Source organism: Stenella coeruleoalba (assembly GCF_951394435.1).
Source record: "Stenella coeruleoalba genome assembly, chromosome: 3".
Classification (NCBI taxonomy): Eukaryota; Metazoa; Chordata; class Mammalia; order Artiodactyla; family Delphinidae; genus Stenella; species Stenella coeruleoalba.
Window position 1 is genome coordinate 93,251,736 of NC_137148.1, and position 288,358 is coordinate 93,540,093.

The following is a 288,358-nucleotide window of genomic DNA, read 5'->3' on the forward strand; positions in this document are numbered from 1 at the left end:
TAAAACATCAACAACACAGAATAAAAGTCATTTTTAAGAAAAATCTGGCTTATTGGATGAGGATGAATATGTGGAACTTCAAGATTTATCAACATTTAGAGTGTTTTGCTGCTGATGACATTATGTTTAATTCTACTTAGAAAAGCATGCTTTTCACCTTTATATGAGTGGGCACCAGCCCTCTCCTTGCCCTAAAGCAATTATTTGGGAGTAGGAATTTACAAATAGTTCCAGAAAGGGAAATAGTAATATAAAGATAGACAAAGGATGATTAATTGATTTCCTGAGCCTGTTTGGCAAGAGGTAGAAAAGAAAAAGGAAAACATAGAGGGTTGATGAATAACCTATGGGAATGGAATTAACAGGAAAAGAGAAAAAAGAGCTAATTCATCATGGATCCTAATCCTGTAAGAGAAGAGAAAATAATGATGGGATAATACATTGGATTTCAGAGGGAAAACAAACTTCAAGAACTTTTGTAGCATCATTATGTTTGAGCACTGAGCCACCATGAAACTTCGGGGATCACCAAGTGGAAGCTTTGACTTCCATACTTAGGAATGGTTTTGCATATCCTTGATCCCACTTTTGGTAACTCTCTACTCCTCCTGTAAGACACACTGGTTTATCTCTGCCTGTGGCATAGAGCCCCACCTCCTTTCTCTGGTTCCCTGCTCACTCTTTGGCACAAAGGGAGATGCAACGAGAAGACAACTCTGCCAGAGCACAAGAGCCGAGAGCCAGGCTGGATCCCTGCAGGACTGCAGGAGAGTTCCTCTAAGCCACAGGGCAAAGAGCTTGTGCCTCTTTCTTCTCACTTATTACATAAAAAGACAAAATGGACTCTGTTAGTGCTAATAAGTAGTCTTCAGGGCCTTCAGCGGCCTTCAGCTTTTACTATGGACATTGGCAAAAATGAGAAATGCCCAGGCTGCCAGCAAAGTCAGCAGAAGACTGTGTCTGAATAGAGTAGAATCTTTATTTTTTTAATACTTTTTAATTGGGTACCTTGGACCTGCATGCATACAGCACTGCCATTTCATGAATTATTCTGTTGATCAAATGAAGTTAACGAAAGGGGAGTAGTTAAGAATCTCAGAATCCCAACCAAGCCAGTGAGGATATGTTCATGAGGTCGTTCAAAGGCAGTGAATGGTAATGATAAGCCACTGCTGTCCATTCCTTGACTATTAGTGGAGTATCAGCCTGTATGAGTTGATAGAGTCAATAGGTAATTTTTCTGCTATGGAGGAAAGGCTAGAGGAGTGTTAAACAGACTCATCAGACAGACTCAGAAGAATGTACTTGAAGTCTGGCTTTTTCTTGCTACTCACCAGCTGTGTGACCTGGGGTAGCCCACATCTCAGGGTTATCCTTACCTGTAAAGTAGAGATGATCATAAAAACTTCCCTACCTTGCATAGGGTTCTTGAGAGATGCAAATAAAGTAACACATGAGAAACTGCTTTATAAACTAGAATGTGCTATCCACTGTCTTTTTTATGACTTTCTATTTAGATTCAGATGTGTGTTTCTAGTTGCCAAGGGATATTTGTTTATGTAATCTGTAGACTATTTTAAAAAGACTTATAGTCAATAATTTCAACCTGTTCACCTATTTAATTGTGTAACATAGTTCAATTCTGCTAACAAAACTAGTATAAGTTCTATCTTTTTTTTTTTTTGCTGGCACTACTGAGACTTTTATAGATATGCTAATTAGCTGAGAAATGGTAGGAGGCAAGGATAAGGGTAAAACAAATTTGGAAAAGTTAATGAATAGGCCCTAACAGGATAATTAATCCCTGAATAATGGTGGTATTACTTAACAAGACTATCATCAATAAGCTCATTCAGGTCTTGATACTTTCTAGTAAAAATGTGGAAGCAAAAGAATACGTGTAACAATGATATCCTAAAATGTACATTTCTTATGAAGTTAGGATGACAATACGTGGCTTAAGAAGAAGTGTTTTTCATGAGACATGTCGGGAAGCAAGGAGCGACTCTGACATTATCCCGAGTCCCCATTTGCACTGACTGCTAAGCAAACTGAGTTCAGAGAGGCTGTGTCTTGTCACAACCCCTGTGCTTGGCACCACCAAATAATTTACTCAACCAGGCAAAGAAAAAAGAAAATCCCAGAAAAACATTTACTGTATAGGTCAAAGTATCCCTCAGAGCACTCAGTGTGGGAAACAGATGCCCTGGACCCCTGCATCAGCTGTTCTGACTGCCTTTGCAGATAGATCAGAAACATCCAAATTCAAAAGCAATCTTTCTAATCCATAAGGAAAAAAAAAACCAGGGAATTTTTACAAGAATGTGACACTGGAAATAAAGGTATTTAACTGATAGTATTTGAAATGTATTTTGTGGATGAGTATGACCTCTGGTGTTAAACTAGAGAAATTCCAGCACTTATATATCTTAATGACAGAAAGAGAAGCACATGCAATTTTCCAAGAGCTTATTATTGGAGGTTATAGGCCCTTGTATTGTCACCTTTCAATCTTTCGTAATTCTCTTCCTCTCCTTCCCTCCTCACTCTCACAAATATAAATGAGTGTTTACTATGTGCTAAGTACTATCCACATGGAAGAATATTGTCTTTGTTGTTCTAACTGCTTAACTTTACATGTCGCATCTATAATCCTATATATGGGGAAAAAAGCAAAATTATGGTATGCTATATGAAAAGTTTACATATAAGCTTAAAATCCATTTGTTAATTTTATAAAGAAAAGAGGATTGATGAAAAGGAGAACTTCTTAAATGTGCCCCTGTCATAACTCAATAGTGTAAAATGCCCCAAACAATAAAGTTATGAGGATTCAGGCTAAAAGTAAAACAAAGTTGTCGGGGCATCTTGTCGCTTTTCATCACCATACTAATAGTGGATTATTGTACTCCAAATACAGACATTTATTAGCAAGAAGATTTTTTGAGTGTGTGTGATCAGATGATTCCCTGAAACAGAAAGATGATAAATAGCTGACTGACTTGCTCTCCTCTTTCTCCATCACAGTGGGTTTTACATAACTGTATTATTTCATGAGCTTTTGTAAGGCACTGACTAGGTGGAAGCACTGGTAATCTGAGTTTTGGTATTCTGACAGCTCCTCATTTTGTTTGCCAAATCTCCATTTCTTTCTTACCTTGTGCACCCTTTCCTCCCCTGATCCCCCTCTGTGAGCAGTGGTTAACTCCATCATTGTCGTAAATCTCAGCAAACACTCTGTTTCTACATGACTAAAGGCACTGCACCTAATCCGGTACTAAGGCATAGAGATATACATGGCAAAAGATACAATAATTTTTTCCCTGTTATTTTATCTATGGAACTTCTTTGAAGCTTTGAATTTGCTATTTGAGAAAGTCAGTTTGACAATAGAAGATGCAGCCATTACTTTTTTGTGTTTTTTTGCAGCCATTACTTTTTAGAATGACATTTTAATAACTTTCGAACCTTATATCTAATTTTGTGCTGGTAACAATTATTGTGATATTTGGAGAGGGGATTGATGTAGTCATTCAACAAAATTTACCAAAGGCTAATGAAAGTATTAATTTACCATGATAAATGTATTTGATGTATTTAGGTTTGGAAGGATGAGTCAAACTTTTTCACTTAGTCAGCTATGCGTAGCAATGAGAAGAAGCTCATATAATTTGTTATAAAGTGAAAATGAATGTATTATGGATTTTGTGCTTGAGTTGAATTTTGTTTCACACCAGAAGGTGAAAATATTTTAATTTGGAAGCTTTCATTGTAATTTCAAATTACTCATTAGAATTGTTTTTAATAGTCATGTTCACCACACAATTCATGCAGATCTACTCTGCTACCACAAAGATTCTATGATCAAAATTCTAAACAAATTTTATTAAATTACCAAAAATTATCATGGAATATAAAAATAAAATGCTGTCTCCAGTTTTTAGCCATTCAAATTCTATTTTTGACCAAGACTACAGAGAAATGCAAGTTCTATGGGACTAAAAGCAACCCTCTCCCTTTTTTTCTTCTGGATCTGTTTACTTGCATGCACAAAAAATTAAAATTGCTTAACTCATATCCAAAGGATATCCTAAAATGAATTATTCACTCCAAGGCACTGAAAACGCGAACTCTCTCTTAGGAGCAGGTACGTGGTAAGCAACTTCAGGGTAGCTGCCGAGTAGAATATCAAGAAATTGGATCCAGCTGAGAATTCCAATTACCTAATGAGGGTGATCCGCTTTCACTTTAATTTCTAACTCGTTATAACTTCTATCATACAAATCATGCTCTAAAATCACGATTTAAAAGGGAAACAAATATTCAACTGGCCAGTGTATTTCATTCCCTTTTCTGGAGATGGGAATCTCAACTTACAAAGAAATACAAACGATAATGACTTAAGATGGAGCAGTAACAACGAACCCTTGAAAGGGTCCCCTACCGCTTTGTGTTAGTATATCGCCCAACAGAAGGACACATCACAGGAAATTTGTGAGACACAAAGCGTAATTTTTATTAGTTTATTAGCAAATAAATAAATATTACACCTAACTAGCAAAACTCCAGCACTGTCCCCAGGCAGCTATTATTCAGTCCGAGTTATTATTAATAATTTCCTAGCCAGGCTATGACTGCCGGTGTGAATCAGCCAGCGCCAGGCCCCTCTCCATCCGCCGCCCCCGCCGCAGTCAGGGCTTGGCACATAAGATGCTAGGTGTTTGCGCCACAGTGATCCGCCTTTGCTTTGTGTCTGTGCTGCAGGTGTGGAGGAGGAAGAACAGAAGACAAGCTGGTGGCCGGCGGTCGCTGAGCATTCCCCAGACTCTCGAGCAAACCTCTTCTCCATGGCAGGAAAAGCCCGCGGACCTACCCACTGGGGCGGCCAGAGGGCCTGAGCGCCGTAGCCCAGGACCTGGCGGCCGGGGGCGCCAGCCCCTCATGTTCTGCAGAAGGCGCAAATGTGAGCAGGCAGTGGCGGGGAAAGCCCTCCGCCCCCGCCAGGGGGACCCGGGAAGCCCGCGCGGGCTCCTCCCGCGGACGAAGGGGATCCCCTCCTCCGGCCCCGCCCCCATCCTCCCCAGGCCCAGGCGCCAAGGAGGTTAACCCTACCCGCGCCGCAGCGCATTAGGGCGAGAGCACCGCGCAGCCAATCCCGACTCCCCGGCGCCAGAGACCAGCGGCGTGGGGAAGATCGGTGAGCCGGGCCCGTTCGGGTCTCGCAGCGGCCAAACAAGGGCTCAGGCCCCGGGGTTCTCTCTAAGCCCTGCTGCACTGGCTTAGCTAGTCGTCAAACTTTTTCTCTCCAAAGCGGGTGCCCCCGCAGTTATTTGGCGGGCAGCCGGCAGCCCACTCTCAGCGGGACAATTAGGGAGAAGTGGGCGTGGGGCGAGGAGGCTGCTGTTCTGCAGCTCTAAGAGGCGTGCATGCCGGTGGAGGAGTGGCCCGGGTTCCGCACTGTTCCCTCGCCTGACCCCCTGGCTGGGGTGGCTCAACGTGCTGCAGTGCCCGGTGCAGGGGATCTAGACTGCGCGTCCGGCACTAGTTAGGGGGGTGGTGGCACGGGAAGGAGGGGACGCCTGTTTTTTCCTCCTCCCTCTGCAGACCCGCTGCACTACCTGGTGGTGCTCACGGGTGCTCCCAATCAGCAGGTGGAACCCCCGCCCTCACCCTGTCCTGGCCTGCGCCTCCGAGGGTTTTCATTCTGCAGATTCTACCCCCCCCCCCGCCCCCATCTCTCTCTCTCTCACACGCTCCCCTAAACCGCGCGCACTGCAAACTCAGTCTTGGTCCCCGCAGGTGATGTCATGCCCATTGTTTTGGTGAGCCCAACCAATTGGACGCGCCGCCTGGATTCTACCGGAGCCGGCATGGGCCCTTCCTCGCACCAGCAGCAGGAGTCTCCGCTCCCTACCATAACGCATTGCGCAGGGTGCACCACCGCCTGGTCTCCCTGCAGCTTTAACAGCCCTGACATGGAAACCCCATTGCAGTTCCAGCGCGGCTTCTTCTCGGAGCAGCCGCCACCGCCACCGCTCTCCTCACACCTGCATTGCCAGCAGCAGCAGCAGAGCCAGGACAAGCCGTGCCCGCCCTTCGCGCCCCTCCCGCACCCTCACCACCCCCCGCACCTCGCGCACCAGCAGCAGGGCAGCGGCGGCAGCAGCCCATGCCTCCGGTGCAACAGCTGCGCCTCCTCCGGTGCCCCGGGGGCGGGGGCGGGGGATAACCTGTCCCTGCTGCTCCGCACCTCCTCGCCCGGCGGCGCCTTCCGGACCCGTACCTCCTCGCCGCTGTCAGGCTCGTCGTGCTGCTGCTGCTGCTCGTCGCGCCGGGGCAGCCAGCTCAATGTGAGCGAGCTGACGCCGTCCAGCCATGCCAGTGCGCTCCGGCAGCAGTACGCGCAGCAGCCGGCGTCCGCCTCCCAGTACCACCAGTGCCACAGCCTGCAGCCCGCCGCCAGCCCCACGGGCAGCCTCGGCAGCCTGGGCTCCGGGCCCCCGCTCTCGCACCACCACCACCACCACCACCACCCGCACCCGGCGCACCACCAGCACAGCCAGCCCCAGGCGCGCCGCGAGAGCAACCCCTTCACCGAAATAGCCATGAGCAGCTGTAGGTACAACGGGGGCGTCATGCGGCCGCTCAGCAACTTGAGCGCGTCCCGCCGGAACCTGCACGAGATGGACTCCGAGGCACAGCCCCTACAGCCCCCGGCGTCTGTTGGAGGAGGTGGCGGCGCGTCCTCCCCGTCTGCAGCCGCGGCCGCCGCAGCTTCGTCCTCAGCCCCGGAGATCGTGGTATCTAAGCCGGAGCACAACAACTCCAATAACCTGGCGCTCTACGGAGCCGGCGGCGGAGGCAGCGCTGGAGGCGGCGGCGGTGGCAGCGGGCATGGCAGCAGCGGTGGCACCAAGTCCAGCAAAAAGAAGAACCAGAACATCGGCTACAAGCTGGGCCACCGGCGCGCCCTGTTCGAGAAGCGCAAGCGGCTCAGCGACTACGCGCTCATCTTCGGCATGTTCGGCATCGTGGTCATGGTCATCGAGACCGAGCTGTCGTGGGGCGCCTACGACAAGGTAAGTGCTCCAGCCCTTTGCTCACCGTTCCCGGGCCGCAGAGCCGGACACCGAGTGGTTGGGATGGGCGCTGGTGGGAACTCTCTGCCTGCCAGTTCCGAGCTTTTCCCGGACAATTGGAGGTGCCCGCCGGGACGGCGAGCACCGCTGAGACTCGCTCCCCTAATCCGCAAGGCAACTCTGGAGAGGAAGCTTTTCCGCGCGCAAAGTTCTGGAGGCAGTGAATGCCCAGCGAGTTTGGGCACGTTAAAGAAGTGATTTCAGGAGTCGGTGAGGAAAGCATGCTCTGCTCCTCTCCTGGTGCTCACGATGTCGGAGGCCCCTTTCAAACCCAAGCGCTTAAACTCAAGGATAACTTCCTCTCAGGTTTTGAGAGCCACGAGCTGCGCTTGGGTCTGTGGTGTCGAGGACCCCGCTGCTTGGCCTTCCGGGATCTCCTCTCTCACTTTCCTGTGAGGCCAAGTGATCTGACAGATCACAGAGCCGAGACAGGTGCCCCTACCCCCATCCTCCTACTGGGAATTCAGGTCCCCTTGCTGGGGATTGACCGACCCCCCGGATCTTAAAGGTGGTTAAAAGTGCTGCTTCTTTTTTTTTTTTTTAAAAAGTGCTTCTGTCTGTGTTGCAGGCGTCGCTGTATTCCTTAGCTCTGAAATGCCTTATCAGTCTCTCCACGATCATCCTGCTCGGTCTGATCATCGTGTACCACGCCAGGGAAATACAGGTAACTTCGGGGTTCTGCTGTTTATGAATGACTTCAGCTGGGGGAAGTGCAAGGCAGCAAACGCTTTTTCCAAGCTCTCGTGTCCTTGCTTGAGGTTACAGAAGACACACGCTGTATTCTTACCTTAGCACCTGACCTGTTCTTTCAAGAAGTTAAAAACAAAACAAACAGTGCAGCATGTAAATGTGCAGTAGTTTCCAGGATGTATTTGTTAAAGCTTTCAGATTTTCCCCTCTCTTCTTTAGGTAGATCCACTTCTCCATATCAGTCACTGTATTTGTTTTGCTCAAGGCCAGTTATATACTAGCCTTAGTCCGCCAGGTAAATGTGTATTCTCGTCTAATAAACATTTAACAAGATGGGTGGGCCATTATGGAAGATTGTGCCCATGTGTATCACCTTCCATAACTGTAGCTTAGAGAAGAAAATAGGCCCGTGATATTTCTTGCTACTGTATATCAATAAGACAAGAAGAAAACTCTAACCTTTTCTATATCTTACTGTAAAGTTGAAGAAAAAAATCTGTTGTAAATTAAGAATACAAATTCTGTATATCTGGTAGTTTGGTAGATTTTCAGGTACAATCGTTACATTATTTATTAAAAATGTCACTTAAGAGCAAAGGCCACTGCCCTTGTGAGTGAACTTGTTAGGAAAATGTTTGTTTTGTTTAAATGTAGCCAGGAACTCTATTGTTAGATTTGACTGTTACTGACCATTTCAGAATAGTCCGTCTAAAATTCATGGGTTGTCTTTTAAGTTGTTTATTTTGCTGTAGCTTTCAGTTAAAGGAATATTAAGGTTTGGGAATAAAATAACTAGAGTTTTCAAAAATTAAGAGAGATTGAGATTTTCCAGTTTAGAACTTACACTAATATGCATTTTCTGGTTGTTTTGGATCAGGTGTTAGGCATTTGGCAGAACTATTAAACCCTCGAATTTAGGCTGCTTTCCTTTAGGAGTTGCCGTTGAATTTAAATAACTTAGCATTAATTATAAGTTAAATTAATTTTAAGTTAGTAATTTGCAAAAACATACTAAATATGGAAGAAACCAATTTTAACTATTGCCCAAGCAAAATAAAGATACACATGACCCCACATGAGGGGAGAGAAATTACTTCATCATGCTTTCAAATTTGCAAAGACTTTGAAAAGTGTGATTTTGAAGGAAGGAGGATAGAGAATGAGAATTAGAAAGAGTGAGAATATTTAGAGTTAAGTAATAAAACTGCACTGCCAAAACAAGGCAAACACATTTGGACCCTTTAAAATTTTAATAATTCACACATCTTTAATTACTTCTCAGTTTACTATTAAATAATTACACATCTTTAATTCAGCACTAATGATCGTGGGCTTTTGAGATTCTTTCAAACATTTTAAAGTAATACTAAAATGTAACTTAAGCATCATGAGAGTATCTTTTCATTTTGACTTGAAGGGTAGACACTTAAGGCTAGGGAACAAAACAGGTCTAATGGCCCTTTGACTTGGTTTACAGATGAGGTACCTGCAGTCAGAAGAGGTGACCAGCTTGCCAGATTCCATAGCTAGACAGTGCAGAGCGTGACCAGGCCTGTCCTCCTAGCTTCCACCCAGAATGCTTCCTGCTGCACTCTGCTACTGCTTGTTAGCAACCCTGAACATGGACATGTCTTTGTCTGTGGTTCCTCTCTAAATCCAAACGTTTGGTATTTGAATAGGGTTAGACTTAAACGGTTTTTCTAAAATCTTCTTAGGTATTTATAAAAATCAAGTAATTTAATTTTTATTTTTGGCTTGAAGACCAGAGTAGTTTTATTTAATCCACCCTAGAAAGAGACCTTGCTCTTTTGTTTTGTTTTTTAATTAAACATCAGCTTTCGTATTATTCCTGTTCCTTCTGAAAAACACACAGCAAAACAAGCATTCAAGGCGGAGGACATTTGATGGTATTAACACCAAGAACAAAGTGTCTTCCTGAAAATGCTAACCTTTTAAGAATTATGGGGAGATTTTTTTGAAATAACTTATAGGAGTTTGTGAGGACCAAACATTGGCCACTAACATTGGCCAGATGTTAATTACGTGGTGTAAAAAATTTTTGATACCATATTAGAACTCTTAAAACTTAGAGAAAGTAATACAAATAAAAGAAGTCATATTTTTAAAGATCATTTCACACTTGAAAGAATTCCACCCCTGGCTAATTTTGAGGACCATTTCTGTTACACAAATGCATAGATATATTGATTAGAGTACGAAGAGCACGGGTGATAAAAATGAAGACATGAATTCCCCCTCTAAGGGTTATAAGCACAGTGAACCTCTTTATTGTTGGGGCAACATAAACATCACAAAAAGTTATATTTTTATAATTGGAATTATCTGACCTGATACATGGTTTCTGCTAAACCAGCCACACTTAAGATAGTTTCAAAATGGATGCTCAGGTAATATCATTTAGTTGTTTTGGATGTAGCTTTTACATTCAGTGTTTAATCTAGAGTGATTTTTGTTTTCCTCAAGCTGAAGTTCCAAATTCTTACCTGAGATGCTTTTTTAAAAATATGAAATGGAAAAGGACCAAATAAATGTGGAGACCCTGAGCTGGAAATCAAGAACCAGAAAAAACATGTTCTAATTTATCCAGAGAGTAGTCAGTGATTGCTGCTGAAATAGTTCACTCTGAAACACAGGAAAATCAAGTGCATAGGCTAATGTATCCATGTGTGGAAAATGACGAATTGACCCCTTTTTAACTTACTGATGTCACTGCTATAGATGTACTTCTTTCATAAGTTTTAAGCAAATAGGTACTTCTCAGTTTACTATTAAGAATTCTAAGTATATAGATTAGCTTTGAGTTAAGGAACTCAATGCGGGGGTTATGCTGCTGTTCAGAGCATGTTCTTGGGCATAGCATGCAGTCTAATGTGACACTTCCTCTTTTTCTTTTTAGCATAGCAGTATGATGATTGGATAGTGAGAGCTAGCTAGTATGGGTTTCTGGTACATGGTAGGATTTCTTACTGCATTCAGGAAAAGTAAGTGTTATAGCCAATGTTCTGGCTCTCTGCCCACCGGAATTGCTTTAACGAAGCTTGGGGAGGCCCTGACATTTCCATGGAGAACCTTGGAAAGCAAGTCAGTGTGACCTTTTATAAAATGTTTATACACAGTCTATCAAAATAGATGGTTCAGGTGAGTCATGGACGGAAGTGCTTGAATTAAAATAGTGTGATGGAGAGGCTTTGTAAGAACTTAGCTCAGTACATTTCAGCTTTGGTGTCATTTTTTCAGTACCACAGACAGCTCAATGCACCAGACTATAGTTTGCTCATTTCACTAATTACTTTTACATCCCCTCAAAACAAAAATGAAATTACTTTTTTGGGGGGAGGGATCAGAAAGCTTATATAAAATCAGATTTAGTGGGAGCAGATTTTCAGCTAAGTAGATATTAGATTTTTTCAAATAGACATTTGGCCTTACTTTCTATATTCATCAGTAAAGTCAAAAAATGATGAATAGATACATAAAATAAATTTTAGCAAATGCCTTTGTATCACAACCTTCTGACAAAGCAAAAGTACTATGGGAATTGTTTTATACAGTTTGGAAAGGTCACTTGATACTTTAAGTAGCTTCCCCACCTCAAGTCCAAGGTCAAATAATAGGAAAAACAGAGGCATGATTTCCTGTGACTTTTCTTTTTCTCCCCCCTCTTCTGTAGGGTTGGAAGCATTTGTTTGATGGAATAAGAACAAAACAATGTTCAAGTGCTCTTTAAGGTCTTCAACATCGAATAAGTTGAATGTAGATTGCACTTCATCTTTTCAACTTTAGTGTACTCGACTTTCTCTTGTGGAAGCAATTTTAGTTGAAAGAGTTGTTTAGTATTTTGAGATAGGCAAATACAAGATTCTAAGTTGGGAGGAAAACCCCTTGGACTGTGATCTTTCTGGTTCTCATGGGATTTGGCAGAATGGAGAGTACTATACTTTAAAGTTGAAATGGTTTTATTTCCTTGGTTTTGTTTTGGTAATAATATAATTATAGAATAAATAGCACTAAGGGAAACACTGATTTTCCCCTGGTATCTCTTGCAGTGGAAGAACTCTACACATTCTCCCTTAAGTCAGCTTTTCAGAGATGGATGATATACATCTAAAAGTGGAAGAGCAGAAATGACAATTACCCCTTACCTGTGCATGTAGGCCACACAAAGGGGGAAGGAGTGAGTGTGGGCAGGGACCTCAGCAACCTCTGAATTCTCCTGGACTGGTTGAGGAGGGGTGGCTACGTGCCCACTGAGTAGACTCTGGCTCACCTTGTGGAGAATGGGAAAGAATGCTCGCCTTCCCACTCCTGCAGAGAGCAAGTAGATGCTTCCAGACCGTGCAGAAAATACTGCATATAGTTATTATTCTTATTAATAAAATAATAATGACTACACACAGTGAAAATAACTAGTACAGAAGAGCTTAAAATAAATATGATAGTCACATTCTCAATCCAGTGTTTCAGAGACCACCACTTTTACATTTCTCATACATTTCTCCAGAATTTTCAAAAATGAATATTTAGTTGTGTTTAGAGACACACATACTGTGCTTTTTTTGCTTAATATATCTTGAAGGTTTTTTATTGTCAGCACATGGAAACCCATCTCATTCGTTCTTAGCAACTGTTTATTATCCCATTTTACGGATGCACTGTGGCTTACTGTTAAGCTTTTGCTGTTATAAGCCATAATAAAAATGAACACTCTTGTATACTATTTAAATCTACTAATTAGAGGATACACATATGGCGTATATCCAGCAGACGGATTGCCGAATCAAAGGGAGTTTGTATTTTAAATGGAAAGTACTGCCCACCAGCCCTTTAGAAAGGTCTTCAGAGTTCTCATTCTCGGCTTCCCTACACATTATTTCCCCACAGCATTGTTAACACTGAATGTTATAAAAAGGAATTTTAAACATCTTTGGCTTTGTAAAGTTTACTATCTTCCTGAAAAAACATTTTTTTTTTGGTGAAAAATTCAAGGACAAAGCTCATGGCCTCATAGGCTCATTAGCAACATTTTGGAATATCTAGTGGTGCATTATCTAATCTGCTGACAAAATGACCAATCCTTGTAAAGGTGCCATCAGAAGCAAGCATTGGCCATATTTTTGGGTTTTTTACTTTAAAAAAAGTTAGAGATGAAGGAAGCTAAAAGAGTAGAAGGAATGGTCTTCGACTGGTCTTTAGGTCTCTCGTATATCTATAGTATGAGGGAGAGAAGAGTTAACTCTTTGACTGTAAGACCCCAGAAGATCATGAAGTGGATACCTTGCCTGAATTGCTTTGTTGTGTGGTGGTCAGCTCCACAACCGCTGTCTATATTGCCAGCAACTTCTACAGAGTTGTAATGAGACTCTCAGTCCCTTTGACTTCGTGTATACCCTGTAGTAACGAAATCACTCAGGGCCAATTTTCTCTGCCTGCCTGTATAAAGATCTCTGCATTATTAATGGATGTGACACTAAATAAAGCGATCCTGGTGTGTTTACAGAGCAGCATCACAAATGAATGAAGAGTGGAACTTTAGGTTTACTGCGAGTGGGTTCGCTTGATCTGCCAACTCGTTTCTGGGCCACGTTTTGTACAGCTCGGAAAGGAGACCACTGTGGGCTGTCATTGTCCCAAACCACATCTGGCAGGGTGGACAGAGGGAGCCTGCACTGATTTAACTTCAGGAAGTTACTTTTGGTCAGGGTACAAAGTGGTTTCATGGGGCCATTTTAGTGAGAATTTCCTCTCATTAGGAATTATGATGTTTGCTACTTTGGGAGTATATGTTTAACCTGAAACTCCTTTAGAATTCTCTTTATAGAACTGGAAACTGTGTGGAGAGGACCTGAATTGTTATCTCGCCCAGGATCCCACCCAGCATGGAAACTCCCTTTATGTCATCTCAGATAAAAGTGGCCACCCAATTTCTGCTTGATCCCTCTTCCCATGATGGTCAGTTTGTCTGTACAAGGCTGTCTATTCCATTGCCAGACAACTCTTAATTTTAGGAAGATTTTCCTTATGTTGGGAGTGAAGTCTGGTTTTATTCCTTCCCATATTCAACATTGAAAAAGTTTTTGAGCTCTGCTAATACAATGAGGAATAAGACAGTAAGGTTCCTTCCCTCTTGGAACTGACATTCCAAGCAGGCGGTGTTAAGGAGAGAGACAAAAATTAAGTAAAGGAAGAAAATCCTTGGAAGTTGTGATAAGTGTCATAAAGGGGCCATGAAAGGCTGTGATAGAAAATAATTGGGGGCAGAGCGTTGTACACATCAGACAGGGTGGTCCTGGGAGCAGTCTCTAAGGAAGTGACTTTTAAGCTGAGACATAAAGGAAAAGAAGTTACCAGCTATTGGCAGAGTCTGGAGGAACAAACTTTTCCAAGCCCTCGTGGCTGAAAGGAGTTTCCTGCACTTATACAGTTGAGAGCAAACCAGTGTGGCCCAAGCAGGGCGACGGTGGTACTGGATGGGGTGAGAGTGGATAGGCAGGGGTCTGATACTGAAGTGTCCTGAGACCATTACAAGAATTTTGTGATGTTTTCTTCAAAGTGCATGAGGCCACCATTAAAGCACAGAAGAGTCATGATCCAGCTTATTGTTTACGCAGACCTTTTGTTGAAGCTCTGAGGAGATTGGTCTGGAGACCCTTGGCAAGTCACATTTAGAGATGACACTCACTTGGCTTGGGTAGTAGTGGTGGAAGTGAAGAGAAGTGGTCTGATTCAAGACCCAGGTTGGAGGTAGAATAGACATCTTAGTGATTGGGTATGACAGGTGAGGGCAAGAGGTGATGCTAAGATGATTCTCCGGGTTATGGGTGGAGCATCTGAGTGTGTTATGCTGACAGGGGAGAACTCACATTGAAGGGTAGCATGTGGAATCAGGAATGCTTCTGGTGGAAATGCTTCTGAGTATACAAGAGAACCCTGAGTTCAGAGAAAAGGTGTGGAGTGGAAATTTAAATTGGCCAGTAATCAGCGTAGAGACTATTTAAACCCACAGGAATTGATAAAATCACTGAGAGAAAATAGAGGAATGAGAGAAGAAGGTCGAGAGCAGATCAACCTCTGACATCTAGAGGTTGTGTGAAGCAGGAACTAGAGAAAAGAGATAAGAATGACTTGTCCTAGAGGTGGTAATGGGAGTGTTGGAAGGAGGGCACAGAGCTGTTTACTGAATGCCATGAAGTCAGTTAATATCGGGTAGAGAGGTGCCTTTTGGATTTGGCAAGTTCAAGGTCGTTGCTGACCTTGATGAGCAGTTTCAGTGGAATGGTAGAAACAGAACACAAACTGTAATTTCCAGTATAACAGAGTAATTTGATTCCCCCTCTTCCCAGAATTACAGAGCAAACATTTAAATATTGGTTAGGTCCCTTTAAATGCCCACCTAATTAAATAGTCCCCGTTTCTTTGAATTTTCCCAATCAGGCTTAGAATGTCCCTGATCATATTCTTCTGGACTTACTCTGTTTTGTTGAATTCCCACTTTGAGTAAGGTCAGAAATGTACTCAGTACTTTCAGATGGGATCTGCCAGTGTACTTGTTACCTCCGTTCAACAAAAATCCTCCATTGTGCTGACTGTTATTTAGTCTAAAATGGTCATTGCGTCACCCAAACTGTTGCCAAGTACACTTGTAAAATTGTTACTGAACTGAATGTAGGGCTTTACATTTACTGACTCTGTTAAATAGCATCTTGGTTTCAGGTGAGTGTTTTAGCCTGTCAGAATTATTTGAATCATAATGGTGATGTTTATTTGACAAACACTTACTTAGGTTTGGAAAATGCTGTGTGTGGAGGGGGCTCTGGCATTGGAAAGACCCACATCAGTGCTAAATTCTGTTCCAGAAACATGGTCAATGTTAGTGGCTGTTACCCAGTTTTCACACATCCAACTCTTCCTAGCTTCTCACTAGCCATGACTTTGAAAAGTGTAGCTTGGGTACCATGCCGAAGGCACGGTCAGAGCTGAGAAGTAGGACCTTCTTTGTAGTTAGCCATCTGTTCATCCATGATATTTGGTTCAGCTTTTCACGTACTAACAACTCTCTGAACCCTGACTATCAGCCAGCCTACGTTTCTCTACAAGAATGTCATGAGGACTGTCAGATCCCTTGCTGAAATCCGTGTATTCTGTGCAGTCTCATGATCTGCCAGTCTATTCATGATATCCAAGAAGGAAACAAGACTGATGAGCTTATCATTTTAAGCATTATAATGTATTAGGCTTCATGACCAAATGCCTTTTCTCTTAAAAATTTTGTTTTTTTCTCCAGATTATAAAATTAGTAAACATTTATGTTAGAAATCTGTAAAACATAGATAACATGAAAAAGAATATGTTAGTTTAATCTCACCACCCAGAGATAATTATTATTGTGATATAATGTATTTATATGAAGTAGATGGACCTGATATTTGCTATATATCAGGATAAGGAAATTTAGTGTTCTTTTCATGTAATTTTCTATTCATTTCCCCATGCCATTAAACATTCCAATTTTTTTTGCATCATATAGCTATAAGCAATTTAATCCTTTCCCTTATTTTTAGACCCTTAAGAAAAATTAGAAAGACTCTATTTAAAATATTTGTGTAATAAATACCTTTGCAGATGAACTTGTGTAAGCATCTCTGATGAGTTCCTAAGGAAAAATTGCCAAGGCAGAAATTACTTAGTTAAAGAATATTATTTAAGGCAACTGAGAGTTTGTCAAATGGTCCTTCCAAAGGTTTATATCATGCCTTTCATTTTTAAAGTACTTACAAACCACTTTGTTAAATAACTGACTTGATTATTTTCTGGAGTGTCTAGGATCCATTTACTGATTAGTATTCTGAGTACTGTCCTACTTTGTGAATCTAGAAATGTGCTTCTCTGGAGTCTCCTATAGCTTCCTATTTCTCCATGATTTTGGTTTCTGAATCTTGGCTAACCAGGTTTGTAAAAGGGTATTCCTGCTTAATAATTAAAGTTTATATAGAAATGATGCAAAAGCAGTATTGGAAGATAACTTTGTCCACAGATATTCCCAGTCTTTGTTATTATAGGAAGCTGTAAAAATCATAATTTCTGAAATTTTTCTCTACAAACTTTCCTGCTGAGCAAAGCAAAGCAATCAGACTCTCCTTTGAGTTGTTTACTGTTTTTGCAGCATTGCCTCATGGCTTTGTGTGCTGCTTCTGGAGCCCAATCTGTCTGGGCTTGTACCCAGCTCTGCCACTAGTTAGCTGTGTGACCTTGGACATATTACTTAATCTCTCTGTACTTCACTTTCCTTGTCTGTAAAATGGGGAATATAGAGTACCTCTCTCATTGGGTTGTTGTGAGGATTGAGTGTATATATTTGTGTGTATATATATATATAAAGCACTTAGAATGCTGCCTGGCATGTGGTGAGGGCTATTTAGGTGTCAGCTGCTGGTTATTGTTAGCTATTTCGGGGTTCGTTGGGGTGGAAGGGGAGGAATTGGAGCCCAGCTTCTCTGGGCTCTGGGCAACAGTGATATTTTTTTCTTCTTTTACAAGTCATACAGGAGGGAACAGGAAAAAAAAAAAAAGGTGTGCATTCAAACAGTGTTCATTAGTTTACTCACACTTAATCTAGAATAGGGGTATGTGTGTGTGTGCGTTCTTTTTTTTTTTTTTTTTTTTTAATAAAAGCTTTGATCTCCATTAAGGACAGCCAGTATTTTTTTAAACTTAGTTTAGATTTTCCCTGGGGCAAGTTGGCTGTCTGAGGAGGGAAGTGTTCATTTTGGTTGTCAGGTTGCAGATCAGTAAACTAGTGTTAGAGTACTATAATGTTAGGGGTCACCATGTTTTACCGAAATAGCCATTTCCCCTATAAACACACCATAGGTGTGGCTTCTGGCTGGAAGCTTTGTGAGCTACATTAACTCCTTCAGACATCCAGGTCACAGCCGATGGCATCTCCTACTAATTAGGACCCTGGTGACTTAAAAGAGTTAAGTGCAGCGCCCTGAAAAGTAAGCAAAGGGAATAATTTGATAATGGAAAATTCTGGTATTAAACCCCTGCTGGAAGGATGAGAGGTAATAAACAGCCAAAGGCATATGTATAAAGGATTGTAACTGACAGCACTTTCTGTCTGTATTCATTGTAGGTCTACAGGATATTTAAATAAAAAGCATTTTTTTTCTTTTTCTGGATTAGGTTTATCTCTGGAAAGAGTTTTGTTTAGTATGCCACCACCCTCAACCATGCTTGGAGTACCTTGATTGGAAAGAATTGAGAAGAATTTTCATGTGTCAATATGACAAGTAACATCTCAAAATATACTTGATTCAGTGATTGGGTTTACTTTTTATCAGACAGCTTATATCTTCTCTTCTGTTTCATTTCACATGACCGTTAGTTGAGTCTGTATTATCTCTCTTTTTGAACAATGTGTTATTGTTGGGTGAGTTTTTTTCTTTGCTTTTTGACTTTATAAAACACATTGAGATTCAGACAGTATAAACTTTGAACTGAACTGTGTAGACAAGTGTTAACAGCCAGTGTTTCACATCTATAATTTTGTCATGTGCTTTCTTGAATATCTGAGCATCGTTACCTAGTTATGTGTCTATCCATAATGGTTATCAAGAAGGTATTGAGATGGGGTTGTTTCCAAGCAATCTGACTATTGAAATTTGGATATGCATCCACTGTTGGTCTTATTCACTGAGATAGTCTTCTTTCTATCAGGAAGTTTTGGTCTTCCAAGGAAATTTCATTCGATATTTATATATTAGTTTTGACACAAGCATACTGAATTTTGGGGAGGAGGCGTTAAGCACCATAATGTGGTTGTCGTGGTCTTGGGTAGTGCTTTTTTGAGGATAGCGTCTGCTGTCAAGAGGAGTAAAAAATACACAGGTGCTAATCTTTAAACTGCTTAAATTTTTGTTGAGTGAGTAAGGGAAATTATATCCTAGTATTGGATTTATTTTTAAGGTCAAAGATCATTTAAAATATTGAAAGATAATAATTAGGCTGAATATTTATTCAAGTTGCATACATATAAAGTGATGTAAAAGTGATGGCTGCGGGTTTTATTATAGTCACCTCATGCCTTTTCACAGGTATATCTAGTACTTCCAGCCATACACCCAAGCAGAGTTATTGACTGAACACTTAATTTCTTTTATGTGGATTTAGCTATGAAATTTTAAGACGAAAAGTCTTGGCTTCTAGAAACTTACCTTAGGTCAATTTTCATACTGGTAAATCCTCCCATATTTGGAAAAAAATGTTTTTATATCAAAGAGCATGAATTGCTTTCTGTCCTTCGAAGCAAAAACAACTGAAGATATATTTATTTAGTGAACATGCTGTTAGTTTAAAGCTTCAGCTTCTTGCTTAAACCTGTGGGTAATATTGTAAATTTTAATGCTGTCGTTGAAAATTATTTTGAATAGAATTTTACTTCTTTCCCTTTAGTATTTTAGTCAAGAACCCTCACTATTTGTTCGCATTTGTCAATGTCAGAGAGGGTACTTAATGAAAATGCATTTGGGCAGACTTTCAAAAATTAAGCAGTAGTGATACAAAGAGAAATCTCTAATTTGCTTGTTTTGGGGGTAAAAAGCAACAATACTGTATTAAGGCTGAAAACTATTTTTCAAAATATCTTTGATTTGGAATCCGCTGGCTCTTGTAGATTTTTTAAATATCATTTTTTAAAGGCTTAGTCTTCCGTATTTTTTTTTCTTTCAGCATATCTGCTTTACACAGTCTTTTTTATCCTTTTTGACAACTATTCCTATTTTTTGGTTGTTACATTTGGGCCATGTTTTGCTTCACATCTCAGAATGTGTCCCTTGGGTGCTCCTTACATTGGGGGATGAAGATCCATCCCACTCACTGTCATGTTCACTGTCTCGCTTAGTCTGATGCTGTATACACAAATTACTTCAGTGGCAGCTATTTCGAAATCATGAATCCATTAAGTGTGTCTCTTTGCAGTTTTATACAGCTGGCCACAGAGGGAAAGCGGATGTGTGTTTAGGACTTAGTCCCTCAAGCCCATGTCAGAACGTCTTGAGCAGGGACCACACAGCACAATCAGTGGTGAGCATTTTCTCTGCAGCGTTTTCCCAAAAACAAGAGGTCTCTTCTGCACTGTTGTGCAGGAACACACGTCACCACAGCAAGATGATTGATGTGATGGAGGGTGGGACGAGGGCTCATCTTCAAGACCTGAATTATGATATGTTGCCACATGGGAACCAAATTCAACAAATACAGAGGAATAGGATCAGATCGGGTGGCTGACGGGGTGGAGGTGACGAGCTCAGATACCCCGGTGATACGTGCTCTAGCTAAATTCCCAGGCTGAATACAAATTTTTATTAATTGGCTCTCATTTCCTCTCTCCTCTCTTGGTATAATGATGACCTGTACATTTACAGTGGGATCAAAAAAGTTGATGACTTTCACCCTTTTTTCTTAAACACAGTGGGGAAAATGACAATGGAGTGCTACAGGTCTGGTCCTCTTTACCAAAAAGATAAGAACAGCAGGATTTTCAAATCATCTCATTGACTTGTTTTAAATTTGCCCATTGGTTCATTTCTTCTGAGGAGCAGCCCTTCCTACCCAGCAATCTCTGAGGTCCCTGCTAGGTGTGTTTACATAACCCATCCCTCTCAGCTCCTCCAGCTTTGTTTTTTTTTTTTTTTTTTTAACATCTTTATTGGAGTATAATTGCTTTACAATGGTGTGTTAGTAGTTTCTGCTTTATAACAAAGTGAATCAGTTATACATATACATATGTCCCCATATCTCTTCCCTCTTGCGTCTCCCTCCCTCCCACCCTCCCTATCCCACCCCTCTAGGTGGTCACAAAGCACTGAGCTGATCTCCCTGTGCTATGCAGCTGCTTCCCACTAGCTATCTATTTTACACTTGGTAGTGTATGTATGTCCATGCCACTCTCTCACTTTGTGCCAGCTTACCATTCCCCCTCCCTGTATCCTCAAGTCCATTCTCTAGTAGGTCTGTGTCTTTATTCCCGTCTTGCCCCTAGGTTATTCATGACCATTTTTTTAGATTCCATATATATGTGTGAGCATACAGTATTTTTTCTTCTCTTTCTGACTTACTTCATTCTGTACGACAGTCTCTAGGTCCATCCACCTCACTACAAATAACTCAATTTCGTTTCTTTTTATGGCTGAGTAATATTCCATTGTATATAAGTGCAACATCTTCTTTATCCATTCATCTGTTGTTGGACACTTAGGTTGCGTCCATGTCCTGGCTATTGCAAATAGAGCTGCAATGAACATTGTGATACATGCCTCTTTTTGAATTATGGTTTTCTCAGGGTATATGCCAGTAGTGGGATTGCTGGGTTGTATGGTTGTTCTATTTTTAGTTTTTTAAGGAACCTCCATACAGTTCTCCACAATGTCTGTATCAATTTACATTCCCACCAACAGTGCAAGAGGGTTCCCTTTTCTCCACACCCTCTCCAGAATTTATTGTTTGTGGATTTTTTGATGATGGCCATTCTGACCAGTGTGAGATGATATCTCTTTGTAGTTTTGATTTGCATTTCTCTAATGATGAATGATGTTGAGCATTCTGTCATGTGTTTGTTGGCAATCTGTATACCTTCTTTGGAGAAATGTCTATTTAGGTCTTCTGCCCATTCTTGGATTGGGTTGTTTGCTTTTTTTGATATTGAGCTGCATGAGCTGCTTGTAAATTTTGGAGATTAATTCTTTGTCAGTTCCTTCGTTTGCAAATATTTTCTCCCATTCTGAGGGTTGTCTTTTGATCTTGTTTATGGTTTCCTTTGCTGTGCAAAAGCTTTGAAGTTTCAGTAGGTCCCATTTGTTTATTTTTGTTTTTATTTCCATTTCTCTAGGAGGTGGGTCAAAAAGGATCTTGCTGTGATTTATGTCATAGAGTGTTCTGCCTATGTTTTCCTCTAAGAGTTTGATAGTGTCTGGCGTTATATTTAGGTCTTTAATCCATTTTGAGTTTATTTTTGTATATGGTGTTAGGGAGTGTTCTAATTTCATTCTTTTACATGTAGCTGTCCAGTTTTCCCAGCACCATTCAAATTCAACACCCATTTATGATAAAAACCCTCCAGAAAGTAGGCATAGAGGGAACTTTTCTCAACATAATAAAGGCCATATATGACAAACCCACAGCCAACATCGTCCTCAATGGTGAAAAACTGAAACCATTTTCACTAAGATCACGAACAACACAACGTTGCCCACTCTCACCACTCTTATTCAACAGTGTTTTGGAAGTTGTAGCCACAGCAATCAGAGAAGAAAAAGAAATAAAAGGAATCTGAATTGGAAAAGAAGAAGTAAAGCTGTCACTGTTTGCAGATGACATGATACTATACATAGAGAATCCTAAAGATGCTACCAGAAAACTACTAGAGTTAATCAATGAATTTTGTAAAGTAGCAAGATACAAAATTAATGCCCAGAAATCTCTTGCATTCCTATACACTAATGATGAAATATCTGAAAGTGAAATTAAGAAAACACTCCCATTTACCATTGCAACAAAAAGAATAAAATATCTAGGAATAAACCTACCTAAGGAGACAAAAGACCTATATGCAGAAAATTATAAGACACTGATGAAAGAAATTAAAGATGATACAAATAGAAGGAAAGATATACCATGTTCTTGGATTGGAATATCAACATTGTGAAAATGACTCTACTACCCAAAGCAATCTAGAGATTCAATGCAATCCCTATCAAACTACCACTGGCATTTTTCACAGAACTAGAACAAAAAATTTCACAATTTGTATGGAAACACAAAAGACCCCAAATAGCCAAAGCAATCTTGAGAAAGAAAAACGGAGCAGGGGGAATCAGGCTCCCTGACTTCAGACTCTACTACAAAGCTACTGTAATCAAGACAGTATGGTACTGGCACAAAAACAGGCATATAGATCAATGGAACAGGATAGAAAGCCCAGAGTTAAACCCACGCACATATGGTCACCTTATCTTTGATAAAGGAGGCAAGAATATACAGTGGAGAAAAGACAGCCTCTCCAGCTTTGTTTTCATTGGGGAATCTTCTGTGGGAACACATGCTGTGTTTTGAGATTTCCAGTCGTGTCAAGATTCTCTGTCTGACTGTGAACCTAGGGAACGAGTTGAGGGTACGTGCTGATCTCTAATACCCTTGGGTGCATCACTGTTGTTGGAGGGAGGACAAATAGGCACAGATATAACATTTTCCGGTCATGGTGCATCATATCTGGCACTTGTACTTGGGTTTATGTTGAATGTTAAAACTTTATGTAAAGTAGAAGAGCCACTGCCTCGAGGTAATAGATGTCATCTGTCAGGGCCTGTCACTGTCCACCAGAGTGTGGGTGGCAACACAAAGTATGCCCCACCCCCCAGAGGAAAGTGTAGGAGGAGTGGTCATATAGACACCTTCTAACTGGACAACCACATGTGCTTCTGGGAAGCAGCCCAGGGTGGCGTTTAACTCTGGCTGTGGATCCAGACAGATTGGGGTTAGAACTCAGCTTCACCCTGGGTGACCATGAGAAGAAAATTTGACACCTCTCAGGCTCATTTTCTTTATTTGTAAAATGGAAATGAGAATTATACCTATCTCACTAGATTGCTTTGAGGATTCAGCGAGACAGTCTTTATGAAGAACCTTGTGTGATACCTGGCACATTGTAAATGGCACATTCAATAAATGTTAACCCCTTCTATTACTACTCTTCCATCATTGCTATTATTAAGCAAATATTATAGCCCAAGCAGGGAAGCAGAGCCTAGAGTCTAGGAGGATCTCAAAGTGGGAAGGGGGTTGGATAATAATGTATAATATTTCACGGTAGTTGAACCACGTTCTGGTTAAGAGGGAGGTTGGGCAGAGAAGGCAAATACTTGATTAGTTAGGGCACACTGTAGCCCTTGGGCCAAATCTGGCCTCCTGGGTAAATCCAACTTGTTTTTATAAAGAAATTTTTATTGGCACACACTTGTTTACGTGCTGTATACAGCTACTTCTGCACTACAACTTGCACTACGGGCAGAGTTGAGTGGTTGCAACAGAAACCATTTGGCTGCAAAGCCAAAAATATTTACTTTACAGAAAAAGTTTGCTGACCTTTGAGTTACAGCCGAGGATGGTCAACAAAGACAGAGAGAAATACACATAGAACTGTCTCTTCTGCCTTTGTTTCATAAGTTACGTTATTCCTTGCTCCAATTTTAGGCTTCTTAAGGTATGTGATGAGCAGAGGTTCAGGTAGACCTGCTCGCACCTGGGAAGTGCAGATTTCTGTAGGGTAGAAGTCTTGTGCTGTGATACAAGCCCTCAGTCTACCTGTAGGATCTGCATTCTGGGATTGAGGTGAATGGCCTGTGGGAATTAGAGTTACATCATCACAACTGAGGAAAATGGCTGTGGTAGGAACTATCAGTACTTTCATGGAGAGTCTGAGTGGGAGCCTCAGAACTCAGAATCCTTTCTGGTGGAGGCCAGTGATGAGACATTGGGCCTGTGTGATCCTTGGTGCTTTGTAAGTTAGTCTCTGAAAAGCTAGGCTGGGTGTGGTTTACATTCTTATGACCCTGTCGGTGTTTGCTGACCTCAATCAGGAAAGGAGGCTCATTTGTTTCAAATTTTGAAGAAAGTGTTTTAACTCCACGTTTTATCAAAAAAAAAATCACAAATTAATTGGGGAAGCCATATAGAATATTGGCTTTTTTCTTTAGGTCTGGAATTGTGGCTGTATGTATAATTTATTAATTTGTGGATTTCTGTTCCCCAGTGATTAAAGTTATATATATTTCATGTGGATCACCTCCATTCTCAGCTGCCTGCTGGACAGCTCCCCTTGGAAGCCCTGCACGCCCTTACCCCCTTACCGTTCGCCCAGTCCTCCCTCTTGCCCTCTCATGCTTGCTATCTTCCAGAAGGCGCTACCAACCACCTAGGGCCCCACTGAGGACCCTTGCTCTTTCCTCCACTCCTCTCCCCTCCCCACTCCTCACCCCCAGTAGAGTCACCGGGTCCTACAAGTATTTCCTCCATAGTGTCTTTTGAGTTACCTCTGCTTTCTGGTAACATTCTCAAGGGCCTAGGTTTTGTGTTTCCTGAACTTCAACTTTTCCCAGATCCTCCTACAATCTCTACTTTGTTTACATATCATTAATATTTTATGTTTATATTATTTATAGTATGTATTATATATTATCTGGTATATATTATATACAATTACATGTACATATATAATTACATATATTGTATATTGATATGTGTATAATATATACTTATATTATGACAATAAAATATAGAATATAACGTACATATAATTAATATATTAGAAAATATAATATATAAATATAGTTCAATAATATACATTGTATATATATTATATATTATAATATAAATATATAATATATAGTTATATATAATTTATATAAATATGTTTAAATAACATATAGTATATATAACACATTATTTATTCATATTTTAATATTTGTATTATCTTATTTTTATACTATATTAATATTTTTCTTTCAGCTCCCTTCTTTTAGCCTCATCTTAAGTAATAATATCTATGAAATTATGTTATAGTATAATTACATATGTGTTCTAATACATAATGAATTAAAACTGTAAGTGAACAACACACAGTCTAGAATCATCTCAGAGGAACATGTCAGAAGAAACTCCTTTTGGGAATTTCTGCCTTGGTTGTTACCCTTATTGTTTTTAATGTGTATGAATGTAGCCTCTCCTCCCACCCCCCCGCTTCTTTCTGATGGTCCATTCCCCCACTGCTACATGGATGTCTGTCCCAAACATAAACCTGATCCTGTCACAACAGTTCTAAAATCCTTGCATGGCTTTCTGTTGTTGTCAGCGGGGACATTCTTTAATGCAGATACTTCACAACACGGTTCTCGTGACGTGGCCCTTGTCTGCCTGTCAGCCCCACTCAGCCCTGTTTTTATTGCCCAAATAGACCACTTCTGCTCCAGCAAGACTGGATCACTTGCAGTTCTGAAGGATATCACACTGTTCCATGCCTCTGTGCCTGAAATGCCTTTCCAGTTTATTTTCCTGAATCCTGCTGGTGCATGAAAATTCAATTCAAGAATCATCTCTGCCAGGAAGCCTTCCCTGCCCAGCCCCTCACTCACCTTGACTTGTCCTCCCTCCTTATTTTTCTGGCTGCCCCTACTATTTAACACAGTGATAAAAGCCCTGATGACAAATGGAACTTGATTCAAACCCAGTTTTCCCTAACTTTTACCAGTTCCCTCTGACAACCTATCAACAGCTCTGAGCTTCAGTTTCTCATCTGTAAAATGGAGAGAATAGAGCCTATCTCGTGAGGTTATGCAGAGGATTATGCTGAGATTACGTGCTTTGCCCAGAGCTGGACGCATAGTAATCACACAGACTGTGGCATTATTATTGTCTTTATTGTACTTGCCATCACTAATCGTGACCTCTGTGATCCTCAGTCTCTCATGTGTCACTGGGGATAAGGCATCATGGAGTTTGAAGAGGCAGTCAGGCTGGGAGAGAACTGTGAAGTGCCTGGCACAGCATGACCTTCAGGATCCATTCATGGGGGTCATTATAACAACAGCATTTATCAGGTTCTGGCTCAGACCTTGTTGGCTCCCTGAGGGCAGATGTCGTGTCTGATTCTCCTTCCCAGGGCTGAGCAGCCCAGTGAACAGACCTGCAGTGGGTGCATCTAGGGTTCATACGTCTTGCTGAGATCCCTATGATAGTGAGCTAGGGTAGTCATCTCATCTGTCCCTGTAGGGTCATCCGTGAAATGGGGATGGCCATCACTACTGCTTTTCAGTTCACTGAAGGATAATTGACCTTGTGTGTAAACCAACCAGTCTTAGAAAAGATGGTATGGCGATCTAATACTAATAATAGTTTAATTAATGTGTCTTATCTTAGCATAAGCTCTTTCTAATCTATTGTATTTTCCCACCATAATTTCTATATCACAAAAGAAGTTTAGCTTTCACTATTTGTAATTCATTTTGACTTTAAATTATTAAAACCAGATATCAAAATGAGCACAAGTGTAGTTAGATATCATTGTGTGAAGTTGTAGCAGTGCATTTGTTTCTATTCCTCATAACTCTATCAAAAGAGACAGGTTTTGTACATTTGGCTGAAAGAAATGTGAAAATGAACCTATCCAGACACAACAATGCTGTGCTTAGGAAGCGCTGGTCCTTTTAGGAGGGGGTTGTGAATCACGAGGCTCTAAGAGGTGACAGGTCAGCTTCCAGTACTTCTGTTTGATGGCAGAACCCTCCTCTTTGGGTCTCCCTCCATTCCCTACAAGACGGTGGTGGTGTCTTCCGCTATGCTTGTCCTCTTTTACTTCTTGATCCTTACGAAATATGCTCTGACTTTTTCAGTTTATCTCAAACACCACCACCTCTGTGAAGCCTTGTCTGATTATTTCAGACACTTAATTTTTTTCTTTTTCTGAGCTATGTTTGTATTGATTACCATTCTGTATAGTTGAGGATTTAAGCCTCCTCGAGTTGTTTTCTGTGGATATGCTTTACCTTCTCACGGGCAGTTACACAGCTGTTTGCCCCCAAGCTGCTCCATTGTGTGCTGTCATCCGAAACTCTTGTGGACCTAAACCAGAGGAGGAGCGGGGCAGGGGCTAGCTTGCCTCTGCCATCCATGTTTTCTCCTGACAGTGCCAGGCCAGTGCTGGCCAATGGTAGGAGGTGGTGGTACCTATCCTTTGATTGTGTCAATTTCTCTGTAATCTGATATAATGTGATCATGGTCTTGGATCTGGAGACCTGTACTTGCAAGAGAATGCCAGGTTATCATCCTATTAAAAGGTGGGCCATGAGGTTAACGTCCTTTCATGTATATAGCTTTTCCCATATTTTAATCATGGTTCAGAAATAGGCTTGGAAAATGGTTGCACAGTGGGAAGCAACTTAGAAGCCCAGGGTATACGTTTCCTTTTGGTTTTCCTTTATTAATAATCTGCAACCCTTGCCTTCCATGACTGTTAAAACACGTTTTCCAGCTTTTCAGTTAGTCTTACTAGGTGACCATCTCCAAGTCAACTGTCAGTTCTGATCCTTCTATGATATACAGCCACTTGGGAGCTTTAGTAACTTAAGTAAATTGTTGTCTGTAGTGGATGTTCGCCAGCCTGAACTCAAGTTATAATTGTTCGATGTATAGGTATCTACACACGATGATTGCTACCTCTGGGGAAAATAGTAAATCTCGTCTTATGTTTATTCTCGTGTTGGCATTTATGTGCTCCGTGTCCATAGGATTACATTAGGAGACTGCTTTCTATGCAAGCTTTCAGGTGCTTGCATAGATGCCTCTTTCTCTGGATGTTAGAGACAAAAAGAGAAAGTTAACACAGAGAAGTCACCTAGGGGAGAATTTCTTTCCCTCTCAGGAGTCAGTAGTTCTCTTGTCTAATGAGAGACTTTTGTTCCCCTTGCCCATTGGTTCAGCTTTCTGCCATAAAACTAAAGGACAGCTGGCATCTGCTCTCACATTACTGGTCATATGTCCATCCCTGGAAATCGGCCACTCCCAGGATTAGCAGCTCACTCTGTTAACCCCATGCGATTGGACTTGTTCATGTTCAGAACTTCTCTCTGGGCTGTTTGTGTTTAATATCATGTTCCCTGGCTTTAAAATGGTTGGAATAAACATTTCATGAATGTGTGAACCTCCTTGAGTGTAGCCATTGAGGTCAATAGGAACAAATAAGTATCTCAGAAAAGAGTTTTCCAAATTGCCCAGGTGTTAAGCTGTAATAACCAATCTGTGACCTTTAGTGGAAGAACCATTTAGTTGAGTTTCATGCAGTTATTGGAAGGGTTTGGATAGGGTTTTTATTTTAGTCCAAATCTCCTGTTTCTGAATTTGAGCTTCCAGCCTACAAAAGTCTGTATGTTTTGCCCCTGTATTTTATTATTGTTCTTGCACTCATATGATATTTGATGATTATATCAAAAATTAAATATGATGGCTAAGTTACTGATGAGATGAAAGCAGTATTCTTCAAGGAATATGCAAAAAGATTGACTGCCTGAGGATGAATATGGTCTTAGAAGGAAAGACAAGGCAAAGGGGAGATATTGGAAGTCTTAATACTTAATCCTTTTGAGTGGATATGGGGTAGGAATAGAAGACCATGATTAATGTGGAAATTGTTGAGCTATGTAAAACAGAGGTCAGGGTTTGTTAACTACATGCTTAATAGCTATTCTTTGGAGAGGTCAAATAGCTAGTATGTATCAGAATAACCAATATGCGCTCCATACCTACTATGAACAAAGACTGTGCTGAGTATATTTATATACATTGTCTCATTTTATCTGGATTATAATTCTTATCCAGCTAGTGAGTAGCAAGGCTGAGAATGCAATTCAGATCTAGGACTTCAAAAGTTCTTTTCTTTTCTTTTTGCAGTATGGCCCTTACTTTTAGTTGTGATTTTATCTGAAATATATGAGAAAAATACTATTTTCTGTGTCAGCTATAACCATGAAATAAAGCAACCACTTCTTGAAAACGTATGATGTTCAAACATTTGGTTTACTTTAATGTAGATAAGGGAGATTTTTCCTCTGAATTTTACATTGTGTTACTTTCACTTCACCATAGTTGATACAAGGAGACTGTGGTAGAACAATCTTTATCCATAATTAATCGTTCTAGAAAATATGTCTTATTTAGTATTTTTCATCTGTCTCTAGGGGTTGTTCAGAAAGAGCCACAGTGTTGGGATAGAAGCCAGTGTTCAATTATTCATTAAAGTGAAGTAAAGGATGGGAAAGAACACTGATGAATGTAATAAAATTTTATGATATCTGAGTCTGTGCCTTATCTGTGCTCCACTCTGGGATTCCCATCTTAATGCCCTAATTCAGGTCTCACAACTTTTTCTTTGACATATTTCCCAAGTGTAGCCCCATGTTCAACCAAACCAAGTGGCACAGTAGTTCAGGGAAAGATTTCTTGGGAAGCAGACATGTATTCTAGTTGCATGTGGCCAATAAGTTTCCTCTCACACATCAAGTCCTATCAGTTGATTGTCACTGTAGGACAGCTTTGAGATTGATTCTTGAGGCCACAAAAGGGCTGTACTGGTGAGGATCTGGATTGATTAATCATGTCTGCCATGAGTATGGGATGGGGAAGTGAGTGGTGGCCTGTGTGACACGTACATGCCATCCCGTCTCAACTATTTTAAATGTATAATTTATGTTCACTTCTCTGTACAAATAAATTATGAATCTCTGAGTAAAGAAGCTATTCAGGGGCTTCCCTGGTGGCGCAGTTGTTGAGAGTCCGCCTGCTAATGCAGGGGACACGGGTTCGTGCCCCGGTCCAGGAAGATCCCACATGCCACGGAGCATCTGGGCCCGTGAGCCATGGCCGCTGAGCCTGCGCGTTCAGAGCCTGTGCTCTGCAACGGGAGAGGCCACAACAGTGAGAGGCCCGTGTACCACCAAAAAAAAAAAAAAAAAAAAGCTATTCAGTTTCAAAAATAATCATTAGGGAATCTTAGTTATGCTTTTTTTACATGCACAGATTTTTCACTATCTTAGGAAGTTTATTTTCATAAATGTGGAATGGATTTGGTGTGGTGAAATGCTCTACCTCATAATATTCAAGGTGTGCAGATATGTTGCCCCATTTGCTATTGTGGAAATTGGAGTCTGATTTAATCAACTGTCAGGCAATTGGTGTTCTCTCTCCTACCTGCCTGCCTTTGTTTCCTTCCTTCCTCTTCTTCCTTCATTTCCTTCCTTCCTCTTCTTTTTTCTTTTCTTCTTTCCTTCCCTCCCCCTTTTTTAATCTTCTCTCTCCCTTTCTCCCTTTCTTTGCAACACTGAACAGAAGTTAAACCCTGGTCATTAAAACCTTAAATTTTTTTTCTTGTACTGTTTCTGATTTGAAATGTACAAGTACATATTCATCTTGATTTATATAACTGATACCAACCATGAGAAGCACCTTCAATGCAAATAGCGAATACTGTGGAAGGAAAGTCAAAATCCTCATGGCCTGTAAGTTTCTTCGCGATCTGATCTTTCCCACCCCTTCAGCCCCATTATTCATTAACAGCACCCCCCCACCTCTGTACACACACACACACACACACACACACACACACACACGCACACACACACACAAATACAAACACACACATCAGTGGAACCGTCCCAAACTGTTTGGAGAGCCAAAGCTGTGCTATTCTTTCAGCTTTCTGTGCTTCTGTGTGTCATGTGGTACACCTTTTGCCTGGAACATACTACTTTCATCCATCTGCCTTTGGACCCAGCTCAGTGTTCCCTCTTGTGGCAAGCTTTTCCTGACCTCATAGGCTGACCTAGTTGTCCTTCTGTATTGCATCTTTCCATGGTCCTACTACTACGTAATACTATCATAAACCATGATGACTCACACAGGTAATATGTGTTCAGCCTTTTCTGTGTGCCAGGGACAATGCCAAGGGCCATACTTGCATTGTCTTATAGTCATATGATAACTTAGTGAAATAGCTATTATTATTTTATTGAGGAAAGTGAAGTATAGGGAAATAAAGAGACTTGCCCAAGATCACAATGCTTGAGTGCAGTGGAGTCCTTTGAACAAAATTTTAACTGCTGATTTATACAGATTTTTCTCCCCTGCATTGTTTTGAGTTCCTTGATGTCATGGGCTGTCACTGATTTCTGTGTCTCTGCTAGCAGCTGGCATGTCATATAGGCTCAAAATGTTTGCTCCATTAAATTTGATTGAAGTCTCATTTGTAATAGACTATCCCATCATTCATCTCTGCAAATTTTAGAGTGTAGAAACATACAGTAAACTCGTTTTCTTTCTTTATGTTTCCTCCGATTTTTGTGTATTCTCTGAACATCTAAAAATCATGTATCCTCAATTTCACTTATTGGCAATAACCTTAAGTTTTGAATTTAATATGTTCAGAAGAGTTATGGAACTGTAAAATTCCTGTCATCTGAAAGATTGAGCGAGATTGTTTTTCTCATTCTTAATTTCTTTGTCTCTAAAATAACCGCCTAAGGAATATAAGGAGGGACAGCTGATATTGTGTATAAGGCAAAGAACTAGTTGGCTAAAATAACAGATAATATTTTCTTTCTGCCTCTCAGATTTATTTTGTCAGGAATTGGTTCCACTCTCTATTTACCACCACTGATTTATCTACAAGGTTGGTGGTTCTGCTTTTTGATAGAGAACCTCCCTTAAGAAGTAGGTAGGTTTTTATTTTTAACTTATTTTCTACAGCCTGCCTTTATGATGCAGTATGATGTTAGGCCAGTTGGCAGTCATGTAATAAGTCCTGAGTATGTGTCATTCCCCAGAGCATTAGAGTGAAATGGACCTAACAGGGACTCTGGAGAACACCAACTTCATTGTGACCCCTCTGGTTATTTCATCTTTATAGGAGCACTAAACAAGAATATTTGTCTGATTTGAATCCAAAGAATACAAATGTATAGTCTTTATTAAAAATCACCAGTACCAGCCGTGACTGACTGTTCAGAGCTAGTCCCCATGATTCGGACTTAATTACAGGCATGGCTAGTTGTGACAGACTTGCCACCTAAGGTCTACCTTCTTATGTTTTCAAATCAGGAAAGTAACTTTTTTTTTTTTTTTTAGGTGCTAAGCTCTTTTTTTTTTTTAACATCTTTATTGGAGTATAATTGCTTTACAATGGTGTGTTAGTTTCTGCTTTATAACAAAGTGAATCAGTTATACATATACATATGTTCCCATATCTCTTCCCTCTTGCGTCTCCCTCGGAAAGTAACTATTAATATAACAACAGTCATGAAAGAGTAAAGTAGAATGTTTTAAAAAGGAAGTTTTGAGAATTCAACACTAAGCTACAATTAAGAGCTTTTTTGCTTAACCTTGAGTGTCATCAGACTGGGTTTAGCGTGTTTCATAAAGCTCTGTGCAGCTAACTTTGAGGGCTGAACTTAGAAAAATAAAAATAAACAACAACTAAAAAAGGTTCTTACTTGTGGTTTGTACTCAGACTTGGGGCTCTTGTTTCTTACACTGCTGGGATGTGTTCCCAGTTGCCAGGACTCTGAGCAGCCGAGCGTGTAGAATCTTGCTGGTGACTTTCTTCTTTCACAGCTTCTCCACTGGTTTCAGCTCCAACAGAGCCTTTTGTTGTACATGAGAAAGGAAAGAAGAAAGGACGCACATCCCAGCACTGCGAGGGAGACTCTGAGCCAAGATTCCCCAACATTTCAGAAGGGATTCTTCCCAGAGACTCTCTAGGTTTTGCCCTTCAGCAGTAGAAGTTTTTTGTTTCTTTTCCCCTCAGATTGTATTTATCATAGGTGAAACAGAACATTACAGCCAAACTCAAAATATTCTTTATTTTCTTCCAAGTCTCATTTTTCCCCCTTCCTTCCGTAGAGGCAAATGCCATTCAGAAATGTGTCTACATATTTCCAGTCCATGCTTTGATGTGTGCACTAAATATATGTGTATTTATAAACAATCTATAGTAGTTGGAATTATTTAAATTTCACAGAGATGCTATGCTGTGTCTATCATTTTACCACTTGCTTTTTTTCACTCAGCACTGTATTTTGGATGTCTAGTCTCGTTCAGCTACATTAATTATAGCAACTGTTCTTTTTTGTACCAATTTCTGACATTTACTTTGAGTTCATAACGTTTTTTCATGACTTCTGTCTTTCTCCTTTCTTTCCTTATGTTGGGCGACGTGAGGATTTAAAAAAATTTTTTTTTTCTAATTTTTTCTTAAATTTGTAGCAAATATATATATTTCATGGTGTCTGAAGTCAATCAGAATTTCTCTCCTTTCATGCAATATAATGTCCCTTGGAGGCCTTCATTTAATCTCCCTTCCTCCCTCCATCTATGTCATTGGTGTCCATTTTTTTTTTATATATTGCTGTTCCAACCTCATCAAAATTAGTCATTATGATAATGTTGATGACTCTAATTATTTACAGCCAATTTTTTATTTAGATTTACTAGCATGCTTACCTGTTGCTTCCCTCTTCCAACTCCTTTCTGGGTCCTGTTTCCAGAGCTTGCAGTATATCCTTTAGCAGCCATTCTGCTCTTCATCTTTATGTCTGAAATGTCTTTCACCTTTTTTCCCCCGAAAGAGATTTTACCTATGTATAGAGGTATACAGGCTGACTCTTTTTTCTTTTAGAACTTTGAAGGACATGATAATCCCTTATTCCATACCAACTTTTATTGTAACAGTTTAGATAGAAATTTTTCTAAAATTTAGACAGAGGTATAATGATTCTACATACCCCTGCCTTTCAAGAGAGCATCAATTAAATCTCAGAGAGCCTTTGTTCAAGGAAGCACGGTTATCTGGAATGTGAGATTGTGTGCGTCGTAATGCCATGATGTCCTTTGGGTGATTGAGCTGTACAAGATTGTTTGGTCTTTCATTAAATGAGTTAAGACTGTGGGGTCTTTTAAGACCTTGTGTCTGCTTCGTGTGTGTGTGTGTGTGTGTGTGTGTGTTGTGTGTTGTGTATATCTTTCCTCTCTGCCAGGACTTCTTGCTACAACTGATTTACTAAATATAATAATTCTCTTCCTTCAATCTGCTGTTTCCTTCCTTATTGTATATTCTTTGTTTCACCTTAGTTGAATGTTAGTGCCCTAGATAACCAACCTTGTCAATAATACACGGGTTTGTTTGATATTGTTGCTAGCATTGTCTCTGTTTTCTTCCTAAAAATTGTTTTATAACTGGGTAATTATACGATGCGCAGCAGTAGACTTATTATGGACACAAATTCTGAAGCGGGAGTGCTTGGGTTCATATCTCAGACCCATACCTCAGCACCATATAACCCTGGCTTGCTCCCTAGCCCCTCAGTTCCCTCATTCCTAAGAGAGAGATGAAAATTTTATCTACCCTTTTAGGGTATGTATTTAAGGTGAATTAATACACGTACAGGTTAAAGCAGTGCCAGGAACTAATTAACATGTGGTACGTTAAGTACACTTGAAAACAACTTTTAAGTTTCATCTCAAGTACTGTGTGTAATTTGAGGTTCTATACAACCAAAGTTACAACCAAAGTTTTTAATAAGTATTCTGGATGAAGAATATCTAACTTGGAGAAAAGCTAAACAAGGAAGCAGTCTATTTCTGTTACCACAGGGCATTGAATGTAATGTGCAAATTTATTTAAGTATTTGCTTCTGCCAGTGAAGCAGGGGGTCTGAGGAGCTACTGTCACCTAAGATCATCAGGGAGTAAAGATGTGACACTTTCAAAATCATAATGTAAATTAGTGGGTAAGCGTTTGCTTTATAAATGTTTGATTTGCATCTAACTTTTCAGTTCAGCCTGATGCCCCCATCAAATAATGTGGATTCTGGAGGACCTGAACTTTAACTCCAGGCTTTTCAGTAACTCACCATGTGACTATGACCAAATCCTTTCAATTGCTTGTGCTTTAATTGGACTGTTATAAGGGCTAATGGGCTAATACATGTGAATGGGCTTTTAGCTAGTTTTTTAAGTGCTTGAAATAACTAAGGTGATGATGCTACATTTTAGCCATGTAGCAATTAATTGCTGTAATGCTTCAAGTGAAAATATACAGGTTTTATTTCAGATTAAATTTTTAGAATCAACTGATTCACTCATATTCAATTATTTCCTGGCTTTAGGACATAACACAGTTGTTTTATTTTACTTGTGGTTTGTCCCCTATCAACTCCCAAAATGATTTCAGGATGCTTACAAAAATTTATGGACAGTTAACATAAGCATGCCAATGAAACGTTAGTAAAAAATTGACCGTGGAGGAATTTTATTCCAGTTTCTTGTTTGCTCTAATCTTGATTTTCCTCCTTTCCAATACTATAATCAGTGATGTCAGTGTCTGTGTCCACCTCTTCTTACTCTTCTTTCAGTTAGGTAAGAGTACATTCATTGGAGACCACCTGTTCACCCAGTACTGAAATGAATTATGAAAGAAACTAACATTTGTTGAGCACTGTCTCATCCAGTTGTCCTTCAGCCCCATGAGAGAGAGTCTCTAATTAGATCTTATCAGATGATGAAATTCAGGCTTAGAAAGTTTAAGTGGTTTTTCTGAGGTCAGAGCTAGTCAGTGGTAGAAGGTCAGAGTGAAGCCTAGATCTGCCTGAGTCTAGCCAGGTTCTAGAGCACAGCCTCCCAAGCAATACACCTTTGTGCTTTCTGTCATATCACTTCGGCTGAGAGAACCAAAAGGGGAAAAATAATTATTCTATCTTTATGGAAGTTCAAAAATAATTTTAGACACAATTTGCATGAATTTCAAGACACTGTGACTATAATTACCCAATAATACATGAGCATGTGTAAAATGCCTGAGTGGCCCGTAGAAGATGTGGGCCCATTTGTGAGAAGCCACGTGAAAGGGGGTTAAGATTTTAAACAAGTTTTAAGAGCAGTAGGGCATGGGTTTATGATAACCTTATATCACTGGACCCCGCTGGACAAGTCTAGGATGTTGGTTTGTAGACAAAGCCCTAGTCTAAGACAGAAGAGGATAATTTCAGAAACTTGTAGCTGGATAAGAATTCTTTCAAAATAGGTACAATTGAAGTTTCTAGAGCTCCTCTCAATAATGACTTTACTCTAATCTGTCTTTCCTTATGAACTTCCCTTCCTCCTCTTCCATGACTTTCTCATTTTCATATCACAAGTTAATATTTAATTCATGTTCTTTCCCCAATTGAGGATCTGTGGAATATTATTACTTATTCATGGGGTCATTTTTACTGGGGTCTGCAGAGTGGGTGATTGCCTCATAATAATCATACAAGGTTGATTTTATCTTAATTTTTTTTTTGTAGATGAGCAAGCTGAGGTTTAGAGAGATTAAGTATCTTGCCCCCAAATCACTAGCTAGTAAGTGGTCAAGTCAGAAATTAAATCCAAGCTTTTCTGGCTCCAAAACGTGTGTGTGTATTTCCTATGAGTCACACTATATGATATTCTGAGCAGTTGGTTGATATTTAAAAGGCATGAACAAAAGCCTCCCACCCAGAAATAACGCTACCACTCAATAATTATTGTGCCTTAAATTCCAGTATTTGAGATGCATCCCTTTTGAATTATTGGCTGCTCTCTCTATTAAGTGTTTAACTTAATGATTATTCTTTATTTTTATAGACCTTTACATAGCACTTTAATGTATATTAAATTAAATGTAGCATACTTTTAGCTGCTCAAATAACAGAAAACCCAGCTAACAGTGGCTTAAACAAATAGGGTACATGGTTGCTGGCTCTGTGGCTTAAGATATCAGGGCTGCGATAACCATGATCCTTTTGGCCTTTTTCTTATTGTCACAAGATAGCTGCTGCAGACCCAGGTATCACCTCTATTTAGGGACAGAGGAAGGGAACAAAGAGTGCTTTGCCAGCCAGATGTCATTTTTATCCAAAAAAGCAAAGACATTCTAGTAAGTCCTCCAGCAACCTTTGGCTTATAACCTCTGGTCAGAACTACATCTCATAGCTACACATACCTGAAAAGAGTCTGGGAAAGTGGATATTTCTAGAATGGAGATGGGCAAGAGAGAAGAGGGAGGGGAATGGCACTGGCTTATCCAGGGAACAATGTTGGCCACAATGTATGCTGTGTGTTCATTTCATCATTATAACACTTTCAGAGATGGCTAATAACATTATCTCCATTTTACCGGTCATGGAAATAAGTCCATGAAGTTTGGATGACTTTCCAAAGTCATATAACCAGTTAGACTCTCTGGAATCTGAGCCTTGGTTTCCTGCATTCCGGGCAAGTTCTTTACACTCTTCACCCAGGAAGGAGTTAGCAATTCAGTGATTAATATTTTACTGTATTAGTTTTGAAATCCTCCTCCTTGGATGCGGAAAACTCTCAGGGCATCATGAGCGCACAGGGCTGCTGGAATGAACAAGAGGCTCCACAAGTGAGGAAAGACCACAGGGTGGGTGATGAGGGAATGACAGACATCAGCATTGCTTGTTTCTTCCCAGTTGGCTCAGGAATGAACATTGAATGTGCATTCTGGACATAGCTTTTCTGTTTTTTCCTCCCATAGTCCTGGGCTGAGAGCCTTGTAGGAAAGCTCAGTGAAACCATGGACATCTTCTCTCTTCCCCTGTTTGTCCTTTGACCTACTCTGTGGAAGGCAGTTGTGGTCTGAATTCTGTGTTGACTTAGTCTTGGCAATGCCTTAATGAAGAAATCCTCATTATTTGTCTTGCCTCTCTAGTGGCTTTTCACTCTATTTCATCCAAAAGCTGTTTCCTGAGGAAGGAGCTTCTTTTTTGGATGAATACATTTTGTGTGTTTTCTTTTGGGCCATTATCCGTCAGATATCCTAGAACTCAACTTGGAAGTTCATAGTCCTGAGTTATATGAAGAGTCCAGGCAATGGCAGTGGAAGGGAGGGGTGGGTACTGTGTACTAGTCTATGATGGAGCCTCCTCTGTATTTTCTCAGTATCTTCTTCACACCTTTGTTCTGGCAATTTCCACTAGCACTGTAGTCATTCATTTATATTTCACTTCCTCATCAAACTCCAAGAGGCTTTTTAATCTTGGTATTCATAGAACCTTACAAATAGAAGCATTCAGTAACTGAATGGAAAAGAGAGCTCGGTTTTATTGAATATTTGGTTTAAAGGTTAACCAAGAAATCTTATCTTTGTTCATCCTGTTGAAAACAGTTGTGTGAAGTAATGGTTCAGGGTCTTGCCTTGGTAAGCAGAATATTTTAGATAAAAACTGTATTCGGTGTATTTGGTTCTGTAGATTGCTGTTTTGAATGTCAGTTACTGTTCTTTAGTTTAGTAGGTTTGCACATGTAAACTATTTGTTAGGGTGCATTTGAATGTCTCATGACCTCAGTCATCCTCATTTTCCCTTCCTCTCTTCTTTAACAATCATTTTCCCTTATTTTTGTTATTAATTAACTTACATTTATTTATTCACATTGTTCTAAAATGAGTATTAAAAATAATTAAAAGTAAACAAAAAAGTAAAATAATTAAAAGTCTCCCTTCCATCTCTCATCCCCAGCCACTCAGTTTACCTCCCTTAAGCAACACTTCTCATTAAGTTCTAGAATATTCTGTCAAAGATATTTTATGCACATACAAAGATGACTATATGTTCTTCCCTTAACAAAGCTATACAATTAGTAGCATATAGAATGCCTTTTTTGTTTGTTTGTTAAACTGAGTGACTTTAAGAAAGTAGACCTGCTTTTGCTGCATCCCATAGGTTTTGGGTCATCGTGTCTCCATTGTCATTTGTTTCTAGGTATTTTTTGATTTCCTCTTTGATTTCTTCAGTGATCACTTCGTTATTAAGTAGTATATTGTTTAGCCTCCATGTGCTTGTATTTTTTACAGATCTTTTCCTGTAATTGATATCTAGTCTCATAGTGTTGTGGTGGGAAAAGATACTTGATATGATTTCAATTTTCTTAAATTTACCAAGGCTTGATTTGGAACCAAAGATATGATCTATCCTGGAGAATGTTCCATGAGCACTTGAGAATAATGTGTATTCTGTTGTTTTTGGATGGAAAGGCCTATAAATATCAATTAAGTCCATCTTGTTTAATGTATCATTTAAAGCTTGTGTTTCCTTATTTATTTTCATTTTGGATGATCTATCTATTGGTGAAAGTGGGGTGTTAAAGTCCCCTACTATGATTGTGTTACTGTCGATTTCTCCTTTTATGGCTGTTAGTATTTGCCTTATGTATTGAGGTGCTCCTATGTTGGGTGCATAAATATTTACAATTGTTATATCTTCTTCTTGGATCGATCCCTTGATCATTATGTAATGACAATGGAGACACGATGACCCAAAACCTGTGGGATGCAGCAAACGCAGTTCCAAGAGGGAAGTTTATAGCAATACAATCCTACCTTAAGAAACAAGAAACATTTCAAAAAAACAACCTAACCTTGCACCTAGAGCAATTACAGAAAGAAGAACAAAAAACCCGCCAAATTTAGCAGAAGAAAAGAAATCATAAAGATCACATTAGAGATAAATGAAAAAGAAATGAAGGAAACGATAGCAAAGATCAATAAAACTAAAAACTGGTTCTTTGAGAAGATAAACAAAATTGATAAACCATTAGCCAGACTCATCAAGAAAAAAAGGGAGAAGACTCAAATCAATAGAATTAGAAATGAAAAAGGAGAAGTAACAACTGACACTGCAGACATGAAAAAGATCATGAGAGATTACTACAAGCAACACTATGTCAATAAAATGGACAACCTGGAAGAAATGGAAAACTTCTTAGAAATGCACAATCTGCCAAGACTGAACCAGGAAGAAATAGAAAATATGAACAGACCAATCACAAGCACTGAAATTGAAACTGTGATTCAAAATCTTCCGACAAACAAAAGCCCAGGACCTGATGTCTTCACAGGCGAATTCTATCAAACATTTAGAGAAGAGCTAACACCTATCCTTCTCAAACTCGTCCAAAATATAGCAGAGGGAGGAACACTCCCAAACCCATTCTATGAGGCCACCATCATCCTGAAACCAAAACCAGACAAGGATGTCACAGAGAAAGAAAACTACAGGTCAATATCACTGATGAACATAGATGCAAAAATCCTCAACAAAATACTAGCAAACAGAATCCAACAGCACATTAAAAGGATCATACACCATGATCAAGTGGGGTTTATTCCAGGAATGCAAGGGTTCGTCAATATACACAAATCAATCAACATGATATACCATATTAACAAACTGAAGGAGAAAAACCATATGATCATCTCAATAGATGCAGAGAAAGCTTTCGACAAAATTCAACACCCATTTATGATAAAAACCCTGCAGAAAGTAGGCATAGTGGGAATTTTCCTCAACATAATAAAGGCCATATATGACAAACCCACAGCCAACATCGTCCTCAATGGTGAAAAACTGAAACCATTTCCACTAAGATCAGGAACAAGACAAGGTTGCCCACTCTCACCACTATTACTCAACAGTGTTTTGGAAGTTGTAACCACAGCAGTCAGAGAAGAAAAAGAAATAAAAGGAATCCAAATCGGAAAAGAAGAAGTAAAGCTGTCACTGTTTGCAGATGACATGATACTATATAAAGAGAATCCTAAAGATGCTACCAGAAAACTACTAGAGCTAATCAATAAATTTGGTAAAGTAGCAGGATACAAAATTAATGCACAGAAATCTCTGGCATCCTTAAACACTAATGATGAAAAATCTGAACGTGAAATGAAGAAAATACTCCCATTTACCACTGCAACAAAAAGAATAAAATATCTAGGAATAAACCTACCTAAGGTGACAAAAGACCTGTTTGCAGAAAATTATAAGACACTGATGAAAGAAATTAAAGATGATACAAATAGATGGAGAGATATACCATGTTCCTGGATTGGAATAATCAACATTGTGAAAATGACTCTACTACCCAAAGCAATCTACAGATTCAATGCAATCCCTATCAAACTACCACTGGCACTTTTTACAGAACTAGAACAAAAAATTTCACAATTTGTATGGAAACACAAAAGACCCCGAATAGCCAAAGCAATCTTGAGAACGAAAAATGGAGCTGGAGGAATCAGGCTCCCTGACTTCAGACTACACTACAAAGCTACATTAATCAAGACAGTATGATCCTGGCACAAAAACAGAAATGTAGATCAATGGAACAGGATAGAAAGCCCAGAGTTAAACCCACACACATACGGTCACCTTATCTTTGATAAGGAGGAAGAATATACAGTAGTGAAAAGACAGCCTCTTCAATAAGTAGTGCTGGGAAAACTGGAGAGGTACATATGAAATTAGAACACTCCCTAACACCATACACAAAAATAAACTCAAAATGGATTAAAGACCTAAATGTAAAGCCAGACACTATCAAACTCTTGGAGGAAAACATAGGCAGAACACTCTATGACATAAATCACAGCAAGATCCTTTTTGACCCACCTCCTAGAGCAATGGAAGTAAAAACAGAAATAATCAAATGGGACATAATGAAATTTAAAAGCTTTTGCACAGCAAAGGAAGCCATAAAGAAGACCAAAAGACAACCCTCAGAATGGGAGAAAATATTTTCAAATGAAGCAACTGACAAAGGATTAATCTCCAAAATTTACAAGCAGCTCATGCAGCTCAATAACAAAAATCCAAACAACCCAATCCAAGAATGGGCAGAAGACCTAAATAAACATTTCTCCAAAGAAGATATATAGATTGCCAACAAACACATGAAAGAATGCTCAACATCATTAATCATTATAGAAATGCAAATCAAAACTACAGTGAGATATCATCTCACACTGGTCAGAATGGCCATCATGAAAAAATCTAGAAACAATAAATGCTGGAGAGGGTGTGGAGAAAAGGGAACCCTCTTGCACTGTTGGTGGGAATGTAAATTGATACAGCCACTATGGACAACAGTATGGAGGTTCCTTAAAAATCTACAAATAGAACTACCATATGACCCAGCAATCCCACTACTGGGCATATACCCTGAGAAAACCATATTCAAAAAGAGTCATGTACCAAGTTGTTCATTGCAGCTCTATTTACAATAGCTAGGACGTGGAAGCAACCTAAGTGTCCATCAACAGATGAATGGATAAAGAAGATGTGGATAAAGAAGGTGTGGCACATATATACAATGGAATATTGCTCAACGTTAAAAAGAAATGTAATTGAGTTATTTGTAGTGAGGTGGATGGACCTGGACTCTGTCATACAGAGTGAAGTAAGTCAGAAGTAGGAAAACAAATACCGTATGCTAACACATATATATGGAATCTAAGAAAAAAAAATGTCATGAAGAGCCTAGGGGTAGGACGGGAATAAAGACACAGACCTACTAGAGCATGGGCTTGAGGATATGGGGAGGGGGAAAGGTAAGCTGTGATGAAGTGAGAGAGTGGCATGGACATGTATACACTACCAAATGTAGGGTGGATAGCTAGTGGGAAGCAGCTGCATGGCATAGGGAGATCAGCTAGGTGGTTTGTGACCACCTAGAGGGGTGGGATAGGGAGGGTGGGAGGGAGGTAGTTGCAAGAGGGAAGTGATATGGAACATATGTATATGTATAACTGATTTCCTTTGTTGTAAAGCAGAAACTAACACACCATTGTAAAGCAATTATACTCCAATAAAGATGTTAAAAAAAAAAGTAGACCACTTTCTTAAATAGTATATAACAATTTTATCATCTTTTTTTTTAACAGCATACTCTTCCATTTTGTAGACATCTCTAAGTTGTTTAACCCTCTTCCCTGTTAGTGGATATTGAGATTATTTCTAGTCTTTTGCTAATATACAATCAGTGCTGTAACAAATGATCATACATGTTTGCTCTCACATGGGTAAATATGTCAACAGGACAAATTTCATCTAAGGAAATGAAATTGCATGATCAAAGAGTATGTACATTTATAATGTGATAAATTGCCCTCCCAGGGTTTATACCGATTTACACTTCCACCTACAATGTATGAGATTTCCTGTTTCTCCACACCTTCACTAATATAGTGTGTTATAAAACTTTTAGGTATTGTTTAATATGATGGCTCAAAAACATGGTATCACATTTTCCTCTTATGATTGAAGTTGAGCATCTTTTTTTAATATAGGTTTAAGAACTATTTTTAGTTCCTTTTCCATGGCCTGCTGTTTGTATCCTTCGTTTATTTTTCTGTTAGGCTGCTCATCTCTTTCTTAAGGATTTATAAGAAATTTTATACAGTTGGGGAAATGAGTTTTTTGTGGTAACAGTTGTGAAGAGTTTCTGCATGGTTTGGTGTTTGTCTTTTTTATTCTCTTTGTTACAGTTTTGGCCAGGTGCAGAAAGCAAAAGATTAGTGTAGTCAATCCAAAAATGTATCAGTATTTTCTTTTAAGACTCTGGTGTTTTTGTCAGAGTTAAAAGGCCTTCCTAACCATAATAGAAAAGAATATGAAAAAGAAAATACATATGTATGTATAACTGAATCACTTTGCTGTACTCCTGAAACTAACACAACATTGTAAATCAACTATCCTTAAATAAATAAATAAATGAAAAGGCCTTCCTTTTAGTGAGCTTGCAAAATAATTCTCACATGATTTCTTCTAATATGTTAATAGCTTCATTTTTACATCTAAATCTTTCCTCCGCCAGGAATTTTTCTTGATGTATTTGCTATGAGGCATCCTTTCAACTTTATGTTTCTCTAGATGGCTGTTTAGTTGTCCCCAAATCATTTTTTAATAAACTGCGTTTTCCCCACTGATTTGATTGTCTGCCTTTATAATCCTGTGAAGTCCCCAGTGTGTTGGGTCTAGTTTGAACTTTCTTTCCTGTCCCACTGGCCTCTCTGTTATTTTATGTGCCAGTACCACATGGTTTCAATCATTAATTTGTCTAATAATCTATCAGAGCTGCTTCTCCCTATTACTGTTTCTTTTCAGAGTTTTTTTGGCTATTCTACCTATACTTACTTTCTTAACAAATATATGCCTAAATTTATTTTATTCAGAATGATTTTCAAGCACCACTATTTTGCTGAGCACTGCTGTGAATTCTCTACCAGAAAGGAAACTCAGGATATGAAAGACACTGACCCAGATCAGACCATAGAGCTTTCAGCCTCATTGAAGAGGAAAATCATATGTCAAAGGCAGCTGAGGCTTCTGCAGCTGAGCCCCTCGCTCTCCTGAGCTGACTGAGCAGTTTCCCATGCCAGCATGTGACCTGATCACTATGTCAGACCTCTCCCACCTTCTTCCTGCTGATGACTCTCACTGCCAGTTCACCTTGGACAATGAGCTTGAAGTAGATTATTTTTGGAGTATCTGAGCAACTATAAAGCAGTTGCACTGGAAAGTTCAAGCTTGTGGTGGGATATATTCGTAGGGCATATTCTGTTGTGCCTACAAGTTACTTTACTTTGGCAAAGACCATTAACCACAGCTCTAGAATTAAAGTAGATGAAACTGTCATGCTTTTGCCCTAAAATCTTTCTTCTTTTATCAACATCAAAATGATAAATGAATATAGAGATGGTTTCATGTGTCATTTTGATGACTTTAACTCCCCCACAAGTTAGCCTAAAAGAGATCATATACATATATATATATATATATATAAAATATGGATCATATGGAATGTAATGGGAGTATTTTTACAGTTGGATTTTAACTCGACATGGAATCAGATGATGAAAAACTGTGATGTTTAGAGTGTTTTCATTTTCTGTATAGAATATTAAGTACATTAACATAGCTCTGAATTTGGTAAATATTTTACAGTTAATAATTGACAGCCCTCACCCTTGACTCCAAAAATAACACTTTCTTTTCTTCCTGCTTCACAGAAGGGCTTGACCTTCCAGCTGCTCTCCACATTTGGGATTCCTCAGGACTTGGCCTTGTGTCCTGTCCTCTTCATTTTCTCTAATTTTTCTTTTGATCTCATAAAACTACCTAAATATTGACACCTTCCAAATTTATTTCAATAGTCCAGACTTCTCCTCTGAGTGACTTGCATATCCTGCTGCCTACTTGGCATCTGTACTCAGATGACAGTGGCCAAAATGGAACCTCCCCACTCCTTGCATCCGACCCATTATATTCAGGAAGTGGCACAGACATCCACTGTGTTTGACAGAGTAGAAACTCAGTTGTCTATGATTCTTTTTTTTTTTAATCACTCCCACATTCAGCCCATCGACAAATTCTAGCAAGATCTCCAAACTATATTTCTAGTACACCCACTATATGCATTTCCATGGCAACCCCTACTCACCCTGGTCTAGGTCAGGGGGATGCTAACTACAACTAATCAGATGCAATAGAACTTCCTAACTAGTATCCTCCCTTGTAAACTCTGGTTTTCCCACAGCAGTAGGATCAGCCCTTTTATCTGTAAATCACATCGTGTCATTCCTCTGCTTAATACCTTTCAGTGGATTCCCACTGCACTTGGACTGAAATCCAGTCTTGACACTATGGCCAACAAGGTCCTGCATGTCTGGTCCATCTTTGGCTCTTCAAGCTCATCTCCTTTCACTCTTCCCCTTGATCGTTAACTTTCAGCCACTCTGATGTTCTTTCATTTCTTTAAGCATGCTAAGCTTTTATAGCCCATGGCCTTTACATGTGCTATTTCCTCTGCCTAGAATGTTCTTCTCCTGGCAGTTTATATGACTGGCTTTTCTCTTTGTCCAGGTGTTGCCTTAAATGGTACTTCTCAAAATGTCTTCCCTGGTGACCACATCTGCTGTCACCACCAATTTATTGTTCTTTATTTCATCTCTTATTTGTTTCCTTCATCACAGTGTCCACAGGCATAATTACTTCATTAAATTGCTTTAGGTCTGCTTTTTTGATTTTGTCTTTCTTTCCTGGTGAAAGTTAGTTCCATGGGGCAGACTCTCTGCTCTAAATCCTACTGGGTGGCTAGTACGTAGCACAGTGCCTGGCACATAGTGAGTATTCAGTACACTGGATATTTAGTAAATAAATGAATAAACTAAAGGAGTAAGCAGCCATTAAGGGTGGGGATTATGTGAAGAGTAGAGGAAATATTTCTTTCTTAACTTTGGCATTGAAGTATGTGCTGTGATAAAACCAAGAATTAAAATCGTTTTAGGTGTTGATTAAACCCCTGATAGTAGAAAGCAACTACATGATAGAAATTTTCTCTGGGGATGTTACTGAACTTGTTATGGAATTGCACAATTATGCTGCTGCAATGCCTGAACATTTAATAGGATGTGTTCTGTATCAATTTGGAAAATGTCATAGATTTATTTCACTTATGTTCTGCATTAGTATTCTCATCTCCCATGAGCATGTATCATCAGTGTTAGGACCTGTCCAGTGATTAATCAATATTAACTGAGAAATATCAAGGTAGTTCATTTTCCAGGTGTTTATTATTCTCTACTAGGTAGATGTGGATCATGTCCTCAAGGAGCCTCACAGACAAGTAGGGGTGACAGTCTGACAAAAAAATCCTATTGTCCTCTGTGGCAGCATCAATAAGAGGCACATACAGGGATCATGGTGTAACAAAGGGAGGAGTTTTGCAGATTTGTCTGGGGCCTGGACAGTGTCCCAAAGGAGGAGGCTGTGGAATTGGTCTTAAAGGAATAAGAATTTGCTAGGTGGAAAGACTTTCCAGTCCTTAAGACAATGTACAAGGACATAGAGGCACAATTAAGGTAGTATGTTTTGAAATCTGCAACCAGAGGAAAATGTAAGAAGAGTAATGGGCAATGAGATTGAATAGATAGGCAAAACCAGATTGCCGAATGGGGGGCTTGGAATGGTTTTAATCTTGACGGCAAGATTATATAATTTACATTTTCAGAAGGTCATTGGAGGATGGAGGATGGCTTCCAGTAGGAGGAATCTGGTGGTGGAGATAAAAGGCAGGGAAGGGATCACCTAGGAAAGTACAGAAAGAAGAGTCAGAGATGGACCTCAGTAGAGCAGGGGCACTTGAATGGGGAGGAGGAAGGTGCTTTTTAAGGAAACGGAGATGGATTCTTCAGCATGGCAGCAGATGAACAAAGCAATATGTCACATAAGCCAAGAGCAAAGATCTTTTTTAGGAAGGAAGGAGTGATTTATATCAGATCAAGTGAGATAAAAATTAAGATGGAAGGACCAGATCTCATAATTAAGGTATTTTGAGTGACCCTTAGCAAGAGCTATATTGGTGGGGTGATGAGGATAGAAGCCCCATGGGGGTGTTGAGGCATGAAAGAAAAGTGAGAAAGTGAACACCGCTTAGGGCAGACATAGAGCCAGTGGGAGTCCTTGTTTGTTTGTGTTGCTTTGATTTGAATGAACAGTACAGATTTGAACTTGCTTGTATACTCTGCTGAGAGAGAGAAAGCACAGGAACTAGGCTGTCAGTGCAGGAGAACTGGGTTTTCGTGTAACGTTGCTTTAAATAGGTGGAACAAAAGAGAAGGGAAATAAGGAGAAAAGGTGAGATGTACTTGAGTTTGTGGCTGAAGTATAAAGTAGAGGTATTTCTGATACTGGGGGAAAGTGTACTGACAGGGGAACAAAATTGGCTCTAGAGGAGAAAGATGATTTTTCAGGGCAGAAGCTATAGGGAGCTGGGGCATGATCACAGGGATGCTAAGTGTTCAGTTGAGTTTAAAGGCGCAGGCATGTGGTGACCCCAGCCCACCTGCAGGTCTTAGATGTAAAGTTACCAGGGCAGGTCCACCAGAATATAAAGGAGAAGGCTGCTGAGAATACCGATGACATAATGGTTGAAGTGATGGTAAAGAATAGAGAGAGCCAGCCTAGTTAGGGAAGTGAGCAGAGGGTCAATGCAAAGGGGTCTGGAAAAAGAGAGTAGCCTGAGGTCAGAGGAACAAGTGCTCTTATCTAAGTGATGGGAGGAGGGCCAGGCCTGGAAATGTATGAGACTGGAAGTAATATATGAGAATTATACATTTCTTTACCACTTACCTGGGAAGGTACTCATTCTGCACTTAAGCTGCTGTTGCCCAGAATGGTGTGGGCAAAGCCTGTCTTGGAATTGTGCTCAGCCGGAGTCTTCGTGCTTGGTACTCCTTTTGGGGGTGGATTTGATTTTTTGCCAAGTCGTTAAGAGCCATGTTTGGTGAAGAAAGTAGACAAACTGGGTAATACCATTTTTGGTAGAAATGGAAATGTAGATTTAAATAACAATACTGTTTTTCTTACGTGACTTATACTAGGCCCTGATAGCAATTTACAAAGAGAGCAGTGATAGCATCTGTAGAATATACAGAGCCTCTCAAAGTAACTAGTTGGAGGGATACATTCTTTTGGACATAAACACCTTAAAAGATTTTGGGGTCACATTCCTTTAGAGTTATAAAGTACCCAGTAAATACTTACTGATATAGAGTTTAGAAGATGTCTACCATTTTTTCTATAGAATCTTTTGTATATCTTTATTAATGAAATCCTTTATGCCAACGTGGTATTGAAAGTGGTGAACTGAACAGGAATATTTATATAGCCAGCTTGGCAGCTTTATTTAGGATCTGTTTCTTTATTGGACACTGGAAAATCTAATTTGTACTGTCTGTTAGCATTTATTTATCAAACACTTTGAGGTCCGTAGATGAAAAGATATGATAAAGGCATACCCAAAGCCATTATGTTGCCATAACTTAATTTGTTAAAATTTTGACAAGGGATTCTGCTTATTCTCTAACTTTTTGAAGTACCAGAAAGAAGTGATCATTTTTGTCCTCAAATTCCTGTCCTTGCAAAGTAGCGCTGATGGCAGTGTTTGAATAACAGCATGGGCAGTAGCTAGGACCTGCAGAATAATTACCCTAGAATGGGAATTTGTAACCATTTAAGTGGTGGGAAAATGATTCTTTTTTGACCCCAGAGGAGCAGAGATCACAGAATCTAGTCATCCTGGGGGTCTGCTCAGCCACCTTCCTTTGCAACTCACTTACCTGAGAACACACTGTGCTCACTTGGGTTGCTTTCATCTCATGCTTTCTACATAAGTTGGCTACTTACCAAAAGGCAAAGAATATGTCATCTTTCTCAGTGGGGGAGCACTGTCGGCATTCTGGGCAGACAGGTCTTTTTTGTGCGTGGGACTCTTAGAATCTCAGCCTGCTTGGCACCGCTGGCTTCCTGGCTCTAAATGCCAGTAGCCTTCACAAGTCACTGCGGCAGTCAGAAATGTCACCACACATTTCCAGATGCCTTTGGTTGTTTATGGACTAGAGCCTGGGGGACTTGTTTACTGAACAACCAGCAAAGACAGGAAACATTCTTTTCTGTTCCTTTTATGGTCGGTTGGTCTATCTATCTATCGTCTATCTATCTCCTTTTTTTTTTCTTTTCTTTTCGTTTTCTTTCATTGTGGAGTGAAGAATGACAGAAATAGGAAAAAGGAAACTTTATTAGAGAAAGAAAGATGGAAAACAAATTAATAATCCAAGGGAAAGCTATGGGAGAGCAGAAGAAAAGAGATAAAAAATAGAGCAGGAGCGAGGAAGCTGGAAGAAATGTTTTTGCCACATTTGACTATGGTCCCTTGTGATTTCCTCTCAGAAGCCAAGAATAAGATTTCCTTTAAGAACACTCAGGCATTGTTGCATTATAGGGTATAACTGATTGCAGAGGCACTGTAAATAGATTTCACTGAGAATATGGCTAGAATTGTGCAAGGTTTAGATCCAGACCCTGAAAGAAGAGAGCAACTTGTTATAAGGAAAGTCCTTCTGACTTCATCTAAGGAGGAGGTACGTTACTGACAGACCCAAGCCCCTTATTTTAAAATGATGACACTAACATGATTGTCCAGGGGCATGGACTCCAAAGTATCTTCGGCTCCTGTATAGCAAGTTTGTAATTTTAATTGTTAACAAAATAAAGTTCTCCTTTTGTGCCAATACCAATTTCTTAAAATAGTGTACCTGGCTAGCATTTATTTATTTATTATTTTTAAATTTATTTATTTATTTATTTTTGGCTGCATTGGGTCTTCATTGCTGCACGCGGGCTTTCTCTAGTTGCGGCGAGCGGGGGCTACTCTCCGTTGCGGTGCGTGGGCTAGCATTTAGAAGTTATGACCTAGAGCTCGCCATGGTTGCTAAAAGTCACCTACCTGTTATGTATTTGAAAAATCTGCACTAACACTTGTGGACCATTCATGCCATACTGAAGCTGATTTTCTACTTTATTTTTTCAGTTGTTCATGGTGGACAATGGAGCAGATGACTGGAGAATAGCCATGACTTATGAGCGTATTTTCTTCATCTGCTTGGAAATACTGGTGTGTGCTATTCATCCCATACCTGGGAATTATACGTTCACATGGACGGCCCGGCTTGCCTTCTCCTATGCCCCATCCACCACCACTGCTGATGTGGATATTATTTTATCTATACCAATGTTCTTAAGACTCTATCTGATTGCCAGAGTCATGCTTTTACACAGCAAACTTTTCACTGATGCCTCTTCTAGAAGCATTGGAGCACTTAATAAGATAAACTTCAATACGCGTTTTGTTATGAAGACTTTAATGACTATATGCCCAGGAACTGTACTCTTGGTTTTTAGTATCTCATTATGGATAATTGCTGCATGGACTGTCCGAGCTTGTGAAAGGTAAGTTTGTTTCTTTTCCTGAGAACATAATTTGTCTTATGGTGTCCTTGAAAGTGGGAGAAAGAATGCATTTTAGACTAGAGGTATGTAGAGACTCACTCTTGAAAATCTGGGGTTCTCTAATGTGCTTCTTTTAAATGAGTGTGACAGAACTTTTCTTAAGATACCTTGCATACAGCAATGTCTTGATGATTATGTATTTTCTTTTCTAATTTAATCAGTTTTCAGTAGAGGGCTGCCTTTATAATCCTTGTCAAAACTTGGAGACCTACAAATTGCATAGGAGACTTCCATCAGAAACATTTGTTTAACGGTAATACTGAATCATTTTGGCACCTCTTTGGTTATAGTATTGATTATTGTTGAGACAGAAATCCAGTGGAAAAGTGGGGATGCACGATGTGTGAACTGTAGGGAATGTCTCGAAGTGGTTTGTTGATTGTAGTGCCTTTTTATAACAGTGTTCACGTGATTACCGGTAAGGGGCTTATAGGTGTATATTTGGTTTTATTGACCTCTCAACAGTTAGTGAAAAGAGACTGTGTGTATTTGTTTTATTGTCTGAAGAGCTCTGGTGGTGTAGAGGCTAGACACGGTCTCAGAACTCAGAAACTGTTCAGTGAGTCTAGGTTAATCAGTTAGAGCATCTGTGATGTTAACCTTGCCATTTAACAAACAAGCAAAAATAGATTTGTTATGTAAACAGGAGGAACTCTACCATAATGAGGGGGGAACCTCTTGTGACCTTGGTGAAGAAAATTCCAGTTGAAATTAGCAATAGACATATAGGAATGACTTAGGAGTTTATAGAACTGTTAAATATTAGGATGTTGGTGTTTGTAGTAGCTAGGTATTTTTAAATTTAGTTTTTGAAAATCAAACATTCATATACACACACACAAATAGTTTAACAAAGGAAATATCTGTATGAGAATTGTTGCAAAAATAGCAAACTCAGAACACACCTCACCCATTTCTACTTTCCAGAAGCAATCACTTTAAATTCCTTCAGCCATTTCTTTAGTAATTGCTTTCCATATTTCTAAATGGCATTGCTTATTTGCTACCTTTAGATTTTTCATCTAGATTTTTAGGGAAGTTGCAGTTTTAGTTTTCTTTCACTTTCATGTACACGCTTTCCCGAATCTACCCCCCAAAAAAGTAATTTTTCTTCTCGGTAAGTTATGTAAACACCAGTAATCCATATTGCATATTTACATTATTATGACTATGCGGACTGCACTTGTAGTTGAACTATGTAGTATATTATAAACATTTTGCCTTTTCTGCACATTTTTAAAATTTTCTCTGGAATTAATAATTGCCTCTTTTTATTTGCTCAGTTTTCTATATTGGATTTCTATATTGGGGAAAATCTATCCATTTCACCTTGAACTTGAATTTCTGGAGACTTTGTAAACTGCTTCTCCATCGTATTGGGGATTTCCTTTGCCTTGTTTGTATGTTGAGTACCTTTTTTCTTGAACCTCATTTCTCCCTCTTTCTTCATTTATTCCCTCATTTTGGAAACTCCATCGTCCAGTAGCTTCTGAGGAAAGGTACTGGGTAAGAGAGGGATTTTTTGAGACCTTTCAGGTATGGCAGCATTCATTCTTGTCTCTTGCTTCATTGATCACTGGGCTGGATAGAAAACTCTAGACTGAAAAGCACTTTCTCGAAGAATATTGAAGACTTCATTTTCTTCTGGCATCCAGGGTCCAGTAGTCTGATGCTATTCTCATTATTTAATCCCCCCCTTTTTTTTTCTGGAAGCTTTTAGAATCAATGATCTAAAATTGCACCAGGGTATATCATGGTGTTATTCTATTTTAATCCAGTGGGCCTGTTCAATCTTGGAATTAATTTCCTTCAGTTCTTGGAACTTTTCTTGAATTATTTAATGATTCTTGTTCCTGTTTTTTTGTTTATGGATATCGGCCCTCCTCTATTAGTTTTTTCTTATTTCCTTCTGTATTGTCTTCCATCTCTGTTTTCCCTTCATATATAGAGATTAACTTCAATTTATCTTTCAAACGCTTTCTTTTGGAATTTTATTTCTTCTTTACTGTGTATTAATTTTCAAAGTCTCATATTTGATCCTCAAACGCCCATTTTTTAAACTAGCATCATTCTTTTTTTTCATAGATGTACTGTTTTATTTCTCTAGAGATGTTAATGATAATGTTTGAAATTTTTCCCTTTGTATATTTTTTGTTTCCCCAAAGATGTATTTTTCTGGGGTTTTTTTTGTTTGTTTGTTTTTTGTTTTTGTTTTTGGCTTCTGTCTGTTTTAGAAGCTTTCTTTAAGTATTTAAGTAACCTTAGCTGTCCACTCATACTTAAGATTGAGACACTAAAGACCTGATTAGAAGCTTTCTGCACACATCTAGAACTTGTTGACTGTGGACTTCACTACAGGGTAATTTGGGTGGGTGCATGGAACACCGGTTTCAGTATCTTTACGTATTTTTATTTTTTTCTGAACAATCCGACTGGCTCATGGGAAGTGTTTTTACTGTCCTGCCATGAAAGTGGAAGCTTGGATGGCAGTGTTCTGGGAACTGAAAGGTGGGGCAAAGAAGGGGTTTCAGCAGTTAATATGTGAACGTGTATTTGTCTTCCTAGTTGCAATGGAATAGGCTTACTCTCTCCAGTGCTTAACGCCCTGCAGTCAGCCCATAGACCTTGTGTTTTACCTCTCCAGACAATATATTTGCAGACTTCTTCCAGGTTGGCAAAAGGCATTACCAGTTACACAGAGTGGAAGAGGGAATCTAGATGTCTAACTGCTTTTATGCAGTGTTTGAACCTGTCCTCACGTTGAAAGCTCTGTCATTTATCTCCTCTCATAGAGGTACTGGTGCCGAGAATTCCTGAGTCTTTGGTGTGTGTGTGTGTAGGCAGGGGCAAGGTTGCTGGTTCTCAGTGCAAATATGGTTGCTTCCTGACTTTTCCCCACTGCTGGTCTAGAATTCTCCTTTCTCAAGCTATCACTGGTCAGTTGGCTTTCTAGCTACTTTATTACCGTATTGGCGCTCATAACCCCTGTGGGGTTGTGCTTTTTTTGTTTGTTTTCTAGTCATTTTAAGGGGGTCTAAGGAGGGAGCTGAGGCCAGCATGTTTGGTGAGTCCATCTGCTTTTATGAGAAATTTTGTAGTGACAAGTTTTTAATATTATGTACCTGAATCTCTTTTAGAACTTCTCTACATAAATATGGCATTTGAGGGATTAAAGTTTTTCCTTTTAAAGAAAGGTAGACTGCTTATGGTAATGCTTTGTTTCCTAGCAATCATGGTATTTAGAGGCTTGTCATATTTTCTGGAGCAGCTGTACCTATAAAGTTTCAAGAATAAATATGGAAAACCTTAGTTGATATACCTATTTAGTTTATGAAGATTACTCTTCCTTAAATGTTGTGCGTAACAACATAACAATGGCGATAAAAGCATAATGGAATAACACATACACTTATATGGGTGGTCCCTAGTGCATATGCTTCCCAAGGGCCAATTCAATAACACAGCTTCAAAATCGTGCACATGTCATTCCTTTTCTTTTCAAAATCGTTCATCTTAGCTTTTTAACCCATTGTCCCTAAACACAGAAAGACGGAGGCAAGCTGTGCCAAACCTTCTCACATCCCAAAGTATGTGTGCTTTTTAAACGCGCTGAGATCGTTAGGTGACGGATCATCCTTGTCTTCATATAGAAAGGCATGAGAAAGTGAAAATTGTCTGTTTCATATCAAGAATGAGAGTCTGCAGCCAACAGTCACCTAAAGGGAACAAATCCATGGGTTGGGGAAGGGAAAGAGCCCACAGCCATGATTGGGACAATCATGGGATTTAGTCCCAGTAGGTGCAATTTAGGGGCTCAGTGACCTCGGGTCAACCAGCTTGCTTCTTTTTGCCTTGGATTCTTCATTGCAAAACTACATGGATTGATAAGCTTTTCTCTTCCAAAGACAACATTTTATAATTGTACAAGTGTTGAGAAGAAAATCATTAACCAGCATTGTGATAGTAGGAGATTTTCCACATTCTGTTTTTCATTAAACTTCCCATTTTGCTACACACAATCTCTAGACTGTAATGTGTAAGATACAAAGATATTTTTAAAATTTACCTTGTTTTTCCAAGTTAATTTTGAACATGCTGTAGCCTGCATCTTTCATTTCCTTAGATATTTACTCTCTGGCCTTCCTTCTGGCCATCCATCCTTCTCTCCTTCCTTCCTTTCCTTTGTGAAATCTGCAATACTTAAATATAATACACAACTCACTTAATTATTTGGTTTGGAATTTGGATTTGAATGAGCTCCACCAGGTCCATCTTCGATTCGTCCAAATATTCTTTCCCTATAAAAGGGGATTCACACCTGACAGAAATTTTCTTCTTAGTTTATTAGAATAACTCTAAAAATATTTTTTAAAGGAGAGAGATTTTGAGAGAGAGAGAAAGGCAGATGGCTTTCTGGAGCAGTTTGTTTGGCAAACCTATCTGTCTCCTTCTACTGAGCACAGCACATCTAGAGGTTTCTGGAAAATATTATCCAATAATGAGGAGGGCATCCTATAGGAGGCATCTATTCCTGACAGTATTACTTTCCCTGGCAGATCATGTACCTCTGATTTACCTATAAGTTATAAGAACTCTTTTTTTCTTTTCTTTTTCTTTCTTTTCTTTTTTCCCTCTCTCCCTCCCTCCCTCCCTTCCTTCTCCCTTTCTCCCTTCCTTCCTTTCCCCCTTCCTCCCTTCCTTCCTTCTTCCTTTCTCCCTCCCTCCCTCCCTTCCTTCCCTCCCTCCCTCCCTTCTCCCTCCCTCCCTCCCTTCCTTCCCTCCCTCCCTCCCTTCTCCCTCCCTCCCTCCCTCCCTTCCTTCCTTCCTTCCTCCCTTCTCCCTCCTCCCCCCCTCCCCCCTCCCTCCCTCCCTCCCTTCCTTCCTTCCTCCTTTCCTTCCTCCCTTCCTTCCTTCTTCCTTCCTCCCTTCTTCCTTCCTCCTTCCCTCCCTTCCTTCATCTCTCTCTCTCTCTCTCTCTCTCTCTCTCTCTCTCTCTCTCTCTCTTTCTCTCTTTGATAAGAGGAAGCAGAGCAGGAAGTGTCTGGCATTATTTCTGTGCCCTACACTTGTCAGAAGGAGGCTGCCCCAGACCAGATTACAATATCCCTTCTCTCTCTGATTCTGGTCTGGCCTTGTGTTGAGGTGACATCAGGCCTGCAAAGAACACTCCCTTTTGAAGCAGCCTGGGAAGTGTGTCCTGAGGCTGTTCAGGAGAAACTTCAGGAACATTTATATCTTAGAAGAAGTCTGACTTCCAGAGCTTGTGGTCCTGAAAATTAGGAATTACCCTATCCTGACCTAATCTTTTTGAGGCTTCACTGGCTCTGTAAAGATGGCATAGGTGAGTTGTTCATCCCAAAGTGTGTTTCACTAGACAGTGTTTTGGAGGAAGGTTAGTAGCTGTTTTACAAGGGGTAGAACTGGATACCATGGGCCAGTGCTGTATTACATAAAGAAAAGTGTTTTTTTTTTCTTTTTTACTTCTCAGAGCATTTAATATGCGAATGTGCATTGAGAATATCCAAGAGGGGAAAAGAACATTTATTTGGCCAACATAGTACTATGTCAACACTGAAGTTTCCAAAGGTTATAGAAAGGGGTTGTAACTTTCTATACAGTTTGAGAATTTTTAGAAATGTTTCTTGGTTCAATATATTCTTTTTATTTTTGCTACAAGTTTTATAATGTGGGAGAGGAGCCAACTTTAGGATGGAGAGGAAGAAGGGGAAAGAAAGGCAAACTGGGAACTTTGTTGGCAATGTTACCAAGCAGAAAAGTGACATTGTAGAAATGTGTAATAAACTAGACATGCTGGCACTGTTTCTATGTCTGGAAAAGATTCCTTTAGTTAAGACATTAGTAGCTAAAAACACTCTTTTTAATCATCTCATTGTTTTAAACTAAGAGCATTTGTGTGCATTAACTAATAGGCAGTAGTTAGAGTAAATTTTCTAAAAATGACTTAAGAATGCTTTGCTTTTTTTTCAAAGGGGGAAAATTAGAGAAGCAAACAATGAAATTTATTTTGAATAGCTTCTAATAATCTAAACTGCATTTTAGGCGGATTAAGAATAAATTCTTTCCACCACTAAAAACAGATGGAAACACATTTGGTATTTATTTTTTAATTTTCCAAGGCAACCTGAGGAGTGGAGTTTGATTTGTGTTTAGAATCTACTATTCAGTGTCTTAAAAGCATGCTTCATTTCTTCCATTAATCAATTTAGCCTTTTTTTCTTAACTCTGTCACTAATGGTCACATTGCATTCTTATTAATTGTTTGGAAGGTGATTTCTGAAATGCAGTTGAAACTTATTTTATTATAACATAGAATGTTATATCCTATGTCAAATCATGCCCCATAATGAAACTTTATACAACATATATTTCATATAAAATAGCTGTTTTTAGCACAAGAATTGGTTATGTCTTCAGACATCAGTATTATGAAGGAGGACTTGCTAAGGAAAGTCCTTGTAGGATTAGACTATCTTATTTTGTAACTAAACAGGTTTTTACACTTTTAGCACCAATTCATAGAGGACATCTGATTTAGGTCTCCATTTTCTATTGAATATGGGCCCTGAATATCATCTAAATTTTGTACATACTAAGGTAAAATGAATACCCTTATTCCTCAGAACCAATAAGGCCAAATTATAGAATGGTAGTTATTTACATCTAGGAAATTAATTAACCATTGTGGTGGTTACCATTTTATAAGTAGGTGTGAACCTGTTACTCTCAAACCATATACATTTGTGACTTCCTCTATATAGAGGACAATTTTACATAAAACTGAACTTTAAGTTTCACTATGTGATAAACTATTTAGGATGATTAAATGATGTAAGTTCTAACTTTCAAGTTTCACGTTTCAAAAATGTTTTCATTTGCTTTATTTTTTTAATGTGATATAAGCCAGTTTTTCAAGGAGGAGAGGTAGCTGGGATCTGAAAGTTTCATTTGTTCTATTTATTTATTTTTTTATTATTTATATAGGATCACATGTAGGGGGATGCGAAATGAGAGGCTACACTTCTAGAACACGAGCTTGTTTTCTTGATCTGCCGTCTATGATTTACTTCTTACATTTTTAGGAGACTCACTCAAAGGCCTGCCCTTTTTCAAGCCCTGATCCCCAGAGATGCCTCATTTCCTGTTGATTTACTTAAATTTGAAGCATGTTACTTGTCATCAAGTTTCTTCAGTAGTTGTAAAAGTAGTCATAAACTATGCATCCTGCTGGCACCTTGCTTTATAACAGTATCCTGGATAATTAGATTATTTCTTACCACTTCAAGTTTCAGCTGTTGCTAGGTAAAGTCTACGCGTTTCATCAATGGCTTTGTAATTTGTGGATGATGGTCATGTAATACCTTGTAAACTTATACTTCCAGGGTCTGATTCATACATACAGATGTAGCATTTTCAGGCCCATAAATGAGTCACAACTTTAAAATGGGCCCTTTCAAGTTATAAAAGTCTGCAGGTTGAAAGCATTCATCATGCATCTGTGCCTTGCAAAGCATCAGTGCTCAATGTAATGTTTGCCAAATAAATTGGTTGTTAGAGTCTTACAGAAAGCAAGCCAGTGCTCTCTCAAGCGCGATTTTCTCTTCATTCCTATGTACATAGGGTTTGTTTTTTGGTCTACCTCCTGAGACAACAATAAGGATTAATATTTGTTGCCAAGATGCTTTGAGATTCTGTTCCCATGAGTACAGTTTGAAAATACCAGCAATGGTTATGTTCAAGCAGAAAAAGTGAGAAGCCGAACAGCTTAGAAATCCAACTTCGTTGACCTAGTCGGTTCATCACAGTCCTCCCATCCTGACATCCATGCCAATGTCCAGATTTTATGCAGTATGGGTTCTGAGAGTCTTCCGATTTTGGAAAACCCTTTAGGTCATCCATATAGTACATTACACAGGGTGTGTGTATGCAGTTCTGGGCAGCGTCCTCCTTCTCTCCAGCTTCAGAACCACTGTGCCAGATAAAAAGAAAGAACATAAAGTCTAAATGTAGAGGTCCTGACATTCAAGCTATTTTGTCTTTAAGAAAATTAATATATGTCTTAGACATCAATGGGGCTTGATTGGCAAAAACTCAAGTGTTCCCTACTTGCCTGAAGGATTTTCTACGTTCTGTTTCTTTTTAAAGTTTATATCCTTTATTTATTTATTTTTACATCTTTATTGGAGTATAATTGCTTTACAATGGTATATTAGTTTCTGCTTTATAACAAAGTGAATCAGTTATACATATACATATGTTCCCATATCTCTTCCCTCTTGCATCTCCCTCCCACCCTCCGTATCCCACCCCTCCAGGCGGTCACAAAGCACCGAGCCGATCTCCCTGTGCTATGCGGCTCCTTCCCACTAGCTATCTACCTTACGTTTGGTAGTGTATATATGTCCATGCCTCTCTCTCACTTTGTCACAGCTTACCCTTCCCCCTCCCCATATCCTCAAGTCCATTGTCTAGTAGGTCTGTGTCTTTATTCCTGTCTTACCGCTAGGTTCCTCATGACATTTTTTTTTCTTAAATTCCATATATATGTGTTAGCATACGGTATTTGTCTTTCTCTTTCTGACTTACTTCACTCTGTATGACAGACTCTAGGTCTATCCACCTCATTACAAATAGCTCAATTTCGTTTCTTTGTAATTTTTATTCTATATTGGAGTATAGTGGGTTTACAATATTGTGTTAGTTTCGGGTGTACAGCAAAATGATTGTTATACATATATCTATCCTTTTTCAGATTCTTTCCCCATATAGGTTATTACAGAATATTGAGTAGAGTTCCCTGTGCTTTACAGTATGTCCCTGTTGATTACCTATTTTATATACAGTAGTGTGTACATCCAAACTCCTAGTTTATCCCTCCCTCCCACCTTTCCCCTTTGACAAGCATAAGTCTGTTTTCAAAGTTTGTGAGTCTGTTTCCATTTTGTAAATAAGTTCATTTGTATCTTTTTTTAAGATTCCACCTATGAGTGATAGGTGGAATCTCTGTCTGTCTTACTTCACTTAGTATGATAACCTCTAGGTCTATCCATGTTGGTGCAAATGGCATTATTTCATTCTTTTTTACAGCTGAGTAATATTCCATTGTATATATGTACTACATCTTCTTATCCCTTATATCATTTATTTTTAATGTTACTGTATTGCAAAATAGCACTAGAATCACAAAAGAAATTGAAGAACAAAAAAGTGCCTTTATATGTGATAAAATGTACAAATTTTGAACATTTATAGAGTTTGGACAAATGTGCCCTCTATTATAATGTTAAACTTTTATAGCCTTAGTACAGTTCAGTGGGCTTGCTTAGTGTTATGAGAATTCAGTTAGGGAATGAGGTGGGTGTTAGAATTGTATCCCAGAGCTGGTGTTGTGGTATAGAGCACCTACTGTTCACAGGAGGGCTGCTTGGCTTGACTCCCTTCAGTGGGACTGGATGAACTGTGTCCCTCCTGCTGGCCAACCTGCCCGACCAGAATCTGGTCTATTGATGCTTCCTGAGGCCCCACAGAGGGGATTGTCAATCCTTGAATTCCCCCAGTCTGCCATTTTCAGCCCTGTTTTGTCCCTGATTCAGAATCCCATGGATTAATAAATAGTCTGATCACTGCCAAATTCCTAGGGATGTTGGAAAAGGCCCAGTCATCAAATATTTTAAACGTAGCATGGTGGCGAAGTCAAAGCCATTTTGAGTACATGGCCATTATTCAATAAATGTTTGGTGAATAAATAAAGGAATAAAAAAACTTCACACAGAGTTCCACCATAATTTTTGGCTAAAGTGTAAAAAGAAAAGAGGATTCTTGTCATGCTCGTGGGTTTCTTTTTGAACAACTTTACTGTGGTGTAATTTATATACATATTTTAATTGTACAATTCAATAATTGTTAGTAATTGTTTACACCTATGCAGTCATCACCACTATTGAGTTTTAAAACAGTTTCATCGCCCTCCCCAAAATCTTGTTCCCATTTACATTAAGTCCCTGCTCCCTCCAGTTCCAGGAGACCACTGATATGCTGTCTGTCTCCATAGATGGGCTTTTCTGAGTGTTTCATAGAAGTGGAATCAGATAATATGTAGTTTATTTTTGCATCTGGATTCTTTTACTTAGCTTAAAGATTTTAATGTTCAGCCACGTTATATAGTGTGTATATAGTTGGTTCCTTTTTACTGATGAATAGTATTCTGCTGTAAAGATAAGCCACATTTTGTTCATACATTCACCAACTGATACACATTTAGTCCCTGTTAGGGGCTATTATGAATAGGATTACTGTGAACTTTGGTATAGAAATCTGTGTGTGAGCATATGTTTTTGTTACTCTTAGGTAAACACTTAGGAGTGGCTGCACCATTTTACATTCCCACCAGCAATCAGTAATATATGAGGGTTCAAGTTTCATCACATTTTGACAACATTGTCAGTCATATACGTATATATGGATATATAACACTGTCAGTCATATATATGTGTGTGTGTGTGTGTGTGTGTGTGCATGTGTGTGTGTGTGTGTGTAGTCTTATGTAATTATATAACCATTCTAGTGAGTATAAAGTGGTATCTTATTGTGGTTGTAATTTACAGTTCTCTAAAGACTAATGATGATGAACATCTTTTCCTGCGGTCATTAGCCATTTGTGTGTCTTCTTTGGCAAAATGTATATTTAAATACTTTGCCCATTTTTAAATTGGGTCATTTATCTTATTAAATTTTAAGAGTTCTTTATATGTTCTAGCTACCGGTCTTTATCAGGTATACGTTTTGCAAATATTTTCTGTGACTTGTCTTTTCATTTTCATTCCTGTTTGTTTGAACATGTAGAAGCCATGTATACTTGCCTTTCTCTAAATCAGCCTTGTCTCCCAAAGCCATACAAGAAGAAAGCCACCTACACACACATAGAGGTCTGTGAGCTCTTTGAAGAGACTTGAATCCCTTAAGTTTGCTGCTTCATATGCTTCTCCTTCCTGCCCTTTTCCTACCCTGAAGTCTTGCTTTTCTAGTAACCACTATTTTCTAATAACAGGAAGAGAGGAAGAAGAAAGGGAGATGGTTTTTCAGCTCAACTACCTTTGTAGTTCTTACATTGCTTTATGATTGTAGTACTATGAAAAATTAAGTCCAGACACTATCTGTCATTTTTACACTTAGGGTGAAGATGTTCCTGACTTGCCTCCCACAGGGATACTTAAGATTCTTCCCCCCCTCCTCCAGTTGAGGCAATAATTTGATTTAATTGATCCACAGCTCTCTTCATGACCAAGGGCAAACATCTGTAACATGTCTGACCCCGTTTTAGGGATGAAGGTAGAGACTGTTAAAAACCAAGCTCCCTCTCTTCTTTGTGTAACCTCGCTAGATTTTATGACAGTCCACAGTCATGACTTTGGAAGAGTGATGCTCTAGCCATGGGCTCCCTGACCAGATGACCCTTGTTTGACTATCCTTCATAGGACGCTTTGTATCACAGTGACAGGATATCATAGTAAAAATCACAGGGACATGGCAATTGATATTTGACACTCAGTATTTCACATTGGCTCAGGGGCAAAAGATTTTTGAGTGACTAGTACCTAATATCTTTGTGTTCATGTCTCTTCTTATAGATTCATGTTCTAAAAGCTATCTGTGTTACATAAAATATACTCTTTTAGTTTATCAAATTGTATTTAATATTCTAACAGAAGATGCAATTTAAAAATAAGTTTTAGCAGACTTTGTGATATCTCTTGTTGTAGCTTTAAAACCTCTTAGGAAACGTCATGTAAGAATGATGGCCTGTAAGTACAAAAGCCACAATGTAAGGCTCAAAGTATTCAGCTTGAGTTGGATTGGCAGAAAATATCTTTTGCCAGTGAACATAGTGGAAACTTAAATTTAGTAACCTTCTTAATTTAAAGAAATGGTTCCCTACCATTGCAACAAAAAGAATAAAATACCTAGGAATAAACCAACCTAAGGAGGCAAAAGACCTGTATGCAGAAAACTATAAGATACTGGTGAAAGAAATCAAAGATGACACAAACAGATGGGATGATATACCATGTTCTTGGACTGGAAGAATCAATATTGTGAAAATGACTCTACCACCCAAAGCAATCTACAGATTCAATACAAGCCCTGTCAAATTACCAATGGCATCTTTCACAGAACTAGAACAGAAAATTTTACAATTTGTGTGGGAACACAAAAGACCCCAAATAGCCAAAGCAATCTTGAGAAAGAAAAACAGAGCTGGAAGAATCAGGCTCCTGGACTTCAGACTCTACTACAAAGCTATTGTAATCAAGACAGTATGGTACTGGCATGAAAGCAGAAATATAGACCAATGGAAGAGGATAGAAAGCCCAGAGATAAACCCACACACCTATGGTCACCTAATCTATGACAAAGGAGGCAAGAGTATACAGTGGAGAAAAGACAGCCTTTTCAATAGTGGTGCTAAGAAAACTGCAATACATGTAAAAGAAAGAAATTAGAACATTCCCTAACACCATACACAAAAATAAACTAAAAATGGATTAAAGACCTGAATGTAAGGCCAGACACTATAAAACTCCTAGAGGAAAACATAGGCAGAACACTCTTTGACAAAAATCACAGCAAGATCTTTTTTCACCCCACCTCCTAGAGTAATGAAAATAAAGCCAAAAATAAACAAATGAGACCTAATGAAACTTAGAAGTTTTTGCACAGCAAAGGAAACCATAAACAAGACAAAAAGATAGCACTCAGAATAGGAGAAAATGTCAACAAATGAAGCAACTGACAAAGGATTAATCTCCAAAATATACAAGCAGCTCATGCAGTTCAATATAAAAAAAAAAAATCTAAAAATGGGCAGAGGACTTAAATAGACATTTCTCCAAAGAAGACATACAGATGGCCAGCAAACACATGGAAAGATGCTCAACATCACTAATTATTAGAGAAATGCAAGTCAAAACTACAGTGAGGTATCACCTCACACTGGTCAGAATGGCCATCATTAAAAAAATCTACAAGCAATAAATGCTGGAGAGGGTGTGGAGAAAAGGGAACCCTCTTGCACTGTTGGTGGGAATGTAAATTGATAGAGCCATTATGGAGAACAGTATGGAAGTTCATTAAAAAACTAAAAATAGAACTACCATATGATCCAGCAATCCCACTAGTGATCATATACCCCAAGAAAACCATAATTCAAAAAGACACATGCACCCCAATGTTCATTGCAGCACTGTTTGCAATAGACAGGACGTGGAAGCAACCTAAATGTCCATCAACAGAGGAATGGATAAAGAAGATGTGGTATGTATATACAGTGGAATAATACTCAGGCATAAAAAAGGAATGAAATTGGGTCATTTGTAGAGACTTGGATGGACCTAGAGTCTTTCATACAGAGTAAAGTAAGTCAGAAAGATAAAAACAATTATCATATATTAACGCATATATGTGGAATCTAGAAAAATGGTATAGATTATCTTATTTGCAGAGCAGAAATAGAGGCACAGACGTAGAGAACAAACGTATGTACACCAAGAAGGGAAAGGGTGGGGTGGGATGAATTGGGAGATTGTGATTGACATATATACACTATTGATACTATGTATAAAATAGATAACTAATGAGAACCTTCTGTACAGCTCAGGGAACTCTACTCAATGCTCTGTGGTGACGTAAATGGGAAGGAAATCCAAAATAGAGGGGATATATGTATACATATAGCTGATTCACTTTGCTGTACAGTAGAAGCTAACACAACATTGGAAAGCAACTATATTCCAATAAAAATTAATTAAAAAAAATAAAGAAGTGGTTCCCAATATTTCATGTGATTGGGTATATTAGTGATCATAAGCCCTCTGTTTTTGAACACAACTGGGGACAGGCTAGGTATCTATGGAGAATTATCCTGAATCTCCACTTGCCATTATTTTGAGGTAGTTTTATGTTTGTATCTTAGAAAGCAGCACAGAATGAAGCATCCAATACAGAAAGATCAGCTTTGGTTAGTAATTTTAATCTGGTTTAGTGGTGTCCAGCCCTTAGAATTTCTGACTTGTTCTAAGTCTGGAAAGGGATGAGTTTCTGAGATTTCCTACTGTTATTATGGTAGTCTGCCTACTGTGCTTTCTAGTAGTAAGGTAGTTTTTTTTTTTAATAGTTTCTAAGAAGCTCAGGATTGTCAGTGTGGAGTGAGAGGCCACTCTGTCAGGTTTTGTATTCCTGTTTAAAGCTTCTCCGTTTCTGAAATACTGATAGCTTTTGCTCCTCTTCTCATCCACTATTCACCTCCTGTGTCATCTGGATCCCTGTTCTTTTAGCCCTACTAAGGTCTTTGGCATTTCTCATGAGGGAACAGGTGTTTGGGGTAGGGGTGTGATGGTGCATGGTTGGATGGTAAAGGGAATGAAGGTGCCATGATAGGCAGGTTTGATGTAGTCTTGAGGAAGAACCAGGAAGGCAATTGTAGTCATTTGTCACTGGCATAATATGCTCAAAACTCTTATCTGATCCTGGTGAGGTGAGGGGATGAGTCTTCTCTCTACTTTAGAGGTATTCTTTGAGTGTCTCTGGTATTCTACACTCTGCACAAATGGGGATATGAAAGGCCCACGTGAACTCAACTCCTCAAAGATAAAAACGATATCTAGTACCATCTGGAGCCCTACACCCCAGAGACCTTTAGTATCTGGGTCAGATGAGACCCTACAAGTCATCTAATTCTGTCAGGTCAAGAGCAATACCACTATCATAGCTCCATGAGGACCTATCAGGGAGATAGTTCCACACAAATGTGTACCCATCAGTCAGAAAAATAGAAGGCTGTCTTGTAACAGTTCACGAGTGACTTCATGTACTAAAGTTGAACCCTACAAGAGTCATTATGAAGAATACTACTAATGGGAATAGTGTATGTTAAATGTGGAAAAAAATTCTTACATCTTTATTTTATCATCTTCTGGAAACTGGTTCGTTGGCAAGTAATTAGAGTTTTACTGTTTAGTAAGTTAACAGAGGTTAATGAGGAGCTCTGTGTTAATTTAAAATTTCTTTGAAGCAGGGGTAAAAGTAGCACTCGGTGAACTTTTGGAGTGCAGGCACATTGGTCTTGGAAATCTGAAACCTTCATTATGCGCTGGACCGACAGGCAGAAGGCCTCAGGGAAACGTGACAGGCGTGGTACAGCACTGCTTGCAACGCTTCTCAGTGTTCAGCCTGAAAGTATTTCCATTGACTCTGCGGGAGCACACAGACTTCTGACAGCGCTTCTTGGTCTTTGATCTTGGGCGTTGCTTTATGGGCTCTCAGCGTCTGTGTGGCTCTGATCACTGACTGGGGTTTGCAAGGGGAAGGCAGAGGGAACCCCACCCCGAGGTGACATTAGTGAGGGAGCTCCACAGTGCAGAGAACCATAGGGACAGAAGTTAGTGCCCCTAAAGCAGCATTCCACCTTTCCTTTCGCGAAGCTTCCCATGTTCTAAGATCACTGGTGGTGTCCCCTGTGCCACTCAACTTCAGTCCTGCAGTGTGTTTCATGTCACAGGTACTTCCTGAAAGCCTTCTGAACAGTAATAGATAACCTAGCACTACTCCTGTGAGGAATGTACACAGCAAGTACTGCTCCCCTTGGTCTGCAGAACTTCCCAGAATCCTGACCACAGCCTTCTGGATAAAAAGCCTCATGAGTTTTAAACGACCAGGATTCACTTCCTCATACGATCATGTCACATCCTTCAGTGCTGTGCTTACTTAACAAGTCCAAGTAGGCTCTTTGAAAGATAGCAGGAGATTTTTTTCATGACCCTTTATCCAGTTTTACTTTTTATTAGAGGTCTTATCTGGATTAGTCTTTGTCTTAATTGGTGGTTCTTACTGACCAGTTGTTATAGCGGCAAATATTAGGTTGAATGGAGGAAATGAAAATATTCTTTTCAGGATCCTGAGATATCTAAAACAGGCCTTTGTAAACTGTGGCCCATGAGTCAGATTTCACCCATGCTTGTTTTCAAACAGACCACAATAAGAACAGTTTTTACGTTTTTAAATCACTGGTTGGGGAATATTGTATGAAAGAGACCATATGTGGTCTGTGAAGCCTAAAATATTTACTATCTAGCATTTTACAGAACAAGTTTACTGACCCCCAATCTTAAAGAAACATCATTTTTGTCAAGTTTGTTTCAAGCATAATGTGATAGTATCAATTACAAAGGACTTTTCTAATTTTACTTTGAGGTTCAGACAATGAATTTATATTTGCCACAGCTTAAATCAGGAAGGTTTTTTTTTTCAAATAATCTTTATAAAATATTTAGGACTAACTATAAACTACTTCTGGTGACCAAGGATCAAACATTGACATTGGCTCAAGTATTAGGTACCAGTATCATACAGCTGTTAGTCAGTGACCCAAGCTATATTGACCAGTACTAGGTAGATGCCAGCATAGTTTATTTTTAATGTACGTTAAAAAAAAAAACCTACCTCCAGTGTCCACCTTAAGATAAGGCAGCAAGATGTGAAAGAAGTCCTTTGATTTGTCATGGGGTCTAGTCTCCTGGGTTTTGACTTCACTGACCTTGGGTAACATCAGTAGAAACACTGAGTCATTAAGAAATCTAATCTGGCCATTGTGGAGGGGTGGATCTTGAGACAGACTTAGAATTGAAGCTGTTAAAATGTGGTCCTTGGCATAATGACTTTCCTTTGCCTAAGAAAATCATCTAAAGTCTTCTTGCAGTACTGTTCTCCACAACGTGTAAACTGAGCCGTGGGTCCAGCAGTGGCTCCATGCTGCCTACTGTTGGCACCTTTAAGAGTCAAACAGTCTTTATTCTGTTATATAATGGAGGATCATCATAACAAACCATGATTGCCCTTGTTTTACAGTCTCTGCTTCCAAATGCAGGACTGGTTCTATCAAGTCAGCTGATGGTACTTAACATGGGTCTTCCCATTTGACTTTCTTATACGAATCTCTTCTAAGCCCTCTCATGAGGTTTGCTTGCTATTTCTCTTAAGCTATTTCTCTTTTCCCTAAATATCATATGCATTTCTCAGGAGAATGTAAAGGAAGAAGCTATAATTTGGCTAAGATACCAGCTATCTGGGACAATATCATGGTTGTGATAACATTTTTATATTAAATTAAGAAAGCATTCACAAAACAGGTTTTATAGGATATCCAGAACTTTAATGGCATTTTAGCCTGACAAGAATTTCATATTAGTGTCAAATCACACTTCCCCCCTCCCCACCTCCTCATTCCATGTGATCCTTCACAGTGGCTGTAGATCTATCTTGTTTTGGCTGCACCTGCTCTGGCCCCAGAGGACTATCTTTTCATAGCAGTTTTCAAGCTAGGTAAAAATAATGTTCCTCTTCCTTACCCAGTGTTTTTGATGGGCAGTTTTTTTCACATTCTGAAGACAGATAGGTGGGATGTGACTAAAAATTGCAACACGCTTCTTTCTCCAAACAAGTTTATTTTTTGAATGCTGCAGATTTTTGTACCTTTCCAATACAGCCTTAAGTTTTCTTAAGCACTTTCCAATCTATTTTGCACATAGCCTTGGATGTTCTGATTTAAGCATATATTACATTTCCTTTTTATAGACTGTCTTTCTTGCAAAGGAAGAAATCCTTTATGGTTACTAGTCAACCAGCCTATGTAGGTGAAATTGTAAAAAAAGAAGAGAAAAGAAAAAAAGCTAACATGTGGGTTAAGTCTTGTTAAGGTAGATTGCATTTTAAAATAAGTATCTGTAATTTGTCCACTTTTATTCAAATTGAAATTAGTTTTCTTGGTATGTTTTGAAAGACAGCACAGTGTTTGAACCACCTGTATGCTTCCCAGTTTTTCATTATCAGTATTTAGTCACTGGCAGTCTACTAAAACCATTCCATTCTGCTAATGAGTCTTTTCTAAAGTCACGACTGGGCACGACGGGAAAGCATGACTCAATCAGAAGGAGAGCTCTTGCTGCTCCAGTTGGCACCTCCATATTAAGGAGATTGTTTAGATGTGTCTTAGTCTTCCATAAAGCATAGAAACAGGCTGTGTGTGCGCAAGACTCTTAAGAACCAGGAATGGCTGAGTCTTCGCAAAATAATAATAATCATCAAATTATATACATTTATAATTTGAGTACCATCTTTTCAGTACCCTTCGGATCAGTGTGAGGTCGGTCCTTCTTGTCATTGTGGCCTCCGTGGTGATGAGGCCAAGTCACTAAGCCTGACTGTGTCGGCCCCTGGAGCTTGCTTTGGGCACAGGCATAAGCTCTTTTCTCTGAGCAAACGTGAGCGTCATGAGATGGGCCATCATCAGAGACTTATAGATGGTTGGCACAGAACTGAATGGAATGGTTCAGAAAGCAAGTGCTAAGTCCAGTTGGCATCTTGCCAGGCAAATGATTAACGCTTTTATAATCGTTAGGAGTCCATGGTTCTACGAGTCCATTATTTAAAAATAATGGAGCTTATTATTATTGATTGGCCAGATACTGTCTTAGGGGGTGAAAGTCACAAATCATACACTGTGGCAAATACAGTTGAAACAGAGAAGTACACACATCCCCAGTACCCGGCACACGAGCTGGCACACAAAGCTGGTGTCCAGTAAGTTCATTTACTGTCAGTTGCTAGTCACCTGAAGCAAAGCAGCAAGGCTTGTGTCCCTATTTTCACGGAGTGTGGTGTAACTGATCACAGCTCAGCTCCTCCAGGGCAGAATGGTGGCTTTGATTCTCTGTGTGCCTGGTACCAAGCATAGAACCTGGAACCACACCAGCCATCAATAAATAGTTGTTGGATAAAAGAATAAGTGGTTGATTCTAATTTTTAAGGTCCTTTCTTCAAGTCCCCAGACTCAAGTAGATGGGAACACAGCTCAGCACCTACTCATCCCCACCGAAAAACAACACACACACACACAAAACAAACAGGCAAAAAAAAAAAAAAAAAAAAGCCAGAATCATATGAGTTTAAATGAGGAGACTAATAAAAATCTATTCTCTTCAGGGACTTAGGAAGTGTTTCATAAGTTGTTTACCGCTCAATAAGCTCGAGTTACTCTTATTTATATTAAGACCAATTTCTAAAGCTACTCATTTATTAAGAGAAAAAAATGCTACCTATGGGTTCTGGAGCAGACAATGAGATAAGATCAAAAATCCCCACTCATTACTCATTTACAAATATATATATATAGGCATTTTCAATATCTATATTGGGAGCAGAGATCTATAAATGGCATAGTTTTCGCCCTGTAGGAATTTACAATATAGTAGGGTAAATGTGTGAACAAACTCTAACATGAGAGAGAATAAAGTAAGCACCATAGCCCAAGGACAAGCACATGGATCAGTAAATGAGACGTTAAACACTTACGGGAAGACTTCCCAGAGAAGAAAACATTTGATTCGGGACTTCAAAATAAATAGAATTTCAGCCGGTCAAAAAGTGAGGAAGGCTAGTGCAGATGGAAAGAACAGCATAAATAAGGGTACGGAGCAGGGGAAGTACAGGGCAGAGAGGCCTCTGAGTCCACAGCAGAGGATTTATGAAGAAGGGCTGTGGTTGGAGATTAAGCCCATTTGGGTCTGAGGCACAGGAGAGTGAGGAGTCTGGATTTTCGTCTATAGCTCTGTTCCTTTATACCTCCTTTGTAGTGCTGTGTCCCCTGTATTATTTTTTATGAGAACCTTTACTAAATCGGCATTTATTTTTCTTGAGTGCCTTTACTTTAAAAGGAAATTTACTATCACTACGGTCAATAGTAAACCCATATTACTTGCTCTAAATAAGTCCAGAAAACTCAATACAGTTATGAAATTCTAATTTGACACTGTTCCTTCACTACTGCTCTGAGCTGAGCCTATAGGCTTGCTAAAAAGAGATCGGCAAATGTCTAAGGCCTGATCTTGACTTACTGACGCTAACTGATGCTTTTTCTTAGACATATGGAAAGGATCACAAGAAGATCCAAATGAAAGTAAATGATTAAAATGATATTCCTGAATCCCGAGTCTCTGTGCTAGTGAAATTCATCTCAAGTACCTCCTAAAACTTTGGCCTGTGTCACTGCCTACATCTTACACTTTCAGAAACTCTGCTACAGTCACTGGAGAGGGCCTGACATGTTTAGGTATCTGAGTAATGTAAACGCTGCCTGCACTTCAGTAGGAAAACCCTGGCAGCCTGTTGTAAAGGGCTCTGGGAACAGGAAAACCAGCCAAGAGCCTATCACGGAATCTAGGCCAGAAGCAAGGGGCCCGGACTAAGAGACCATATTCTTCCCTGTGCCAGGTGCTGAGAAGGTGGTACCCAGTGATGTGTGGGGGTCAGGGAGAAGGCTGGGAGAACAATCTGAGGTTCTAACTTGTGTGAAGTGGTGAATGTTGTGGGGATTTAAAGATACACTGAATACAGGAGGAGAAAGTTGAAGAAGCAATGATGGGGTTTTTTTTGGAGATGCCAAAAAGGTGTCAAAAGAAGAGAATAAGGTGGTTAAGACCAGCCTGGTCTTCAACTAAAGAGATGGAAATAAGGGAAGAGGGGAAAAGAAGTTAAGCCTCAAAGAAAGGAAAATTAAGGGAATTCTGATCAGATGACCTTTGGTCTCTGTGAAATGGAAGTTAAAGCTACGTGTGGAAAGCAAGCTTGGTGGAGAAATGACAATAATCTAAATTCAGTAAGTGAAAGATAATGCAATCTATTCTACCCAAGGCCTAGGTATGAATAAGGAGCTTTACTGTCGTGTTACAAACTCTGCATAGATCTCAAAATATTACAACCTCGGCACCTTCCTAATTCTGAGTGACATATACCAACAGTCCAAAAATGTACACATCTATGTGTCAGAGTCACAGGATTTGGGAATTTGAGGGACGGGAGGGACTTTCAAGTTTACCTTGCCAACTATTAATTTAATTCTTAAATCCTGCCAACCAAACAAAGGGTCATTCAAGCCATGCTTGGAACCTTAAAGGATATCCTTATCAACTCCTGAAAAAAAAAACAAAAAACTATTCTATCCTTGGACCAACTTATTCTATTTTTAAATATACCAAAATTTGATAAAACAATTTTAGTGCCTTTACTAGCTGGCTAAATCTGAATTTCCTGGTGTCATCTCCTTCCCAGCCCCCTGCCGCCCCTCCATCCCCGCCTTCTTGAATCCCACTAGAGCAAGAAGTAAGACTCATGCTATGCTGACACCTTGTTTCCTAGCAACAGAGTTTATTTGATACAAATATGGGGTTGTTTCTATTTGATGATGTTTGGAGTATTTTAATTAAATATTTATAGTGAAATACCGTTTGAATACAGAGTTTAAGATGCATTGTGTTTCTCTCTTCAAAGCTTCTAAAACGTTTTCGTCTCTAAGCTTCTTAAGCATCTCTCCTCATTTTCTACCTGGGATGATACTGCTCTGGCTATTCATGTTGGACCCATCAGACCGTGAGCTCTCTGAGACACTTATTTCTCTTTCACGCATTGCTTCAATTATCCACCCGTCAGCTACATATGACGGCCCGTGCCGTGCCAGGGTCTCGTCCAGGGCCAGGTTGAGAAGGGTGACAGGTTCCTTACATTCTTCTCACTCCTCTGTGGATGAATCAGTAGGCCTTGCCCAGTGCTGGGCACACTGTACCTACTCCATAAATAGCTGACAAATCAGTAGAACGTGTTGGAGAGCAGTTTGGAGGATGATAAGCTCTTTTGCTTCTGGGTAAGAAGCGGGAGACAGGTGCTGCAGCCCTACCTCCTATCTCAGACCTCACAGAATTTAAGGTTTTGACACACATTGAAAAACAAAAAGTTGTGCCCCGTACCTAGCCTTGGGGATGTTTGAGTGCCACAGAGATGAAGAGGTAGCTCAGCAAGCAGGGGGAAGGAGCCAATGCTGATCGCCCCTGTCCTCCATCCTGCCCACCAGTCAGCAGCCCTTTCAAGTTCTGCCTTTTACTTGCCTGATGAGCACATGATTTCTGCTTGAGGTCACCTTGACTTGCAGCGCAGCTGAGGCTAAAAGAAGAAAAACTGGTGGTAAAACGCTTATTTTCAAAAATATTTGAAGGAACGGCTGAACTGGGGGCACAAGTGTGGCCAAGTGCAGGGTTGAACTCTCTCCTCTAGAGCTGTAGGAAGCGGGGGAAGTTGGTCCACGTGTATCCCTGGGCCACCTGTCCCGAGCATTTGTCATTCTCTTTCTACCCCTGCTGCTCGCACACCATTGGCAGCTCGATGAGACAAATTCCAGAGCTAGACTGTACTTTCTCTCTAACAATAGCATCTGCTTCAGACCTGTCACAGGGTCCCTTTCCTATCTGATGCCACCTTCACTCTTCATTGTCCTGATAGCAGTAGTTCTGTCTGTTGACTCCTCAGGACAGAGTTGTGCTTTATTTCACAAAGGGACAGAAGGACTTGCCATGCTCTGAGGATGAGTCTTCAGTCTGCTTATTCAGCCTCTGTAAAACTTAGCAAATAATGCTTTTTTCCTAAAAATAACTGGAAAACAAGGATTGTCTTATTACCCTCAGTCAGGAAGAACTAACCCTGAACTTTGATTTACAGGGAAAAAAAGGAAAGCGTCACATCCCTTTGGTTATGCCCATCAAATGATTGTATATGGCTATATGTAAACTGTCGTCTCTTTAAAAGAGCTACTGTGATTTGATTCCATAACTTTATTGAAAAGTTCAGCTAGTAGAAGAAATGGAAAAAGCAATAAAGCTTATCCCATAGCCACTTCTAAATGTATAACAGTCTCTTTTGCATTAAATATTATTGCATTAAATAATAATAGTCTCTTTTGCATTAAAGGAGTTTTTTAAAAATTCATCTTGAATTATGTTAAGGCACAGTGGTAGAGTATGTTTTGCTTTTCCTTAAATTTTCACAAATTCAAAAGGGTGTATACATTTTTATAAGGATTTTAGCTGGACATACGACCTATCAATACCTAAATATGCTTGTAGCTCCATTCAGGGCCTCCTTCCTGAGAACTGAGGTTAAAAAAAAAATACACGTCGAAAAGAGATCTGATTTGCTCATGGGCAAACTCACCAGTTCAGTCCCTCCCAGCTCCAATACTGTGCTTTTTGCTCTGTGACGGTTTAGAGGCTGTCAGTAGGAGCTCTAGAGATGGGTTCTCAGTACATTGATCAAGTTTTGTTGCTCCATTTACATTATTTAGCCCAGTCTAGCTACATGTGGTACAGGGATGCATTATGATAAAGAATAATAGTTCCCATGTTCTCAGGGAAAGGTGCTTATACATAGATTAACTACTAAGACGTCAGCACTGTAAGAGAAAGATCTTGATGATGCCTGGTGCCCAGTCATGCTCATTAACTCTTTGCTTAACAACCCTAGAAAACAGACATCATTATCCCGTACACCCTCAGTAGGGGTGATGGCACCTTCAAGGGGGTGAACATTGGTTCTTGGGGGATGAACAAATTCTGCTCTTTATGTATAAAATTCAAATATACATGACGTAGAAAATCAGATCTATAGTAACCTGTGTTATTACAATATCATGTGGGTGATTAGGTTAAAAAAGGCTTCTTGATGTATTGAAATGCAGATTATCCTAAAGATGGAGCTAGACAGTCTGTAACTCAGAAAGTTAAGGTGGTCTGACTTTGGTTGAATCCACACTGACTGATCCCGAAGACCACTGTGCATTGCGAACTTGTTAGCTGGCTTTGTTGGCTGTCTGGGAGGGGTTAGCAGCGCAGGCTTTAGCAGCTTTGGATTATTCTGTTATGTTCAAGGAGTTTACCCAAATGTTGATAGAGGCACAGAAGAAGCAAGGAAGGGAAGCTCCCAGTGTTTGTAAGTAGGTTGTTGCCATGTACAGATAAACGTCCTGCAACGGTGCTCATGCTAAATTCACTTTACTTGTTTCTATGATAGCCAAGGTGGATTTTTAAAAGGCATTTTAGGGATTCTGAATCTGCATTGTAGATTTAAGGCCCCTGTACACACTTTCGGCCTGTCATTGGTGTAGGTTAAATCCACGTAGGCAGATCATTGTACACATTTGCTTTCTTCTCCTCATTCATTAATTCTCAACCCTTGAAACACTTAATGCACCCGAACATAGGAGCCACTGAATTCTTTTTTCTTTAATTGAAGTATAGTTGATTCACAATATTAGTTTCAGGTGTGCAGCGAAGTGATTCTGATATATATATTCAGAAATATATATATATATATCTTTTTTTAGATTCTTTTCCATTCGGTTATACAAGATACTGAATATAGTTCCCCGTGCTCTATAGTAGGTCCTTGTTTATTTTGAATATACTAGTGAATTCTTATCATTGATTTCTTGTGATAACGCTATTCTTATCTCTAGCTAATGACACAGGTGGAGGTGATTTGTAAGAATGTCATTGCAGTTTTGGATCCTCTGTGTATATGTAGCCAGAACCTCTGGGTTGTGTTTATTGAGAGTGAGACCCAAGAACAGCACACCTCCTTGGTGACACGTGCTTGTCCTCAAAGCCTCCCCACGGAGGTAATTTGCACTCAAGTCACATAAGGACACTCGGTCACAACACCTTTGATGTCCCTGGCTTCTAATGCTCCAAGTTAAGAGCAGATTAGCAAGGGAATCGCAGTTAGGGCATTTTGGACGTAATAATGAATGTAATGATTCAGCACGGGAAATTTCTAGGATGTGCAAGGAAAAAGGGCAAGGGGGGGTGGCCCTGAAATGGGATGGATTTAAAATTTCAGAGCCTACCAGGCTGATCTTCAGAGAACTGCAAAGGGGAAATATGCTTACATTGCATCAGCAGTGTTCCAGGTTAAGTTGAAGAATACCGTGGCAGTCGCAGGTATCCGACATTGGAATCAGTTATCAAGGGAAGTAATGGCATGGCCTCTTGAAGGCTCTTTAAATATAGGATTGATTTCTTATCTGTCTGGAAAGACGTTGGAATAAGTCTACCTTGAAAATAAATACAATTTGCTGAAGGTTTCTTATGTCCAGTGAGTCTCCGATCTTTTTTGAAGAAACTTATCTGTATTGAGTTAAAGAGAAGCAACATGGTGGTTATAGCACAGAACCTGGAGCTCCATGGACTGGCTCTGAATCCCAGCTCTGCTGTCTACCAGCTGTGAGATCCTGAGGAACTTACCTAAACTTCTCTGGGCTTCAGTTTACTCAACTGTAAAGTGGGGGTAGAATGGTACTTACTTCATACAGGTGTTCTGAGGATTGAACAAGTTAATATTTTTAAATGCCGTATAAGGGTTTATTAAAATAAAAACTTTTGAAGACTTATTGTGTGAAGAGTTTAGGTATCTTCATTTAAGAAATTAGAAAGACACTTTTATCCGTGCTTTTGAAGTTGTGTGCATATATTACTATCTCCTATCCACTAGCAAATTATTTAAATAAACTTTGGCATGCTTTTAAAGCGTGTCATGTTTAGAGATACAGATATTTGCACAGTGTGTTTGAATTGTCAGGAGAACCCCAAAACACAAAACCTGCCCCACTTTGATACTTTTGGCGCTTTGACAGCTATGGGTCAGATGTTGTGTTAGTGTTACATTTAGTAACCTAAGCGGGCTGCCTCTGAGGATCCTGCTTTTCTGGAAGCTTTCTTATGTGTTTTCCACTCACACACCTCAATTACCTTCTCACTACAGCAGTTGCTGGGGTCCTTCTTCTTCTGGTTTCTGCTCCCAGACCAGTGTTTCTCTCTCCTTGCTCCTTAAAAGACCCCAGCACTTTTTTTTTTTAACATCTTTATTGGAGTATAATTGCTTTACAATGGTGTGTTTCTGCTTTATAACAAAGTGAATCAGTTATACATATACATATGTTCCCACGTCTACTCCATCTTGCGTCTCCCTCCCTGCCACACTCCCTATCCCACCCCTCTAGGTGGTCACAAAGCACCGAGCTGATCTCCCTGTGCTATGCGGCTGCTTCCCACTAGCTATCTATTTTACGTTTGGTAGTGTATATATGTCCATGCCACTCTCTCACTTTGTCACAGCTTACCCTTCCCCCTCCCCATATCCTCAAGTCCATTCTCTAGCAGGTCTGTGTCTTTATTCCTGTCTTACCCCTAGGTTCTTCATGACATTTTTTTCCCCGGAATTCCATATATATGTGCCAGCATACAGTATTTGTCTTTCTCCTTCTGACTTACTTCTCTCTGTATGACAGACTCTAGGTCCGTCCACCTCACTACAAATAGCTCAATTTCGTTTCTTTTTATGGCTGAGTAACATTCCATTGTATATATGTGCCACATCTTCTTTATTCATTCATCCAATGATAGACACTTAGGTTGTTTTCATCTCCGGGCTATTGTAAATAGAGCTGCAGTGAACATTTTGGTACATGACTCTTTTTGAATTATGGTTTTCTCAGGGTATATGCCCAGTAATGGGATTGCTGGGTCATATGGTAGTTCTATTTGTAATTTTTTAAGGAACCTCCATGCTGTTCTCCATAGTGGCTGTACCAACTCACATTCCCACCAGCAGTGCAAGAGGGTTCCCTTTTCTCCACACCCTCTCCAGCATTTATTGTTTCTAGATTTTTTGATGATAGCCATTCTGACTGGTGTGAGATGATATCTCATTGTAGTTTTGATTTGCATTTCTCTAACGATTAATGATGTTAAGCATGCTTTCATGTATTTGTTGGCAGTCTGTATATCTTCTTTGGAGAAATGTCTATTTAGGTCTTCTGCCCATTTTTGGATTGGGTTGTTTGTTTGTTTGTTATTGAGCTGCATGAGCAGCTTATAAATTTTGGAGATTAATCCTTTGTCAGTTGCTTCATTTGCAAATATTTTCTTCCATTCTGAGGGTTGTCTTTTGGTCTTGTTTATGGCTTCCTTTGCTGTGCAAAAGCTTTGAAGTTTCATTAGGTCCCATTTGATTATTTCTGTTTTTACTTCCATTGCTCTAGGAGGTGGGTCAAAAAGGATCTTGCTGTGATTTATGTCATAGAGTGTTGTGCCTATGTTTTCCTCTAAGAGTTTGATAGTTTCTGGCCTTACATTTGGTCTTTAATCCATTTTGATTTATTTTTATGTATGGTGTTAGGGAGTGATCTAATCTCATACTTCTACATGTACCTGACCAGTTTTCCCAGCACCACTTATTGAAGAGGCTGTCCTTTCTCCACGGTACATTCCTACCTCCTTTATCAAAGATAAGGTGACCGTATGTACGTGGGTTCATCTCTGGGATTTCTATCCTGTTCCATTGATCTATCTTTCTGTTTTTGTGCCAGTACCATACTGTCTTGATTACTGTCACTTTGTAGTATAGTCTGAAGCCAGGGAGCCTGATTCCTCAAGCTCCGTTTTTCGATCTCAAGATTGCTTTGGCTATTCGGGATCTTTTGTGTTTCCATACAAATTGTGAATTTTTTTGTTCTAGTTCTGTGAAAAATGCCAGTGTAGTTTGATAGGGATTGCATTGAATCTGTGGATTGCTTTGGGTATTAGAGTCATTTTCACAATACTGATTCTTCCAATCCAAGAACATGGTATATCTCCCCATCTATTTGTATCATCTTTAATTTCTTTCATCAGTGTCTTATACTTTTCTGCATACAGGTCTTTTGTCTCCTTAGGTAGGTTGATTCCTAAGTATTTTATTCTTTTTGTTGCAATGGTAAATGGGAGTGTTTTCTTGATTTCACTTTCAGATTTTTCATCATTAGTGCCTAGGAATGCAAGAGATTTCTGTGCATTAATTTTGTATCCTGCTACTTTACCAAATTCATTGATTAGCTCTAGTAGTTTTCTGGTAGCATCTTTAGGATTCTCTATGTATAGTATCATGTCATCTGCAAACAGTGACAGCTTTACTTCTTCTTTTCCGATTTGGATTCCTTTTATTTCCTTTTCTTCTCTGATTACTGTGGCTAAAACTTCCAAAACTATGTTGAATAAGAGTGGTGACATTGGGCAACCTTGTCTTGTTCCTGATCTTAGTGGAAATGCTTTCAGTTTTTCACCATTGAGGACAATGTTGGCTGTGGGTTTGTCATATATGGCCTTTATTATGTTGAAAAGTTTGCCTCTATGTCTACTTTCTGGAGGGTTTTTATCATAAATGGGTGTTGAATTTTGTCAAAAGCTTTCTCTGCATCTATTGAGATGACCATATGGTTTTTCTCCTTCAGTTTGTTAATATGTGTATCACATTGATTGATTTGCATATACTGAAGAATCCTTGCATTCCTGGAATAAACCCCACTTGATCATGGTGTATGATCCTTTTAATGTGGTGTTGGATTCTGTTTGCTAGTATTTTGTTGAGGATTTTTGCATCTATGTTCATCTGTGATATTGGCCTGTAGTTTTCTTTCTTTGTGACATCCTTGTCTCGTGTTGGTATCAGGGTGATGGTGGCCTCGTGGAATGAGTTTGGGAGTGTTCCTCCCACTGCTATATTTTGGAAGAGTTTGAGAAGGATAGGTGTTAGCTCTTCTCTAAAAGTTTGATAGAATTCGCCTGTGAAGCCATCTGGTCCTGGGCTTTTGTTTGTTGGAAGATTTTTAATCACAGTTTCAATTTCAGTGCTTGTGATTGGTCTGTTCATATTTTCTATTTCTTCGTGATTCAGTCCTGGCAGGTTGTGCATTTCTAGGAATTTGTCCATTTCTTCCAGGTTGTCCATTTTATTGGCATAGAGTTGCTTGTAGTAATCTCTCATGATCTTTTGTATTTCTGCAGTATCAGTTGTTACTTTCCTTTTTCATTTCTAATTGTATTGATTTGAGTCTTCTCCCTTTTTTCTTTTTTTTTTTTTCTTTTTTTTTTTGTTTTTTTTTTTTTGTCCCTTTTTTTCTTGATGAGTCTGGCTAATTGTTTATCAATTTTGTTTATCTTCTCAAAGAACCAGCTTTTAGTTTTATTGATCTTTGCTATCGTTTCCTTCATTTCTTTTTCATTTATTTCCGATCTGATCTTCATGACTTCTTTCCTTCTGCTAACTTTGGGGTTTTTTTGTTCTTCTTTCTCTAATTGCTTTAGGTGCAAGGTTAGGTTGTTTATTTGAGATGTTTCCTGTTTCTTATCGTAGGATTGTATTGCTATAAACTTCCCTCTTAGAACTGCTTTTGCTGCATCCCATAGGTTTTGAGTCATTGTGTCTCCATTGTCATTTGTTTCTAGGTATTTTTTTATTTCCTCTTTGATTTCTTCAGTGATCACTTCGTTATTAAGTAGTGTATTGTTTAGCCTCCATGTGTTTGTAGTTTTTACAGATCTTTTCCTGTAATTGTTATCTAGTCTCATAGCGTTGTGGTAGGAAAAGATACTTTATACAGTTTCAATTTTCTTAAATTTACCAAGGTTTGATTTGTGACCCAAGATATTATCTATCTTGGAGAATGTTCTATGAGCACTTGAGCAAAATGTGTATTCTGTTGTTTTTGGATGGAATGTCCTATATATATCAATTAAGTCCATCTTGTTTAACTTGTCATTTAAAGCTTGTATTTCCTTATTTATATTCATTTTGGATGATCTGTCCATTGGTGAAAGTGGGGTGTTAAAGTCCCCTAGTATGAATGTGTTACTGTCAATTTCCTCTTTTATGGCTGTTAGTATTGGCCTTATGTATTGAGGTGCTCCTATGTTGGGTGCATAAATATTTACAATTGTTATATCTTCTTCTTTGATCGATCCCTTGATCATTATGTAGTGTCCTTCTTTGTCTGGTGTAATAGTCTTTATTTTAAAGTCTATTTTGTCTGATATGAGAATTGCTACTCCAGCTTTCTTTTGGTTTTCATTTGCATGGAATACCGTTTTCCACCCCCTCACTTTCAGTCTGTATGTGTCTCTATGTCTGAAGTAGGTCTCTTGTTGTAGACACCATATATATGGGTCTTGTTTTAGTATCCATTCAGCCAGTCTGTGTCTTTTGTTGGGAGCATTTAATCCATTTACATTTAAGGTAATTATCGATATGGATGTTCCTTTTCCCATTTTCTTAATTGTTTTGGGTTTGTTATATTAGGTCTTTTCCTTCTCTTGTGTTTCTTGCCTAGAGAAGATCCTTTAGCATTTGTTGTAAAGCTGGTTTGGTGGTCCTGAACTCTCTCAGCCTTTGCTTGTCTGTAAAGGTTTTAATTTCTCCATCAAATCTGAATGAGATCCTTGCTGGGTAGAGTAATCTTGGTTTTGGGCTTTTCCCTTTCATCACTTTCAATATATCCTGCCAGTCCCTTCTGGCTTGCAGAGTTTCTCCTGAAAGATCAGCTGTTAACCTTATGGGGATTCCCTTGTGTGTTATTTGTTATGTGTTATTTTTCCCTTGCTGCTTTTAATATGTTTTCTTTGTATTTAATTTTTGACAGTTTGATTAATATGTGTCTTGGCATGTTTCTCCTTGGATTTATCCTGTATGGGGCTCTCTGTGCTTCTTGGACTTGATTAAATATTTCCTTTCCCCTATCAGGGAAGTTTTCAACTATAATCTCTTCAAATATTTTCTCAGTCCCTTTCTTTTTCTCTTCTTCTTCTGGGACCCCTATAATTCAAATATTGGTGCATTTAATGTTGTCCCAGAGGTGTCTGAGACTGTCCTCAGTTCTTTTCATTATTTTTTCTTTATTCTGCTCTGCAGTAGTTATTTCCGCTATTTTATCTTCCAGGTCACTTATCCATTCTTCTGCCTCAGTTATTCTGCTATTGATCCCATCTAGAGTATTTTTAATTTCTTTTATTGTGTTGTTCATCGTTGGTTGTTTCATCTTTAGTTCTTCTAGGTCCTTGTTAAATGTTTCTTGCATTTTCTCTATTCTATTTCCAGGATTTTGGATCATCTTTACTATCATTATTCTGAATTCTTTTTCAGGTAGACTGCCTGTTTCCTCTTCATTTGTTAGGTCTGGTGGGTTTTTATCTTGCTCCTTCATCTGCTGTGTGTTTTTCTGTCTTCTCATTTTGCTTATCTTACTGTGTTAGGGGTCTCCTTTTTGCTGGCTGCAGGTTCGTAGTTCCCATTGTTTTTGGTGTCTGTCCCCAGTGGCTAAAGTTGGTTCAGTGGGTTGTGTAGGCTTTCTGGTGGAGGGGACTAGTGCCTGTGTTCTGGTGGATAAGGCTGGATCTTCTCTTTCTGGTGGGCAGGTCCAGGTCTGGTGGTGTGTTTTGGGGTGTCTGTGGACTTATTATGATTTTAGGCAGCCTCTCTGCTAATGGGTGGGGTTGTGTTCCTGTCTTGCTAGTTGTTTGGCATAGGGTGTCCAGCACTGTAGCTTGCTGGTCATTGAGTGAAGCTGGGTGTTGGTGTTGAGATGGAGATCTCTGGGAGATTTTTGCCGTTTGATATTACATGGAGCTGGGAGGTCTCTTGTGGACCTGTGTCCTGAAGTTGGCTCTCCCACCTCAGAGGCACAGCACTGACTCCTGGCTGTAGCACCAAGAGCCTTTCATCCACACGGTTCAAATTCATGTGAAGTTGTTATATTCAGAAGTCCGTGGCACTGCCCCTTCGGCCTCCGTGAAGGCTATGGATTTGTGGCCACAAACGCGCAGTTCACTCACCGACTCTGGTTTGAGGAGTCACTCAAAACCTTTGGGGCAGAGCCCGTTACCACTCTTGGCAGGGCTCCTGAGGCGAGGCGGCTGGTGCGAGGCATTGTGGGTTGCTAGACAGGTGGCAAAAGCCAAACTCTTTACGGACAAGCCTGGAAAGCGGGGCCGCTGCCACGCGCTGCACGCAGGTGTTTCTCCGACCCCAGCGCTTTTGCAGCACCTGCTTTTGATGCTCCTCCTGGTAGCAACTCTCTCCTTTCCTCTTGGCCACTCCCCCACGCACACTGAAGATTTGTTGACTTTCTCTCCACCACATGGCAGTCGTCATTCCTGACGCTGTCAACACCCACACAGATAGCACATCCATTACCCTGGACTCCCGGGTTCTTGAGCTTCCTGTCCTTGTCCTCTATTCTACCTCATTCACCCACGCCTGTGGCACCACCCTAGACTAGTGCTTTTCAAGCTTTACTGTGCAAGATACATCACCTGGAGATCTTGTTAAAATGCAAGTGATATTCAGTAGGGCTCGCCTGGGGCCTGAGATTCTGCACTTCTTACAGGCTTCCAGGTGTTACTGATGCTCCTGGTCCAAGGACCACATTTTAAGTAATAAGGCTCTCGACTGTCAAAAGCATCTCACCTGCAAATCCTGTTGGCTCTCCCTTCAAAGTGTTATCCAGCATCCATTTACCTTCTAGTACCTGCCTGCTACCAGTCTAGTCCGATTCACCCCCATTTGTCATTCTTGAGGGAAAATAGTTTGTAAAGAATGATTCACACTGAAACACTTTGCTATACACTTGAATAACATATTATTAATCAACTAATAATTAATCAACTTCAATTAAAAATTTAAATAAAAAGAAGAATGACTCACATAATTGCCTACTACCTGGGCTTTCTGTGGCCACTTTGCCCCTATATCAGATTCCCCACCCAGCAGCCAGAAATCCTTCAACATGCAGATAAGATCAGGTAACTTTCCTCACCAAAACCCTCCAGGAACTTTCCATTATACTTTGAACAAATCCAAAGGCCTTTCCTTCTGGCTGCTTCCCACTGACCTCGTCTTCCTTACACTCCTCAAACCTGCCCCCTCCTCAGGGCCTTTGCACTTCCCTCTTCCCTGAATGCCTTCCCCACTTTTGCATGTGCTTTTCCTCACAACACTCAGCCCCTGGATCAGATATCACCTCTTCAGGGAAATGGGTCCTGACAACACAATGAAAATTGTCCCCTCTCCCTTCCCAGATGCATTGCTGTCTGTTCCCTTACTCTGCTTTATTTTCCTTCATAGCACTCATTACCTGACATTCTGTATAACAAAATCCATAGTGCATTCTGCATACCAGACAATGTTCTAAGTGCTTTACATCTATTAATTCATTAAACTTCTTAATAACCCTATGCGGTAGCTATATTACTATCCCCCCGCCCAGTTTATAAATGAAGAAACTGAGGCACCAAAGGGTTAAGTCACTTATTGAGATCACACAGCTGGAACATAAGGGAGACAGCATTTGTGCTTGGCTATCTGACTTCAGAATCCATGTTCTAAGTCATCCTGCCCTCCACTCTTATGTATGATATAAATATGTTTTTAGAAATATTTTTTGTTATTGCCGATCTCTCCTACTGGAACATAAGCTCCATGCAGGGCAGGACTTGATTTCTTCTAGTTTCTGCTGTATCTCCAGCTCTTAGAACCCTGCTTGGCTCGTAGTAGGCACTCCAGAATATTTATTGAATGAAGGAATTCTGCTAGTTGTACTCTCTGTAATTAAAAGCATCATTGGGTTATTTAAAGAAATTTATGTAAAAATTAGTATTTTAATGAAAGTCTGGGGCCTTTTCTACATAATAAGAGTCTATGTTACTTAGGTTGTAAAATTTTAATAAATCTACTTAATGTTACATATTTGAAACCTAGTCTCCCTTAAGAATTTAAGCTCAACTTATGAATCTCAATATATTGTTGATAAATATAGTAAAATGAAAAACAGGCAGCTTTACTGTTTCTTTTATTATTGATTGATTAATTCAAGTTGATAAACAGTTGTTCTCATTTACAAGCTTGGTTAATTAAATTGCCTTCACTGTTTTAAGTTCTGTTACAATTTAATATCTTCATTTTTGTTTTTAAGCCTTTCAGATGCCTGGCAAAAAACATTTATAGCACAAACATGCCAAGCTTCTCAAACCCTTAAATTACTTTTATTAATCTAAGAAACTAACCTTAGAGCAAATCAAATTCCCTTAAACTTTCTAACACTGTTTTATAAACTTAATCAAATGATTTAGTATCTCTTAGCATAAAATCACAACTCTGGTAAAAATAACAGATTATTAGGGTTGTTTTATGGTATTACTTCTGATAAATTTTGAGCCTAGTTAGTGTTTAAACATTTAGCCCGCTTTGGGGAGAGTTCTTTCCTCCCAGGAAGTCTGAAATAGTGACCCAGCTATTCACTGAGGATGCACACAGGACATGGAGACTGTGCTCATCTGTTCACTAGATCTACCCACACTGCAGATGGACATGCCAGCCCTTTTCTTCCAGTTGTTCCAGAAAGAGGGAATTCAGAAGCCTCCTTCCTTAGATGGAATTGATTCTCACCCCCAAGTCTCACCCTCATGTCCTTTCCTTACCTGCTTCTTCTGCAATTTTTTATTCAACTTTTAGGCTTGATTGTAACTACTTCCCTTACTGTGATTAAATTCTTCATCCTTTCCCACTGTTTTACCTCATACCCTTGGTCATGCTGACAATGAACATTTGTTGAACTGTGTGTATTTCAGTTCAGTGATCTTTTTTAAAAAAAAGTAATAGTTTTATTGAGTAACAATACACATATATCAGTAATTATAGCATATATCAATACTTCATTCCTTTATATGACCCAGTAATATTCCACTCTATGAATACACCACAATTTTTTCTTTTTTCTTTTTTTTTTGTGTGTGGTACGCGGGCCTCTCACTGTTGTGGCCTCTCCCGTTGCGGAGCACAGGCTCCGGACGCACAGGCTCAGCGGCCATGGCTCACAGGCCCAGTCGCTCCGTGGCATGTGGGATCTTCCCAGACCAGGGCACGAACCTGTGTCCCCTGCATCGGCAGGCAGACTCTCAACCACTGCGCCACCAGGGAAGCCCTACACCACAGTTTTTTAATCCATTTGTCAGTTGATGGACATTTGGGTTGTTTCCACCTTTAGGCTATTATGAATAATGCTGCTGTGAACATTCATGTATAAGTTTTTACATGCACATATTTTTCAGTTCTTTTGGGTTTATTCCTAGGAGTGGAATCGCTGGATCATGTAATAACTCTGTGTTTAATCATTTGAGTAGCTGCCAAAGTGTCTACACAATTTTACATTGCCAACAGGAGTGTGTTAAGGTTTCCAGTTCCTTCACATTCTAATCAACACTTGTTACTGTCTGACTTTTTGAGTCTAACCAACCCTACTAGGTGTGAAGTGGTGTTTCATTATGGATTTTATTTGCATTTCCCTAACAGTCAGTGAAGATGTACATTTTCATATGTGCTCATTGGCCATTTATATACTTTGGAAAATGTCTAGTCATATCTTTATCTCATATTTTAATTGGGTTATTTGTTTTCTTAGTATTGAACTGAAAAGTTTCTTTATATATTCTAGATACAAATCTCTTATTAAATATAAAATTTGCAAATACTTTCATTCTGTGTGTTGGTTTTTCACTTTATTGATGGTGTACTTGGAAACACAGAAGTTTTTAATAAAGCCCAATTTATATGTTGTTGTTGCTTATGCTTTTGATACATATCTAAGAGTCCATTGCCAAATTTAAGTTCATACAGTTTTACCACTAATTTTCTTCTAAGTTATTTGTATAATTCTTACATTTAGATTCTTCATCCATTTTGAGTTAATTTTCATATATGGCACGAGAAGAGATCCCTAATTCATTCTTATGCATGTGACTATCCAGTTGTCCCAGCACCATTTCTTTCTTTCTTTCTTTTTTTTTTTTTTGCGGTATGCGGGCCTCTCACTGTTGTGGCCTCTCCCGTTGCGGAGCACAGGCTCTGAACGCGCAGGCTCAGCGGCCATGGCTCACGGGCCCAGCCGCTCCGCGGCATGTGGGATCTTCCCGGACCGGGGCACGAACCCGTGTCCCCTGCATCGGCAGGCGGACTCTCAACCACTGCGCCACCAGGGAGGCCCCCCAGCACCATTTCTTGAAAGACTCCTTTCCTCCACTGAATGCTTTTGGCACCGTTGTTGAAAATCAGTTGACCGTATGGGTTTATTTCTGTGCTATTTCTGTTCCATTGATCTCTATGTCTATCCTTATTTCAATTCTGTTTTGTTTTGATTGGTAGTTGCTTGGTAGTAAAATTGATTGATTAATTGATTATTGTTGCTTGGTAGTAAATTTTGAAATTGGGGAGCATCAGTCCACAGCTTTGTTCCTCTTTTTCAGGATTCTTTTGGCTATTCTGAATCTCTTGAAATCCCATGTGAGTTTTAGGGTCAGTTTTGTCAGTGTCTACAAAGAAGCCAGCTGAGATTCTGTTAGGGATTGCATTGAATCTGTGGATCACTTGGGGGAGTGTTTCCTGTCTTAAGAAGATGAAATGTTATGATGTATGAACACTACATGTCTTTTTATTTATTTAGTCAGTTAGTTATTTTAAAATTAATTTTTATTGGAGTATAGTTGTTTTACAATGTTATGTTAGCTTCTACGGTACAGCAAAGTGAATCAGCTATACGTATACATATATCCCCTCTTTTTTGGATTTCCTCCCCGTTTAGGTCACCAAAAAGCGTTGGATAGAGTTCCCTGTGCTGTACAATAGGTTCTCATTAGTTATCTGTTTTATACATAGTATCAATAGTGTATATATGTTAATCCCAATCTCCCAATTCATCTCACCCCCCTTTCCCTCTTGGTGTCCCTACGTTTGATCTCTACATCTGTGTCTCTATTTCTGCTTTGCAAATAAGATCATCTATACCATTTTTCTAGATGCCACATATATGCATTAATATACGATATTTGTTTTTCTCTTTCTGACTTACTTCACTCTGTATGACAGTTTCTAGGTTCATCCAAGTCTCTACAAATGACCCAATTTCATTCCTTTTTTCTATTTATTTAAATCTTTAATTTCTTTCAGCAACGTTTCATACTTTTCAGAGTATATGTTTTGTACTTCTCTTCTTAAATTTATTCCTAAATATTCTCTTTGATGCTATTTTAAATGGATTTATGTTCTTAATTTCATTTTTGGATTGTTCATTACAAATATACAGTTGATTTGTGTATATTGATCTTGGATCCTGTCACCTTGCTGATTTTATTAGTTCTAATGTTTTTAGTGGATTCCTTAGGAATCTCTACAAGATCATGTCATCTGCGAATATAGTTTCACTTCTTCCTTCCCGATATAAATGTCTTTGATTTCATGTTTTGACGAACTGCTGTGCTAGAGTGTCTAGTACAATGTTGAGTAGAAGTGGTGAGAGCAGAGATCCTTGTCTTGTTCCTGACCTTATAGGGAAAGTGTGATGTTACCACTAAGTGTGATGTTAGCTGAGGGTTTTTCATAGATTAGATGGCCTTTTTCAGATTGAGGAAGTTCCCTTACATTCTTACTTTGGTGAGCATTTTTATCATGAAAGGGTGTTAGACCTTGTCGAATACTTTCTTGTCTATTGAGATGATCAAGTGATTTTGTTTTTTATTCTGCCAGTATAGTATACATTAATTGAGTTTTGGTTGTTAAACCAACCTTGTGTTCCTGGGATAAATCCCACTTGGTTATGTTGTATAATTATTTTTATATATTGCTAGGTTTGGTTTGCCAGTATGTTTTGATAATTTTTGCATCCATATTCACAAGAGATATCAGTCTATAGTTTTTTTCTTTTGATGTTTATTACTGATTTTAGTATCAGGTGAATACTAGCTAATAGAATGAATTATGAAATATTCCCTCCTCTTTTTCAGGACTGTTTATGAATAATTTTTATTCTTTAAATGTTTGAAAGAATTTATTGATGTCTTTTTGGCCCTCTCTGACTTTCTGCCCCATCTTACTTATTCTTAAAATTTCTGCCAAATGTGAATACCTGGAATATCAATGGTTATTTGAACTAAGTTTTTAAAACATGGTAGCGCTTTTCAGTGCTGTTATGGGATGAAGAATAGCACCCAAATGAGATTTTTTTTAGACTCATGTATTGAATCGTTTCATATTGTGAAGGGAGGAAAATCACCTGAATTGTTCATTTCACATCATGTCTAGTATGTGCTTTTTAAGGTTATAGTTTTACCTTTCCAATTTTTCCCTCAGTTTGTAGGCAGATTTTCTAATGGAAGTAGATAAAATTAAGTTCTTTCCATGGGTTGAAGCACTATAAGGCTCTTAAAGGACAGTTTCACAGACATTTTAATGATTCTTTCCAAATAAACCACGTGGGAACATACTTGTTGCCAATGACCTTAAAGATACTGAAGTCATCTCTGTCCTGCCACTGCACACACCTGTTTCCCTTACTGTTCTCTTCTTACCCTATACCTTTTCCCAGAGCAAACTTGGCCTGGAACTTCTTTGACTTCTGCCTCACCAAGGTCTCTCCTTTCTGCTCGCCATGTACTTTAGAAATCTTGCCATTTCTTGGAAAGATTTTCCAATTAACAGTATCAAAAAAATTGACATGTGGGTGCGGTGGGAGTGCTCAGACTACAGGGGAGAAAGAAGAGGAGAGTCATTAAATAGGGCTGGTGGAGGAGGAGGGGGATTGGCCAATGTGAGGATTGGCCAATAGGGTGGGGATGGGGAATTACAGAGGAGGACACCAGCTCAGGTGGCTCTGTGGGTATTTTTCTGGCTTATAAATTCCCACCAAACTCATCCCACTCTTGTTCATTAAAACCTGAATAATGTTAATGTTTGTCTCAGGGTTTATAGATTCTCTTCTTGGAAGTTGCTTTACTCCAGCTGGTGATAAATGCACTATATAGAGAAGACTGTTCCTCTTGTGTGCTGATTTCTCCTGGAATATTTCCTCATAGCTTTTAGTATAGGGGTCTTCCCCAGATAAAGAAAGCCTCTCTCTTGAAAAAGTTTTGGAGATTGGTTTGGATGCTATGAGAGAGCCTTATTAATAAGGTGGGGAATAAACTAAATCACCTATAGGTCTTTGAACAGTTAAGTGTTTTATTGTGCTTAATTTTTTAATGGTGCCTTTTGCCCTACTTAGCATTGCATCGTAACAGAGTGAATCCATCATAGACGTGTATAAATAAATTAGTAGCATTCATTTTTTTCCTATTATAGATTGTTTATTCATTCATATTGATGCATATATCTGTGGTTTGTTTATTTTCTTTACTGTATACTATTACATTTTGTGACTACATCATGATGTCTGGTAAGGAAAGTTCTGTTTTGCTTTTGTTCAGTAGCATTAATTTAAAAGTGCTATTTCAGACCTAAATTGTATGTGCCTTTGTCTCTTGTGAAATTGGAATGCATTGTAATGGGCATTTGCTCTTATGAAAGGGCCATATATGCATAAGAAGATAAGGAAGAGCGGAATGTAATGCCTCAGGCCTAATTCTGTCACAAGTTGGGAGTAAGCTGTATTTATTTCAGTGCATTTAAGGGCTGCTCAATGATTATTCCCTCTTCTGTTTCTTTATATCTTTCATATTTATTCAATGAAAAGATGATAGCTCTTTTATCTGTATTCAATTTTACAAAGTAATTTTGTTAGACTGTGGTTTTTCATTTCAGTCTCATTTTTATGAGGATTTTCTCATTAGAATAATGAAAGAATGTTTTAATAACAAATATAAAAAGTAATAAACGCTTTAAAAGAACAAGCATTAAATGAATCCACTACACCCTTTAAAGGGAAATATTAGCTCTTTCAGACATATTTGCAATATGTTGTTATACTATGGAATAGTTGATATGTCCTGAAGCATAATTCTAATTATGTTCCTTGAACCTATAAAAATATTAGTTTTGAACACCTTCAAAAAACATGTTTTCAAAATAACCTGCTTTTCTATCTATACAATATTTATTGTATAGATAAATATTTATCTATAAATATTTAAGTATTTATTTTTAAATACTTTAAGTATTTATTTTTAAAGTATTTTTAAAACACATGTAAAATTTTTACAAGATCACCTAAAATAATTTCATCCAGACGTAGTCAGTGTTAATACTCTGTCTTTTCTAATTTTTTTTTTAAATTTCTTTCTGTTTATTGGCTTTTCACTTCTCAAGACTCTGTAACCAGGATGTAATCCAAAGCCCCTGATGAAGTCTCGAGGACACACTAGCCTGGCCTGTGCTACCCCCATAACTGCATCTTAAGCCACTCTCTCCTCCTCTCCCCTCTCGTTGCTCCAAATACCACACAAGTCTTTTGTTTGGGCTCCTCAAAAAGCCAAGACTTTTCTTGTCTTGGTGTTTTGGAATGTGCTGTTTTCTCTACCAGCATATTCCCCTTCCAATGTCTTCATTTCTTGTTCTGTACTTCACTTGCAGAATTGAGTCTGTCATACTCTGCCATTCATTCCATCTATATTAGTCTTTGTTAGTTTTATTTTATTATTTTTTTTGTCTTCAGATCCCATGTCTACTCTCCCCTTTCCCTTTCCCACAAAAATAGCCATTCAGTTTTATTAAGTGTATGCTTAGAGATACGTCCATCTTTGAAAGATACATCGTGTTTTCTGTGAGTGCATGTGTTTTTAAGTTTCATTAATGGTATTGTGTGATAAATCTCATTCAGTTTCTTTTTCCTTCCCAACACTGTTTTGGGATCCATCTATGTTGCTGTTTGCAAATCTAGCTTATTCATGCTAGTTCTGGGTAGCACTTCATTACATGTATTTACCATACTTATCTTCCCCCAGTGATGGGCACCTATGCCATTCTGGGAACAAACATCCTCATACTTGTTCTTTCATCCATCTCTTCACAAGGTTAATCCCTACTCCGCTTTTAGGTCTCAGTCTTAATGTTACTTCCTCAAAGTCACATTGCCTGGCCTTTAGTACCATGCTACTCCCATTTCCTATCTAAATTAGGCCTGTGGTGGGCTCCTGGGACATTTCTTGAAAATAGTTGTTATAGTTTGCAACCGTATATTTATTTACATGACCTTTTGTTTTGATGATTGTCTTTCTCACAGACTGTGAGCTCTTTGGCTGTAGGGACTGTAATCTGTTCTCTTCATCACTTTTTTCTAGTATTTAACATAATGACTTTCACTCAATTGAGGTCATACTATATATGATATTGTACCTTTTTAACATTATACTATTACAGTTGTGATATAGAAGCATGTTTTAATATTTAATAGACTTCATTTTTTAGAGTAGTTTTAGATGCACAGCAAAATTGAGAAGAAAATAGAATTCCCACATACCCCCTCAACTCCCCACACATAGCCTTCCCCACCATCAACATCCAGCACCAAAGTGGTATCCTTGTTACAGGTGATGAACCTTCACTGACACATCACTATCAAGCAAAGTCCATAATTTACATAAGAGTTCACTCTTGGTGTTGTACATTCTCTGAGTTTGGAAAAATGAATAATGACATGTGTCTACCATTACAATAGCATACAGAGTAGTTTCACTACCCTAAAAATTCCCTGTGCTCCACCTATTCATTCCCACCTATCTATTCCTCCCTTCCTACCCCAAACCCATGGCAACCATTGATCTTTCTGTCTTCCCACTTTTGCCTATTCTTTTATTCAGTGTAATATAGTTGGAATCATACAATATGTAGCCTTTTAAGATCGGCTTCTTTCATTTAGCAATATGCATTAAGGCTCCTCCATGTCTTTTAATGACTTTATAGTTATTTTGTTTTAGCACTGAATAATATTCCATTGTCTGGATGTACCACAATTTGTTTATCTATTCACCTATTAAAGGAAATGTTGGTTGCTTCCAAGTTTTGGCAATTATAAATAAAGCTTTTATAGATATTTTGTATGCAAGTATTATGTGGACATAGCTTTCAACTCATTTGAGTAAATACCGGGAAGTGTGATGGATGGATCCTATGATAAAGGTATGTTTAGAGTTGTAAGAAACTATCTTCCAAAGTGGCCATACCATTTTGCATTCCTCCCAGTAACTAATGAGAGCTCCTTTGCTCTACCTCCTCCCCAGCATTTTAGTATTGTCAGTGTTTTGAATTCTAGCCATTCAAATAGATGTACAGGAGTATCTTGTTTTAATTTACAGTTTCTAATGACATGATGTTGCGCATCTTTTCATATGCTTATTTTCCATCTGTATATCTTTTCTGAAGAGGTGTCTGTTCAGATATTTTACCCATTTTTAATTTAATTTTCATATTGTTGAGTTTTAAGAGTTCTTTGTATATTTTATGTGCCAGACCTTTACCAAATGTGTGTTTTGCAAATATTTTCTCCCAGTCTGTGGCTTATATTGATAGTTTCATTCTTTTAACAGTGTCTTTAGCAAAGCAGTCATTTTTAATTCTAATGAAGTCCAATTTATCAGTGTTTTCCTTAATGGATCATGCCTTTAGAGTTGACTACAAAAGTTCATTGCCAAGCCCAAGATCACCTAGATTTTCTTCTGTGATATCTTCTAGAAGGATTAAAGTTTTGCATTTTACATGGAGGGCTACAATCCATTTTGAGTTATTTTTCATGAAAGGTGTAAGGTCAGGGCCTATATCATCTTTTTTTTTTTTTTTGCATGTGTATATTCAGTTGTGCCAGTACCATTTATTGAAAGACTATGTTTTCTCCACTGATTTGCCTTTGTTCTGTTGTCAAAAGTCAGCTGACTATTTGTGTGGGTCTGTTTTATGGCCTCACTATGCTGTTCCCTTGATCTATTTATCTAATCTTTCACCAATACCACATGTCTTGATTACTGTAGCTTTATAGTCTCAAAATCAAGTAGTGTCATTCTTCCAAAGTTTTTCTTCTCCTTCAATGTTATATTGGCTATTCTGGGTCTTTTGCCTTTTCATAGATATTCGTGAAATAACTTGCTGTGATTTTGATTGAGAATGTATTAAATCTATAGATCACATTGGGAAGAACTGACATCTCAACAATGTTCTGTTTTCCTATCCATGAAAATTGAATATCTTTCCATTTACTTAGCTTTGCTTTGGTTTCTTTCATCAGAGTTTTGTAATTTCCATCATACAGATCCCATACATATTTTGTTAGATTTGTACCTAAGTATTTCACTTTGGGGAGTGCTTATGTAGATGGTTTGTGTTTTTAATTTCAAATCCAATTGTTTATTGCATGTATATAGGAAAGCAATTGACTTTTGTATGTTAACCTTGTATACTACAATCTTGCTATAATTGCTTATTAGTTTAGGAGTTTTCTTTGTTCTTGGAAGTTTTCTACATGTAAAATCATGTCATCTATGAACAAAGACAGTTTTATTTCTTCCTTCCCAGTCTGCACACCATTTGTTTCTTTTTCTTATCTTATTACCTTAACTAGAATTCGTAGTACAGTGTTGAATAGGAATGGTAAGAAGGGACATCCTTGCCATGTTCCTAATCTTAGCAGGAAAGTACCTAATTTCTCACCATTATGTGTGATTTCAGCCATAGAGCTTTAGTAGATTTTCTTTACTAAGTTGAGGAAGTTCCTCTCTATTCCTAGTTTGCTGAGAGTTTTTACCATGAACGGGTGATGGATTTTGACAAGTGCTTTTTCTTCATCTTTTTATAATATCATTTAATTTTTCTTCTTTAGCCTGTTGATGTGGTTTCAAATGTTGAACCAGCCCTGCATACCTGAAATAAATATCATTTAGTCATGGTATGTAATTCTTTTTATACATTGTTAGATTTGATATGTTATCATTTTGTTGAGAATCTTTGCATCTACATTCTTGAGGGATATTGGTCTATAGTTTTACTTTCTTGAAATGTCTTTGGTTTTATTATTAGGGTAATTTTGGCCTCATAGAATGAGTTAGGAAATATTTCCTCTGCTTCTGTCTCTAGACAAGATTGTAGAGTATTGGTATAATTTCTTCCTTATAATGTTTGGTAAAATTCATCTGCAAACCCATCTGGACCTGATATTTTCTATTTTGAAAGTTATTATTTATTCAGTTTATTTAATCGATAATAGTCCTTTTCAGATTATCTTTTTTTTTCCTTCTGTGAGTTTTGGTAGATTATATCTTTTAAGAAATTGGTCCATTTCATCTAAGTTATCAAATTTGTGGGCATAGTGTTGTTTATTATTTCCTTTATAATCCTTTTAATGCCCATGGGATCAGTATTGATGACTCCTCTTTCATTTCTGATATTAGTAACTTTTGTTTTCTCTCTCTTTTTCATTAGCCTAGCTTGAAATTTATCAATTTATTGATCTTTTCATAGAAAAGGCTTTTGGTTTTGTTGATTTGTCTCTATTGATTTCTTATTTTCAATTTTATTAATTTCTTTGATTTTTATTATTACTTTCCTTCTGCTTATTTTTGACTTAATTTGCCCTTCTTTCTCTAGTACCCAAGGGTCGGGGCTTAGATTATGTTTTTAGATCTTTATTCTTTTCTAATATAAGCATTCAGTGCTATAAATTTCCCTCTAAACACTGCTTTCACTTCACCCTACAAATTAAGATAAGTAGTGATTTCATTTGCATTTAGTTCAAAATATTTTTTAAATTTCTCTTGAGACTTGTTCTAGGACCTTTGTGCTATTTTGGAGTATGTTGTTTAATCTACAAATATTTGGAATTTTCCAGCTATCTTTCTGTTACTGATTTCTGGTTTAATTTCACTGTGCTCTGAGAGCATCTATAGTATGATTTCTATTGTTTTATATTTTTAAGGTGTATTTAATGGTCTAGAATGTGGTCTGTCTGTGATCTTGAGAAGAATGTGTATTCTGCTGTTATTGTATAAAGTATTCTATAAATGCCAGTTAGATCCAGCTGATTGATCATGCTGTTCAGTTCAACTACATCCTCACTAATTTCTGCCTGCTGCATCTTTCAGTGACTAATAGCAAAGTGTTGAAGTCTCCACCTGTAATAGTGGGTTTACCTATTTCTTCTGCATTTTTACCAGATTTTGATTCACATATTTTGATGCTCCATGGTTAGGCCAATACACATTAAGGACTTTTATGTCTTCTTTGAAAATTGACTCTTTTATCATTATATAATAACCCCCTTTTTATTCCTGATAATTTTCCTTGCCTGAAGTATGCTGTGTCTGAAATATAGATACTCTGGCTTTCTTTTGATTAGTATTGCCATGATATATCTTCCTCTATCTTCTTACTTTTAATTCATTTGTATCTTCATTTTTAAAGTGGGTTTCTTGTGGACAACATATAGTTTGCTCTTGGGTTTTCATCCATTCTGAGTCTCTGTGTTTTAATTGGTGTATTTTGACCATTGACATTTAAAGTGATTATGAATATAGTTGGATTAATAACTACCATATTTGTTGTTGTTTTCTTTTCATTGCTCTTATTCCTTCTCTTTTTTTTTTTTGTCTTTCACTCTTTTTGCCTTCTTTGGTTTTAATTGAGCATTTTATATAATTCTCCTTTCTTAGCCTATCAATTATGTATTTTTCCCCCCAGTGGTTGTCCTAGAGTTTGCAGTAGACATTTACAACTAATCCAAGTCCACTTTCAACTAACACTACATCATACCTTGTTTTATTGTACTTTACTTTAGTGGACTTCACAGATACTGCATTTTTTTACAAATTGAAGATTTGCGGTAACCCTGTGTCAAGCAAGTCTTTTGGTGCCATTTGTCCAACAGCATTTTCTCACTTCATGTCTATGTCTCACATTTTGATAATTATCACAATATTTCAAACTTTTTTATTGTTATTTGTTATGGTGACCTATGATCAGTGATCTTTGATGTTACTGCTATGATACACTAAAATCTCAGATGACAGTTAGCATTTTTTAGAACAATGTATTTTTAAATTAAGGTATGTACATTGTTTTATAAACATAATGCTATTGCACACTTCATAGACTACAGTATAGAGAAAACATAACTTTTACATGCCCTGGGAAATAAAAAAATCCATGTGACTTGCTTTTTTGTAATATTCACTTTATTGCAGTGGTCTGGAACTGAACCAGCAGTATCTCTCAGACATGCCTCTGTATCGCTTCACTGGGTGGTGCAAGTCTGTTATAACAAAGTATTCTTAATTCTTTCCTCCCATCTCTTATATCATTGCTGTCATTTATTTCATTTATCCATAGTATATAAGGACCATATACATTGTTGCTGTTATTATTTTAACAAAACTATTGTCTGTTAGATCAATTAAGAATAAGAAAATAAATTTTTTTTCATTTACCTTCACTTATTCCTTCTCTAATGCTTTTTATTTTCTTTAAATACATACAAGTTTCTAACCTGTATCATTTTCCTTCTCTCTGAAAAACTTCTAACATTTCTTGCAAGATCACTGACAACAAATTCCCTCAATTTTTGTTGGTCTGAGAAAGTCTTTATTTCTCCTTCACTTTTGAAGGATGGTTTCTCTGGATATAGAATTCTAGGTTGGTGGGTTTTTTCCTCTTCAAGACTTTAAATGTTTAAATCCTCTCTCTTGTTGCTCGCATGATTTCTGAGAAATCTGGTGTACCTCTTATTCTTTCCCCTCTATAGGTAACTTTTTTTATTTCTAAGTCTTTTTTTCAAGATTTTTCTTTATTATTGATTTTCTGTAGTTTGAATATGATGTCCCTACGTGTTGATTTTTTGGCACTTATCCTGCTGAATGTTCTCTGGGCTTTCTGGATCTGTTGATTAGTGTCTGACATTAATTTTCGGAAATTCTCAGTCATAATTGCTTCAGATGTTTCTCCTTTTCCTTTTCCTCTTCTCCTTCTGGTAGTCCCATTACATGTATGTTATTCCGTTTATAGTTGTACCATAGTTCTTGAACATTCTGTTTTATTTTTTTCAGTGTTTATTCTTTTTGTTTTGTTTTTCTTTTTGTTTTTTGAATTTTATTTTATTTATTTTTTTATACAGCAGGTTCTTATTAGTTATCTATTTTATACATATTAGTGTATACATGTCAATCCCAATCTCCCAATTCATCCCACCACCACCACCACACCCCCTCCCCCTCTTGGTGTCCATACATTTGTTCTCTACATCTGTGTCTCTATTTCTGCCTTGAAAAACAGTTCATCTGTACCATTTTTCTAGATTCCACATATATGCATTAATATACGATACTTGTTTTTCTCTTTCTGACTTACTTCACTCTGTATGACAGTCTCGAGGTCCGTCCACGTCTCTACAGATGACCCAATTTCATTCTTTTTTATGGCTGAGTAATATTCCATTGTATTTATGTACCACATTTTCTTTATCCATTTGTCTGTCAATGGGCATTTAGGTTGCTTCTGTGACCTGGCTATTGTAAATAGTGCTGCAATGCGTACTGAGGTGCATGTGTCTTTTTGAATTATGGTTTTCTCTGGGTATATGCCCAGTAGTGGGATTGGTGGATCATATGGTAATTCTATTTTTAGTTTTTTAAGGAACCTCCATACAGTTGTCCATAGTGGCTGTATCAATTTACATTCCCACCAACAGTGCAAGAGGGTTCCCTTTTCTTTACACCCTCTCCAGCATTTGTTGTTGATAGATTTTCTGATGATGCCCATTCTAACCAGTGTGAGGTGATACCTCACAAATCAAAACCTCATTAGTAGTTTTGATTTGCATTTTGCTAATAATTAGTGATGTTGAGCAGCTTTTCATGTGCCTCTTGGCCATCTGTATGTCTTCTTTGGAGAAATATCTATTTAGGTCTTCTGCCCATTTTTTGATTGGGTTTTTTTTTTTTAATATTGAGCTGCATGAGCTTCTTATATATTTTGGAGATTAATCCTTTGTCTGTTAATTTGTTTGCAAATATTCCTTCCCATTCTGAGGGTTGTCTTTTCGTCTTGTTTATGGTTTCCTTTGCTGTGCAAAAGCTTTGAAGTTTCATTAGGTCCCATTTGTTTATTTTTGTTTTTATTTCCATTACTCTAGGAGGTGGGTCAAAAAAGATCTTGCTGTGATTTATGTCAAGTAGTGTTCTGCCTTTGTTTTCCTCTAAGAGTTTTATAGTGTCTGGTCTTACATTTAGGTCTGTAATCCATTTTGAGTTTATTTTTGTGTATGGTGTTAGGGAGGGTTCTAATTTCATTCTTTTACATATAGCTGTCCAGTTTCCCAGCACCACTTGTTGAAGAGACTGTCTTTTCTCCATTGTATATCCTTGCCTCCTTCGTCATAGATTACTTGACCATAGGTGTGTGGATTTATCTCTGGGCTTTCTATCCTGTTCCATTGATCTATATTTCTGCTTTTGTGCCAGTACCATACTGTCTTGATTACTGTAGATTTGTAGTATAATATGAAGTCAAGGAGTCTGATTCCTCCAGCTCCGTTTTTTTCCCTCAAGATTGCTTTGGCTATTCAGAGTCTTTTGTGTCTCCATACAAATTTTAAAATTTTTTGTTCTAGTTCTATAAAAAATGCCATTAGTAGTTTGATAGGGATTGCATTGAATCTGTAGATTGCTTTGGGTACTGTAGTCATTTTCACAATATTGAGTCTTCCAATCCAAGAACATGGTATATCTCTCCATCTGTTTGTGTCATCTTTGATTTCTTTCATCAGTGTCTCATAGTTTTGTGAGTACAGGTCTTTTACCTCCTTAGGTAGGTTTATTCCTAGGTATTTTATTATTTTTGTTGCAGTGGTGAATGGGAGTGTTTCCTTAATTTCTCTTTCTGATCTTTCATTGTTAGTGTATAGGAATGCAAGAGATTTCTGTGCATTAATTTTGTATCCTGCAACTTTACCAAATTCATTGATTAGCTCTAGTAGTTTTCTGGTGGCATCTTTAGGATTATCTATGTACAGTATCATGCCTCAGTGTTTATTCTTAACTGTCTTCTGTTTTGAAAGTTTCTGTTGACATATCTTCAAGCTTCAGCCTTATCCAGTCTTACAGTGTTTTGTTTTGTTTTGTTTTTAACCTCTGGAATTTCTGTTTTGTTCTTTCTTACAGCTTCCATCTCTCTCTCCTTATACTGTTAATGTGTCTTGTATGTTGTCTATTTTTTCCATCAGATTCCTTAGTATTTTAATTATATTAATTTAAATCCTTGTCTGAGATCTCCAACATCTCTGATATCTGAGTCTGGCTGCTGCTTGCTGCTGCTTCTCATTTTTTTTTTTTTTTTTTACTTTTAGCATGTCTTCTTTTTTTTGTTTGTTTTTGTTTTTGTTTTGGAAATCCAGACATAAGATATTGGGTAAAGGGAACTGAGGTAAACTGGTCCATTGTAATCCCCTGTTATTATACAGAAGCCCTATTGATGTGGTAGTGAGGTGTGGAGGAGGGAAGCATTCTATATGCTATGATTAAGTCTCAGTCTTTTAGTGAGCCCAGGTCACTGGGCTATGATCTTCACAAATGCTTCTCAGGTGCTTTTTTCCCCCTTTAGGTGATATAAGAAAGCTAGAAGGGGCTGGAGTTAGGCAATTCCCTTCCTCCAAGTCAGACTTTGGGGACAGTTGGGTATTGCCCTTTCCCCACTTGATTAGACTCTGGTAAAATAGTCATGAGTGCAGCCTTTTGTTAAGGGAAACAAATTGCTCTGGGCTTATTGTAAAATGGTTATTTTTCCCTTCTTTCTGTAAGCAGGATGGAATTTTTCTGTGATCTTTCCCCTAAGATCCTGGTGGGGCTGCTGGTGGTGAAACTCACCAACTGTGTTTGGCCACTCCCGCCCCAAGCTGAGGCCTCCTGGAGTTGTGTTTATCTTTCAAGCTAGTTCATGCTCAGTCTCCAGCAATTAGTCAATTAGCCTTGAAGTGTTCCTATCAGATACTGGCTTCAGAGCCGGTTTCTGAGCAGCTTCTGTGCCAGGTAAGCTTTGGTTTTCTGTGTCTGCTTGTGCCTCTAGTTTTCAGTGTGGTTATCTGTCCAATGACCTCCCCTGGATCTAAGAAGAGTTGTTGATTTTCAGTCTTTCACCTTTTTATTGTGAGAATGGGAGTGACAACTTCCAAGCTTCTACGTGTTAGACTAGAACCCAAAGGTCTAGAAGCATTATTTTTAATTGCTGAATAGTATTTCATCATGTGGATGTATGTCTAACTCTTGACAAAATTTTGTTTTGAAAGAAGAAAAGATCTTTTAGTTCAGTCAGAGACCCAAGTATAAATATCACAGAATTTTTTGCTTTTTTACCCTGGGAATTCATTTTATTTTACATGTTTGTAATTCTATTTATTAACTTAGGCTTTTTAGATTCTTCTTCTTAAGTCTTCCCTTCCATACCTTCAGGAGTAAATATGAAGTATTTGATGGTAATCATTTTGGAGGCTTTCCATTTTAAATTTTTACATGAATCTAAAGGCAAAATTTAATCATTTCTTCTACAAGGAAACTATCTTTATTTTGTGTTATCTTCAAGAAGGTACAGTTCATTAACTAAATAAATTAATGAGCATTTGAACTTTTATTTTACTTTTAGTTACTAAGCTTCTTAGTAAGGATTGCCTTAAATTCTGCTAATCCCCCAGGTGTGGGTCCTTATCACTGAATACATGGAACTGGGTAGCAGGGTAGGTTGCTTGCTTTAATCTGCTTGTGTGTTCTCAGGAAAGCAGCATTTCACTTTTCCCGCTCTAATGGAGTAGTCAACGTCATTTCATCATAGGTGAAATATGAAATGACACTCTGCAGCTCATCATACTCTAACTTAAAACTTTTAAAAAAGCTGTATCTATTGGCTGTAGTTTATAAATATCAAAATGGTTAGGCCATTCAGGATGGCTGTTATCTTGCTCTCTCTACATCCCCAGCTCGACCAGTCCCTGTTCATTCACATGACTAGCCAATTCTTCTAATTATAGGGCTCAATTATTCCCTGGTAACTGATGAGCCCACCTGACATCAATTCCTCCCAGAATGGTAGCCTCCTTCTCTCCCAAGGAGCAGAGCCTGCTGCCATGTCTTCTCCACCATCTGCTGCACCTGGTAGGGTGTGGCTCCAGCACCCTTTTAAGCTCCCCCTGTCCAATAAGCCATTGATGTTTCTGTTGCTGTCTCTGGGCTCTTTCTTCAGTCTCAAGGCTGGCCCACTATAAGGCTTGTAGGCCTGCAAGGTGCAACCGACACTTTATATTGGTTTTTTGTAGTATTTTTGAGGTTTTCGATGTTTGGTCAGTGTAATAGATTTAGGAATGGTTTTCTATCAACCTTGAGATAGTAACACACTGTGTTGGACCTGAGTGTATGAATATAGTAATAAACAGTTCAGATGGTTGTCTTCTTTCCCCTATGGCACGGGTCCCCAATATTGGTCCGAGGCCTGTTAGGAACGGGGTCGCACAGCAGGAGGTGAGCCGTGGGTGAGCAAATGAAGTTTCATCTGCCACTCCCCATCTCTCCCCATCACTCACATTACTGTCTGAGCCATCCCCCACCCCATCCTTGTCTTCCACAAAACCTGTCCCTGGTGCCAAAAAGGTTGGGGACCACTGCCCTACGGAACCATTAAACTATTAGGAGGGCAGAGAATGTGTTAATATCAACAGTCTTGATTTTGCTTGTATAAATATGATTAGGTGGATAAGGCCTTAGAAAATCAGCCCCCCATGAAATCTGCATTCAGAATCCTGACTTTTGACCTTGATGCTTATTCTGAAACTCACTTGGACTGGGGGTTGTTTATTTTTTATCCTCATAATATACTTTATTTCTCCATTTTTGGACTGTATCTAACATTGACATTTAATGAAAGACATCTGTGTAGTTTTTCATTTGGTTAAAGGAAGGAATGTAAAAACATGAAAAAGAAATCAGTGAGTCATGTATTTCAGTTTTCCAGTGTTTTTGCAAATTCTGTAGACATTTTAAAACAATGCTGTCCAGTCGAACTTTCTGCAGTGATGGCACTGTTCTTTTGTGCTATTCAGTATGATAGTCACTAGCCATATGTGGGTATTGAGCCTTTGAAATGTGGCTAACATTTTTAAAGTACAGATTTTAAAATTTTATGTAATTTTAATTAAACGTAAGTAGGCACTTTTGGCTAGTGGCTACCATTTTGGGTAGCACAGACTTAGACTTTTGTTTATTGATTGGTTGGTTTTCTTAATGTCTATAAAATTGGTTGTGTGTGCCTTGTTGCAAGAAAAGTTTAAGGACAAGTCTTTCATCCAAAGAAAGCTATCCAAAAGAGAAATTGGCACAAAAACTATAGACGTGGTTATATATAGAACCTGAAAGAATTGTCCAAGAGATAGTTTAAAGTATAATAAATTTGGTACACAGATTAAATGGACTTCTTCCCAGAACAGTGGAACAGCAGTCTAGGAATTGAAAACAGTGTCTGCTAACAGGAGGGAGAAAGAGAGGGAGCCAGTGGGGAGAGAGAGAGAGAGAGAAAGGGAGGATATGGATGAATGTAGGAGTTATTTGTTGAAATTTTAGAAATTCTAAACGAGATATTATTACTGCACTGGCTTTCTAATACAGTAGGGGAAAAAACTAATCTGCTTTCTATAGTGAACACTCATGAGTTACAGGTAAATAAACAATGCTCTGCAAAATCTACTTACTCCTCCATGACAATTAACTTTCAGATTAAAGATGGAAAGACCTAAAAGTAGAAAATAAAAAGTTAAATTTACAGATTTGGATACTACTGAAAGTGTTACATAATTCAGATCCTTTATGATAAACTCAGGGGTTTTTCCAATTATTGGTGGTCCTAAAATATAACTTGAAATTAAAGAATCTACCTTCCTGTAGTACAGCCCAGTGTAAGGGGATCTCCACCCTCGTGGGAAGGTGGCAAATTGTGATGCTGGGAGAGGAGGTCAAGCAGCAGTGCCTGGGTGATGTGTAAGGAGTAAAACCTCATCTAGGTGGGCAGTAATATTTTTTTTCTCTCCAAAGCTTTATTTCTCTCTTACTTTCTTTCCTTCAACATTTATTTTTCTCTGATTACATTTCTCTTGCTTTTTATCTATCCCAAAGTATTATCATCCAGTTCTATGGGCATAGTAACATATTTAAATGTTTTGACCAGTTAAACCCAAGCAAAACAAAACGCAAAGCCTCATCTTACCTCAGTCAATCTGTTAATATATTTCGTTTCACCTTTATCTACTTCTTAACATTTCTAAAGCAACTGTGCAGCTGTTTACTTCCTTGGAGAGAAAAAACAGATTGCCCACAATCTGCCAGATTTCAGTATTGTGGTCTGGGTGTGACATTTCTTTATATAATGATTCCAGGAGAACATACTTACTATATTTACAGTTTAAAATGTAGGAGCACCACAACAGTAACAAAGAAGGAGGTTGAAAGTTTTAGATAATGAGATGCTTAGCCTGGTTTGGACAGACTGCACTGGAAACTAATTCCTAAAACCCATGTGGGTGGATGGAATTATGGCCAGGTCAGTGGCATTTGGGAGGATTAAGATAGGAGGAAGTGTTGAATTCCAAAGGTGGGACATGGCAGTATTAAAAAAATATTTCTGTTGCATCTTTTGATGTGCTGGGGACAGATAGTAAAAGGGCTTAAAAGCAAGAATCCTTAATCTCACACCTCACATTATTTATTTATTTTTAACATCTTTATTGGAGTATAATTGCTTTACAATGGTGTGTTAGTTTCTGTTTTATAACAAAATGAATCAGTTATACATATACATATATCTCCATATCTCCTCCCTCTTGTGTCTCCCTCCCATCCTCCCTATCCCACCCCTATAGGTGGTCACAAAGCACCGAGCTGATCTCCCTGTGCTATGCGACTGCTTCCTGCTAGCTATATATTTTACATCTGGTAGTGTACATATATCCATGCCACTCTCTCACTTCGTCCCAACTTACCCTTTGCCCTCCCCATGTCCTCAAGTCCATTCTTTACATCTGCGTCTTTATTCCTGTCCTGCCCCTAGGTTCTTCAGAAACATTTTTTTTTATTCCATATATATGTGTTAGCATACGATATTTGTATTTCTCTTTCTGACTTACTTCACTCTGTATGACAGACTCTAGGTCCATCCACCTCACTGCAAATAACTCAATTTCGTTTCTTTTAAAGGCTGAGTAATATTCCACTGTATATATGTGCCACATCTTCTTTATCCATTCATCTGTCGATGGACACGTAGGTTGCTTCCATGTCCTGGCTATTGTAAATAGAGCTGCAATGAACATTCTGGTACATGACTCTTTTTGAATTATGGTTTTCTCAGGGTATATGCCCAGGAGTGGGATTGCTGGCTTGTATGGTAGTTCTATTTGTAGTTTTTTAAGAAACCTCCATACTGTTCTCCATAGTGGCTGTATCAATTTACATTCCCACCAACAGTGCAAGAGGGTTCCCTTTTCTCCACACCCTCTCCAGCATTTATTGTTTCTAGATTTTTTGATGGTGGCCATTCTGATTGGTGTGAGGTGATACCTCATTGCAGTTTTGATTTGCATTTCTCTAATGATTAATGATATTGAGCATACTTTCATGTGTTTGTTGGCAATCTGTATATTTTCTTTGGAGAAATGTCTATTTAGGTCTTCTGCCCATTTTTGGATTGGGTTGGTGCTTTTTTTGATATTGAGCTGCATGAGCTGCTTGTATATTTTGGACATTAATCCTTTGTCAGTGGCTTCATTTGCAAATATTTTCTCCCATTCTGAGGGTTGTCTTTTGGTCTTGTTTATGTTTTTCTTTGTTGTGCAAAAGCTTTTAAGTTTCATTAGGTCTCATTTGTTTATTTTTGTTTTTATTTCCATTTCTCTAGGAAGTGGGTCAAAAAGGATCTTGCTTTGATTTATGTCATAGAGTGTTCTTCCTCTGTTTTCCTCTAATAGTTTTATAGTGCCTGCCCTTACATTTAGGTCTTTAATCCATTTTGAGTTTATTTTTGTGTATGGTGTGACAGAGTGTTCTAATTTCATTCTTTTACATGTAGCTGTCCAATTTTCCCAGCGCCAATTATTGAAGAGGCTGCCTTTCTCCATTGTGTATTCTTGCCTCCTTTATCAATGATAAGGTGACCATATATGAGTGGGTTTATCTCTGGGCTTTCTATCCTGTTCCATTGATCTATATATCTGTTTTTATTCCAGTACCATACTGTCTTGATTACTGTAGCTCAGTAGTATAGACTGAGTGCGGGAGGCTGATTCCTTCAGCTCTGTTTTTCTTTCTCAAGATTGCTTTGGCTCTTTGGGGTCTTTTGTGTTTCCATACAAATAGTGAAATTTTTTGTTCTAGTTCTGTGAAAAATGCCAGTGGTAGTTTGATAGGGATTGCATTGAATCTGTAGATTGCTTTGGGTAGTAGAGTCATTTTCACAATGTTGATTCTTCCAATCCAAGAACATGGTATGTCTCTCCATCTGTTTGTATCATCCTTAATTTCTTTCATCATTGTCTTATAGTTTTCCGCATACAGGTCTTTTGTCTCCTTAGGTAGGTTGATTCCTAGGTATTTTATACTTTTTGTTGCAGTGGTAAATGGGAGTGTTTCCTTAATTTCTCTTTCAGATTTTTCATCATTAGTATATAAGAATACAAGAGATTTCTGTGCATTAATTTTGTATCCTGCTACTTTACCAAATTCATTGATTAGCTCTAGTAGTTTTCTGGTAGCACCTTTAGGATTCTCTGTGTATAGTATCATATCATTTGCAATCCATGACAGCTTTACTTCTTCTTTTCCAATTTGGATTCCTTAATTTCTTTTTCTTCTCTGATTGCTGTGGCTAACACTTCCAAAACTATGTTGAATAATATTGTTTAGGGTGGACTACCTTGTCTTGTTCCTGATCTTAGAGGAAATAGTTTCAGTGTTTCACCATTGAAAACGATGTTGGCTGTGGGTTTGTCATATATGACCTTTATTATATTGAGGTAATTTTCCTCTCTGCCTACTTTATGGAGGGCTTTTGTCATATATTGGTGGTGAATTTTGTCAAAAGCTTTTTCTGCATCTATGGAGATGATCATATGGTTTTTCTCCTTCAGTTTGTTAGTATGGTTTATCACATTGATTGATTTGCATATATTGAAGAATCCGTGCATTCCTGGAATAAACTCCACTTGATCATGGTGTATGATCTTTTGAATGTGCTGTTGGATTCTGTTTGCTAGTATTTTGTTGAGGATTTTTGCATCTATGTTCATCAGTGATATTGGCCTGCAGTTTTCTTTCTTTGTGATATCTTTGTCTGGTTTTGGTATCAGGGTGATGGTGGCCTCGTAGGATTAGTTTGGCAGTGTTCCTCCTTCTGCTATATACTGGAAGAGTTTGAGAAGGGTAGGTATGAGTTCTTTTCTAAATGTTTGATAGAATTCGCCTGTGAAGCCATTTGGTCCTGGGCTTTTGTTTGTTGGAAGATTTTTCATCACATTCTCAGTTTCAATGCTTGTGATTGGTTTGTTTGTATTTTCTATTTCTTCCTGGTTCAGTCTCGGAAGGTTGTACTTTTGTAAGGATGTGTCCATTTCTTCCAGGTTGTCCATTTTACTGGCACAGTGTTGCTTGTAGTAATCTCTCATGATCCTTTGTATTTCTGCAGTGTCAGTTGTTACTTCTCCTTATTCATTTCTAATTTTATTGATTTGAGTTCCCTCTTTTTTTCTTGATGAGTCAGCTAATGGTTTATCGACTTTTTAATCTTCTCAAAGAAGAAATTTTATTGATCTTTGCTATTGTTTCCTTCATTTCTTTTTCATTTTTTCCTGATATTATGTTTATGATTTCTTTCCTTCTGCTAACTTTAGGGGATTTTTGTTCTTCTTTCTCTAATTGCTTTAGGTGTAAGGTTATGTTGTTTATTTGAGATTTTTCTTTTTTCTTAATGTAGGATTGTATTGCTATAAACTTCCCTCTTAGAACTGCTTTTGCTGCATCCTATAGGTTTGGGGTCATCATATTTTCATTGTCATTTGTTGCTAGGTATTTTTTGATATCCTCTTTGATTTCTTCAGTGATCTCTTGGTTATTTAGTAGCGTATTGCTTAGCCTCCATGTGTTTGTATTTTTCCCATATTTTTTCCTGTAATTGATGTCTCATAGCATTGTGGTCAGAAAAGATACTTGATATGATTTCAATTTTATTAAATTTACCAAGGCTTGATTTGTGACCCAAGTTATGATCTGTCCTGGAGAATGTTCCATGAGCACTTGAGAAGAAAGTGTATTCTGGTTTTGGATGGAGTGTTCTATAAATATCAATTAAGTCCATCTTGTTTAACTTATCATTTAAAGATTGTGTTTCCTTACTTATTTTCATTTTGTTTGATCTGTCCATTGGTGAAAGTGGGGTGTTAAAGTCCCCTACTCTGATTGTGTTACTGTCTATTTCCCCTTTTATGGCTGTTAGTATTTGCCTTATGTATTGAGGTGCTCCTATGTTGGGTGCATAAATATTTACAATTGTTATATCTTCTTCTTGGATTGATCCCTTGATCATTATGTAGTGTTCTTCTTTGTCTCTTGTAATAGTCTTTAAAGTCTATTTTGTCTGATATGAGAATTGCTACTCCAGCTTTCTTCTGATTTCTATTTGCATGGAATATGTTTTTCCACCCCCTCACTTTCTGTTTGTATGTGTCCCTGGGTCTCAAGTGTGTCTCTTGTAGACAGCATATATATTGGTCTTGTTTTTGTATCCATTCAGCCAGTCTATGTCTTTTGGTGGAGCATTTACTCCATTTATATTTAAGGTAGTTATCAATATGTTTGTTTCTGTTACCATTTTCTTCATTGTTTTGGGTTTGTTATTGTAGGTCTTTTCCTCCTCTTGTGTTTCCTGCTTAGAGAAGTTCCTTTAGCATTTGTTGTAAAGCTGGTTTGGTGGTGCTGAATTCTCTTAGCTTTTGCTTGTCTGTAAAGGTTTCTGTTTCTCCATCGAATCTGAATGAGATCCTTGCTGGGTAGAGTAATCTTGGCTGTGGGCTTTTCCCTTTCATCACTTTCAATATGTCCTGCCACTCCCTTCTGGCTTGCAGAGTTTCTGCTGAAAGATCAGCTGTTAACCTTATGAGCATGACCTTGTATGTTATTTGTTGTTTTTCCCTTGCTGCTTTTAATATTTTTTCTTTGTATTTAATATTTGGTAGTTTGATTAATATGTGTCTTAGCATGTTTCTCCTTGGATTTATCCTGTATGGGACTCTGTGCTTCCTGGATTTGATTGACTATTTCCTTCCCCGTATTAGGGAAATTTTCAACTGTAATCTCTTCAAATGGTTTTTCAATCCCTTTCTTTTCCTCCTCTTCTTCTGGGACCCCATAATTCAAATCTTGGTGCATTTAATATTGTCCCAGAGGTCTCTGTGACTGTCCTCAATTCTTTTCATTCTTTTTTCTTTATTCTGCTCTGTGGAAATAGTTATTTCCACTATTTTATCCTACAGGTCACTTATCCCGTCTTCGGCCTCAGTTATTCTGCTATTGATTCCCTCTAGAGAATTTTTAATTTCATTTATTGTCACACCTCACACAAAAAAAAAATTGTCCAAAAGAGCTTGGGAAGGTGCTTGAAAGTTCGCAATGGCTAGTTTAGCCATGCTAACAGCAGCAACAACAAACACCATGTCTCTGATGCCTCCCTCATTCCAGTTTATAGAGAAGTGGTAACATTTCTATGCTTCAGACGTGCCCTTCACATGTGGCCACTTTGCCCACTGGTCATCTTACTTTAGCACTTGGTCAATAAGAAATTCTACCCTGGTTCTTCCTTTTGAGTTCTGTCTGTTTTCTCTTATTTCCCCTTCTGAAAACTCCCATTGGTCTCGTGAACTGGGCAACAAAAACTCCAAAGCCCTGATCTTACAGAATCTTCCTGCAGATCTATCTATGACAAGCTTGGTACTGTGGTGGGTGTGTTGTAAAGGCACACCACATCACTTTCTGTGATGTCTTTGTAGAATATATTAATATCCATAGAGTATAATTAGAGCACATTTTAGGTGTAAAATTAGACATCATAGTGTGTGTTTTTGAATAAACTTCAAAGACACCAGAAGTATATAAAGAAATGTGAAATTCAATATTCAGCAATATGGTAGTTTTGATATCCTGATAACCTTTTACCAAACACCTGGAGGAGCTGGATGAAATGGAAATGTACAGCTGGATGTCCAAGAAAGTTAGGGAAATCTCCACATACCAAAAAAAAAAAAAATTGCAGTAGGAATGCAGGTAAGAAACTGGCTCTCATACTTCAGCTATTCTGAGGACAGCTTCTAATCTTGGTAACCAAGAGGCTTAATGTTTTTAGGTTCTTTTTTTTTTTAAGGGAAAACCACAGTAAAGAATACAGTATGTATTAGAACATGATACATTGTCACACACACACCACTGAGCAGCAGCTCTTGTAGCAATGTGCAGAGTTCTTACTAAGGATCAATGCTAATGTACTCTTTGTTCTGTTGTGTTCCACTCTGTTTTATTATAAAATGCTGGTCATCGTGGTGGTTCTCAATCTTGGCTGTTCATTCAGGTCACCTGGGAGCTATAACAATATACGTTGCTGGCTCCCCACCCTCTGTGATTCTGATTTAATTGGTCCTGGGTTGTGGCCTGGGAGTCAGGGTTTTAAAAGCTCCCTGGGTGATTCTAACACATAGTCAAGGTTGAGAACCACAGCACTAAACTGATTTCACTATCTACTAATAGGGCTTGACAGTGGTTTGAAACACACTGCTCTAAGGGGATATACGTTCAATGAAATGGTAGACTAAATAGAAAATCTCCCACCACAGAAGGAAACCAAACAAACAGAAAACATACTATCTCCCAGCCTGGGTGGTATGTTGGGGTCCAAAGTGGTCTCCCCTGAAGAATATATAACCACTGGCTAATCATACATGCTTTTAAATTTACACTACTGCCCGTTGAGAGACCAACATTTTAAACCCCTGGTATGTGACGCTCTGAGTCACCTGGCAGAGCAGATGCAAACCTCTCCAGAGGGGCACACCTCAACCCAGGTCCAGCAGGAGGTCTTTCCTAACCTAAGATATACATCTTTCCCCACCCCATTCTCAATCATCCAAGGCTGCCAAATGCATAAAGATACAAACCACCAAGGGAGAAAGCAGAAATAACAAACAGAAAAATTGAACACCAGGCCCCTCAAAACTTCAGATATGCAGAATAAGAAATAAATATGTCTAAATTGATTGAAGAAAGATGAAAGCATTAAGCAGAAGTACACTGTCATAAAGACTGGGGAAAACTTTAAAAGTACCAAACAGGAATCTCAGTGGTTAAGTAGCAGATTAGACACAGCTATCTCACAGAGAATTAGTAAACCGGAAGATAGAGCTAAAGAAATATTTCTTGAATGGTGTATATTCTTTATGTCTAGAATTAGATAGAAAATATGAAAGAAATGAAGAGACACATGGGTACAGTGAGAATGTACAAATACCTCAGATTAGACTTCCAGAAGAAGAAAATAATGAAAATGGTGGTGTGGCTTAGAATTTTTAAAAACTAATGAGACATGAATCCTCAGATTCAGGAAGCCAAATAAATAACAAGAGGGTAAAGAAAAACAAATATATATGTAGACATATTGTAGTAAATTGTAGAACATCAAGTAAAATATCTTAAAAGGAATCAGAAAAAGAAAAACTTGTCACAGTGATTGCTATCCCTATTTAGGTAGACATCCCAACTTCAAAAAAACAGAAGCTGAAATACAGTGGCATGCCTGCGAAGTGTTGCCAGAAGGTAATCTTCTTGACAATCTAGAATTTTATAACTACCTAAATTCCATTTAAAAACAAGGTCAAAGTAAAGGCATTATTAGATAATCCAAAGTAAGGGTATTTACCACCGACGGATCCTCCCTAAAGGGACTTCTAAAGGATGTCCTTCAGAAAGAAGGTTTAGATTTAAGTTCTACAGTCCATGTAGCACTTGGGGGAAGAGGGTTATTGAACTTAAAGTCTAAAGTTCTTGTTGAAAGTTGTAAGGATAACTAGTAAAAGAAAACTAGAATGCATATAACACCCAAGCAAATGGAGGATAGAAAAATATGTGGTATGGAGGAAGCATATAACAAATAGGGCAACTAGAAATTCACAATAGTATGATAGAAACAAACCCACAGATACTAGTAATTGCAGTAAATGAGATTATTATTTTTCTTTTAAATTCTACCTATGTAAAGTTGACAAGAGATATATCTAAAGTGCATGAACAGGTTGAAAATAAAAGACTGGGAAAAGATACATCAGGCAAATACTAATCAAAAGAAGGTTGGTATAGCTTTGTTAATACCAAATAAAAATAGTGTTTAAAGCAAAAACTTTATTAGGAGTGAAAAAGATCATTACATAACATAAAGGTACAGTTCACCAGAAAGATTTAAGAATTCTAAACTTGTCTGTGTATGTCTAATTATATAACTTCAAAAATACATAAAATAATGAACAAATTCTAAGCAGAAGTTTACACATGTACCATCACAGAGGGAGACTAATACACCTCAGCTTTTAATAAGTCATGCAGACCAAAAGTCAGTAAGAATATAAATGACTTATACATGATTTGAATAACAATTAATAACCCCGATCTTACAAACATATATTCAGCCCTGTACCCAGCAATTAGTGAATATACATTGTTTCTAATTTTCATAAACTTTTTCAGTAATTGACCAGATGTGATCTGAGAAATATGTCTTAGTAGATTTCCTAGACTTAGCATCATTGTATAGTCTGTGTTTCTGGACAATAATGCAGAGAAGTTAGAAATCAAAATTCTAAAGATAACAAAATTTAAACCAAAAACATCCCACTTTAGCCTTCCTGCTCCCTAGCAATAACGGCTATTTCCATAGCAAAAACTCCATGATAATAATAGGTTTGTATTCTTCCAAACTGTATATCAGTATAGACTTTTAAAATAGATAACTCTTATGATTACAACATCCTGTGTGTCTTTTAACTCAGCAGGCTATCACAGATAGGCTTCTACGGAAGTACCTACAGGTGTCCTTCTTTAATAGATTACTGATATAACTTTCTATCTAAAAGAAGAGCTTCATAAAAGAGGCGCATGACCTTGGGTGGACTTTCTTTGCTCCCAGTGAACTATTATCTAACAGCCTGTCCTTCCAAAATTCAACTGAGAAAAAATCAAAACTGTCAGCGAGTAGCCAAAAATATAGGTTTTAAAGCTAAAGTGTGCTTTATTCATAGAAAAAATAATTGGCAGTCTCAATGAGAGATTTTTGCCTTTCATTAGACACTATTTTAGTGCAGCTTGGAATCCCGTTTCTCCAATAGCTGCAAATTAGAAAGGGAAGGACACTGCTGAAGTGGGATAGCAGCAGTTAGTGACGACCTGTCTGCATGGGAATAGGACAAACAAAGCAATGAGAAAGCTACTGCATTAGACACCACAGTCTAATGCTCTTTCATTTGGGGACAAACGTCGCTGCTCAGTGCAGTGTCACTATCACAGCAGAACAAATACCTAGAGTCAACTAGAGAGAGAGACAAGTTTTTTTCATGAGTCAAAAAGGAACTCCTGTTCTGTGTAGTCAAGTCAGGAGTGTAAGGCCAACTGGCCCGAGGCAGGGGAACGCAATCAGACTCACAGGTTGCATCAGCCTGGAACGTTCCACACAGCCAGTTCTCGGAATTGACCTGGAGCTCTCAGCCACCCAGTTCCAGGAACTGACCTGGGAACTTTCCACCCGGCCCAGCCTTCCCGCCTTTCGAGGGGTGGGACAAACGGTCCCAAGACTGATGCAACCGGCACCAGATATTGCCACGATACCCGAAGAGACCACCAAGTAAGGACTACCCTGCGCCCTCCCAGATTCACCACACCCCTTTCCCTTCTTCCCCTATAAATTCTGCCCAAACCCTCGCCCAGGCGCGACTTCTCTGGCCCCTTTCTCTCGGACCAGTGAGCCTCGCCCGGGAGCGTTCCCAAATAAAGCTTGTTTAAGCTCTCCACCATTTTTGGTGCCGTTCCTTACAAGGAGGACTGGGACGTTTAAGTAGTGAATTTTAGAAAAAAATATGTAAGCAGTCAATATGATTTGATGCAGAAAGTTAGATGGTTATTTGGGATTCAATGATCAGAAATTCCCCTATGTGGGCTTTGGCAAGACTCCGCATCAACCTGGACTTCTGCTTCCTGGGATTCAGCGGCTGCGTCTGTGCTTCTCAGCTGAGGTAGATTCTTCTCCTTCCTGCCGTCATTCAGCAACATCCTCCTTGAGTGCCTTCTGGAACAGGCCTTGCCAGATGCTGTCACAGCTGATGGATGCAATTAAAGAATACTTGGACCAAGGACCCAGCTCGAGGGCTCACAGTCTAGGAGGAGAGCAGGAGGATGTGCAGCACCAACAACAATCTAAATTGGAAAGGGACACGTGCCCAAGAAAGGGACAGAAAATGCTATGATGGTATGAAAGTGTCATTTGAACAGGACCTTAAGAATACGTAACAGTTGTGAACCAAGGGATTGATGTGGGACAGATTGAAGAGAGAATACACAAGTTAGTTGTTCTGTTTGGGAACATAGTGTGTAAAGTCAGAAGGGCAATTTGGAGACTCATCTAGTGGACCCCAAATGCCAGCATAAGAGATTTTTAAAGTGTTTTCAAGAAAAGAACGACTGATTATTTAAATGCCCGAGCACATGGGGGTCTTTAATATAGTACTAACAGTCGATTTAAAATGTTTCTGCTTCAGTGGAAGTCTTGTAGGTTATTTTCAGCATTTGGTCACATAATGTTCATTTTTCTCATGGAGAAAGAACTTTAAAATCATTATGAGCTGCTTCATGGGGACTATGTAAGGAATGTCTTGCTTCCTGAGTCTACATTGGTTTGAAGAGTTAAAAAGGAACATGAACACAAGGATCTCAAATTATCCATTGCATAAAATATTTAATTTCTTATGAATAAGTGGATTTTACTAAAATTATTTTTCTGCCCTCAAGGGCTCTCAGGAAAGCAGTTTAATGAAGGGTACTGATTTTAGAAGCTTTTAAAATTTTTGTAGTAGAAGTAATCTGTGAAGACCTGTGAAATAAGTCCATGGGTAGCAAGTCTTGAAACCTGGATGCCAGTTGGCAAAGCTCAGATTTACTTAACAGGGGAAGCCTGAGTGTGTGGTTGGAAGTAAGAAGACCTGGGTTCTAATTCCTGTCTGATGATCATTACTTTTCTCACCTTGGACAGTCAGTTCACATGTCTAGGCCTGTTTCTTTAGCTATTATTGAGACGGTTGAACTGGATGGCTTGTAAGATCCATTAATCAGTTCATAAGTGTAGGAAAGTAAGACAATAAATAAGTAGAGAAAAAACTTCAGAGAGAAGAAATTTAAGTTTTAGTCATTAGTGTATTCCAATTTTCTTTAAACTGAAAGTAACAGAGGGGATTAGTTTCTTAATTTAATTATTAAAAAATTTTTATTGAAATATAGTTCATTTACAATGTTGTGTTAGTTTCAGATGCACAGCAAAGTAATTCAGTTATACATATATAGATATATATTCTGTTTTTATATTTTCTTCCGTTATAGTTATTACAAGATATTGAGTATAGTTCCCTGTGCTATACAGTAGGTCCTTGTTTATTTTATATATAGTTGTGTGTATATATCATTCCCAAACTCCTAAGTCTAAGTTATTTCTCCATCTTTTTTTTTTTAAACTTCATTTTTTGGCTGTGCACGCAGCTTGTGGGAGATCTTAGCTCCCCGACCAGGGATTGAACCCGCTCCCTCAGTAGTGAAAGCACAGAGCCCTAACCGCTGTACCGCCAAGGGCACATCCTGTTTTATTTAATAAGTGTTTTGTTGATTGCCATTTAAAATCAGGTGACTGTGTTACTTCCCAGCCTTATCAACTCGTTCACGTTCTTCAGAGGCCTTTGTTACCTTTTGTCCTGTGGATTTTGTAATCAGACCCTTTGGAGCTAAGCCGTATTTCCATTTATCTGTGGCATACATACATGGTAATAACTTGGGGTATTAAATACAGCAATAACAGCTGTTTTGAAATTGTTTTCTGTTGCAGTACATAATCTATAAGCTATTTACAGCATTTTGTCACTTAATCTTCATTTTCCACAAACGGAAAGAATTTTAGAATCACTAGGTGCTGCTTCGTTGGGATTGTGTAAGAAATATCTTTCTTCTAGAGTCAAAATTGAACTGAAGGGTTAAAAAAAGAACAAAAGCACAAGAATCACAAATTAATATATAGTATCCTACACGTTAAGGAATTTGTCATTTTATCTTGGGGAAAGGGGTTAATAACAATTTTAATTAATTTGATAGGTTTATAATTATTGAACCAAAACCAATAAAAATCAGATTTTCTTTGCATTCACTAAATTTCATTAATTTGTTAATGTTGAGACTCATAAGCAACCAGCAAATTGCCACATATTACAACACAAAACAATACAAACTAGAAGTGAGAACATGGGGATAAATATTCTCAGTAATGCGTTTATCTTACTATTTGGCTACATGACAAAATGCACCTGTATTAAGTTTGATTTATCCTGCCTTTATGTTCCTATTTAAAGCAAATAACTTCCAAAATTGAAATCCCTTTAGTGATTAAGCATATAGAATTTAAACTTGTTGAAATTTAGTGTTCAAACAATTATTGGGCTCCTACTGGAACCAAGTATTGAGCTAGTCAGTGGGATTTAAGAGACTTTACCCCTTTGGATTCTTAATGACCAGTGGAAGAGGCAAATAAATAACAAAATAAAATTACAGTTTAACACAAATGCTGTGACATTTGTAAGGACTTGTGCCTCAGGGAAGTAAGGGATACTTCTCAGATGGGATGGATGTTGAAGATGGAGAAGTGAGATAAGGACAATTAGAAGCCAAGGGACAAAAGCAGCGGAGTTTGGCATGTAGCTGGTGATGGGAAGAAATGGCAAGAATGATGGGTTGGACCAAGTTGTATATGGCCTTGGATATTATGCTAAGGAGATGGGACTTTTCTTTTTAACAGGGAGCCATCCAAGGTTATGAGACAAAATAGCATTGTTAGATTTATGTTTCAGAAACATAACTCAGGGACCAGAGAGAGGAGGAGGATGCAGAGAGAGAGGCTAGGAAAATGTCTATTGTAATTGACTAAGCCTCCATCATCCCAGACCTAGAATACAACAGTGGGAATGGGGAATCTTTCACTTGTTCATTCACTAAGAAAATCTATTGTTTATCTACTATGCATCAGTCACAATACTAACCAGCACTGGGCATGTAACTTTGCACCAGAAACAGTGTGCACCCCTATGGACAAGTGGTGGGTGGTAAAGTGCAGTGCAGGAGCCATGAGCCCATCCAGAGGAGGCTGCCTGACCCACTCTTAGGAGGAAGAGGGGCATAAATGTTAAGACATGACTTTGTAGACTGGATTTGAAGGACCAGAAGCCAGGCTAAAAGGGGGATTAAGGTATAAGAAGAAAGGACAGCATGTGCAGAGGCCTGGAGGGGTGTGAGCAACGTATATCCCATGAATTGTGAAAGTTCTTCAGCTGGAGTTTAGAATCCAAGTGTGAGACAAGCAGGAATTAAGACCGGAGAGGCCAGGTGGAGAAGAAATGGCTCAGTTTAGGAATGTTTACAGGTGGATGCCTCAGAACGTCACGGTTCCTTGATTGTAGGGATGAGGCATAAAGGTCACCCCAACTTGTCTGATTCGGGGCAGCTTGGTGTCTGGAGATACCCTTGACAGAGAAGAGGGGTCTGGGTGGAGGACAGCAGTGTGTTGCAGAAATGGCACAGATTGGAAGCCATACTATTTATATGTCTCTGTGCTGACTGACCTGAGCTTCCCCAGAGGCTGGTGTGCACCCCAACTGTCGTGGTGAACACTGTACTTCTTGTCTCTCCTTGGAGCCAGGGGGATTAGGACACAGACCTGCAGGAAGCCCGCTGCTCCTCTTAGCCAACCTCAAAATAGCCCCTGAAATAGTTTTTTCCCTTGCACCCCACATTGCACTGAGCTCAGTGTGTGTCTTCGTTACCTGTACATCACGTTCTGTTCGTAAGCCACCATATGTCTGTGCTGGTCATTCTCAGAAAACAAAGTTCAGTGGTTCCTGAGCTGAATATGATGGAGGTCACAATTCTGAATACAGTAGTAACATGTATGTGTATATATATATATATATATATATATATATATATATATATATATATATATATATATGTTTGTAGGTTTGAAAGATATACCCTGGACAATATATGAAGTGACACCTGCCAAGTGATTGCAGGATAAGCATGCCTTATATTAATAATGTGTGTATATAAACTGAGAATCATATAATCCTTAATATAGAAAGGAAAATATCCCACAGTAAACCTTATCTCCATTGACTAACTCAGAAAAAAAAGGTGTGGCAGTTATTCCTGATTTCCTCTTTAATTTTAGAAGTCAACACTTGTATAATGTGTTCAGCTGACTTTACATCAGTGAGAGATTTTTATGAAAATGTTATTTTTAAGTAAAATGTACAAGTTCAGAAACAAACATTCATTAAATCAAATGAAGCAAAAGAAAACCGTTGTGGGTTGCATGATTCTTCACACTGCTTCAAAACTATTTCTATGCAAGCTAAGTAGCTGCATAAATAGAATATTCACACCATAGAAACATCTGTTTTGAAATAATGTCGATATATATCAAAAGATACAGAGTAGTAAGAGATCGTCTATGCACCCATTCCCATGACTTCTTTTTTTCTGTATTGGCTATCAGTATACATACCACTAAACAATATACAGGATTATCTTGTAAATACATATGGAGCCTGCTTCTGTCATTTTTTCAATAGTACGCCACGTGAGCAGAGTTTGAATACTGACAATGAGAGAAGAACTCTGGTGTTCAGGTTGTCTGATTTGGAAAGCAGTCAACCCAAAAGACACCTGCCCTGATATAATCTTTTTGTGGATTCCTCCTGGGGTACCAGCTGAGTCCCACGGTATGAGCAGTATCATGCAAAGGGACTAAAGTAGGTCTGATAGAAAGAACAGGGGTGCTTTGCCCGCCAGTGGAGACTAGGGGTAATCCTTGACTCCCTGTGGATTTCAGAACTGTTGGGTAGGGTACTTTGCCTGCCCTGCTGGCCCCAGCACCTGGCACAGTCTCTCTGAACTCGGGGAGCATTGCATGTCTGAATGAATTAATATACACAAGGTAATCCAAATTCAATTTATTTCTTTAAAATACTTCTTTATCCAAGAAGCATAACAAGAAAATAAGTAACCAAATGACGATGGAACATGGAATATCATGTAAACATATATATATATAGTTTAAGGTCTTGGAAGTCAGGGAATATATTGTACTTCTTTACCCAGTTTCACTTTGGTGGAGAGAGAGTTCAGTGTGAATGTTACTGCTGAATTAAAACAACTGTGTTATTAAAGCATGATTATGTGTGTGCTGTGGCTCTCCTACCACTGTGTGGCCTGCTTGTCCTCACTGTCCAATATGGCAGCCAGACACCCCACATGGATATTTAATTTTAATTTTAAATTGGTTAAAATGAAGATTAAAAACTCAGTTCTTCATTTTCATTAGCCACATTTCAGATCTTCAGTAGGCATCTGTGGCTAGTGGCCACTGAATTGGACAGCACAGATAGTGAACATTTTCACATTTTTTGCAGAAAGTTCTTTTAAACAATGCTGTAATATAGTTCATGCTTCCTATTCTAATTTGTATGTCTTCAGGTTACATATTTCCTATATGCTGCCTCACAGCGAATGTAGAACTCATGCAAATACTTTATCCCCTGGGGCATTCTATGGTTACCAAACTATGCACACGGTAATTGTTAACCAGATTTGTTAGGATGGAAGAGAAAGCTAGTGATGAGCTATTGACTTTTACCTCCATAGCTACCCCTTCATCATCTAAGTTCATCACACACAGTACTCTGCTTTTAGATCCAGCTGTTGCACTTGGCTGCTATAAGCCCAGTTTTGTCATTTTAGCAGAGGGAAATGTTTCTGGCTTGGTAGGTTCACATTTGGCTAGTGCAGTTTAACAGGAATAGAGTTTAAGAAGAACATACCATTGCCATGTGATAGTGCTGTAGAGATGAAGAGATGACTGACAAGCATTACACTCCTAGGCTTAAGCTCATGGGTTTGTTTGATTGTTGTAATTTTGATCCTTGATGGCTTTTGGTTACATGCGCACAGCCCAAGTGCAGAGGTCATTTTCCACCCAGGTTTCCATTTGCAGTATTCCTTTTTATTCATTCCTGAATTCTCTGGTTAAAAAAGTGAATCTCACCCATTTGGCAAGCTAAAATTATGATTCTTTAGGGGAAAAACGTCTGCTTCTGTATCTGGCAACAGCAATCATCTCCAGTGTATTTGGAGAGCTGAGTGTATAGCCCACTTTACTGAGTGTACACATTACGTGCCTTGCTTCTGCAGGTGGTACACATACAGCCAGGAGGGGGTTTGATTACCATTTTAAATTCTGAAAATACTAAAAATTGAAGGATAATGAAAGACTTTTGAGTTGTTTTTTCTTGTTTTTCTTTTTCTGGAGTAGTTGGAAACTGTAGTAGGAACTAGTGAAGGCTATGGGATCGATTTGTGCATGATGCTAGAAAATGAGGCTGATTTTTAATTTTTTTAAGTGAGTAAGGTTTTTGAGTTTTCCTGGCTTATGTAGTGATTTTTCTCCAATCATTTATTTACGTTTTCCCTGTAGAGCTTTACATGTAATAATTTCCACTATTTTTTATTCACTTTTGTCACTTTTGGCCTTTCTTCTGTGTTACCCCTCTCTCCTCTCTTCTCTTCATCCCTTTCCCCTTTTATACTCTGCTTGTAAAAAAGTATGGTTTCTAGGCTTTAACAAGACATATCATTTCTTTTTTTTTAATTTAACATATTTTTGGGGGTATAATTGCTTTACAATGTTGTGTTAGTTTCTGCTGTATAACAAAGTGAATCAGCTATATGTATACATATAACCCCATATTCCCTCCTTCTTGCATCTCCCTCCCACCCTCCCTATCCCACCCCTCTAGGTGGACACAAAGCACCGAGCTGATCTCCCTGTGGTATGCAGCTGCTACCCACTAGCTGTCTATTTTACAGTTGGTAGTGCATATACGTCCATGCCATTCTCTCATTTCATCCCTACTTACCCTTCGCCCTCCCTTTGTCCTCAGGTCCATTCTCTCCATCTGCAACTTTACTGCTGTCCTGCCCCTAGGTTCTTCAAAACCTTTTATTTTTTTTAGATTCCATATATATGTGTTAGTGTGTGGTATTTGTTTTCCTCTTTCTGACTTACTTCACTCTGTGTGACAGACTCTAGGTCCAAACACCTCACTACAAATAACTCAATTTCGTTTCTTTTTATGGCTGAGTAATATTCCATTGTATATATGTGCCACATCTACTTTATTCATTCTTCTGTCGATGGACACGTAGGTTGCTTCCATGTCCTGGTTATTGTAAATAGTGCTGCAATGAACATTGTGGTACATGACTCTTTTTGAATTATGTTTTTCTCAGGGTATATGTCCAGTAGTGGGATGGCTGGGTCATATGGTAGTTCTATATTCAATTTTTTAAGGAACCTACATACTGTTCTCCATAGTGGCTGTATCAATTTACATTCCCACCAACAGTGCAAGAGGGTTCCCTTTTCTCCACACCCTCTCCACCATTTATTGTTTGTAGATTTTATTGATGATGGCCATTCTGGCCAGTGTGAGGTGATACCTCATTGTAGTTTTGATTTGCATTTCTCTGATGATTAATGATGTTGAGCATTCTTCATGTGTTTGTTGGCAATCAGTATATCTTCTTTGGAGAAATGTCTCCTTAGGTCTTCTGCCCATTTTTGGATTGGGTTGTCTGTTTTTTTGATATTGAGCTGCATGAGCTGCTTGTATATTTTGGACATTAATCCTTTGTCAGTTGCTTCATTTGCAAATATTTTCTCCCTTTCTGAGGGTTGTCTTTTCGTCTTGCTTATGGTTTCCTTTGCTGTGCAAAAGCTTTAAAGTTCATTAGGTTCCATTTGTTTATTTTTGTTTTTATTTCCATTTCTCTAAGAGGTGGATCAAAAAGGATCTTGCTGTGATTTATGTCATAGAGTGTTCTGCCTATGTTTTCCTCTAAGAGTTTTATAGTGTCTGGCTTTACATCTAGGTCTTTAATCCATTTTGAGTTTATTTTTGTGTATGGTGTTAGGGAGCGTTCTAATTTCATTCTTTTACATGTAGCTGTCCAGTTTTCCCAGCGACAGTTATTGAAGAGCCTGCCTTTTCTCCATTGTATATTCTTGCCTCCTTTATCAAAGATAAGGTGACCATATGTGTGTGGGTTTATCTCTGGGCTTTCTATCCTGTTCCATTGATCTATATTTCTGTTTTTGTGCCAGTACCATAATGCCTTGATTACTGTAGCTTTGTAATATAGTCTGAAGTGTGAGCGGCTGATTCCTCCAGCTGTGTTTTTCTTTCTCAAGATTGCTTTGGCTATTTGGGGTCCTTTGTGTTTCCATACAACTTATGAAACTTTTTGTTCTAGTTCTGTGAAAAATGCCATTGGTAGTTTGAGAGGGATTACATTCAATCTGTAGATTGCTTTGGGTAGTATAATCATTTTCACAATGTTGATTATTCCAATCCAAGAACATGGTATATCTCTCCATCTGTTTGTATCATCTTTAATTTTTTCCATCAGTGTCTTATAGTTGATTCCTAGGTATTTTATACTTTTTGTTGCAATGGTAAATGGGAGTGTTTCCTTAATTTCTCTTTCAGATTTTTCATCATTAGTGTTTAAAAATACAAGAGTTTTCTATGCATTAATTTTGTTTCCTGCTACTTTACCAAATTCATTGATTAGCTCTAGTAGTTTCCTGGTAGCACCTTTAGGATTCTCTGTGTATAGTATCATGTCATCTGCAAACAGTGACAGTTTTACTTCTTTTCCAGTTTGGATTCCTTTTATTTCTTTTTCTTCTCTGATTGCTGTGGCTACAACTTCCAAGTGTATGTTGAATACTAGTGGTGAGAGTGGGCAAACTTGTCTTGTTCCTGATCGTAGTGGAAATGGTTTCAGTTTTTCACCAGTGAGAACGATGTTGGCTGTGGGTTTGTCATATATGGCCTTTATCATGTTGAGGTAAGTTCCCTCTATGCCTACTTTCTGGAGAGTTTTTATCATAAATGGGTGTTGAATTTTGTTGAAAGCTTTTTCTGCATCTATTAAGATGATCATATAGTTTTTCTCCTTCAATTTGTTAATATGGTGTATCACATTGATTGATTTGCGTATATTGAAGAATCCTTGCATTCCTGGGATAAACCCCACTTGATCATGGCGTATGATCCTTTAATATGCTGTTGGATTCTTTTTGCTAGTGTTTTGTTGAGGATTTTTGCATCTATGTTCATCAGTGATATTGGCCTGTAGTTTTCTTTCTTTGTGACATCTTTGTCTGGTTGTGGTATCACGGTGATGGTGGCCTCATCAAATGAGTTTGGCAGTGTTCCTCCCTCTGCTATATTTTGGAAGAGTTTGAGAAGGATAGGTGTTAGCTCTTTAAATGGTAAAATTTGCCTGTGAAGCCATCTGGTCCTGGGCTTCTGTTTGTTAGAAGATTTTTCATCACAGTCTCAATTTCAGTGCTTGTGATTGGTCTGTTTATATTTTCTGTTTCATCCTGGTTCAGTTTCGGAAGGTTGTGCTTTTCTAAGAATGTGTCCATTTCCTCCAGGTTGTCCATTTTATTGGCATAGAGTTGCTTGTAGTAATCTCTCATGATCCTTTGTATTTCTGCAGTGTCAGTTGTTACTTATACGTTTTCATTTCTAATTCTATTGATTTGAGTCTTCTCCCTTTTATTCGTGATGAGTCTGGCTAATGGTTTATCAAGTTTGTATATCTTCTCAAAGAACCAGCTTTTAGTTTTATTGATCTTTGCTTTTTTTTTCTTTGTTTATATTTTATTTATTTCTGCTCTGATATTTATGATTTCTTTCCTTCTGCTAATGTTGAGGGGTTTTTTGGTTCTTCTTTCTCTAATTGCTTTAGGTGTGAGGTTAGGTTGTTTATTTGAGATTTTTCTTGTTTCCTGAGGTCGGATTGTATTGCTATAAACTTCCCTCTTAGAACTGCTTTTGCTGCATCCCATAGGTTTGAGGTCATCATGTTTTCATTGTCATTTGTTTACAGGTTTCTTTTTGATTTCCTCTTTGATTTCTTCAGTGATCTCTTGGTTATTAAGTAGTGAATTGTTTAGCCTCCATGTGTTTGTATTTTTTACAGACTTTTTCCTCTAATTGATATCTAGTCTCATAGCCTTGTGGTCAGAAAAGATACTTGATATGATTTCAATTTTATTAAACTTACTGGGCTAGATTTGTGACCCAAGATATGATCTATCCTGGAGAATGTTCCATGAGCACTTGAGAAGAAAGTGCATTCTGTTGTTTTTGGATGGAATGTCCTATAAATATCAAGTAAGTCCATCTTGTTTAATGTATCATTTAAAGCTTGTGTTTCCTTATTTATTTTCAGTTTGGATGATCTGTCCATTGGTGAAAGTGGGGTGTTAAAGTCCCCTACTATGAATGTGTTACTGTCGATTTCCCCTTTTATGGCTGTTAGTATTTGCCTTACGTATTGTGGTGCTCCTATGTTGGGTGCATAAATATTTACAATTGTTATATTTTCGTCTTGGATTGATCCCTTGATCATTATGTAGTGTCCTTCTTTGGTGTAATAGTCTGTATTATAAAGTCTATTTTGTCTGACATGAGAATTGCTACTCTAGCTTTCTTTTGATTTCCATTTACATGGAATGTCTTTTTCCATCCCTTCAGTTTCAGTCTTTATGTGTCACTAGGTCTGAAGTGTGTCTCTTGTAGACAGCATACATATGGGTCTTTTTGTATGCATTCAGCCAGTCTGTGTCTTTTGGTGGGAGCATTTAATCCATTTACATTTAAGGTAATTATTGATATGTATCTTCCTATTACTATTTTCTTAATTGTTTTGGGTTTGTTATTTTAGGTTCTTTCCTTCTCGTGTTTCCTGCCTAGAGCATTTCCTTTAGCATTTGTTGTAATGCTGGTTTTTTGGTGCTGAATTCTCTTAGCTTTTGCTTGTCTGTAACGGGTTTAATTTCTCCATCAAATCAGAATGAGATCCTTGCTGGGTAGAGTAATCTTCATTGTAGGTTATCCCTTTCATCATGTTAAATATGTCTTGCCAATCCCTTCTGGCTTGTAGAGTTTCTGCTAATCCCCAGAAGGTTAATCAGCTGTTAACCTTATGGGGATTCCCTTGTATGTTATTTGTTGTTTTTCCTTTGCTGCTGTTAATATTTTTTCTTCGTATTTAATTTTTGATAATTTGATTAATATGTGTCTTGGTGTGTTTCTCCTTGGATTTTTCCTGTATGGGACTCTTTGCACTTCCTGGACTTGATTGACTATTTCCTTTCCCATATTAGGGAAGTTTTCAACTATAATCTCTTCAAATATTTTCTCAGACCCTTTTTCTCTTCTTCTTCTGGGACCCCTGTAATTCGAATTGGTTCATTTAACATTGTCCCAGAGGTCTCTAAGATTGTCCTCAGTTCTTTTCATTCTTTTTTCTTTATTCTGTTCTGCATAGTTATTTCCACTATTTTATCTTCCAGGTCACTTATCTGTTCTTCTGCCTTAGTTATTCTGCTATTGATTCCTTCTAGAGAATTTTTAATTTCATTTATTGTGTTGTTCATCATTGTTTGTTTGCTCTTTAGTTGTTCTAGGTCCTTGTTAAATGTTTCTTTTATTTTCTCCATTCTATTTCCAAGATTTTGGATCATCTTTACTATCATTACTCTGAATTCTTTTTCAGGTAGACTGCCTATTTCCTCTTCTTTGTTTGGTCTGGTAGGTTTTTTCCTTGCTCCTTCATCTGCTGTGTGTTTCTCTGTCTTCTCATTTTGCTTAACTTACTGTGTTTGGGGGTTTCCTTTTCGCAGGGTGCAGGTTCATAGTTCCCATTGTTTTTGGTGTCTGTCCCCAGAGGCTTTGGTTGGTTCAGTGGGTTGTGTAGACTTCCTGGTGGAGGGGACTAGTGCATGTGTTCTGGTGGATGAGGCTGGATCTTGTCTTTCTGATGGGCAGAACCACATCTGGTGGTCCGTTTTGGGGTGTCTGTGAGCTTATTATGATTTTAGGCAGCCTCTCTGCTAATGTGTGTGGTCGTGTTCCTGTCTTGCTAGTTGTTTGGCATAGGGTGTCCAGCACTGTAGCTTGCTGGTTTTGAATTGGAGCTGGCTCTTAGCATTAAGATGGAAATCTCTGGGAGAGCTTTTGCCGTTTGATATTACATGGAGCTGGGAGGTCTCTGGTGGACCAGTGTCCTGAACTCAGCTCTCCCACCTCAGAGGCACAGGCCTGACACCTGGCTGGAGCACCAAGACCCTGTCAGCCACATGGCTCAGTAGAAAAGGGAGAAAAAAAGAGAGAAAGAAATTGAGGAGGACAGGAAGGAAGGAAGGGATGGTGGGAAGGAGGGAGGGAGGGAGGGAGGAAGGATACAAGGGAAAAATAAAAAAAAAGAAATAAAATTATTAAAATAATTTTTTAATTATTAAAAATAAAAACATTAAAATGTATTTAAAAAATAAGAAAAAAAGAAATAAGAGAGCAACCAAACCACAAATCAAATCCACCAAGGATAACAAGTGCTAAAAACTATATTAAAAAAAAGAAACAGATAGACAGAACCCTAGGACAAATGGTAAAAGCAAAGGTATACAGACAAAATCACACAAAGAAAAGTGAACTATATATATATTTTTTTACATCTTTATTGGAGTACAATTGCTTTACAATAGTGTGTTAGTTTCTGCTTTATAACAACGTGAATACATATACATATGTTCCCATATCTCCTCCCTCTTGCGTCTCCCTCCCTCCCACCCTCCCTAAATATATCTATATATTTTAAAAAAAGGAAGAGAGCAGCCAACTCAATAAACAAATCTACCAATGATAATACACTCTGAAAACTAAACTATAATAATAAAACCAGAAATCAGTCAATCGCATACAGCCAGCTCCAAGTCTACAGTTGCTCCCAAAGTCCACTGCCTCATTTTCGGGATGATTCGTTGTCTATTCAGGTATTCCACAGATGCAGGGTACATCAAGTTGACTGTGGAGATTTAATCCCCTGTTCGTGAGGCTGCTGGGAGAGATTTCCCTTTCTCTTCTTTGTTCGCACAGCTCCTGGGGTTCAGCTTTGGTTTTGGACCGGCCTCTGCATGTAGGTCGCCTGAGGGCGTCTGTTCTTCGCTCAGACAGGACGGGTTAAAGGAGCAGCTGACTCGGGGGCTCTGGCTCACTCAGGCCGGGGGAAGGGAGGGGCATGGAGTGCGGGGCGAGCCTGCGGCGGCAGAGGACAGCGTGACGTTGCACCAGCCTGAGGCACGCCGTGTGTTCTCCCGGGGAAGTTGTCCCTGGATCACGGGACCCTGGCCTTGGAGGGTTGCACAGGCTCCCGGGAGGGGTGGTGTGGAGAGTGACCTGTGCTCGCACACAGGCTTCTTGGTGATGGCAGCAACAGCCTTAGCGTCTCATGCCCATCTCTCGGGTCCATGCTGATAGCCGCGGCTTGCGCCCGTCTCTGGAGCTCATTTAGGCGGCGCTCTGAATCCCCTCTCCTCAGCACTGCGAAACAATGGTCTCTTGCCTCTTCAGCAGTTCCAGACTCTTTCCCGGACTCCCTCCCGGCCAGGCGTGGCGCACTAGCCCCCTTCAGGCTGTGATCACGCAGCCAACCCCAGTCCTCTCCCTGGAATCTGACCGAAGCCCGAGCCTCAGCTCCCAGCCCTCACCCGCCCTGGCGGGTGAGCAGACAAGCCTCTCGGGATGGTGAGTGCTGGTCGGCCCTGATCCTCTGTGCAGGAATCTCTCTGCTTTGCTCTCCAAACCCATGTTGCTGCGCTCTCCTCCGTGGCTCCGAAGCTTCCCCCACCCCCGCCAACCTCCGTCTCCTCCCGCGAAGGGGCTTCCTAGTGTGTGGAAACCTTTCCTCCTTCACGGGTCCCTCCCACTGGTGCAGGTCCCGTCCCTATTCTTTTGTCTCTGTTTTTTCTTTTGCCCTACCCAGATACGTGGGGAGTTTCTTGCCTTTTGGGAAGCCTGAGGTCTTCTGCCAGCGTTCAGTAGGTGTTCTGTAGGAGTTGTTCCATGTGTAGATGTATTTCTGATGTATTTGTGGGGAGGAAGGTGATCTCTACGTGTTTCTCCTCTGCCATCTTGAAGGTCCGCCTCCCTAGAGAATTTGTAATTTTATTTACTGTGTTGTTCATCATTGTTTGCTCTTTAGTTCTTCTAGTCCTTGTTAAACATTTCTTGTATTTTCTCCATTCTATTTCCAAGATTTTGGATCATCTTTACTATCATTACTCTGAATTCTTTTTCAGGTAAACTGCCTATTTCCTCTTCATTTGTTTGGTCTGGTGGGTTTTTACCTTGCTTCTTCATCTGCTGCATATTTCTCTGTCTTTTTATTTTGCTTAACTTACCGGTTTTGGGGTCTCCTTTTCACAGGCTGCAGGTTCATAGTTCCCGTTGTTTTGGTGTCTTCCCCCAGTAGGTAAGGTTGGTTCAGTGGCTTGTGTAGGCTTCCTGGTGGAGGGGACTGGTGCCTGTGTTCTGGTGGGTGGGGCTGTATCTTGTCTTTCTGGTGGGCAGGGCATTGTCCAATGGTGTGTTTTGGGGTGTCTGTGACCTTATGATTTTAGGCAGTCTCTCTGCTAATGGGTGGAGTTGTGTTCCTGTCTTGCTAGCTGTTTGGCATGGAGCATCCAGCACTGGACCTTGCCAGACTTTGGGTGGAGCTGGGTCTTAGCCTTGAGACCGAGATCTCTGGGAGAGCTCTCGCCAACTGATATTACATGGGGCTGGGAGGTCTCTGGTGCTCCAATGTCCTGAACTCGGCTCTCCCACCTCAGAAGCTCAGGCCTAACACAAGGCCGGGACACTAAGACCCTGTCAGACACATGGCCAGGTCCATGGGGATTTTCTTGCCTTTTGGAAAGTCTGAGGTCTTCTGCCAGCATTCAGTAGGTGTTCTATAGGAGTTGTTCCACACGTAGATGTATTTTTGATATATTTGTGGGGAGGAAGGTGATCTCCATGTCCTACTCCTCTGCCCTCTTGAAGGTCCCCCTCCTCCTCTTTCCCAGCCTCCAAGCCCCAAAGAGGGAGGAAGAAGACGTTTCCAGTCCTAGGGAAGGGATTCTGGCTCAGTCTTCTCGAACCAGAGTTGGCCAGTTGGGGCACCATCCAGCAGGGCCCTGGCCCTTTTCCAGACATACTGTTTCAACTTCAGACCTCTGAGGACTTTACACAGTGGAGGATTGACAGGCCCTTGGTGACAGTGGGTTGGGTTTGAGGAAGGTCTGTTCCCCACGTGTTCTCCTTCATGAACCTAGACCTGGGTTTTAATTCCGTTCACGATGTTTTGGTGTTGCAGTCTATATTTAAGCTGCTCGTGCTCAATCAAGCAAGATGCAATTAGCAGGCCCTCAAAGATGAATTGTTAGAATTGAAATAGGAAAATTTAACTGATGAACCCTGCAAATGACCTTCTCAGAAAGTGTACGATCCATCACCTCAGCCTTGCTGAAGTCACCTTCAGCTCAGTGTCCCTGAGAGCTCTCTCTGCTCTCTTCTTGGTTTGGTGGCTCAGTTTTCTGACTCTCTGCTGCTTCTCGTCTCTCTGAGAAATTAAAGGACATCCAGGAATGTTTTGCTTCCCTAGAAACATAGCCTGGAACTGTGAAGTGCTGGAGGCTAAAACTTCTTGTCATCATAGGTTCTAAGTTGGAATTTTCATTTGCTGTATTTTGAAAACTCAAGCTTTAAAATCAATTCATGATAATTGCCTACTGTTGATGGACCCCAGTAGGCATGGACCCCAGAGATGGCATGAGACGCTAAGGCTGTTGCTGCCACCACCAAGAGCTGGGCTGATTGGAATCACTAGGGTATATTCTTTTCCAGTTGACTGAGAGCCCTAAACAGATGTTAAAAATTTCTCAGGAATGCATGATAGATGCTGGGACACAGAAATGTACCATCCCCGTCCCCTGCACCCCTGAGGATTGAAGTCCTAGTGTCTGTGGGAGGGAGGGCAGCTGAGGAGTAGGGGAACAGTATGGCATAGAAAGGTTGCGATATTTCTCTTTTTTCTTGTTTGGACTTCTTGTTGCTGAACAATCCGTCTTTCTTCTTACTCTCTTTATTTTGTTGACTGATCTGCCCTCACCCCCTACTACTTTTGCTGTGCCAGGATAACGCCCGACTTACTGCTTCCTCTCCCTCCTTCCTTTCCCCAGTCCTCTTTCCACTCTTTCACATCTCAGTGGTACCAATCACTGTACTCATTGACAGTGACAACAGAAGGGAGCAAACCCGAAAGCTGCCTATGCTCGGAAAAGCCCCAGTGTTTGCCACCTCACCTGCGTGCAAGAAGGCACACTTGCAAAAGCAGTGACTTTTCTTTGTGTCTGCTTTTCCATAAATAGAGAGGGATTTGGTCAAGTAGAACACAAACACAGTCTTTATGTACTGATCCAGTAGCATTTGGCTAGTACTTCGTGATCTCAGTGCTGGCAGCCACCTGGGAGGTAGATGGGTGAGTCTCACAATAGAAGAAAGGGAGGCTCAGACATTAAGACTTGCTGCTTTGGGTAAAGAAGCTAAGGGAGGCGGTGGGCGATCACTACCTCTGAATATAGAGCAACCCTTCCTGGACTCGATCTCAGAGTGAGTAAACAAGACCCTGACATCTATATCCTCAAATGCTGGTTCAATTCCAACATGGCCTGGTTAGAAAAATCCACAGGGACTTTTTTGTTCTTACAGGTTTACAAGGTATGTTCTGGTATTTGATCCAGAGAACCTCAGAGGGTTGAAATGTGAAGATATGCAGCGACCTTAGATCTATATTAATTGGATCTAGAATGGAATGCATGTCCAGACCCACACATATACATACTCTCTCACCTCAGATGATACCCCTAAGATGCTTGGTAACACCTGAGGCTGCAGGTGTAGGAGTGGCCCTGGGCTTGTGTGTATCACTTGTAGTGGCTGTTTCTTCAATGGAACAGCCCGTTCTTTCAGGATGCCCAGGAGAGGGGCTTTCGCCTGAAGGTATTCTCAGGAAAGTCCCCTCACAAGCTGACTCTGGCACTGGTCGGCCCAAACTCAGCCAGGCAGCCATGGGGATAAATTAGTGTGGCACTGCCACCTAGTGACGGTCTGCCCGCCGCTCTTCCCAGAAGGGAAGTAAATAGCTCTGCAGGCTGTCACGCTGATGGAAAATCATGGAGGGTTGAGGGTAGAGGGGCTTCTAAAACCACAGCCCGCCAGGCCAGTGTAGACATGCTCTCTCTGCTATTAGTAGAGCCTGATGTGTGTCAGACATGAATTGTACTAAGTGATTTTGGTAAGGGAGTGCTTGAAAAATTGACTTTCTGGTAAGGAAATCTTGGGCCTGACCAAGTATGTCTCCAGGTCTGTCTCCTGGCTTCCACCTTCCCCTTAGAGGAGCAGTGTGTGGAGGATGCTTGGCACATAGCAGGAGTGGAAGGAATGGACCTCGCTCCAGAAAAAATTAAAATAACTGTTGGTTGGGAAGTTAGTAAAGAAACAAAGAAGGAAGAGAACCTTGGTGGAAATGCAAGCCGTGGTTATAACATTGCTCTGGAACTTGGTATTTTTTTGATAGCCTGGGGAGTAGCCGGGGCTTAAGAATATAATTTGTGCCAAATTCCATGGTTTTCTAGTTTCACTGCACTCCAGATGTGTTGAAATGAAGCTAGCTCCAGATTTTCTGATGGCTGTTGCACAGTGCCAGCTGCCCTGAAACTCTGGACCACTGGTTCTCACTGGGGGTAGTTTTATTCCCTGGAGCCATTCCAGAGAAGGGGTTTTTTGCTGTCAATCAGTGGGGCCAGGGATGCTCTGTATTCTGTTTGTATGGGACATTCCCACCCAACAAAGAACTGTTCTGTATCCCATTTGACCTTAGACTCACCTGGTAGACACTCTGTGTACTAAAAACCTATTTATAATCTTCTTAGTTTAGACCTAAATCCATTTAAAATATAAACATAAAATATTTTTGCTCAATTGTAACATATGCTTGATTTTTAAATAATGTTATTAGTGTGTCAATTGAGGGAAAATTGTCATTTGTTTTATTTGGAATTTGACCAAAAGTTTTTCACATTTTAGAAAATCACATTAGGTATGACCATGCCCCTGTGGCATTTGAATTCAGAACCATACACTTTCATCAGACTGAACTGTATTCAAGTGCTTTTACGTATAGGTGCAAACAACTGACTGCTTCTTAAATCTTCTAGGTTAGCCTTGCCCGAGCATTTAGGTATTGAAATACATTATTTATTATAAATTACTTCTCTCTTATTTTTCTATATTACATTTAGGATATTATATTGATTTTTGTTTTATAAAGCATGTGTATAGATAAGTTGTATTATTTGAATTATATTTCAAGATCTTAAGCAAGAGCATCTTAAGGTGCACTAGGATTGAGAACTGCTGCTTACATCGAGTTCTGCATTCAGGAAATCTCTCATGATGGACACTTATGCCCTGGGCTCTTCCTCCATCTTCATTTTTAGGAACCAGACTTAATCTCCATGGCTCTCTGACCTGAAAGTTCTTTCCTAGAGCTGGGCATATTTCACTAACCCCCTTTATCAAAGAGAGCCTGAATGCTGATAAGTCTTTTCAGGTCTGTTTAGCTTATGTTGATGTGATACCATTGTGTTCCTATAGGTCTTTAACATAGATAATCGTCAAATAATTATATAGGTATGCGATCTAAGACTGTTAGCTTATTGACAGATGTCATTTCTGAACTCACTTATTCTAACAGAAATGAAAATGCATAAATGAATAATAGAGAGTCAGACAATAAAACATTTTGTCATCTTTTTAGGGAAACATAAGGAATGTAATTCTTCAAATTTGAAAATCTATATATGTTCTGTTACACACTCTTTTCCTTTCGGGACTTTGAGCTGTAATTCATAGGAAGTTTGTGCCCTTAGACATATCCACTGATGGTCTCTACCCAAAGATCAATCTTCTGTATCTGTATTGTGAATGAAATACACACACACACACACACACACACACACACACACACACACAGAGGCACGGAGGAAAGAGAAAGGGAGAGGAAGGAAGAGGGAAAGTGGAAATGTGGGGGAAAGGAGAGAGGAAGAGAGAGAAGTGTTTAGTTTTTTGACTTTTCTAAATTAACAGAAGAGAAGAAAAAATTCCAAACGTGCAAGGTTAAAGGAGCAAAATAAATTTAAAGTAGAAAACTCATTTTGGTGTTTTAGAGTTAAAGAATTAAGCAGTTAATAAAAATTGAATCTGGCTTATGCCCAAATGAGTTAGGTTTTATAGGTAACATTACACAGCCTGTCTCTGCCGCTTTTCTCTGGATACTTGTTGGTATTGAAGGAAGTCTATATGGGGATCCCCAGGGTCCTAAAGTCATGTCTGTGTTTTCATAACTCAGCAATAGGGAAAAAAGTAGGAGTATGAAGAAGGGATTAGGAGAAATTCACACAGATTGGGGCAATTCAAATTGAGCTGAAGGGATTTCTGTAAATTATTTGAGTAGTTTTATACATATAATTAAAGTGTTTTCACTTTAGAGCACCCTTACTCAGAGAGGTTTTTAGTAAAGGGTTTGGACCTACAAAATTTTACATTTTTTTTTTTTTAGTTTAAAACTATAATTTTAGGTGTCAGTGTTATATTGGACACTCATGTGGTTACTTCTAATCTATTATATACATTTTTTCTTGATCTACCTTTGCCGCTCATATTCACATTTATTACAACTTGTATATTACCTTATTATTTCTTGCAGTTTTCCCCCTTTCTGCATTTTAGGTTTCTCATGAATGCTTACTGTTTTTTATCCATCTGCATGTTCCCAGTGCCTCCGAAAGTTCTGTTATACATATAGAAGCTCAACATGTTACTGAATGAGAACTTCTGAAATAAAGCTAATAGTTAGTTCTCAGCTTTGACAACACATACAAATTACCAGAGGAGCTTTAAAAAAAAAAAAATCTCTGTCATGACCCCACCCCAAGAGTTCTTGGCTTCATTGATTGAGGATGGGGCTTTTGCATAGGTAATTGTCAGTGCTTCCCAGGTGATTCTAATATGCAGCTACAGGTGTGCCCCTTTGATATGGATCAGTGGCAAATAAGAGATATATGTTACCCCTCCTTTCTGAGCCATTTGGCACTCAGCACTTTTCTCCTTTGAACCTAAATATGTCCCTTCATTGGACTTCTTTGTATATGTTTTAATTAATTGGATCACTTATTTTATTTGCTTTTGCTTTAGGTGAAAACTCCATGCACATATTTGGAGCTTGGAGAGAGATAATTTATCATCCTTCTCTGGGTCTTCAATTGGCAGACAGCAAATTATCAGCTTCGTTACTGATGTGAAGCAGATCTGGATACCACCACTTGACCTATATCCCAGTGGGCTGCCTGGTGTTCTGATGATTCACCACTGAGTTAGATGGAGTCATAGCTGAACCTTTATACCCTGTATTGGATCACCCCTGGCCTGGGAAGCTTACCATATAGAGAACCAAATACACCTGCTCTGTGGGCAGGCAGAGCAGAGAGAGGGCTGGAATTACTCCTGTTCAGTTCCTTCTCCCAGATTCTCCATCCTTCCCCTCTACAAATCTGGGAGAAATAGATTGCCTCCGCCTTCCTCTCCCCCCCCCACACCCCCCACACACGTGAATACAATTAAATAATGTTAGAGGCAACCATTTTTAGTATTTATTCTTTTTAACTTTATTGAGGTATAGTTGATTTATTTACAATGTGTTAATTTCTGCTGTACAGCAGAGCGACTCAGTTATACATATATATACTTTTTCATATTCTTTTCTTTTATGGTTTATCACAGGATATTGAAACCATTCCCTGTGCTATATAGTAGGACCTTGTTGTTTATCCGTCCTATACATAATAGTGTGCATCCGCTAATTCCAAACTTGTCGTCCTTCCCTCTCCCACCCCCTCCCCCTTGGCAACCACAAGTCTGTTCTCTATATCTGTGAGTCTGTTTCTGTTTCATAGATATGTTCATTTGGGTTGTGTTTTAGATTCCACATTTAAGTGCTATCAGATGGTATTTGTCTTTTTCTTTCTGACTTACTTCGCTTAGTGTGATAATCTCTAAGTCCATCCATGATGCTGCAAATGGCATTATTTCATTCTTTTTTATGGCTGAGTGATAGTCCATTGTACCTGTATGTATATGTATGTATATATATGCCACATCTTCTTTATCCATTCGTCTGTCAGTGGACATTTAGGTTGTTTCCATGTCTTGCCTATTGTAAATAGAGCTGCTATGACCATAGGGGTGCATGTATCTTTTTGAATTATAGCTTTCGAAAATTATAGCTTTTATATAGCTTGGGTATATGCTCAGGAGCGGGATTGCTGTATTATATGGCAACTCTATCTTTAGTTTTTTGAGGAACCTCCATAGTGTTTTCCATAATGGCTGCACCAGTTTACATTCCCAACAACAGTGTAGGAGGGCTCCCTTTTCTCCACACCCTCTCCAACATTTATTATTTGTAGATTTTTTTAATGATGGCCATTCTGACCGGTCTGAGGTGGTACCTCATTGTAGTTTCGATTTGCATTTCTCTAATAATTGGTGATGTTGAGCATCTTTTCATGTGCCTCTAAGCCATCTGTATGTCTTCTTTAGAGAAATGTCTGGTTAGGTCTTCTGCCCATTTTTGGATTGGGTTGTTTTTTTTTGTTATTGAGTTGTATGTGCTGTTTGTATAGTTTGGAAATTAAGCCCTTAACAGTTGCATCATTTGCAAATATTTTCTCCCAGTCTATAGGTTGTCTTTTCATTTTGTTTATGGTTTCCTTTTTGGTACAGAAGCTTGTAAGTTTGATTAGGTCCCATTTGTTTATTTTTGCTTTTATTTCTATTGCCTTGGGAGACTGACATAAGAAAACATTGGTACAATTTATGTCAGAGAATGTTTTGCCTATGTTCTCTTCTAGGAGTTTAATTGTGTCATGTCCTATATTTAAGTCTTTAAGCCATTTTGAGTTTATTTTTGTGTATGGTGTGAGGGTGTGTTCTGACTTCATTGATTTACATGTGGCTGTCACACTTTTCCAACACCACTTGCTGACAATACTTTCTTTTCTGCATTGTATATTCTTGCCTCCTTTGTTGAAGATTAATTGTTCATAGGTGTGTGAGTTTATTTCTGAGTTCTCTGTTCTGTTCCATTGACCCATACGTCTGTTGTTGCGAGGCAACCATTTTTAATGTTTATCTGTGATCTATTTTTCCCCTTTGAAACTTTCAAAGATCATCTCTCTATTCCTAGTATTTAAAATTTTACGATGATCACCCTCGGCACAAGTCTTTCATTATTCTCTGTGCAAATACTAAGTAGAACTTTCCTTTAGAGATGCCTGCCTTCCAGTTTTCCTGGAAAACTAAAGAAATAAAAAAAAAATTATCATTTCTTTCCTTCCACTTCTATGTTCTCCTTTTGAAGTTAGTTGTTAGACGCTCTGTGTTCTCTGAGAATATATCTTCTTTGTTCTCCCTTTTCCCTTCTCTTTTTGTCTTTTTGTTCTACTTTCTGGGAGATTTCTACCAATTTATATTCTAATTGTATTGCAATTATTTTTTTATTATAATTGTAAGTTTTTTAAAAGTCCCTCTTTTTTATTCTTTAATTGCACTTCTTTGTAGCGTCCTGTTCCTTTTATGGATGTTATATTTTCCTTTAGTTCTTCCATGATATAACTTAGAAAGTTCAGGAGTCCCACACCCCATCACTCTCCATTGTCTGGAGATTATTCTGTTTCCTCCCTTTTCCCTTCTTTCTTTCCTTTCTTTCCCATCCCATTTTTGTCAGTATCTTTTTTATAGAAAGTATACTTCCAATGTGTACTGATCATTTGCTAGTCTTTCACGTTCAAGAGTGGGAATTGGAGGGCTTCCCTGGTGGCGCAGTGGTTGAGAGTCTGCCTGCCAATGCAGGGGACACGGATTCGCGCCCCGGTCCGGGAAGATCTCACATGCCGCGGAGAGGCTGGGTCCGTGAGCCATGGCCTCTGAGCCTGCGCGTCTGGAGCCTGTGCTCCGCAACGGGAGAGGCCACAACAGTGAGAGGCCTGCATACTGCAAAAAATAAAAAAATTTAAAAAAAAATTATATATATATATATATATATATATATATATATATATATATATATATGCCTAAAAAAAAGAGTGGGAATTGGAAACTTTGTATGGGGAGAGGAGCTTAGTGTCTGGTGAAATTCACTATGGGTGGGTAAGTGGAAAGCTGCATTTTTCATTAGAAAATGCTTGCTGTTAGTAATGAATGTCTTTTCACTGAAACTATTCTGTTTCTCCAGAGAGAAATATATTCTTTCTCTGTATTAGTAAGTTCTAATATAGGGTCAAGAACAGGGAGTGAAGAAAGTAAACTGGGAATGTTGTTGTTCAGCTTGGAAACTTGAATTTAATTACCACATTTTCAGCCCCAAACATCTTTCCTGACCTTAGCTGGGGCCTGGATCAAAATCTCCAGTGTTTCCTCAGTGAACAAACCTCTATCTCCTGTTAGTTGTCTAGCAATACCAGGCAGGGGCAAGCGCCTGGGCATCTATTATGCCATATACTTAGACATCATAATTTCTCCTGTTTTCAGCTTTGGACTTTACCCACTCATTGCATGACATCTGGTTGCTCCAAGTTATGAACCTTCCATGGGTTCTATAATAATCTATGCCTTTTAATTTTGGATATTTAGGCCATTTATATTTAATGTGGTTACAGATATGCTTGGGTAAATCTGTCCTCTGGCCACTTGTTTTCTATTTGTCCTATCTAGTCTCTGTTCCTTTTTTCCATTTCTGCCTCCTTTTGGATTGCTTATCTTTTTTTATTCTATCTTATATCCTTTATAAGATTATCACTTATTACTCTTTGATGTATTATTTTAATGATTCTTTTAGGAGTTATAGCATACCTATACACTTAGGTATACTATAACTAAATTGTCACAGTTTTATCTCCCCCTGACACTGTATCACTTACTACAGTCTACCTTCAACTGATAATGTACCACTTTACCTACAGTATTTTCACTTCTCCAACCTTGCCGTTTTACTTGTGCATATCGATCAGTAAGTACTTGGATGAATAATCAAGGAGACCTTTCTACAGATCTCTGGTTCTCTCTCTGTGCAGATGTTTCCTCTCTGGTTTTTCGCCCTATAAACTCATGGCTTCCCTGTATTCCCAGCTCTGTCCTCAATTTGGGGAGACCTCTGGGCTCTGCTGATTTCCATACCTGAGCTACATTCTGGAATCTTTCTTGAGGCATTAAGCTGGGGCAATTTTATGACTCGCTTTGGCTGTTTACCATCTCTCAGGGATCATTGTTCTTAGTTTCTAGATTATCTATGTCTTGTTCACTATTGTTTCAAATATTTGTCTGGTTTTGTAGTTTTTTCAAGAAGCAGCATGAATTCGTCCTTTGTTGTTCCATCTTGGCTAGAAGCAGAATTCCCCATGCCCTTTTGTTTGTATAAAAATGTGTTATTTTTCATTCTCTGATTTCTCTTTTCTTTCTTTTTTTTTTCTTTTTTGTTATTGTGGGCTTATACCTTTTTTAAATTGCCTTACTATCATTTTAGCAATATTTCAGGAGAGAATGGTGGATTCAGTAGAGAGAACTGATGATAGATTGATCACATACATTTGAATCTCCATAATACTTTTCACTATATAACTGAGGCTGACATTTGAGATCAGAGCTGAAAATTAAGGTATTTTTGCTATTCATAGTATTAATAGTATGTTTAATGGAAAAGGATTAATAAACATAGTTTGTCAGCTGTAAGCTTCCATTGTTGAATATTTTTTACATGTGTAAAAATAACTTATAAGTTGCCTACAGGTCTTGGAACATAACATGACAAATCTGATTCATATTGATTGATGGGAAAGACTCATTTCTGTCCCTTTTTTGTACTTCTATATTTGTGATCCTGAAGGCCTAACATGTGGCCAAGGGCCAGTCAGTTTGAGAAAAAATGTTTCATATTGTCATATTAATTAATTCAATAAACACCAATTCCCTGCTCTATTCTTCTAAGTGAAGATAAAACAATGAGTAAGGCATAATCTTTGTGCTCAAATTCTTTATAATTTAGATTCTCGGGGCATGTTTGATAAGCAAAGTATACATTATATGTGTTATGACCCATGTTGACATTGACTGATGGCATGAGAGATATCTATAAGAGGCTCCCAGGATACAGAGAAAGGACCTATGGTCCAGCCTAGAGTACCATGCTAAAAATGCTATGTGGAGTCTGAAAAAGGGGAGTTATGAGCAGATTCTCAAAGTACAAATCAGGGCTAGGAAGGTGGGGGAGGGTGGTTTTAGTCAGAAGGAAATGTACCTGTAGAGAAAGAGCTGGTGAAGAGGATGGCATAACTGCCAGCTATTACTGTGGCCAGAGCTCCTGTTACTTATGGAATGGTGCTGTGAGAGAGGCAGGAGTGATGGGCAGAGGCTGCTTCATTGAGCGGGAAGAATTCAGTAATGCTCTTGGAAAGATCACCCTTGTGAATTTAAACAAATATTATGGAAAGCTGCCATATTTGTGATTTAAGAAACAGTGGTATACCCACAGTCAAGAATGAATGAAGAAATGAATGGAAACTAAGAAAAGGAACGTTTTACTTCTTTTAAAACATTAAAGCTGATCTTACAATCTTTAAGTCTCTAAAACATGCAATGCTGTAAAACAGCAATAAGTCCTCTCCCTAAATGCTAAAGTCCTTTTTTTAAAAAGCTTGTGATCATTAGGCATTCCTTACACTAATTTTAATCTTCTTTAATATATTTTAATTAAACAAGCATTCATATTCATTAGAATTTGAATTTTGCCATGTGAGTCATTTCTTCGTCTTTCCCAGAATAGCTCCCCTTGTGGAGAAGGTCGGAATTGTCTGAGTAAGTTTGTGACGTGAACTTAAACTGTAAGAAACGTTTTGAAAATTTTTAACCGTTTAAATTGTATATACTAATCGTTCGCAGTGGTGTGACTCTGGCATAAATTCAAAACCTGGAAGTGTTCTAAGTGAAAACGTCATCCTGTTGATAAGTCTAATATTTGTTTCTGAGTTGCCAAGAAAGAACCCTTTATTGTTCTAATAGTAGGTAATGTGGTCCTAATTACCTGCCTCTTCTTGACTAGTCATGACTAAGTATACCTGAATGTAACAAAAACATGAGTATGAAATGTTATTTTTCCATTCTGAGCCATTTTTCAGGTAGGTTAATTATTTATTAAGCAAAAAAGATAATTTACCATTGAACCCCAAGCCCTTAAATACCAACTCCTAGAAAGATATTTGTTTCTAATTAGGCCCTTCAATACAGCTTTACAGTATCTGACCCAATATAACATGCATAACATATAACAAATAATAACTGAATGATATAATGGCATAATACTTGAGAGTGGTGAAGAGTTTAATGAGGATGGAAGCAATTTGTATTTAAAACTTGTGTACTTATCAAATGTAGGTAACTAAAGGAGAGTCAGTGAATGCTTTTTATTGTAACTTTCAAAGTCATTTACTGCTCTAAACTTTGAAAACCAAATCAAAGTGCTTCAGGAAGAACAGATGAGAAAGACTTTCACACCCTTGCCAAAGTTGAGAAGATTTACCTGTGGGCACCAGCAGTGAAGGTGCCCCTTTAAAGACCTTTGTTTACAATATGAAATCTCAAACTCCTCTTTGTAGTTGCTCTACCAAAGGAACACCATGTGCCTAGAGATGTGTTCTGGTCACTAGCGATGTAGCAATAACTTGAGGTTATCACTCAGACGTGGTCACATTTTCTAAGTGGGTAGTGATTGAGGACACTTTGTTGATATAGAAAGGGTGAAGAGTATAGTTTTTTCAGCCAGAAAGGTTGTCCATGTCTTAAAACATCAATGTAAAATGAGAAAATGAAAGTCAAGTGTTGAACACATAGTGAGGGCTCAACACATATTTCATATGCACCAGGGAATTAGGGCCATTGGCTCTTATACGTATCAAATCTTTGTGTAAATCATGATTTGTTAAGAAGAAACTTTGTCTCACAATTAAAGGTTGAATAGGCCATGAAACTTTTGCCTCCCCTCTCTCACGTAGCCCACACCCACACCAGGGTAATGTATTCCCTGTTTCAGGCAACTGCTTGATGAGGACTATTCATAGAAAGCCCCAATACCATGAGTGGGTTATTCATCCAAAGCTTACTTCTAAGGGTCTTGTTTGAAATAAAAACCACATGGCCCCATGGAAGCCTCATCACACAGGCATAGCAGGCTCCCCGAGCAGTCCACAGAGCCTGGTAGCTCATGTTGTAGCCGAACTACAGCATGGATCGTGTCACCCTAATCCTATGTGCATGTTATTTAACAGTTTCTCAGAGGAAATGCACTCATCTGGCTTCCTTAAAAGCTAGGAATTGATCTTGTTTTTAAATTATAGTTGATTTACAATGTTTTGTTAGTTTCAGGTGTACAGCGAAGTGATTCAGATAAATATATATTCTTTTCATATATATATACACACATATCTAGATTCTTTTTCAGATTCTTTTCCATTATAGGTTATTACAAGATATTGAATATAGTACCCTGTAGTATACAATAGGTCCTTGTTGTTTATTTATTTTATGTATATTAGTGTATATCTGTTAATCCCAAACTCTTAATTTACCCCTCCCCTTTGTTAACCATAAATTTGTTTTCTATGTCTGGTTTTTTTGTAAATAAGTTCATTTGTATCATTTTCTTAGATTCCACATATAAGTGATATCAGATGATATTTGTCTTCCTCTGACTTACTTCACTTAGTATGAGAATCTCTGGGTCCATCCATGTTGCTCCAAATGGCATTATTTCATTCTTTTTTTAAGGCTGAGTAATACGAGTACATCTTGACCTTCCTTTTGGCAATGACAGCCTCTCCACCCAGCCATCCTGGGAAGAGGGGACTCTGCATCTAAGTCATAGTGGCAGTTCCCTGGGGTAGAATGGTGGAGGTTGCTGCCCTCCCATCACCAGGGAATCACAGGATGCCCCTCAGCAGGGCTGGCTGCCTGTGTGTGTGCCCTTCCATTTTCTTTTTGAAGATACGGTGATGCTGTCACTCTTCCTTACTCTGGGGTTCCACTCATTCCAGGCAGAGGTTTCTCTTTCCCTAGACCAAAGTAGCAGAAAATACCATTTCTTAGTTCTCTCTTCTTTGTTAGAAAACAAAGGTACCAAAGTGTTAAGCATAGGCCTTTCTGTATCCAAAGACAGAGGCAAGATCCACAGTCTCCCCTTCAGAGGTATGATACTGCAGAGGAAAGCTTATACTCTATAAACTTCCTGCACTTTGGGCTATAGATGCAGAAGCCTTGGAATGATATGAAGAACAGAAAAAAAAAGAGGGAGAGAATGCACTGGCCCAATGTAGGTTGTATATGGGATCAATCCTGGGGCTCGGGTCATGGGGCAGCCTCCTTGCCTCCACAGCTCTGGCTACACAGACATATCGTCGAGCTGAAAGGCAGGACTGAGTGAGTGCAAGCTAGGGGATTATCAGCATGCTTTGGAGAGCAAGAAATAAGGAAGGGAAAGCCATCCCCAGTGGTATCTGAGAGCTGGGAAGAAAGGGTGGTCCTTACAGAAGTTGGATGAAGAGCAGGGAATGTCTCTAGTGACCAGAGAGAGTCTGGGGTGTGACTGCCATGGAGGAGGGCTACTCTGCCCCATGACTACACAGAGCATGCATCCAGGGCAAGTTTCTCTAAAGTAACAACTTGCATGGCCTCACAGTTGTATGCATGGTGGATAATAGTGCCCCACGATGGGCCAGGGTTACTGTTTCACATTGATAATTCAAGCAAAATTTTATATCTGTTTCTGATATAAAAATCTTTCTTCTCATTAGAAAAATTTGACACCTCATAGAATAATGAGGATAAACTGCATCCCTCTCCCTCTTTTTGACTATAAACTCTTTGTGTGTATCTGGTGAGGTAATAACTTATATTAAGCTCCAGTTCTGGGCATGGATTATGCAATCAAAGGTACATTTTCCATCTTCAAGGAGGATGGCTAGTACAGGACCTCCAGGTAGACAGTTACAATGTAGTCCTGTGATGGAGGAATATATGGGGTACTGAGGGAGCCCCAGAAATGGGCTGGGAGGAGCGTAGATAGAAGAGGCTCCCACCTGAACTTATTTTGAAAGATGACTAGGAGTTGGCCCAATAAGAAATAAAGGTAGCAAAGGGAACACCGTGGCTCCTTTTGGTACAAAGGTGAGGAGGGAGGTCGGGGCACTGCATATTGTTCCACAAGTTGGGCACATCAGTGGGCATCAAGGAAGGATGAGATGTGAGCAAGACCAAAGCAGGATTCAAAGATAAATGTGCGTTGATCAACTTAAACCAGTGAGAAAAGCAATTTTCATATTTTACAGTTTCTCTTTCAGATTATTTTTAAAGTTGAGAAATTCTGATGTCTTTCAGATTGCTTAGGTACAACTCCAATTTTATTTATAATAATGAGCTTTGAAAACCTCTAAATAGAGCATTTTGTAGACGCTATTAGTAAACTCACTGTATTGAATCAAACTGCCCTTGGAAGCCCTACTCTAGATTAATTATGAAGGACTGGCTTTGTTTGCTATTTTTCAGGTACCATGATCAACAGGATGTTACTAGCAACTTCCTTGGAGCAATGTGGTTGATATCAATAACTTTTCTCTCCATTGGTTATGGTGACATGGTACCTAACACATACTGTGGGAAAGGAGTCTGTTTGCTCACTGGAATTATGGTAAGTGTCTTTTCATTTTCTGTCTCTTTGATGAACACTCAAGAAAGTACTTTAGACCATTCCATCCATGTGCATAAGTCATAGTATGCTACTTCAATTTCCAAACATCAGGAAGGCAGCATCAATAAATCAGTTCTCTGTTCAGAGAGAACATCAACAGTTCTCATCCTAATTCTCTTCATTGTGAAGCTCCATTGAGGACAGAGTGCTGCTAGAATGCTCTTTGTGGGCTATGTGCTAATTTGATGAGCAAATCTGATCTTAGAGCTTCAGCTTCAAGGTCAGAAGTTCTTTGTTTAAGTCTGAGTTCTTTCATTTCCTATTAGCCATGTGAACTTGAGTGAAATCCTCTTCTCTGAAATGTACTTCTCTCATCTGTAAAATGTGGACCATAATAACTATCTTGCAATGTGTTGAACGGTTGAAGAATTACATTTTTTTTCCAATTATGTAATTAGATAATATTTATCACTTTAACAAATACTTGAGTTGAGTGCTGATTATGGTGCTGGCCTAGCAACTGAGAATATAGCAGGAAAGGGATGAACTATCTCTGTCCTGCCTTCATGGAGCTTACAGGGGAATGCCTACTTTTTAAAATAATTAACAAATCATTGTTATTTACATTTGTGACAAGTATGTGAGGAAGTAAGATTTCTGATCAGATTCGGGGGGACTGAGGGAGAAGAATGGGATCTACTAAGAGAAATAAATTCCGGGAAAGTTGACTTTTAAACTGAGGTGGGAAGGGTAGGTAGCCAGGCAAAGTGGGGGGAAGGAAGGGCATTCCAGGAAGAGGAAATAGTTTATTTGAAGAGAGTGAGGCAAGGAGGAGCTTGGTACGTTGATGTAAGGCCACCAGGCCAGGAGTGTACAGAGGAAAGAGGAAAAGTGGCATGAGGCTGGGGGTGGGAGGCCAGATCTTGGGGATCTCTTGAGTGAGGTTTGCTGCCTGTGGTGATGTGTCACTCTTCTGGGACACCTAGCAGGCTCAGACATGTTCCTTGCCCCTTACACACTATGATGTGGCCAGGGCTGGTGTGTACCGTTTGTTTTAGATGTCTGAAAATGAAAGGCTAGCAAATTGTCTAAAATTTATTATTATGTGGTGTGAACTTTGAAATGTCTAAGCCAGATGCACCACTTTTAGTGACCTAGGTTCTTATCTTCTTTTTATCATTGGATTACAGCAAAGAGCATTAGCCTGATACTTATTTGGTTCCTGCCTACAGAAGGATGTGAACTAGTACTGGAAGCTCCTTAGTCAGGAAATTCCCAGAATGTCTGAAGTTAGGCATCTCTGCCCAACGCCTTCATTGTGTCCACCCACAAGTTGGCAGGAGAGGAACAGGCTCCCCATGCGAGGGCCTTTGAATGGTAGCCAGGGCAGCGTGTACCCTTGTAGCAGCTGCCTAGGAAGATTGTTCCAAGAGTCAGAACTAGCTGGAAGGACTGAGTGCCCATGACATACATAGAGTGGGAACATTCTTCTCCCACTTAGTAGCACTGAATAGCTAGATGTGAAAATAAAACCTGGGGGCTAATTTTAAGGTTACAGTAGTAACAAGATGACCATTCGTGGAAAATATAATTTGGGGTCATAATGTAACATTGTTTGCTTGTAAAAGAAAAGTACAGTTTTGTGAATTTTAGTGATTTTTTTTCATTAAAATTGGTATGGTCCTTTATGTTTACTCTTGGATCACTTCCTTTTTCCTCAAAAGATAGCATTTTATTATATAGTATAATGCTTTGGGAAATAAAATTTGCATGGATGTATTTTTGGAGGGCCCATAACAAGCCCACAAGGGACATGAATGATGCTATTTATAAACACAGAACTGGTAATTGCAGAGTCTTTCCCCTTATGCTTCTTAGAAACAATTTCCTTGGTTTTGCTTTTTGGCAAGATACCTCCCTTTTATTCTTGAATCAGGTATGACTCAGGGTTTATGCAAACCTCTTCATTTGCTATGGATCAGAGCCAAGTTTGAGGTTAACCTTGCCTGGATCTTGTAATACTTTTATCTTTCCTTGATTTTTTTTCTCTGTCCCTAATGTCTCAAGAACAGCTCCTGCAAAATCTCATCTGATGGCACAAATTTTATATTTAGTTCATTGAACTACTTCCTTGCTTAGATGTCACTGGTGATCCTAGTTTATTTTTAGAAAATATTTTATAAGCCACTTTTAATCTATATGGACACAAAAATGTTATATGCAGTGAAATTTACAGTGACTTCACTGCTGTCCTCTAAGCTCATGGTGAAAACAGTCCCTCTGTCCTTAAGCTGAGGAGCTCCATTCCATCTCCCTCTTAAGGAACAGACATTTCTTAATTGACCCAATCAAAAATTGTTTACTTGCATATAGAGAAATTGGGTGCTCTTTGACTAGCCTAATTGAAATACTGTGTAGAGTTGCATTGTCTCTATCCATCGGCCAAATAAATTCCCACAGAGGCAGGCCACAGAGCAGTCTTCTGGGGGTGAGCTTCTGGGAATTGGTTATATCCCATGTAAATTTCCTGGGGATGAAGAGCCTATGTATTGCAGTTACCTAGAAACTATTACAGAGAGTGGCTGACGAATATAGTTTCCTAAGATATAAATTTTTTTCAGAGTCTATAGAAAAGGTTAGTTTCCTTTAGATGAACTGTGTTTCTCTTTTGTGAGACAATTTTTTTTTTTTTTGCTTTTGATATCAGGAAGTTTAAATACCCGTTTGTTACTTTGGGATTGTCTAAGCTAGATATGACTTTTTTAAAAAAATTACAGGCTTTTTTTTTTCTTTTTCCTTTTTTTTTTTTTCTATCTTTTTCCAGCCTATTCTCCCCGGGACTTTTGCAATGCATGTTTAGGTAAAATACATATTGTCACATTTCTCATGAGTCATCTCTCTGGCCTTTAATAAATTGTGAAAAAGAAACGCAATTCACAATACTCCTGGGAGAGCACAGGGTCATCCCTGAATTATCTTGTGTATTGTCTCTGAAGTACTATGATTCTTTGTGTTCTTTTATATTTCAATTTTCTTATTCTTGTGTTTAGGAAATTTTGATAGAATTTATACCTTTATGTGTTTTTTTTTCACTTTGAAGTAAAATACAGTTGATCTGAATGCTAATACCTACAAAGCTTTCCTATTTCAAAAATGTAGACATCAAGAAATTAGCACTGCATTATTTCTTCATAAAGCTAATGAATTATGTCATAGGATCATCTTAGATGTTCACATTTCATTGGTAAAAACTCAAAATTAAAATGTAATTTAAAATTTTTAAATAGCTTAATTTATGTCATGAGTTATATTTTTGGGAGCCAAGGACATTAAGATTTAGGACATTTCAGCCATGGTCTTGGCAGAAATATATTGTTAAACCATGAGGAGAGAGAGTTTTCCAGAATATTTCTAAGAGAGAAACAAATGGTCTTATCAAAAAATAACTTCTCCTTGCCTGAAATGTAAATTGTAAATCCAAGACAATCATGCAAAGCTTTTTAAATGAGTTTTAGGTTGTGTTTACAATGCTATACATAGATGATTATGAAAATACTAAAACAAGTGGACTTCATATACTGAAATGCCTGAACAAGAATTCCATTGTGATAGATCAAACAAGTCAAGTAGAAATTTTCCTTTTACCAAGACCTAACTAATATTAGAGCTTAAGAGACAAAGATCTCTTCCTTTCCCCTGGGTATTATTTTAAAAACCTAAGATCATAGGATTGCCTAATAGACAAGGTCCCTCATTACCCTTCAAGAGAAAACTATAATGGTTGCAATTACTTACTTTTTCCTTATTCTTCTATCCTTCCTCTTTTTTAAAAAATGTTATTGAAATATAGTTGTTTTACAACGTTGTATTAATTTCTTCTGTACAGCACAGTGACTCAGTTATACATAATATATATTTTTTCATATTCTTTTTCCTTTATGGTTTGTCACAGGATATTGAATATAGTATAGTTCCCTATGTTATACAGTAGAATCTTGTTGTTTACCGATCCTATATATAACAGTTTGCCTCTACTAATCCCAAACTCCCAATTCTTCCCTCCCCTATCCCACCCGCCTTGGCAACCAAAAGTTCGTTCTCTATGTCTGTGAGTCGGTTTTTGTTTTATAGATATGTTGATTTGTGTGGTATCTTAGATTCCACATGTGATATCATATGGTGCTTGTCTTTTTCTTTCTGACTCACTTTGCTTAGTATGATAATCTCTAGGTCCATCCATGTTGCTGCAAATGGCATTATTTCATTCTTCTTTATGGCTTAGTAGTATTCCATTGTGTGTGTGTGTGTGTGTGTGTGTGTGTGTGTGTGTGTGTGTGTATGTATATATATATATATACCACATCTTCTTTATCCATTCATCTGTTGATGGACATTTAGGTTGTTTCCATGTCTTTGCTATTGTAAATAGTGCTGCTATGAACCTAGGGGTACTTGTATCTTTTTGAATTATAGTTTTGTCTGGTTATATGCCCAGGAGTGGGATTGCTGGATCATATGGCAACTCTACTTTTAGTTTTCTGAGGAACTTCCATACTGTTTTCCATAGTGGCTGCACCAACTTACATTCCCACCAACAATGTAGGAGGGTTCCATTTTCTCCAGACCCTCTGCAGCATTTGTTATTTGTAGACTTTTTAATAATGGCCATTCTGACTGGTGTGAGGTGGTACCTCATTGTAGCTTTGATTTGCATTTCTCTAATAATTAGTGATGTTGAGCATCTTTTTCATGTGCCTGTTGGCCATCTGTATGTCTTCTTTGGAGAAATGTCTATTTAGGTCTTCTGCCCATTTTTTGATTGGGTTGTTTAGTTTTTTTTGGAGATTAAGCCCTTGTTAGTGACATCATTTTCAAATATTTTCTCCCATTCCGTAGGTTTTTTCATTTTGTTTATAGTTTCCTTTGCTGTGCAATGGCTTGTAAGTTTGATTAGGTCCATTTGCTTATTTTTGTTTTTATGTCTTTTGCCTTGGAAGGCTGACCCAAGAAAACATTGGTACAATTTATGTCAGAGAATGTTTTGCCTATGTTCTCTTCTAGGAGTTTTATGGTGTCTTGTCTTATATTTTAGGTCTTTGAGCCATTTTGAGTTTATTTTTGTGTACGGTGTGAGCGTGGGTCCTAACTTCATTAATTTACATGGGGCTGTCCAACTTTCACAACACCACCTGCTGAAGAGACTGTCTTTTCTCCATTGTATATTCTTGCCTCCTTTGTTGAAGATTAATCATTTATAGGTGTGCAGGTTTATTTCTGGGCTCTCTATTATGTTCCATTTATCTGTATGTCTGTTTCTGTGCCAATACCTTGCTGTTTTGATTACTATAGCCTTGTAGTATCATCTTAAGTCTGGGAGGTTTATGCCTCCAGCTTTGTTCTTTTTCCTCGGGATTGCTTTGGCAATTCTGGGTCTTTTATGATTCCATATAAATTTTAGAATTATTTGCTCTATTTCTGTGAAAAATATCATGGGTAATTTAATAGGGATCACATTGAATCTGTAGATTGCTTTGGGTAGTATGCTCATTTTAATAGTATTAATTCTTTCAATCCAAGAGCATGGGATAGCTTTCCATTTCTTTGAATCATCTTTAATTTCCTGTATTAATGCTGTGTAGTTCTCAGCATATAAGTCTTTCATGTCCTTGGTGAGATTTATTCCTAAGTATTTTTTTTGGTGCAATTTTAAAAGGGATTGCTAGTTTGCATTCCCTTTCTTATATTTCATTATTAGTGTAAAGAAATGCAACCAATTTCTGTATGTTAATGTTGTATCCTGCTACCTTGCTGAATTAGTTTATCAGTTTTAGTAGTTTTTGTGTGGAGTCTTCAAGGTTTTCTATATATATTATCATGTTATCTGCATAATGACAATTTTACCTCTTCCCTACGAAACTGAATAACTTTTATTTCTTTTTCTTGTCTGATTGCTGTGGCTAGGACTTCCACTACAGTGTTGAAGAGAAGTGGTGAGAGTGGGTATCCTTGTCTTGTTCCAGATTTTAGCAGGAAGGCTTTCATCTTTTCACCATTGTGTATTATACTGCCTGTGGGTTTGTCATAAATAGCTTTTATGTTGAGATATGTTCCCTCTATACCCACTTTCATGAGGGTTTTTATCATGAATAGATGCTGAATTTTATCAAATGTTTTTTTCTGCATTTGTTGAGATGATCATGTGGTTTTTGTCTTTTCTTTTGTTGATGTGGTGTATCACATTGATCGATTTGTGTGTGTTGAACCATCCTTGTGAACCTGGGATGAATCCCACTTGGTCGTGGTGTATGACATTTCTTATGTGCTGTTGGATTCACTTTGCTAATATTTTGTTCAGAATTGTTGCATCTATATTCATCAAAGATATTGGCCTGTAATTTTCTTTGTTGTTACTGTTTTTGTCTGGTTTTGGCATCAGGGTGATCCTGGCTTCATAGAATGTCTTTGGGAGTATTCCTTCATCTTCAATCTTTTGGAAGAGTTTGAAAGGAATCAGTATAAGTTTTTCTTTGTATGTTTGGTAGAATTTCCCAGTGAAACCATCTGGTCCTGAACTTTTGTTTGTAGCGAGTTTTTTTATTACTGATTCGATTTCATTTCTAGTGATTGGTCTGTTCAAGTTATCTATTTCTTCTTGATTCAGTTATGGTGGGCTGTATATTTCTAGAAAGTTGTTCATTTTTTTGAAGTTGTCAAATTTGTTGGCATATAATTGTTCATAGTATTCTCATTTTTTTTGTATTTCTACTGTATCTGTTGTGATTTCTCCTCTTTGATTTCTTATTTTATTTATTTATTTAGGTCATCTCTCTTTCTTCATGGTGAGCCTAGCCAGAGGTTTGTAAATTTTCTTACCGTTTCAAAGAACGAGCTCTTGGTTTTATTAATTTCTTCTATAGTTTTTAAATCTCTATTTTATTTACTTCCTCGCTGATCTTTATTATCTCCTTCCTTCTGCTGACTTTAGGTTTTGTTTATCATTCATTTTATAATTCTTTTAGACGGGTTAGATTGTTTGAGATTTTTCTTGTTTCTTAAGGAAGACCTGTATTACTATGAACTTCCCTCTAAGAATTGCCTTTGCTGCATGCCATGGATTTTGTATGGTTGTATTTTCATTGTCATTTGCCTCAAGGTATTTTTTAATTTCTTCTTTGATTTCATCATTGACCCATTGGTTTTATAGTAGCATGTTGTTTAGTCTCCATGTAATTGTTTTTTTTTTCTCATTTCTGTGGTTGATTTCTAGTTTCATGCCATTATGGTCAGAAAAGATGCTTGAAGTCATTTCTGTACTCTTCAATTTGCTGAGGCTTGTTTTGTGCCCAAGTATGTGGTCAATCCTAGAGAATGTTCCATGTGCACTTGTAAAGAATGTGTATTCTGCTTTTTTTGGATGTAATGTCCTAATTAAGTCTAACTGTTATGTTGTATCATTTAAGATCTCTGTTGCCTTATTGATTTTCTCTGTTGAAGATCTATCTTTTGATGTGAGTGGGGTGTTAAAGTCTCCTACTATTATTGTATTCCTGTCAATTTCTCCCTTTATGTCTGTTAGTATTTGTTTTATGTATTCGAGTGTACGTATATTGGGTGCATATATATTGACAAGTGTAATATTCTCTCCTTGTATTGATCCTTTTATCATTATATAGTGTCCTTCTTTATCTTTCTTTATAGCCTTTGTTTTAAAGTCTATTTTGTCTGATATAAGCATTGTGCCCCCCCCAACTTTCTTGTCCTTTCCATTTGCATGAGATATCTTTTTCCATCCCCTCACTTTTAATTTATCTGTGCTTTCCCCTAAAGTGTGTCTCTTGTAGGCAGCATATTGTAGGATCTTGTTTTTTTATCCAGTCTACCACTCTGTGTCTTTTGATTGGAGCATTTAGTCCATTGACATTTAAGGTAATTATTGATAGATATGTATTTATTGCCATTTTAACCTTGTTTTTCCATTGATTTTGTATTTCTTCTTTGTCCCTTTTTCTTTTTGTTTTTCCTTTTGTAGTTTAATGATTTTCTTTTGTATTATGCTTATGTTGTCTTCTTTTTGGTTTTTGTGACTCTATTGTATGTTTTTGATTTGTGGTTGCTGTGTTTAAGTATGATAACCCCTTCCTATATCTACTTGCTTTATACTGGTAGTCATATAGCCTCAAACACATTCTAGAAAAAAAAATCTACATTTTCTTATTCTTTTCCCCCACATTTTATGATTTTGATGTCCTATTTTGGATCTTCATTTTCATCCTTTTTCTGTTCATTGTGGTTATTGCTTTCACAGAATTTTTTTTATTTTTTTAATCTGTGTACTGTCTTATTTAAGTGATTTACTTTCCAATTGTGATTTTCTCTTTTCTACAGATTCTTGCTACTTTTCTATTTAAAGAAGACATTTCCATATTTTCTTTAGGGTAGGTTTAGTATTGCTGTATTCTTTTAGTTTTTACTTGTCTAAAAAATTCTTTATTTCTCCGTCTATTCTAAATGATAATCTTGCTGGGTAGAGTATCCTAGGTTGCAGATTTTTCCCTTTTAGGACTTTGAATATATCTTGTTACTCCCTTCTGGCCTGCATCATTTCTGTAGAGAAATCTGCTAATAGCCTTATGGGGGGTTGCCTTGCAATTAATTATTTGTTTTTCTCTTGCTGCCTTTAGAATCCTCTTTAACTTTTGCCATTTTTATTATAATATATCTTGGTGTAGGTCTATTTGGGTTTATCTTGTTCAGGACCCTCTGTGCTTCCTGTATCTGGATATCTGTTTCCTTCTTTAGTTTTGGGAAGTTTTCAGCCATAATTTCTTCAAATACATTTTCAATTCTCTATTCTCTTTCTGGGATCTCTATTATGTGTAGATTGGCATGCTTTATGTTATCCCATAGGTCTCCTATACTGCTTTCTTTCTGTTTTCATTTGGGTTTCTGTCTGCTGTCCTGATTGGGTGATTTCCATTATTCTATCTTCTAGATCACTAATTTGTTCTTCTGCATTATGCATTCTGCTATTCATAGCCTTTAGTTCAGCTTTTGTTTCTTCAAATGAATTCTCTAATTTTTCTTGGCTCCTCCTTATAGTTTCTAGTTCCTTTTTACAGTAATCTGCATTTCTGTCAATAGCCTTTCTTAATTCCTTCAGATTTTTCATTATCTCCTTTTTGAACTCGATGACTATTAGACTGAAGAGAGCTGTTTCATTGTTTGTTCTTTCAGGGGAATTATCTCGACCTTTTAATTGGGAGTGGTTTCTCTGCTTTCATTTTACTTATATTTCTGTTGCTCTATGAGTTTAGGAAGAACAATTATCTACTGTGGTCTTGGAGGACTATTTTTATGTGGGAACGTCCCTGTGTAGCCTGCATGTCAACTCATTAATATTTTTCGGTGTGAAGGCTGTTTTTAGTATGGATGACTGCCACCTCTTTCCTGAGTGTACTCTGGCCATTATCCCCTTGATAGGAGGTGTGACTGACGTTGTGGTGACCAGAGCCTGCACTGGATATTGAGCAGGGCCTCCTCTTTGCTCTGTGGCTGTCACTGACCTGTCCAGGGCAGAGTCTGCTCCCTAGTTGTTGGAGTAGAAGCCCCCAGCTCCATTTCTGAGCTGCATTTCTGATATGCAGGGTGAGGTGGACGGGATTGGAGTGCTCCCATGGGGAGAGAAGCCACTGAGTATTCCTCCACTGGGCCTGTTCACCTGTGAGCGTACTCTGCTATGTCACTTTCATCCATTAAGCAGGCTCACAAAGCACACTGTTGTTAGCACTGCCCTTTGCCCCTATGTAACCATGGGTATGCTGACTATCAGCCCTGGTGCTTCTCAGTCTTTGTTTTTCACAAAGCCACCAGCACAGGGCCACTGAAGTCAGGTCCCAGGACTGCAGTCATCACACACCTGGACCCACTGTGGGAGCTATGGGGGCATCTCAGACCCTGGCCCAGCCCAGCCCCCATGTGTACGTGCCCACAAAGCCCACAGCTGCTAAGGCCAGACCCGTCCCAGCCATGGGAGCACCAGTTGTCCGTTCAGATGTTCCACAGGCACTGCATTTACAAAGCCAGCTGCGGAGGTGTGAATCTGCAGTTTGCATAGCCGTGGGCAAAGATTTCAGCTCTGCTTCCTAAATTGCACAGCCCCTTTTGTCCTACCCCATTACTTGGAGATCTTTCTTGTCCTTTCAGATGTTTGAGGTGTTCTGCTAGTGTTCAGTAGGTGTTCTGTGAGAAATGTTCCATTTGTACATGTATTCTTGATGTATTTGTGGGAAGAGATGAGTTCCATGTCCTACTACTCCACCATCTTGATTCCGATCCCCTATCCTTCCACTTTTTGAGGAGGTGCTGAGGATTTATTGTTCTGGATGTCATGATAAACTCTGGGATGAAGTTTAAATGGCTTTATCCTTTTGGTTGAAGGCAGGCAAATAACAGTGTTACATCATGGTGTCTTAGCTTTTTGTCAGTACCAGCTAGTTTCTCAGTATCTCCAACTTTATAATAAAGTAATTGATTTGCTTAGCATTTAAAAAGTTACCCTATCTACCATTTTATATCTGTACATAAAGATACAACACAAGGGCTTCCCTGGTGGCGCAGTGGTTGAGAGCCCGCCTGCTGATGCAGGGGACACGGGTTCGTGCCCCGGTCCGGGAAGATCCCACATGCCACGGAGCGGCTGGGCCCGTGAGCCATGGCCGCTGAGCCTGCGCGGCCGGAGCCAGTGCTCCATAACGGGAGAGGCCACAACAGTGAGAGGCCCGCGTACCACAAAAAAAAAAAAGATACAACACAAGCTGAATGCTATCATTTTTCCTTACCTATGGGTATATATGTTTGTTTCAAGAGTAGAATACAGCCTCATTAGTAAGAGTATCTCTAGTCTTATATTAAAATGAAAATCATTCATTTTTAATTTTTGCTTCTCTACTTTTGTAAAATTATGACATCTCCTGTTGGCCCTTTAACTATTTAGAGTATGGATGACTGCATTTTTTGGCATAAATTATTTTTAAATATGGAGTAATATCTGCACAGTCCTAGGGATACTGGTTATTATCTGATAAGTGGTCCTCTACTGATAGTGACCTGTAAACCCTAGATTTCAACAAGTCCACTATGTATTCCTCAACAAAAGTGAGGTGACTTCAGATATGACCAATTTAAGCTTCTTCCATCCCATCAGTAATTCTGTATAAACAAAAGCAATGCATAAAGGTTTTCCACTTTGTAATAATTTAAAAATCACACCAGTTAATTTTTTTAATTTTATTCAGGGAGCAAAAATAAAACAGTAATCACTTTTTTACACCACATTAGGATAAGAACACTTCATAATTGTCATCATCAAATTTACCAGGTATCAAAGAGTCTTGATTTAAGGTCACATGGCATCTCAGTCAATTGTCAGAGTTCAGTAGTTTTCACCCTGAAGGGTAGTAACACTACCGTGTTAATTCAATCAGAAGATATTCCAAAAGAGAGCCATAAATTAGCCAGAGCTTATAGTAAGAGAATGACTGGTATTAAAGAAGGCTAAACCTAAAGTATGATTATATTCCTGCTACTTCCTGTCTTTGCATTTAAGGATTACTTTTACCCTGCCAGTAGAAGTAGGAGCCCTGAAAAACTAGACTAGAGCCATTCCTTGGTGTTGCATGTGTGAATAAGGAAAAAAAAAAATCTCAGGATCTTTTATATGTCTTGTACAATTTGATATGAGGTGTTTAATATCAAATAATAACCTTGAAGAGGTTTTTACCTTACTTTTTGTTTTTTGGTACTTTCTGGCATGTTCATTGAATCTCATCAAATAAAGCCTCACTGAAGAGAGCGTATCTTTAAATTCTTAGCATAATTTCTGTTTTGTGCAGAGCAGCTGGAGGGGATGATGGGCCTTTTCAGTCCTAAAGCTAAATTCCCCACCATTGCCCTAAGCAGACCTTCACTTCTCCCCAAGAAAATTTCTGAAGAAATAAGACAGCTGCTTTTTTCCAGGTACAGGCAAATATAGCTGAAAGTTGTTGTGACCTTCTAGTATTCGACTCATATTGTCTCTACAATTCCACCTACATTTTCTAAACTATCAGCACTTTGAATTGGCAGAGCTGCCCTTCCTGTCTCTGAAACGCGTGCGCTCACATTGGCACCATTGCTAATAAGGAGATTTAAACCTGAGGATGACTCATTGTTAATGACCCGTCTTATGTACCTCTTCCTCTTTCCAGCCACCAGAGCACACAAGGAGCTAAACAAGCAAATGACTCTAAAGGAGAGTTGGGGTTCCTAAACCCAGGTTTTATCACTGAACTCAAAAACCCACACACACCTTCTCCCCTCTTCCTTAGGATGAGAACGTTTTAACGGACCTCTGCCCTCCTATCAACAATACAGTTGACCCTTGATCAACACCAGTTTGAACTGCCTGGATCCACTTATTGCAGATATTTTTCAGTAGTAAATTCTGTAGTACTACACAATCCATGGTTGATTGAATTCACAGCTATGGAGGGCCCACTGTAAGTCATACTCGGCTTTTCAACAACAAGGAGGGTGGGCATCCCTAACCCCCTTCTTGTTCAAGGGCCAACTGTATTTGAAGATACTCAGAGGGAATTTATCTTCAAAGTTATCTTGAATGTTGTTTATTTTCATAACCTAAAGAGATCTTGTAAAACTCCAATGGGATATTATAGTGAAGCTGAATGTTTTATAGAATCCTTCTTACTTGCCAGAAATGCTTGTTTTATGTATCTTTATGAAAGAATAATTGTCAGGCAAGTGCACTAAAAAAGGTATTTATTTTTCTAGGATATTGAATCAGTCAACCCCAGGGACAAAAACATGGGTAATGTTTTCAAGTACTCATTTTACCTTCCCTTTGAAGAACAAGTTAATATTTTAAAATGCAAGTTAATCTTTAACTTAGGTGCATTTTCAGTAGAAAGCATGATTTTTTCAAAATATGTTAAGAAATTGTCATTAGTGATAGGCAATCAATCAGCTATCAAACTAAAGTTTGGCCTTTTAGGAGCTATTGTAAGACCCAGGATGATAATTAATTTAACACTGGAATAATTGGAACTTTAGCAGTTTTTGGCAGAGTGCTTCTCTGTGATGGTGAGTATTCTGGAATTTCCCCCCAAATTATAAATTTTATTATTATTATGTTGAATCTTTGGCAGATGCTTTTTTAAATAAGAAAAGAATCAAAACCTTTCCCCGGTGTGCTATTAAAGGAATTTCCCTCTCCATAGCCTTGTGTATTAAGTTATTAAAGCTTGATCCCAAAGTGGTATTTCAAAATCATTCTTAAAAGTGTTAGTAGGATCAGCATCACCAGTGATCTAAAGTAAAAATATGTCACTTCTCTGAATTTTTCAAACACTGTGTGATGAATGATCTTGGGGAAAACGAGCTGCTTGAACTTCTTTTAAATTCTAGGGACCGACATGGCTTTCATTGTATGTGCTATATTAGAGAAGAATACAACAGAGAAGGGCACTACATCTTAATTTATTTTTTTTATTGAAGTAGAGTTGATTTACAACGTTGTGCTAATTTCTGCTGTACAAAAGTCACTCAGTTATACACGTATATACATTCTTTTTCATATTCTTTTTCATTATGGTTTAACACAGGTTATTGAATATAGTTCCCTGTACTATACAGTAGGGACCTGGTTGTTTATCCATTCTAAATGTAACAGTTTATATCTACTAAACTCAAACTCCCAGTCCATCCCTCTCCCTCCCCACCTCCCCGTTGGCAACCACAAGTCCGATGTCTATGTCTGTGAGTCTGTTTCTGTTTTGTAGATAGGTTCATTTGTCCCATATTTTAGATTCCACATATAAGTGATATCATATAGTATTTCTCTTTCTCTGTCAGACTTCACTCAGTATGATGATCTCTAGTTGCATCCATGTTGCTGCAAATGGCATTATTTCATTCTTTTTTATGGCTGAGTAATATTCCATTGTGTATATATATATATATATATATATATATACACCACATCTTCTTTATCCATTCCTCTGTCGATGGACATTTAGGCTGTTCCCATGTCTTGGCTATTGCAAATAGTGCTGCTGTGAACATATGGGTGCATGTATCTTTTTGAATGTAGTTCTGTGTGGATATATGCCCAGGAATGGGATTGCTGGATCATATGGCAACTCTAGTTTTTTTAAGAACCTGCATACTCTTGTCTGTAGTGGTTGTACCAATTTACATTCCCACCAACAGTGTAGGAGGGTTCCTTTTTCTTCACACCCTCTCCAGCATTTGTCATTTGTAGACTTTTTGGCCATTCTGACTGGTGTGAGGTGATACCTCATTGTAGTTTTAATTTGCATTTCTCTAATAATTAGTGATGTTGAGCATCTTTTCATGTGACTCTTGGTCATCTGTATGTTTTCTTTGGAGAAATGTCTATTTAGGTGTTCTGCCCACTTTTTCAATTGAGTCGTTTTTTTTTTTTTCTTTTGGCTGCATTGGGTCTTTGTTGCTGTGCATGGGCTTTCTCTAGTTGCAGCAAGTGGGGGCTACTATTCATTGCAGTGCGCGGGCTTCTCATTGTGGTGACTTCTCTTGTTGCGGAGCATGGGCTCTAGGCACGTGGGCTCAGTAGTTGTGGCTCGTGGGCTCTAGAGCACAGGCTCAGTAGCTGTGGTACATGGGCTTATTTGCTCATGGCCAGTGGGATCTTCCCGGACCAGGGCTTGAACCTGTGTCCCCTGCATTGACAGGTGAATTCTTAACCACTGTGCCACCAGGGAAGTCCCTGGTTTTTTGATATTGAGTTGTATGAGCTGTTCGTATATTTTGGAGATTAAGCCCTTGTCGGTCGCATTGTTTACAAATATTTTCTCCCATTCTGTAGATTGTCTCTTTTTTTACAGTTTCGTTTGCTATGCAGGCACTGCATTTTAATTTGGCAGCATCTAAGACTCTCCAGGTGTTGGGATTCAACTATAGCTTATGCGTTCTGATTGTCATTTGTCTGTTCACTTTGATCTGGCACAACGAGCATTAATACTTACTTATCTTTTCTAAGGACAAGGCCTCTCTCCCCCCCTCCTCCTCTCTCTCTTGCAACATCTAATTTGTTAGAAGGAAAGATGATAAACTAGCCAAGGAAAACCTAAACCTTTGACTTTAGTGTATTGGCGTCATAAACACCATGTTTTGTTTTGTTTTTTATTTAGTTTTTCGTTGTCAGAGCATCTTGAAGTGGCAAGTTAGTGATTTGCTTAGCTTTTTCTTAATAACATAAATGAAATGAGAGAAAAGTAACCAGGATACATTTTCTGACTTTGGTAAAAGGACTATGACTCATCTTGTTAAAGGCATGCAGGGATCTTAATTTCAGAGAATAACATATGTTAGTCCCAACTGTTTCTATATCCATTGTGATCATGACAAGATTTGGAGAAAATGTTGTAAAAGCATATTTACTTTCATTCTATTCATTTTATGGAACAGAATAGTCCAGGAAATAGACACTGAGTGGACAATAACATCATGCCATTACTTAAATTACTATAACAATTAATGTGTTGGCAGGAACTTACCTTGCACCTTTCAGGGGTAAGCCAGCTTCATTTTGCATAACTCTAAAAGTTTTTTTTTTTAAGTTACTTTTTTGAAACCTGATTCTATACATATCAAGTCTTCTTATGATTTATTAAGAACCTGGGGAGGTGTAAGACTTACATATAAGGAGTAATGGACTTTGAAGAAAAAGAGGTTTCTAAGTGGCTCTTGGGGTACAATTTAAAGGGTACAGTTAAGATAATGGAGTGAGGGATATAGGCAATGGTTTCACTAATTACTTAACTGTCAGATTCACTTGCTTCTCTAGTTTACAACAGAGGTAATCATTTAATACACAAGACTTTGGTGAGCTAGAGAACACTCAGCAAGAAATGGGCTGGCAGTGGGAAAAAATATCACTCAAGAATAAGCACAAATAAAAAATCAACTTCCAAAGGCTCTTGATACCAGTGATTTTCCACTCCTGTTGGGATTTTGATTTCTTTCCAGAAGAATTGCAGCAGTGGCCTCCTGCCAAAGGAGAACAATATTCAGCTTATAGTGCCAACTGCCACTTATAGCTATCTCTCCAGTGGTAGAAGCCCCTCAGATTTTTATATCTGCTGCTTATTAAAAAGCTCTTGACTTTCCCTTGGCTCACTGATCGAGGAATGCCTGGGAGCCTACATACAACAGGTGATCCCGTTTCTGTCAAACAAATGCCATCACACTGTGGGTAGGTACAGAAGGCTAGCCTGGGTGGCCACTGATTCCTTCCACCAATTCAGGCTAGCCTCTCATCAGTATACTGTAACTTATTTAGATTTTGCGGCACGTGTCTGAAAGTCAACATAATAGGTGTAGATGCTTCCAAAGGCCATTCTTTTCTTTCATTGGTATCCAGCCATAAAAATCACTTGCTTTCATTGTCTGTACACAGCCCAAAATATCAAGATAGCTATCACACAGCCCATACATTTCTGACCTTGTCCTCTCTGTCCTCTTCCTTTATGCTCCTTGTTTATCAGAATGTCTTCATAAGTGAAATGACTCTGGTAAGAACCTTTACCTCGTGTTTAAATGAGAAAGTAAGTGATGGAGTTTGCCATTTCCTTTCCATATCATCCTTCACTTAAAGCAGTGACTTTGTGTTGGAATCACATGGAGAGCTTTAAAAGATTCTAGTCACATTTAAGTTTAAAAAACACTGATTTAAAAGTTGCACCAGTTATAAAATAAGAATAATGTTTTGCCTTATTTTGGTAACCATATTCCTCAATTTTTAAACATTCATACTCTAAGAGTATTTGTTTTGCTTTGAAATACAGTGCTTCATATTGTGTCATGAATATGGAAGTGACCACAAGTAAGAATATATGTGATCTTACATATACAGAAAAGTATTATGAGATGAGGTAAAGGGTGGGAAATATACCAATGCTACTCTGAGTTCATAATTGAATAATCACTTACTCTGCCTTAATTGCCTCATCTCCAAAATCTGAAGGTTAAACCAGGTAGGTCTAATACCTTCTGGCTTCTTTCTCTGATCCTATCATCAGTACCACTTCATTTCTGAGGATACTGATTTCTCCATAGAGCTAGGTGGAAGGGGATATTTAAACCCTCTGGAAATATTATATTTAAACAGTATCAACTTACTAATAAGGCCATGTTTCTATGATTGTAATTATCCGGTTGTAGCAAGACAGGGCAAGTGTATTTATTTTCTCCCTTTCTCCTCAGTCTTGTCCCTCCTGCCAGATTTGTTGCAACAACTCATTCAGTGAGACCAAAAATTCCTTCTTTGGTTAGTAACTGAATGGCTGAATTACATTTATCAATTCAAATGGAGATGATTATAATTAATTATTTAATAAAACAAAAGTAAGTACGAAGAAAGATCATTTTCCTAGATTGAGTATTTTTAAGGTTAATAAAGATATGTAAAGGTTAGGTTAGACGTTTTCTTAAACTACAAACTGTTGTCATTTTTGAAATGTGTAAGCATTTGTTTGTATAAGTAATATGTATTCATTGTAGAAAATGTGGACTCTTCGGGAAAGCACAAAGAACTAAATAACTTACTGGTATTCCAACCACTGAGAGAGATGCTCTTTTCACAGCTGGGCTTATTTCTTTGCTTCACAAATATGAATTCCTTTTAAAAAATAAAATTAGGAGCAAATTATGTATACAAGTTTCTGACTTGCTTGTTTAAATATCATATTGTCTTTAAATATTATAGATATAAAAATATATTCATAATATATTAGGGAAATGCTATAAGTAATAACCATTCCCTCAAACTTAGATATAACTCATGATTTTGAGACCTATTGGGAATGAGGAAAACCAGGTTACCTTGTGCGAATTTGAGACTCTTGGATGGCTATACAGTGAGCATCCTAATCATCTTAGCTAACATAAAAGGGATGCTATTTAAAAGTAGTTTAAAAGGATTCCAGTCTGTTGAAAGATCCCCATATATTGTAAAGTCTCATTGTTTGCGGCCCTATTCTGTGGGTCCTGCCTGTGCCCTGTGGCTCGTTGTCTGCCTACTGAGATGGCTAGGCAATCTTGATTCTCTGTGGTCCTCCCAAGGTTGAGATTCTGTCTGGAGATCTGGACTTCCTCGCCTGGACCCTCCTGTAGGTGCCCCAGCCTTGCCTCCTGACCCTGCATGTAGTCACTGGTCTTTCAACCAAGAAGACCCCATACCTCACAACTTGGAATGCATGCACCTTGATCATGGAGCAGGAAGGCTTTAATCTCTGGGGCACCATGCAGTGTCACACGACTCTTCCTAAGAGATCAGCACAATAGCCTATAATTCATAAAAGGACCACTGTTGAGTTTTTCAAAATAAAGGTAGCCCATTCCTTTCTTCATGCTGGTAAACCTCTGGAACAGTAAGGCTGTTATCCCTGACCTTCAGCACTTCACGTATGTCTGTTGTCCAGGTTCAGATCACTGTGATCCTTTCTGTTCTGCATGTGAACACGTTTGAAGTTGTACACATAATGCATCAATTTCCATCCCTGGCTTTTCACAGTTGATTGCCCTGAAGACCTGCTGGTCTTATCTTCACAGAAGATTATAGAATATTATTTTTAGAGAATAATTATTTCCTCTCTGTGCATTTATGCTAATCACTAATTTGTATATCCATGTATAACTGATTTGCTCTGTTTTTAAGTCCCTGAAAATTCAGCAAGTTGCTGTTTTACCATTTATTTCTTTTGATTAAAATGTGTTTGATACAAACATATTTGTTCTTAGTTCACCTATTTTAAGTTTTTTACCATCAAGCTAAAGGCATGTTACTTGTTCGTATTGGCCATGCAGTTTCTGTCATATTGATGGAAGACACTGATAACTATCTGAAGATTAAAAACTGTAGTAATGTACTTAGTACAAAACATTGTTTAATGTGCTTGAGACCAAAAATAATAACTCTTCAGGGTTCTTTTCTCTCCTGGTTTTCAGGGTGCTGGTTGCACAGCCCTGGTGGTAGCTGTGGTCGCAAGGAAGCTGGAACTTACCAAAGCAGAAAAGCACGTGCACAACTTCATGATGGACACTCAACTGACAAAAAGAGTAAGTTACCACCCTTGTATCTCCCAGGGGAATATTAGTGTTTTTTCTTTCTTTGGTTTAAATTTTCATTTTATTTTATGTTGGAGTACATAGTTGATTTACAATGTTGTGTTAGTTTCAGGTGTTCAGCATAGTGATTTAGTTATACATACACATATACCTATTCTTTTTCAGATTCTTTTCCCACATAGGTTATTACAGAATAATGAGTAGAGTTCCCTGTGCTATACAGTAGGTCCTTGTTGTTTATCTGTTTTATACATAGTAGTATGTATATGTTAATCCCAAACCCTTAATTTATCCCCTCCCACCCCTTTCCCCTTTGGTAACCATAAGTTTGTTTTCGAAGTCTGTGAGTCTGTTTCTGTTTTGTACATAAATTCATTTGTATGGGGGCTTCCCTGGTGGCGCAGTGGTTGAGAGTCCACCTGCCAATGCAGGGGACGTGTAACGCAAAAAAAAAAAAAAAAAAAAAAATTCATTTGTATCATTTTTTTATATTCCACGTATGGGACATCTATGGTATTTGTCTTTGACTTACTTCACTTAGTATGAGAATCTCTAGGTCCATCCATGTTGCTGCAAATGGCATTATTTCATTCTTTCTTATGGCTGAATAATATTTCATTGTATATATGTACCACATCATCATTTTTTTTTTTTTTTTTGCGGTACGCGGGCCTCTCACTGTTGTGGCCTCTCCCGTTGCGGAGCACAGGCTCCGGACGCGCAGGCTCAGTGGCCATGGCTCACGGGCCCAGCCGCTCCACGGCATGTGGGACCTTCCCGGACCGGAGCACAAACCCGAGTCCCCTGCATCGGCAGGTGGACTCTCAACCACTGCGCCACCAGGGAAGCCCCCACATCATCTTTATCCATTCGTCTGTAGATGGACATTTAGGTTGCTTCCATGTCTTGGCTATCGTAAACAGGGCTGAAATGAACATTGGGGTGCATGTATCCTTTCGAACCATGGTTTTCTCCAGATATATGCCTAGGAGTGGGATTGCTGGATCTTATGATAGCTCTATTTTTAGCTTTTTAAGGAACTTCCATACTGTTCTCCAAAGTAGCTGCACCAATTCACATTCTCACCAACAGTGTAGGAGGGTTCCCTTTCCTCCACACTGTCTCCAGCATTTGTTGTTTGTAGATTTTCTGATGATGCCCATTCTGACTGGTGTGATAACTCATTGTAGTTTTGATTTGCATTTCTCTAATACTTAGTGATGTTGAGTATCTTTTCCTGTGCCTCCTGGCCATCTGTATGTCTTCTTTGGAGGAATGTCTACTTAGGTCTTCTGCCCATTTTTGGATTGGCTTTTTGTTGAGTTGTATGAGCTGTTTGTATATGTTGGAGATTAAGACCTTTGTCAGTCGCATCATTTGCAAATATTTTCTCCCATTCTGTGTGTTGTCTTTTCGTTTTGTTTATGGTTTCCTTTGCTGTGAAAAAGCTTTTAAGTGTAATTTGGTCCATTTGTTTATCTTGTTTTCATTTTCAGTACTCTAGGAGGTGGATCCTAAGAGATATTGCTGCAATTTTTGTCAAGGAGTGTTCTACACTTTCCTGGAAGAGTTTTATGGTATTTGGTCTTACATTTAGGTCTCTAATCCATTTTGAGCTTATTTTTGTGTACAGTGTTACAGAAAGTTCTAATTTCAGTCTTTTACATGTAGCTGTCCAGTTTTCCCAGCATCACTTATTGAAGAGACTGTCTTTTCTCTATTGTATATTCTTGTCTCCTTATTGTAGATTAATTGAACATAGGTGTGTGGGTTTATTTCTGGGCTTTCTATCCTGTTCTGTTGATCTATATTTCTGTTTTTGTGCCAGTACCATACTGTCTTGATTACTGTAGCTTTGTAGTAGTCTGAAGTCAGGAAGCCTGATTCCACTGGCTCCATTTTTCTTTCTCAAGATTGCTGTGGCTATTCAGGTTCTTTTGTGTTTCCAAACAAATTTTAAGACTTTTTGTTCTAGAACTGCAGAAAATTGGGAATTTAAAAGGGATTGCATTGAGTCTGTAGATTACCTTGGGTAGTATAGTCATTTTGACAGTAATTGATTCTTCCAATCCAGGTACATGGTATATTTTTGCAGCTGTTTGTGTCCTCTTCAATTTCTTTCATCAGTGTCTTATAGTTTTCTGAGTACAGGCTTTTTACCTCCTTAGGTAGGTTTCTCCTAGGTATTTTATTCTTTTTGATGCAATGGTTAATGGGATTGTTTCCTTAATTTCTCTTTCTGACCTTCAGTTGTTTGTTAGTGTATAGGAATGCAAGAGATTTCTGTGTATTAATTTTGTAACCTGAAACTTTACCAAATTCATTGATGGTCTTCTGGTATCATCCTTAGGATTTTCTGTGTATAGTGTCATGTCATATCATGTTTACTTCTTTTCCAGTTTGGATTCCTTTAATTTCTTTTTATTCTCTAATTGCTATGGCTAGGACTTCCAAAACTATGTTGAATTAAAGTGGTGAGAGTGGACACGCTTGTCTTATTCCTGATCTTAGAGGAAATGCTTTCAGCTTTTCACCATTGGGTATGATATTAACTGTAGGTTTGTCATATATGGCCCCTATGTTGAGGTATATTCCCTCTCTACACACTTTCTGGTGACTTTGGTGAGTTTTTATCATAAATGGGTGTTGAATTTTGTCAAAAGCTTTTTCTGCATTTACTGAGATGATCATTTGGTTTTTATTCTTCTGTTTGTTAATGTGGTGTATCACACTGATTGATTTGCAAATATTGAAAAATCCTTGCATCCCTGGGATAAATCCCTCTTGATCATGGGTGTATGATCCTTTTAATGTACTGTTGGATTCAGTTTGCTAGTATTTTGTTGAGGATTTTTGCATGTATGTTCATCAGTGATACTGGCCTGTAAGTTTCTTATTTTGTGGCATCTTTGTCTGGTATCAGGGTGATTATGGCCTCATAGAATGAGTTTGGAAGTGTTCCTTCTGCAATTTTTCAAAATAGGTTCAAAAGGATAGGTGTTAACTCATCTCTAGATGTTTGATAGAATTCGCCTGTGAATCCATCTGGTCCTGGACTTTCATTTGTTGGGCATTCTTTAATCACACTTTCAATTTCAGTGCTTGTGACTGGTCTGTTCATATTTTCTGTTGCTTCCTGGTTCAGTCTTGGAAGATTGTACCTTTCCAAGAATTTTTCCATTTCTTTCAGGTTGTCCACTTTATTGGCATATAGTTGCTTGTAGTAGTCTTATGATCCTTTGTATTTCTTTGGTGTCCATTATAATGTCTCCTTTTTCACTTCAATCATTTCATTTATTGATGTGAGCCCTCTCTCTCTTTTTCTTGATGAGTCTGAATAAAGCTTTATCAACTTTATCTTTTCCAAGAACCAGCTTTGAGTTTTATTAATCTGTGCTATTGTTTTCTTTGTTTCTATTTCACTTATTTCTGCTCTGATCTTTATGATTTCTTTCCTTCTACTAACTTTGGGTTTTGTTTGTTCTTTCTCTAGTTGCTTTAGGTGTAAGGTTAGGTTGTTAGTTTGGGATTTTTCTTGCTTCCTGAGGTAAGATTGTATTGCTATAAACTTCTCTGTTAAAGGTGTCCCATAGCTTTTGGATCATCATGTTTTAATTTGTCTCTAGGTTTTTTTTTCATTTCCTCTTTGATTTCTAAAGTGATCCACTGGTTGTTTAGTAACACTTGTTTAGCTTCCATGTGTTTGTGTTTTTTATAGTTTTTTTTCCCCCCCTCCTTGTAGTTGATTTCTAATCTCATAGCATTGTGGTTGGAAAAGATGCTTGCTATGATTTCAGCTTTCTTGAATTTATCAATGCTGGGCTTATGGCCCAGTATGTGATCTATCCTGGAGAGTGTTCCATGAGCACTTGAGAAGAAAGTGTATTCTGCTCTTTTTGGATGGAATGCTCTATAAATATCAATTAAGTTTATCTGATATAATGTGTCATTTAAGACCTGTGCTTCCTTAATGATTTTCTGTCTGGATGATCTGTCCATTGCTGAAAGTGGGGTGTTAAAGTCCCCCACTATTATTGTGTTACTGTCGATTTCTCCTTTTATGGCTGTTAGCATTTTCCTTGTGTACTGAGATGCTCCTACATCGGGTGCATATATATTTATAATTGTTATATCTTCTTCTTGGATTGATCTCTTGATCATTATGTAGTGTCCTTCCTTGTCTCTTGTGAGTCTTTTAGTTTAAAGTCTATTTTGTCTGATACGAGAATTGCTACTCCAGCTTTCTTTTGATTTCCATTTACATGGAATACCTTTTTCCATCCCCTCACTTTCAGTCTGTATGTGTCCCTAGATCTGAAGTGAGTCTCTTGTAGACAGCATATAGATGGGTCTTGTTTTTGTATCCATTCAGCCAGTCTGTGTCTTTTGCTTGGAGCATCTAATCCATATATTTAAGGTAATTACCAATATGTATGTTCCTGTTGCCATTTTCTTAATTGTTTTGGGATTATTTTCATGGGTCTTTTTTCTTCCTTTCCCCCTTTGTTCTCTTCTCTTCTGATTTGATGACTATCTTTAGTGTTGTGTTTGGATTCCTTTTTCTCTTTTGTGTGTATATCTGTTGTAGGTTTTTGGTTTGTGGGTACCATGAAGTCTTGATATAGCAGTCTATAAGATTGTTTTAAGTTGCTGGTCTCTTAGTTTCAAATGCATTTCCGGTATCCTGCATTTGAACTCTCCTCTTCTCACACTTGCTGGTTTTGATATCATATTTGTGTGTGGATTATTTCCTACCTTTACTGTACGTTTGCCTTTACTGATGAGCTTTCCCATTTGTAATTTTCTTGTTTCTAGTTATGTCCTTTTCTTTCCCACCTAGAGTTCTTTTAGCATTTGTTGTAAAGCTGGTCTGGTGGTGCTGAATTCTCTTAGCTTTTGCTTGTTTGCAAAGCTTTTCATGTCTCCATTGAATCTGAACGAGAGCCTTGCTGGATAGAATATTCTTGATTGTAGCTTTTTCCCTTTCATCACTTTGAATATATCATGACACTCCCTGCAGAGTTTCTGTGGAGAAATCAACTGATAACCTTATGGGGATTCCCTTCTTGCTTTTAATAGTTTCTCTTTGTCTTTAATTTTTGTCAATTCAATTACTATGTGTCTTGGTGTGTTTCTCCTTGGGTTTATCCTGTATGGGACCCTCTGCACTTCCTGGACTTCAGTGAGTGTTTCCTTTCCTATGTTAAGGAGGTTTTCAGCTATTATCTCTTCAAATATTTTCTCAGGGTCTTTCTCTCTCTCTTCTCCTCCTAGGACCCCTATAAGGTGAATGTTGGTGCATTTACTGCTGTCCTGAGGTCTCTGAGACTGTCCTCATTTCTTTTCATTACTTTTTCTTTATTCTGCTTTGACGCAGTGATTTCCACCATCTGTCTTCCAGCTCACTTATCTGTTCTTCTGCCTGATGTATTCAGCTACTGATTCCTTCTAATGTATTTTTTCATTTTAGTAATTGTATTATTCATCTCTGGTTATTTGTTCTTTGTTTATCTAGATCGTTGTTAAACATTTCCTGTTATGTATCTTTTAGGTTTGTGCCTCCACTCTTTTTCCATGATCTTGGATCATCTTTACTATCATTATTCTGAATTCTTTTTCAAGTAGCTTGCCTATCTCCACTTAACCTAGTTGTCTTTGGGGGTTTTATCTTGTTCCTTTGTCTGACATCTCATTTTGTCTATCTGTCTGTGTTTGCAGTCCCACAGGCTGCAGGATTATGGTTCCTGTTGCTTCCGGTGTCTTCCCACTGGTGTGTGGTGCTGGGTCTTGTCCCTCTGGTGGGCAGGGCCATATCAAGGGGTGTAGTTTTAGGCAGCTGTGCACTCAGGAAGCTTTTAAGCAGCCTGTCTGCTGTTGGGTGGTGCTGTGTTCTTGCCCTAAAGTGTCCCAGCACTGGAGCCTTCAGGCTTTTGGGTGGGGCAAGGTCTTGGCATCAAAAGTGGCAGCCTCCAAGACAGCTCTCACCTATGTGTGCTCCCCAGTACCTCTGCCACCAGTGTCCTTTTCCCTGCAGTGAGCCACAGCTGCCCCTCCACCTCCCCAGGAGACCCTCCAAGAGCAGCAGGTAGGTCTGCTCTAGGCTCAAACGAAGTCACTGCTTTTTCCCCTGGGTTTTGGTGTGCACAAGACCTTGTGTGCATCCCCCACTGCTTCCCCCAGTCCTGTGGAGTTCCTGCGATCAAGTCCCACTGACCTTCAAAGCCAAATGCTCTGGGGGGCTCCTCCTCCTGATGCCAGTCCTGCAGACTGGGGAGCCTGATGTGGGGCTCAGAACCTCTGTGATATGATTATGTGGGAGAACCTCTGTGGGAGAACCTCTGCAGTATAATTATTTTCCACTTTGTGGGTCACCCACCCAGTGGGATTGTATGGCAAATGCACCCCTCTTACCATCTTGTTGTGGCTTCCTCTTTGTCTTTGGAAGTAGAATATCTTTTTTGGTAGGTTCCAGTCCTTTTTTATTGATGGTCGTTCAGCAGTTAGTTGTGGTTTTGGTGTTTTCGTGAGAGGAGGTGAGCTCAGGTCCTTCTACTCTGCCATCTTGTCCGGGGCGCCTGTTGTCTTTCAGTGTTGGACAATAATAGTTTTTACTTTGATCTCCGAAGCTGAAATGATATGGTTTAAAGTGAAGGCATTCTTGGAGTCAGTTCCATTTCTTCACATTGAGAATAAACTCTTCCTAACTTTAGGTCAGTCAGGAAGTAATTGGAAAACCTTGGTATTTACTCAAGTATAAAAATAAACCACATAAAGCTAAAAGAGGCATACTTAACATTTAAGTTTGCAGCATGCAAGAGGAGACCAATATTGGATTGAGTAGGAAAGAATATACCATCCGTGTATTATAAAAAATTGTATGGGAAGGTGATTCAACTGATATTTTACTGAGCTTCTGTGAGACAGTCACTGTTGTAAAGACTGGGGTTGCAAAGACAAAAAAAAAAACCCCACTACCTTTAGGACCCCAAGGTAGGGGTAGAGAGATGTTGAAAATGGTATGGCATCCAGACAGGAGAAAACAGTCATCACAGGTTTCACAGAGCCCTCGCTCTGTGCCAGCCACTGCTTTAAGCATGTCACCTTAGAGCGCTGGCTGGCACACTTGTTTCATCCTTACAACTTTCTGAGTGAAGTGCTAGGATCATAGCCATTATACAAACGTGGAAGCCAAGACCCAGAGGCTAGGTAGCCCATGTACAAAGAAAAAGATTTGTATCACGCTAAATTTTTAGCCTCTCTTCATAGTCACTTGAGACACCAAAATAACAAAATTATTTTACAGCAGTCATCTTACTATATAACCACTCCTCAACATGGAATCTGATCGGTCTGCCATTGAAATAACAAAACACGTTGTCATACTTTACCCATAAAAGAATCAAGAGAGGTCTCAAGCAGCATTCTAATTGTAGTGTTTTTACTCACTCTACATCTTATCTATCAGACACTATTTTGAGACTTCATTGCAGTTAGTAGGTCCACACAATTCTAGATGATCAAAGACACTTAGTTGCCACCATGCTTTCAACCTGGATTTACCACTTTGGAATGTCTTCTTCTACTTTACACAGGTTTCTCTCATTTTCTTCAGTTCCTGAATTCATTCTCTAAATTCGTGAACATTTCTAAACGTTACAGGGAAGCACACAGAGGGTGGAAGGAGAGAGGTAAAAGAGCTGAGTTGAAGGTTGGGGTTCTTGTAACCCTCAAAGATAACCTAGGAAACGAAAATACGTGCACATTACATTATTAGTCCACATCTAATCCAAAATTGTAGCACATGTTTCGTGTATCTTAAGGATCAGAAGTTGTGCAATATCAAAAAAAAAAAAATCTCTTCCATAAAGTCCCTTGTATAATCCAGATAATTTTATCATGAAGATTATGTTTTCACAGGAATTAAGTTAATGCCACACTTAAGATACTATGTAGAAAAATACCTTACAACAGCGTATAATCCATATATATCCATGTATTGATAAATCTTTTCAATAGAAAAAAAAAACTGGTGACAAAATCCACATAATGAAACCTTTTTAAAAAAACAACTTAGCACATTTAGACAGATTTCCCCATGTTTTATTTTGAGAAGGAAAAAAGTAATTTCTTTACATTTACCTTGGGATATTGATATTCCATATCTTTATTATTGAAACATTTTAGCAGTTAGTTGGAAAAGACAAGGGCTTTGATTTAAAAAAATCTACCATTTAACATTGTTGTATACTGCTTTTGATGAGGATGTATGTGAGAATCACAGAAGTCTCCCAGTTTCTTTCAGGAGACACTCCAGGTTGATTTTACAGTTTAGCTACTTTAGCTGAGGGTCCCTCAACCTCAGCACTATTGGCCTTTTGGGCTGGGTATTTGTTGTATGGGACTTTCTTGTGCATTGCAGCATGTATAGCAGCACCCTTGGCCTCCACTCACTAGAAGCTAGATGCCAGCAGCACTTCCCCTAACTAACTTGTGACAACAAAATTGCCTCTAGACTTTGCCACGTGTCTCCTAAAGGGACAAAACGTCTACAGTGAGAACCACTGGTTTTGCTTGTTATTCCCCAAAGATTTGGAGACGGGGACAAGTCCCCTTAACAGATACTCTTTGACCATCCTGAATTTATTGTCATCTTCTTCCTGGGAATAATGTATTCATTTCACAAAAATATACTTGGACCTAATGTAGTCAGGGTTCTGAGTTAACTGCTATATTCCAGGGATCAGATAATTTTAAGCTTTTATAATGCTGTTCCTTCAGTAAATCAGATGAAAGTTCTGTTTCTACCTGCTTGGCGGGAAAGATCTATGGATCTAGATGACCTTCCTTTAGTTCTTGGGACTAGAACTCACTTCCCCAATCATCAGGTTTTCTGATGTTACTGCTTTTCTGTCGTAAGTTCTTGTATACATTTGATAAACTCTCTGTAGATGATGTTGAATTAGGAGTCAGTCATATTGTTGGTAGAAAGCTTTTTCAGTAAAAAGTACTGTTCTAGTTTCAAAATTCACATTCTCCATCATGCTTATGATGCTTTATTAATTCTATTATCTCACTACTATTGCTTAAAAGCGCAGCTACTTTGAAGTATTTCTTGCGAACAGGGTCTCTAATAGGTCTGAGAAAGACACTCGAGCAGGCTTGATGACAGGTCTATTTTTATAGGCAAAATGTCACTAAGTACCAAAGCAAATGTTAAAATGGCATTAAAATCAAACATAAATTTAAATCAAACATAAATTTCTGGTTTATGATTCCCATTCTGTTATTATACTCAATATAACATATGAAAATAATAGCCCTTTTATGGTTCTCTCTATTATTTTATACATTGATTCCATTTGGTTATTTATGGAATTTTTGAAGAAAAAAATCTAAAATAATTCCTGGATAATAACCAAGAATAAACAAGGACCTAAAAGCCATACATAGTTACTAAGATGACAGATTAAAAATGAAAATATCCCCTGAAACACTACATCGAAGTTTTTTGATGGTCAACAGGAATAGTGGTCACAGACATTGCTTTTCTTTAAATGATAGATTATTCTTCCAGGAAGAAATGGAACCTTCCAAGCCTTCCAGTGTGTGTTTTAACTAAACTGAACAATGTCCATGAAAAATTATCCACCATGTACAAAGTTTGAGGAACAATTTTATACAGAAATCATTTCTCTGTGGGACTACATTAACCACATAAAATACTATGTTTGAAAGTAGAACACAGAATTCACTGGGCACTAGCATTAATGGAGGATTGTCCTATATAATTTCAAAAGTTTACATGGCACTCTGCAATTCAAAAATGGCCAATAGGTCCATGTAACCTAAATAATCTAAGGATTCCAAAATCAAAGCATAATAGCAATAACTTATCAGTAGGCTTAGTAAGACAGAACCAGCTATTTAATCGATTCGTAGCATATGACCTTACAGACGCAATGTGTTTAACATGCTTAAAGCTTTAGGAAATAATATTATTATTACTATTCATTCAGGTTTGAACCAAAAAGAAATCTTGGAGTTTGGCTCTCTGGCTACTTTCATTTTGGAAAGAAACTTTGAGAACCCAGGCATAATATTTAAAGTCGCTAGATGTACCATGAAGGATAATTATACATATTAATGTCCACTGTGGGTGTTTCCAATCCTGTTAAGAATTCTCAATAAGATCCATAATAAGAACACTATTATGTAATTATATGTAATTATGTAATTTTGTTTCTTGCCTATCTCTTAACAAGTGAACAGAAATTCTAGAGGATTTACTGTGTAACTTTTATATCCTGCTTGGAAATTCTAGCGGATTTACTGTGTAACTTTTATATCCTGCTTGGCTACATATCCCAGTGGGTTAAAATATAAATGCATGGAACCCTTGACCTTGCCTTGTTCCATTCACCCCGCCACAGGTACCTGGTCTCAAGGAGAACTGGGCTGGCAAGAAAGGTTGGTGCCCTGAGCACATCCAGCCCCGCTGCTGCAGGGGCAGTGAGAGCACATGATGTCCTACTAAGCTGCACAGGCTTAGTGGCCTTGACTTTGTCCCCCAGGCATCCTGGAGGCATCACCCACAGCATATAGAGCAACATTTTACTGTAATTATCAGAATGAGAGGCAAGAAACTCTCCTGCCTCAGAAAAGCCTCTGAAGGGAGAAGCAAGAGGAAGAAAAAGAAAGTAGTAAAAAGCAAAGGAAATCTATAAACAAAGTAGCCTGCTAAATAACTCTAATTGTATGTATCATAATCAGCTTTAAGAGCTTTTGTGGTTTAGAAAGTATTGTTTCACATAAAAAATATATTTTACCTTACTACCTATAGCTTTAATATTTACCTAGGAGCCAGCAATATAACATGTCATGTCCTTTATACCTATGAAAGAGGGTTGAAGGCATCTAGTGACTGTTACTCCTTTTAATAGTATAAATGGCTTATAGGGCCTTTGTTTTCTCAAATATTTCTGATTATTTTATGCCTTTCAAAATTTTTCTGATAAAAGACTTGCATTTGAGTTGACCACTAATTTTTTTTTTGCGGCACGCGGGCCTCTCCCCTTGTGGAGCACAGGCTCCGAAACGCGCAGGCTCAGTGGCCATGGCTCACGGGCCCAGCCGCTCCGCGGCATGTGGGATCTTCCCGGACCGGGGCACAAACCCGTGTCCCTTGCATCGGCAAGCAGACTCTCAACCACTGCGCCACCAGGGAAGCCCCTAATTTTTTTTTTAATTTTTATTTTATATTGAAGTATAGTTGATTGCAATGTTGTGTTAGTTTCAGGTGTACAGCAAAGTGATTCAGTTATACATATACATGTATCTATTCTTTTTCAAATTCTTTTCCCATTTAGGTCATGACAGACTATTGAGCAGAGTTCCCTGTGCTATAGTAGGTCCTTGTTGGTTATCTATCAATATTTTAAATATAGCAGGGTGTACATGTCAATTAGTGAGGTAGAACAAATGTTCTTATTTTCCTTTTTCCCTGTGTGTGTCTTTGGGGGTACAGGAAATGGAGAGAGGAAGAGAAGGTTCCTGTTAAGAAAGGGCCCACTTTTCACTTTCCTTGTTCTGTGAAGTAGAGGAAATAAGTTATATTTCAGAGTAGCACTGGGCCATTAATTGGCAACATATAATATAGCTACTAATTATTGAGAGATATCTGTGAATCCCTCGTACCAACTCTCATGGTATCTAGCAAGTGATAGAGACTCAATAAATTTGTTGAATTAATAAATGGAAATGCTCTGTCCCCTTTAGATCCTAGGTCTCTTCTTTAAACCTGTACACCCTTCGTATCAGGAGGGTCCTTTGGTTGATAAATATGCATCTATGGTTATGATTAGAAGTTTTTATGATACAAATTACTATGGTGCCAAATTTAACACCATAGACACTTTTTAGTACCAGCTATGCCAAAAGCACTGAGCTAGGGAGAAACAATGACGTGACCTCTAAAACTTTGTAAATGCCCTGGAAAGTGGAGCAGGGGCTCCAGAGTTACATTGTTACATGACTATAGAGCAGGGTTCTTAACTGCAAATAAATGTTCATCTCAATTATCACAAATGTGCAGACCTACTTCTCCTCTCCCCTGTTTTTCCTGTAAGTTTGGATTAGCATTTTCATGTAACAATTCCCGTCCTTCAAACCTGTAAAACACTGAGGTGTTTCCACACTGTCTTCTGTTCCCTTTCAACCCTGGGAGGAACCGAGGGAAAAAAATCTACTATTATCAGTAGAGGATAAGTTTTTCTATGTTTGGATATATTGTTTTGTTTCTGCTGTATTGAAAAGTAGCAGTTAAATAAGATGCTTTGAGAGATTTATTCCTGTATTTGAAAGGGAGTTTTCGTTAGAAAGGGGATGTTTTGCCATAAATGGATATATTTCACAGTTCTTAAAAGCAGCTGTAGGGATTTCATTTTCAGATGAGGAGTCAATTATTTTTCAGCCTGTCATCTACATTGCATGTTTAGTGAATACGAATCCTACAATATAAGGTCCAGGGGTTATCGCCCACTGCAGTACACTCTGAAACTGAGGTTCCCTACGCCCTTCCAGTCATTCCCCCACCGTCCCAAAGAAAAAGAATCATTTAAAATACATTAAGGACAAGCATTGGATCACCTTTGAAAATTTTATAGACTTTAGATGAGAATCCAAACCAAAATTAATTGCTGTGTTGAACTGCTGTGTTCTTGTCTCATCACTTCTTACCCAGTTTTCTCGGTGCCTCGCTGGTCTGTGTTCTAGGTTCTTACTCTGTGTCTTGAGCGGATAAAACCAGGGAGGGAGGATATACCAGGGCCCTTACCAGTCCTCCAGGCAGTATATCTGCTCAGAGAGCTGAGACCTCCAGTAGCCAGCCCTTCTCCTTGGTGGCAGGGAAGGCCTGTCCCAACCCCAGGCAGTGCTGGCTAGTCACTTCCCACTCCTCTCTCTTTAAAAGCAACGTCCTCCTACAAAGCTACAGTCATCAAGACAGTATGGTACCGGCCCCAAAACAGAAATATACATCAATGGAACAGGATAGAAAACCCAGAAATAAACGCACACACCTATGGTCAATTAAGTTATGCACCAAAAATAAGCTCAAAATGGATTAAAGACCTAAATGTAAGCGCAGACACTGTAAAACTCTTAGAGGAAAACATAGGAAGAACATTCTTTGACATAAATTGCAGCAAAATCTTTTTTGATCTGCCTCCTGGAGTTATGGAAATAAATAAACAAATGGGACCTAATTAAACTCGAAATCTTTTTCACAGCAAAGGAAACCATAAACAAAACGAAAAGACAACCCATAAAATAGGAGAAAATACTTGCAGACGATGTAACTGACAAGGGATTAATCTCCAAAATTTATAAACAGCTCATGTGCCTCAATATCAAAAATAAACCAAACAGCCCAATCCAAAAGTGGACAGAAGACCTAGATAGAAATTTCTCCAAAGAAGATATACAGATGGCCAGGAGGCACATGAAAAGATGCTCAACATCACTAATTATTTACAGAAATGCAAATCAAAACTACAGTGAGGTAGCACCTCACACGGGTCAGAACGGCCGTCATCAAAAAGTCTACAAACAACAAATGCTGGAGAGGGTGTGGAGAAACGGGAACCCTCCTACACTGTTGGCGGCAATATAAATTGGTAAAACAGTGGAGAGTAGTATGGAGTTTCCTTAAAAAAACTAAGACTAGAGCTACCATATGACCCAGCAATCCCACTACTGGGCACATACCCAGAGAAAACCATAATTCAAAATGATACATGCACCCCAATGTTCATTGCAGCACTGTTTACAGTAGCCAAGACAAGGAAGCAACCTAAATGTCCATCAACAGAGGAACGGCTAAAGAAGATGTGGTACAGATAAACAATGGAATATTACTCAGCCATAAATTAAAAAATGAAATAATGCCATTTGCAGCAACATGGGTGGACCTGCAGATTATCATACTAAGTGAAGTAGTCAGAGAGAGAAAAACAAATATCATCATATGATGTCGCTTATATGCAGAATCTAAAAGACAAATGATACAAATGAACTTATTTACAAAACAGAAACACTTACAAAACAGAAACAGTAACTTAGAGAACGAATTTATGGTTACCAGGGGGAAAGGGTGGGGGTGAGGGATAGATTGGGAGTTTGGGACTGACATGTACACACTACTGCCTATAAAATAGATAACCGCCAAGCACCTACTGCATAGCACAGGGAAGTCGGCTCAATATTCTGTAATAACGTAAAAGGGAAAAAAATTTGAAAAAGAATGGATACTTGAATGGTTATAACGGAATCACTTTGCTGTACGCCCATAACTAACACATCATTATTAATCAACTAACTATACCCCGATATAAAATAAAAATGTTTTAATTAAAAATAAAAGCAAGGTCCTCCAACCTCAGCAAATTACACTACATCCAGTTCCTTACCTTTGCAAAGGAGACCAGTGTCAGATGGAAGAGGCTTCTGAATGGTGACTCTTACCTTGTGAGGAAGAGGAATGATTCCATAAGAACGAAGAGCAAGAGTTCACTGGAACACCTTTTAACTTCACTGCGGACAAGTCACTTACACACACCGCTGGTGCTCAACACCCCGTGTTTCGTCTTTCTCTTGGTTGGAGAATGTTCTCCATGCAGAGTCTAATGAATATACAGAGGAAGTCACAACTAAAAGCAGTCTTCAGAAACCAGCCATGTTCTTAAAGTGGGTTCTAGCCATACAATTTCACTCAAAAAGAAAACTCAGCGCCATGAAAAAGGGTTCACCCTCAGCCACCCAACCTGATGTTTTCTCTGCTAAAGTGAAAAAATACACATACATACTTGGGCCATAGTTTTGGTAAATTATAATACTCTTCCTTATTGTAAATCTAAGTGCTGAAAAGGAATTTAACAATAATTCTCTCTAACCTTCTCATGTTAGGGCAAACTAAAATCCTGCCGGGTTAGCTTGTCTCCTTGACCTGACTTGGTTGGTCCACAGTCAAGAACTTAGAACCCATTTCTGCAGCCCAGTTCACTGTTCTGTCTTACCCCACCACACTGCCTGTCTTTAAAAAGTTGTCTTCCTCCACCCAGCCCCCCTCTAGCCTGCAGCTCCCCTTGTGAGACACCCTTTATCGATCACTCAAAAGAATTAAATGACTCAACCTCCCAGAATAAGTAGCTAACAACAAGCACAAGTGAAAGCTCTGGGTCATCAGTTCTTGTCTTGTGAGCAAGGAAGAGGACTTACCAACTGGCAGGAATCTTTGAAGACTTGAAAGTGTCAAGAAAGCAAGTGATTGAAGTCTCACTAGGAAGTATTCACACCTTCCATCAGCTGCAGTAAGTCTTGGCAGTGTTACTTTCATGACTTTATCCTTTAGGTTTGTCCTGTCCATGTGAAAGGCAGTGTACTTAAATTACCAACAAAATCGTGACAACACAGACTCTCTGTCAGTTGATTAAAGTACGCTAACAAGCAATTTGCTAAGTCACCCTGGGAGGCTGGATGACTGGGTCTTCTTGTACATTCAGCAGGGGAAACATGCCCTTCCTGTAGTGCACAGCCAGAAATGCCGAGCAAGCTTGCAAAGGACAGGGTTAACCTTGGCCTTCTGACATTTTGCCTTTCTCCAGGAAAACGAAGAACATGGAGAGAGCAACTGCGATACAAGGTGAAGAAAGCAGCACCTCTTGATTTAAAAAAAAAAAAGAAAAGGTAGTTGAAAGGTTCCTCATGGGGTAGAGTTAGAGTAGAAGTTAGCCGTGAAAGAGATCATTAGCCCCTCATACTTCAAGGTAAGCATTCCCAGACAGATACAGGTACTTTTAGACAGGCACAGAGTCAAGAAAAAATTTTTTGAGATACAGTTACTAAACAGAGCTAGAGCTTACCATGATCATTGGGATGAAGAGCATGACAGCCAGCCAAGTTGCAAAGGATTCTGCTCTGGAATTTATCAACTGCTGTGTTTGTTTCTTTTCCTAACAGGTGAAAAACGCAGCTGCCAATGTACTCAGGGAAACATGGCTAATTTACAAAAATACAAAGCTAGTAAAAAAGATAGATCATGCAAAAGTCAGAAAACATCAACGGAAATTCTTGCAAGCTATTCATCAGTAAGTACCATTCTCCTCTTTCATTCTGCATTTGTATCTCTGGGTTTTCATTCTTGCCCCTGCTTATTCTTCTTTCACGCGGGAGGGAAAAAGAGAACATTACCATGTTTGTTCCCAGAAGACGTTATTTGGCATTTTAATAATTCCATAATTTTTCTCAGGATTTCATTTGTCAGTTCATTTGATGGTTAAAAATCATTTATTATTGGGAGAATAGCCACATAATATATTAATTAAAGGGTCTATTCAGTTTCTTTTTTTAGATAGAAGCAATAATTTTAGTTAAAATTGTATTTCTTGATTTACTTATTCATATAGTTTGCTCTAAGATGTTTAGTTTGTATCTACTACAGACTCTTTAAAGAAATTAACATACTGCCAAGCATCTTTATATGAAGGTAGTACGTACAATTGACTTAATACTCGAATTTTTAAATTAGTTTTCACTCAGAACTTGAGGGATTTTCTAGATGCTATGTGTTCATTATAGAGTTTAGAGTTCCTATAGGCCTTGCAGTCATTATTCTGACTTTATCGAGGCCACTGTTATTCAATTTGTTTAAGTCCTTCGTGCCATTTTATTGTTGCTGTTACACCTACCGTCATAGACTTATAAAATACAAATCTCTATCTAGCAAGTTTCAATGATAATTTGAAAGCACCAGGTCTTTCTCCCCCAGGCTGGCAGCATCCTTACCGTAAGTACATTATGCGGGTGTCAGTTATGATGCCATGCAGCCTTGCTCTTAATGCCATTTCTGTATGGGGCAGGGCAGACGCATCACATTTTGTGGGTCAGAAAAGTGGCTTTTCTCATGCAACCTACCAGGGTAATCACGGAAAGGTAGGTAAATACTAGGTATCCTGATTATAAAGGGAGATGTGTTTTCTTAGAGCTAATTAGTACAGCAGACAGGAAGTTCTGAGGCTGAAGTGTTAATTTTACATATTTAGGGAATTCATATGTATATTACACTCACATTCCGTTGAAAATCACCAAGCATTCATCTTTCACCTCTTCATCTGCCATCCACTCTCCTTCTTAAATAGGTATCACTGAAAATGTGGAATATGTCTATAATTATAGACATACATGTACTTGTATAGAAGTTGCTACCTTTCTTAATGAAAATAAAATCCAAGCACCCTGAGCTCTAAAATAGGAGACTCCGCATATATGGTAGAGTAAGCTGGTCCTCATTGCTACTCTTAGCAATTCACACATGTTCTTTCCCTTGCTGCCACCAACACCAAAGTGACATTATTTCTCCTTTAGCTCTGTGACTTGACTGGACACACAACTATGCATTTTCCCCATATAAGGAAAAGAATTTTAAGCGAGTACTCTTTCAAAGTCTGGGAGAGAGTAAAAGTGAAAAACACAGAGAGCAACATTGTGTTCGATCTGGCTCCCAAGCAGGAATTCGCTCCCTGGAGCTCACAGCTACCTTTATAACCAGGTGCCACCACCTAGGACCACTTGCCTCCACATCTTGACTCCTTGAAGCTTAGACCTAAGAGAGTGGGTCCCCTGAGAGATGCTGAGCCTTTACCTCTCCCTCAAGGGTCACCTGGTAAAATTTCCTGGTAGAGTGATCATTCCTACAGCCCCCAAACCGTACAACACAATAACCGCAACATTCATACAAGAGGTACACATGAGAATGTGTACCTCTTGAGAGGTACAAGAGGTACAAGGAATGAGAAATCATTCCTTGTATGTTTCGATACTAACCTATATTGTTCAGATCTATTAAAAAAGAAAACTTACCTTTGCGGGTATGAGAAAATGTGGTGTCCCAGGATGGAAAGGTTGTGAGATGACGTGGAAGTAGGCAAGTGGGTCAGTCTTTGGGTTGAGCATCCACATATCCCATTTCCTCCAGGATTGTATTTGTGTCCCTTCCTGTTAGTGTAACTTACCTGTTCAATATGTAATGAAACGTGACTTGCCTTTGATGCCATTGATAAATTTCCTTATAACCAAAAAAAAAAAAGCAAACGCTTTGACAATTTTTGTCATATAATTCTGTAGCCATGTGTAAATAGTGGGTATTTCTATATTTATATAAATTGTCATAGAACTCTTAAGTGTGGAATACATTCACACTCAAAACCCTGGGGGACAATTTATGGGTGGTCATTATAAAACTTTTTCAACTTTGCTTTAGGTTTGAACATTCTTATAATAAAATGTTAGGCAGGGGCTTCCCTGGTGGCGCAGTGGTTGAGAGTCTGCCTGCCGACACAGGGGACACGGGTCCGTGCCCCGCTCCGGGAAGATCCCACATGCCGCAGAGCGGCTGGGCCCGTGAGCCATGGCCACTGAGCCTGGGCGTCCGGAGCCTGTGCTCCACAACCGGGAGAGGCCACAACCGTGAGAGGCCCGCATACCGAAAAAAAAAAAAAAAAAAAATTAGGCAAAAAATCTTTGGTGAAACTCAGTGTAAAAACTGTCCCTAGGCCATTGGCATATTGCTACAAGCTGCACTGACATGATCTGAAGGGTTTCGTGGTGTAGGTTACATGGGTTGTTCAGCATGCTGTTTTTGGTAGAGTAACAGAGGAAACCACATGTGATTCTTCTGCTTCTTTCAGACATTTCTCATTGTTTCTTCTGTAGCCTTGTGTACTCCTAAAGTAGATGAGCTTTAAGCAACGCAAAAATGTTCTGAATTGTTTTATAAATTAGTCTTGGGGCTGTTGGGTTTCCTTGAGGTGGGAGGGTACTTATACTTTGTGAAAAGTAGATGGGCTGGGTGTGGATAGGTTATGCTAATTATGCATAATTATCTTTCACTGAACTTAATGAGTGAAGCCATACATGAAAGCACACAGGGCTCGATTCCTAAGGGCAAGGCCTTTACTGCCTTTACTGCCCCAGCCTTGTCAGGCAGCACCAGGTGAAATCGGACCTTGCCACTTGAGGGAAAATGTACCAGTTGACTTGCTAGAGCTCTCCTGGCCTCTGCTCTCCTCTGATTTGTCCAGAGAGCTTTTGCAGCAGCTCTCTCCCCCTTCTACCAGCCTCCTCTATCTCAACTCTCCTTCTCTTTTCCCAGCCTCTCTCCCGGACACATGACCTTGCTAGTCTCTGTTGGATGCCTAACTCTGCAGGCCTGTGTCCTCTCTTCAGTAACGTAGCTGTCTTTGGGGATCGTCACTTAGTGCCATGAAGCATTCTGTTTCTGTAACTTTTACCACTTTTTCTGGTATCAACTTTACAGTTTCTCATTCTTCGGTCTCAGCTAGAGACCCATCAATTAACATGAACTTGTCTCACAGCCAAGAAATCCAATAAATGTGATGTCTATAACAGAGAGTGTTAGGTTAACCCCCTGTCAGAAGACCAGGCTCTTCAATAGCCCCGGCTTCTCAAAAGACCAACTTGGAAAAGACGTACCCCCCTCCAAAAATTATAATCCTATTGTTTAGAATATTATCTTTTGATACTAGGCAAAAATGTCTCCTATTGTTTACTTGAACACCATGTTTCAAAGAGGCCAAGATGACTTTACACAACTTCTTCCTTCCGAACTCTAGTTCTGGAGGAAGCTATGTGCTTTCAGGTGGGGAAGTAGAGTAGCGATGCAGAAGGATGATAACATAATGGAATAGCATTTCTTTCTGATCGATATGCCAAAATCCTGCAGAATCTTAACAGGACCTTCCAGCTAATGAATCGAGCCCCCTGTGCATGAATGAACACCACTCTGTGTTATTTTGTTCCAGAATATTTTACAGTTTCTTTTCTTTTGTTTTGTCTTTTTATTTCAACAAAATGAAAATAGAGCTCGGAAGTAAGTTGTGTGAGCCGCTCCTCTCAACATTCGCAGAATTTTCTACTGGCTGCATGCACCCAAGCGGATCCTTTATTTGTGAATTTTAGTAGTCTGATTGCTGCTATGGAAATGTGTTCCAAAATCATGATATTTTCCTGTGATAAGTGAAGTTCACAAGGAAGAAATCAACATATGTTTCTTATTCTTCTTTTTTGGGGGTGAGGGCGGGTGGGGGGAAGAAGTGAAAAACACAACTGCATGTTACCTTTTATTCTGGCAGCTGCAGCTTACGTAGGCTTTCTGTACCAGTTCTCCTACCTTTCAGGCAGTTCAGCCAGGCTAGTAGGGCTCAGGACCGTGCTGCCCTCACGAGTTGCTGGAGGCTTCTGCTCCGGTGTCCCCGAACTTCATGTGCCAGCTCTGCTATGAATTACCTAAATTTGAAAAGAAAGCTTATGATAAATCCCTATCATAAGTGGATTTAAAAATATATCACTCCCAGCAAGGAGAGTGAGGTAAAGGGAACATCAGTCGACAATTGAAACACTGGTATAGAATTCTAGCCACAAGCTGTTGCCTGCAGAAAGCTCTGAGCTGAGATTCTCCTCCCTCTTTTTTTAAAAACAGGGGAAGAGCAGGTGTTTGTTAGGAGATAAAAACAGGATAGGACTAGCCTGAGACATTTTTCTTATAATAATCAAGAATTGGAAGAGAATTAAAGGGAATAACTCTCTCTCCATCTGTTCTAGTATTGGTTAATGTCTTGTTTGAGTATCATTTAGTCATCTAGAACACCTCTGTTGGTATAAATCCAGCACTTCAAAAACAAAGTCCTAATCTAACCCTCTTCTTTTCATACGTGAAGAAACTGAATGTCAGGTTAGGGCCAAGGCGGACAGAATACATGTCTGACACTTAGTCTTTCTAGTACATTTCTCTGTAATGACCCACACATGTTTAAAGTTGCTTTGCTTGGTTTTTTTTGTTGTGTTTGGTTTTTTTTTGTTTGACTTGTTTTTAAAAGGCACACATCAAGAATTGTAACCCTTGTAAGTACTTAGAGAAACATTTCTCAACAACATATTAGATTTAAATATATGTTTGTAAATTTCTTTTAGACTGAAACATTTTCCATCACTATAATAACATAAAAAGGAGCCAGTTAAATTAGTTCCAAGTCTTCTAATAAAGAAACACATAGTCACAATCACAAGTTCTAACCTTAAGCTGTTTTAGACTGTTAAAGATCATGTTGTAAGCAGGTGTCAGTTCAACTCTTACTGGCAGAAGGCACTGTCTCTTCACTGTGGAGCAGATTTGGTGACATATTGGATATCCACATTTCAGAACAGGATCACTGAGCATCGTGAACATGTGTTACAAAAATCTCCCTGGCAGTAAAATCTTGCCCTGTGAATTTTTTTTTATCCCTTTAACCAATTACCTTTCATTTAAATTGGGACATACTCAAGCGTACTCTCTCCAACATTAACACTATACTTTGCAAAGGACTCGTCATCAAAGTGATAAGGTTAGCGTGGGTTTTTCACAAAGCAGCTCAGAGAGACCTGCTTCTCTTTTGGAGCATGGCTTTGAATTGTTGGCTTAAAGGACAATCAACTACTTTTCTCTGGTTGGAAAATCTTAATTTCTTGCTACATAACAAGCACTGAGTAAATGTTTGTTGAAATATTACTGTGAATAAGTTAAGGAATAGTAGGTACTCATTCAGAATTTGTCTTTAAGAAAACCAGCTTTTTGACTGTCAATCAGATACACACATTGATATTTAAAAGTTTCTAAAGGTAACTTTACCAGTAGAAGAGATCCCACCTGTCAGACACTTTAATTGTCCTGTGCCTTTATCTAGAATAAAAATTAAAGGAAATTCTCCCAAGGAAATGGTCTGGCTTCCCTTCAAATTCAATGGCAGTTTAAGATAAAAGTCAAGTGAAGTACAATGACGAATAAGAGAATTATGTGTTTTGAGTTATCTTGCTGCTGGTTGAATAAAAGTTTTATTTTTGCTAATGAGAATCTCACTTATCACTGTGTTTCATCAGGTTCAAATACCTAACCCAATCCATTTCAGACTAAATAGGGCTAACACCTGTATCTAGTCACATAGGCATAGGAAGGTGCTTACTGCTTCCAACATTGATAAAATTCCAGTTGCTTTGCATTTTTCTTCCTATGTCTATTTGTCACGATACTGGGTCTTTAAGGAATGTTTTGGTTTTTCTCATATGGTTAAAGCCTTATGAGCCTTTCTCAGTTGAACTTTAACTACCTAGTAAATAGTTGTCCTAAGGACACCTCATCTCTTTCTCTCTCCCTTCCTTTTTGCGGTGTTGGGGAAGCATGCTTCTCATTGTACCAGATACATAACCAGTTTGGACTTTATGCCAAATATTCAAGGCATTATCCATGCAGTTATTTGCTCTTGTCAATTTTGTGCATGCTCTTTGGAAGGCTTACGATAGTCGTAGGGAAGAAAAGGAACCTTTCTGACTTCAGATTCTGTCTTTTAGATTAAGAAGTGTAAAAATGGAGCAGAGGAAACTGAATGATCAAGCAAATACCTTGGTGGACCTGGCAAAGGTAAGCTGGGGTCTCAGCCCTCATGATTGCATCTATTGGAACTAACCACTGCATAGAAATCAATAATGCTTCGGGAGGAGGCCACCGCAAACTTATTTAACAAATCAAACCAACAAACTATGCTGACATGATGGCCCAACTTATAAGAATTCTTCTGAAACTCTTACTTAATATTCACTTTCCCTACCTACATTGTTCAACCCCATTCTAAAAGCTTTCCTACTTGCAGTGATTTGGAAGTTCAGTAAGAAACGTAAGTGGACTATGAGATAGTACTTTGGGAATGCTTATATGTAGTTTAGTCTCATCTCTATGAGAGCAGAACCACATTCTAGGCTTTACTATGAGGTTCAGGGCTAAATAGGACTCATCAATAAAATTATTTTTTATATATTTTAAGCAACAGGCTTTCTATCCTGTTCCATTGATCTACCTGTCTGTTTTTGTACCAGTACCATACTGTCTTGATGACTGTAGTTTTGTACTATAGTCTGAAGTCAGGGAGCCTGATTCCTCCAGCACCTTTCTTCTTTCTCAAGATAGTTTTGACTATTCAAGGTCTTCATACCACTTTTTAAAAGGACATTAATAATCCCCAATTCTTCTATCAGTTATACGCTTTATCTGGTTTATTTTTGGTTGTTCCTCTCAAGTGAAGTCCACTTTCAAAATGTGAATATTTGTCAATAATGACAACATTACCTTTCAATGTTCTAAATTCTATAGGAGGCATTAGAATAGATTTATGTGTAAGTGTTGAGCCTGTTAACATGAATCCTTTGAAAGAGGCAACTCTCTGTTGGACCTGTGTTCTGCTGTTTGTTTGCTATAACTGCTATGTCCTTTATAAAGCCTCCAGTATATTCTCCAAAAATTACATCCATTTGTCCTAGTCCCATGAAATAACACACTTAATTATATTCATTTTTTAATGTATATCAATAATACATACTGTATAAATATGTTGAAGATGAATATTTGATATCTTATACATAGAAGATGATAAGTGAAGTATTTAATGACTTACCCCTGGGAGATCATATATCATTCATTTAGGCTGGGCAGCACACACATACGAGGCCTGAAGATGTGCTCAGTATTTACACACATTGTTCTCACTGGGACACATCATGGACAAAGATGGGGCAGGTTCTTCCACCACTCCTAGATCAAATGATAAAAGAAATTGGGTATTTTTATGAAAAAATAAGAGACCCCTTGAAAATAATATATATATTATATATCATTTCACTATATGTAATATAGCATATATAAATACATATTATATATACTATTATATATAGTAGATAGTCTCTTGAAGTAAAATTATATATCTATGAGGCAAGATGCTGTATCTTTTAATTATTTTTCATTTTGACTGTGTTGGGTCTTCGTTGCTGCGCGTGGGATTTTTTTCCTCTAGTTGCGGCTAGTGGGGGCTACTCTTCGTTGTGGTACGTGGGCTTCTCATTGTGGTGGCTTCTCTTGTTGCAGAGCATGGGCTCTAGGCACGCGGGCTCAGTAGTTGTGGCTCACGGGCTCTAGAGTGCAGGCTTAGTAGTTGTGCAGGCTCATGGGCCTAGCTGCTCCACGGCATGTGGGAACTTCCCAGACCAGGGCTAGAACCTGTGTCCCCTGCATTGGCAGGCAGATTCTTTAACCACTGCGCCACCAGGGAAGCCCCTCAATTATTTCTTTAGCGCCGTGCTTATTATTATGTTTGCAGGACTATCCATGCCATAAGGGTTTCTGAATGAATGGATGTTGCTCATATAGTCTCAAGACTATGTATCAACAGTAAAAATAAAGTTAATGCACTCTGTCTTCCTGGCCAAACTCAAAGGAGGTGCCTGTGTTCCGAACAGTAACTCCCTTATTTAATCAGTTCATCATCATTTATCACCATTAAGAGGTTGTTAAGCAGGATAAGAGCACATATTATAGAGGGAAATAAGACAGGAGGGCAGGCTTAGCCAAAGGGGTCTAGGCTTGGGAAAGGCTGCACTGGGCTAAGGTTAATGTCTCCAGCCTTCCCTTCTTGAGCACCCCCTTCCCTCTCTGGCTCTGAGCTGATCAGCCCTGAGGTCTTCTTTCCCTGTCTCCTGGCTATTTCCGGAACTATAACTGGGCGTCAGAGTTATGAATACCCTTTGATCAGGACAACCAATTGCAAAATTCTCTAGGGCACCAAAAGCATTTTCCTATTTCAAACCACTTAGTTCTGATTCAGCCATAGCCAACAAGGTGGATTGGTAACTTTAGTGTCTCCCCTAACTTTTATTCTCTCAGCAGTTATCTATAAAAATGCTATTTGACCCAATGGAGAGCCTGTAATTTGGAACATAGGAGAGCAAAAAGATATTAATTGCTTTAAGTTACTAAATTACTTGATCAAATCAGTTTGTCCTAAACTTCATTCATATTCCACGCTCAAAATTTCTGCTACATCCTAATACCATCTGTACTATTATGTATTGTTCTTTAAATCGGCTTGTTTTTAAAAATCAGCCTTGCCCTAATTAGTATTACATGTTGCAAAATGAATTTGACATGCTAACTTTTCTAACAACCATTAGAATATATACATAAATATGAAATCAAAACGTGTTTGTCTACCTGCACACCACCTAAAATCCTTGGACATACCACCAGCAGTACCTGCACACCATTTTCTGCAGCTGGATCAAATTAAGGCCTAAGATCTTTTCTTTCCTAAATCCTGGCATTGAACGGACACACTGAATTTGCTTTGCCAGGTCAAGTGTTCAGTTAGCTGACCCCACTGCTGCATTGCATGTCACCGAAAGGAGACCAGCCCTCAAGCTCTGAGAGTTGATAGTTTGCTTCCAGGGCAAGTGAATTAAAACTTCGCTCTTCATCTCTCTATTCTCTCAATCCTGTTTTCTAGACCCAGAACATCATGTATGACATGATTTCCGACTTAAACGAAAGGAGTGAAGACTTTGAGAAGAGGATCGTTACCCTGGAAACCAAATTGGAGACTTTGATTGGTAGCATCCATGCCCTACCTGGGCTCATAAGCCAGACCATGAGGCAGCAGCAGAGAGATTTCCTTGAGGCTCAGATGGAGAACTACGACAAGCATGTCCCCTACGATGCTGAGCGGTCCCGGTCCTCGTCCAGGAGGCGGCGGTCCTCCTCTACAGCACCACCAACTTCATCAGAGAGTAGCTAGAAGAGAATCAGTTAACCACAAAATAAGACTTTTTGCCATCATATGGTCAATATTTTAGCTTTTATTGTAAAGCCCCTATGGTTCTAATCAGCGTTATCCGGGTTCTGATGTCAGAATCCTGGGAACCTGAACACTAAGTTTTAGGCCAAAATGAGTGAAAACTCTTTTTTTTTTTCTTTCAGATGCACAGGGAATGCACCTATTATTGCTATATAGATTGTTCCTCCTGTAATTTCACTAACTTTTTATTCATGCACTTCAGACTTTACTACTACATTATATGATATATAATAAAAAAAAAAGTTAATTTCTGCACATACTTGTTTGGTCACTTGAGATGTCTAAAGGTTCACTCTTCACATTATTTTCAAGGTGAAATGACTGATTATCACCCGATGCATGTTGATCATTTTTATTTCCCACTTTGCCAATTGGAAGAAACTTTTCCATTACTCCATACCCTAGTCACTAAGACTTTTCTCTCATTATGAAATATTATAGTCAAAACCATTTGACCCAGCCGGCTTACTATTCTTTTTGAGTCCCCCATGTCTCATTTCTAATTCAGTTTGTTTCCATATTATGTGGAAAGTGATGCTGTCACATCAAAGCCTGTATACAAACTAGGGGCACAGATGCTTTCAAGAATTATTTTATTCCCAGTTTACCAGCAAATTTACTTGAAGAAAGTATCAGGGTACACCACTGTCTATGAACTAATGTTGCAGAAATTTAGATCTAAACTACTTATTTCATCTCTTCACATGTATGTATTTATCATGAGGGACCCGTGATGCACTCTAAGCGTTTGGATTACACACATGCTTATTCACATATACACGTGATGGCGCAGCTCCTAATAGCATAATCAACATAAATGAGTGTAACTCTTAACATGTCACATACCACCTGGCAAATGGTCTGTACTCTTGGTCTGTGCATGTCTGGTACAGGGAGGTGAATGGCAACTAGTAAATTTCACAAGTTTTATTAGGCTTGTTTCACGGGCAGTTAAGATGGGTTTCTGTGAAAGGGAACTGGTCAGTTACTGCTGCAAACACATCTCTTTCCAAATTTACTCTAAGAATCCAGTGGATTTAGAAAAACCACCTTTGAGGTGACAGCAGTGTGGAAGAGCTGGTCAGTGGTAAGGGTAACACATCATAAAAATAAGGCTTCATTTGGACAGCTCTTAAACCAACCCTCTTGGGTTGGCCTAAACTTAAAAATGACTCCTTCATTTTCAGAGAAATCTGCTTTTGCCCTCTTCTCCTTTATTCTGCACCATACCCTTTGGTGTGTACCTTACGACATTGCAAGTTGCTAGTATACCAAGTATTTTTCTTCTTTAACACAAAACTAGAGCTATACATTCATCACCTTGCATAATTTAATGAACAAAATCACTTTCATAACTATTCTCTATAACTGAGGCAAAAATCAAACATTTCCATTCAACATCAAGGACATAAAAGTATGATTCCTGTAGATTGCTTGAGAATCACTTACCATTTATTACCCATCCAGAGTGGCTGAAAATGAAGCTCTTTCACACGTCTTATATATATGTCAGTGTAGGACAAAGCCTGGAAATAAGTGAAAGAAAAACTATTAGAGCACTGCTTACCAGAACATACTGCTGAGTTAAACGAACTGCAAAATCCTACTCCATCAGGATTTCTACTTCATGGATGAAATAAAAAAATTTCTTTTATTTATTCTGGGTAACATACAAGAATATATCAAGTATTTGGTGTGAACACTGGATGTAAGGAAGAGATATTGTGAAAAGATGATTAATTTCTTGCAATTGTTGCAGCTAGTTCTTGTATATGCTATCTCTACTGTGACTGAAAGGCCCAATAGCAGAGAATTCAGTTTAATTATCATCTTACTGATCAATTAGCCCCACCATCCCAGAACACTAGAAGATTAGGGCAAGAATAATGTATTGTTCCTCTGGCTGAAGAAGAGAGAAGAGAATGTGAGTTTTAATTTAGATTTCATTGTCTGCTGTTTATTCTCCTATTCCCAATTAACTGCAGCTCATGTAGGATGTAGTTCTTTAGTCCAAAATTGATCTTACTTTTCTTGTTTCTTTGTATATGAAGTATACAAAGTATATGTATACAAAGTATATGTATACAAAGTATACAAAGTATATGAAGACTGGTGATGATTCAACAAAAGTGTATGATCTCTTGTTTCTGTATTTTAAACAATACCAAATAACCACAGTTTTGAAGAGGAGGTGAGGACTCATCTGTTGCATAGACCTTGTGGTCAGCAATTTGCTGAATGAACCCAACTCTACCTGATATTACCAAGCCTCTCCCCACATGGCTTTTAACATTAAGAAAGATCCTCTGAGCGCTCCTTAGATAACCAGTCTTTAGTGAGATCTATGACTTTCTCTAATTTATACTTTGTTTTCCAAAATTTCTAATGTTAATTGAGTCTGTTACACTTCAACCGACCACATCCTAGCCTGTCTTTTCTCTGCAGCCAGTACCAGAACATATGACCACCACAAATCATTGTGAATTACAATAGCACCACCTTCCTCAATAATTTTCTTCATTTCCCCTACTTATACACAGTGTCATGGGTTAGCCACTAGAAAGAAGACTCTATGCTCTCAAAAAAAATGATGAACCAAAGTCATAACAGGTAGTAGATCTAGGAAATTTCATATGCTTTCTCCCTAATTTCACCTCCATTGGCAACAGTTTTCCAAGAGACTCTCCATCAAGGTATCTGTAATGATCAAATAATTATATTCCAAAACAATATGGGAACTGGGAGAAAAATCTGTTGGTTAGGTTTCATTCAAATCTTGAGAGATGGATTAAAGTTTTACATCCCTACTGTCTTTCAACTTTGCCCAGTCTTGAGAAGTAGAATGACAAAATGGAAAGAATAGGGGGTTAAAACAAGTCAGAATTGGGTTTGGAACTGAGATCTGCTTCTTGCTATAGCTCTATGTACTTGAACAGCCTTAATCCTTCTGAGCCCCCTTTTTCTCATCTACAAAGGAATATAAAAATACACAGATATCAGTGGAGCTCTGTAACACCTTGCATCTATTTTACCAAATGATGGTAGATATTCTTAACGCTATTTCCAATATAAGGCAATTAAATATTAAACACCCCTAAAATATTACCTACCTTATTATAATTTCAATACCTCGCAGTAGAAGTTATAAATTCTCCTCCTCACCTAATTAATTCTTAGAACAAGTTACTGGACTCTGGATTCACTTATTAATTTCCTGATGCTATCACTGTTTTTTGTTTAATGTGGTCCTAGAATATCAACAGGTATACATGCTCTTTGTGATTCTGTCATACACTTACTTCTTCTTGCCATCCCAGAAAATCTCTTCACAAAAATGATCCAGAAATGCTGATGATGATTGTGCCCTATGCTTAGGACTTGGAATACTTGATTACGGGTGTGCTGGTACCATCAACCAAGACTTGGACCAAAGGGCTCACTTCCTTTTCCAAATCCATCCCTATAGGCTCAAGTCTATGAGCCTTCACATACTTCTCCCTGTCTGTGTAACCCTCCCTGACACAGCGTGTGTGTTCTCACTGAACTGTCAAGGCAGTCTATTCAGAAAAAATGATCAGACTGGTGGTTTGACAAATAGAGTCCTGGAAGATGTGAGGCTTGGAGCACCTGCATCAATGAGGATGACACACGGAATTCTTTCCTCACTGTCACTGTTGTGAGAAGCCCTGCTGGGCATGCCCTATTTCAGTTTCTTAGGCCAGGAAGCAACAACAACAAAAAAGCCCTGTCAGTGATGCTTTCTAATACTTCTTCTATTAAATATGTCACAAGTCAGTGAACCCAGAAATGGAAAATATAATGTCACAGATATTTCTTATTTTGAACTGTTAGAAATACTTTGAATTGTTTTCCCCCCAACCTATGCTTTTCTCCAGTTATGGGTTTTCCTCTGACCCAATGTTCTTGCTGTCCCTACATGGTAGTGGGGGAGGGGAAGCAGCTACAAAAGTAATTAGAAACCAGTGGGCCTGCTCATCCTGGCAGTGTTAGGACCACTGGATTGGAGCTTGCTCAACTTCAGATCTAGCTAAAAGTAGAGTGTGAGGAAGGTAGTGGTCCACAGACCGCAGCCAAGTAGGAAGCTGAACAGAGGGATACTTCCACTCCAGGCCTCCCACTTTCTTAATAACTTGCCTCCTCTACTCCTTGTTAGGAAAGCAACTCTTGCCTCTCTCCATAGCCCAGCTATTTAGTTATCAATTTCCCTGTGGTCATCTACCGTGGCCAAAAAAAAAAACAAAAAAGAAAAATCTGGAAACAAGATATATCTTGTTAATCAATCCTAACACTTAAAAAAAATATTTGGGGACAGGGAAACCTAGTGCCCTTAGCTAAGGTGAAAGAAGGAAAATACTTGAGGACTTTAACTCAAAGAAAAAATGAACATGCACTGTGGGATGTTTTGCAGATATGAGGGACAAGGGACTCAGGTCACAGAACAAACTGTGTTCCCACCCATGCTCTGAGGCAAGGCCACCTATCACCTCTGCTAAAACTGGGCAGTTACTGAGCCCTGTCATGCAGGCCAACACCTCACGTGCTTATAGAGACTGTGGCCACCAGCCCTCCTCAGATGGAGGGTGAGGGATGAGATGTGACAGTAAAATAAAGATATTGGCATCTTCACTGTAAAGAAAGAATCAAAACTGCTTTAGGAAGAAGACATTTGGTACAGCATACAACAAAAATCTAACACCTTCTGGTCATAACATTCTAAATCTACATTATTCTGTCTAAAAGCCCAGAATCTTCACCATGCCACCAACTATCCCTTCCAGGGGCCTAGAGTAGATGCAGCCTGTCTCTTCGGTTTTTACACACATAATGTGATGACGTGTCACTCTGAGTCTGACTACCTATCATCCCTCTAGCTCATTCATTCTCACTTTCATTTGTTATACTGCTTATAAATGGAATTGTTAGGTCAAACATTCATATTTTGGGGAATATAAGTCCAAAATTAGCCTTTCTGTTGGATAAAACCACGGTGCTTCAGAGAGAAAACTGACAGTGACTAGATAAAAGGCTTTAAGTGAGCCAATATTTTTATTTTTGAATTTGTAGAGGGAAAAACATATACTGTAAAGAAGTTTTGGCATCCCTTAAATATGACTGCAATAGGGCATTTTCACTTACTTTCTTTAAAACCTTAATTCTATATTACTTGTATATGTTCTAAACCATGTTCAGGGAGTTTGAGGATTATAATTAACAGAGAGCACTGGCAACAAAGGTGTTATTGCTCTTAAATCAGGCTGCAGTGGAGAACAAAAAGGTAACAAAAATTTTCTAGTGATTGGGCAATATCCCCAGTGTGAAATCCTTTGTACCTGCATTAGATTCCTGTCCCCTCTCTTTTCTAGAAAGAATCACATTAAGAGGATACTTTTTCTGTATCAATAATAGAGAGGATCTGAAAGATTAGTAAAAAGCCAAATGCTGCTTTTTAAGAAGCAGTGTTTGATTTTATTTGAAGATTAAATGTTTAGAGGAAAAACTCTTTGCAACAGTATTTAATGAAAACTTGTTTATAAAAAGGATGAAAATAAAGGTATAACATGTGTTTTCATTTCTGGCTTTGATAATTAGAAAACTATAAATTAAAATGATTTTGGAAAAACAAAAAACCCCAGCAACAAAGCACAAAAATGAGAAAGCACAAAGCAAGCAGTCCAAAGTAAAATGTAACATGACAGCCTGACAAGTGCACAAGATGGTTTAATTTATACTCATCAAGAACAGAAACTATAAGATTGAGTTCAACACAAAATGCATCCATGTGCTTTTTAGAAAAGACATAAAATTATAGAAAAAAGTTAAAACCCAAATTACAGCAGATAATTTAGGCTAGTGCAAACAAACAGAAACAGTGGTAGCAATATTCATTTCAGATTAATGGAATTTAAGAGAAAAAATAAGAAGTTATAAGAGGAAGACTATGTTAGATTGATCACTGAAGAGAAAGCTGACATGAATTGTATGCACTAAAGAGCAAAGCATGTAAAGGAAACCTATCAGAAATAAAAGAAAAAACAATTGTGGTAGATTTTAAGATCACTTTCAGCCTGGAGGGATGAAATGAACCAAAAATTAATAGTCATGGTATCAAGAAAACTAAATATTATCAGAATTGGCCTAAGAACTAACAGAAACATGAAAGATGTACTTTTTAATAAATGACCTGGAGGAACTAGGTAGGCATTTTTAAAACGATAATACTAGTTCCATGCTTTACATCATAAAAAAGATTAAACTCCAAATGAATCAGAGAGCTCAAAGTGAAAACTAAAACTACTCAAGTAGTAGAATACAACATGGATGAATTTCTCTAAAACCTAGGTATAATGAAAGGTTTTCTAGACTCCAGAGGCAATAAAAGACTGATTAATTTGGCTACATAAAAATAAAAGAACTATTGCATAGCAATAGAAGAAAAGATGGTAACCAAACTTAAAAGAAGGTGATTAAACTGGAAGAAATATTTGCAACATTTATCACAGACAGAGGACCAAAATCTCTAACATAGAGAAAAAATTCCTAAAATTGAGAGAAAAAGTTCTAAAACCCTGATAGAAAATAGAAAAATGGGCAAAAAACAGATGACTTACCAAAAAGGGATATAAACTAATTCTTAAACAGATCACAAGATATGCATTTCATTCATAAGAGAAATGCAAATTGAAACTACACTGATATACCACTTCTCACCCATTAAACTGGCAAAAATTAAAAGTTTGACAACCTAGTTTTCTGGGAAGTGGGTATACAAGCACTTCAGTACTTTGCATGTGGGAATGTCAAAGGGTCCAACCCTCTGGAAGGAAATTTGACAGTATTTAAGGAAACTACAGTGGATTTCTTTTTGAACCAGAAATCCTTCTTTTAAGTTTTTTCTCTGAAGGTTTAACTTCAACAGTATGAAAGTATATACAAACAAGGTCATAAATTATAGCATTACTTGTAATTGCAAAACATCAGATACAATGTAAATGCCGACATTTTAAAATGGTTGTTCAAAATGGAATACTATGCAGCTGCATAAAAGACCAATGAAGATCTCACTGAACAAATAGGGAATGACTTCCAGGATTTACTGATAAATGTCAAGAAAGCGAAGTGTAACCGTATATATATGTAACGGTATATATATATATATATATATATATATATATATATATATATATATATGTATGTATAAAAAGAAGGAAAAATAAGAAAAATACACCTATTTTTGCAAAAAGAAATACTGGAAGGATGAGCCAGAAAGTAATGAAACTATACAGGGCACAGGTGGGAATAGGGTGGAAGGGATGGGGAAGAGTAGCTGACACTTATCTGTGCATATTATTAACAATTTTTACTTTTTGAATCATGTTAATATTTTTGTGCTCAAAAAATTCTATCAACAAGCATATGGGAAAAACCCTAAAATGGAACACAAACAAAATAAACATCATTGTATTTCAAAAGAAAAATAGAACCATATCAAAGTGCGTGTGTTGAGGGGGGAAAAACCTTAGTAATATTTTACAATTTTTTATTTTGTACTAGTCATATATTTACAGAAAAGCTGCAAAAACCAAGAATTCCCTTATATCCCTTACTTTGCTTTCCCTAATGTTAACACCTTACATAACCAGAGTATACTTATAAAAACAAATTAACGGGGCTTCCCTGGTGGCGCAGTGCTTGAGAGTCCGTCTGCCGATGCAGGGTACACGGGTTCGTGCCCGGTCCGGGAAGATCCCACATGCCGCGAAGCAGCTGGGCCCGTGAGCCATGGCCGCTGGGCCTGCGCGTCCGGAGCCTGTGCTCCGCAACGGGAGAGGCCACAACAGTGAGAGGCCCGCATACCGCAAAAAACAAACAACAACAAAAAAACAAATTAACGGGCTTCCCTGGTGGCGCGGTGGTTGAGAATCTGCCTGCTAATTCAGGGGACACGGGTTCGAGCCCTGGTCTGGGAGGATCCCACATGGCACGGAGCAACTGGGCCTGTGAGCCACGACTACTGAGCCTGCGCATCTGGAGCCTGTGCTCCACAACAAGAGAGGCTGCCATAGTGAGAGGCCCGCACACCGCGATGAAGAGTGGTCCCCGCTTGCCACAACTAGAGAAAGCCCTCGCACAGAAACGAAGACGCAACACAGCAAAAATAATTAATAAACTCCTACCCGCAACATCTTCTTTAAAAACTAAACAAAACAAATTAACATCGGTACAGTATCAACTAATCAACAGACCTTTAAGAACCTCAGTCTAAAGAAATTTATTAGGCTTGCTTTTCACAGTAGAGTGGGTTAGCGTTTCTGAAACTATTTTCTGTGTAGTGGAAGGTTGAGAAAATGAGTAAATCATTGAGGACAGTGGGACCAGGTTTCTCACTGTTGAAGAAGGGGAGTTACCAGTGCAGAATGGCATTAGGCTGGGAACAACCTTGTGCCACTGCAACAGAGTTCGAGGCGTCAGTATGGACTCATGGATACAGAAATAGATAGAGATATATTTTTAAATAAACATATGTTTGTGTGCTTGTTTCCTAATTCTGTTTACCGAAAACACCTAGAAGCAAAAAAAAAAAAAAAAAAAAAAATCCCAAACCTAGTGCTCCAATCTTGTATTCTTAAAACAAGTCTCTGCTAAACACTGAATACCATCCTCCTTGTAGAAATGCAGATTCCAGGAATAGGGCAGGGAAGTTTCAGATAAGCCTGGACATCTTATGCCTGAGAGTAAGAAATATTCAAGTGAGAACATGAGGACATTAAAGGCACAAAGGCCAGCCTGAATTTATTTATCATAAAATCATAAAATAAAATCAGATTTATCATAAAATCATAAATCTGGGATAACTGGAACATCAAAAATACTGAATATTAATAGTTTATAACCCATCAAATTAAAACAGAATGCATGAATCCATGCTTAATAAATAAAAAAGCAATACTCTTCCTTATAGTGGGTGAAAGTTTGTGGAGAACAGTGTGGATTTTTACAAAGAATCAAAATATCTCCCAATACATTATTCTACTAATTACAAAGGGTTAATTGTAATTTTACTGTTGAAAGAAAAAAAGTAAAGAAAAACCTACTGACCCCTTCCTTAACCAAGGAAATGAAGTAATATCACCAATAATGGTTCAGGCCAATGTCATATGCCTCCCTATATGATGCAATAAGGAGGGTGCATCATGTGTGTGATATTCCTGCCAAAAATGCACACCTGAATTTAGTGATGAGGAGCTAGCAGACAGTCCAAAAACACCCCCAAAAAAATGCAAATTGATTTTTTTAAAAAACCAACCTATACTCTTCAAAACTCTCAATTTTTAGAAAAGAAAATGAAAGCCTGAGGAAATATTCCAGATTAAGAGAAACTGAATATATATAACAACTAAATGCTAGTCATGTTTCTGGATTTGATCCTGGACCAGGAGAAAAAAATTATGAAGGACGTTTACAGGGAAAACTGGCAAAATCTGAATACGGACTATGGATTAGGTAATAGTTTTGTATCAATCTTAAATTTTCTTATTTTGCTAAAGATATTGTGATTATAAATGACAAGGCTTTGTTCTTCAAAAATACACATTTAAGAATTTTTCATAAAGGAGCTTAATGTCTTCAGCTTACTCCCAAATGATCCAGAAAAATATCACCTGTCGTGAGGCAGAAAACGGGGAGGGAGTGGGGGGTTGAAGGGAGACTGATAAGGCACTATGGAAAAAGATGTTAACAATTAGGGAATTTAGTTAAAAGCTATACCAAGTTCTTTGTATTATTTCTACAACTTTTCTGTAAGTTTGAAATTATATCTCAATTCTATCAAAAGGAAAGTATATCAATAGGGGGCAGATATAATAAGAAGAGTTCTTTACAGAAAATAAAAAGAATGGGATAGGTCTAATACAGTCATGGAAAGCTCTCCAAGGCATAGTATTATAGTTTTCTTTTTAAACTTGGAAAACAAATTCATTATTACCCCACTTATGTCGCACAAAACCATACATGTCTCTGCATTCGTATTCATATGTGCAAAGGCTATTAGAATGCTACCTCTCCTCTGGGGCTCAGTTCAAATACTCCTTCCTCTGCAGCCTTCCCTGCTCATCCCAGTTGAAAATAAATGCTCCTTCCTCTGGGCAGACAGTTTCCACATTTTCCTCGTGTGCTTAACACACCCTGCCTCTTGCTGCAGCTGAGACATACAAGACCCCTCACCCATGAACAGAGAACGGACTCGTGTTTATCTGGGCACCCCTCAAAGAATCAAAGCCTGGTGAATTCTACGTGCCCGTGAATGCTCGTTAACTGAACAGAAATATGTTGGCCTTGCAGCCGGTATCCTAGCAAGGATCCTCGATCCTGATTAGAAGAAAAATATTCCTTGTCTCCTATCAGTGCGTTTGGAGTTCTAAGTGTTCTCAAGATATTATCTTGAGCAGTCAGTTGCTCTTCACCTAGAACTTGATCTGGAGCTCCTGCTGCTTGGAGCCCTCCAGCAGGCTGAACGCGGCTGAAACACACCACGGCCAGGCTCCAGGGATATTTGCTTTCAAACACTTAACATTTGCTTTGTGTTACCCTTTTATTAGGAAGATTAAAATGGAAAGGGAAGCAAGTGAGGCAGGGCTTTCTTCTTTTCTCTCTGCAAGAACAGCTTGTTTCCATGACATTTATACAGGGAGCTTTTTCTAAATGACAAGCAGATTGTTAGAAGATGTTATTTTCTGTCTCTTTGCTTTGGATCTTCACGTAGTGGGTGTAATGTAAGAGAGACAGCCTCACTAGGAGGGTGACTGTCAGGTATATGGATTCAGCAGGGGATCGGGTAGGGGTTTGTTGAATCTATTCTGTTGGGGTTGCTATAGCAGCAGCCTAACAGATTCTGGCTAGAAGTTGTAAGATGTATTCGTGTTGTTATTTTTTACATGGAGTAACATTTCTGCAGATATAAGTGTCTGCTCTTTTTAGCCTTTTCTCTTAGTGAAGAAAATTGAAGGCTCAAAGAAGAAGCCATCCGGGGGGCAGCAAGAAGTCTGAGCACCCAGACCCAGATGAAGTGGCCAGGTTTAGGCTGAGGTCCGGGCCTGTCTTCTGCACAAAAGAGGTCAGGCTGGAGGCCATGACAATGGACAAAGGGAACGCCAGTCCCTCCCCGCCTGACCCCAGCCACACTTCACGCATGTAAGGGGTTACCATCGCCTCCCATGCGCATCACACTGTGCTGGTTACAAATTTGCTTTCCCTCATGTCACCCTTTTGAGAGAACTCAGGAGACTGGCTTTATTTTACATCACACGTCTCTCCTTTTACTAAGCCCATCACCATTCTCACTGTTACTGCCTCTCACTGTTCAGGCCTCATCACCATTCCCATGGGTTTGGCCACTGCGTTTCTGAGATCTTGGCATCCTCTGTGGGGGTGGGGGCTGGGATGGGGGAGGGGGGAGATAAACTACCCTACAAAACAAACTTTCTTATGTCATTCCTCCTCATGGAAGAACACAATTGGCTCCCTGCTGTCTACAAGACAAATCCTAAACTTCTTAGGCTCTTCACACCTAGTTCCAAATGTCCTTTCTCCCTTGCACTTTCCCTGACTGTGCTAGCTGCCCCTACCCCCGAGCATCCTACAGTGTGTTCCTCACACACATTATGCATGGAATTACCACTATCTGCCCACAGATTTTTGTTAGTTTGGTCAGCAGAGCTTTTAGAAAATAATTTTGAGCTTGAATAACTCTAAACAGGCATACACTCTTCCGTTTACCACAGGCTCCTGTGGTATCCCTGCCTACCCCCGCTCCTCTTGGCTTATTTATATCACTTGCTTGGCCCCTGAAGGCATTGAAATGTATGCCTCTTGATCCAGAACTGCATTTCCTTCCTGGGAATTAAATCCCCACCATCATGATCTAGAACAAATATCACCTACCAATTTAAAACATGGCACGACTTGCCCAGGAAGGTGGGCTGCTGCATTTGCTGGGCTCCCTCCCACTCTCCTCATTCCTCTACAACAGCACTGATGTATTATTATAATTAACATAAAATTATGTTTATGTCCTTCTACTCAAACCATATTGTCAGCTTCCTCAGAAAAAATCAATCTTAAACTATTCTATATACACACTGACAGGCAGAGTGCTGGACTGTGTGAAAATTTGTTAGGTAAATGAACACCATTTTACAGGTGGCAAAACCAGATCTCAAGCTGGTTAAGCATATTCAATGGCACAGACCCAGTAATGGGCAACGCCTGAAGTTGAGTCCTGGTCTTCTAACTCTAAGACCAGGTTTTTCACAGGTTCCCACACTCCCAGAGCCTCAGAAGCAAAAAGGTCACCATTCCTTTGTTTTAGTTAATTGTCTTCACCGTGTATAGCTGGGTCCTTACATCAGGGAGGTCTCTAAGCTAAAACATTAAGTCCATCTGACATTTGTGGTAGAGAGACTAGCAATAAAATATAAATATTCCCAAACATTCTCCTTCCCTCACCTTCTAAGGAGTAGTTTGGCTCTGGGTCTACGGTTGTATCTTCAAGGACAATGGAATGAAGCAGGAATGAAGGAACAAGCCCAAAGAAGGGGGTAGATGGTTCTAAGAGAGTAACTTGAGGAATGTGGAGTAGAAAAGATTGAGTGAAGAAATGAAAAGATGGGAAGGGAAATAAGAGAAGCTACTGAGTCATGTGAGACTTGGTAAACCATGGCTCAAGAAAAGTTTTAGGAAGTTTTGCTGCACATGGAGTTGTTTAATTTTCTGCCTCACCTCTCCCATGAAGAATGCCATCTTGTAGAGGTCTCTATGACCTCTCCTCCAAGCCCTCAGAGTCCTATTTGTGCTTGTCTGGGATATGCCACAGTGCTGTGTTATGCAAAACAATAGCATCAAATCTCAGAGCCATTCGTAACATATTTACTTATTGTCTCATGTCCAAACTTAAGAATGAAGTAGAGAGGAGGTGGCATGTGAGGCAGATACCATCAGGGACAGATTAATGTGGTCTTCTTGAGGAACTGACCTTTTATCATTATGAAGTGGCCCTAATCATCTCTAGTAATTCTTCTTGTCTTGAAGTCTTCTTTGTCTGAAATCATTTGAGCTAATCTATCTTTCTTATGATTAGTGTTTGCATGGATATCATTTTCCATATTTTTACTTTCCATTTGTCTGTGTATTTACTTCTAAAGTGAATCTCTTGCAAACAGCAAATAATTGGGTCTTGCTTTTCATTTTTATTTTATTTTATTTATATTTTTGTGGTACATGGGCCTCTCACTGTTGTGGTCTCTCCCTTTGCGGAGCACAGGCTCCGGACGCGCAGGCTCAGCGGCCATGGCTCACGGGCCTAGCCGCTCCGTGGCATGTGGGATCTTCCCGGACCGGGGCACAAACCCATGTTCCCTGCATCGGCAGGCAGACTCTCAACCACTGCCCCACCAGGGAAGCCCCTTGCTTTTCATTTTTAATCCAGTCTAATAATCTCTGCCTTTAACTGAAATGGTTGGTCCATTTACATTGAATGTAATCACTGATGTGGCTGAGTGTAAGTCTACACCTTGCTGGGGTTTTTTCTATGTGTTCTATCTGGTTTTTGTTCCTCCTTTCCTATCTCCTTTTCAGTTAATTGAATAAATTTTAGTATTCCATGTTAAAAAAAAAAAACTTAAGAATCATCTTATTAGATATTAGAGCAGAGGTCCAGAAAAACCACATGATTTATTGAGTTTCTTCCAAAGTCAGAAGAGATAATAAAATAAAATTTTTTTTTCAGACATTGAGAAAGGGCAGCCTGAAGATAAAATAGAAGAGCTAGGATCCTCCAGGATGCTAATAAATAAATTACAAGCAAGGTGAATTAAAGTAAAAAAATCTTTTGTGTGAAAAGCCAAAGTTTTCAACCATGAAACACATTGCTCTTCTGTTGGATGGGATTTGTAAACCACGTTTTATCAACCCCCTGCATCTCTGCTCCTCTATCTAAAGTAGGAACAAATGAAGCAATGCCTAAAATTCCTGTGTAGACAATAAAACTCTTCACTAATATGCACAGAACCATTACTATTTGTTTCACCAGCTTTCTCCAGTCTATCCATTTTTTAATCAACTTAAGGTCATGGCAAACACATCCTGATAGCCACGTTTCTTGAAATCTTTCACTCAGTAACTACATTTTCCCTCCTTTACATATCATACAGCATAGTGCAGCTGCATAAAGAGAAAACACTTTTGCATTATAATTGAAACGATGTTTCAGACATGGCTCAAAGAGGTGAGGAGAAATACTCTGAGAGGCAGGAGGTGACAAAACATTCAAATCAGACATGAGCCAGCTGAAGGCACGTATGGTATACACACATTTAAGGATGTTGGGTTGAATAATTCAGCAATATACTGGTTGGCTAGTATGCTTGACTTCCTCCATTTCTGCCATCAACTGACTGTGTGACTGCCCAGAGTATTCAAGTTTTCTAGTTCTCTAATTTTTCAAGTATACTATGTTCATACATTAGAGTACTTAATATTGTGTTAAGGCATTAATTCTCCCTGAATTGATCTATAGACTAAGGTTATCTCATTAAAACCTCAGCAAGTATTTCTGTAAAATTTGACAGGCTGATTAAAAAATGGAAATGCAAATGCAAATGAACTAATATAGCCAAAACAACATTGAAAAAGAAGAAACGATCTGGAGGAGTCAAAGTACCTGATTTCAAGATTTATTTGAAATCAGTGTGATACTGACATAATGGTATAATATATAAATCAACGGAACAGAAGAGAGTCCATAAAGTTACAAATAAATTTATAAATATTCAGAGAGAATATATGTAATGTATATATGTGTGTGTGTGTCTACACATGCACCAAGATAATTAAACAAGGAAAGGGTAATTTTTCAACAAGTGGGACTGAACAGTTAGATATCCATATTTTTTAAAAGTAAAACTGACCCTTATGTCATAACACACATAAAAATTGGGAACTAGAGCAATTGTTTTTAGTTTTCCAAAATGCCACAGGGTTTGGTAGTCCAAAGACAAATTATCTATCCATAAGTTTCTGTATGTTCTCTAATGGGTTTCCTGACAATTCTGTTCAAAGTAAATGAACACTACCATGAGTCCAATGCCCTTCTTAGAGAAACTAATTTCTATGAAAGCATCAATGGAGATTCTATTTTTTATGCTACATACATTTTATAAAGAAAAATGCCACTGTCATCCAGAGAAAATGCTTTTCAATTTCATGAACTTATTATTAAACCCACATTTGCTATTTATTCTATCATCATAGTCTTTAAGCAACAGTGAAAAGCTTTAGAAGTGTTTGGGTTTTAATGTTATTTTTGTTACCTTCATAAAACTAGCAATTTAGGACACTTTGGCACCCAAAGAAGCTGACAGCTACTGACATTGCAAATTTAAGAAATGCTGTACTTGGTATAGTTAAAAATCATCCAAGCATGTAAACTTTGCTGAATGACCATTCTGATGTGCTTAACTATGCAAGTGATTAGCTTCTTTATTGCCATAGTCCATCATTTTCAATTATCTCTAAGAAAAAATAGACTGATTTGCTAACTTCATGCAAGGCAGTAAGAGATAGTCATGGATCAGTGATTTAAGAAAATATTGGCAAAAGTTAACAACCATTTATTAGGACATTCCTATGTGCTTGATACTGTATTGGATGTGAAATCCAAAAATGAGTAAGACATATTCTCTTATGTAGGAATCCAGACATGTGTCTCTGCGGAGTTCAGGTAAAATGTACCTGGATTAGCTTAGATTAATTCTGTAATTGCTTCAGTTTTCTACTCAGGCTCTAACAATGTGATCTTGATCTGACAGATAAAGTGAACTGGGAGTCAGATCATCTAATCAGGAGTTTGTATGACTTTCTTGTCACATCACAGCTTACCTATCTCCCTGACTAGAATGTGGGGCCATTCACCGAGGAAACAGCATCATTTATCTCTGTATTCCCAGGCTTTAACAAAGTACCTGTCACTAATTGGCACTAAACTAACACTGTTGAATGAATGAATGCTATACTGTAACTCCAACCATCTAAGAAGTTATAGTTGTGGTTCTTAGTCTTTTCTGATTCATGGACTCCTTTGAGAACTGTAGGGAAGAAAACATTTTTACCAGAGACAAATGCATGTAATACAACATTATGTAGGTGATTTTAGGGGTACCCTGAAGTTCACTTCTGGTATACATATTAATAATTTTATAGAGAATTTTAAAACTACTAATGTCTTCCTGTCTATAAACTAATAATTTGCTATTTAATCTTCTGATTTATATATTTATAGTTGCATTTAACTTGTTAGATCTCTTAAAATCTTTTTTGGAATAAAAAATGCTCTAGAAGGCTACTATCCAAATTATATTGGTTATACTTCCAGCTCTGTCATTAGCCAGCTGTGTGGCTTTGGATAAATTCCATAAATAATCTGGGCTTCAGTTCCAGACCTGTAAATTAAGGAGGTTGAACTAAGATGATTTCTAAAGTTTCTTACAGTTCTGAAATTCTCAGTTCCAAAGCATTGGAGTTTCCCTGATGAAGAAAAGGACATGTGCATTATAAATCTGCCTCGACGGGGAAGCACTGAATATCATAAATACTCAATGATTTTTAAAAGGTTTTTAAAGTAAACTCTTTGCAGATATCTGCAGGAGTCCAAGAATCAGATCTATAGCTTAGACATGTATCAATTTGCAGGACTCTTGAGATTTCCATTGTGTAAGGGAGCAAATACCCTCTCTCCCCAGTGGTTATTTGACTTTTAACATAATCTATATACTGGGACTAGTTCATCAAAATTACTTCTGAATCCCAAGTCTAAAATAAGGGATGCCCTATAGAAAATAAGGTTTGAGCAAGAACAGTCACAAGAACTGATGATGGTATTCAAAATATAGTGTACTTCCTGTGAGACTAAAATCTTTTCTTGGCATCAGATACAATATTTTGTGACATCAGTGCATGCAGGACTGTATGCTGTTAAATTCATTTTTATAAAATGCCACTTACATTACTTCTCTCCTTAACTCCAAAATCCTGAGTGTCTTACCACTCTCCCACAGGATAAAGTCCTAAGTCCTATCTGTGCACATGAAACCCACCCACCATCTAGCCCTAGTGGACACTGGCTCTCCCTGTTCTCCCTAAACAGCATTCTATTTTAGATAAGTTAATCAGCCAAATCCTGCCAGTAAAAACTCCAATCTTGATTCCCTCCATGCCACACTCAGGCTATGATCCTTTCTTACAGTCAAAGTCCTATTAAACACAGAGTTCTGTTTTCACTAATGGTAGACAAAGAAATTTGAGCAACCCTCTTACTGAAACTATAACTAGAAAAAAAATATTTTAAAAATCCATTTGAAGTTCTTACAGAGTTAATCAATCAATCAATAAAATTTTTTAAAGTGAAGAATTACAAGTCAATATCTGCAAGACAAAGGAAAGCTGGATAATTGAGTAGAGCACTGGGAGCTACTTTTGCCCACATTATCTGCCAATTCTGTAATTCCACACTGAGAAGCTGAGCAGAGCTTTTGACAATCACAGTAAAAAAGTAACAGGGATTAGAGTTCAGGGCATACAAAGGAAGAGGGCGAGATTGACATCTTAGCAAATAGGGGTGGGCTAGAAATTGACCCTGTTTCAGAGCCTAAACCTCAGATGGATATCATTTCTGATTCTAACAGAATTAAGGTTATCCAGATTGTTAGTACCCATCCTTTCTGTGATAAAAAAAAAAGTAGCTCTTCTGCAAGGGATGATAAAACAGAAAGCACAACTTTAGGCTCACCATTATCTCTAAATCATTTCACATACTATATCCTAAAGCCAATTATAAAAATCACCAGCTATAAAAGAGAGAGAAAAACATTTTACAAAGTCAAGAAAAACAATAAATTATAGAAATAAACCCATAGGAGATCTTCAAAATGGAGTTATCAGACATAAATTTTAAATGAACTCCATACAGTTGACCCTGAACAATGCAGGGGTTAGGGGCACTGACCCCCAGTGCAGTTGAAAATCCACACATAACTTTTAACTCCACAAAAACTTAACTACTACAAAAAAACAAAAACAAAAACACCTTAACTACTAATAGCCTACTGCTGACCAGAAGCCTTAACAGTAACGTAAACAGTTGATTAACACATATTTTGTATGTTATATGTACTATATACTGTACACTTACTATAGAGTAAGATAGAGAAAAGAAAAGTTTAAGAAAAACATAAGAGGCAATACATTTACAGTATATATATATATGTATTTATTTTAAAAATTCACCTATAAGTGGACCCACACAGTTCAAACCTGTGTTGTTCAAGGGTCAACTGTATGTTCAACAAAACAGAAGATAGAATTTCTTCATAGAAAAGAAAGAAAAAAAGAATCAACTGAAAATCCTAAAACTGGAAAATAAAATAACTGATATTAAGAATTAAACAGATAAAATTAAAATCAGATAAGACATCATGAAATGGAGAATTAGTAAAGTGGAAGAAATGTCAGAGAAAATGTCCATGATGCAGGGTTAAAAAAAGTTTTTAAGATATAAACACAGAAAAGAGTATAAGACACAAAAATAGTATGAGAAAAAGAAATGTAATAAGAATGTAGGGAGAAAATCTCATACACACATAATTAGAACCCCAGATAAAGAGAGTTAATGGAAAATTGGAGAGAAACAATATTTTAAAGTATAATGGATGAGAATTTTTCAAAACTGAGAAACACATCATCACAAATTGATGAATCCCAAGCATGATGTACACAATTAAAAAAAAAACAACACTAAAATACATTATAGAAAACTGTAGAATTTTTTTTAAATGAAGAGTTTTTTTTAAAACTAGAGGAATAAAAGATTTTACCTCCATAGAAGCAAAAATGCAATTGATAGCTAACTTCAACAGAAGTAAAGAAATGATAACAACCAATCTAATATTCCATAACCAGCAAATATTTACCTTCAAAAAAATGTAAAAGAAAACATTTTTCTTGAAAAATTAAAAGAGAAGTATTTTAATCAAAGGAGTACTATGGGGATTTCCTTAGGCAGAAAAAAAAAATTATGCTCGAGAGAAGCTCCGACATCTAAGAAATGAAGAGTACTAATCTAAAGGATTGATGAATGGGAAATTTAAATAAACGCTGACAGTAGAAAACATTAACAAAAATGAATTATGAGGTTTAAACATATGTATTTCATTAATATACACCCTGAAACAATAGTGTTTAAGTAAGAAGTGGGATAAAGAGAATTTAAGAATTTTAAGATCCTTACATTCTCAGGAAAGGGATAAAATACAAATTTATAGTAAACATTTAGAAGTGAAGGACACATAATCACTAGGATAACTATTAAAAGTAAAATAAAAAATGGTGTACAAATGACAAGTTAATAGAATATAAAAGGGTAGAATGTAAAAATTAATCCAGAAGGCAAGAAAAGAGAAAATGATAAACATCATTAAATATAAAGAATGTTAAAGTAGATTTATAACCATATTTATCAGTATTATATTAAATTAAATGTACTAAATATCCAAATTTTTAAAAATCATCAAAATATTTAAAAATATTAAACCAGATAGTATGCTACTTCTAGAGACAACTCAAAAATATAAGAATACAGAATATTTGAAATTAAAGGGGTGGAAAAGGATACCATAAAGAATACTGAACCAAAAAAGCCTATGTAGCTGTATTAATCAAAGAAAGTAGAGATTTTTTTCACACTTCTCTCAGTTGTCACTGAGGTCAAGCAGACTAAAAAAGAAAAAAAAATCAGTATGGCTGTAAAAGATTTGACCAACATAGCAGCAAGGCAGACACAAATGAATGTCTAGTAAGCTACTGACGAATACATATTATTGGCAAAGACACACAGAACACTTACAAAAATTGATCTTATACTGCCCACAAAGATAGTCTCCAAAATTGTCAAAGGACTGAAGTCATACGGAACATGCACTCTGACCACAGTGGAATTAAACTAGAAATTACTTTTTAAAAATGTAACTAAAAGTCTCCACATCTTTGGAGGTTAATCAAAACACTGCTAAACAAACAATGAATCAAAGAAGAAATCACAATGGAAATAAAATATATGTGAAATGAATGGTTTTTAAAAGGGGCAAAATTTTTAGGTTGCAGGTGAAGTTATCTAAGAGAGAGAATTGCACCTTATCATTTATGCCTTACATTGCTTTCATATATTAAAAGCTCTTACTAGAAAATTAAGATGCTGAAAAATCAACACTACAGTTATCTATCTTAAGAAATTAGAAAAAGAAATGCTAATCAAATTTAAAAATAATAGAAGGCAGAGCATAATAAAGAGCAGAAAGAAATAAAAAAGAATCAAAATTACAGTGAAGAGAATCAGTTAAAAGATGTTTTTTGAAAGGATCAATAAAATTGATAAAACCTTAGTGAAAGTAATTTAAGAAATATGAGATAAAGGATAAATAAGCAATATAGAGAATGAAAAAAAAAGGTTACATGTCATATACTATAAACATTTATGTCAATACACAACAAAATTCAGATGAAATAAAAATCCCTACAAAAAATAATCTACCAAAACTGACTTGAGGAGACACAGAAAAAAAATGACTACCCTAATATATTAGGGAATTGAATCTATAATTAAAAACATATCCATGAAGAAATACCCAAACCAAGATGGCTTTACCAATGAATTCACTGAGTACTTATGGAAAAATTACCACCAATTGTCCTTAAACTTTTCCAGAGAATAGGAAAAGAGAAAAACTTTCCAGATCATTTTATGAAGTTAGCATAATCTTGAGGTCAAAACCTGTCATGCATATTAAAAAGAAGAAAAAGTATAGGCTGATTTTAAAGCAATAGGTGAAAAATACTTTTAAAAGTATCAAATTCAGCAACATATAAAAAGGAAACTCTATCATGAAGAGGTTGAGCTTATTATGGAAATGAAAAGATGGTTCTATATTTGAAAGCAATCAATGTAATTCACCTCACTAACAGAATAAAGGAGGAAAAATATACTATTATCTCAATTGATTCAGTAAAAGCATTTGATAAAATCCAACTTCCATTCATATTAAGTTAAAATATAACTACTAGCAAGCCGGGGAAAAAGTTTCTTGAGTTAAAATGTTAGAAAATTTTCTTTATAACATCAGAAATTATACAGGAATGCAGACTAATACCATCATTGTATTAAACATTGAACTGGATGTCTGCTAAGTGTTATAAAGCAAGAAAAGAAGAAAAAAAGGTAAAAGAATCAGAATAGAGGAAATAATACTGTTTTTTTTTTTTTTTTTTTTTTTTTTGCGGTACGCGGGCCTCTCACCGCTGTGGCCTCTCCCGTCGCGGAGCACAGGCTCCGGACGCACAGGCTCAGCGGCCATGGCCCACAGGCGCAGCCGCTCCGCGGCATGTGCGATCCTCCCGGACCGGGGCACGAACCCGCGCCCCCCGCATCGGCAGGCGGACTCTCAACCACTGCGCCACCAGGGAAGCCCAATACTGTTATTTTTTAAAGTCATAATTGCATACATAAAAACTCAAAGGAAAATACAGACAAATCATTAAATTAATAAATGTACTCAGTAGAATTGCTGGTCACAAGGCTAATGTCTAAAAATTACCTTTCTTGTACCAGCAACAAATAATTAGAAAATGAAATTTTAAAATAGATATAATTTACAATAGTGCCAAAAGTATGAAATACCTAAAATAAATCTATAAAAACATATGTAAGAACTCTAATAATAAAGTCAAAAAACATTATTGATAGTAATTTAAGAAAAAAAAACATGGAACAGGAGAAATATTCTCTCTTTATTTTTAAACCAGTTTGACTCTCTTTTTTCAGTGTACAAAGAACTCTTTTTTTTTTTTTTAATTAATTTATTTATTTTTGGCTGCGTTCGGTCTCTGTTGCTGCATGCAGGCTTTCTCTAGTTGCATCGAGCGGGGGCTACTCTTTGTTGCCGTGCCCAGGTTTCTCATTGCCGTGGCTTCTCTTGTTGTGGAGCACGGGTTCTAGGTGCACGGGCTTCAGTAGTTGTGGCATGTAGGCTTGGTAGTTCTGGCTCCCGGGATCTAGAGCGCAGGCTCAGTAATTGTGGCTCACGGGCTTAGTTGCTCCGCGGCATGTGGGGTCTTCCCAGACCAGGGATCAAACCTGTGTCACCTGCATTGGCAGGCGGATTCTTAGCCACTGCACCACCAGGGAAGTCCTGATAGTAATTTTTAAAGGTCTTATGTAAGTGAAGAGATATTCGTGTTAATGAATTAGATAACTCATTACCATGAGGATTACTGTCAGTCATCTCTCCTCAAAATGGTCTAAGTTTCAAAGCAATCTCAATAAAAATTCAAGCAGCCATTGTTTGTGGGAAAGTGACAAGCTACAGTTTACATGAAAATTAAAATGGCCAGGAATATTCAAGACATTTCTGAAGAAGAAGAGATTATTTACCCTATCAAGTTTTAATTTTTTAATGTAAGAAAACAATGGAGCATATAGAAGATTATAATGGAGTAGAATCTCATAATTTGAATTACAAAAAAATCATAAGCAGAATAAAAGTACTACCCATAAAAGAAAAGATTGCCAAATTGAGCTATATCAAAATTAACAAAATCTCTAAAAGATATCATTAAGATAATGAAAAGGCAAGCCACAGAATAGGGAGATAATATTTGCTGTACTCATAACCAGCTAATGGTTCATATTCTGAATTTATAAAGACTTCCTGCCTATAAACAAGATGACTGGGCTTCCCTGGTGGCGCAGTGGTTGAGAGTCCGCCTGCCGATGCAGGGGACACGGGTTCATGCCCCGGTCCGGGAAGATCCCACATGCCGCGGAGCAGCTGGGCCCGTGAGCCATAGCCGCTGAGCCTGCACATCCAGAGCCTGTGTTCCGCAACAGGAGAGGCCACAACAGTGAGAGGCCCGCGTACCGCCAAAAAAAAAAAAAGATGACTGACATTCCAATGGAAAAATAAAGAAGACATGAATAGGCACTTCACAAAAGAGGATATTCAAATGGACAATACATATTTTAAAAGGTCCTAAATCTTAGATTTAACAGAGAACTGCAAATTTAAAATGCAATAATATTACAAGTATACATACACAAGATTGCCAATAAAAATTATTGATAATATCACAAATATCATATGCTATCACTTATATGTGGAATCTTAAGAAATGATACAAATGAACTTATTTAAAAACAGAAGTAGACTCACAGACATAGAAAACAAACCTATAGTTACCAAAGGGGATGGTGGGGGTTGGGGGGAGATAAGTTAGGAGTTTGGGATGAACATATACACACTACTATGTATAAAATAGATAAACAACAGGGACCTACTGTATAGCACAGGAAACTACATTTAATATCTTGTAATAACCTATCATGGAAAAGAATCTGAAGAAGAATATATATAAGTTGATACAGTCACTTTGGAAAACATTTTGTCAGTTTTTGCTTAGAAATAACGTTGCTCTAGGACTAAGCAATTCTGCGCTTTGGTGTATATTCAACAGAAATGCATGCATACGTGTAACAAAAGACTTTTGCAAGAATATGCATTGCAGCATTATTTATCCTAGTTATAAATTAGAGATAATCCAAATGTCAATCAACCGAAGAATAAATTGTGCTGTATCCCTACGAGATACTATCAAAATGGAAAACTACAGCTACATCCAATAACATTGATGAATTTCAAAAACTTGATGTTGAGCAAAAGATGCCAGCCACAAAATAGTAAGCAGTGTATTATTCTTGCACATAAACTTCAAAAATAATCTGTGGGAGTAGAAGTCATGATAGCAATTACTAAGAGGAGCTGTATATTAATAAGAAGAAGCACGAGGAAGCCTTCTGTGGGCTAATAACATTCTATTCCTTATAACATCAACCCTGAAGATGGAAGAGGCTCTCAGGGCTTGCCATATATTGAATACTGGTACATGAAGGTTCTTTACCCCTGCATGCCTGTCAGGACTGTTCATTGTATAACTTGTATAAGTTATAACGTAAGGACAAAAGAATGGTGCTGTATGGCTGGCAAGGTGTTTAAGGTAAAGTTCCCAGGCTTGGTTGCCTCCCATGCTGATATGATCTAGTCAGTCAGTCTTTGTCAAACTTGTAATCAAAATGCAACTCTGTGTGGTGCTTTGCGGCATCAGAACATGCATCTGAGTATCTGAGGTCTCTGTGATGAAGCTGCAGTTACCCTCTGATCTGAATTCCTCTTTAAATCTGGGTAAATCATTCATTTGCATACTTTTCTGTATGTCTTTTTACTTTACTTTTACTATGAAAAATTTAAGAAAACTAACCCCCCTGTAGGTCCTAGCTTTAAATATATCTGTAGTTTCTAGCTTTCTCCCCAATTCTATATCTTTGGGAGTTTTACATTTCCTGTGTCCATACCCACAGTACAAGTTAGCTATCTGTACAGCTCTTCATTACAGTTTTTGTCACTTGGTGGTCACAGTTTTCCACAAGGAAGCATTTTTCGTAACTCACAAGAGTTACGAGAAATTCAAAAAGAAAAGTCATGTAGGCTGAGTTGAGTAGGAGATGCAAGGCGGTTGGCTAGGCTCACTCACTAAGTATTAATTCCTTCTGCATACCAGCCTAAAGGTACAAGCGATTCTAAACCACGTTCCTGCAGAATTTCAAATTTCTACATGTCATGGACTTGTTTGCCTAAACAAGTCCTAACACTGATCGTAAAATCCCCAAATGCCAATTGCCTATATGATCATAATAATTTTTCTATTTCTTATCTTCCCTAATCAAATGTAAGCTACTTGCCATCAGTTTGGTTCCTAGCAAGCACTGAATAAATTTTAACAAAATAAGTAAAATAGATAAAAATGGAGTATGTTTATTTATTTTTAACTTACTTAATTCTGACACATCAAGAATTCTTCTAGGGTTAATGAAAGCTTAGAGATATTTACGTTTAGGGTGGTCATACATCTTGGTTCACCTAGGACAAGTCCCAGTTTACATATGCTGGCCCATGTTCTTATTATCTATTTCACTTTTAAAAATCTCAGTTTGGACAGACGTTTAAGTGGTTACTCTGCTTAACCAAATGGTATGTATCAGTTAACTATAGCCACGATAATATTATTTAACAACCACAAAATGTCAGTGCCATACAATAGTAATGTCTAGCTCTCCAGTATGTGCATTGGTTAGCAGTTTGCTAATTTCTGCTGGGATGACTCATCCTCTTTCTCAAACCCAGTGGCTAATATTGTCATCTTCTCATGGTGAAGGTAGAGAGCACAACCAAATGCATAATACTTCCCAAGCTTTCCATCATGCTATACTCAATAACATTCTATTGACTAAAGCAAACCACGTAGGAATTCCAAGTTAAAGGGCAAAAAAATATACCCCACCTCTTGTGGAAGGAGCTGCAAGGTCATATGGTAAAGAACCTGGACACAGGGAGAATGCAATCTACTCTAGCTCTCCATATTGCAAATATTTACTACCATGTTTGAGAGATCCACGAATGAGACCTCCTACACTGCAAGCTTGTCACCTTGCATATTGCTGTATTACACTCCAGTGTCTTTCATATAACTATGTGTGAGGAACTTTATGACAAGCTGAAGCTATCTGTTTTTTAGAAAGCCTTTAAGCTTAATAGATAACAGTGACAGTGGTAGATGTGTAATGTTTTCCTCTGAGAACCCTGTCTGTAATTGTACACCAATTGCACATGAATGGGGTTGACAAGTCCCCGAACAAGCCCGATTTTTCTTCTGTTGTCTATTCCAGAACATTCACTTTCCCCTCAGCCCTTCTGACAAACAACAGAATCACAGCCAGAAGTAACCGAGCACAGCCTGAAGTACAAAAAGTAACACTTTTCCTTCAAAGCAGACCAGAATTGGACAGCATTGATGGATTTCTCCTAATCTGTATAAACCACTGTTCTACTGATAACTGAGGAAAATTTCATGTTCATTTCACTGAAATGTACCAGAGACCAGCAATATTCCAAGACCCTATACTCTCCCTTCCAGTGTAAGGAGCTCGATTTACATAGTTTCCCTATGCCCACTTGCTGTATGACTCTTATTTGGTCCTTCAGGTGGGAGACCATCTAACAGGGAGGAACTTCTCTAGCAATAGCTACCATCTTTTGCTCCTCTTCCTATTTCCTATCCATGGGGAAGATAAAAGGATGTGTGTACATCCAAGATGTCAATTTTCAAGGCTCTGAAAAATTAGCTAAGTACATATTGGCCCTCATAGCTGATCATTCTAGCTCAACAGAGAGAAGCAATTACCCAGAACCTATCAGATCAAATTAGATGGGGTGGTTGGAGCACAGCACTGGAACTGGCAGATAAGTAATTAAGTTAGGTTCTACCATTAAGTTGATGTGAAAAGTGAGGTCATGAGGCCTCCATTTCCTCATCTGTATCAGTTTGTACTGAAGAGTTTTCATGATTCCTTTGAATTATCTCTGAATTTATGGAGTCAATGATATACTCATCACATAGTGCCAAATGTGGATGCCCTAATTTCACTGGGAAATAAATACCCAGTCATTATGATATCCTGGACAAGCAGAGAGATACTGATATTTCTTAGAAGGAAAATTTTCTTCCTTCTCACCCTGTTTCCATTAATTAATTTTCTAAACAAATCCCACAACTCTCCAATTAGAAGCATGTTGTTTCCTCTTATTAGTGTCAAAATAGTAGCCCCTTCACTTACACAATTCCTTTGGGAGGCTGGAAAATGGAAAAGACTGAATGGATAAATGAACATTGACCGAAACAAGAATGGTGTGCCAAAATCCTCTATCCCCTACCTCAATACTATTCATTCATTCATGCAAACATTTCTGGAACTAGGCAGCAAATGAAGATTGAGAATGCAAAGATGAATAAAGAAAAAGAGAAAAGCAATGCTTTCAAAGAGTACAGAATCCAATAGGCAGATAAATTCACAAATAATGACCAGTGAACTATAGCTATCATACATATTGTTATAAAGATTCATAGAAACGTCATGGAGGTCCAAGGAGTGGAAGACCTAACCACAAGTAATTTTTCAAGCAGTTATTAACACTCTTATTTTGAGTTATGCTTCACAAAGTCTTTGACACCAATTATTTTATTCTCCAGCATCCTCTGGTGGAGATATGATGCTTTCATTACAAGTTTCCTACCTGTGCAGAAAAAGAAGCCAAGGCCAAGAGAGATTTAATATCTTGCTTTTAAATATTACTGGAATTATACAGATACTACACTATAAAAAGGTTATAAAGATAGTCCTAACTTTAAACTAGTAATCACACACCTAAGAATTTAGCTGCTTTGACTCTCCCTCAAGACCAAAAAATAGATTATAAACATTAAAAAGATTTTCCTATAAACATAAAGGATTTCCTGTCATTAATAAAGATAAATTATTATTGTGCTAATAAAAATGCATTAACCAAAAATCTGGATTCTGAAAGCAGCCAGTTTTGTCACGTTGTATTCAATTTAGAACAAAAAATAAGGAATATTTTAGATAAAACTGTGTTCCAACTTGTGTATTTATTTTTCCCAACTTTTTATGTATTTTTTTCAGATCTCTAGAAAATTGTCTTCTTGGTACTGTGCATGGGGAGCAATCAGATAGTTTGATTATTGACCTCTTCTCATAAAAAGTATGCTTAACTTCTTCCAGTGCATCCTCCCTACTCCAGATTTTAATGATAACTTGTAAATTTTTGCAAGAAAAATTGCAACATTTTAAGAGAAAAAGCAAAACTTTGTGTTGCTTCCATAAATGGTACAATCCTAAAAATAAGTGTAAGAAATACACTAAATATATTCATGTTTGATGCCACAGTTTTAAGCATAAGCCAGAGTAAAGGAAACATTATTTGCGAAATGCATTGGTGGTTCCTGCTTTAAGTAAATCTGTGGATATAAGGTCATGGTTTGCATTGTATTAATATTTTCCACTCTAAAAGAAAACATCCTAACTTCACTGGAATGATGCTGTACAGTAGATACTTAGCACCAGACAGAATAGGGGAGGGCAAAAATTAGGGTGAAGTAAGATAAAAGCCACACATTATTCAAAACAGATAAATATTCTCTAAAATTACAGTATAAGTCAATAAGAAAATGATATCCAATTGACAAACACGTACCCATGTACAGAGAAAGAACCTGCTTTACTCCAAATTTTCAGGCCTTTGTCTGTTAGAGGAAGTGAGTGACAACTTTGTAAATAGTTAATATTACTATTTTTCAGTAACTTCAAAGTATTATTATTAATTTCAATTTATTAGGTGCTTATTTATGCCATGCATAGTACCAGGCACTTTATATATCATTGGATTTTAATTTGATTTTTTCACAATTATCATTGTAACAGAAGAGAAAATAATCACAGGTTAATTGATGTGTCCAAGATGACATAGCCAATAAGAGAGTTAGGATTTGAATTAACTAATTCTAAATAGTTTTGTTATTTCCACCACACTGTACATCTCTTTTGTTTGAATGTATGTGTATATATGTGTGTATTTGTACGTGTTTTCCTTTAGTTGCCTCATCACAGACTATAACTTTAGATTTGTGTGATTATTTCATTAATATCTGTTACCTTTCTAGTTTTGAAGATTGACAGGAGCAAGGATATTTCACTTACCATCAAGCCTCTACCATCTAGCATATTGCATGGCACATGATAACTATTCAGTAAGTATTCTTTCATGATTGGTCCTTAAGATTCAGGCCAGTATTCTATGAACTATGTCATGATCCTGCTGTTGAAACACTACAAACCATTCAAGATCCTACAGGAATGCTACCTTTACTCTCAAAAGAGCTTGGACGATGCAATGACAATGAAAATAAATCACCACCATCATGGATTAGCAAGAGAATTTTACCAATATCCGGGGAAACACCCTGAGAAAACACAATTCCAATACTTTTTCAGTTTTAAGAAATAAAGTATTGACTTCTCAGTGAGCAGATTATTTCCAAATTTCCAAACTGGGTAATCACACTCACCAAAAGGTATTAAAAGCTTGAAAATCAGAGTTTAAAAGTTCAATGTATCAGTTTCCCTGATTCATGTCCCCCTTTGGCATAACATAGTATTACCTCCATGCTTTATTCTTTTCCAGTCAGATTGGAAGGAAGAATGATTTAGCCATTAAATATAATGCCCACTATCAGAGTGAGGTCAGTCACAAAAGGACACATGATTGAGTGCCAGTGGCCCACTTAACTCTGACAGCCTCTTTCTAGGTGCTTAATGTGGCCGTGGCTCCCCCAGTCTGGCACCACTTTGACAGTGATGGTTTTTAAACAAGACATTAATAACATCCTCAACTTTTGACAGTTCACCTATTCGAAAAACCATACATTCACTTACTGGCCCGGACATAATGAATAGCACTTTGCAAACTTTCTGGTAATGAATTCTGGCCAAAAAAAGGAGAAATATCTCCAGGAAATGGATTTATGTTCCCTTTACAGAGATACTAGGTACCTGGTTATAATTCTGCTCAAAACTTAGTTTTGAGTTTACTAATAGGACCATACATATAGAGAACATTTCCACCATAATCTATGCTATTGTGGTATAAATTACTTTTTTTTGGAAATAGACCCAAAGGTAAAGAAAATGGACTATTTTATTGAATATTCTTAGATATAGCAATATTATCTTATTACTTTAATTCCTCCAATAATCCTGGTAGGCATTCACTATTATCCCATGTTACAGATGAGGAAACAGATTCAGAGAAATGAAGAAAATTTTCCAGTTTACTGATATGTTAAGCAGTGAAGTCCATACTCAGTCTAAAAAGCCTAGTTCTTTTCATGAACCAGGTTCTTTCTTCACCTACTCTTTTCTTCTGGACTAGGTTTGCAAACCATACTATATTCCCACCTCACACTGCCCTTTACTGTGGTCACTTTTGTAAGAAGCTCTTTTTCCTCAGGCTCCACTCTGCCAGGACAGAAGAATGTAGACTTCTATGTAAGGGCATTTGGCAGGGTTTTTCCCCATAAAAAAATCTTTGTAGGGGAGCATGAAGCTCAGCAGCCATGATTACCATGTGCTATAGACAAAACTATTCAAATTGTGGTGCTTTGGGAAACTCAAGCAGGAAGAACTGAAGCATTAAATAGGGAATAGGACAAGGATTAATGAGGGACATGGCAGCACTGTTCATCGTTCTAAAAAATAATGGAACTAACCAGATGTCTATTGATAGTAGATTGAAGAAATAAACTGAAGTACATTTAATGGAGTATAATACAGGAATAAATATGAACCAAATACAGCCCACCACATTAAAACAAACTGATGGCAGTTAGGGTTATTTTCTAGCATGACCACACATTCATGGATTTACTCACAGTGATGGTTAATTTTATATGTCAACTTGACTGAGCCATGGGGTGCCCAGACATTGGGTTAAACGTTATGCTGGGTAAGTCTGTGAGGGTGTTTCTGGATGAGACTAACATATGAATTGGTTGACTGGATAAAGCAGATTGCCCTCCCCAAAATGGATGGGCTTCATCCAATTTGCCGAAGGCCTGAATCAAACACAAAGTTGAGTAAGGGAGAATTTGTTTTCTACTTTTGCCTGTCTTCTAGCTGGTACATAGGACTTCTCCTGCCTTCAAATTTTAATTCAGATTAGAATTTACACCATTGGCTCTCTTGATTCTCAGGCCTTTGCACTTGGACTGGAACTATACCATTGGCTTTCCTAGGTCTCCTGCTTGCCAAATGCAGGTCTTGGGACATTTTAGCCTCCGTAATCAAGTGAGTAAATTCCTTACAATAAATCTCTTCACACACACACACACACACACACACACACACACACACACTATTGGTTCTGTTTCTCTGGTGAACATTAACTAATACACTCACATAGAAGTTTTCTGGACATCTGTCAGAATCACCATCTAGGGGAGGATTTCGTCCATAGCCCTGGGTCAGGGGGAAACTACAGAACTCTGAAGCACCTGGATCTCTAATCCCACGAAAAAAGAAACCAGAGGGAAAGGTTTTGAAAACAAGGGAAACAGTCTCCAACAAATAAACTAAAACTAAATCAGCAAACAAATTAAACAAGCAAGGAAAAATTGCTCATAGAGAAACAGTCCCAGCAAATCAGTCAAACAAAAGGAGAATAAATGCAAAATCTTACAACAATCAACTTCAATGGTGAGAGAGAAGTAGACGATAACAGTATAACCATGAGGAAGTTGTGAATGTAACAGAAAGACAGAAGGCATGAGACCTTCAATAAGCATTCATTCATTCAACAGATATTGAGTGTGTGTTAACTAGAAGGCTCTACTAATCCTGGAAGGGCACTAGTGAATAAGAACACACTAGAACTTGCTTCCCAAGTTTTGAAACAAGATGGTCAGTTTGGTTTGAGACAGGTCTAGTTTAATTGAAGGTGAATCATAGTATCCAGGTGAAGGTATCTATATACACTAGGGACTGGAGTCTGGGAGAAAGATAAAGAATAGAAATTCAGATTTTGGAGTCCCTAGGAAATGAAAGTTGAAATCATAAGAGAAAAGATAAAGGATTCTCTGACAGGAAAATAAATTAGAACTAAGAACTAAACATTAGAGAAGGTCTGCAAATTAGAGACAGGAAGAATGAAAGGAGTCCAGGAGAAAGGAAAAAAAATCTACCAGAGACACAGAAAACCAGGGTGGACAAGCTGGCAAAGAAGGCAAAAGAGGAAAAACTTTCAAATGTCAGAGGATGATGAGGAGAGTTTTCCAAAAGGCAGAGGAGGAGAAGAGTGGAACAACAAAGATTTAGATGCCAGGGGATCTCTAAGAGGCAGTGTTACCCTCTGCCATGTGACTCATGGGAAAGCCAATATGCCACCAGTTATGTCCAGAAATTCCAGAGTGGAGGGAAGTTGTGTGGCAGTTCCTCTGAGGGATCTGGAAGGTAGATGGCCTTGCAGAGTTTCAAGGTCTGCATGCTGCCCTAAAATAGAGGTGGATCAAGAGAGATGGGTCTGAGAGGAAAGCACAGAGATCTCTGAGCCTCAGCAGAATGTATTCCTTTGACAAGATACTGAGGGGTGACAAGTCCAAGGTGACAGGATGCAGTATAGAGAGCAGTGCAAAGGGGTAACAGTGACCACAAACATTGAGGTTAAGATCCAATGCCAGCAAGAACTGGTGGAGAATGAGAACGAGTTGCTCAACACTCCCTCATGCCCTGACTTTATGTAGGACTCCATGAAACCTGAAATCTAGAAGAGAAGGAGAAGATGGGGAAGAGCTCTGATTTGATTGAGAAAATACGAATTTACCACAAATAGGTTGAGTTAAGTTTCCATGATTTGGCAGAATTTGGCTCACAGTAGAAATGAAGGGAAAAAATCACTGTAACAGAGGATAACACAGACTCTAAAGACTGGCTGCTTGAGTTCAAATCTCAGTCCCATCGCTTACTAGCTGTGTGAACTTGCACAAGTCACTTAACTTCTCTATGCCTCAGTGTCTTCATTTATAAAAAGGATTAAGAACAGATGTATCCCATAAAGCTTTTTATGAAGATTAAGTTAATAACTGTATACTCATAGACTCGTTCTTGGAAAGTAATGTGCTTTTTATTGTGTTTGATACTATTGCTATTACAAAAGCACTGGCATTTTGTTTATTTCTTACATAGCTAATTAGAAGAGTAGTAGTCAATAATATTTTAAAAAAAAGAGAATGAGCAACGAGAGGAATCCACTAGATTTAATGGTGAGAAAAATCCACATGGACTTTGAGACTCAAGCTGCAGCCAAGTGGTAGAGGTAGAAAACAGTTTGTACAAGTTAAATGGGGAGTATAGAGGATGAACAGGTAGAGGCACAATAGAGCTTAGTCGTTGGACATGTCTGTCTGTGGAAAGAAGAGAGAATGTTTCTAAGCCAGCTTGGTATTAGATTTTGTGTTTATCATAAACGTTTCCCAGCATCCTGGTCCACAGGATAATAATGTATGTGTATTACATTATTTCTTACGTGCATAACCCAAAGGGTGCCTTTCTAATTATTCCAGGATTGGGGAATTGGAGACAGACTATGATGACTGCCTTAACATTTAGGTACCCACAGTGGCAGAGTTTGCTGGCTGCTCCCTTTTTTTCTCTCATGGTCATAGGTAGCCTACCCATTGCAGTCTTTCTTGCAGTCAGCTGGGTCTCCTGAGTGAGTTCTTGCCAAAAGCATATGAGGGGAAGAGTTCTGTGTTGGATTCAGGCCTGGCTGACAAAACCTAACATGGTTTTTTCCTCTGGCAGCTGCCAGGAGTGAAGACAACTCCCGGGGCTGGCTTGAAGCTCTGTGTGGAAAATGGCAGACCCCCTCCATGTTACCACCCTGAAAGATGGCATGAAGGAGGGTGGCCTGCCAACCTCTTCCCCTGCTCGTTCCTATTACAACAGTGAGAAATAAACTTCTATTGTGTTTGGACAACGTACAATTTGTCGACTATCATCCGTTATTACACTCTAACTAGTTAGTGAAAGTTAAATAGAGAGATTTCTACCTATGTAGTGCTGATACTAAAAAACATTTATACAAGTTAGATTTAGTCATTCTGGTTGAAAATGAAATTATGGCTATGTGTGTTTTCCAAAGTTTTCCCAAACTTCAGTAATTTTTACAGCATCTTCACCATTTTTGCTGGATTGAAGTTATCATTTTTATCCCCAGCCCTTGGAACATCTGGCTCCTGGTAAGTACTCGATAGTTATTTGTTAAATGGAAAAAAATATATATATATATTTCACCTGTACTTAATATTTTTCTTTCAATAGGTTTACATTTTGAATTGAAATACCCACTTTAATATTGTATAAGCAAAATATGTATGTGTTTACAAATACATATATGTGAGAATAAGTATATACACAGATGTATATACATAAACATAAATATATATGAAATCATGGGTTTGCTATTCCAGTTGTTTCTTCCAGTTCATATTTAAAAAACTAAAATTCTAGTACAATTAAAATCAAAAATCTGTTCTTACAACCAAATTGATTTTGCACACTACCAGAGGGGGATGTACCACACTTTCAGAAACACCAATTTAATGTAATTAACTTACTTACTGTGCAATCTACAAATGCATTCTCCTCCTCCAGTGTCATGGAGTAGACCCACCCCTATGAGGTAATAAAGTTCACTTCCAGAGAGAATGTAACCATCAGAGGGAGGTCCAGTGAATTCCTTAGTATGATACCACCTACTCGCTAATAATAAATGTGGATGTGATATACACTAATGTCTTGGAATCAGGTACAGCATTTACTAATTTGTATTTAGTTTGATGAATTTTATGAATCCTGAACCTTATTTTTTGCATGTTTCCAGGTAAAATGAAGTATCCTAAATCATGATTATAGAACTTAATTTTCTACATTTCTAGATAGGTCAGGTGCTTATTTTAAAAAAACAACACTAAAAATAGATTTCAGAGAACAGTATCATGGAAGTTAGGTTTATATATCATGTTGCTTTGAAAAACAACTTTTTTAAATGGTGATCTCTTCAAGTAACCTAGACTTATTTGAAGAATTTAAGAAAGGAGAATGCAGCTCTACTGATACCTTGATTTTAAGCCACTGGCAATGACCTTCTGAACTACAGAACTGTAAAATAATAAATTTGTGTTAAGTCAAAAAAAAAAAAAAGGAATTAGTCGGAAAACTGCCTGCTATTATAACCTTTCAGACTATTTTAAATTTTATAATTTTGTAATTATTTCAGAAGAATATTTTTAAATGTTTAAATATTTTTAAAATGTAACATTTTTAAATATACATTTTTTGACCCAGACATTCCACTTTAGAAATTCTTAGAGGGGGAAGAAAAAGTGCCAATGTATAAAGACAAAGGATATTTATTGAATCACTGCTCATAGTGGGAAACAATCTGAATATCCAATACTAAGAAAACAGTTGCATAAATTATGTTATATCCATCCTAGAACATATAATGCAGGCATGGAATAACAACAAGTTAGATCTCTATCCACTCTCCTGAGGGCTCTCTATTATACATGGATAAATGAAAAATGCAAAGAGTAGAAAAACATGTACAGTTGGCTCTCATTTTTATAAAAAACATTGGGCCTGGATTTATTTTCAATGAGTAAGAATAATGGTAAAGGTACATACTAGGTTATCATAGGGAAGACAAAGGAGAGAAAATAATTTAATTCTTCATACATTTTTATATTATTTTAGTTATATAATAACCATATTTTTTTTAATGAAAAAATCTGACATTAAAAATAATTTCCTTTCCAGTAGCAAGAAAAGGCCTAATTGTTTTTAGGGATGCCTTTTACCTTTTTTCCTTGCTATTAAAAAATAATTTTGTATAATTAGGAAAGTTTATTTTCTAGTAATCATATGTTCATGCCTATTTAATATTTACTATGTACTTTTTATACATGTGTTATTTATTAAATGCCACACATTTACAGGTTTACCATAAGGGTGACAAAACTATTGAACAAATGTAAGTTTATACTCACTAAGTTCATAACACAGTTTGGAAAAACAGCCAAGTGTGCTGCCACTACACTAAAGCTGCTCTCGTTGACTTCTAATCAATCCTGTTGAGCGAAGCTAATTAAAATATCACTAGCTTTAATGGATCTAAGGGGACCTTAAATGAGGCTCTCCTAACAAACCAGCATTTCAAGAGGGAAACTCAAGTCCAAACTGGATTCGTTTTTAACAACGCCAGAGCCAGTTCAACTTAGGGCCTTTTATTATGGATGGGTGACTGGTCTGGGAAGTGATCAATGAACATTGTGAAAAAGAGCCAAAGTTTGGAAAGGTACGACTCCATTTAGGCACACTCAGAAGTGCAGGAAATTATAACTGTTTATGTACACATATAGCCACTGAGAAAAAGTATTTGGAAAGAGAACATAGATTTGGAATGCAGCAAAAAACTGGATACCTTAATTTGGTTTGAAAAGTGCTTATTGAGAGCATAATACATTCATTCACCTGTTTATCCCACAAACATGTTGTTTAAATTTCATATTACCTTGTCCATTTCTGTACTACAAGGATAAAACAATGAAAAAGATGAGCTCTGTCACAAGCCCAAATGCCGCCATTTAAAGAAACACAAAGTGTCACCCCTTTCCCAAGATGCTTTACTGCCATCCACCTGAAAGCTGTTATAAGAAATACACAGATCTAAGATGACTACAAATATGAATGGTTACCCTGGAGTTGTACAGTGTCCAAAGTATACGATATCCCAGGAATTGAGGGTACAGAGATACATAAGATAACAGATATACCATAAGACAATTTCAATACAATGGTGAGTGTCTAAGTCAGAGATATATACCAGGGGCTAGGAGGGTCCAGTCTAAAAGTCTGGGAAATGCTTTCTTGAAGAGATGACAATTGAGTTGGGCCAACTTTTTCAATTTTAACACACTTTTATCTAAATATGAAAAAATGGTGGGTCTCTGATGGATCTGGGCCAGAGTAGCACAGGGTCCTTGAAGAAGGTCTTTAGGTTAGAGGATGGGTAACTGTGGCAGGGAGGTGCCGTCTTATCATGAGAAAGTGACTTACTTCAATATAAAGAGCAAGCCCCAAACATTCTCTTTTTCTCCTTCTCTTCTATGAGAAGTCTCAACTTTGGGGGAGCTACTCCATGAAGATTCCCCAGATCTACCATATTAATACTATCCTCTTTGGGAATGACTGGGTAGCTGGGAGGAGAGAAGGGGAAGGCAGAAGTTTGCAGAATAAGAACTTTGTGCCTCTGCAGAGAAGAAATTGTAACCATGCCTCAGTATAACACAAGTGACCTCTACTTTTAAAAGTTGGCTGAGAATGAGGAAATCCATTTGTTTAAAGAGATATTCTGTGAAAGCAAGGAGGACGTGAACAAGAGCATTGCTTAACAAGAAATGTACAATTTTTTTCCCTACCATGATCCAAGTCAAACAGTTTTAGAGCATCAAGCCTCTGTTCACAGCTCAGAGACTGGAAAAAAAAAAAAAAAAAGGGTGGGCTTCCCTGGTGGCGCAGTGGTTGAGAGTCCGCCTGCTGATGCGGGGATGTGGGTTCGTGCCCTGGTCCGGGAGGAACCCGCATGCCACGGAGCGGCTGGGCCCGTGAGCCATGGACGCTGGGCCTGCGCGTCCAGAGCCTGTGCTCCGCAGCGGGAGAGGCCACAACAGTGAGAGGCCCACGTACCGAAAAAAAAAAGGGTTTTCTCATTTTTCTTATGCTTTTCCACTTAGGAACATTTTTTAAAATATCGTTCCAACCCTAACATAAAATCATTTATTTCTTTTATTTAGCAGCTTATATATCACCAGAAGAAGAAAGGGGAGCACTTGTTTTGGGTGGACTCAACCCACTTGTTGATATGATTATCAACAGCAAATACATTTGAGCAGAACGTGTATGGGCGCTGCGCTGGATTTCAGTCACTGTGGGCAAGAATCTTACCAGGAACCAGGAAGAAAAACATGATGAGGCTTGAGGAAGGAGATAGGGCTATGTTTCTATATCACTGCTCTTAGAGGTACTCAAAGTGTTGGATAAAAAACATGTAGGATGATTTGGTGAGAAGGTACAAGACAGAATTATTTGTATCAGTTTTACAGGTGCTGGAAATAAAATACTAAAAAAGAGGCTAGTTTAGTCACAGAATGAGACACTGACAGGAATATGTCTTCCTCCCCATATAATCTCACCTCCCTCTGTCAGTTCACTGGATAATACTATTTTTAATTTTTTTAAATATTTTACTAATTTATTGATAATCCTTATTATTTTTACAGGAGTTTTAAATAGTAGTGAAAGATTGAGTTGCTGGGAAAATGTGAGGCCTACTATACTTGATGACTAGTAAGAATTTAGCCACATTTTCCTTTCATCAACTAAACACATCTTATATTTTTCTAAGCACTCATTCATTCCATTGGTGATCATCAGCAATTATATATATCGAACTATAATTGTACAAAGACACTCGACATATTGAGGACGCCATTGCCCCAAGATTTTCTGTAGAGTTATTTTGATAAGCAGATTTTGGCCATAATTTTACTAATTGTAAAATCATGTGCTGTGCCAGGGATTAGGCCGCCAAACTCTTATGAGAGCAGCAGTACCTGAATGGTAACCACTGTGGACTTGTGCTCTTAACCCTTCACAGGGAAGTGGAAAAAAAGTGCCATGGGAGAGACAAACACAACCAAGGCCTCAACTATGACTGAACAAAAAGTTTTACCTAAATACAAATTCCTATCTAGAACTTAAGGTTTATAAATTTGTCTTTATTTTTTTATTTTTTTTGCGGTACGCGGACCTCTCACTGTTGTGGCCTATCCCATGGTGGAGCATAGGCTCCGGATGCGTAGGCTCAGCGGCCATGGCTCAGGGGCCTAGCTGCTCCGCGGCATGTGGGATCTTCCCAGACTGGGGCATGAACCCGTGTCCCCTGCATCGGCAAGCGGACTCTCAACCACTGCACCACCAAGGAAGCCCTAAAGATGTCTTTAAATATCTTGTTTTGAATCATCCAAGAGTGATCTAGTCTAGAGCCATCATGAAAAGGATGCTCCCTTCCCAGTCTGTATATAATCTGTAAAGCCCTAGTGGCCAGAACTTTCCCAAGCTTGTTGTAAATATCTCCTTTATACTGGAGGAAAAACTACTTCCAGGACTCTAAATCCTTTCCTGGGTATCTCAATGCTGGAGTGGATCCAATGTTTTGTGAGAGTCTGGCTAACTCTGAATGTACCAGGAACATACCTCAGGATAACTAGAGTGGCAGGTAGAATAAGTCCGAGAGGAGCAGCAAGTGCATTTCATCTGAGGGACAGAAGAGAACACTCTGGGAGAATTCTAACTTCAGTAATAAATTATATATTAAAAAGTTATATATAGGGACTTCCCTGGTGGTCCAGTGGTTAAGACTCCCCACTTCCACTGCAGGGGGCACAGCTTCAATCCCTGGTCGGGGAACTAAGATCCCACAAGCCGTGCAGCACGGCCAACGTAAAGAAAGAAAGAAAGAAAGAAATGAATAAAATTTTTTAGAAAGACACCTACATTTACTGAGGGCTCGATTATTTTTAAAAAGTTACATATAAAAAAATTTACTAGCAGGCTTGTGATCAACCAAAAGAGCAAAATGAGGCATTCATGGAGTGAGTTTCCATAATCTCATCTAGAATTGCTACTCCTCCATGTCACACCACCAAATTATAACCAGAAGAGGGACACGGGTTTTTTTCCCTTTTCTTTCCTTTTAAATGGGCAGATTCCAGCCTTGGAAACACCAGGGAAATAAAGAGCCCATCTCTGAGTGTGGAGTTTTGAGAAACTGATTCTAACTTAAAAGCTTTAATTAATTGTCCCACATCAGGCTACTAATAGATTAATGCTTTTGTCTTTGGCAACATCACCTTTATAAAAAATACATGGTGGAAAATGTGAATAAATAAACCAGAATGATGAATGTACTCACATTTAAAGGTGGAAAGAAGAGAAGAGAAACATTTTCAAATACCACATGGGAGAACTTAGTATTTCCCACTCAGAAGGTTCTCATCATATATCTTGCCCATCTGATTAACTATGTTTACTATTTTAGTTTTCATTAAGTCTTAACACAAAGCTACTTGGGCTAAATATGCAAACAAAGTTCAGGATGATTTGCTGCAATCCCAGTAATTGCTTTTCCCATTTTTTGAACCAAACATAACAATATAACCCCATGGTGCATATTGAGGGGCTTTTAAAACAGACTTTATTTTTTACATCACTTTTAGGTTCACAGAAAAATTGAGTGGGAAGTACAGAAAGCTCCCATATACCCCTGCCTTCACATATGCATAGCCTCCCCCATTATCAACACACCACATCAGAGTGGTACTTTTTTTTATAATTGATGAATCTACATTGACACATCATTATCACCCACAGCCCATGGTTTACATTAGGTTCAGTCTTTGGGCTTGGACAAATGTATAATGACATGTATCCACAATAATGTCATACAGAACAGTTTCACTGCCTTAAAAATCCTGTGTTCCACTATTCATCACTCCCCTCCCCCATTCCCTGTAAACATTGATCTTTTTACAGTCTCCATAATTTTGCCTTTTTCACAATGTCATATAGTTGGACTCATATGGTATGTAGCCTTTTCAAATTGGCTTCTTTGTCTTACTAAGATGCATTTAATGTTTCTCCATGTCTTTTCATATCTTGACAGCTCATTTCCTTTTAGCACTGAATAATATCCCATTGTCTACATGTATCACAGTTTATTTAACCATTCACTAACTGAAGGATATCTAGGTTGCTTCCAGCTTTTGGCAATTATGAATAAAGCGGTTACAAACATTGGTTTGCATGTTTTTGTGTGGACATAAGTTTTCAACTTCATTGGGTAAATATCAAGGAGTGTGACTGCTAGATCCCATAGAAAGAGTATGTTTAATTTTTTTAAGAAACAGACAAACTGTCTTCTAAAGGGGCTGTACCATTTTGCATTCCAACCAGCAATCTATGAGAGTTCCTGTTGCTCCACATCTATACCAGCATTTGGTGTTGTCAGTGTTTTTGAATTTTGGCCATTCTAAATAGATATGTAGGGGTATCTCATTGTTAATTTGCAATTCCCTAAATACATAGGATGTTGAACATATTTTCTCATGCTTATTTGTCCATTATATATCTTCTTTGTAAGGTGTCTATTCAGGACTTCTGCCCGTTTTTTAACTGGGTTCACCTTCTTAGTGTTGAATTTTAAGAATTCTTTGTATATTTTGGATAAAAGTCTTATCAGATATGTCTTTTGCAAATATTTTCTCCCAGTCTGTGGTGTGTCTTCTTAACCTCTTGACACATTGAGTTTCATTTCTCATAGAAAAAGGTGCTTATTTGGGAGAATAGGATATTTCTTTGGCAGTCTGTCTCTTCGAGTTACACTTCATATATCCAACTGATAATTCTAGAAGTCATATTTTCTGACTCCTCCCACATCCAGAAAAGCAGATATTTTATCCAACCTCTAGTTATCCTATTCACAAATTAATTTTATTAGACTTTTCCTTCTCAAACTCTTTTGTTCCTCAACCACTTCATTTTCTCTTTTTCTACCCATTTCAAAATTGACAGGTTTTAACATCCAGCCTACATTTGCCAAAGATCAGCAGTAGTTTGATCTTTGCCAGTGAGGAGTAGGAGAAGACAACTAAGTTGGAAAGAGAATTTCTGTCTACTCTTTCAGATGGGGTACACATCACCTCAAGCTGCCCAGCTATATTTGACCCTCATGGCAAGATAAGTTCTTATGGTTTATTACTGGGAAAGCCACAAAGAAGTATCACTTTAGCTTTAAAGCTATGGATTCTAGAGAAAAAAAAAAGCATACATCTCTGATGGGGAAGAGAACTGAGAGTAATTCTTCTTTTATAATGCCTCATTAGAGCATGAGAGAAGGCTTGACAGAGAGCAATGGCAATGACCACAGGAAGGAACAACACAATTAATTTAAAAAAAAAAGATTAATTCACAGGGGGATTCCATAGCCTGGGCGAGGTAGGATAGAAGATAACCTTATATTAGTTTGCCTAGAATGAAAATCAACTGTTTTTCTTTACTGAATACTCACAAGGTTTCAGGGCAAGCTGTTACAGTTTAGAGTTAGGTAAGCAAAGCACAATACTTAACCATTTCCTAGAATAAGTGGGTGAAGTCCAAAAAACATCTCTGTCAGGTCTGAGATAGTTTAAATGAGTTCCTGCTTGAAACAAAGAAAGCTGATCTTCCCTGCCAACTCTACTTTTCTTTGTAAGAGTGTGGTCCTTCGTTATGCTTGTAGTTGAACACTGAGTATTTCAAGAGAGAGCGCTTTGGCTGCTAATGGCAAATAATTACCCAAAAACTCACATGCAAGATCCCATAAGAATCAAATTATCATCTTTCAATTGCTGACCTTTCCAGAATTGTATTATGTAACTACTAAGTTGATGAAGACACACAAAACCTTGCCCAGGTCTACATAATCAGACCATATTGAGAGACCTATAGGTAGGGGTAGAAAGAGGAAGTTATCCAGAAGCAACCCATGCTTCCTGTCAAAAAACTCCAGAAGGATAGACCTCCCCTTCTGAAAAATGAATTAAAAACAAAATTCCTAATATGGGGCTCATAAAAAGTTCCCCCCACATAACAGATAGAGGACAATTACCATGAAGAAAAGCATTTGGCTTAATATAACTTTCTCTAAGAAAAAAAAAAAAATGAAGACAATGCCTAGCTCATACCATCATTAATCATTAATAAGGGACACAAGTCTGTGACCTGATTGTAGAATCTGATCCACAGAAGTGTGCCATTAGGCTTCATGAAATAACATATGTAATATATGTAAAGACATTTCCTTTTTAAATCTGAATTTCTTGCTTATTTCAGTAAACTGGAAAACCTGGCAATATTTGGTCCCTATTTCCAAGTGCAGACCAATGGGCTGGACCTGAGAAGGAGCCACTCCCTAAGGTGGGCTTATGGTACCCACCATCACTCCCTATATTATTATCACAAGCTCATTCTCTCATCTGTGGCACCCACCTGATCCCTGTAGAAATTTGGATCTGTAATTCCTAATATATAAGAAACATGGACTTGATGAAGCCACAGAAGTCTTAAAAAGTGATTTATAATTAAGACTTTTTAAAAAATGCAAGCACTGGGACTTCTGGAATGGTAGAATGAGGACCTCCATAAGTCTGCTCTTCCATAAAAATCAATAAAAACACATGCAAATATTTCAAAATCAACTTTTTAGGAATTCTGCAAATTAACCAAAGGCTCGCAATAATGTGAGGAGCAATTTGTTCAAGAAAAACTGCAAAACTTCACTAAGAATGACAGTGAAGTTAGGGCATATTAACTTGGCCTACTCCCATCCCTCTCTTGTAAGTTCCATGTAACCTTGAAAACCAGTAGTATTGCATCTGCAGTAGCTGTAAAACCTGCAGTCAGGCTGCCATCACAGGGCGATTAAGGGGCCTTGACACTCCTCAAGTCCCATCACCAGGGCATTGGTGCTATTTGGTTTATCTCATGGCTTCCCAGAAAAAAAATTTTAAATAACTTTTCAGAACGTTGTCATTATTTGACGTGACTTGAAGTTTACTCTGCAGAAAAAGCCGCATCCCTAGGGTGTTTGTCAAAAACAATATATGGCAATTGTTTAAAAACGCAGCTGCCTAAAGCCATGATACTAGTTGAACAAGAACCTGACCCCAAAACATTTGAAAGGAAGATCTGAGTGATGAGATATCCACAGTTGACTTTGAGAAGCTCTGACGTATTTCTGGAGATCTACAAGACCACAGGGCTATGCATATGACCAGGAAAGACCTGATAGGGTGCTAAGCTCTTTCTTCTGGTGGACCTTGAGACCCTGCACAAGCAGAAAGTAAAGGTTAAGGTAGACTTGCAAGCTGCCTTAGTGTTAAATGCATGGTCCAACACACACATGCAAAACCTTCAACAAAGGTTTTGTTGATTCAACAAACAAAACAAAACAAAATAATGCCTTATTGATTCAAGGCATTTAAGAAATCTCTATTCAATCATTAACTGACTGAGTAGAGAATTCAGTGGCCACAATCTACAGGGAATATAGACTTACAGAATAAATTTTGACCTTGGAATCCTTGTTTTTTTCTGAGAACGGGGTTTAACCAAGGACTTGTTACTTAAGACACTTGGTATTAAGACAGAGGTCCTTCTACATGTATTGTGACTCCTAGTAAACATTTGCTCTGATTTGTGACAATTGCATAAAAAGGTTTATTTAGCATTATTTGTGGAATTGGGGACTTGGAGGAAATTTAGATATTTGTGTGAGGGAAATGGATAAATAAACAATGTGAAGGCATTCTACAGAAGTACTGTGCAGCAATTAGAAGCAACAAGCTAGATGGACATAGATAGTAAAATGGATGTGTCATAAATGGCCAAAAGGGCATGAAAAAAATAAAACAGATTGAGGATTGAGGGCTATAAGCCCTCACACATGCACAAAAATAACAGCATTTATTTTGCAATAATTTACACAAATAAAGAATATACATAAAACACTGAAAGATAATGCCTATAGAGTAGAAGTGGCAAATGAGAATGGAAAATAAATACGGGAGGATGTTCAGGGACCAGTCAAGGTCATGAGTAATGACCTGAAATATCTGATTGACTCAACCTCTGTAATCAAGGAAGGAAAAAGGAAAGAAGGAAGAAAGAGGAGGGAAGGAAGGAAAGAAGAAAAGAAGAAAAGGAGGAAAGATAAATATTGAGAAAAGAATAAAAAATACTGAAGGAAAACAAAAAGCCATGATAGGAAAAAAAATCTACATTTGAGGTCATAAATCTTATAAAATTTTATAGAAAATCAAATCAAATCAGAGTTAGAATACCCTGGGGATATGGGGTTTCTGGACATCTGGAAAGCTAGAGGCAAAGATATGATCCATGGACACCTGGATGGTGGGGTTACCCTTTATCCTTGTCTGTTTCCCACCTCCAGTGATAAGCATAAGGCCTTCCCTGTGCTCAGTATGGTTCAAGAACAAGGAAAATCCCATGTGTCAAACTTTCCCTTGAATAAGAGTGTATAATTTTTACTGTAAACACTTTTGATAATGGTGATATAAGCCTGAATATAAAAGGGAATGACCTAATGAGAATTCTAATTTTTGTTAACTCTGTCAAGATTTTGCCTTCATGGAATACCTCATTGGGAAAGTTCGTACCAAGTTAAACTTCACGTTAGTAAAATTTATCAATATTTTAAATGATAGATTCTGCCTTCTAAAATTTTTTCTTATCTCAAGATTGTTAAAAACAGTTACAACATGGAAAAACTTTTAACACCTTATAGGTTTTGCTGCACTGGTCAAGTTATTTACAAATTGTAGGGAGAAAATATTATAATCCAGCAAATATATATATATATATATATATATATATATATATATAATATATATAATCCAGCAAATGAGCAAATATGGATTGTATTTGCTCATTTGGTTGAGAGTTTGGCTACAAACAGGGTCACTAATTATTATGAGAGTGAGTTTTGGCCTTAGAATCACATGTACCCTTCTGAGAATGGCCTTATTCTTTAAGGTATTTTGTACTAGACAGAGGTCTTTCCTGTGTATACTACGTATCATGATTCAGGCCAACTGCTTTTCAAATAATGCACTCTCCTCTACCTCTCCAAATAAATGAAAACTTTGAAATATTAAAGCTTGTACCTACCCATTTTACCATAAGCAAAAACATAAAACTATAGCGAAAGAGCTATAGTGACACTCAGCTAGGAAGATAAAAAGCTAAATGGAGTTTTCAGTTTATTTTATGGGCAGGTATCATGTGCTCAGGAGCAAATAGAGGAAGACACAAATGAAAAAAGAAACTTTGTGGAGGAAGTAGGCTCTCAAGAAACTCACAAACGAAGGAAGAGATAGGGCTTGGTCAGAGAGGTGTAACAGTGTTCTAAGTCAGGGGCATAGCAGAGATGTCTCTGGAAGAGTAATATGTTGAGTAAACCAAGATGGGGGTTAATAGGTGAGGCTAGAAATAGCATACAGGCTAAGCTGGTGACTAGGAGGGGTAAAAAAAATTCAATAAATGGACCAAGTTAGCCCTAAGCAGTCACCACAGACCACAGACCAAAGAAAAGGGTCAGGATCTTGAGAGGATTTAGAAATGACTGATTGGAGTGGACAATTTGGGCTGAAGCCCAGGTTGCTGGCTGTAAGCAATAAAAGGCCAAACAGTCCAGTAAAGAGAAGATTTAGTCAATAAATAGTAAGAAAAGAACTTACTAAGTGCTGAGAACCCCTGCAGCTTACTTCTGTTTTCCAAAAGTCAGAGCTTGGTTCGATATTTTCTCACCAATATACATAGATGTCTGTATCCTTGAGGAAGACTTTATTTCTTTGTAGTTAGCAAAATTACCATGGTGCCTACTGACAGTGCCAATGCATTCATTATACTCAGTTGGTGCAGTTTGAGTTCCAGAATGAATTTACCACATTTTACTAAATTTCCTGAGCTAAATGCTGAATACTTTCCTCAGGCCAAGCCTTCTTTAAGTATCATGAGAATGGACTAAAGTACTGTAAGCATTCTCAAAGCCGCAGTATCAGAGACTTCTCAGACCAAAAGAAACAAAAATTATTTTTTACACAAAAATATATATTCCAAGCTTCATCCCTATTCTTTGTTCTGCCTAGGTTTTTTACAGCTGCATCACCAAGCTATAGCATAATCGTTAATTCAATGTGTGTTGGTAAATGCAAATACACTTCTGAATAATGCTGTTATTTTTGAAGCATAGCTGCTCAGTAAATTCGGTGTGGAATGAAACAAGTATGTCCTCGGAATTTCTAATTAAAAACACATACACAACATACATACACACGTTTATTTATATATGGGTAGGGAGGATTGATTGTGCCTCTTTGGGGTCTAACTACTATGAGCTTAGTGAAGTAAACCATAAAGAAGAAACTTTCAAAACCCATACTTAAGACTTTTTATGTTTCTGTTTCTGGATCTCAGGAGCTTGGAAGTCACCACTCCGTCCTAACAACAAATAGAAAGCTAAGCAAACTGAAAAATCAACAGCTCTTCTTAAATACCTACGAGTGGAGAGGACACCAGGCAAAACACTGCCCCAAGACTGGAGAGAGAGACAGGCAAATAGAGTCATGGCTTATCAGAGCAGAGGCTCATGAGCAGAAACTCCCATGGGAACAGGTGCCAGGATAGGAAAACCTGAACTGTAATTGATGAATTGTTGGAGGCCCAGTGAGGACAACTCTGAGAATTAAAAACTTCAGGGGAATCTGGTCATGGGGGTGGGAGGCACACAATATTATATGATTTACCTGCAGGAGCTTGACCAGGTTCTCATGTAAATACCAAAGAAAAAGACCTCCTCAGTCTTCAGGCAGGGGTAGGAGAAAAGGGACTATTTTGAAATATGTCACAGCACTCTGTTCTTCTTAACAAGGCCTGACCTCAGGGGAAACTAGTTAACCAGAGCCTAAGCTGCTGGGGTCTTATCAGAGCCTAATGACCTGGGGAAAGGAAATACCCAACTTCAACCCCCTCTAGCCATCCTGTCCCCCTTAAGGGAGGAGAACAAAAGTGAGAAACACTTTTGAAGTTCACTGAAAGACTGAGACAATTATAGGACTTTAGAACATTTCCTCATCCCCCACACCATACCACCACATTACTAAAAGCCTATTAAAGCATTTATTTTACCTATTACATCATGTCTGCCTATCAAAAAAAAAAAAAATTACAAGGCATACCAAAAGTCAAAAACACCATTTGAAGAGACAAAGCAAGCGTCAGAACCGGACACAACAGTGATGTTGGAATTACCAGAACAGGAATTTAAAACAACAGTGTAAGGGATCTAATGGACAAAGGAGACAGCATGTAAGAAGAGATGGGTAATGTGAGCAGAGAGATGGAAATCCTAAGAACGAACCAAAAAGAAATGCTAGAGATCAAATACACTGTAACAGAAATGAAGACTACCTTTAGGCTTATTAGTAGACTGGACATAATTGAGGAAAGAATCTCTGAGCTAGAGAATATAGCAATAGGATCCTTAAAGACAAACAAAAAAACAAACCAGAATATTATATCCAAGGATCGTGGAACAACTGCAAAAGGCGTGACATACACATAATGGGAATACCAGAAGGAGAAGAAAGAAAGGAACAGAGAAATATTTTAAACACTAATGCCGGAGAATTTTCCAAAATTAATGTGAAACACCAAATCCAAGATCCAGGAAGCTCAGAGAACATCAAGCAGGATAAATGCCTCCCCAAAAATGAAACCAAGGTATATCATTTTCAAATTACAGAAAATCAAAGCTAAAGAAACATTCCTGAAAGAAACAAGAGGAAAAAAACACCTTACTTACTCATAGAGGAACAAAGGTAAGAATTACATTCGGCTTCTCAGAAATCATGCATACGAGAAGAGAGTGGAGTGAAATAATTAAAATTTTCAAAGAACAAACCAACCTAGAATTCTGAACCCTGTGAAATTATCCTTCAAAAGTGAAGGAGAAATAAAGACTTGCTTAAACAAATAAAAATTGAATTTGTTGCCAATAAACCTGCCTTGCAATAAATGTTGAAAGAAGTTCTTTAGAGAGAAGGAAAAAATATAGATTAGAAACACTGACCTACATTAAAAAAGGAAGAGCATTGAAGATGGAATAAGTAGAGGTAAAACAAAATCCACCCTTAGACCTTGAGTAAAATGAGAAGTATGAGTGTGGGGCTTGCCCAACGATACTGAGAAGCAAGTTTGTCTACTTGGGTATCATTTAGATGTTAGGAGTAACCGTCATTTCCCAAGTTGTGGCAACAATGTGGAAGGATGAGCATAAGCAAAGGAAGAGAGATGAGAAAGAAGCTATTTCTACAAAAACTGTCTACCCTTTCTGTAGTAATAGAAATTCTAATTGATCTTCCTGTTGCTACCTTTCTCCCAGTTCTACTTCATATACATTACCCATTCTGACTTGATCCACATTCCATACGCTTATAAAAAAGAGAGGAAATGTGGTAACATGAGAAGACAAAAAAGGAACCTTGGTTCTAATCCATGCTCCATTTCTAACTTGGTCATTTACAAGAGACACAGGTTACTTTGCTTCTCTGGGCCCGAGTTTCTTCACCTATGAAGTGGGGGCAGTAAGTTAACCTAGATAATAGTCTCTGAAGACCCCTGTACCTCCAAGATTCTTTGTTCTGTTCTAATTAGGAGAAAGTCCAATGCTTATAAAAAAAAAATAGGAGAAAGTCCAATGCTTATAAATTAGGAGAAAGTCCAATGCTTATAAAAAAAATTCTTAAAAAGTGTTTCTCTACTAGAATTCTGGAATTGATTTCACAGATATCATGAAACTATTTATGGGAGAGAAAAGGGTAGTAAAACAGATCTTTGTTCATATAGATTAATTGCAATCAAGATGCTTTAGTCTGATTAAGAGAATAAAACATAAAAGATCCCCTTACGGGGCTTCCCTGGTGGTGCAGTGGTTGAGAGTCCACCTGCCGATGCAGGCGGACGGGTCCGTGTCCCTGTCCAGGAAGATACCACATGCCGCAGAGTGGCTAGGCCCGTGAGCCATGGCCGCTGAGCCTGCGCGTCCGGAGCCTGTGCTCCGCCATGGGAGAGGCCACAACAGTGAGAGGCCCAAGTACCGCAAAAGAAAAGAAAAAAAAAATCCCCTTATGAATTCAAATAGGAAGAGGAGAACAAATTATCTCAGGCTATCAGCATACTAAATTCCAGCCCCTGATATATTTCTTATTTAAATTAATTTTTTTTCTTCACCATAAAACTTTTAGACTTCTAAATAAAGATATGAAGAGTTTCCTGATTTTTCTCACTAGAAGAGACTTCTCCATCTTCTCAGTTCCTGCTGGCCCTCACATCACTCTCATGGCCTGTATCACTTTCTACATAGCATTATAATTATATGAATACAAATGTGATCTTTCTTGGTACACTATGGGCATCTTTTGCTTCTTATTTATCCCTGGTGGCACATTACCCAATGTCTTGCAAATAGAAAAGAGTCATTATGAATGAGTGAATGAAAAAATAAGGAGAGGAAAGGAAGGAAGGAAGGAAGGAAAGAAGGAAGGAGGGAGGGAAGGAGGGAGGGAGGGAGGGAGGGAAGGAAAGGGAAGGGAAGGGAAAGAGGAAGGAAAGGAGGAAACAATAACCACATATGTAGTAACGAATCAGACGGCATCTAGTTCCCTAAAAGAACTAATGACTTGTAACCATAGGAACAGTGCGAATAGTGAGGAGAACTGCACCCAGTAGGATGCTCAGCTGATTAAAAAGATAGGACTTGAATTTTCTCCTTGGAGAAGAAATGATCAGGCACATGTTGAGCCTGGCCTGGCTTATTTAAGATGTTAGAATGCCTTGACATGCCTGGTAACATCTCAGGGATAGGGGTTCTTATATTTAACAGTATTCAGTAGGTATCTCAACCCAGCCTCTCCCCTTAGACTCCAGTCATGAATATCGCACCTCAATAGTTCTTATTCTTTCCTCTCAACTCACCAGCATTTCCCATCATTCTTCCTTAAAGACAGTGTTTAACCAGAGCAGGACAAGATTTAGACTTGATAAAAGCTGAACCTCCCCACCACTATATCTCTTGGTATCAGAATCTGCAAAAGTAAAACCTATTTAAACTAAAAACAAAGCAAAAACACCTTAAAATTATAGTTTCTATTTCTCCAAACAAGTATTAGTGTAACTGTAAAGATCAGCAATGTGTTGTGCACAGGAAAGGAAGAAAATAACCGTAAGGGTTAATTCTTAAAGACAAACCTTAAGATTTAATTCTTAAAGACAAATCTGTCATTTATGGATACAAACTAAATAATAGCAACTTTCATTGCAGAGAATAGAAAAGAAATACTAAAATGCAACACCTTCTTGCCCACCTCTGTCCTTGCCATGTGACTAGGAAAGAAAGAGGAACACTATTAACAATAAAATTCAAAGTTTACCTCGCACCAAAGTCAACTCAAATTACTAAGTTCCGCTTTGACTCAAGAACGTATGGTATTATGTTCAATTACAAACTATTAAATGATTCTTTTGTGGAAGAAAATCGCTATTCTAGGCTAGAAACACTCTAAAGTTGGCAACATCTCAGAGGACAGAACCACTATTTTGTACCCCAACTCCCCCTTGAGTCCTCCACACATTAGTTTTGGTTATCAAGCTGTCACAACAATGAGCAAGCTGGTATTCAATGTAGACATCTCTAGACAAGGAAATTGAACCTCTAGTGAAATTCAGAGTACCTCTTGAAACTTAATGAACACATTACCCATTCGAACAAATGAAAGCTTAAATTAGGTTGCTCCAGGATCTCAATGTTAAGTATGTGTACAATTCAATTACTCACCCCAACATTGTCCCCATAACATTTTTCATTCCACTCCCTTCTCAAAAAACCAAGCCCTAGGCAAATGAGGTAATGATGGAATGTTATGTGGGTTTTTAGTTGGAGCATTTAGTCAGCACATCAGAGGGAAAGATCAGAGGAGGTCAGAAGCAAGACTTCTTTGCTTTCTGAATGCAGCAGCTGCTTACAAGGGCTGGCTGGGACCTCAATGAAACTTGAACCAGTGGACAATAGGACTGAAGCTGAAAAGCCCAACCCCAAGAGTTATGTCTGGAGCTCAGAGAATCACACTGTTGGACCCTGCTTCCTTTGCCATATATCAGCTCAACCTTGGTTCATGTTATCGGACAAATTTTGTTCTATTCATTTTTGAAAGACCTCAGCAAGGGATCTTCTAGGCAGATTCCAGCAGACTGCTGGATTCAGGACTATACTAACACATGATACTAGAGACAAAAACAAAACCCCAGACCTCCAAAATCAAAAACATGAAAGCCAAGTGCATTTCTTTGGCTTAAATTATTTGGATAATGTCCTGGATTGGCTAGTCACTTACCAGTAGACACTAACCAAAAGTACATCCATCAATCTTCTTGAACTCTGAGGTGTCAATACTTGACCTTCACTCAGAGTGACTCAGCTGTCACTTTTCAAAAATCCAAAGGGCTTTGTGTGGGGTCAAATACATTTAAACATAAGTATTTGAGGAGACATAGAGACTGACAGTGGCCATCTGCAGGCATATAAGAAAGCACGGAAACTGGGTGACTGAACAAGTGAAACTTCCTTATTGAAAGCAGGATTAATCAATCACAGGATGACTCAATATATAAAAGTATGGATGAAACCAAGCAGACACAACATAGAGAATAAAGAAGAAACCTGGGTTCTGATCCCATGTTTGTTACTGTGGTGAGATCATTAGAACTCATTACTCTCTTTGGTCTCTAGTTTTTTATGTGTAAGAATAAAGAAGGTGAGCTATTAGTATTGATGTAGTTATGTTTTATGCCTAACCAGCTCCAGAAATGGAATTGAGGTTGACAGAAGTTGGACTGGAAGATTGCTAAATTTACTTTTAGCCCTTATATGATTTTAATTTAAAAAAAACAACAAATTCAGAAAAAATAGTTCTGGAGACAAGACTTCTATAACAAGAAGTGAGATCTTCAGTCACCGAGCACATACCACCATAGCAAAATGTCTTGGGATATCAGTTAGGATGAGTTTGACCTCAAGAAATAGAAATCCTCAATACACTTTATTAAATAGGAAGGAAATGGTTTCTCTCACACTGGAATGGTTTCTCTCTTTCTCAGATTTTCAGAAGTCATGCCACTAAAAAATGTTCTCCAAGACCCAAGTTCTCGACATTCTGCCACACTGTCACCTTCAGCAAATGGGCCTTTTCTCCCATTAGCTCTTCTTATGCTTACCAGGTGGCTGCAGCAGATCTAGGAAATATGTCCTCATGACTACGTGCAGCAGGAAAAGAGGAGCCATGTTTTCCCTATTTTGTGTGTCTCATACCAGCTAGGAAAACAATTCCCAGTAATTCCAGCAGATTTCCACCAAGTCTCAGGATTTTTACACATGCCTTTGCCCACACCAACCATTTGAAAGTAAAAACAAGACCACCAAGTTTGACCTAGTATCAGTACGATCATAGCTTCAAGCTTTGGCCTTGGAAATGTGTCTGGATGCCCCTGAAGGACACGGCTCTGGGAAAATGGGGCTATTAGCAAAGAATTGGGGAATGGCTTTTGAGAGGGAACCAAAACTGCTACAGAAAAGGTCTCCAAACCATCATAATAATGCCTTATTTTAAAGGAATTAGCGAGATCAATGATCCATTATTATAAAATTGGATACTGCTCAAATTCACCACTTATCTAAGAAGGATGTGCTTCACAAATTAAGTATAGTCAGAAGGAGGATTGCTGCCTCTTAACAGTCTCTGATGGATCAGTAGGAAAATTTTTAAAAATAACATAATAGATGTCAACTTGATCTTTCCTACATAACCGTCTTGCATCTTATTGGAACAGAGGCATGAAGAGAACGGAAGAAAGGAGATTAAGTAACACAGACTAGAGCTAAAAGAGTCCTGAATCAAGGTAGATACAGAGAGAATAATAAAGGGGAGGAAGATTCAAAACATGGGCAGCAGGCAGAACTGGCAGCTCCTAGGGGGAGACTGGATATGATGGTAAAAGAGGAAGGGGTCTTTAAGGCAATGGAAAAGGAGAAAGAAAAAGAAAAAAGAGAAGAAAAGAAGAACAACAACATTTCCGGGGAGGAATGAGAGAAGATAATAAATCCAAGTTTGTGGACTGTTAAACTTGAGGCTGTTTGAGTCTGTGTTTGGAGTTCAGGTCAGATGGACCTTTAGACCAAGCATCTTTCTATAGGAACAGAGTAAGAGAAGAGAAGAATGGGTAAGGACAAAACTCTGAGGAAGTCCTACACTGAAGCAATGAACAGAGGAAGAGAACTCTTCAGAGAGAGATACAGGAACTAGAAGAGAAATATGTCATGAAAGCTAAGGAGATAAATCTTTAAAGAAAAAGAGTAGTATATACGAATTGAAACATGGCTCCAAAGTCATCAACTGATTTTAGCCATAAAAAAATAGTTTAATGGGATCTGGCATTATAGATGTGGAAGTAAGACCTCAGTGGCTTCAGGAGTGAATAATATAAGAGAATGAGGACTAGATATGGAGTGGCCAGAGGGAGTCAGAATTAAAGGAGGACATTTTAAGAATGGACAGACACAAGCATATATATAGGCTGAACCCAAGGAGCCTTGGAGAGAAAGAGGTCTAAAGACCCCAGGAGAGGAAGTAATGATCACATTTCATAATATAGGAAACATTTTTAAAAGTCACTTCTAACAGACATTGATTCATTCAACAAATTCTGTTTGAGTCCCTATTATCTCAACACTGGGATACAGCAGGGAATAAGCAATAAACAGTAATTTCCTAGTAAAAAGATCATAGTGACTCAAATTCATTCAAATAAGAAGCCGACAATACAAATCTTTTCTTTACAGTTCTAAAACTTGTGGATCTTGCTAGGAAAATGTGGTAAAGCGTAAGCATTGTCTCACTGGAGAAGCCCAGAGAATGAAAATGTATTCATTTTCTGTTTTGAATACCTGTTCACAGTACAGTTCTTTGAGGCACAAGCATCTCTAGTGGCCTCTTTCCTGAGGGCAGTGGAACACTGGGTCCATTTAGACCAAGCAGAGGGGCTTCTTTCAGACTAGGAAATCTGAATTGGACTAGACAGTCTGATCCTGTGACAATTATTCTTGTTCAGAAAGGCAGAGCAGGATCTTCATGGTAGCAGTTACAAAGCCAATGGCAAAAACTAAACACAGTGGTCAAGCCTCCAGTGCTTCCTGTGGGTGTCACCCACCTGACTAACAAGAAACCTTAGGAGACCTTGTAACAATTGATGCCACCACCTCTCACTCTTGTCTTCATCAGGTCCATCCTAAAGGCAGCAACACGAGCCCCTCTAAGGAACTACACTCCTTATTCTAAGCCCCTGCTATTCTGACCATGCTCCCTTCCTCCCTCCTCCATGACTTGACAGCCTCAGCATCTTTTCTCAAGGACTTCTCTCTCCCGAATCCTCACATACCAGTGTGTCACTTCTCTAAACCCAGGGTTATTCACTGCCCTGTTCCCACCCCAGGCATTTGCCCTCACCATTGCTTATGCTCAGAACACTCTGCCCTGAGAAAGCCTCAGGGCTCACTCCTCACTTCATTGAGGTCTGTTCTAATATCTTCTTATCAGAAAGGAATTTCCTGATCTTTCTGTGAAAAATAGCAACCCAGTTGGTCTCCATCACCTGCCAGTTTATTTTCTTCATAGCACTTTTCACTACTTATCACATCTATTTGTTTTCTATCCCTCTCCTGCATCCCAGCATTAGAATATAAATTCTATAAAGGCAGGGATTTTTTTTGTTGTTCACTGCTGTATCTTTAGGGCCTGTACTGGAGCCTGACACATTAGCAGCTGCTCAAGAATTATGTATCAGATGATGCTGCCACACCCCAGGACATCACTAACTCTTCCATGGGGCTCATTCTTCCTCTTCTTCAACATCATTTCCTCCAGGATGATTTGCCTGCCCTTTTCACTTTTACCTGCCTCCAAATCCAGACTCAGTCCAGGACCTCTTCATCCAAATCACCTGGTCACTGAGTAAAGAAAAAGATCACAACTTTCAAAATGTACTGTGACTCACAAAACAGGTGATCTGTACCAAAACAAAATTTCAAGACAAACTAAGCTGGAAATGTTTTAACATCAGCCCATTCAGATTCATATTTTATAAGACACCAAACCAACTGATTTAAAAGTAAGTCCAAAACACAGGCTTCCCTGGTGGCACAGTGGTTGAGAATCTGCCTGCTAGTGCAGGGGACGTGGGTTCGAGCCCTGGGTCGGGAAGATCCCACATGCCATGGAGCAACTAAGCCTGTGCGCCACAACTACCGAGCCTGCGCTCTACAGCCTGCGAGCCACAACTACTGAGCCTGCATGCCTAGAGCCCTTGCTCTGCAACAAGAGAGACCACCACAATGAAGCCCACGCACCGCAGCAAGGAGTAACCCACGGTCACTGCAACTGGAGAAAGCCTGTGCACAGCAACGAGGACCCAATGCAGCCAAAAATAAACAAATTAACATAAAAAAAAAGTAAGTCCAAAATAAACACTACCAAAATGGAAATCCACTCTAAAACTTTGTTCCTCCAAAAAACAATGGGAATACTGGCAAAAATGATCAGAGTCAACTTCTTTAGAACCCTGGAAATTAACCGAAGCCCTGCAAAAACTCCAAGGAGCGTTTATTCAAGAAAAACGTTTGAATCGCAGTAAGAACAACAAGCTTTGTGACTCCCTACCCCTGTCCTCAGCTCTGTGTTAGTTTGAAAATCAATAGCTAGGAAAATCACAACCACACAAGCTAGGAAAGCCATCAGCCTAACGGATGCTGGCCGATCACCTGCACCAGGTGAATTATAGAAGGTAAGACCACTTGGTGGTCCAGCAACTCACCTAGTTTGCAAATGTCAAAGAATCTCTGCCAGATCTCACTTTCTAATTTCTGCCTTAAAACCACCTTATGACAAATCCAAGTACTCATACCCCTCTCCCACCACCACCAGTTCAGTAAAAAATATTATTCCAACTTCCCCTTTTGTAGACATCACTGGGACTCAGTCAACGTAGTGCTCTCCTAGTTCATCAAGTCCAATAAACCAAGCTTTGCATGACCAATGGGCTTCCCTGCTGGTCTTTGGCAGAGCCTTGGTCTTCACCCTACCGGATATTATTTTCTTGTCTCTCATTCTCATCAGCCTGTCAGTCAGGGGGTACTTTTTCTATCTCTACATCACCACGTGGAGCACAAATCCTGGAATATAGTAGACACTAAGGAAATGCTTACTAAATGACTGAGTTTATTCAAGACTGAAAGTTGGGAGATTTAAAATGTAGCATCTGGAGTTTAGTTTGCATTTTGTTTCAACAAGAAATTAAATACCTTAGCCCACATGTCTTTGCCTACTCAGTGAAAGAATAGAAGCAAAGGCAAAGAACACAGAAACAGAACAAAATGCCAACAATGTTCGCTTGAAAGAATACAGAGCAGCATGCCAACAGGACAGACCTGAGCCCTGCTGCATGGTGTTGGGCAGAGACGGCATCAAATCCTCTTGCAGACATTGGGTCACAGGATTCACCTCATTCACCCCAATGACACTGCACACATTGAACATGCGCTAAATTTGACACACTTATGATGTCTGTTTCTTGGGAGGCAAACATTATAGATGCGACCAAGTTAACAGAGAAGAGAGAAACTGGAACGCCCTCTTTCACCACTCCTTTTTTTTTTTAATGCAGACGTTATGGTCTATCTTTCATTTTCACCCTTTTTATAGAGACATGGGTAAGAAATGCATTTCTCTATCCAAGACAAACAACAGTGTAGTGATGAACACAGCTGACATTAACCGTTAGGGTTGGGAGTCAGTAGGCAGTGACAGAGACATCACAGACCCCGACATGCCACTTCTAATGGGACACAGGTGCCATCCAGATCTGGTGCCGCCATCCCTCCCTGGTTCCTAAGAGAATCCAAACAACATACAAAACAGAAATAGACCCACAGACATGGAAAACAAACTTATGGTTACCAAAGAGGAAAGGAAGGAGGGATAAATTAGGAGTTTGGGATTAAAATATACACACTGCTATATATAAAATAGATATTCAGCAAGGACCTACCGTATAGCACACGGAACTATACTCAATATTTTGTAATAACCTATAATGGAAAAGAATCTGAAGAAGAATAGATACATAGATACATAGATAGATAACTGAATCACCTTGCTGTACACCTGAAACTAACACGATTGTAACACTTCAATTAAAGATTTAAAAACAAATAAGCAACAAGGATAATTGTACAGCACAGAGAAACATAGTTATTATTTTGTAATAACTTTAAGTGGAGTATAATCTATTACTGAATCACTGTCTCATACATCTGAAACTAATATTGTAAATCAACTAGACTTCAATAAAATAAAATAAAGAACATATATTGTTATATGGGCTTTCCTAATATTCAGATTTTATCTTAAATTTGATGGAGGAAGGGGAAAAAGAAATTAAGAAATGGGTGGAGAAAGCAAAGGGAAGAAAGAAGCATCATGAAAGCCAAATAAAATGAATAAAATGTGTCTGTGGACCACCAGTTCCCACCCTTGCTCCAGTCTACCTACTGCTCTCACAGACATGGAAATTCACACTAAGAGAAGAAACATGACTGGTCAGTATCAGGAACGAGAACCCAGGTTGCTTTCCTCCTAGGCATCTCCTTTTAATACATCTTCCTAGTCTTGTTTTCACATAACCATAATCTCAGTCATGCAAACATTTTCTTTTGGCTCTTTGTAACCCATCTCCAGAAAGGCAGCATGCTCACAGAGTAATGCCACTCTCTGATACTTAAGGAAAGAAGAACAAAAGTGGGGAATATATTTCTCTCCATGTGAAAGTACTCAATGAATGCTCAGCTCCTAACAGATCTACTTCCTGAATCTTTTACAATATGACCCAAGGGGCTAGAGAGTGCGCCTAGTGAACAGTTTTTATTACCCTATCTTACCATCAAGCTCAGCCTGGCACACTAATTTTCTTCTGAGCCTCTCACAGCATTTTTGAAATTTCCATCTCATGTGCTAAGTAAGCTTGCACAGGAAAATGTTAGTCATGCTGAGGAAAGTGAGGAGCAGATACTAGAAAACTTTAGACCAGGTAGACAGGAATGAGAGCACAGAGGAGGAAAAAAAAAAAACAGAAACAAACTCAGTGCATCAGGTCTCCTCTCCTTTTTTTTGTTTTCCTGTAAAAGCTTATTCATAAAGCTGCTTCTGAATACCTGTCTCCCAAGCTTTCTCTAAATAGGGATTATTTTAGCAGGGAGTTTAATTTCACAGACTCTTTCTGAAATTGCATAATCTCTTAATTTCATAGCTCTTTCTGACACTATCTAATAACTGCTTATCCTTTTCAGTAGCTGGGCCCTTTTTGATCCTACATTAAGTTAAAAGAATTTAGGAGGGGTTGTAATTTTATGTCTGACAGGAAAACAGTCTAATTAGTATGTGGAAGGTACCAAGCTAGAGCCAAAATGTTCTGACCAGGGCTTGTATAAATACAGAGATGAACCCTTCTTCCCAATACATTTTTTTATTTCTCTATTAGTGGATCAGACAACCATCACTGGATAATGACTAACTACTAAATATTTTTCAATATTAGTTAGAGTCATCTGGGGGAGTGTTAAGAATGTAATTTCCTAGGTCTTACCCTAGACCCCATGGATTAGCATTCTCCAAGAGTAGATCTTGAAATACTCCATCAATTTTGAATGAAGTCATGGTTAAGGAGGTGGCTGCCCCCATAGACCTGTCTTCCAGTTTTTCTATAGAACGCTGAGCAAGTCATTTAACCCCTTTGCACATTTACAGACTGGTTATAAAATAGGTATCACCCACCTCTACTCACCAGCATGTTATAAGGTTAAATGAATAGCTATCAAGTGTTACATACTTATCAACATGCACAACTATAATTTCACATGACACTGAAATTATCTTTCCATGATTGCTATTTGAGCAATAAGCTTTGATAATTAACCATAAGATTATCAAAAGAGGTAGAATTTAATATTCTGAAACATTTGACTAAACATACAGGGTTCAAAACAAGAAATGAAACACAGTTGACTGAGGACAAGTAAATTAAAGCTGAAAACAAAAAATGCTGCTGCTTTTGATTTGAAAAATTGAATTAATTTGTAAATTAAATTTAATTGTATTTTTTAAATTTAATTTTAAAAGTAGACTTATCCTGAAAGAAGTATGAGCAGAGAGCAAATTGTCCTTACCCTATTTCAAGTTTCTATTTTTCTAAACTTATCTAAGCTCTCTCTAGTGTAGCAGTTTCACATCATTTCCATAAATTGGTCATCTGAACCAGTTCCCATTTTCCAGTCTTCATATATTGTACCTTCATGGATTTCCTAGTAGAGCATTACTCTGTATTACAAAGTTACTTGTCCTGGGAGATTATCTTAATTACTATTTTTTAATTGAAATACAGTGATTTACAATGTTGTGTTAGTTTATGATGTACACCAGTGATTCAGATATATATATATAGATATATAGATATATCTATAGGTTAGATTCTTTTCCATTGTAAGTTATTGTAAGTTACAAGGTATTGAATATAGTTCCCTGTGCTATACAGTAGGTCCTTGCTGCTTACTGGTTCTTGATAATATTATATCTGGTAAGTCTATTTCAAGCATTTCAGATAGACTGTCATGAAAGGAAAGAGTGATACCTTTCAAGAATTTTAATGTGACATCCATGGATAACATCAGTTCAATCAGTTGGTAATATATCTGTATTGATTACATACTAAATGTCAGTCATTACCTTGGCAATGGAAATAGTCAAGAACAAGGACACCAAGTTCTCTGCTCTCATAGACCTCTCATGTTAGTGGAGGTAGATGATACACTAACAAAATGAATAAAGAGCCCTATGCAGATAATTAAAATAGGATAATTTAGGAGAGAGAGTGGGTGCTACTACTGTTCAGGTGAGTAGAGAAGATCTCACTGAGGAGGTAATATTTAAGCCAAGACTTAAGTGAAAGGAGGAAAATCTAGGATATTGGAGAAAAAAGGAAACTTCAGGGTAGAAGGACTGGGCCAGTGTAACGTTTTGATGGCTGAAATGAGCTTTGCACAGTTCAGGAAGAGAAAGAAGGTTGGTATGTCCAGATCAAGATGGGGCCAGACAAGTGGGCAGCTTCTCAAACCAGAATAAATATATATTTTGGATATAAGGAATAACTGTGTGACAATTCATGAAATCTGAATAAGATTTGTTGATAAGATAACAGTACTGTCTTAATGGTAATGTTTTCAGTTATGATCACTGGACTATGTTTATGTAAGAGATAGTCCTTATGTTTAGAAAATACACACGTGTTTAGGAGTACAGGCACATTGACTACAATTTACTGTGAAAAGTTCAAATTATGTACACACACACACACACACTTAACATTTAAGGAATCTGGGTGAAGGATATACTGGAATTCTTTTCATTCATTTGAGAACTTTTTGAGTAGTCCAAAATTGTCCCCAAATTAAAAGTTTAAAAATACTTAGAGAAAAAAGTGGGAATGTAACATATATCTATTAGATTGGTTAAAATCAAAAAGACTGAAAGTACCAAGTGTGGTCAAGGAGGTGAGATAATTGGAACTCCTTTTAGAAAAGCTCTTTGGTAATATATATGAAAGCTCAGTATATATGCCTATCCTATGATCTAACAATTCTACTTCTAGGTATATACACAACAGAAAAGGTCATATCTATTCACTAAAATACATGGATAAGAATAATCAAAGCAGCACTATTACTATTCACAATAGTCCCCAAATCGAAACAACCCGAACATCTCTTAACATGGAAATGGAGAAATTAATCAAAATATATTCATATAATAGTCATACAATGAGTGACTTAGAGCTACACACAACAATTTAGGTGGATCTCATAAACATAATGTTGAATGGAAGATATTAGAAACAAAATAACACATACAACATGATTCTGATAATATAAAGTTCAAAAACAAGAAAAGTACCCCATCAGTAGAGTAGAAAGGGACACAAAGGATCTTGTAGTTGTGCACTTCTTGGTCTGGATGCTGGTTATCTGCATGTGCTCAGTTTGTGAAAATTCATTAAGCTGCACACTTATGCAAACTTATAATACTGAAGTGTAAGAAGTTAATGAGAGGACATCCATAAGCAAAATTAAACTTAAAACCAAACTTCACTTTATATAAAACTTAACTGAAAATGAATAACAGACTTAAATGTAAAGCTATAAACTTTTACAGAGCAACAGGAGAAAGTCTTCAGGATGTGGGGACTAGGAAAATATTATTAGACTTGACACCTAAAGCATGATCCATAAAAGGAAAAATTGCTAAGTTGGATCTCATCAAAATTTAAAAGTTGCTCTGCAAAGAGAATGGAAGAAGTGTGAGAAAATATTTGCAAACTACATATCCAAAAAAGGACTTGTATGTAGAATATATAAAGGACTCTCAGAACTCAATGCCAAAGACCAATTAATCCAATTAGAAGAAGATTAAATATATGAATAGACATTTCATTGAAGAAGGAGTATAGATGACAAACAAGCACATGAAGAGATGTTCAAAATCATTAGCTGTTAGAGAAATGCAAATTAAAACCCAAATGACATATAACTATACATCTAATAAAATGGCTGAAATAAAATTTAGTACTAACACCAAATGCTAGCAAGGATGTGAAGAAACTGAATTATTCATACATCACTGGTGGGAATGTAAAATGTCATAACCACTGTAGAATAGAACATAGCAGTTTCTTTACAAAAGTAAAATATGCCTTAGCCATAGATCCAGTAACTGCACTTCTGGGAATTTATACCAGAGAAACAATTACATATGATCACAAAATATCCTGTACACAAATGCTACTAAAAGCTTTATTCATAATAGCCCCAAACTGGAAACCACTCAGATGTCCTTCAATGGGTTAAACAAACAGTAGTATGTACATACCATGGAATACTAATCAAAAAAAAATATATATATATATATAAGAAAATACTGATAAACACAACTAGTATGAATTGCTAGGGAGTAATGTTGAGTGAGTGAAAAAAGCCAATTTCAAAATGTTATACACTGTATGATTCCATTTAAATAACACTCTTAAAATAACAAAATAACAGAAATGGAGGACAGAGTAGTGGTTACAAGCAGTTAAAAAAACAAACAAACCCAAAAGCATGTAGTGTAGGGGGAAATTCTCTTTTAAAAAAGAATTTTGAAGCCGATTAATAAAATTTCTATCAGTTAAACCAGAAGAATTTGTCTAGTTTCAAAGGAAAATGGGTTTAATCCTAGAATTTCATGCCAAGTAAAAAATTATTCAGTTTTGAGAACAAAATAAAGACTTTCACATATACAAAGAAGAAAAGAAAAAAACTTACTAGCAGAGAATCTCTCAAAGTTCTTAGAATGTAAAATTTTTGCTTCGTATATGTGAGCAAGATTTTACCTGTACGATTGGTTGATACTGTAGTAATTGTCTAGTCACTAGTACAATTAATAGAAGGGAAACAAATAATGAATTTAAAAGGATGAACTTAGTTGAAAAAAGCTATAGTCATTATTGTTTAGTCTACAGGGTTTATTTGTAAACAAGAACAACCATACTCTGAAGCAAAAATTCCAAAGAATATTAAGATGGTAGATTAACTGGAGGTGAGAGAAGGGGATGAAGAGGGAGTTAGGAGACATACAAGAATGCTGAAATCTTGACTTAATTGGAGGAAAAATATTCTAGATGTTGATAGAAAATATAAGTTTATAAGTTTATTTGTGTGCTTTTATAACACTCAAATGTATGTTTCATCAGAATACATCCTTATACAATTGCTATAGAATATCATGACCCAGAATTGTATGACACTTAAGGTTTGTTGAATACATGATGAGTGAATATGTAAGTGAACATATAAATGAATAAATTTATTTCGGGGTTACACTTAGTAGGTTGAAATTATTTCAAACATCAGTAATCAAAATAAATGCCAGTGAGTTTAAATATTCACTATATACCTTATATTTAACAGTCAAGTGACTTCCATGTATCAGTCATTTTGTTAGCACTTTATAAGTACATTATTTAATTTAATCCTCACAACTTATGGAGTACTCTATAAAGTATATTACACTACTCTATATGTATATTAGATAGGAGTGCTCTATATTAGTACATTACACATGAAGAAACAGGCTCAAAAAAATTTAAGTAATTTGCACTAGATCTTATAACTATCAAGGAAAAAGACTGAAAATGCAAATCTGGGAAATCTAACTTCAGAGCACATATTCTAGACAAAGAGATATTCTAATCATTAAGATTGAGTTAACATATTAAAAGATTTAACAATCATGAATTTTTCTATGCTTAACAACAGATCTGAAATAGAGAGAGGAAAACAAGATTTAAAAAATACCAGGGAATGTGACAAATCTAAAGATCTTTTTCAGAAATCCCTATCAAGATAAAAATCAAGACAATAGACTTCAGTAAGAAAATTTACAAGCCTGGTATTTTAAAGATTTGGTAGAGTGTTCTTGAAACTCTCTGAAGCTGGTACATTTTTAGGTGGGTAGAAATTTGACTATCTTTCCCATATATTTTAGGGTTGTCAGTGTGTGATTCACTAGAAAGGCAACATTCAACAGTCCACTAGTGTTAACCAAAGGACACAGAATGTAGTTGTTCTCATAGCTGAGATATATTACAGTAAAAGGATATCACCAAGGAAAAGAGGCATACGCAAAATGGAAAAATCCATACGCAAGCTTCCTTATGTTCTCTCCTTCCTGGGAGGGGACACTCAGAAGAAGAGAACGTGCTCTTTCCTCCAGCAATGAAAAGTGCAGTCACATGTGCAATGTTTCTGCCTAGTGAAGCCCATTAGAGACTCAGGGTCAAGGTTTTCATGAGGGGGGGGGCTACTCACATATCTTCTTTCTAGCACATTCCAAAATTTCAAATTTCCAGATGGAAAGCAGGTACTCAGCATAAATCAGAGTGATTTCATAGTCTACAGCACATTGAACTACCTTTAATAGTGTGGAGGATGGGTCAAGTGCCAAGATCTGAGATGCCAACCAAGAACCAGCCTGTAAGTAGGTCCTTCTGAAGAGAGCAGCTTCAGCCCTGCTATGTTAACTCTTTTCTGCACATTGGTCTGTTTAGTTTTCTATCTTATTTTTTAACATCTTTATTGGAGTATAATTCCTTTACAGTGTTGTGTTAGTTTCTGCTATATAACAAAATGAACCAGCTATATGTATATGTATATCTCCATATCCCCTCCCTCTTGCATCTCCCTCACACCCTCCCTATCCCACCCCTCTAGATAGTCGCAAAGCACCGAGCTGATCTCCCTGTGTTAGGCAGCTGCTTCCAACCAGCTATCTATTTTCTATGTGGTAGTGTATATATGTCCATGCCACTCTCTCACTTTGTCACAGCTTACGCTTCCCCCTCCACATAACCTCAAGTCCATTCTCTAGTAGGTCTCTGTCTTTATTCCCGTCTTGCCCCTAGGTTCTTCACGACTTTTTTTTTCTTCCTTAGATTCCATATATATATGTTAGCATATGGTATTCGTTTTTTTTTCTGACTTACTTCACTCTGTATGACAGACTCTAGGTCCATCCATCTCACTATAAATAACTCAATTTCATTTCTTTTCATGACTGATTAATATGCCCTTGTATGTATGTGCCACATCTTTACCCATTCATCTGTTAGGTTGCTTCCATGTCCTGGCTATTGTAAATACTGCTACAATGAACATTATGGTACATGACTCTTTTTGAACTATGGTTTGCTCAGGGTATATGTCCAGTAGTGGGATTTTTAGTTTTTAAAGGAACCTCCATACTGTTCTCCATAGTGGCTGTACCAATTTACATTCCCACCAACAGTGCAAGAGGGTTCCCTTTTCTCCACACCCTCTCCAGCATTTATTGTTTGTAGATTTTTTGATGATGGCCATTCTGACAAGTGTGAGGTGATAACTTCATCGTAGTTTTGATTTGCATTTGTCTAATGATTAATGATGTTAAGCATCTTTTCATGTGTTTGTTGGCAATCTGTATATCTTCTTCGAAGAAATGTCTATTTAGGTCTTCTGACCATTTTTTGATTGGGTTGTTTGGTTTTTTTTGATATTGAGCTGCATGAGCTGCTTGTATATTTTGGAGATTACTCTTTTGTCAGTTGCTTCATTTGCAAATATTTTCTCCCATTCTGAGCGTTGTCTTTTCATCTTCTTTATGGTTTCCTTTGCTGTGCAAAGCTTTTAAGTTTCATTAGGTTCCATTTGTTTATTTTGTTTTTATTTCAATTTCTCTAGGAGGTGGGTCACAAAAGGATCTTGCTGTGATTTACATTATAGAGTGTTCTGCCTATGTTTTCCTCTAAGAGTTTGATAGTTTCTGGCCTTACATTTAGGTCTTTAATCCATTTTGAGTTTATTTTTGTGTGTGGTGTTAGGGAGTGTTCTAATTTCATTCTTTTACATGCAGCTGTCCAGTTTTCCCAGTACCACTTATTGAAGAGGCTGTCTTTTCTCCATTGTATATTCTTGCCTCCTTTATCAAAAGTAAGGTGATCATATGTGAGTGGGTTTATCTCTGGGCTTTCTATCCTGTTCCATTGATCTATATTTCTGTTTTTACTCCAATACCATACTGTCTTGATTACTACAGCATTGTAGTATAGGCTGAAGTGCAGGAGGCTGATTCCGCCAGCTCCGTTTTTTCTTTCTCAAAATTGTTTTGGCTATTCAGGGTCTTTTGTATTCCTATACAAACTGTGAAATTTTTTGTTCTAGTTCTGTGAAAAATGCCATTCATAGTTTGATAGGGATTGCATTGAATCTGTAGATTGCTTTCAGTAGTATAGCCATTTTCACAATGTTGATTCTTCCTATCCAAGAACATAGTATATCTCTCCATCTGTCCGTATCATCTTTAATTTCTTTCATCAGTGTATTACAGTTTTCTGCATACAGGTCCTTTGTCTCCTTAGGTAGGTTTATTATTAGATATTTTATTCTTTTTGTTGCAGTGGTAAATGGGAGTGTTTTCTTGATTTCACTTTCAGAATTTTTGTCATTAGTGTATAGGATGCAAGAGATTTCTGTGCATTAATTTTGTATCCTGCTACTTTACAAAATTCATTGATTAGCTCTAGTAGTTTTCTGGTAGCATCTTTAGGATTCTCTATGTATAGTATCATGTCATCTGCAAACAGTGACAGTTTTACTTCTTCTTTCCCAATTTGGATTCCTTTTATTTCTTTTTCTTCTCTGATTGCTGTGGCTAAAACTTCCAAAACTATGTTTAATAATAGTGGTGAGAGTAGGCAACCTTGTCTTGTTCCTGATCTTAGTGAAAATGGTTTCAGTTTTTCACCATTGAGAATGATGTTGGCTGTGGGTTTGTCATATATGGCCTTTATTATGTTGAGGTAAGTTCCCTCTATGCCTACTTTCTGGAGAGATTTTATCATAAATGGATGTTGAATTTTGTCAAAAGCTTTTTCTGCAACTAATGAGATGATCATATGGTTTTTATCCTTTAATTTGTTAATATGGTGTATCACATTAATTGATTTGCATATACCGAAGAATCCTTGTATTCCTGGGATAAACCCCACTGACCATGGTGTATGATCCTTTTAATGTGCTATGGGATTCTGTTTGTATTTTGTTGAGGATTTTTTTTTTTTTTTTTTTTTTTTTGTGGTATGCAGGCCTCTCAATGTTGTGGCCTCTCCCATTGCGGAGCACAGGCTCCGGATGCACAGGCTCAGTCGCCATGGTTCACAGGCCCAGCCGCTCCGTGGCATGTGGGATCTTTCCAGACCGGGGCACGAACCCGTGTCCCCTGCATCGGCAGGCGGACTGTCAACCACTGTGCCACCAGGGAAGCCCTGTTGAAGATTTTTGCATCTATGTTCATCAGAGATATTGGCCTGTAGTTTTCTTTCTTTGTGACATCTTTGTGTGGTTTTGGTATCAGGGTGATGGTGGCCTCGTAGAATAAGTTTGGGAGTATTCCTCCATCTGCTATATTTTGGAAGAGTTTGAGAAGGATAGGTGTTACCGCTTCTCTAAATGTTTGATAGAATTTGCCTATAAAGCCATCTGGTCCTGGGCTTTTCTTTGTTGGAAGATTTTTCATCACAGTCTCAATTTCAGTGCTTGTGATTGTTCTGTGTATATTTTCTATTTCTTCCTGGTTCAGTCTCGGAAGGTTGTGCTTTCCTAAGAATTTGTCCATTTCTTCCAGGTTGTCCATTTTATTGGCATATAGTTGCTTGTAGTAATCTCTCATGATCCTTTGTATTTCTGCAGTGTCAGCTGTTACTTTTCCTTTTTCATTTCTAATTCTGTTGATTTGAGTCTTCTCCCTTTTTTTCTTGATGAGTCTGGCTAATCGTTTATCAATTTTGTTTATCTTGTCAGAGAACCAGCTATTAGTTTTATTGATCTTTGCTATCGTTTCCTTCATTTCTTTTTCATTTATTTCTGATCTGATCTTTGATTTCTTTCCTTCTGCTAACTTTGGGGTTTTCTTGTTCTTCTTACTCTGATTACTTTAGGGGTAAGTTTAGGTTGTTTATTTGAGATTTTCCTCTCAACAGGCTTCCTGGTGCCTAAGTGGACAGGGAAAGCACTGGCCCCATTCCCTTCTGTTCCTTCAGGCCCCTCCCCCACTTCTCCCCCAAGGGTCTCTCCTGTCGCCGCTGGACCCCTAACTGTGGATGGGTCCCGCTGCATGTAGGAACTCCTTCCCTCCCCCAGCCACCCTTCAGGGGTGCTGGTCCTGGACGTCTGGCCTTTACTTTTGCTCCCCTTTCCCTCCCTCCCATTCCTCAGGACCTGCACAGCTGGACGGGGCCTCAGTGGGCAGAGGATCAGGCCCAGGATCTCAGCAGGTTCTTGGGGGTCCAAATGGGCAGGGAAAACCTGGTCACGCTTCCTTTCGATCCTCTGCAGTTCCAATGGTTCCCCTATTTCCCTCTTCGGGCATGGGATCCCTTCCCCCCACCCCCAGCCACCCCTTAGGGGTGCCAGTCCTGTCCCACCTCCACTTCTCCTCCCCTTCATTCCCCCCATTCCCAACGTCCTACCCGGTCGCTTGGGGTTCCTCCCATCCCCTTCGGTGTCCATGGTCCCCCCCACCGGTGCCTGGTAGTTGCCCTAGTTGTACAGAGACACGAATTCCGTGTCCTTCTCATCCACCATCTTGACTCTACCCCTCTAGTTTTCTATTTTTGAGCTTGTTCTTATAGTTTATATTTACCTGGAAAATAATCTTTTGCTTGGGCTTTCACATTAAATGTTATACTTTTGTCCATCAAATTACATTTTTGTTCCTCATGTTGTATTTGTCTCATTCCTAAAAATCACTCCTGTGTAGAGTTTACTTATTAATCTTTCCAAGGAACAAGATCTTAGTTTTATTTATTTCCTTAATTTTTTTGTTTTTCTTTAATCTGTGCTTTGTCTTTACCGATTCCTTTGTGTTTTACTTGGCTAGTTTTCTCTGTTCTACAGTTGAAAACTAAATTGAAATAAATACAAAACTGTAAAATTCATGAACAAATTTTACAGCAAAACTAAGTAACAAGGTATCCCCAGGAATCTCAAAAGACATGTGGGGATGGACCAACTACCAGGAGCCATCAAAATCAGCATGAGACCAGCAACTGTGTGGGAGGAAATAAAGGGAAAAACAGAGACAAAGGAAAAGAAGCTTCAGATAAATGTCAGAGGAGGGAACAGAGCCAGGGATTCTCAGAGGAAAAAAAAAGAAAGAAAGAAGCAGAATAACATGCCTGGGATGAAAGCACACCTGAAAGACATGCTCGCAAAACTAAAACCAAGTATTCTATTTTAAAGTAAGATAAAATTAATTTAGAAAATGATACAAGAGGTGAAACAGAGAATAAAGCTGAAATAGTAAAACTTAGAAATGAAGTGACAGAATACAGGAAAAAATGTTAAATATATTTTAACAATGTCAAAAATATTTTAGAAATGAAGAATAATCTAGAAAGAACAGAAGGGCTAATAAAATCAATAGCTTAACATGGAGGAAAAAGGAAGAACATTTTAAAAATAGAAAATAAAGAGATGCTTAAAATTTGTGAATAAGTGAAAATATGTAAGATAAGTAAAGCACATCAAACATCCAGATAACATGAATCTCTAAACAAGTAGAAAACCAAAACAAGAAAACAGCAAAAAAGCATAATTTAAGAAAAACTTCTTTAAAAAATAATATATATATGCACATGTGTGTAAACACACATATATATGTATACACACATATACATATATATCTACATACATTCTGAAACTATGCATTGAAAGAGTATACTATATAGTGGAGAATGTAGACACAAAATGACAAACTGAATTTCACTCTAGTAAAATTACTAGAACTTACTTTTTAAAAAAATTTTACTCCTTTTGTTAACTGGGCCCAAGAGCCGGTGACTTATAAGTAAAATGAAAATGAAATTGGATTATCAGCGGACATTGATAAAACTCCTTCATGTCAGAAGATAATGAAATAACATATTGGAGACACTCAAAAAGACAAAAAAGAAAATGTAAGCAAAGAATTGTGTTTTCATCAAAATTACTTTCAAGTACAAAGGGCACAAATAAAGTTATCGACGTCATGAACTCAGGGAATATTATTTCCATCCAAACAACAAAAATATCTAGAGAAACATTAACACAAAAGCTGGTGTTGAGCATTAAATATATTACTAATTCTAAATGAGGGTTAAAAATGAAGGTATAAAAACTAATGGCTATATGTTCTGACAGTACAGATAGAGTACAACTATATCAAACAGAGGGAGACTAGGAAAAGCTTATGTATATAGTTATATTAATCATATCGATGGTGGTAGTATTTGTACTGTTATTCTGAAAGTATTGTGTACATAATGTGGGGTAAAATAATTGAGCAGAATATTCTTAGAGTGAAACAAAGAGATACGTAAGTAGTATAGAAGATAAGTAAAATTCCCATAGTCCTGAACTTGAACTGGGAGAACCAGCATTATTTCATGATCTATTTTACACATGAACACAGGTACACACACATACATTGTAGTTTTGACCACTGGAAAAGCCTAGAAACACTGACAAACACAGTCATATTAAACATCCCTAGTACAGAGATGGTAGTCTTGAAATTCTAATTCCAATCACAAGAACTCAGGGCTTCTTAGAGAATGGCTGATTCCAGGTGTTGAGCAGGAAATGGACAAGAGAATCCTCGTAAGTGTTGTCATAGTTCATAGGAAAGCAGCTCTCAAGACAGTTCTGGTCACTTCAAGAAACTCAGGGGCTTTCCTGGTGGCGCAGTGGTTGAGAGTCTGCCTGCCGATGCAGAGGACATGGGTTCGTGCCCCGGTCCGGGAAGATCCCACATGCTGCAGACCGGCTGGGCCCGTGAGCCATGGCCGCTGAGCCTGTGAGTCCAGAGCCTATGCTCCGCAATGGGAGAGGCCACAACAGTGAGAGACCCGTGTACCGAAAAAAACAAAAAACAAAAAAGAAACTCAGGAGCCAACCTGAAGAAGCTTCTACTGGCCAAATATGGTGGGAAAATTGGAATTTCAATGAGGATAATAATTGTGTAACCAAGCAGGACACTATGGGGCCTTCCAGGGACAGGCCTTCCCCCATATCCTCTGCCTTGGCTCCTCTCTGAAGTACCTAGATAATAATATCGAATGCACATTTCCTGAGTTGTTTTACAGATGTGAAACATCCCGTGCGCCCCCCCCCCCCCACACCATGGAAGATGTTAATTACTTGATGACCATGAGCACATAGCCCCGGGCCTCCTGGAACCTGAAGGACTAGCTCACCATCAGCCAATGAGAGGACTGTACAGGAGCTGATCACATACCCTGTGACACCCCTCTCTCACCTGGCTTTTAAAAATGCTTTGCTGAAATCCTTTGGGAAGTTAGAGGTTTTGAGGTGCATGAGCCACCCATCTTCTTGCATGGCCCTGCAATAAACCTTTCTCTACTCCAAAGTCCAACATTTTGGTTTGTTTGGCCTCACTGTGCGTCAGGCACACGAACTTGAGCTAACAATTGTGACAGATTAAAACCCATCAAATATGTTTATATTCATGAGTCCTAATGATAATAAAATGAACTACCTGGTTAACTTCAGACAATGATAGGGAACCAATTCGTTATCTAGACAATTAGTAAATAAAGGGAAAGAATCAAGCATCCTCTTGGTTAACTAAGTAGCAGTAAGCATTAGCTAGATTCATTCTTCAGCACCGTCTACCCTAGTAATTATCTCATCTATTGTGTTCATTTCCATTATTATGTTTTCCACACCTAATGTTTCCAATTGTTCTTTAAATATAACTCACTGTTTTTTCATATCGTTTATACTTTATTATCTCTTAAATAGATTTATTATATTTATTTTTAAGCTGTCCCAATAATTCTGCCTCAGGTTGGATATGCTTTTCAGTTTATCTTTCTCTTAGAGCTGAGGTCAGCACACTAATTTTCAGTAAAGTGCTAGATAGTAAGAATTTTTGGTTTCGTGGGCCAGATGGTCTCTGTCACAACTAAGCTCTGCCATTGCAGTGTGAAGCAGCACCAGACAACACGTAAATGAGAGTGTGGCTGTATTCCAATAAAACTTTATTTATGGGCACTGAAATTTGAATTTTATATAATTTTAATGTGTCACAAAATAGTATCCTTCTTTCTATCTTTTTTTCAACCATTTAAAATGTACAAATCATTCTTAGCTCAGGGACCATATATAAACAATAGAGAGTGGATTTGGTCCATGGGCTGCAGTTGGCTGACCATGGCATTGAGGGGTTACACTCTTCAGGCACCTGGCTATTTTGACCTGTGAGCTTATGTTTCCCTCAGTATTTGAGCTACTCTAAATCGTTATACTTCCTGTTTAATGATGATACATGTTTAAGTAAACACTTACTTGGTTAGGAATTAATAATGGGTTTACATGTTACTTCTATTTGTAAATCTTAAAGTCTGACTTTCTTTTAATCTCACTAAAGATCCTAAAGGGACCAGAAGCCCTGAGATGGTGATGATTTTCCCATTGTCCCTCAGACTATTAGAGCAGATCCCAAGGACCTAGTTTTCAGTTGAACCTAAGACAGCCTGGGACCTGGAACCCTTTGATGCAGTGCTTGCTCCTGGACAAACGTCTCCTCAAGCAACAGAATACAAAGACACTGTAAGGGACTAAAAATAACTGCACGCATGTGCACTTGGGGCAAATTATGAACAGCAAGATGCAAAAAGGCCAAAACCCAACTGCCGCTTCTGAGGTGCTGGGAGCAAAAGCAGGGTACTGGGCATGATCCCTGCACACAGCACCACCAACGGGGTGGGCAGACCACCTAAGCCACACCTCTGGCCCAACCCATGGATCTGCCCCAACCCCATTTAAGGGACCACTTCTCCACCCCTCTCGGGGAGTGAGCAAGGGAACCTCTTACTTGTTTTCACTCCCTCATGCTACAGCATGAGCCCTAATAAAGCCTTGCCTGAATTTCTTGTCCAGCCTCTTATCAATTTCTATTGATTAAAGAGTCCAAGGACCTGGGTTGATAACAAACCCATATCTCTAATAATTTTACTCACAATGAGTATTGAGAAGATTCTACTTCTCTGCTTTTTATTTTTAAACTGGAGAAATTTTAAATGTGGGTCAAGACTAATCGAGCACCTCCTTATATCTTTCCTTTTGGGGAAAAATACCAAGAAGAAATTCAGTTACCAGTTTAACACCCTGTTGACCTACAGGACGCCTGGAGCAACTAGACAATTTCCAAGTTCTGAGCTATATGACTGTGTTGTCCTCAGCTGAAGTTGTCTTTCCCTGAGTCTACTGAAAGCAGAGAAGCACCAATGACAGTTGAAACACCAAGTTTCAGAAAGACAGACCTGTAAAATCACAGCCCTTTGAACCTCAGCAGTTAAGAGGCTAAGGTTCTTTGGACAAAATTTTAATAATCATTGCTTTGACTCCCTGTCTTGTGCCTGCATCAACCACCCACTCTGGTCTGCCATGACCACCCCCAGGTTGTAACAGGTAAGAACAGCCACTAAGAAGCAGGCTGCAGTCACCTCCAGGCCAAGTCGAGAGAGTGAGCTCCCAACATTTCCCAGTCCCAAGCTCCTCCTGGGCAGTGGGGATGACAAGTAGAAAAGGTGAAACTGTGTGGCTATGCACCCAAATGGTGTCTCATCTGTGGTGGAAATAAAAGACATACATCCCACACAGAAAGTTTTCACCCAAATGATTACTTCATAGAATGTCTTCCCAGAATCCAGCCTAGGATTTCCACCAAGGTGGAAGCTCTGGCTCTAATTATAATGCCCTTCACTGACATGGGACTTTTCTCATTATGTCATTGTCATGAGAAGAGAGCCCAATTTCATGGGCCATTAAGCATGGTTCAGCTTTAGTTGGTCCAGCTTCAACTGTATTCTTGGCTCACCTTGTTTTGGTCTTTGTGAGGATATACAACTCTCCACCTTACTTTTTTCTGTTTCCCCATTCGACTTTGGTGGCCTATCCTGGTTTCTTCAAAATCTCTGATTTTGTACACCTTACTTTAGCTTTTTCTTCTGATCTATAATGTTCATTACAATGAAAACTTTCATCACTTGCTTCTGTGCTCTGTATTAAATATTCACATTAAATATTAAAAATATTATTTTCTAGACAGTCCTGAGAGCCTCTTCTCATATGCTCCTCAAGTGCATATACACAATCACTCGTGAATGAATAGTTTCTCTCACTTATTACATCACCTGCTACAGTTTTAAAATTCCTGTCATACACCATGTTTTCATGACATATCAGGTCATCTCAATTTAAATTAGGTGAATAATACTAATCTAAGTCTTAAGATACCCTTGGAAAAAGTAGGTTATTTCTCTCTCTACACATCTGATACTCAAAAGAAGTTTATAATTGTATTTGAAAGCATTTAGGGAAAAATTAATTTTCTAAAATGGAATTTGAAGGGTTAGTTTCTACCTTCAAATACCATCAAAATCCTAGTTTAAGACATGTCAATAACCATACTAATCTGGTTCTGAGGGACTGGATACATTCCAGATCTCCTTTTCCACAATCAAGTTCCAATTTTCCCAGGAAGTTTTTCTTAGCACTTCAGCCTACAGTCACTGTGTCTTCTCTAAACTCTTGAGGCCTTAATGTCTGTGGCCTTTGTTTGGCTGCTGAACATAAGGACTTAACTTTCTCTCCCTATTAGTAAGTTATCTTTTCCAATATGGCCCCAGCTGTACACATTAGCTGATAAGCTCTTTACGAGAAGTGCCCTTGCTTGTAAGAAGTAGAGATCTGACATATTTGAGTTCCTAAAAGTAATGGGTATATATGGAAACAGGCAGGAAAAAGAATCAGAGCTCTGTAAAAAGACCTTATGGGAATTTAGAACAAGCCACTCAAACATGTCTTGAAAGTAAAGGAACAACAGCATCTCTCACAGGCATCTCAGAATTACTATGTCAAACAGAACTCTTGATTTCCTCCCCAAACATGTTCCTCTCCAATTCTTCCCTACCCTACCCAGTGGCAATACCAAAAAACCAGGAGTCAAGTTTAATTCTCTTCTCTTTCTCCCCACACTGAATATTCAGCAAGTCCTGCTGACTCAGTCTGTAAAACATACCATAAATCCATCTATTTCTCTTTTCCTTCAATGCAACCTTCTTAGTCCAAACCATTATCATTTCTCACTCTAAAACCTTTAAGAGGCACATTGCATAAAAGCCGGGGTAGGTGCTACTTTTGGACATATAATCACAAAATCATGATGCTGCTGGTAATAGTCCACTGGATAAAACTCTTCTAAGATAAAATCATTAGCTATTAAATAGCTCTTGTTGTTTGGTAGATGATAATGTAATCAATCAGCAAAATACCATTTCAGTATTTCAATACTTGCCTCACTCCAGTCCTCTATCATTATTTAAATTAACAGCAAAGGGCTTTCTTGTTATAAATCAATTTCAGATCCCAGGTAAAAAGTGGTACCAAATAGTTTAAGATTTAACACATAGGACAAAATGAAAAAAAATAATTTATAAAGATATTATCCAAGTCACCAATTCTACCACTAACTATTGCATGACCTAGGTAAGTCATTTTCCCTCCCTGAGTATCAAATTTCTCATCTTCACAAAGAGGGAAGTGTCACAAATTATCTCCAGGATATGTCCAGCTCTTAGATTTGGTGGAGATTTACTTACATCCAAGACAAGGCTGTGATAAATAATGAAGCACTCAAGCAGAATCTGTGAGACAGGATCTCAGGCTAAGTCATGATCTAAGAAAAGCTCATCTACTGACACAGGAATAGATTTGGGTGAGAGAGGATTGCCAGGAAGCATTTGGGTTTTTTGCCCATTGAAGACTTGGAATCAAAAAAGAGTTGATTACTCGGTTCTACCTGCCCTGTTTTTACTTGTTTATCCTGGGCATTGGCACCCCAGTGTCAACTTGGATCAATGACACACAAGACACAGTGGCCATACATGTAGTTATTTGTTCATGTGGTACCGTGTACAGCCAAAATGCATTCGAATGCCCTACCGTGTTTTTGCACAACTCTCCACAAGCAAGGGCCGGGAAACTGATCTGTTTATGGGACCACCTGAATGGACTACAGCCCATAGAGACTGAATTATTCGTTGTGTCTCCAGAGAGCCCTCAAATAACCATTGATACGAGTAAATGGTAATACACAATCCTTTTATCTGGAACATCCGTGCTTGTGATTACAGAAGTCCTCATGAACCCACTATTCTCATATATACATCATGAAACCAATCATTTCCTGTTTCTTTAAAACTCTTCCCATTTTGGGAGAGGCTTGGTCTTATTTCTTAGAAGGGCTCTATAAAATGTCTGTGACTGTATCTTTAAGTACCAACCTCTTTTCTTTTTTCAAAGAAATGCTTCCACTGAGCGTAATGCAGTCTTTATGAATTTTTTTAACTGGCATTCTTTGTACATTTTTCCCCTACTGAAATGGAAAATGGGCTTCTCAGGAAGCTTTTCTGAGCCTTAAACATTTTTAAAGAGTATGTTTCCTTTTACCACGTCTAAGTTTAGCACCACAAAAATGAATCTAATCATTTCATGCCCTAATCAGTACAAGATGGTGCATTTCTGAAAACCACCAGGAAAACACCGGCTGCCCTTTGCAGACTTCCCAAAAGAAATGTAACCCTTTAGTGGACCATAACTATTCAGGGGTAATGATATAAAAGAATCTTGCACAGGACTCATTCTCTCAGGAGAGCTTCTGGGTCTTCCTAACACCACATTTCTTCCATATCTCCAGATACTCAGGGACTTTGTGCTGCCACCTTATACTCCAAATTCCAAAAAACTCTCCTCTCTTTGAGCCCTAACACATGATGCTCAGTTCTCAGAGAGATGTGAAGAAGAGCAGTAACCAAGTAAACAAATTCATAGTGAAATGCAGTGTTGATGATGGTGCCCATACCTTCTTCCTGTGCAGGGCAGGGGAGGGGGAGTGTTGATGTCCTTAGAGTTCTCCAGGTGGCCTGAGAACAGAGAGGCTAGAGCCCAGGTGGGTTTCCTTCCTAGAGCACTACAAGCACCATGGCTACACCTATGTTCACCACTGGTCTTGAGTATATGCAAATAAATAAAAATAAAATACTGATTGAATAAAAGTCTGAATATAATTTGGGATAAGGTGGGAGTTTGTTTATAACTTTCAATACATGCAATAGCCTGGGCAAAAATAACAGCCTATAATAGAATTCTCTCCATCCCAACTTCTCCTAGGTACTCTTCCTCCTCACCACCTTTATGTCATTGGAGTGAAGAATGCACAGTAAGAAATGCATCTCAAATTAAACTAGACCTACTTGCTCCCTCCTGAAGGTTCATCCTAGTATGAAAACACTCTCAAAAGAAAAATGAATCTCACTCGCTTAACCCTAAAAAGCAAAGGACTTCTTTACTGAAGCTTTCTTGAGAAAGCAGCATTCAGGGAATTCATGAAAGAAGTCTTTTTAAAATTTTAATTTACACCGCTTATTTTCTCCCCAGTGTCCCACTTCTTACATCTTCTTTCTTCCTTTCTGTCCTACTACCCCCAGTTTTCCTTGACTCCCTATTTTTTTCTCTCCTCTTATCTGAAATAATTTGCCTTACTCAAAATTTCTATTATCCTCTTCATTTTATCCTCCTATCAGCATGTGAAGGACCCCACTTTTTCTTTTATTTCTCTCTCACATGAGGGAGGGGAGACCTGGGGCTAAAGAGAAGCTGAGACTGGAAGACAGAAAGGCCAGTGGACAAGAGGCAGAGTGAAAGCTTCAATTACCACCATAGAGGTAGAGTCCATGTACAATGGAACACCTGTGTTCCCGGGTGTAGGGTCCAACAGATGTGTTCATCTCTGATTCAGGTAGGAAGCAGTAATGTGGGGTGGGTGAGGGAGGAACACTTTTAACTTGGCAATAGAGAACAGATGTGGAGCTCATATGCAAAGCATAACATCAGATGAGCAGATCCATGGTTGGGGAGAGCAGGTGGTGGAAAGATGCTGAATCCGGCCTCTGGGGAAAAGAGCTGACACAAACCAGAGAACTTGATCAAAATAGGGAGTTAACTGAAGGGCTATACAGAAATGAAGAAAAGGCCTCATGAAGGACAGGAATAAGACCAGCTCCATGGAACCATAACACAGCAACAAATGGATCAACTCTACGGAACCATTAGACAGGAACTAATGGGCAGTGCCCTGAGGGTGCCACCATCAGGACAACTTAATCCCAATAATTTTTCTGCCTTTATTTCATTTCATTCACATGAGAATAAGGGTTGTTGTGCTAGAGAAGACAGTCCTGAGGAGAAGAGGGAGGTCTAGAGAATGCTGTGACCTGTGACATGTGGGTTTCAGTGCCACCAGGACTCAGACCCAGGACATAGCCTAGAACTCCTGGCAGGAAGCTTCACTACCAGCCCCTGTAATGAGTGGCTGAGGAACAGAAACAAGCCTGAGCTCACAGAAGGAGCCCAGCAGGGATTTACAGACTTTAACTTCTCTTCTCCGATACCCAGGGGACCTGATGCTGCTACTTCCAGAGCTGCCTGCAGTGTTCTGAGTGCTGCGTGGGAACAGAGAGTGGAGAGCAGCCCTGCCTCTCCTCTTTTCAATAAACAAGATTGTAATGTAAGAGCCTAAAGATTAATGTGTGGTCATGATTCCCCGTAGGCCTGTGAAAATGTTAACTAGTCACATAATTTGATTCAAATCAGAGTTTTTCTTTCCTTCCCATTTCACAGTGCTACTGGGATTAAGGTACTGGAACTGTAATACCACAAACACTGTCAGACACACAATGATCACATCTGACCAGCCCACAGCATGAACTGGTCCCAGGCAGAAGTTTAAAAATTTGCCCTCACCGTTTCCTCTTTTTTGGTTTGCCTTTTCACCCCGAAAAGTAATGGTTTCTAGTTTCCTCTGATTCTACCACTAGAAGTAAATGGTAACACAAAATCCTTTTACTATGGCACTATGGTTAAATAATTTGCCTCTTTCCAGGGGCAGTTGCATTTAACGTAAAATATGCGAGGCTTAAGAATGTGGACACAACAGAAAAATGAGCTATTTGGGGAGGAGAGCTATTCTGGTATAGAAGCACTTCTAAAATCCATCAAAATAGACAAAGGAGCCCTCTTACTCCTCTGGGTAAGCTGATCTTAATTTGTGTGTGTGTTTTATTTCCAGTGTACCTGGAGGTATGGTAAGCTCCTATAACCAATTTCTGACCATTCAGTATTACTGCCAGAAGGACTTCAAAGCCTTTGCCAATGATTTACCAAAATAAACCAAACCAAAAATTTTTTCTCATGTGGGAACTGAGACAGTGTAGCAGCACTGGATCATAAGGTGATTCATAATATGTCACTTGGAAGTTATTATCAAGAAGAACATATATAATTCCAATAATAGCACTGACGTCAAATGTTCAGTTTCACATCTCAGATTTGCATTTGTGTTCACTTTCCGGGCGGCACAACTGAAGGACAAATGACCTCAGAGCAAGCAATACCTAAGACAGGTTGTGTCCCTTCTCAAAGAGAAAAAAGTGGCCAAGAAATTGAGCCCTCATCAGACAAACAAGGGCGTGCACAACTCGAAACGAACTCACCTCTGACAGCCGATATAACAGGCTGCTAGAGGGGCATATCACATGGGTCTCATTTTTGCTCCAACAACTTGCCACAGTTCGTTACCAGAAAATAGAGTGGTACAGATATAATGGAAAATATTCAGCAAATGGTACTTTTGGGAATGTATTCTGCAACTAGCTCCATTTCAAAATAATATATCAGTAGCTAAAGATACTCATGTTCAGAAGAAAAACAGGCAACAGTGATACATCGTACTCAAAATAATGAAAGGTCCACTTGACCACAAATAAAGCATCAGATCGGAAAATATATTCTTCTACTGTTATTTCCAGCACTGACAACTTTGCCTCAACCAATATTAACTATAGCATTGTTAATATTGTTCATTTGAATTTTATAGGTTTTGGAGCTGTTTTTAAATTTTATTTTTTATTCAGTTTTATAATTGTAAAATGCTATAAAGCTAGAGTTCATGTCTAGTTTTATGTATGTATATATTTAAGTAATAGTATTCTAAAAAGAATTTGTCTACCTTGAGAGTTTAGAATTTTTTTTCTTTAAAAGGGGTCTGTGAATAACTTAAGGTAGAGAAATACCACATTTTGCCATAATGAGAAGCAATAAAGTACACTCTGTAAGGTCTAGGTCTAGGTCAAGTTTAAAATCCTGGCCCTATTTCTTTCTAGCTGTGTAATCTTCAAGCAAATGTCCTTATTTTCTTTAGCCTCAAGAGAGTGTAATTATAGTATCTTTCTCATAGTTTGTGTAAAATGAGATAAAATGTAAAAAGTACTTACCAAAAAGTGCCTGCTTCATGGTAAATGGCCAAAAAATATTAGCAATTAAAATAACAATTTCTGGTCTAACATTTCAAAACTAACAGATATCAAGAAAGAGCAGACATGCCCAAGGTTTCCTCAAAATGGCTCTTCCCCATGAACCCTGGATAGGCTGGGTTTTCTAGGTGGCCTTTGACAAATGGCAAAACACAGGGAAGTGTCATTTGGTCAATGAGCCACTGAATTATAAGCCCTGGATGGATCTCATTGCCTCTAAATGATATAGGAGATTACTGAAGGGCAAGATCATAATAGAACCGTGTTTACCAACATTCAAGTCCCATCACCTCTCCAGTGTAATTCAAGACCTTTTTAGATAAATGCTAACTTGCCAAAATGAGATGAGAAAGTTGGGTGACTTGGTCAATTTCAAGAGTGACCAAATAATTCTGCAGACTGCAAGTCTCAATTTTATAAGAATTTCCCATAATTTCCCATAAGATGTTCTTAAGATATAGTAGATTGACATTGACTTAGCATGCTACTAGCTATACTCTCTAAGCCAACTTTTTAAGAGGAATAAATGATTTCTCTCGCAGCAATGATTCTCACAGTGTGTTCTCTTCTCATTCAGATTGTCTAGAAATATATCTAAAACTCAATCCCTAGTTTGATTTTTATTTGATAGAGAGAATAGGCATAACAAGCGAGGGTTTTGAATGATCCAAATGGCTGAAAACAACTGCTTTGTTTCTACTAGTAATCCAAATGGGGGAAGACCGCCCTGTGTTAGCTATTCCATAACATCAGTGGGCATTCCATTCCAGCAATCAACCATATGGATGCACATCTTTTAACTCTATTTGAAGGAAACACCACCACCAAAACAGTATCTTTTTGAGGGCATGGCCAAGATGGCAGAATAGGAAGACCCTGAGCTCACCTCCTCTCATGGACACACCAAAATTACAACTATCTACAGAGCAACTATTGATGAGAAAGATCAGAATCTGCCAGAAAAGATCTTCTACAACTAGAAATATGAAGAAGGAACCAAAAGGAGACAGGTAGGAGGGGCACAGTAGTGATATAGTCAAGACCCATAACCCGGGCTCAGTAATAATTACAGGAGAATAATTACAACTGCAGAGGTTTCTCCCTAGGAGCAAAGGGTCTGAGCCCCACATCAGGCTCCCCAGCCCAGGGATCCTGCACCAGGAACCCAAGCCCCGTGAACATTTGGCTTCGAAGGCCAGTGGGGTTAACTTTCAGGAGAGCCAGAGGCCAGTAAGAAATAGAGACTCCACTCTTAAAGGGCATACACAAAATCTCACATGCTCCAGGACCCAGAGCAGAAGCAGTAATTTGAAAGGAACTGGATCAGACCCACCTGCTGATCTTGGAGAGTCTCTTGGAGAGGGAGGATGCAAATGGAGCTCACCTGAGGACACAGACAAGGGCAAGCCATGTGGGGGAGCTTGCTCTACCACATGGACACTGGTACTGGCAAGCACCATTTTGGAATCCTCCCTCTAGATTATTAGGCTTGGGACCCAGCCCCAACCCCACCCACCAGCCTGTAGGCACTGGGACACTCCAAGCCAAGCAACTAGCCAGATGGGAAGACAACTCCACCCATGAGCAGGCAGACTGCCTTAAGATCCCCTGAGCCCATAACCACCCCTGGACATGGCCCTGTCCACCAAAGGGCCCAGACTTAGCCCATACACCAGTGCACAGACACTGTACCTGGGACCCCCAGGGCCCTGCCAAGCCAGAGACCCCAGGACCCAGCGTCACCCACCAAGGGACACCAGTCCCAGGAACTCCTATGCCTCAAGGCTGCCCAACAGCGAGCCAGCTCTAGTCTTGGGACTGGCCTCACATATTAGTGAGCAGGCACCAGCCCCAGAACCCACTGGGCCCCACCCTGCCCACCAGCTTGTGGACACCAGCCCCAGGATAACTGCTCACTCACCAGCAGGCTGACACCAGCTCTGAGACACCTTGGGCCCCTCAGCCAGCCACCCCTGCCATCTGGCTACACTCACCAGCAGGCTGACACAAGCTTCAGGATACCCTGGACCCTGCAGCCAGCTGTATCAGGAACTGACTCCATCCACCAGTTCTCTGAAACTAATTCTGGGACCCCTGGACCCTGTAGCCAGAGGCCCCATGACCCGTCTCTGCCCAGCACTTAGCTGACATTAGCCCCAAGACACAGCTTCACCCAGTGGTGTGTGGGAACCAGCCCCAGGATCTCCTGGACCCCAGCCCTGCCAACCAGCAGGTAGACACTGGACCCAGGACCAGCACAACCTCATAACCTGCCTTGTCAGGACCCAGCAAACATACCAGCAGGCTGACACCAGCCCAGGGACCCCCCTGGTCCTGGACACCTTGGGTGCCTAAGCTAGCAGCCCCAGGACCCAGAACCACCCTAGCAGGCTGACACCAGTTTCAGGACCCCATGAGTCTGGCAACCACAGGCCCCAGAAACCAGCTCCACCCACTAGTGGGTGAACACTAGTCCTGAGACCTCCCAGGCCCCAGGCCTACCCTCCAGCAGGCCAACACCAGCTCTGACACACCTTGGACTCCTCAACCAGCCACCTTGGAATCCAGCCCCAATCTCCAGCATGCAAGCACCAGATTTGGGACACTCCAAAAGCTATAGCCAGCCAGGTCAGGAACCATTTCAACACACAAGCAGGACAACACTAGATCCAGGAAACCTAGCTCCACAATCACCCACCCAGGACCACAACTCTGTCAAGCATGACCTGGCACTGCTCTTGTGATACCCCTGGGGTCCAAGCCAGCTGCCTTGTGAGCTGGCCTACTAACAAGTGATTGGCAGCCTCCACACAAGGCAGGGCCTGGCAACCAACCAGACTGGGGGCCAGCCAACCTCTCAGACTGCCCGTGGTAGTCAGCCTGCCACACAGAAGAAAACACACAGTTCACAGAAGGGGCAACCCTAGTGAATATAACTTTGGTGATCAGAGGGGAGTGTACTTCTGAGGCTCATAGGACATTGCCTACAAGAGGTCATTTCTCCAAGTACAGGAAATTTAACCAACATACCAGATACACAGAAATAAAAACAGCAAATCAGAAAAAACAAGACAACAGGGGAACACATTCCAAAAGAAGGAACAAGATAAAATCTTAGAAGAAGAACTAAGTGAAGTGGCAATAGGCAATCTTCCCAAGAAAGTGTTCAAGGTAATTATCATAGAGATAATCAGAGAACTTGAGAGAAGAATGGATGAACAGAGTGAGAAGTAAGAAGTTTTTAACAAAGAGTTAGAAAATATAAAGAAGAACAAGAGATGAAAAATACAATAACTAAAATAAAAAATAAGCCAGAAGAAATCAACAGTGGACTAAATGTTACAAAGGAACAGATCAGCTAGCTGGAAGACAGTGTAGTAGGAATCACCCAAGCTGAACAGAAAAAAGAAAAATAAAAAGAACTGAGGACAGTGTAAGAGACCTCTGCAACAATATCAAGCATACATAGAGTGGCTGAATAGATACAAAGTCAGGGGATGGAAAAAGTGAGGAGGTTAAAAAAGATATTCCATGCAAATGGAAATCAAAAGAAAGCCAGATAGGAATACTTATATCAGACAAAATACTCTTAAAACAAAGATTGTAAAAAGAGACAAAGAATGACACTACATAATGATAAAGGAATCAATAAAACAATAAGATATAACAATTCTAAATATATATGCACCCAACATAGGAGCACCTAAATACATAAGACAAATATTAACAGACATAAAGAGAGAAATTGACAGTAAAACAATAATACTAGGGAATTAACACTCCACTTACATCAATGGACAGAACCTCCAAAAAGAAAATCTATAAGAAAACACTGGCTTCAAATGTCACATTAGATCAAAAGGACTTAATAATACATATAGAGCATTCCATCCAAAAGCAGCAGAATACAAATTCCTTTTTACGGCACATGGAACATTATCCAAGATAGATTATATGGTAGGCCACAAAACAAGTCTCAGTTAATTTAAGAAATTATGTCAAGCATTTTTTCCAACCACAGCTCTATCAGACTAGAAATCAACTACAAGAAAATAAACTGCCCAAAACACAAACACATGGAGGCTAAACAATACGCTACTAAACAATGGATCACTGAAGAAATCAAAGAGGAAATCAACAATTACCTGGAGACAAATGAAAACAAAACACAATGATCCAAAATCTATGGGACACAACAAATGTAGTTCCAAGAGGGAAGTTTACAGTTATACAATCCTACCTCACGAAACAAGAAAAATCTTAAATAAACAACCTAACTGTACACCTAAGGGAAATAGAAAAAGAAGAACAAACAAAACCCAAAGTTATTAGAAGGAAAGAAATCATAAAACTGAGAGTGCAAGTAAATGAAATAGAGACTAAAGTAAATAGAAAAGATTAATGAAATGAAGAGATGGTTCTCTGAAAATTTAAAGAAAATTTATAAATCTTTAGCTAGAATCAACAAGAAAAAAAGAGAGAGCTGAAACCAATAAAATCAGAAATGAAAAAGGAGAGAAGTTACAACTGACACCACACAAATCCAATGGTTTGTATGAGATTACTATAATAAACAGCTACACCCCAATAACATGGACAACCTAGAAGAAATGGAAAAATTCCTAAAATGTATAATCTCCCAAGACTGAATCAGGAAGAAATAGAGAATATGAACACACTAGTTTCTAGTAATGAAATTGAATAAATAATAAAAATACTCCCAACACACAAAAGTCCAGGACCAGTGCCTTCACGGTTGAATTCTACCAAACATTTACAGAAGAGTTAACACCTGTCCTTCTTAAAATAGTCCAAGAATTGCAGAAGAATGACTGCTTCAGAATTCATTCTAAAAGGCCAGCACCACCCTGATACCAAAACCAGACAAAGATATCACACAAAAAAGAAAATTATGGGCCAAGGTCACTGATGAACATAGATGGAAAAATCATCAACAAAATACTAGCAAACAAAATGCAACAACACATTAAAAGGATCATAACACCATGATCAAGTGGGATTTATCCCAGGGATGCAAGGATGGTTCAATATCTGAAATCAATGTGATACACCATATTAATAAACATGAGGAATAAAAATCGTATGATCATCTCAGTAGATACAGAAAAGGCTTTTGACAAAATTCAACATCCATTTATAATAAAAACGTTCAACAAAGTGGGTATAGTGAGAACATATCCCAGCATAATAAAGGCCATATATGATAAGACCACAGTTAACATCTTTCTCAATGGGGAAAACCGAAAGTATTTTCTGTAAGATCAAAAATAAGAAAAGGATACCCACTCTCGCTACTTGTACTGGAAGTCCAAGACACAGCAATCAGACAAGAAAAAGAAATAAAAGAAATCCAAGTTGGAAAGGAAGAAGTAAAGCTGTCATTGCTTGCAGATGACATGACACTATACATAGAAAATCCTAAAAATATCACCAAAAAATGCTAAGCTCATCAACGAATTTGGTACGGTTGGAGGATATAAAATTAATATACAGAAACGTGTTACATTTCTATATACGAAAAATGAAATATCAGAAACAGAAATTAAGGAAACCATCCCATTTACTATCACATCAGAAAGAATAAAATAACCAGGAATAAACCTACCTAAGTAGGTAAAAGACTTATACTCAGAAAACTATAAGACACTGATGAAATTGAAAATCACACAAACAGATGGAAAGATATATAGTGTTCATAGATTAGCAGAATTAATATTAAAATGACCATACTCCTGAGGCAATCTACAGATTCAATTCAATCCCTATCAAAATACCAATGGCACTTTTCACAGAACTAGAACAAATAATTTAAAAATTTGTATGGAAACACACAGATGCCAAAACACTCTTGAGAAAGAACAGAGCTGTAGGTATCACACTCCCTGACTTCAGACTATACTACGAAACTTCAGTAAAAGAAGGAGTGGGGTACTGGTACAAAACAAAAAAAGACACATAAATAGATGAAACAGAATAGAGAGCCTAGAAATAAACCCATGCACATAGGGTCAATTAATCTAAAACAAAGGAGGCAAAAATATCTGATGAGGAAAAGAAAGTCTCTTCAATAAGTGGTGTTAGGAAAACTGGACAGCTATGCGTAAAAGAATGAAATTAAAACATTCTCTAACATCATATAAAGAAATAAACTCAAAATGGATTAAGGACCTAAATTAAGACCAGAAACCATAAAACTCCTAGAAGAAAACATAAGTAGAACACTCTTTGACATAAAGAGTAGCAATATTTTTTTTGGCTCTGTTTCCTAAGGCAAAGGAAACAAAAGCAAAAATAAGCAAATGGAACCTAATTAAACCTAAAAGATTTTGTCAGCAAAAGAAACCATTGACAAAATGAAAAGGCAACCAACTGAATGAGAGAAAATATTTTAAAATGATATGACTGATAATAGGTTAATATCCAAAATATATAAAGAGTTCATACAACTCAATATCAAAAAAACAAACAACTCGATTAAAAATAGATAGAAAACCTGAATAGACATTTTTCAAAGAAGACATACAGATGGCTAACAGCACATGAAAAGATGCTCAACGTCACTGATCATTAGAGAATTGCAAATCCAAATCACAATGAGCTGTCACCTCACAACTGTCAGAATGGCTATCGTGTAAAAGACCACAAATAATAAATTTTGGTGAGTATATAGAGAAAAGGGCAATGTAAATTGGTGCAGCCACTGTGGGACACAATACAGAGGTTCCTTAAAAAACTAAAAATAGGGGCTTCCCTGGTGGAACGGTAGTTGGGAGTCCACCTGCTGATGCAGGGGACACGGGTTCGTGCCCCGGTCCAGGGGGATCCCACATGCCGCGGAGCGGCTGGGCCCGTGAGCCGTGGCCGCTGGGCCTGCGCGTCCAGAGCCTGTGCTCCACAACGGGAGGGGCCACAGCAGTGAGAGGCCCGCATACTGCAAAAAAACCCAAAAAAAAACCCTAAAAATAAAACTACTATATTGTCCAGCAATGCCACTCCTGGGTATATATTCAAAGAGCACAAAAACACTAATTCAAAAAGATATATGTATCCCAATGTTCAAAGAGGCATTATTTACAATAGCAAGATATGGAAGCAACTTTAGTGTCCACCAACAGATGTACGGATAAAGAAGATATGGTATACATACACAATGGAATACTACTGAGCCATAAAGATGAATGAAATTTTGCCATTTACAACAACATGGATGAATTTGGTGGGTATTATGCTTAGTGAAATAAGTCAGAAGGAGAAGACAAGTACTATACAGAGCTCCTAAGGGGCTGGTCTATACAGCAAATTCCCTGAACAAAGAAGAAGTACTATGGTGAGGGAGTCAGACTAAGATTAGAAACTTGGGTCTGCTAATTCCTGCCTGTGTAATCCAACAATACAGGATAAAACCTACAGTGCAATGTAAATTTTACTATATAAGCTAAAATTCTGTCAAGTTCAGAGTTGGCTTAATCATGGTCAAAATTAAACAAAATACGTTGTCCAAAAGCACTCTAAATAAATCTGGTTGCAGAGAATTAGTCTAGGTGAAACATGATTCATTCAGACAATTGGTTTATAAAATGAGGTGAAAAATAGAAGTCTAGAAGAAAGCATATGAAAAATACACTGCATCTTAAAGATTTCTCTCTTAAATTCAGAGTGAAAATCTATAGAATAGGAATTCTTAAGTATGATGTGACCACTTTATCTAAAGGCCAAAATCAGTATCAAGATAGCATCTTCTCCTTGGGTGTTGTATATATTGTGTACAACATACAATCCTGGAACTAACTGCTACCTTTACTAGGAACAGTGTGCTTGGTTACTCAGCCTGCAGTTGTAAACTGATTCTTCATACCATCTACTACAGATAGGGTAAACATACATCAAGTGGTTTAATCAATGTTTTCTCTAATCCCCTCCCACATCCCCATTTCTTCTTTCACCCCTATCTCCTCTGAGCTGCCCAACACTCCATCATATGGGCACTTCCTACTCTGCCAAAGTATTTCTACCCACAGAAAACTCTGTCTTCACATTTTATACCCCATCTGACGATTCTCAAAGATTGACACAGAAGTTCCTAAGATCCCACTTCAAACTGATGTAATTAAAATATGGAATAAGATATGCGGACTTTAAGTACCATACTAGTTTTCTCTTACTGTGTAAGAGAAATTTAAATGTTTAAAACAATACCATTTATTATCTCACAGATTCTGTAGGTCACGAGTCCAAACATGGGTTAGCTGTGTCTTCTGCTCAGCTGAAATCAAAGTGTTCACCTTCCATGTGAGGTGTGGGATCCTCTTCCAAGTTTATTCGGATTGTTGATAGAATTCAGGTCTTCGTACTTGTTGGAGATTAAGCTTCCCATTTTCTTGCTGGTTGTTGGCCAGGGAACCTCTATCAGCTCCTAGTGGTACCCATAATACTTTGCCCTGTGACCCTTGTAGACAGTTCACAATACAGCTGTTTGTTTTCTTCCAGGGCAGCTGGAAAGTTTTTCTCATGCCTTGTATCTCTTTCTTCCTAAATGGCCTGGTCCCTTTCAAGGGATCTCCTGATCAAGTTATGGGCCCTCTCCTCCCCCATCCCATAATCTCCTCTTTTAATTTACTAAAACTCAACTGTTTTGAGATCTTTAATTACATCTGCAAAATCCCTTCACCTCTGCCTTACCATGTAACCTAATTACAAGTGAAATCCATTATATTCACAGTCCTGCCCACATTCAATGGGACAAAATTATGCAGGGCATGTACATCAGCAGTTGGGAATCTTGGGACCATCTTATAATTCTGCCTACCACAGATACCTTCCTTTGCCACTATTCTAGATTTCTATTCTATAGATTCTCAAAAGTTTTGGACATAAGGTTCTTAAGGGCATCTCTTACTGAACGAGGAAGCATCATAGGCTGCAAAATAAAGAGGATCCCTGTGCTTTATAGGATGTACTGTTTTCCCTATTCCTAAAGGGGAATAAAGGGCATGAATGAAGTCAGGAGAGAATAATTATCATTTACATTTGTTGCCTCTTAGATGATAAGTCAAGATAAATTCTCCATTTAAAATATGTATAAGAATGTAAAAAATTTTAAACCATTTGCATAAACTGTATAGTACAACACAATCATGGATTTAGCCAGATAATTATTAGAATGAATATGTCTCTTAAAATGAAAAGATATACAAATGGCTTATAGAGAATATTTTCAGTTTCAAAGACTATAACTGACAAAATTGAAAAATAAATCCAATGATCAAGGGGCAAATTTTTCATACTGTTCTTAACAACAGCTTTTTCCAAAAGTTCATTGTACCCCAACTGGTTTTAGGATGCCCAAAATAAAAAGTGCAATGAACATCTGGTTCTTTCAGTGTGCATTATGTGTAATAATTTATGGCAAACAATTCATATACAGTTCAGAATTGTGTACCCTTGCCTTGCTCCAAGTATATCCCTGTACCAAAAATACACAGAAATAAATTGCCATTGGAACATACAACATTCTCATGATTTGGGATTCTCTTTCCAACAGCTTATCAACAACAGTTTTCTAGAATTAAATTTTATTGGTCACAAAAAAAGAAACAAGATTCCTATAGTTAACAGGAACTGATAAGTAAATATGGAACAACAAATTAAAATGTATATAAAAGAGCAAATGTAATTTTTAAGTGGACACTTAATCTGGTTAACTTTCAATAACTTGGTTTGCTGATTTCTTGGCTGAGAAGCATATTCCATGAGAGATCAACTGAGAGAGATAAGGCTGGAGGCAAGAGTGTATGAGAGTATATCTGTGCCTGGACACAAACAAATGGGGCCATGGACCTTCCATCTGAATTTGAAGACAATACAATCTCAGCACAATTGTAAATCATTATGCTCCACATCCATTTAGTCTTAAACATTTCATTTAAATTTAATGAAACGAATGAACCCTTCTTCTCTACCAAAACCATGTTTCTCACCAGTGGGGAAGGATGAAATCCATGGTTACATTTTCCAAAGAAATTGTTAAAAAAAAAATTCATTATGTGTTCCATTGGCTTCTAATCACTCACCAGATTCAAAGAGAAAATTATTTATAGAAGACTGATGAAAAACTTTTTCTTACTTTTTTTCTTCCTTTTCAAACATATTTTGGTATTATTTCTAAACAGTAAGTTTCAAAGTGTATTTCCCAATAGGACCAGTCATATTAGGTTTCATTAATTAGCAAAGCAGCTATGGGGACCAAGCTGTAGATAGGCCTTAGTAAAACACAGTATGCAACAGCTGAACTTATAAAACACTTATGTCACCAAGCATATAAAGAATATATTCTTCCAATTCACTTTACTACTTAGTTATAAATATTTAATAGAAACCCTGGGTGGAGACTATGAAGAGAGAAATTAAAGTTAGTGTGTTAGAAGTCACTGTCATTGAAGATCAAGCAGATAAAATGCATTAAGAAATTATAATGTAGAGTAAGAAAAGAAGATTCCATGTAAAGTGGCCAATTTACAAGTACATTGTCTAGGGCAGTAATAAAGAGCTCTTTCACTAGAGCTCTTCTAATACAATCAATCAAAAAAAAGTATCTAAACTGCAACTTAAGTCAACTAACATCTTCTAGCATTAAGAATACTTACATATTGAGAGTGATACATCTCAAAAATATATAAAATTGGCAAACATTTGCTTTCTTGAAGATTTCTGATCATTCCTAAAACTTACCTCACACTTGGAGAATTCAACACACATTTCACTGGGAAAATGGATTATTACCTCTGTTCTCCACCTTCTCACTACTAGATCCCCTAATTATTTGCTTTTGAAACAAACACATGCATCCTTGTCCCCTCCCACCTCGCCAAAGCAAATCCTTCTGCTCACATACTACATTACATCCCATCTTGCCTCTTCCTGGATGCTACTCTATTAATTATCTACTTTCCCCCCACCTGCCCCCACCTTTGTTAGTGGAACTACATACTAAAATGGCTATCCAGGCAAAAAAGCAGATGAGTTTTAGAAAGCACTTAACTGTAAGCATTATTCCATTTCTAATATTTCAGACATCTAAGAAAAAACAAATAAAAACAACAAAAAACAAAAAACAAAAAGCTGATAAACCATTAAAAAGATGCCGACTCTGATGACTGCTGGTTAGGAATGGAGACTATGAAAGACACAGAAAGGTATTCCCAGCATTCTCTTGCCTTATGCAGAGCCTGAGCATGGGTTTTACTTTTCCCCATCTTAAGCTCTCTTTCTAGCAACCTCAGAGGCACTGAGAGTCAGAACATACAAAGGAAATGCGTCCAAGCAGGTGTAAATAACTTGCTGGGCCCAAGATTTTAAGCCTTTTCCTATTGCTCCACTGGTCTTTACTGACAAAATAGTTTGGCCTGAACAAATTGATGAGGGTGGTGTTAAAGCATCTTCTCCAGTGGAAACTTTTGGTCTATTTTACATTCAAAAAAATGGTAAATTTTTATAATGAGAATCAGAGCTTAACCTGCTGGGTTGAAATATACACTGTTGTGTGGGAAAAAACAGAAGGATGAATCCCAGAGTAAATGACTGCCCAGTAGGCCCATTCTAAAAGGGCTTTTCCTCCCTGGGTTTTTGAGGTGAGTACTTCACCATGCCAAAGGACATGTTAGAAATGTGTCAGGTCAGTTTCATGTTGGAACCTAACTTCAAGCCAAGGACGTAACAACCAAAGGCATTAATCCTAGCTCATTTATCCAAGAGTCCACATCTCAAGCCCAGCAAAAAGCAACCTTAAAAGTCAACAGCTATAAAGCAGAAACTAACACACCATTGTAAAGCAATTATACTCCAATAAAGATCTTTAAAATAAAGTCAACAACACTAACAGACAATATGTCTTAAATTAAATGTGTAATTAAAATCTTTTTTATCTTTAATGATGCAAGAACCTGATACCTTAGATAACTTAAAATTTTCCATGGCTATACCAAACACATCTCTTCCCCCAACCCACCCAGCTCCAGAAAGTCTCAACTGGCTACTACTTACATTGATAATTATGTGTGTAACACCTTGAACATAAATGGGCCCTGAGCATTCTCACCAAATCATCTAGTAGCCCCTCTTTTCCTTACCCCACCACATAACAAAGACCATGACCTGTCAGTCTCCTGAATGTATCAAGCCAATTTCTACCCTATGTCCTTCTCTCATGCTATTTTGGCCTGAAACACTCCTGCCGTTCTCAGAATAACTTGACATATCCTTCCATTTTTAGGTAATCTTCTCATCCCAAGCTGGACAGAGGAGCCTGCTTTCTGCTTGCAAAATTTCCTATACTCTTTTAAAATCTTATAAAAGTTAGAATATGTAATTATTTATGTAATGTTTTTATCCCTTATACACTGGAAACATCATCAGTTCCGTGATTATTATGGTCTTGTTTACCACTCTATTCCCATATGGCCGGATTGACTACTGCCAAGAATTTCTAGATCAGGCAGTCTAAGCAAATCTCTTATTGAGGAACTTGTTAATTCTCTGATTCCTTTGGCCATAGTAGACACAGCCTTCACCATTGTAGCTAATTCATTTCTCATTTTAAGCTATCATTGCTCGGTGACTCACCCTTCCCAAAATCAATTACAGCTATGGACCTGGAAAGAATATTTACTAGCTAGCAGTTTTGTGTGGGTAATTCTCAGAACTGTACAGCTCCTTGTCAAAGCTGTGGCATTCTTTTCTGCTGGAAAATTAATCGATGTAATTAGCAACAACTCTTGGGTTACTCAAAGGGCTTTTACACTGGTAGCTTTGTCATGGATCTTACTGACCAGTGTCTGAAAAGTACCGTGAAAAGAAAAGCCAGTAAAACATTGGTAGTAGAAATAAACCTGGGATTTGTATTACATTTAAACCATAAAAGCAGAAACTCAAGGATCCTTGAGCTAACCAAAAAGTTGGTGTATTTAGAAGAACAAAAGGGAAATGCCTCATCTTTAGCAATGCAAAGGAACTTTTGGCAGAACTTTACTGCCACAAAAAATCACCCCTGAAAGGACTATGGCTTCATTGCCACTTGGTCCACAAGACAGGGCAGGCTGTATACATATTACCTGCCAAGGAGAAAGTTTCTAAGGATGGATATTCTGAAGTCTAGAAGAATTTGTTGAAAAAGTATACTTATGATCTCTATGTACTCTAAAATCCTTTATTTCATATACATGCTCATACAAACACACAACCACAAGAGGGTATTAGAATTTGTTAGTGAAGGAAGGGCTAAAAGTATAGAAGAACACATGTCAAACCTCTATATGAGTGTTAATGGGCCAACGAGAGTCTGCTGAGCCAGGACTGGCACTCAGGAATAACCAGAAGGGTCAAATACAGTCAGCTAAGGCAAAGGGAAGCAGGTAGTCATCATAAGCCATATGGAAAGGATGTCCCAAGTCCAGAAGGCCACACAGCAAACAAGAGCACCTAAACTGAGCAGGGGTAAAAAACCTCTACCCAGGAGTTTTCTGCTCTCTGTGCTTTATCCTTTGTTGTGGGTACTCACAGACCTGGGCCCCTGTCACCTATCAATCATAGCCAGAAAAGACACACAAGTCTGCCCTCCTGAAAACACCTAACTTAAAAAAAAATGTTTTATGGGATAATATTGATTTTTTTTTTTTTTTTTTGGTCGATTGCTTGGTTGACTAACTCATTGATGATGGGGTCAAAAATTTCCTATGTCGGGCTTCCCTGGTGGCGCAGTGGTTGAGAGTCCGCCTGCCAATGCAGGGGACATGGGTTCGTGCCCTGGTCCGGGAAGATCCCACATGCTGCGGAGCGACTGGGCCCGTGAGCCATGGCCGCTGAGCCTGTGCGTCCGGAGCCTGTGCTCTGCAACGGGAGAGGCCACAACAGTGAGAGGCCTGCGTACCACAAAAAAAAAAAAAAAAAAAAAAAAATTTCCTATGTCTAGTTGACTCATGATGGACCAACAGTTGTTCTAAACAAAGCCTTCCATGACTACTTCCCACTCACATCAAGCTAATTTAGTGAGCCTCCTCTGTGATTTCATAAAACATCACACATCCCTCTGTCATAGCATTTACTTCACTGGATTGAAATTATCTGTTTACAGGTCAGTCTCTCTCATAAAACAGGAGCTATTCCAATATGGGGACCTTGTTTTCTTCTTGGTATCACCAGTGTCATTACTCATAAACCACTCAATTTTTTTCTTGTTTTTATTGGGTATGACTTTCCAAAAGTACATGCCTTTTAAAAATTGATATTAATTTCCTGCTATCTATACATTCTGAAAAACCTGCCAAAATCAGTAGGTTTATGAGGTTGGTTTTAGATGGCACAAAATACTTTATCTACTTTGTCATTTACACTGAGTCCTTGTAAGAGTGGAATTTCACATTTAGGAGTAGGAAGCTATATGTGATTTATGTCCAGGGTGACAGATTTGACTCTAGTAGGCAAGAAGAAAGAGAATGACTCTTTCAAGTTAAATTCTATGTAAACTTTTTTTTTTATGAATAAGGACACAGAGGCCTGAGTGGAAGCCACATCTGAGCAAAGGACTTTAATAAGAACAGCAAATACTTTGTGTTACTTAGACCTAATATTAGCACTAAAGGGATGCTGGGCCAATAACTATGGGAAAATAAGTGATCAGAGTTTTTATCCCAAGAGTAATATGCGTTTTATATTTAGTTCTAAGATCCTTTTTGAGTTAATTTTTGTGAAAGGTATAAGGCCTGTGTCTAAATATTTTTTTGGGGGCGTGGGGGGCATGTGGATGTCTAGTTGTTCCAGGACCATTTGTTGAAAAGACTGTCTTTGCTCCATTGTATTGACTTTGCTCTTTTGTCAAAGATCAGTTAACTATATTTATGTAGATCTTTTTATGGGCTCTCTAAAACCTAGATGACCTAGGATATGGTGATGACTTTTTAAATACAATACCAAAGGCATAATCCATAAAAGAATCGAGAAGCTGGACTTCATTAAAATTTAAAATTTCTGCTGTGTGAAAGACAATGTCAAGAAGGTGAGAAGACAAGTCACAGACTGGGAGAAAATATTTACAAAAGACACATCTGATAAAGGACTGTTGTCCAAAATCTATAAAGAACTATTAAGACTCAAAAATAAGACGATGAATAATTTGATCTAAAAAATCGGCCAACAGACGCTTTGACAAAGAAATTAGTTATACAGATGGCAAATAAGCATATAGAAAGATATACCATATCATATGTCATCAGGAAAATGCAACTTAAAACAGCAATAAGATGTCACTGCACACCTATTAGAATGGTCAAAATTCAGAACACTGAAAATAAAAAATGCTGGCAAGGAACTCATTCATTGCTGGTGGGAATGAAAATAGTACAGATACTTTAGAAGACAGTTGGGTGATTTCCTATAAAACTAAACACACTCTTACCATATGAACTGGTAATCATGCTTCTTGGTATTTACTAAGACTTGAAAGTAACCAAGATGTCCTTCAGTAGGTGAATAGATAAATAAACTGGTACATCCAGAAAAAGGAATATTATCAATTATACGGCATTGTATAATAGGGAAAACTATGGAGACAGTAAAAAGATCAGTAATTATCAGGGGTTGGGGCAGGTGGTGCCAGTGGACAGGGATGACTAGGCAGAGCACCAAGGATTTTTAAGGCAGGAAATACTCTGTATGACATGAAAATGATACATACATATTAGTATACTTTGTCCAAACCCATAAAATGTACAACACCAAGAGTGAACCCTAAGGTACACCATAGACTTTGGGTGATTATGATGTGTCAGTGTAGGCTCATCAATTGTAACAAATGAACCACGCTAGTGGGGGAATCTCAATAACAGAGGAGGCTATGCATGTCAGGGGCAACAGGTATGGTGGCCGTCTCTGTACTTCCTGTTCATTTTTGCTGTGAACATAAAACTGCTCTAAAAATATAAAGTTTTTTTAAAAAACTAAAAGCTCAATAATAAAAGAAAAATAAGTCAATTTAAAAACGAGAAACATGCATTTGCTAATTTGGTTCAGTTGATGGCAAGATCCATCAATAATGTCAATCCAGCAAAATCTTCTGCTACAATCCCACAAAAAAGGGCCAGGCCTCTACCATAGTGCTTCTTCAATAATGGACACAGTTATGTATATTTTGTCTAAAATGTGCAAAGTTCACTAAGCCAATAACAACAATAACTGACAAAATAAAGAAAACAGAACATCTCCTTTAAGCTTTAAACTTTCACCAGCATTAGAAAAACCTGATAGACATTCAGGCCCTAGGGAGGCACTTGCATATATTGACTCAAATAATCTACAGCAATATTGTGAGATAGTCAGCAGTACCCCTCTTTATAGATAAGAAAACCGAGGATCAGAGAAGTTAAATAACTTGCTCAAGATAACAGAGCCAATAAATGATGGAGTTGAGATTTGAACCCAGATCTGTATGATTCCAAATTCTACACATTTCCTGTGTCGTCAGGCTGGTCACCATTCAGAGACTCATATCTGGTCTGGAGAACAACAAAGTTCAATGAGAAGAGACTGGGTAGCTGAAACAGTGGTCAAAGAAAAACTCAGAGTCTACACAGACTAAAGACTGAGTGTCAGGAAAAGAAGGATGCACTGGTGGCGAATATACCAGTTGGAGGAATTGCAATCTCAACATTTAGGATTTTGCCCTTGGGAAGACAATTTGGCAATATATTTCAAAAGCCATAAAAAGTTGATTTCCTTTAACTCAGATATGACACTTCTGGAAATCTATCCTAAGGATGTAATCCAAGATATGGAAAACCTATATGCATAAACATGTTCATCCTACCGATTTTTGTACGAGAGAGGGGGTCAGGGGAAGAGAAGAAAAGGAGGAAAGAGAGAAGCAGAGAACAAAATTTATTTATACTGTGTTTATCTTGTTCCATCAGGGAAGTGAAATGGCAAATGCATTTATGAGAGTGTGTCAAGGTAACTGGATACAAAATCAAACAAGACTACGAAAATAATTAATATACACAATATATAAAAAATTAGTCTTACCGAACAATTGGAATTATAAAAGTTATGGATAATAAAATATCCTATTACAATGCTACCAAAAGATATAAAACATCTAAGAATTAGAGGAACAAATGATATGGAAGACTGTTACAGAGAAAACTGAAAAATATTAGAAAAGCACATAAAACAAAATCTTGTGAATGATAGGATTCAGTATCTTTGAAATGCCACTGCTTCCCAAATTATTCATAAATTCAATGCAAGTTCAATCTAAGTCCCAGTGATAATTTTTCAAGATTATTCTCCAGAAAAATTTACTTCAAGTTTTTATATAACATTCATAACAATCATGTTTATAACAGTAAAAACTGATAAATTAAAAGAAGTGAAAAATAGATATAGTGATCAGATATCCTGATCACTAGGGTTATAGCTTATAAGCTAACTGGCAGTATGGGAAAATAAAAGCAATGAAATTTTTAAACTGAATAAAAAAGAAATACTCAATTACACTGATACTGAAAATATTTAATAGTGTACAAAAAGATTCTAAGTATTTACATTAACAGTAAACAAACCAAATACTTGAATTAAAAGATAAAGGTTGTTAAATTGAAGAAAAAGCCAAGAAACACTACCTGTTGTTTCCAAGAGACACATGTTAAAGGTAAGAACAACAAAAAGAAAAAAATGGAAAAGAATGGAAAACTATTTAATGAAAACACTAACAGAAAGAAGGCCAATGGAGTGACGTAAATACCAGACAAAGTAGACTGAAAGTTTTACTTGAGGTTGAGAGGGATATTTTATAATTATAAACTTGCTCAACTCAGGGACTTCCCTGGTGGTCCAGTGGGTAAGACCCCATGCTCCAAATGCAGGGGCACTGGGTTCAATCCCTGGTTGGGGAACTAGATCCCTCATGCATGCCACAACTAAGAGTTCACATGCCACAACTAAAAGATCCCACATGCCGCAACGAAGATCCCATGTGCTGTAACTAAGACCTGGCACAACCTAAATAAATTTTTTTTAAAACCTCTCTTTAAAAAAATAAATAAAAAAAAATAAAATTGATCAATCCTAAAGGAAAAGGTAACAATTCCAATTACAGTTAGAGATTTTAATAACCTCTCTGATAACATTTTTAAAATAGACAAAATATCAATAGACATGCAGAAAACTTTTTTTAATATGTCCCCAAACTAGTTTTTATTTTACTGTATTTATTTCTATTTTTTACAGAGGTGTAGTTGACATAGAAGACTTTTTAAACATAATTAACAAATGTAACATAATTGAAATAGATAAAATTCTTTGTTTAACTGCTGTAGAATACATATCTCTTTAAAGCACAACTTTAATATTTAATAAGATAGACAATTTGCTGGTCCATAAAGCAAGTTTCAGCAAATTTCAAAGCACTGAAATTCTTTTGAACTTGTTCTCTGACAATTAAGCTAGAAATCAGTAACAGAAAGATAACTAGAAAATTCCAAAATATTTATAATTATCCATTACACTCCTAAATAACGAATGAATCAAAAAAAAGACAATAAAAGTTATGAAATATTTCAAACTGAACAATCAAGAAAATTTGTGAGATTCAACTAAAGATCTGCTTAGAGGAAAAGATACAGTCTTAAATGCATATATCCAAAAAGAAGAAGGGTTGAAAACCAATTATCCCAAGAAGCTAGAAAAGGAATGGCAAATTACACTGAAACAAAATAAAAGGGATGAAATAATAAAGAATAGAAATTAATTAAACTGAAAACTTACAGTAGAAAAATTTGACACTTAAAAGTTGGTTCTTTGCAAAGGTGATAAACCCCTAGCAAGACTAGTC

General features: G+C 38.3%; 1 protein-coding gene across 1 annotated transcript; it reads left to right on the forward strand.

Moving 5' to 3' along the window:
• The first annotated feature begins 5,872 nt into the window (after positions 1-5,872).
• Positions 5,873-189,061, forward strand: KCNN2 (potassium calcium-activated channel subfamily N member 2). The gene is made up of 8 exons (XM_079916639.1): positions 5,873-7,079; positions 7,708-7,803; positions 50,688-51,106; positions 143,784-143,925; positions 162,970-163,080; positions 179,104-179,231; positions 185,545-185,614; positions 188,523-189,061. The coding sequence occupies exons 1-8, from the start codon at positions 5,976-5,978 to the stop codon at positions 188,808-188,810; spliced, it is 2,358 nt and encodes a 785-aa protein (XP_079772765.1). The 5' UTR covers positions 5,873-5,975; the 3' UTR covers positions 188,811-189,061.
• The last annotated feature ends 99,297 nt before the right edge of the window (positions 189,062-288,358 follow it).

What these genes read in the sequence shown, in the direction of transcription:
- KCNN2 (XM_079916639.1), top strand. Translation starts at nt 5,976, where the DNA reads ATGGAAACCCCATTGCAGTTCCAGCGCGGCTTCTTCTCGGAGCAGCCG. An exon ending in CGTGGGGCGCCTACGACAAG is followed by an intron (nt 7,080 to 7,707) that starts GTAAGTGCTCCA and finishes TCTGTGTTGCAG; the next exon opens with GCGTCGCTGTATTCCTTAGC. An exon ending in TTCTTGCAAGCTATTCATCA is followed by an intron (nt 179,232 to 185,544) that starts GTAAGTACCATT and finishes TCTGTCTTTTAG; the next exon opens with ATTAAGAAGTGTAAAAATGG.